Source organism: Leptidea sinapis, chromosome 21, assembly GCF_905404315.1.
Source record: "Leptidea sinapis chromosome 21, ilLepSina1.1, whole genome shotgun sequence".
Classification (NCBI taxonomy): domain Eukaryota; kingdom Metazoa; phylum Arthropoda; class Insecta; order Lepidoptera; family Pieridae; genus Leptidea; species Leptidea sinapis.
Window position 1 is genome coordinate 13,061,296 of NC_066285.1, and position 283,133 is coordinate 13,344,428.

General features: G+C 35.7%; 7 protein-coding genes and 1 pseudogene across 8 annotated transcripts; 4 read left to right on the plus strand and 4 right to left on the minus strand.

Annotated features, from left to right (window-relative positions):
* Nucleotides 1-557: 557 nt before the first annotated feature.
* Nucleotides 558-53,083, minus strand: LOC126970555 (THO complex subunit 2). Its single transcript, XM_050816526.1, has 30 exons — nucleotides 52,916-53,083; nucleotides 52,541-52,706; nucleotides 52,228-52,469; nucleotides 51,422-51,555; nucleotides 48,668-48,924; nucleotides 48,350-48,499; nucleotides 47,564-47,733; nucleotides 47,005-47,170; nucleotides 46,555-46,724; nucleotides 45,798-45,996; nucleotides 43,787-44,040; nucleotides 43,421-43,538; nucleotides 38,677-38,809; nucleotides 37,792-37,952; nucleotides 33,062-33,318; nucleotides 32,713-32,872; nucleotides 32,116-32,364; nucleotides 26,862-27,082; nucleotides 16,394-16,562; nucleotides 15,173-15,286; nucleotides 13,602-13,704; nucleotides 11,725-11,800; nucleotides 10,173-10,245; nucleotides 9,522-9,591; nucleotides 7,929-7,969; nucleotides 6,240-6,338; nucleotides 4,260-4,317; nucleotides 2,824-2,894; nucleotides 1,027-1,076; nucleotides 558-712 (listed from the first exon to the last, which is right to left on the minus strand). The coding sequence occupies exons 1-30, from the start codon at nucleotides 52,981-52,983 to the stop codon at nucleotides 679-681; spliced, it is 4,233 nt and encodes a 1,410-aa protein (XP_050672483.1). The 5' UTR covers nucleotides 52,984-53,083; the 3' UTR covers nucleotides 558-678.
* Nucleotides 53,084-69,511: 16,428 nt separating this feature from the next.
* Nucleotides 69,512-70,611, plus strand: LOC126970571 (probable 28S ribosomal protein S6, mitochondrial). Its single transcript, XM_050816548.1, has one exon. The coding sequence runs from the start codon at nucleotides 69,675-69,677 to the stop codon at nucleotides 70,125-70,127; it is 453 nt and encodes a 150-aa protein (XP_050672505.1). The 5' UTR covers nucleotides 69,512-69,674; the 3' UTR covers nucleotides 70,128-70,611.
* A 10,583-nt stretch (nucleotides 70,612-81,194) lies between these two features.
* Nucleotides 81,195-104,549, minus strand: LOC126970557 (Bardet-Biedl syndrome 7 protein homolog). Of its 2 annotated transcripts, XM_050816528.1 has the most exons (15): nucleotides 104,445-104,549; nucleotides 104,243-104,366; nucleotides 104,016-104,130; nucleotides 103,802-103,931; nucleotides 103,033-103,226; nucleotides 101,946-102,126; nucleotides 93,554-93,732; nucleotides 92,613-92,730; nucleotides 91,146-91,286; nucleotides 90,795-91,021; nucleotides 90,553-90,711; nucleotides 88,726-88,835; nucleotides 87,026-87,128; nucleotides 86,117-86,235; nucleotides 81,195-82,517 (listed from the first exon to the last, which is right to left on the minus strand). In XM_050816528.1, the coding sequence occupies exons 1-15, from the start codon at nucleotides 104,547-104,549 to the stop codon at nucleotides 82,381-82,383; spliced, it is 2,142 nt and encodes a 713-aa protein (XP_050672485.1). In that variant the 3' UTR covers nucleotides 81,195-82,380. The 2 variants fall into 2 exon arrangements, with proteins under 2 accessions (XP_050672485.1, XP_050672486.1); XM_050816529.1 differs by lacking the exon at nucleotides 86,117-86,235.
* A 4,594-nt stretch (nucleotides 104,550-109,143) lies between these two features.
* On the minus strand, nucleotides 109,144-110,458 carry LOC126970731 (tigger transposable element-derived protein 4-like; annotated as a pseudogene).
* Nucleotides 110,459-122,917: 12,459 nt separating this feature from the next.
* On the minus strand, nucleotides 122,918-125,751 carry LOC126970569 (anaphase-promoting complex subunit 10). Its single transcript, XM_050816546.1, has 3 exons — nucleotides 125,411-125,751; nucleotides 125,058-125,294; nucleotides 122,918-123,224 (listed from the first exon to the last, which is right to left on the minus strand). The coding sequence occupies exons 1-3, from the start codon at nucleotides 125,505-125,507 to the stop codon at nucleotides 123,013-123,015; spliced, it is 546 nt and encodes a 181-aa protein (XP_050672503.1). The 5' UTR covers nucleotides 125,508-125,751; the 3' UTR covers nucleotides 122,918-123,012.
* Nucleotides 125,752-142,430: 16,679 nt separating this feature from the next.
* LOC126970563 (G1/S-specific cyclin-D2-like) lies at nucleotides 142,431-158,977 on the plus strand. Its single transcript, XM_050816540.1, has 4 exons — nucleotides 142,431-142,834; nucleotides 145,743-145,958; nucleotides 149,587-149,743; nucleotides 158,566-158,977. Exons 1-4 carry the CDS (start codon nucleotides 142,526-142,528, stop codon nucleotides 158,847-158,849), a joined length of 966 nt encoding a protein of 321 aa, XP_050672497.1. The 5' UTR covers nucleotides 142,431-142,525; the 3' UTR covers nucleotides 158,850-158,977.
* A 22,308-nt stretch (nucleotides 158,978-181,285) lies between these two features.
* Nucleotides 181,286-238,328, plus strand: LOC126970564 (paired mesoderm homeobox protein 2B-like). Its single transcript, XM_050816541.1, has 4 exons — nucleotides 181,286-181,668; nucleotides 199,305-199,501; nucleotides 232,937-233,138; nucleotides 238,021-238,328. Exons 1-4 carry the CDS (start codon nucleotides 181,440-181,442, stop codon nucleotides 238,224-238,226), a joined length of 834 nt encoding a protein of 277 aa, XP_050672498.1. The 5' UTR covers nucleotides 181,286-181,439; the 3' UTR covers nucleotides 238,227-238,328.
* Nucleotides 238,329-248,941: 10,613 nt separating this feature from the next.
* LOC126970567 (muscle-specific protein 20) lies at nucleotides 248,942-251,302 on the plus strand. Its single transcript, XM_050816545.1, has 4 exons — nucleotides 248,942-249,110; nucleotides 249,470-249,681; nucleotides 250,201-250,321; nucleotides 250,841-251,302. The coding sequence occupies exons 1-4, from the start codon at nucleotides 249,081-249,083 to the stop codon at nucleotides 251,030-251,032; spliced, it is 555 nt and encodes a 184-aa protein (XP_050672502.1). The 5' UTR covers nucleotides 248,942-249,080; the 3' UTR covers nucleotides 251,033-251,302.
* Nucleotides 251,303-283,133: the final 31,831 nt, after the last annotated feature.

The window sequence follows — 283,133 nt, forward strand, 5'->3', positions numbered from 1 at the left end:
GAATAAAGGCATTATGCGAGCATGATGGTTAGTTTTACGTCATATGAAGCTAGATGCCGCCAAGTGTAATGAATAACTTTACTGCTTCTCTGATTTCTTCATAGAACTAATCTTTGCATTCAAATACAATGTAAATAAATAAACGGTGACGGAATTCACATCACATAAAGCGTCATTTATTTAGAAAGTGCAGAGGTAAAAGTGAATATATAATATCAAGTCAAGTCAAGTCACAAAAATCTTTATTCACTGTAAAACTTTATAAGTTATTTAGTGCAAGTCAGGATGAAGTACAAAAGTTACAATAGCATTCAAATAAGTATAACAATATTCATTAACAAAATTTAGAACATTAATTCCAACTATCTTTATCATTCAAATAATCTTTCACATTAATTATAATGTATAGGCCTTAGATGTTAATTTATTTTTTACGATACATTTAAATTTTTTAATAGGTAGGTAGGATACAATATCGTTGGATATTGTATCGCTTTCAGTGCGATTAACGTCAAACAATATTTGACTGAATTCAAGATTAAAAATGAAACTTCAAGTTTAGTATTTATTTTAAATTTATTTGCAGTATTTTAGGTACTGTTTGTCAGCGGTAATTATTTTATTTCAAAACATTATTATGTTAATATTAGAAGAGTGATTCCCGCGTCTTCGTTCTCCTTATCTTCTCACCTTTGACTCGTTTGACCTCCTAGTAATCAACAGTAAAGGATGATTATTTCCAATAAGGTATGTTTTGTGTTTGTTCAATTATAAGAATATGTTGCTATTAATTAATAAAATTAACCATTAGGCACTATTTTTAATTTAAACCGAGTAGAGTGCTATGTTGCTTTTTGTACTGAAACAATATTTTTTTCATTAAAAATCATTCTGCAGAAGACAAGACAAATTTGTGAAATTTTTGTATCTTTTTTTCAGCAATTGTCGACAAAACAGCCAGAGCAAAAATTGCCAGTGAGTAGATGTAAAGATGATTAGCAATATGTTAAACTATAAAAAGGATATTGTTTGTCTCTCTGCTCCTCGTGCGATCGATCCCGAAATGGTGATTTTTCCTGTACACAACATAAAATTGTCATTAATACCTAACTGGTTATGCATCAAATCACATTTTCTGTTTACTTATTTCAATTTACGAGGGTTGACACAAAGTTTTAAGAACTGGCCACTTAAGAGTGACGAAAGCTGGATTTAATGTTATGAACCCAAAACCAACAGATAGTTTCCTAAGTGGGTGCTTCGTTCCGAGGAGTTGCCAACCAAAGTGAAGAGAGGTCGAAGCGTGATAAGATGGTGGCCTCGTTAGCTCGCTCACAAGGACAGGTCATTACAATTACAAATAGTGACATCAAAAAGAATTCTAAAGGAATCAATTTTAAGAAAAAAAAAATGCCTTTTTTTTAATTGTTTTAGAGGTTTGAACAACAGTTACTGCAGAGTGGGAACTAACAATTGTTTGCTGCTCGTCTTGGAAAGTTCTTTAGACACGACCTCGCAGTAATATCCTTCACTACAACAACACACCTTGCAATTTTTATTTATTCCCAATATTAAAGGAAAGATTTCGTGGAAAACGTTTTATGCACGTCAAGCAGTTATGACTACGACGAGTTTGCAAAGTGCTTTTCTCAGTCGTTTCATCAGATGCAGCGCTGTATTGACGTAAGTGAACACTATTGATATAATCAAACTAAAAACTTGCTAATTGGATCAGTTTCTGTTTTTCTAAGAAAGTAATTGACACTCATATGTTGATATGTGTTTGGTAGATGTATGGTTTATAACTTTTTCGAATACCTTTGAGAGGGAATTTTCATTCAAGTAATGTTGACTTTGATCATAGATAGCAACGGTTCAACTCTACAGTTTAGCAGCCCGGTCGAGTCCCTGCTTTGCCTTACCCTTACTACACGTTTGACGTGTTTGTGGCTTTTGGACTATTTCCAGCATGTCGAATTTCAGAACTTTCATATGATTTTGAAACACGCTTGATTTTTTCAAAGGATTGTAGAAGGTGCTATAGCGATAGATGATCAATTTGCGTGTCTCATCCTCGGGATATTTAGATTTACGATGCAAACTATCCCTGTTACGTATGCACCTCAGCAAGCCGGGAGTGATTCATGGCTTATCGTTGCACTTTACACTGGGGATTGGTGAGCCATGTTAGGCTTTGATTGCTTGGAACAGAATGGAAACAAGATCAAAACCATTAACTGTTAAAAATATAATAGTGAAAATGTGATGAAAATATTATAAGAAAAATCGTGTATGTACTACTAAGAATCCGAAGCATTCAATTAATTCTGTTAAAAGTAACAAAACGCGCTGATATTGTTGAATCAAAACTACATTAGAAAAGATGACTAAAATTATAATATATTATAGTCACTCTAAGATATTTTATAATTTCAGGTGTAAGTAACTCGGTTTGCTAAAAATATTATTATACCCCACCAAATAAAGTACCTAAAGAAGTTTTCATATAAACTATCCAGCCCCAAACTTGTCATATAAATGTTTCATTCATAATTGACATATAAACGTTTGTACCTAACGGGATTCGAAACTAAAGCCATCACAGTCACCACGAACTTAGGAGTCAAAGAAAAAATAATTAAAATAGTTGAGTTAAATATTCTTCATCAAAGTATTCAGTTACGTTATCAGTGTAAACACACCAAGATGTACACAACATTATTTTATTTTTTCGACAATCTTAAGTACGATAATTTACTAGTAATCACAATTGTATTATACTTAATCATATTATTTAAATTATTTAGTAAACTTATTATTCACCCTCTTATGATATTTCTCATAGTGGTGGTCATCCTGTGAGCCATTCTGATGACCTGGCAGTTTGATGGCAGCTGAAAAGAATACTTTTAAAGATTAAAAAAAATATATAAGCGTTTGAATATGTGGCAACTTTTGTACATTATACGTTATGTGTCACTAGCCCTGTAGTACGGCTACGGCGCCCTTCCAACAGAAACACAATGCTGCACACTACTAGAGGGCACCACTGGCACTGGCCGACACCACGTGCTGGAAGCCTTCCACTGGTATTCGCTTATTACAATGGCCGTAGCACATTTTAACACTAGAGGGTGTGTATGGCTTGTAACATTACTATTACTAACCCTACGAAGTCTAGATACAGAGGAGAAAAAAGCGGCCCAATGAGTTTCTTGCCCCTTCTCCACCTTCGCACGACACGCCACAAGTTAGGTTATCATCCTCACCATCTGGATGTGTGGCGTTCCTCCACAGTGCGGTATTCAAGGAGCTTTCTTCCACGTACTACAAAGCTGTGGAATGAAATTCCTTGTGCGGTGTTTCCGGGACGATACGACATGGGTACCTTCAAAAAAAGCGCGTACACCTTCCTTAAAGGCCGGCAACGCTCCTGTGAGTCCTCTGGTGTTGCAAGAGATTGTGGGCGGCGGTGATCACTTAACAACAGGTGTACGCTCGTTTGTCCTCCTATTCCATAAAAAAAACTTCTTCAATAAAGCTCAACCTTTACCGCAGTGGTGTTAAATGTAAAAAAAAAGAAAACTTTTGACATTCATTAGTGTCATATACTTGACCTACGTGAATAAACTGATTTTAATTTGATTTGAATTAATTGTAATGATTTCACTGTACACAAATTATAAAGTCTATGTAGTATCATGTGCTACCACCATGAATTTATAAAATATTAAGTAAACTGCATTTCTACTTTAATTTCTTCTTATTTCAGCTCAAACATTTTTCCGCTGAGTCGTATGTATAATTTTTATTTCTATGTAGATATTTAATTCGATACTTGATTTTAAAACATTTAGTAATTTAAAGATTTAAATTGTATTGAGGCAGTTTTAAAACATGCTGCAAATTTTGAAATTATTAATATACAAAGATTCAACTTTGTATGAGTCAACTGAAAAATATGTTACTCAGTACATATAGACGTGAGAAAACTTTACAACTGTAACTGAAGATCGAAAAGTCGTCCAGTGGGTCGATATGATATGCATGATAAATATGACTTACATGATTTCTTTAACATTGCCCTACTTTCAATGTATCTAAAGGCATAAATTAAGAAAAAAAAACATATATAATTATTTTAACAGGTTCCTGCATAATTGTTATTCTTAATAGTTTTAGCATGACAAAAATCTTCAATATTAATATGGCATGCCTAAGTTAAGAGCATGATTGAAACCGTTTATAGAATAATTTACCTTTTTGTTCGTCTCGACGGCGTTTTTGTTCTAAAAGAGTAGATTCTTCCACTCTATCCTGTTGAATAATAATAAGTCAATTTACTTTAATAATTAGAATAATCTACAATAAGCCGTATGATAATGAAGCAAAGAAATGATGTCGAGGTATACAATCTGATGAAATAAAACAATTAACTTTAAAAAAAATTTATGTAACAATTTTGTATTTTGTTCAAACATACAAATTGTTATAAGTTTTGGAGGATTATATTTTAAATATTCTCGTAGACCCGCTTGTGTCATTGTGTAAAATAAAAACACAAAATACGTCAATAAATAGCATGCAGTTTATTAACCACAATATCAATATACACTTGAATGTAGACCGTTTTCAATGTTTATTGCGTCGGAATTTCTGCATTTATCCACACTTTTTTTTGCATTAACTACGTTTTTTCAACTGATCTCCCGTAGCTGAGCTGAGCGTGAGAGTTAACTTAGATTTGATATCCTACCAAAGAAACTTTTTTTCTAACAGATATTTATACCTATAACCTAGATACGGAGGCCGCCCTGCGCCCGAGTAGTGGCGTTACTAAATTCAGGGCAATTTTAAGCGTAATGTGGCTGAATAAAGGTAACAGAGTGTATCAGTTGTATCGGGAGACAAAGCTGATATGTTAATTAACTCTCCGTTTGGGCTCTGATAGATATTGAGTCACGTCTGATCAATGTGACTGGTATTCAATTACACCAGCGCTCGCCTGCGTTAGGTTCGAAGATTGACTTTGAGCGAATCTACGTTGAACAGAAGATTGGCGGGGCAATGACTGGAACCGCATAAGCCAGGTAATGGCCTAAAATTGTCGGTCGCTTAAATTTGTCATACTCAATGAAGAAAATTCTCATTATTGAGAGCAGGCCTGTCTCACTCCCCGTGTAGGTATCGAAACCGTAAGTACGCGTGGCTATACAGTAGGGACTCACAGTGCTCACGAGCGAGCAGCGACGCACATGCGATGTTTGTACGCCAACTTCTTCTTCGTCAAAATCTGGCACAAGTCAGTCTCGTGCCAGATTTTGGCTAGACAACACGTCCTGAGGATGCCTCATGTAGAGGTGAAACACGTGTCGAATTATTTAAAGACAAATATTGGCGGAATTAACACTAAATAAAACTCAAATGATTTGGATAATTATGGATTTCCGCAAAGTAACGCATACTTCAATAAATTTTCAGAGTATATGAAGCCTCATGTCGTACCCTATGTACATTTTACTGGCAAAAAGATCACTTTTATTCTGTACAATGCCTGACCTAACACTTCAAGCAGTGTATATAAATAGTTGACCATATTGTGGGTATTACGGTGATAGGCTCGCCGATAACAAGCCCCGCTATGAATCCCCTAAGACACTATGGTATGAGTTCAAGAGGGTATTTATTTTAAACTCGTACAATTCATAAACCAAAATCTTTGCCCTCAGTAAACAGTCAAAGTAAACAATCAGTTACTTTGAAACTTACAGGTTTTCAATTTATTTTGATTATCGGTCGAGGAAAAAACATGCCGCATTTTAGACTTAGGGTTAACCCGTAATAAGGTTATGATATAGCTATCTATATCATAACGACGATATCTATATATATAATGGGATTAAAAGTCCATGTCTTCGTCTGGATGTTCGTCTGACAATAAGCACTGGAACGATTTCTTTATATTTGAAACGATACGGGCACGAATAGATTTAGATGACCGTAAGTTAATAATGCCATTGCATTTTACACATAGGCATGCATATGACGCGGGTTGGCAATGCGTTATATGAATCTGATGTCATCGAACAAAATGTTACAGTATATATTATTAATGTAGTAAATTTTTTTTTCGTCAACTTATTAAAGTCAGATGTATAGTTCGACACTGTTTGATTGTACTTACTCAAAGAAGCATGATATTCCACACATACAATAATGATTGCTAGAAGCACACTTACCCTCTTGCGATTCATTTTACGTTCTTTACGGTCGTCACCTCTTACTTTTGTCTTTCTTTTCTCTTTTTCTGGTGAACGTTCCTCAATATCTTTGCTACCCTGCTCATAAAATACATCGTTAATATTAAATCTATAACAAAATCAAACCAGCGACAGTGTATCATGAAACAATGAGTCAAAATACTAAATTAAAACTTTCGTAACAATAGTTGTGACAAATTTACTTTTAATGTTTTAGCAATAGACTTCTTCCTGCTCTAAGGCTTTTGACTTTTTTTCTCTATTTTCATGGTCATTTCATCTTCTTTCACCATTCTTATAATTTTCAAATAAGTTGGAACTTCTCATTTATCAACTATCTATTTGCTTAGAAAACATAAGTTAAGTGAAAGCCGAGGCAAATTGATGCTTTTTAATTGGATAAGCTTTAGTGTATTAATTTCTTCTTATTCTTGATCTGATTCAAGCCAAGTGGAGTAATATTTACATGTTTTCAATGATGTTATGTAAAAATAAAACATTCTTTTTTTCTCTCGATCTTCGTTTGTTTTGTTTCCCATCCTTTGATTGTTTGATTTTTATGTAGGAATTCTTCATAGAGAATGTTTCTTCACACCAAAATTTGATTTAATTATTTAACTGTTTTTACAGGCGATATCTTTGGGATGTTTATTATTAACTGTGTTTTATTTTTCTTTCTCGATGAACGAAATATCTGATAGGAATAGTGGAAGCGAAGGAGATTTCAGTTTTGTAGAACATAGATGTTGTTATTATATTCATATTTGTTATCCACTCGGACATGTGTTGGTGACTCTTATATATTATAGCTGTTGATTCTCTACTTTTTCTATTCATGCATCAATTTAATTAATATTATTTTGATGTCTTCGTCTGCTTCCAGAAGCAGGTTACCAAATTTGTTCCAAAATTTTCCAGTCTTCATATTTCACATTTGATGGGTTATCTTCAACGTCAAATTTGATGACCGCCTATTGCTATTGAGGTTTAATTGTTTTTGAATGTAAAAGTTATTTTTGGAGACTCGTTTCAAATTAATAATTTTGCAACATTTTGACTCATTGATGTAAACGTGAACCTTACCACAGCTGGACTGGGCTGGCCTGACTCAATTACCGCGCACTTTTTAAATTTCGGATTTTAACACTTAATAAAATTTAAATGGCGTTTTAATTTTATTTATTTCTTCTTCACAACAGACTGTTGTAATCTTCTAGTGTTCTTTCCGTTGAATTGTGGATATGAAAAATTCTTCATTAATCATTACTTTAATCTTCTTTAGGAAACCGTTTTTTTTCACTCTTCTCATTATTCCATCTAATTAAGTATATTGATTCTGTAATCCTTATTTTATCCAATACTTTACCAACACGTCTTGAATATTTTTTGTTCAGTATTTCTCTTTCGTTGTGTTTATTTTGATGCTTTGATATTATTATACCTTCTTTCCCACGATATATAGAATCCACGATTATGTTTTTTAGATAATTTTAATTAATTTATTTTGTTTTGAATCACTTGCGACAGTCTTCAATTGTCTTTGCACTGATATAGTTCTCACAGAATTTCAAATCACTGCTATAAATCCTGCAAGTAGGTCAGTGTCAGGCCCAATCCTCAGTCTGGTGCTGATGCGATGCAAGGTCGGTTTATTACAACGATACTCACCTTGCCATTGCTGCTGCCTTCTACTTTACGGCGTTTCACATCTGGTAACAGAAAATTGTACATCAAAAACTATAATATGATCAATGGATAACAATCACGGACTGTGTTACTTTATATCTAAGGAAATAGAAAATAGGGAAGAACACAATGTGCAAGTCGTATTAGTCGTTAAAACGTTACAAAACATTACTTAGTTATATTTAAAAATGAACTCTCATACATTTAAAAAGATAGTTTTTTAAAAGTGAAACTTTTTCGTTTGTGTTGCATGTCACGTGACGATCGGGCGGCGCCTATAGTTCGCAGCAGCTGACCGTATAGTGTTAAGTGTATAGACTATTACTCATTTGTGCCAGTGATCAACGCCATTTTGTTTGTTTTTGTCATTGTCAAATGTAAATGTTGTTATTTATTAAAGTGAAACTTTCATTTGCTTTTGGTAAACAACGACACAGCTAGTGAGTACAAAAAAAACTGATCAACGAGAAAAAAGCAAAGAATAGTGCAAAATTGAATGACGATGAATTAATTTTACGCCGTAAAAAACAGAACGCCGACAGAGCACGTGCTTATAGTTAACCAGGGCTAAGACACAGAGATCAATAAAAATGTTAGATGGAGACTTAGTCTACTTTTATTGTTTTCCATTATCATTCCAATTTTCCAAGTATAGAATTAAGATTGATAAAGCGATTTTTATACCCTTAATGGAATATTATGCCAACAAATTTTAGTTTTTTTTATTTTTATTTATTTATTTACATTAAAGTTTACAAAAGAAAATACTTAAAGCTAGCATCAGAAAACCATACGGGTTTGTAATATATGCTAACAAAGAGTTAAATCTAGGTACATTAACTACAGAACATTAGTGCCAGTTAGATAAATTGTGTAAATATATTTATTTTAGGTGACTTAAAAAGTATGACTTCAGTTTTTTCTTAATATTACAAGGATTTATACAGTTCCGTACATCAGTGGGTAATTCATTAATTAGGCGAGGAACTAGGTAAGCATTCGTTCGTTCGCCATATCTATTGAGCGCGCTCGGAGCGCATAAACAGCCCCGAGTGACGGCCCGCGTGCATACAGGATGTTGTACTTTATCCCAGTATTTAGTATTGAAAAAGTTTTCTTTTAACATTGAATATTTCATCAGTACCTGCACCGGTAAAATTTTGCAGTGTTTAAAAAGTTCAGTTTCGGAATAGTCACTATGATTTTTGTTAGGCAAAAGTTTTAATATTCTTTTTTGAAGCTTAAATATTTCATTCAACTATTTGGACGTACATATAACTCCTATGAGTTATATGTACGTCCGTAACTACTCAAACCATATTGTATATAAGATTGAGCTAGAGAATTATATAACATTAATTTTACATTAAAGGGAATACGATTTCTTAAAATCGTCATATTAGTTAATTAATTCAATTAGCTAGTTAAATGTCTACAATGTGAAAAAAAGTTTCACTTTTACCGTAGATTTATAAAACCACACAATCCTTTTTTTTATTATTATATCATTTAAATATGTAATAAACATAAATCGTTCGGCTAAACAACCAAATGTTGCATAATATTAACACTTACCACGATCTATGTCATCGGAGGGATGACGAGAATCATGAGGTGGTGACACTGCCTCCAGGTAACGATCCTCCTTAAAGATAAAGAAATATATCATCAACATATCTACCTCATTAGTTTATAATATTGACGGACAATCACAGAATACAAAAAACTGTTCTTAGAAAACATATCTAAGTGGTTCAGGGTGAACAATTTGTCCCTACCAAATGTAAAAAAGTACATAGGAGCATAATATTAAATGGGGAACTTTTAAAACTTGTAGAGTCTACTTCGTTTCTTGAGATCGTATTAGATGAAAAACTTCAATGCACTCCATGAAGTAATCCCCATTAAATTTAGTATAGGAGATCACTGGCTACTGGCTATTGTGGATTTATACATGATCAAAGACACTCACACAGCGGCGCGCGATGTTATAACATCACGCGGACATTTCGCGCCGTATTATTTATTAAATATTTTATTTAATTATATATACTATATTCATTTAAGTATATATTTTTTTATTATTTATGTTTTATTTATTTTTTACGGAATTTGTCATATTATTCAGTACAGGCACCAGAATCTTTGAAGTCTCTGGTGGAAGGCTGCAGTGGTGGGCATAAAAGAAAAAATTCTTCATCTTTTTAATATGGTATAGATACTCACTCTATGTGATCTGTCTCGTGGAGATTTATCTTTACTTCGCAGTAATTCGTCCTTACTTCTATCCTTTACAGACCTAAAAAAAATAATGTTGTTTAGGGAACAAGTAAATGCAGGTGTAATAATAATTGTTATAGAACGAATGCTGCCTCTATCGTGTTTCATCTAAGTTCTTCTTAAGATAAATTAAAATTCACTTATATTGTATTAAACAATATTACAATATTTATCCCGGTCCCTGCAATTATCTTGACGACATCCATCATCTGTGTCTTTTTTCGCCCCAATACTCCAATCCACAATCTTCTCTCTCTCTCCAAGAGCCTGGCCCTGTTTACTTTAAAGGTGACATACATTGTGTGGTTTAACTATTCGTCTTTACCACACCTGTTCCGATTATATTTGTATAATCAGTTTATGTCTTAAGATGATATCTTAACTAGCTGACCCGACAGACGCTGTTCTGGCAATATAATAAAAATGATGTCAGTATTCGAGAATAATGTAGTCTGAAAGCCATCGGAATTGTGCAATCAGAGTAAATGAGTTGAAACATAAACGTATTTCTCAATGATATTATAATATTATGTAGTTATAAAATGATTAGGATTAACATTGTATTTGTGTAAACAACTTTAACATTACGGCTTTATAACTGTAAATTTTTTAAAAGTATTAAAATTTATATATTAATATGTTATTCTTAAGAGATAGACATAATAATGTAATCGCGGAATACTCTGTGGATGGTATAAGATACACAATAAAATATACAATACAGTATTTTGTAATATCTCAAAAGGTCAACAAATACCAATATCAATAAATATTATGTATAAAAATGTTTACGAAAACTTAACAATAAATTCAATAAACTTAACATTTAAACCTACCTCGAGAACTATTGGTGACAACAGCATGAAATTCAGTGCAGCAGTTTTTGAGTTTATCGCGAACAGACAGACAGACGCGGTGGATGACTTTGTTTTATAATATGTGGTGATTATTAAAAAAAACCTTTATTAACTGTTTTTACTTACAACTTTAAAATGAAGGTGCATGGATGGAAGCGTTGGGAAAGTAGACATAGGCACGATCAGAAAAGATTTTAAGTAAGTGATCACAGAAGATATGACAAGAATCATGCGCTGTGATCTCCAAGCCTCTAGGACAAGGGTGTTATTGATAGTATTGTTTATTTGTTAACATTACTTATTGATTTGATATTATTATATCATTTTAGATATTTACGATCCCTATAGCCCAGTGGTTAGAGATCCCGGATTCGAACCCGGTAGGTGCAATCATTTATATGATGAATATGAATGTTTGTTTCAAAGTCATGGATGTTTATATGTACTGATATATGTTTAAGTAAGTATATTGTATTAAATATATCGTTGTCTTGCACCCCTAGTACAGCCTATGCCTAGTTTAGGGTAAGATAATATGTATAAGATTGTGTCAGTAGGTATTATTATTTGATACATAATATATCGAATTGAATATTAATTTTAAGTCAATGGTAGCATGAACCAATATATTGCAAACTTACATTCGCGTCTCCCGTTTAGTGTCCTTATCACGATCTGAGTCCTCTCTGCGCCGGTCACTGCTCTTCTTTTCCACGTCTGTAATAAGTACGATTTATAAGTGATTGAAAGATTGGTCAAGTTATGAAAATGAAAATGTTTATCGAACTCTTAACATATTTTAACATAACTTCAAGTTCAGTAGAATAATAAATAAATAATATCAAACAAGACCCACAGAGCAAATTTGTAAGTTCAGCAGATTGGGATATGATGCGTTCCTTTTTTGCATCCTACCCTTAGGGCAAGGTTTGTTTCCCTTCGGATGATCCTCGTGCCGTTGCAATGGCCGATATGATAATACTATACTGATAGGGCATGGATATTTTCATACAAAGCTCTGTAGTACCGATTGGTGGCAGATCACAGCCCTGGTTCGATGCGTCTGTTACAGCAGTTACTGGCTGCAAAAAACAGGCGTATCGAATCTTGGTTGCGGCGTAAATCTAATCACGTCGTCAAAAGCATTCCTCCTATCGTGCTTAGAACGTGTGTCACTGAGTTGACACCGGTGCCAACGCGTTTATTCCGGCACCCATATTCAAAAGGGGTCCCTGACTCATGGAAGTCAGCCCTTGTCCATCCGATCAAAAATAACTACGGAACACTACAGGCCTAATAGCTATTACCTCAGTGCTCTTGAAAATCATGAAGAGCATAATTAATCCCCAGCTATATGCTTGGTATACCAAGAGGGTCACAGGTTCTTCAACGACCTTCAACGACCTTCAACGACATGTTTATGTTATGACTTTTGATCAATATTATGAAAGTGCAAAAAAATATGTGATGATTAATTTTTTGTTATAATAGTGGTAGAAATACTATTTAGAGATATAAAAATAGAAAATAGCTCGCTTGTTACTTATTTTGTATGAGAAAGTTTTTTTTTAAATATTTTCATTTCGTCAAACAGTACAAAGCGAGGTTGCCAGATAGACCTGCTAGATAAGTCATCTAGTAAATAAACATAGCGGTTCAAGTGTTTGTGAAACGCAATGTATATAGCTACCATAAGCTAATAGTAACTGTTATAGGATTAAATAATGATACTAATAGTGTACAAAGCATGTACATACACTTAATTCTGATATACATATTCAAGAATTGTAACTAAGAATTTTATAATCAAAGATTTTATTTATAAATAACCTTTCTTTGCATTATCATATTAATATAAGTACATAAAATTTATGTACCTCATAACCTTAGCTTTTCTCAAGTTAAATAATTTCAATATTAAATAGTTCAACTTAGATTAGTTTAAGTTATCACTGTTATCACAAGTCTGTCGGGCGTCCCGACCTGCACAGGTTTTTTTTTCATCTTTTAGCAGTTTGGTTAAAATTTTGATCTATAGATCTCGATAGATTTAGGTCTCAATAATATTTAGTTTTAAGGCATTTTAGTAGTTAGTAGTTTTTTTTAATAATACCGTTTTTCATATCGCATTTTAAAATTTGGACCGATTGATAATTGTTGTTGTTTAAATATCGATGAATAACCAGTGTTTAATCATTTTTATAAGTCAGAAGAAAAAATGAGACTTAAATTGATATTTTTTTAAACAGATCTTGATGCTGCATTTTTGACTTATTTTTACAATAGCCAAAAACATGATAGATCAAAAATGCTTCACTTTTACACTATGCAAAGGGTGGTTAAAATGATCACAAATAGTCACCCTTACCACCTCCTAACTGGATTACGTCTTATTACCAATCCCTGTATAATATTTGTTTTTAGAAGTAATTATTTGTCTAATTCAACAATCTTTAAACGTTAAAGGAGTCGTCGCCACTGACGTAATGTAATGAGTTCTTAAGCTTATACTACGTACCTGGTGCCTGTTGAGGTGACGTAATAACTTCTTGGGGTTTTTGCGTGGAGTCCTCTTTCACTGATATTGTTTGTGCGGCGGGTGGTTTGTTTTGTTCGCTCATCTGTTTTCAAAAATATTTATTTCTACATAGCTATACTACTGCTGTATAATTAAACGTAATCCTTTAATACCTAATATTATTGTGGTTCTTTTGATATAATTTCTTGACTCGGGGGTCAATTCTTAAGATAATTTGATGTTTTAGACATGGACTTCTGCAACATCGGGCTAAGACTGAATACCAACTTTGCCCAGCAAACGACGCACATATCTCGAGCAGCCGACACAGCCTAACATATTCCTGGTACACTCATATTCTTCGAGTACTGAGTTGCGGTTTTTATTTTTGCTGGGGAACATTGCACATTTTTTTTAACCGACTTCAAAAAAGGAGGAGGTTCTCAATTCGTCGGTATGTTTATTTTTGTTTGTTACCTCAAAACTTTCGACTGGGTCAGCCGATTTATATAATTCTTTTTTTATTTGAAAGCTGGTGCTTCCCGTGTGGTCCCATTGTCCAGATCTGACAATGGCATCCATGAGAAAATGATAAAAGTCTTAAATTTGCTATACATACGTATAGCAAAGTGGATGATAAATTTACGAATAACTCAATATCGCGCCAACCGATTTCGATGAATCTTTTTTATTGGAAAGAAAGATCTTCAAAGATACTTTGGTTAGGATCTGATTACGAAATCCATGACAAAGTAACGGAAATCTTCAATTCTTAGGAGCAAATTAACGATACTCTTACGAATATTTTTTATGCTATCCGGATATTTAAGTCATCTACCATAACATAGTTATGGTCAAGTAATTGTCGTAGTCGAATATGATGACCAAAGGAATTCAAAAATAATTCTAAAGGAATCAATTTTGAGAAAATAAATTCTAGATACGATTATTGTAATTTTTGGAGTCGGTGTCATAAAAGACAGGTTTGTAACTACATACATAGTTATAGGTGAGATGTGCTTGAGTCGTGAAGAGGCGAGAACGGGTCGCGACGGAAGGACACCGATTTCAAAAATAACAATAATCGTAACTAGAATTAGATTAATTAATTAGATTGTATAAAAATACGCAATTATTTTCATATTTTTTAGTGCGTATTATCTATTGTTTTGGAATAGTGTTTTTGAAGTCAGTTGTTTTTTTGTTAATTTTTTTTAATGTGTAGCACTCGCGTTATTCAAAGAAAATAAAATTGAATACTTATTGTTTTATTATGTTATATCTAAGAGATATACATATAGATAAAAGCAAGAGACGAAACTTTCTCCTTTAAAATTGAATATTCACTGTTGAAAAAAATTTAAAATAGACCATCGGACGATTTGTACTATTTTATTGAAGAAAAAATTTTGTATGTTATATAGGTATTGTATTGTAACAAAACTTTATTTCGTTTTCAAATTGAACGAATGTTGTATTGCGTTAACAAATCTGAACAAAGCTTCCGTAGGTGTTGATAAAGTTATCAATATACAATATATATAATAGCTAAGTGATTGTCAACAACAAACCTGGTGGAAGTCCCCCTCCAACATCATGCTCGGTACTTTGTTTCTCAACTGGCCGCTGTACCCGGTAGCCAGCACATATAAATCCGGCCTTTTAATTTTTTCTTCTTCTTTCACCTAGAAATAAATTTTATAGAAAATGAATAAAAATCTTGTATCAAAATTGGACCTTCATCGAGTGATTCCAAAGGCTTTTGCAAATGAAAATTCCAGCGCGCAACAGATTCCATATATTAATGGTTTGAGTAAAAATATCCATAAACGACAAACATTCCTCCGCCTCGAGGCCTAAGATCGTGAATATTTTCAGTGCTCGATAGTGGGGTTCGGGCAATTAATATTATGGGACCCAGAGTCGCTTAGATCTAAATGTAAGGATTTTAAAATAATGACTGATATTAATCACTATATATTATATGAAAGTTAAATATATGAAAGAAAGAAAGAAAATGTTTATTTTGAAACATATAGTACACATAAATAAAAAAGACTTAAGGGCTGTTTCACAATTTCCAAGTAAAGTTACGAATAGGCTACTTTTGAGTACGAGGTTGGCAGACCGATCAGCCAGATAAGTCATCTAGTAAATAGATATAGCGGTGAAGTGATTGTGTAACACATTCTATTTTTATCTGCCAAACTAATCTATAATATTTAACTTGTAGCCATTAATTTATCTAGCCTATGACAATCTGCTACTTTACTTGGATATTGTGAAACAGTCCCTTAATATGAAATTATGAAAGAGACAAACAATAAATAAACAAAAAGAAATAAACAAGTTGATCAAAAAAGGTGTGTGTACTTATGTACGCAAGAAGTTATAAGTTATATAAATTGGGCGTAACGAAGCAAACATCATTAAAATGATTTATTCCTCGTGCTATTCTACGTTTTTAGAAAAATAATTTTGTAAAAATCTTGCAAAGATAGCTTTTACAATGAATTATTAAATAATGAATACGGCTGCATGGGCTTGAACCCTTTGCCTGTCCTCATAATGGACGAAGAAATAAAAAAAATAACGACGCAAACGTCAGAAAATTTTAGGAACCAACTTCAACCTGTTACTTTTGTGTTACAGTGATGCGCGCGCATCTAAAAATTTCACTCTCATAATTTTTTCATAACGCGCCTAAAGAAGTATAACTTCAAATAATATACAGTAAAAACCAATTTAAAAGTGCGTGCACGAATAAAAGCAAGTATTTAAATAAATAATACCTTCTCAATTTTCCGTTCAATAATCTGCGCCAGCTTAATCAACACTGGGAAGTGCTCCAGAATCTTAATGAGTACGATGAGCGCGTTGCGGATCTGGACGTAGTCGCCCGAGTCCAGGCACACCACCATGGCCTTCGTGATCTTGTAGTGCCACTTGTGGCACACGTGTCTGCGAATTGATGTTCATTTACAAACATAACTTTTGAATCGTTTCCCTCACTACTGGGATATATGATACCAGAAAAAAATAATTGTACCAAAATTTATTGACGATTCGGGATTCGAATTCACCGGAGATTAAAATAAGCTACAGCTAAGCCAACCGTCCAACACTAACCTCGTTAAAAAATTTGTATTTTTGCTCAACTCTAGAGTTGTGGCGCCATCTACAGGATTACTTACTTACTACACATTACTGTCAATAGCCCCATAATTTACATATTAGGCTCGTGACACCCCTTGAGTTAATTATGGAGCGCTGGAAGCCTTAATTCCGGAGTCGTGGATTCGAATCTCGCATAGTCAATAAATTGAGCTACGAATATAATTTCTCTATATTTATTTAAATTACCCGTAAACTTATTTTAATTCATTAAACCGTACAAAATGTTAATTTATACCATCGCGCATGTCTGCGTGGGGGTTATATTTCAACCTTAGATAATTTATACGTCTAGATAAACTGTGATAGCTTTGAACTTGTTCTCTTCTCATGAACCTTTATTTCAGTAACTCACGCTCACTAAAACAAAACGACTATCGCGAGTGTATGATGGCTTACGACAGATAAAAGCATAAGTATCTAAGATTTTAACATCCATTTACCATGGTCCTGTTATGTGTGGGAGGCGGTGATAGAATGTTTGACATTCATAAGACGTGTCATTTTGACCTAATTGAATGATTTTTTCTTTCTTTCTTTCTATACTTGTCTGACTTTTTCTATCCGTAATAATCTTTGTGGTTCTCTTCACCTGGTACATTTCTTCACTACATCGACGAACGATAGAAGAATAGACGCCTACGTCGACCTTTCTCCCCTTTTTTTCCACTTTTGCCTTTTAAATTTATGAATGAATGAATGAAAACTTTATTAATAAGAAACACAAACTACACCGAATAATCTAAAAAAGACTTACAGGGGAAAAAAAATATTTAAGAATAATAACACAAACAGTAAAAAATACAAATAATATGTGCATAATATTATAGTGATTATAAAAGTACTGTGTGGCAGTTATTGCTATCAAAAGGAGCTGACTCAGCGTCGTGCTGCGTTGGTATAATATCAACACAGAGCTGATTTTCAGCAGCCCCCTGGTGATCCATTAAGTAACTAAAATTATTTAATATTATTTTTTGTTTTATTGAAGGTTCCATTAATATTTTTTTAAAGATGATAATTTGAAATTTGGTTCTACTGATCAGAATATAGGTACATCACTACACTGTATAAAACAAAGTCGATCTCTCTGTCCCTATATCTCTATGTATGCTTAAATCTTTAAAACTACGCAACGGATTTTAAAGCGGTTTTAAATAGATAGAGTGATTTAAGAGGAAGGTTTATATATATAATAACATCTATTTAATAGTGGAGAAATACTATTACTTTTGAGGTTTCTAATGTGATGTCGTAAGTAAATACATTTTTTCCGCTTACATTGCAAATGCAGACTGAACCCTACAAGATTTATCAAAATATTATAATAAGTATTGTACACATTGAAAAGGTCTACAGAAAACTCCGCTATAGTATATGTCTATCTCTTACGGAAATTCGACAATAACATTTTTTGTCATTTAATTTTTACGACAAATAATGGCTTATTTTCGAAGCGATTTTAACCAGTACAGCATTAATCCTTATCTAATTAAATACCTTAAATACATTGTTGATTTAATATAGATCTATATGGCCCTTTCTAAATTTAACTGCCTGCGCTGACCTAGCCATTCCAATTTATTATATAAATATTTTGGCGTTTTTGTCATAATAATATCAAAATTAAGCGTGGCTAAATGTAGTCGTCTACGAGCATCCAAATTTAAAATATTTGCTTCTTTGAGGTATGGAGAAATGTGATGTCGGGCCGGTATATCCCAGCAAAAACGAGCACATGAATTTCTTGTTCTGCCAAGCAACCTCGGACCATACACTGTATCGGTATAGTTAAACTTGGATAGAACAAGAGCCTCACAAACGAATTGCGCATACGTCATGCGCAATTCGGTGGTTATAAATGGTCTAATTTGGTACAAAACTTTTAATCTATAAAAACTGTTGGAAATCACTTTATTTATATGCTTTATTTCTTTTACGCGTTCGATATGCTTATCATTGATTACTAGTCGTACATTGTATACATTAATTAATTCTAAGCCGTTACAATTACCGAAGATCATAAATTTGTTTTATCCGGGTTTAAAATCAATGAGTTTTTTTCAGACCACATGAATATTTCACGAAGATCAGCATTTATAATATCTATTGCCTGTCCATGTCGCACCTGCTCCCATAACAATTGGGAACTGCACTCTCGAAATTTTCGACGAGTACGTCTACCTCGGACAAACAATCCAGTTAGGCAGGTCCAATTTCGAGAAAGAGGTCACTCGTCGAATCCAACTCGGATGGGCAGCGTTCGGGATGCTCCGTAAAATCTTGTCGTGCCAAATACCGCAGTGTCTGAAGTCGAAGGTTTTCAACCAGTGTGTGTTACGTACGTACAGTATGACTTACTACCGTAAGTCATTACTGGTAGCAGCGCAGGACCGATCGTCGTGGAAATCTTTGGGAGGCCTTTGTCCAGCAGTGGACGTCTTCCGGCTGATGATGATGATGATTGCCTGTTGGGCATCGTGTGGCGGAAAAGAAAAATAAAGCTGTATATCATCAGCGTAAATTTGATAATTGCAGTGTTTTATTTTTTTAATTATGTCAGCAATGTGTAGAATAGAAATAAGGGGTCCTAAAATAGAGCCCTGGGGAACTCCCCTCGTTATATTGGCACGTTCTGAAAAATTTATGTTACCCTGCTCATCTATCACTGAGACCGTCTTTGTTCTATTAGTGAGATAACTTTCAAACCACTTAATACTATTTTCACTAAAACCATAGTAGGCTAGTTTGGAAAGTAGGAGATTTATATTTAAAGTTTTAAAACCACATGAAAAATCAAGCAGTATTAAAATTATTACTTTTTTTCCCCTTGCGCTGCTAAAATATTATCTACTACGTCAATGAGGGCCGTAGTTGTGCTTCGCTGCTTCCTGAAACCGGATTGGTGATCCGGTAGTATATTATGAGTTTCTAAGTAACTCATCAATTGCTTATGCACAATTTTTTCTATAATTTTTGAAGGACACGGAAGTATACTAATAATTGGTCTTAGGTCGGAAAAATTGCGTGGTATATCATTTTTGCCAGAGGCCCAATCAAGGCATGCCGCCAAAGGTGAGGAAAAGTATTAGTTTTGAAAGAAATGTTAATAATATGTGTTAGTATGGTTAAAGTATGTGATAGAGTGAGGAGCAGCATGTCAAGAGAAATGTCATCAATACCAATAGCGTTCGACTTGAGCTCTTTTATAGCCATAAGAGTAGCTTTTTCGTCAACAGTCATAAAGTCAAAAGTTGAGTTCCTGAAACGGTAAAACTCAAAATACGTAAGAGTGGATAATGTTACAAGATTAGTTCCAGGGATATTCATGAGGTGAGAATTAATTTTATTTGGATCATTTAAGTGGGGCGGTAATGGGTTATGTTATTTTGATATTATTCGAATATTATTTTTGTGTTTCCACATTTTTTGAGGATAATTAATATTAGAGTTAATGTATGTATTGAAATACAGTTCCTTTTCCCTATGCAAAGCCTGAGGAACATACCGTTTTAATTCTTTATAGAATTGTATATGTGACACAAGTTTTCGTTGCTTTGCTAATTTTCGTGCATCATCACGACGTTTCATTATTAATTTAATATTATAAATAATCCATGGATATTGGGTTTCCTTAATATATATAAATTTTTTTGGCGCGTAAATATCGAACAAATTTATGATATAATATGTCAGCAAGGATACAATTTCATTTACATTAGTTCTTAATAATAATTTTTTCCAGATAATATTGTTAAGCAAATTAATGAAATTAATTGAGTCAATTTCTTTAATAGGTCTGCACACAATCAGTCTTATTACAAAACGTACACTAAAGATAGTACTGGGTTTAAAACAGCTTTAGACCATGGACTTAGTTGATTTTTATTACAAAACGAGTTTTAAGACTAAACCATGCATCACCTTTGGTACTATAGTTAAACCACTAAGACCCCTAGTTTAGAGGAAGGTCTAACTTTTTGACATACGTCAAACTTCATTGAATTTTATTTTGAGGTTACTAGTTCTACAAAAATGGACATGAATCTACAAGAATTAATTGATTTAGAAGATTTGGAGATGCTGGAGTCATCTTGGCAACCGAATAGACGTCGCTAAGGGTAACTTCTTACTTTGAAAAAAAAAAAACATAATTAAATGATAACCAAAAAAAACCATATAATGTGTGTAGTTTGTGATTCATACTTAAAAATTATGAACATTGTGATAATGTGCCGTGTTTGTGCTCATTATTCCAGAATATCTTGAGAATGCAGGTTAAAAAAAATTTGTGGTTGGTGTATTCCCTGGAAAATAGTGGAAACAGTGGTAATCCCTATACTCCCGAATTTATTTACACCGTTACTAAAGCCCCACAACACCACAAGAAGTAAAGCACAACAGATGCCATTTCCGTACCCGAAATACAGTGGAATGATGTTTTGGTCTCTGGAAGCAACAGTTTGTATAGAAGCATGTATGGAAATATAGACAGTAAAAAATGACAATTATGGTATGTGCTGTACTCCACAATTTCGCTATTGATATGGAGAATAATCTGTTTTCTGTTGAGGAAGAAATTTTCATGAAGAGTATGATCCACTGTAATAGAGTACCAATACAACAAGTCTATACAAGTACATTAAAAGGGAATATTAGGAGAAGGCAATTTATTGAAACTTATTTTTAGTACATAATATATATGTAACAAAATTCTTGTGCATCTCATTTCTTTTTATAATAATTCCAATTTTCTATTTCAAGTGCCAACTTTGTTGTTGTTAAGTAATTGTTAATCAAATAATACTAATTTTATATCCCTATTCCATCATTTCGAGCTGTCTTTTTTTAAAGTCTATGTTGCTTTTTATAATTAGGCTATGATCATCACATCTGTAAATTTTTAATTGTAAGTAATGCATGTAAAATAAATACATCAATGTAAATGTCATGAAATACCTGTTTTGGCGGCTCTTTTTTCTCTCTAGTATAGCAGGGTCACTTTTATCAGTACCCATATTGACAATATTTATTTCTGTTATTTAATTGTTAAATATCCTTAAAAAATATTTCAAATTTTATAAGCAAAGTATTAGTATAGTTTAAATTTATTTACTTTTATTGCAAGTGACTTGCCTTGTAAGGGCTTAATAATATTATAGGGCTTATGTATAAAGTAGTGTTGGGAATGTGTTTTTAAAAGTAATAACTTATAAATTTCCTAGTTTCTGTAGTACACTGATATATTTGTTTGTAATTTATTTCATAGGCAGTAAAATGTTCACAATTTAGCTTTATTTCTTTACACTCTTTTTGTGGTTCCCTTTTTAACTCGCGCAAGTCGAAACTTTCAAGTATTTTTTTGCATCAGTTTAAATATCATATTGCATAAATAAAATGTATAATGTTGAAGTTGTAAATATTTATTTGTAAGAGTGGCAATAAGTTTCTTGCCAATCCATTAAAGCTGACTTTTACAAAATGGTTGTAAATGGTAAAATATTTAACATTTTATATTTAAAAGTGTAATTTTTTGACCTATTTGAATAAATTATTTTTTGTTTGTTTGTTTACTTATTTATATACTTGTTGTAATGTCTCAGTCCTAATAATTATTAATACTTATGTTAAATAAGGGTAACATTGGTCAAATAATTAATTTATTTAAAGTAGCTTAGTAAGGGAGGTCTCTTTATTTTTGATAGAATTTGGGTCATTATTAAAAATATATTGCCATATGCAGTGAAGGTTTGCTGAAACTAGTGCTTAGGTTAGTACAAAGTTAATATTTTGTGTTTTATACATAAGGATCTCCAGAAATCCACCTGATTGATAATTTCCAAATTATCTTAAGAGTTGTAAAACAAGATCTTCGGATAGTGGATTATTTATGGATATGATATATAGTATATATGTCTATAACAAATAAATGTGATGAATAAATAAATTATTATGTTGCAAAAAGTGAATAAATGAATATAGATTTATTTAAAAAATATTAGATTTTCTCTTTATTTAACTGTTTGTATGTTTTATTTAAAAAAATATTCAAATAAAAAAGGTAAGATAAACCTTGTTAGCAATGATACTAGACTCTTGATTTACCTCATTAATTACTATCACTCTATCATTCAATACCTAATATGTGCCGACTCGGTAATAAGTTGACTTAAAATTTCCTTAAATAATATAATATTAAATCAATTTATACATGAGTAGTATAATATCATAAATGTTACAATATAATATTATATAGGACGTTAGATAAAGTTGAGGATAAAATACTGAAGATTCAAACCTCCAGTTTTGACTGGTAGGTCTAACTAACTCTCCAAACATTGATTTTCAATATAGGTACTTGAATGCTCAAGATTCGCGCGCTCGACATTATTATTCCTTTATACGTTTACGAGTCGGTTTAAAAGATCGCCACGTCGCACGCCAGCAAAATTCTTTAAATTAATCTCTACACTATTTTAAATAAATAATCTAATTTTAATTAAATTATAGGTGAAATATGGTATTTAATCATAAGGAGAAGGTAAATTTCTTTATTTTGGTTTATAAATAAAATATTATCTGAATTGAATGAAACTAAATGAAAATGAAACTAAATGAAACTGAACTTGCCCGAATAAGTGATCTGAAACAGTGAACTCTTTCAATCTTTGTTTATGGTTATTTTATTTTTAATCTGTGCATATTTTTTGAACCCATGACTATCTCTGGTACTACTTGGTCCATAGTAGGTCTACGTTTTGTAATAATGACACGATTTTAACCCGGTACTAATTTTAGGACCGTAACAAAGCTGGTTTATTTAGTTCTGGTTTAAACCCGTACCTATATAGTTTTTTGTAATAAGGCGAAATATGTTTAGGTAGTATTTTATTTTTCGGTACATTTAATGTACACGATATAAATGCGTGACTACTTAGTGACTATGTAGTCTACCACTATACTCCCTTTTATTTGTACAAACCAGATCTAAAATGTGTTGGTTGCGTTACGTGTTGCTCTAAACCAAACGCTGTTGTAAAGTATTCAAACTTTTTAGAACTTAAACTGGTTTTGTTTAAGCCATCGATATTAAAATCGCCTAATATAATTAAATGATCACACCATACAAATAAGCCAACAGCTTCTGTGAGTGTATTTTGAAATAAATCGACATATTCAAAATATGCCGATATGCTGCACCTACGACATGAAGTTTATGTTTATATGACATTTATGAAGTCAGCCCCCGAAAAAATGTTATTTATAGTAGCCGTTACTATCCACTCTTTTACCCCAAATCACTCACTGACGTCACTGTTGAAACAATCTAGCTCTCATGAATGTATACAAGGTTTTGTTCCATTAGCAAAAATCTAACTATCCAATTCAAACGGTAAGCAACGAGCTGGGCCACTCAACGTTTTGAGCTCTAACCAAATTCCTAACTTCTTCGAAATAAATGTATAGATGGAATCAGTCTAAGTGACTCAAATAATGTTGACAAAACAAATGCCAAAAAATGCCTGTGCTAACACACTTAATCAATACGTCTGCATTGAAACCTCTGAGTACCCGGATGATATAAAAATAGGTATTATAAGGCATTTATTCTTTCAAAATTGATTCCTAAGCGGTGCAAGAGACTCCCAGAATTCTTTTTTTGCGCTCTTTTCAATAAAATTTTTAACAAAAAAACAACCGACCTCAACAACAATATTACAAAACAATATTCCAAAACAATAGATATGATATGCACTAAAAAGTATAAAAATAAATGCGTATTTTTATACAATCTAATTTTTGGAATCGGTGTCATTCCGCCGCGACCCGCTCTCGCCTCTCACCTCCTCACGACTCAAGCACATCTCACCTTTAACTATGTATGTAGTTACAAGCCTATCTTGAATGACCGACTCCAAAAATTACAATAATCGTAACTAATTAGATTGTATAAAAATACGCAATTATTTTTATACTTTTTAGTGCATATTATATCTATTGTTTTGGAATACTGTTTTTGAAGTCGGTTGTTTTTTTGTTAAAATTATTTTGATTTTTTGATTTTTAGTGAATTTGAAGTACACTAACTAGCAACTTGTCTAAATATGTGCAGATATACTAAATTTTTCAATGCAGCAATGAACGTAAGCGCTTAATTGAAGAGTTTCGTTACTTTGCCGTGGATTCCGGAATCAGAACCTAATCAAACTCACCAAACTATCTTTGAAATATATCCTTTCCAAGAAAAAAGAATCATCGAAATCGGTTGGCGCGATATTGAGTTATTCGTAAATTTATCATTCAATTTGCTATACGTATGTATAGCAAATTTAAGACTTTTATGATTTTTCTCATGGATGCCATTGTCAAATCTGGACAATGGGACCACACGGGAAGCACCAGCTTTCAAATAAAAAAAGAATTATAAAAATCGGTTCACCCAGTCGAAAGTTTTGAGGTAACAAACATAAAAAAAAACGAATTGAGAACTTCCCCCCTTTTTGAAGTCGGTTAAAAATATACAATATTGTACAGGAATTTCTTTCTATCGCTATAAAATAATCATAATCTAGTCCCAGGCTGTCCGATCACTTAGATATTCAGCTGTGGAGTAATAGGATTTACGACAGAGCCATTTAAAAAAAAGTTATTTATAGATAATTCCTGAACACTGGCTGGGACTTTATTATAAAAGTGTATACATTTACCCATAAAGCTATTATGTATCTTATGAAGCATACTAGAATTAGTTACAAGCAATCCCTTATTTCTGTGTTATAATAATGAAAATCACTATTAAGAGTGAAAAGGTGACGATTTTTGTGAACGTATATTAAATTTTCATAAATGTACTGACAATGAACAGTCATAATATTTATTTCTTAATTTTTTTTTTTTGAGAGACTGTCTATAACCATGCTAATATATAGCACGAACAGCTCTCTTTTGCAGAGCAAACCTATAAAATACCGTACGTCAAGATGCTGTGAAAATAACTGAAGTACACTAATCTAGCGGTCGCAACATTCGCTTACTCTCTAATCTTTCTAACGGCATATGCCGCAGAGCTGAGTCTATCTGCTAGTTGGGCGATATGTGGACCTCACTGAAGCTTTTTATCTAACGTGATACCCAAGAAGACCGAAGTGTCCACAAGTTCCAATCTCTGGACATTTATAAGTACGTTGGTTTGTACCTCCGCTGTGTTTGGTGTAATGAACCGTAAGCACTTTATTTATTTACTGTTTAAATGCATATTATTCGTCTCAAACCAACGCACTATATTTGAGAGTGTCACTTTAAAAATAAGTGTAGTATCATCAGCAAACAATACAATCTCATGGCTATCATCTACCACAAACGGTAGATCGTTAATATATATAATAAGAAACAAGAAAGGACCGAGAATAGAACCCTGCGGAATACCTCTTCCCACAGGTTTACCAGAAGACCGTTTGCCATTTACATCGACTATCTGAACTCTTTCGCTTGAATATGATTTTAACAGATGTAGGGCTCTATTTTTTACTCCATAATGCTTTAGTTTTAGGAGAAAAGTTTCATGGTGGACCCAGTTAAATGCTTTGGACAAATCACAAAACATGCCCAATGCTTCCTGTGACTCTTCCCAGGCGTCAAAAATGTGCTCAATGAGCCAAGTAGGTACTCGCATTAATTGTTGATAAGCCCCTAGTGAAACCATGTTGATTTTTGTTCATTAATTTACAAAAATGCATTAGTAGCTGTTGAAGCAAAAGTTTATCAAAAATTTTACTAAAATCAGACAGCAGTGTAATATGCCTGAAATTAACAGGGTCAAAAGAATTTCACGATTTAAACGAAGGTAGAACTTTGCTGTATTTCATGAGGTCAGGGAACACCTCACCCTCATCTATGCATTTTGTTAGAATGATCTATAAAAACGTAACAAAGATTGTAATTAGTCAAATAACTACAGTTACATCACAATATTATCACATAATATAAAGAATCGACAATAGTCTGGCTTTCAAAAAGGAAAAAGTACCTCTCATTAATAGTGCCAAGTCACTAATATAGATGATATCTGTTAATAGTTGCAGTCACCTGTAGTTCTCGTAGCCGACGTGGTCGTTGGCCTCGGTGAACTGGTTGGACACGCGGTACTTGGTGACGAAGCCCGGGAAGTGCGCGCACTCGGCGTGGAAGGCGGCGCGGTCGGCGTGCCAGCGCATGGCCGTGGCCAGCACGCGGCGCAGGAACGAGCCGTAGCGGCCGGCCTCGCCCTCCGAGCACGACATCACCGAGTACGTGATGTCGCAGAACAGCTGCCGCCGGACAATCATTGATTCATGACAAATATATATTTATAATAATCTAATGTTCGTTTGTTCACAATCGCTAATCTTCTTAAGTTCCAATCGTTTTGAAATTTTTACACAACACACAGTATTCATATGATTATTTATAAAAACATTCTCTTAGCATGTTTTTATTAAATCAGAATTAAAAAACAAAAAACATTCAAATTATTGTTTCATTTACATCCGTGCAAATTATGGTCACTTATACAACGTTTTATTAAAAATCGAGCATGTTAAAAAAATAGTTTTAAAATTTGACATAGGTATTGGTTTTTGTGTAGAACTGTACAGAAACCACATTCAGCCAATACTTATTTTATTTAGCTATTATTTTAGTTGCATTTTTAAATATGTATCTAAAATTAAGACATTGAGAATAAATTTAATGAATTTTAGTTTCATTTAATTTCAAAATGTGGGAAACCATACTATTGCGCACGAGCAATGAACAGCAATGCGTGGCAGTATAAACCAAATAACGAATAGTGGCGATTGTCTCATTCAAAACACTAACCTTTAAACTAGCACTATATTAATAGACGTTACACTATATAATATAACTAGCTGACCCGACAGACGCAGTTCTGTCAATAAAAAAAAATGTAAATATTCGGGAATAATGTAGTGTAAAGCCATCAGATATGTGAAATATATGTTAATGAATTAAAAATGAAACAAAAACGCATTTATGAATGATTTTATATATGTAGTAATAAAATGATAAGAATAAATATTGAAAGAAGAAGAAAGAATATTGTATTTGTGTAAGCAACTTTTACATTACCGGTTTATAACCGCTAATTTTTTAAAGTTGTGAAATGGATATACGTAGAATGTTATCTTTCAGAGATAGACATATGCCATCGCAGACTTTACTGTTGACCTATATAAGATACGCAACTCCAACAAGATTTTGTTACATGTCAAAAGGTTTAGACAGCGTTTTCGTCGAAAGCTCTCAGGCGGGGCTTATTTTTTTCCGACATCTCCAACAAATATCGTTAATATCATAGAATAGTGAGTAGGCCCAAGCGAAATGAAGCATTTTCAATGTGGACGTTTATGACCACAAACGCTTCCCGCTGCGTCAGTGTCATTCTGTCAACTTCCAGGACAATTTGTGCGCAAAATTTAATTGAAATATTACTAACTGTGCAGTGAAAGGGTGTCACAACGCGTCTTATAATAAAAATTATGATAAGAAAATCACATTTCACACCTAAATACTATTTCACAACTTTTAATTTAAGCTAATACATTCGTCAAAACAGCAAAATATTTTGTGAACAAAACAGACGCCATTAAAAAAATATGTTGCCAGTTATGAAAGTATACCCCGAGTTCCTCCGCTGGGATAGTTTTTTGTGTTTATTGGTAGATATTGAAAGGAGACTATAATGTACGACGCCACATGATTTTATAAGTATTCAAAGTCAAAGTCAAATTGTCTTAATTCAATTGGGCTTAAACTAAGCGCTTTGAATAGTCACTATAAATATTTCTTTTAAATTACTGAATTTACCATATGTTTGGAAAAAGTTGAGCTCGTGAGAACATTAACGACCACTCTTTTTAACCGACTTCAAAAAAGGAGGAGGTTCTCAACACGTCGGTATGTTTTTGAAGTGAAGCTTCTTTATCGACGTATGAGAGAAATTTTAAAGCAAATCGTCAGATATTCGGTTACGCACCATTTTTTTTTGATCCAAGATGGCTGCCGCTCAAATTTATGATTCCAACAATATTGATATCGAATCCGAGGTTCTCGAGGGTGCAGAGATACAATTTGGGATCATTTTTGTAATCCAAAATTTATTTATTACATTGATTTCTAAACTATATTAGGGTCCCGCGTACATTTATTTTTTATTTTTATAAGATTTAAAAAATGATACCAAATTCGTTCTCTGCACCCTCGAGAAACTCGTATACGATATCCATATTGTTGAAATTATAATTGTGCACGACGGCCATCTTGGATTTCAAAAATGATCTCAAATTCGTTCTCTGCACCGCAGAGAACCTCGGCTACGATATCCATGTTGTTGAATACATAATTTTGCACGGCGGATATCTTGGATTTAAAAAATGATCTCAAATTCGTTCTCTGCACCCTTGAGAACCTCGGATACGATATCCATATTGTTGAATACACAATTTTGCACGGCGGCCATTTTGGATTTCAAAATTCGTTCCCAATTCCCGATCCCAAATTCGTTCTCTACACCCTCGAGAACCTCGGATACGATATCCATATTGTTGTAATCATAATTTTGCACCGCGGCCATCTTGGATTTCAAAAATTATTCCAAATACGTTCTCTACACCCTTGAGAACCTCGGATACGATATCCATATTGTTGTAATCATCATTTTGCACGGCGGCCATCTTGGATTTCAAAAATTATTCCAAATTCGTTCTCTGCACCCTCGAAAACCTCGGATATAGCTGGAAACGGCGCCTTTATCGTCTCGCTTTTTCGTTTCATCGAGTTTCAAAAAACAACGATTGTAAAGAACTTCTTTACTTACACTTCAAAAATTGTTGCAAGAATAATTAAATACGTGATATTTTTGTTAAATTCTTAATTTATATTTTATTTCTTCTTTCTTTATTACATATAATCTAGTATTTCTTACAATTTACTGATTTAGGGAAATGTTTATTCACTTGCAACATTATTTGGCTGTCTGTGTGCGTGTTGGCGAGTGTTAGTACGTGACGCTCACGCACACATTAATTGTAATGTTACTTCTATATTGACAGAAACTATGAATGAAACTATGGTTCTGAGCGATATTATTCTCTGGTTAATATATACAAAAATATAAAACTTAAACCTTCCTCGTGAACCATGCTATCCATTGGTGACATCAGCATGAAAATCGGTGCAGTAGTTTTTTAAATTATCGCGGACAGACAAAAAAAACAGACATGGCGAAGGACTTTATTTTATAAAATCTAGTGATAATAATATATGTCAAAACGGACTAATTAACATGTCACTACTCATTAGTCCTCGGTGACTGCGTAGACGTGGAAGAGTATAATAACAGGTTCGTGGCAGCTGTTCAATCGGCTGGGTCTAAGTTCTCCAAGGCCAGCCGTTCAAAAAGAACCAGTAAGATCTCAGACTATACCCTCAAATTTATGGATGTAAGACGCCAAATGACCCTTCAGTCCCCGGACGATGCTTCCCAGTATAGGCAGTTAAATAAACAGATCTCCAAGTCATTGACTCACGATATACGCCGCCACAATACAGATTGTGTGAAGCCGGCCATAGAGTGTAACAAAGGCTCAAAAGTATTCGCACGAGATTTTGTCTTTTGGGCAGAGCCAACTGATGAAGCTGAGGACCGGTGACGGTCCGGTAGTTTCGATTCAGCCCGAACTTTTGAGGGAAGTCGAGAAGTCCTACGGACAGTTATTCACGACCGCACGGGCACCAACAAGGCTGAAGACCCAAGAGCCAAATGAACCCGACACTACACTGAAGATATTCCAGCCTGTACGAGATTAGTATGGCCCTAAAACAGCTTAAAAACAACAAGGCGCCGGCGCCAGAGAGCTGGTGGTACTCCTGTACTTAAGACCCTCCAGAAACTATTCAATTCCGCCATCCTCGAGGATAAAACGCCGCAAGCATGGCACAGAAGTATAGTGGTGCTATTCTTCAAAAAGGGCGATAAAATGCTTTTGAAAAACTTTAGGCCCATATCACTTCAGAGCCATGTATATAAGCTCTTTTCTAGGGTTATCACGAATCGTCTCGTGTCCAGCCTTCCGCACAAGCCTGAATCCAAAAAGGCTTTAGCACTATAGACCACATACATACGCTGCGGCAAGTTATATAGAAGACAGAAGAGTATAACCAGCCACTATGCTTGGCGTTCGTGGACTATGAGAAAGTCTTTGATTAGATCGAGACCTGGGTGGTGCTTCAGTCTCTCCAGAGGTGCCGTATTGATTACCGATATATCGAAGCTTAGAAGTGTTTGTATAGAAACGTTAGCATGTCAGTCCAACTCCAGGATCAGATCTCGAAGCCTATCCGACTGCAGCGGGGAGTCAGACAAGGCGATGTCATATCGCCCAAGGTGTTCACCGCTGTGTTGGAAGATGTTTTTAAGCTTCTGGACTGGAACGGACTGGGCATCAACATCAACGGAGAATACATCACTCACTTTCGATTTGCAGACGATATCGTAATCATGGCAGAAACCAAGGAAGACTTAAGCCATATGCTCGATGGCCTCAATACAGCTTCCCAAGGAGCAGGTCAAAATGAACATGGACAAGACGAAGATCATGCCAAATGTTCATGTCGAACCGTCCTTAACAATTGGGAACTGTACTCTCGAAATTGTCGACAAGTACGTCTACATCGGACAAAAGGTCTAGGTCCAATTTCACGAAAGAGGTCACTCGTCCAATCCAACTCGGATGGGCAGCGTTCGGGAAGCTCCGTAAAATACTCTCGTCCCAAATATCAGTGTCTGAAGACTAAAGTTTTCAACCAGTGTGTTGTCAGTGATGACTTACGGTACGCAGACGTGGTCGCTAACTAACGGCCTTATGAGAAAGCTCATGGTCGCTCAGAGGGCAATGGAGAGGGCTACGCGCGGAGTTTCCCTGCGAGATCGAATCAGAAATGAGGAGATCCGTAGGAGAACTAAAGTTACCGACATAGTCCAAATGATTGCGAAAATGAATTGGCAGTGGGCAGGGCACATAGTTCTACGGACAGATGGCCGTTGGGGCAGCAAAGTCCTCGAATGGCGACCACGTGCCGGAAGACGCAGTGTCGGGAGGCCCCCCACAAGATGGACCGACAATCTGGTCAAGATCGCCGGAATACGTTGGATGAGGGTAGCGCAGGACCGGTCGTCGTGGAAATTATTGGGGGAGGCCTTCGTCCAGCAGTGGACATCTTCCGGTTGATAATGAAACTCTTTAGTATAGAAAAACTCAATAGTGTATAGTGTATACAGTACCCGGTCGTAGCACAGCAGCGTGGAGAAGTTGGGCGTCTTGAGCGCGTGCACGGTGTGCACGAACTGCGCGCAGTAGAGCGCGTCGGCGGCCGTGAACACGCAGCGCGGGAACAGGCACAGCTGCATGAGGCGCGTCACGGCCTCGTTCTTGGCCGACTTGGCGGCGCGCGCGCGGAACCAGCCGCCGGCCTCGCGGGCCAGGCGGCCGCGCACGCGCCGCACGTGCTCCTCCTGGCGGCGGCGCTCGTCCTGGGGTACAGTTGGGTGACAGGATAACAAATAGAAATTGAGAAAAGTTTGCTGATATAGCTTGGCCATGTCGAGAAGATGCATGAAGAACGATTGACGAAAAAAGTGTACAAGGCGAGTGTGAATGAAAGTGTTGGAAAGGGTAGACCTAGGCGGACGTTTCGAGACCAAATCAGGGACGTCTGGGAAAAGGCCAACTCAAGAGTACCCTAAACGGAAGAGAATGTATGAAAGGAATAATGAAAGTGGACGAAGCGAAACAAGTATGTAAGGATCGTGGCGAGTCGAAAGAAGTGGTCTCTACCTACCCCTATGGGAAAGAAACGTGATTATATGTATCTATATTACCTGAAGCTTTTCAATCAGGGTATTATATCGCTCCTGTTCCTTCTTTCCCTTTGTTCCCTGGGAAGAATCCTTGGCTGCACCCGCAGCAGCCGCTTTCAATCTGCCTATTTCCCTCTCGTAACTTTCCACAGGCACTCGCAGATCATACATAGACAATGACCTGTTTTAAGTAAAACTAGTTATTAATGTATAACATAGCTAGGACTTAGCCAATAATAAAATTAGTAGTTCTCTAAATCAATCTATTGCAGTTTAAAAAGGAGAACACTTGGATTAACTTAACTTTAAGAGTAGACTTAGGTACATAGTTTCATTTTTAATGTCAAAGTGGTTATTAATTTCAACTTACCAAAATGTAACGTAAAACTCGGGAGAAATATCCTCCCACACCCGAGCTGGCAACAATGGTGTGATTGAGGTAACGATGGGGTCCAACGCCTCCTTCGACGCAATGTTGTATCTTTCAATGCTTTTCTCCAACGAGTCAGATTTGGTGTCAGAACTCTTGCGTAACGATTCAATCTTCGCAGTTATTTTTTGCGTTAGTACTGGGCGGTGCAGAAAGAATGCGACATCCGCGTCGACGTGATAGTCGCGAAGTAATTCCTGTAGAAACAATAATGATTCAGGACAAAAAGACCTAAGAAACGTGTTTTTACTGGACATCTGTTGTTAACGTCGGTTGTACCTATATTAATACGTGGATAAGAAGATATTGATCTGAAAGAATACATAACTTTGAAAGAGATATCCGTAAAACAATAGTACTGTCTTTTTACAAAAACCATTATGAAGAGTTCGAGCCCGTTTTCTGCAAGCTACCAGCTACGTCTTTTAAAATAAACTACTATACTACCCAAGTATTAACAGGACGCATAGCATAAGTATTTGATTAGCCTTTTTTGGTTCTGACGTATGAAAAGAAGTCGACATAAAATGTTTATGTTTCTACACCTCATGTGTGCTTTACTATCCTAACTATAACTACCACAGGGGTGAAATTCGCTCAAGACAAATCTTTTTAAACGGTTCTGACACACAGATTTTGCTCTATAAATTTTGAAAAGTTTAATAAATAATATTTCTGTTATTTTCTACTTCAATAAAATTACTGTATATAACGCTTTCTTGATAATTGAGAGTGAGTTTTTACGATGCCCGCGCACACCGACACCTGAATTCTACATCGTGAAGTTAGTTCTAGGTGGCATGAAAATCGATAACTATGTTCAAGTTGTATATTCTAGTATTTTTATATTTTGAAATACGTGTTTCGTAACAAAACAATTAAACAGTGTGAATAAATAAATATTATTTTGGTGTTTTTATTAAATTAATTTCATATACGACGGTGATAGTATTTACTAATAATTTATTAGTATATCTATATATATTGAATATAAGTGATAAAACTGATTTTAATAAACTGTTTCGAGTGTATTTATAGATTTGAGGTTAATTGTCGGTATATATAATTTATTTACATCGTTAATTAAAAATAATAAAATTATTATGTAAAAGACATTTTTTAGTTTTGCCATCTATGGATGAATAGCAGAACATTTAATGACTTTTTTGAAATATCACGCTTGTCTCTTTAGTTCAGCAACTCGCCTCTAGGTGGCATTGGTTGTATCGGCGTTACTGCGCATGCGTAATCCCCCTCTTCATCCCGCAATCGTGGTAGCCCACATTCTCATATTTTTCTTTGGTTGGACAATGTTCCTGTATAATTTGTGTACAAAGTGTTTTAAATATGAATAAACAAAGTGCATTTATTAATGAAGAAAGTCACGAAAAAATAGTGAAAGAAAATGAGTGAGTACTCTATATACATACATTTTATTATTTATTTAAATAAAATCTTTTTGATTAATTTTAATATATATCGTTAATCACTACTGCATTTTAGTTATTTTTTTACCATACGCCAAAGAAGTATAACTTTTAACGCGTGTACATAAGTACACACACTCTTTTTTTTTTCAATATGTTGAATAGTGGTAACTGATAATCAAGTTTATTTGGTATATTTAATTTGGTAATTGAAAATTATATTTTATGAGAATACAATCCGATTTCCTGTAATGACATATATGGGAGTTTGTTGGAGGTACGGACCGGTAAGGGTTCCTCTAACGATGTATATGGTGGTATGTTGGAGGTACGGACCGGTAAGGGTTCCTCTAATGATGTATATGGTGGTATGTTGGAGGTACGGACCGGTAAGGGTTCCTCTAATGATGTATATGGTGGTATGTTGGAGGTACGGACCGGTAAGGGTTCCTCTAATGATGTATATGGTGGTATGTTGGAGGTACGGACCGGTAAGGGTTCCTCTAATGATGTATATGGTGGTATGTTGGAGGTACGGACCGGTAAGGGTTCCTCTAATGATGTATATGGTGGTATGTTGGAGGTACGGACCGGTAAGGGTTCCTCTAATGATGTATATGGTGGTATGTTGGAGGTACGGACCGGTAAGGGTTCCTCTAATGATGTATATGATGGTATGTTGGAGGTACGGACCGGTAAGGGTTCCTCTAATGATGTATATGGTGGTATGTTGGAGGTACGGACCGGTAAGGGTTCCTCTAATGATGTATATGGTGGTATGTTGGAGGTACGGACCGGTAAGGGTTCCTCTAACGATGTATATGGTGGTATGTTGGAGGTACGGACCGGTAAGGGTTCCTCTAATGATGTATATGGTGGTATGTTGGAGGTACGGACCGGTAAGGGTTCCTCTAATGATGTATATGGTGGTATGTTGGAGGTACGGACCGGTAAGGGTTCCTCTAATGATGTATATGGTGGTATGTTGGAGGTACGGACCGGTAAGGGTTCCTCTAACGATGTATATGGTGGTATGTTGGAGGTACGGACCGGTAAGGGTTCCTCTAATGATGTATATGGTGGTATGTTGGAGGTACGGACCGGTAAGGGTTCCTCTAACGATGTATATGGTGGTATGTTGGAGGTACGGACCGGTAAGGGTTCCTCTAATGATGTATATGATGGTATGTTGGAGGTACGGACCGGTAAGGGTTCCTCTAATGATGTATATGGTGGTATGTTGGAGGTACGGACCGGTAAGGGTTCCTCTAATGATGTATATGGTGGTATGTTGGAGGTACGGACCGGTAAGGGTTCCTCTAATGATGTATATGGTGGTATGTTGGAGGTACGGACCGGTAAGGGTTCCTCTAATGATGTATATGGTGGTATGTTGGAGGTACGGACCGGTAAGGGTTCCTCTAATGATGTATATGGTGGTATGTTGGAGGTACGGACCGGTAAGGGTTCCTCTAATGATGTATATGGTGGTATGTTGGAGGTACGGACCGGTAAGGGTTCCTCTAATGATGTATATGGTGGTATGTTGGAGGTACGGACCGGTAAGGGTTCCTCTAATGATGTATATGGTGGTATGTTGGAGGTACGGACCGGTAAGGGTTCCTCTAATGATGTATTTGATGGTATGTTGGAGGTACGGACCGGTAAGGGTTCCTCTAATGATGTATATGGTGGTATGTTGGAGGTACGGACCGGTAAGGGTTCCTCTAATGATGTATATGGTGGTATGTTGGAGGTACGGACCGGTAAGGGTTCCTCTAATGATGTATATGGTGGTATGTTGGAGGTACGGACCGGTAAGGGTTCCTCTAATGATGTATATGGTGGTATGTTGGAGGTACGGACCGGTAAGGGTTCCTCTAATGATGTATATGGTGGTATGTTGGAGGTACGGACCGGTAAGGGTTCCTCTAATGATGTATATGGTGGTATGTTGGAGGTACGGACCGGTAAGGGTTCCTCTAATGATGTATATGGTGGTATGTTGGAGGTACGGACCGGTAAGGGTTCCTCTAATGATGTATATGGTGGTATGTTGGAGGTACGGACCGGTAAGGGTTCCTCTAATGATGTATATGGTGGTATGTTGGAGGTACGGACCGGTAAGGGTTCCTCTAACGATGTATATGGTGGTATGTTGGAGGTACGGACCGGTAAGGGTTCCTCTAATGATGTATATGATGGTATGTTGGAGGTACGGACCGGTAAGGGTTCCTCTAATGATGTATATGATGGTATGTTGGAGGTACGGACCGGTAAGGGTTCCTCTAATGATGTATATGGTGGTATGTTGGAGGTACGGACCGGTAAGGGTTCCTCTAACGATGTATATGGTGGTATGTTGGAGGTACGGACCGGTAAGGGTTCCTCTAATGATGTATATGATGGTATGTTGGAGGTACGGACCGGTAAGGGTTCCTCTAATGATGTATATGGTGGTATGTTGGAGGTACGGACCGGTAAGGGTTCCTCTAATGATGTATATGATGGTATGTTGGAGGTACGGACCGGTAAGGGTTCCTCTAATGATGTATATGGTGGTATGTTGGAGGTACGGACCGGTAAGGGTTCCTCTAATGATGTATATGGTGGTATGTTGGAGGTACGGACCGGTAAGGGTTCCTCTAATGATGTATATGGTGGTATGTTGGAGGTACGGACCGGTAAGGGTTCCTCTAATGATGTATATGGTGGTATGTTGGAGGTACGGACCGGTAAGGGTTCCTCTAATGATGTATATGGTGGTATGTTGGAGGTACGGACCGGTAAGGGTTCCTCTAATGATGTATATGGTGGTATGTTGGAGGTACGGACCGGTAAGGGTTCCTCTAACGATGTATATGGTGGTATGTTGGAGGTACGGACCGGTAAGGGTTCCTCTAATGATGTATATGGTGGTATGTTGGAGGTACGGACCGGTAAGGGTTCCTCTAATGATGTATATGGTGGTATGTTGGAGGTACGGACCGGTAAGGGTTCCTCTAACGATGTATATGGTGGTATGTTGGAGGTACGGACCGGTAAGGGTTCCTCTAATGATGTATATGATGGTATGTTGGAGGTACGGACCGGTAAGGGTTCCTCTAATGATGTATATGGTGGTATGTTGGAGGTACGGACCGGTAAGGGTTCCTCTAATGATGTATATGATGGTATGTTGGAGGTACGGACCGGTAAGGGTTCCTCTAATGATGTATATGGTGGTATGTTGGAGGTACGGACCGGTAAGGGCGGCAGCCTCGCCGCGTACTCTCCGGGCGTGTGCGAGGACGCCAGGAAGGTCCCGAGCTGCACCAGCGCGTCCTGGCACTGGTCGGCCAGGCGCCCCACCACCTTCAACTGTGACCCGCTCGCCTCACTCTCGGTGCCATCGATATTGCACTCTGTGTTCACAAAATTCACATTAATAATTAATACAGTACTCTATTTTTAAATATTATAACTTCTGCGAAAACTAAAATACACTTAAATAGTCACTTCCGGGGTATCTTTCGTGGGCTTTCGAGCAGTTCCCAATATTTCTACAATGTTGCACATTATTTTTTGATTACTTCTAATGATGAAGATGTGTCATTTCCAAAACACATTAAAAACTTGGTATCAGCCATTTTTGTTCTTATTGCGTACTATCGAGACAATATACAAATTGTTCCTCTGCTAAACACTATGAAGTAATAGATAGGACTAAAAATGTTGTCAATACTATAAAAGCCAGACTTCGCTAAATCCTATTAAGAAACATATTTTATCACGAAAAATGAGTTTCCGATAGGAAACTCATTGTCAGTGTCATTAAACAAAACCTAAGCCTAACGGAATAGTTGAAGTTTCTACGATGATTGTTACAATGATACTGGATGTGATGGAGAAACAGTGAAAGAGGCAGGCAAACAAAGAATGCAGTTCCAGTGACATCGAGGAGATATCATCCATCAATCATCATATCATCAATCAGCCATGTCCGCAGCGTCATCAGACTAAACTGGGACAAAATACGCATATTGTATGTATTATATCCGAAAATTAAACAACCATGTCTAGGACGGCACTATTTCGGGCTTATCACTATCTATAGCAATGTTATTAGAAAAATCAACAAAATATTACCTTTCCAAACACAGCAATGTCGTTGTTGTGCTGCTAATATACACAGAGCAATGTCCAAATTATTGCCCACAACAGCATCTTTTAGCCGGGCTGAGGATCGTCTGGTGTTCCGGACTTGTGAAAAGTATCCAGCCTATAAAATTGTACCGGTTAGTTATTAAATACAAAATATTCCACATCAGTAATGCCAATTAAAATATCCTGGATAAAGTTCGTTTAGAAATACCTAATATTTAACTTTCAATTTATTACATATTCATTATCTTAATCTCAAAAATGAATTGGCAATTTATTGGGACTCGCGGTGGTTGAGTCGCACACTACTAAAACATTATACATATTTTTGCCCCACAAGCACACCTAGAACATCACATTCAGTGATAAATATATAATTAAAATAATTATTTTAGTGTATAATTAAAATAATTATAACTAAGAACGGCACGGGGTAAACGTGATGCCTATTATTAATGAGACCTGGCTGAGAAGAGGTGAAGAAAGTCGGTGCCGGTTCATTGCTTACTTCACATTCCACGACCGCGAGGGGTACGCAATTGTGGGGGCGGTGCGGTTTCTATTTGACACAGGGTACCTATATCTTATCAGATTCTTAAGCAACCAGAATCACAACAGGTGGAACAGATGTGGGTGAAAGTTACAAATATACATAGCACATCGACCGCCTTGGTTAGAAATTCAATTATTTTTAATGCCTTAACAGAAAGTATCTATCCTCCATTTGGTGCGAGACTATTATGTGAGTTGGTGATTTCCACATTAATTCGCTTAACATAAATCATTGTAATTACAAAAGAATAATATGTGACTTTCAACAATCTACAAACTTAGTCCAAACAGTCAATCAATCTACACATTTTACAAATGATAGTAAAACTGTGATAGATTCAGTATGCATTTACGCTAACATTCCTAATATGTATGTCGATAACATGGCCTCATTTAGTAACCATGGTTTTGGAACCTGTACTTTAAGTATTTTAAAAGAAAAAAACTACGTCAATATATATGGCATTTAGATCATTAAAAAATATTATACATCTGGATCATTTCAATCAATATATGGAGATTATTGATTGGAACTCCATTTTATACATACAAGAGTTGCCTATATACTGACATTTGATTTACGTGCACCTAGAAAGGATATTCAAATAAAGTCAGGACAAACATGGATCACAATATAATTTAAAAAAATGAAGAAAATAACGAAAGTAGTAAGATCTGGCCGAGCTTCACTCAGACTTTACAAGGCACAGGTGTAATGCAACAGCTTTGTTAGATGAAGTAATAGGTATTATGTACTCAAGACCGTGGCGTGGATACAGTTTTGGTTTTATTGGATTATTCACGTGCTTTTGACACTATATATTGCTCTAAATAGTGATTTTCATTATTTTATACATTCGAAATAAGTAATTGCTTCTAACTACACTGGCCTGCAAAAGAAAGTATCACACTTTTCAAATTAATTTTTTTTCGTAACTATAGAAGGTAAAGATTTAAGATTAAAAACGTTTTGTTGCAAATTTTATAGGCTTTAATTCTTAGAAACTAAAATTATATATTAGTAACATTTTTAACTTAAAAAAGATAAAACAATGAAAATAGACATCTTTAGTTCAGTGTAAAAAAATTCAACTAAAATGTATTACATGTTATTTAATTTTTAATAACTGGTATTGCCTCCTTGAGCTCTGATTACAGCTTCGAGCCGATGTAGCATACTGAACACTAGGTTTCGGAGCCGATGTTGGGGAATATTCTCCCATTCTTCTACCAGGGCCTGCTTTAGTGCCCTGAGGGTAGTAGGTCTGTGATTTCTGACTAGCCTCCCAAGCTCATCCCAGGCGTGTTCAATCGGGTTGAGATCAGGACTTCTTGATGGCCAAGCCATCACGCTGATACCGACCTCCTGAATATACTCTTGTACGATATGAGCCGTGTGTGGCCGGGCATTATCATGCATCAGCATCGATCCATCACCCATATTTGCTAAATACGGCCCTGCATACTCATTGAGAATCTCTTGAGCATATCTTTGCCCAGTGAGGGTACCATTTTCTATGGCTACTAGCTCTGTGCGACGTTCTGAAGATATGCCAGCCCATACATCTACACTGCCTCCACCGTATTGGACTCTTTCTGAGATGCAGGCTTGAAGGTATCGCTCACCAGGTCGCCTGTAAACACTTCGCCTTCCATCAGAAATGTAAAGGGAGAATCGAGACTCATCTGCAAACAAAATTCTTGACCATTCTTCTTCATCCCACTGCATGTGTTCACGGGCGTATCGCAGTCTCGCTACTCGATGCTGTATCTCGAGTTTTGGGCCACTCGCTGGTCTTCGGGGTTTCAAATTTGCTTCAGCAAGTCTTCTTCTTACTGTACAGTCACTAATGTAGTCCCTCCGGGTCTGAAGTAGCTGTTGCTGGACTTCAACTGCATTTTGGTGGCGATTTCTTAACACAGTGGAAATAATATAACGATCTTCTCGGGCACTGGTACACCTGGGTCTGCCATTACAAGGTCTCCTCAGATGGTGTCCAGTCTCTTCGTACTTTCGCTTTACCTTCTGGACCGTTCGTACCCACCATTCTTGCAGTGCGACGCATACTGATGCCTAGTTCCAGAAAAGCCATGATCCTAGCACATTCTTCAACTGAAAGAGGCATGATAAATAAATGTTATGTGCTTTTTAGCACAAATTTTTAAACCATCGACCCATCGATCTTGAAAAAAATTTAAAACAGAAAGAAAAATGTGAATGGTAAAATTGTAATTCGGAAACGTCCACTTTGAAAAAGGAATGGTTTTGTTTTTGAAGTTTTTTTTTCAGCCAATTCTTACAAGAAGGTTACCGACTATAAAGTTTTTATGTACAAAATTAAATTCTCTTTGGAGTCCTTTTTATTTCTAAAGTATATCTTGTGAACTTAAAACGTTATCTCAATTTTAAAAGTGTGATACTTACTTTTGAAGGCCAGTGTAGTTTTCATAACTAGCTTTTAAAGTACAGTTCCAGTCGATGTCCAGGCATTATTTATAAATAAAATTATGCGTTTTTTTTTAATGGCTTTGTCGTCTTTACTATCTTAATATTACAGGAATATCTATGCGATCGGACAGCCTGGGACTAGATTATGATTATTTTATAGATTAACAGTGAAAGTACAATATTGTCTATTATATTTTATTAATGAGCGCCGTTTCTTCTCTCTGGTGGTAGTATTTGAACTGACATCATAAATAATTCTATAGGCGTCAATTTTGAGAAAATGAATGCCTTTTATAAATAACTAACAAACTGAACTATAATAGTTTTAGAATACGGTGCAGTGGTGTGCTGCAATCACCAGGGACGATGGTGGTACGATATTCTCCCAATGCAGATCTGTTAATAGAGGAATGCCACAGCTATCTATGTTGTGACCTATACTATTTGTTCTGCACACTGCAGATTTATTAAAAAACATAATTTATCAAAAATATAAATAAATACAAATATAAATAACGGAGTTCAAATTATTTTCAACTTGGACATTCATTAATCGAGGGGGCCCGATGGCATTCTCCGGGATTGGCGCCGGCGCCTTACCCGTGTTTTCCGGGCTATACTACTCATCAGGCGTAGTACCGAAATTATGGAGAGTGGATTTAGTACACCCGATCTCTAAGAAAGGTATACACTCGGATCCGTCCATCAAGCGCCCCATTGTCATTACCTCCATTTTCTCCAAAGTAATGGAGTCGTCCAAAGTATTATCAACCGCCAGATCTTGGGATACCTAAAGCACCAGCTGATAAGCGACTGTCAGTACACTTTCCCTCAGGGTCGCTCATCTGGTCATCTTCTTGCATATCTCATTCAGAAATGGGCGCAAGGAGTCGAAGGGAGGGAAACGCATATTAGATTAACGTCAGCAATTTATTATTGTAATGAATAAATATATATAATACACAAAAAAAAAAATTGTGAACATTTTTTCATTATTATTGTATTCTTATTTTTTATGTACCTTTCATTGTATAAACATAACATTTACATAACTTTATTTAGCCTTTACTTATTTACAAATTTTAACTTTTTGTAAGACTTGTATTTGTGTAGATGCTGTAACTGCCTATAAATATAATTATGTGTATCCCTAGCACCTAAGACTTGTTTAATGTTAATGTATCACATGTAATTCTGTTGGTAGTTCATTACTAAATAAATAAATATATTGATGTTCATTTTGTCAACACTATCATCAAAGTATATATTTTTGTATATTAATTCCCAGACAGATCAAATTATACTTTTTAGCAAAATTAGCCTAAACACATTTATGAATTCATAATAGATCATCACCGTATAGTTTTTTAAATTTTGAAAAAAAAATGGGATGGCAAAACTTAAAATGAAAGAAGTTGTCTTCATGAATTTTTCATTCCATGTTTAGGTCTGTCAATAATAATCAAGCGAATTGTAGAATATAAATACATATAAACATACATAAATACATTTAATGAGATTCACAAACGTTAATTAACAACGACTTCGCATGAGCCAACCAACATCACTTGTAATTTTTAATGCTCTTTTCTATTGAACGTCGTCAATTTATTAAAGCGCAACTACTGTTACTGTTGAAGCATTAAATGCTAAATCCCAAACTTCCACTCCCACTGACAGTAATCTATTAATCATTGATGTATCAATTAAAATCTATGTACAACTGACCTCGCCTTTCAACAATTCGCCACCTGCCATGGCTTCCAGTTGCTCTTGAGTCATCTCTTCAGCTGCTTCGATACCAGCCATTTTTTGAACTATTTCTTTGAGTATCAGCAGATCTTGGCTAAAAAGGCATTAAAGGGCTTCAATATTTAGGCATTTATATTCTCAAAATTGATTGCTTTAGAATTCTTTCAGATGTCATTTGTAATATACAAGATACTATAAAAACATTTACTTAATCATAATATTAAACATCAATGATATTTATAGATAGGTTATATGAAAATACAAGATTTGATGGAGAGCACGCGGTAGTCAGCGCCCTAGAGACTACTTAATATTGAAGTCCACTAAGTGAACTAGTTTTACCTCTGTTGAGCCTTCAAGCGGTTGGCTACAAACTGCAACAGACCAGTCAACTCAATGTTATGTTTCTTGAAGGCCGCACCAGCAAATGCTGCCAGGGCCTGCAGCCACGGCGGATGAGCGGCCCCGCTGGCCTCCACTCCTCGGCCAGAGCACAGAGCTTCCACCAAGCAGTAGCCCAGCACGTCCAGGGAGAGGGATGTCAGGTATTTGAGGGACTCCACAACTGGCCCGATGAGGTTGTCATACATTTGGATCTAAAAACATACAAACGTTATCTGAAATATGATTTACAGCTACAATTAACTGTCATCTCTTAAATGGTAGAAGGAACATAAAGAAGGTATTATTATGCAATATATTTGTGACAGGTGTAAACTTGGGATTAACAGAGATGTTCATATATGAATTAACTCGCTCAGATAATTTGCTAAATGTATTAAGTGTGATTGTGTCTGTTTAAAAAACAAAGCGAGTAGACTTTGTAATTGTTATACACATATAGACGATCTTACTTACGAAGTACAACATCTTGATTTCAAATTTAATGCATTACTATTATTTATTATGTTATTGGAGAATCTACAGCTGAACACTTTACAATAGATACATGGTTTGTAGGTTAGGACAAAATATAAAACAAAAACTATGTGAGAGCTACATACACGAATCAAATGCTTAACACTATTGTATTACTTATCTAATTACATATTATCTGCTCGACCACCAAATTGACCAAAGAACTCATTTCCTACCTGACGCTTAATGGAATCAGAGCTGCTACAGAATAAATCAAGATCGAATTGTTTTGATAATTTTATTGACGACACATACGATGAAATAATTTTGACGATAGTTAGTGCTTACAGGGGATATAAAGATAGGAGCATATTTACGAGCTAAAATTGAAGGTGTGTAAAAAGATATTTTCGATAAGAGATTTGGACAATCTATTTTATTAGTTTTAATAGCTATAAGCAACAAAATATCCGCAATTTCACAGCGGTATGATAGAGATAAATAGTAATATTTTTTGCAGACATCTAAATAATCTTCAGATTTATAAGGGACATGTTATAGGTAGCATAAGAATTTTAAAATTTTTTTTGTATTCGTTCTATTCTATATATATATATATATATTTATCATAACGTTTCGATTCCAAATTTGTGATGCATATTCTAACATGCGACGTACGTAAGCACAAAATAAAATCTTAAACGTTTTGGCCTTTTTAAAATTTACGGATATTCTCATTATTAAGCCTAGAGCTTTAGAAGCCTTAGCTAGAATAGAATCAATATGTTTATCAAACATGAGTTTCCCATCATGTATCACACCTAAGTCTCTTATGACAGGACTCCTTCCAAGGTCTAGGTTTTTTAAGTGGTATTTATAATTTAGTGTTTGTTTTTTACGATTAAATGAGACAACTGTGCATTTAATGGAATTAAGATCAAATTTATTTTGAATACATTAGGAGTCTAAATTATTTAGGTCATCTTGAAGCATAGCAGCGTCAGCAGATGATTTAACAGTCATAAATATCTACATGTCCGATGACGATATGTAGATATTTATGACTGTTAAATCATTCGCCGAAGCAAAGCAGAGGAGATTAGAATATCTGATGCAGCCTGGGATATCATTTATAATTACGCGAAACAAGAGAGGACCTAAAAGGGAGCTCTGTTATACAGAGACTGTTTTGGTCAAGTCCGTTTCCATGTAGATATATTGTTGGGCAAAATTTGTGCTCCTCTTGAGGGACTGTTATGGTCAAATCGGCGGATCGGCAAAAAAATTGCGGATTTATTCAAAAACAATATGCGTAGGTAATTATTTTTATAAAACTTAAAATTGAGACCCGGTTTAAATACTCACAACTACAATATTTCTTTCGAAAAAGGAATATTACGTGATATTTGCGTAACCTCTTTCTCCTCCACGTGGGATCGGGTGAAAGTCGGGCCACACGCAAAGAGTGGACGCCTCCATAAGGATTCATACTAACTTGTAACAGCATGTAGTCGAACAAGAACGCCGGTGCCGCGTGCGACAGTTTACCAATGAGACGACCCTGCGGTTTGATATTTTCCTTGGAGACTCGCTTCATGATGTGTTTGATACGCTGTAGAGAGTTGCCTCTAACTCGCATCAACGATGGTATTTTCTCACCAGAATCGTTCTTCCAACGCGCATACAAGCAGTATCTAGGAAGGAGAAACATTAATGTAGATGCGATACTATATGAGAAGTACAAATATATATTATAAGTTCAATGTACACTTGTTTGGATTGTTCGTTATCAAGCACAGTATTCAAATTGAAATATATTATTTAAAAAGTATTGTAATGCATTAAGCATGTAGGTTGTTGACGTTATGGACCCCATAGTGTCAATCAAGTTGAACTTCCCAATTAAACAAAGTAGCAGCTTTTCGAATGTGTACCTAGAGTGTAAAAATTTAATATATAAATAATTCCTGTTTTAGCTAAGTAATTAGGTAGGTAGTAAGAAGAGCTAATTGCGAGATATTCCCAATACACGTGTCCTAAGACAACTTAATGGGAAGTCTCAACCATTAAAAATGTATATGTAGTCATTGAAATAAACGAAATTTAACTATTTATTTATTATTTAATTGAAAGTTTCGCTAAATTATGATCAATAACTTTTTTCCGTAAATGAACGTGTGTCACGTGACATGTTGGGTACATGTATTGGCAAAGCATGCTGGCAGCATCAATAAAGTGAACACGACAGGTACCTGCACTGGTAGGAGTACAATCTGAGCAAGGTGTAGACCTCCTCGGCCATGCAGCAGTTGCCCTCCATGAGTGAGAGCGCCGGGAGTACCGCCGCGTCCAACACGGTCAGGGCCTCGTGGTGCAAGGGATCTTCTGGGACGGAGCGCGACGCTCGCAGGATGCGAATTATCTGGTAACACGTATTGACTTTCAGCCTGGATATATTATGTCAATTATAATTAACACCTAAACTCTCATCGCGATACGACTATGATCACATTGCACTTTGTCTGTCTCGGCACACCAATCCGTCTAAGCAGAACACTACAGTATAAGGGCACTGAAATATACGACAATGTTCGTACACTAAGATGGAATACTAATTCTGATATATTGCACAGAACAATTATCTTGCAATAACATAAGCTTTGTAAATCTGTAATAGTAAGTAATAATAATATAATGCTTACTTTGTACATCAGTATTGGATCATAATGTAATGTAGGTCCCAACAAGATCAGGGCTGGAATGACTGTGTCCTTCATGTCTTCAAATGTTTTACATGCTTTTGGCGCTAGAGTTGATTTCAATGGTGGAACTGGTTTTCCAATTATTTTCGGAGCTACTCGACATTGACTAAAATAAATCAAAATTATTAGATACTACTTGCATAATTTGAACTAAATATCATCAAAAATCATGAATCGATTTTTTCTCGGGTTAGATTCATAGCACTGTCGCGGCCACTACAGTCTAAAAAGAAATGACAATCACACACACACTAAAAATATTTACAACATAGTCTCAGGGTTTTCCATTTCTAAGCACCGTAATTGTTTTTAAATAATTGTACTATAAATGGTCAGTATGGCGGACATAATCACAACATACATATTTATAAATTGTATCCCAACAAAACAATCATGAATTGAATTATTAATTTAATAAATTTACCACATTGATTAACACAGCGAATATAACTATGATAAACACAACCTTTAAAATGATAAGAATGTTAAAATATATTACTTTCTGTAGAGAGGTTCAACGAGTGCATGCAACATATCACAAAGGGCTGTTGCGGGTCTCTGTGGCATGGCAGTGATCAGCAGGCGGTTGTATAAAGATGAAAACTCGCGCCAGGCTCGCACACGCAATAACGCCTCACCCAAAACCAGCTTCTGATTAGCCCAATACTCCTGTAAATAATCAATAATTATAATTATGTGTGATACAATGAAGATTGTCTTAAATTTAAGATTTTGACCTACACTGTATGCTTTATTAAAAACAAAATAAATAGGTGAAATAATAATTCTGAAATATTTGGTTGTTTATCAAGGAGTTGCGGAGCTTTATCGCTGACGTCATTTGTTCAACCTATTGAATAAAAAGTGTGGATAGACCATACAAATACTTAATACCAATACTTAGTAGTCTAGCTCAATCTTACATTGGCTAAATTGAGGTGACCCGCACAGGCCAGAATAGAATTAATAATAATAGACAGGTTCAATCACAATCAATTATGTTATTATTAAACTGTAATAAGTCAGAAATGCCCACCCCGCTCCTATGCCGCCACTCACCCGCAAGTGATAAGTAAGGGCCAGAGGATGCTTGCCCCCGGCAAGCATCCTCTGGCCCCATGACACCTGCCTACTTGTATTGTGTGTTTATCGCGTTCGACGGATATGGATTTTGTCAATACTGAGGAGACTTAACGACTTTTCATTTTGAAAAGAAAATAAAAATTGTAATTGAAAAAAAATATATTAATATATAATATAATCCCTATATAGAATGTGTATTTACCTGAGGATCTGGCTTTTCCTCAACAAATTCTGTAGGACAATTGGCTTGTGGTCCTTTTGTTGAGACAATATTTAATTTTCGGATAAAGTCCTGAATTAATTTAATTTCTCTATCAGTTTCTTTGGCCATTATAGTGTCATCTGGACGAAGCTAAAAAAATTATTGTTCATAAGATTCATTATAAATATTTCATTATATAATAAGATGATGCTCAGACACTAAATTTCAAATACAACAACCACAATGAAATAACACAAGAATTTTGTCATTGAATAGTTGACTACAAAAACTTCTGAAAAAATTAAATATTGTCCGTACCCAGGGATAAATGTTATCCAATGAAATGACTTGATGTTGTAAAAGAAGCGCTATAACAACCATTAAATTTGGTGGCTCTTTGTAGCTCTCCAACACTTCCATATTACTTAGCTTAAAGCCTAACACCTCGGATATTACTTGTGGATCACACATATAGCCCCTAATCAGGGAAATGAAAAGATTATCTAAGTGTGGTCTTGCTTCAAAGGACTCCAATATTATATCTAGCACTCTATTTGGATCTAAATTGAAACAACCTGAAACAAACAAATACTCTTTACAATTTTAATCTAACACTTGAAAACACAATTTTATTTAATTAATTAATTAATTCGAACTGGTTAACATTTAAGTGTTACTTTCTATTCAACTGAATTATAAAATTTTTGTTACAGAGTTCTGTAACAAAAATTTTACGGTTCATTGTTATGTAGTTCATTATAAGGATTATGTTGAATAAACCAGTTTTAACATCACCCAGGGCATCTGTCATAGGCCAGTAATAATAGAATTTATCCTCACGCTAAATTTCCGATCCAATTTTTTTTTTTTATGAGATAAATAATAATAAAATATAAATAAGTTCATTACTATTGCAGGTAAGGAAATGAACTATTCGTTTTTAAGTAAATAAACAATCAGGACATTATATTTTTAATTTGAAATGTGATCGTTATTCGACATTCCATTTAGTACCAACATTCAGTTATGATAATATTAATAGAATCATTTATAACCTGTTAATATTATATTGTTTTAATAATTATATTAAGATATTATATTTGGTATATTTTTACTAATTGTATTATATAATCACATGCAAAATCTTAGTGATGACACTTTATTATGATGTTGGTAGTTTCGTATTATTAAGGTTGGTAGTAGGGTAACTGTAACATATTGCTCTCAGCTATTGGACACTTCTTTTTGGGGCAGTCGAAAGTATCGGATGTGCTGGCCACCCGATTGCCCAATTGTTTTAAATCATTTAATGCTACTTGTATATAGTTGTGATTATAGTGAAATAATTGAATATATATATTCTATTCATAAAAGTATTTTAATTATACCTCAGAAGTGGAATGTCGCACCAGGGTGTGCTCTAGACCATGGTAAATTGAAATAGTAAATCTATATATTTGTACTTTGAATCAATTCGTAGTTTAGGTGTTAAGTGAATGCTTAGTTTATTATTGCAATCTTTATTTATTTAGAAATAAATTAAAAGTCCCAGGTTGAAGCATAAGTATTTGTCAATGTTTGTGGTACTTTGGGTCGGGTCAACTCTCCTATATATTGAGGGTGCGATGAAAATTGATCAGGGTTACTCTCTGGTAATTTCACTGTGCTTTTCATTACGCTTCTTATATAGTGAATTATTATTTTACCATTACAGAAAGAAATAAATAAAACATTTATTTACACACACACAAATCACAAAAAGGGAACAATTAAAAATATAAAAAGAGCTTTAAAAAGTGTTTAAAAATTTGTTTTTTCGAATTTGTTAACATGCCAAAAGACTCAACAACAAAAGAAATAGATCAACACAGGGATTGAAACAACACTGGAGTCTGAGGGCAATAATGAAAAACAGAGACATGAACACCTTTATGTTATCTTATATCTTTAAATGAGCAATTCTTGTATATATATAATCTGAATCTTGGAAACGGCTCCAACGATTTTCATAAAATTTAGTATGCAGGGGATTTCGGGGGTGATAAATCGATCTAGCTAGGTTTCAATTTAAAAAAAATGGTTTTATCCATGTTTGAATGAGAAACAGCTACAATAACATTAGAATACAAAGGTAAATTTCGCCACTATATACAAGACTATTATAGCTCAGATGGGACATTGGGTGATCCGGAAAGCAGAAGACCCCGGTTCGAATCCAGAAGTCCTATTAATTTTTTTTTTCTTCAAGTTTTGTACATTCTTAAAAATCCGAGCAAGGCTCGGTCGTCTGGATATTACATTATTAAGAATACTAGCAAGAGTATTAATTTCTTGTGAATAAATTTTTATTTCCTTACAGGTTTTTGCCAAATTCAGACTTTTGACAAAGCATGATCTTCTGACTATCAAAAGTCTATCAAAATCTTTTGATAGCATGACCTCATACCTAGCGTTTGAAGTGTATTGAACTCTAATTGTGCAAGGCAATCACTATGGTTCTACTTTCTTTTACACCCTACTCCACTTTAGGGATTTAACATTATCCTAAAAATAAATATGTGAAATGGTGGGAAAGAAGTAAAGTAAAGATTTGACTATATATAAACCAGTGGGAGGCTCCTTTGCACAGGATGCCGGGTAGGTTATGGGTACCACAACGGCGCCTATTTCTGCTGTGAAGCAATAATGTGTAAGCATTACTGTTTCGGTTTGAAGAGTGCCGTAGCTAGTGAATTTACTGGGCAAATAAGACTTAACATCTTATATCTCAAGGTGACGCGCTCAGTTTCACTCAGAATGTTTGGGGTTTTTCAATAATCCTGAGGGGTACTGCAATGGGCAGGGCATATCAATTACCATCAGCTGAACATCTTGCTTGTCTCGACCCTTATTTTCATAAAAAAAAATCCAAATCAGTTTAAAAAAAAATATATATATTTTAAGATGTAGTAACATTTATAGCCAGACTAGTTACTTATGTAATGCAATGATTATAGAAATTGGAAGCATGTATTGATCAAATAGGTCCTCCAAATGCTCCTATGATAGAAAAGTGCAACAGGAATACCATACCTATTAGAGACTGTATTATTTCCAGAATATTTTTCCAGTCTGTTTCTTCAGCTATCTCTTGATTTAATTCAACAATAAGTTTAGCATAGCCTTCACTTTCTTCTCTAAATAAATTAAATTTACGTTGCTTATAACTGGAAATAAAAAATATTTATAGTTTGGTTTGGTATCAATAGGCTTAATTTTAAACATGCAATAGTAATCTGTATTGTCTGATGGAACTTTCCAAGCGATTGTAATTCAGTTTGAACCCCATAAACATTGTCAATACAATTTCAATGCATTTTAAGTTAGTTTATCTATGGAAATGTTAATTTTTTAATATAGTATATACAGTGGTGAGCTCGATGTATGGACCTCATTTACAGAGACATTCAACTATCCTGATTGTATGAAATTTGACTGTTTGTACTGAAAAAGGACCACATCAATAAAATTTTGAATCAGAAATTTTGAATGAAAGAGTTGATGCTAGTGGAAGACAGGTTTAATATCAGATTGTCAGATTGGCAAATAGAGGTTTGTAATGTAAACAAACCCTTTTGGGGAACACAACTGTAGCCAAAAACACTCAAAATTGGGAATCCTACTTCTGTAATCTAAAATGTTAAAGTCATAATGTATAAATATATAGTCATAATAAAGTATGCAAATTTTATAAGGTCCACAGGACTGATGTGAATCATATGGTGTTAAAAGAGAGTATAGGTGGTGGTTATCACAATATATAAATATAACAAAATACAGAAGTTATTATATAACTAAAACATAGGTATATAAGGTAAATGGTATTAGTTAATACTCACTATAGTTTAGTCTTAACTTTAATAAATTTTGTATAAAAGTTTTTATTTTTCAAAGTTCCTACATCTTGCAGTGTGTCAATTTCTAATCTTTCCTTTAATAATTTATCTGATATCAAAGGTTCCAATTCTCTAACAACATAGCAAAAGTTGACTCTTTCTTCATTCTGTACATCTAAAGAAGTTTCTGCATCAAGAACACATATTACATCCAAAAGAATTGATGGAATATCTGCATGCAAGGCCTGAAATCATTTAACAGATAAATAAATGCAGAAAATATTAAATCGGTAATAATAGACATTTTCTCACTTACAATTATTTCTCGAAGAACCAATATTACTGCATCCTTTTTCAAATAACCTTTGAGTCCACAAATAAGTAAGTCATATAAACCTTGTGAAAAACCAGATAGTTTCCCAGATTTTGTGAAAAGTGGACTCTTGTTTTCGTCTTTTATGTGCTGTGTTATAAATTTTACACTGAAACAGAGAGGGTTATCAAATACAATGTCATTTGCAATAAAATAGTACTTGACTACTTATGTAGGTAGATTTCTAAAGCTAACACAAAATAGATACTATATTTAACTACATTTTCGACACTTTGTTGTTTTAAGATTTATTTATAAGGTTAATTTTAACATTCAACATGTTGTATAAAACTGAAAATAATTGTTAATTAAACTCACTATTGATCCTTTCCTGATTTTTCCCAATTTTTACAATATTCTAAGACAAATTTAGGAGTCGCACTCATTTTGTTTAATCGTAAAAATAAACAAAAATTTCACAACAAAATTAGACATGCGATGCCGCAGCCATGGTTGCAAATTGCAATCCAGGCCTCAGGGGTGGGACAGACGCCTTAAAGTGACGTTTTCATCAGACTATAGTGCCATCTGTTAGTTGGCCCGAAAATGAAAGCTTTTGGCAGCTGTCACTCGCTTTGAAACATTTCAAATTTTCCTTAAAAAATTGTATTACTGCCCACTGGTCATAAAATGGCGGCTACGCCTAGCATATTTATTGCATATTTATACTACTTTTCTTTTTTCGAGAGGAGTAAAATACATTTACGTATTGAAGACCCCGAAACGGGGCCCATATGTCGGGCTCGGGTGTAAACACCCCCTACCGACTAAAAACCTCCTCTGTGCTGTTAGCCCTGAAGGCTTTTACAGCGTAGCCGGGCGGGGGCCTTGGAAGCCGAAAATGTAGCTCACAGGCGCGGGGCGCCTCGGAAGGAGACTCGAAGCTCGGACCGCCTGCTCACTAGGCTGGATGGAGAGAAGATCACTAACGATCTAATATATCTGTTAGTCCAGTGGACTCTAGGTTTGACGAGACTTCGCACTCGCCGGCGAGTGCAGTGTTATATGTATGTAAGTATGTGTGAGTGTATATAAGTGTGTGACTATTTGTGTGTAGTGTTATTGTAGGTGTGTGATTTGTGATGTGAGTGTAAGTGGTGTTAAACGATTACAGGACGAGAACTATCTCGTCGGGCTTCTATCAAAGTGTGTGAATCGTATTTTATTAGGTTGTGGCTGCTCCAAATCGTCAAAGTGACGAGTGGCAGCGGTTTGATGCACACGGCCGCGCCTACGTCTTCGAGGGTGGTGTGGTTGGTTTGGTGTCGGTGTTGGTGATGGTGCTGGTGTCGCGTTCCCGATCGTAATATAGTCGTCCGGGTCGACTAGTACGTGTCGAGGTCACCTCTGTTTGTTCAGACTGTGGTCTAGAGGAGTGTAAGCACATGCCTCTCTCACCAAGATATTAGGGTGCTCGGCCACCTTATCAAGGTAGCGTCGCGATATCTCCTTGAAATGTTGAGCGATGGTCGGCAGCTCAAGATCGCGATGGAGATCTACGTTACGAACAAACCACGGCGCTCCGGTGGCCGTGCGCGTGAATCTATTCTGAACCACTTGCAAACGCCGCAAGTGGCTCGGCGGCGCGTGGGTAAACACGATTCATGCGTACGACATAATGGGACGTACGATGGTCTTGTACAATGTCACCTTGTGTCTGAGCGGTAGTTTGCTTCGCTTGCACACAAGTGGATACAGGCGGCTAAGGACAAACCGGGCTCTATTGCAAACCGTGCTGATATGTTTTGCGAAGTGCATGTTACTGTTGAACGTAACACCTAAAATTTATAATGTTGGGCCCACGGAATAGGGGTCCTATATAATTTAACAAAAGGTATAGGGGACAAAGATTTTATTTTATTAGTATTACCAAAGAGTACCGCTGCACTCTTTGAGGGATTGACTTCAATCCGCCATTTTCTGAACCAGTCTCCTAGTTCATTAACGGCGGCCTGAAGCACTCTTATATGAGTCGCGAGGCGCCCCCGAGTGGCGCCATAATAAAGAGCCGTGTCATCCGTATTGTGCGATTTGCACTTTCTGAGGCTTCGGGAGGTCACTCGTGAAGAGTGAGAAGAGGGTCGGGGACAGAACTGAGCCCTGAGGCACTCCCGACCTGATGGGTCGGGGCGTGGATAATGTGTCTTCTACTCGATAGCGGAAGCTACGATCAGTAAGGTAGGCTCGTATGATGCGCACGAGCCTGTCTGGCATACCCAGTTCATACAGCTTAAAGATTAAGCCGTTATGCCATACCTTGTCGAAAGCTTTCGCGACATCGAGAAATACGGCCGCTGTAACTGTACGGTATTGGATTCGTTTGAGAATATACTGTTGCGTAGCAACGCTTCTAAGTATATGACGAGAGTTGTCAAACTTCAAGACAGCTCCGTCAGCAATATTCGTAGCTCAGCGGAAAAGTGTTTACTTTAGACGCTGTAGACCCGGGTTCGATACACCTACCAGTGTATGGAATTTTTTGGGTTTTGTAAAGTTAATGGAAATTTCTAGTAAGTTCAGGATCAAATCGAACAGAAAAAAAGGGATGGAAAATGTGTAAGCAGGATAAAATAGTTAAAAGAATTTTCTAGTACAATTTAAATTTAAAGATGGAATGGGGGAATCATTTTGAAAATGGAACAGATCCGGGGGTATATAAGCCGTACTAAGCGTGGCCTACGGCAGTTCTAGTTCTGACTCGAAAGTGTAAAGAAGAAGAAGAAAAGAAGAAATAGTGAAAAGTGGAAGTGTTCCAAGAAGAAGAAGATAGAAGAGACCTAGTGTTCGGTGCAGTGTGACGCGTTGAAGGTACTGCCGCCCACAAAAGGAACAGCGGCAGACCGACAAGTGCAAGTTCAGAAAAAGTGAACGCAAATAAAGACTCGTTCCTATAAGCGGAGTATTATTTCCAATCCCTGACCCACTCCCGTGTCAATTAGTGTCAGAAGTGGGATTGGAAAGATGCCATTAGTGCCCAGGAAAGAGAAGGGAGTGACCACGCGAGCGGGAGCAGCTGCAGCGGCAGAGGATGAGTCACAAGAAGCATCCAGCTCTGGACTCAGTGCGACCGTGTCAGCACTGCAGACACCTGCTGTAGACATCAGCGCACTCATGCAGCAGATGACCGCCATGATGCAAGAGCAAGCGCGCCGACAGGAGGAGCAAGCGCGCCGACAGGAGGAGCAAGCGCGCCGACAGGAGGAGCAAGCGCGCCGACAGGAGGAGCAAGCACGCCGACAGGAGGAGCAGCTGCGGGGCTTGCAAGAAGAATAAGCGCGCCGACAGGAGGAGCAAGTGCGCCGACAGGAAGAGCAAGCACGGGGAGCAGCTGCGAGGTCTGCATAAAGGCCTCTCCAAGGAAATTTTATCCGTGGTGCAGAAAAACTCCGCCCGGATTGACGCTGTGGAAAAGGAGATCGCCCGTATTGACTCTGTAGAAAAGGAGATCGCCCGGATTGACACTGTGGAAAGGAAGATGGGGGAGATGGAAGCAACCATTCATCAGCTCAATAGGAAGGTCGTGTGTGAGGGTCCTTCAGCCTGCGGAATCACATCAACCAGAAGTTTAAAAGTACCCCCTTACGACGGCAAGTCTTCCTGGGCCGCCTTCAAGCTACAATTAGAGACGGTCAGAAGGGCAAGTGGTTGGAGTGACCAAGAAGCACACTCTGCCCTCACACTAGCGCTGGGAAGGAGGAAGTAACCTACACGAACCTTCTTGACACGTTGGAGGCACGTTATGGCGATAAACACCCTGAGCATGTGTACCGGGCGCAGCTTAAGGACCGCAGTCAAAGGGCCAACGAAACTCTGCAGCAGTGGTCCGTGGAAGCTGAGAAGCTAGAGCGTAAAGCATATCAGTCGTCGCCAGCTGCAAAAGAAGAAATGTTGCTCCAAGTGTTCATCGATGGAATACTGGACGCCGAAGTAAGAGCAGCCGTACGACTGAGTCATCATACTAGCTTGAAGGAAGCGGTGGCACATGCGTTGGAAGTGGAAGCGGTTCGCCACGATTCTCGGGCGTTGAGACTTCGCAAAATTGTACCAGCAGATTCCAGCCAAAGGCAAGCATATAGCCCAGTATGCTATGGGTGTGGGGAGCGAGGACACATTAGGAGCACTTGCCCCAGGCGTGAGAGCATAACGCAAGGTAGGAAGGATGCGGCGGTCTCAACGTCACCAGCAGGAAAACTAGAAAAAGCCAGGGCAGTGGGGTGGGCGCTGGCCGGTACAAGCAAAGCCCCAAGGATCTTCGTTAAGCAGACATGTGACGGAAACACTTTAGTTATAGAAGGAATGATATATGGAAAATCTTGCCGTTTCACTTTGGATACAGGAGCCTCACGTACAGTCGTTAGCCAAAGAAGACTAGAGAGCATCGGAAGACGACAAATGCGAGAAAATGTAAACTTAACACTCACAACAGCTACCAGCCAGAGCATACCAGTCCAGGGAGAGAAGATCGTGGCCATGAAAATCGGGTATACGTTGTACTGGCAAAAAGTGGTAATCGCGGATATCACAGATGACTGCATCATTGGGTTGGATTTTCTTCGAAATCATCAGTGTACGATTAACATGAAACATGGTGTATTGAAGCATGGAGGTGAAGAAATTCCAATAAAAGGCGGAACTTTTGGGAAAGTGTTGTGCTTACGAGACACTACTTTAAATCCGAGATCGTAGACCCTTGTTCCGGTAGTCCTGCCAAGGGATGACAGAGGAAGAACTTGTAAATGCGCTATAATAGAAAGAGAGACATCCGAGACGACATGGATCCCAGCCAGGACTGTTGTGGGAAACTCCCAAATTGCGATGGTTCCCGTGTTAAATCCTCACGAGGACAAGCAAATCATTAGGAAAGGAACAGTGATAGGAGCATGTGAGGAGATAGCTTGATTAAGAAAGTGTGAAGAAGGGAGGAAGACCGTAGCTGCAAGCCAGGATGTGAACATACAGAAACTTCTGGATGGCTGTAAGGATAATCTTACCAAGCTACAGTTAATAAAAGCGAGAAATTTCCTGCTACGCTACGCCGGGATGTTCTCGAAGTATGACGGGGACATCGGAAGAACTGGTTTAGTGAAACACAAGATCAACACAGGAGACACTGTTCCGATACGGCAAAGACGTATTCCGTTTGCACGTGAGCAAGAAGTGGAAGATATGATTCGAGATATGAAAGAAAATGGTGTGATAGAACCGTCATCGAGTCCATGGTGTTCTCCAGTGGTTCTGGTGAAGAAGAAGGATGGATCAACTAGATTTTGTGTAGACTATCGGCGTTTGAACGATGCAACTAAGAAAGAGAGTTATCCATTGCCAAGAATCGATGACACATTAGATTCACTTTGTGGCATGTCGTGGTTCTCTGCTCTTGATTTGAAAAGTGGCTACTGGCAAGTCGATCTGGACCCTAAAGACAAGGAGAAGACGGCTTTTTCAACCGGAAAAGGGTTATGGCAGTTCAAAACAATGCCTTTCGGATTATGCAACGCCCCAGCTACTTTCGAAAGGTTGATGGAGCATGTGCTGGCAGGTATGTTGGGAGAAACCTGCCTTGTCTACTTGGATGACATAATCATTATGGGACAAAGTTTTGAAGATCATCTTAAGAAGCTCGAAAACGTCTTCGCAAAATTGCAGGGTGCCAACTTGAAGTTGAGTCCAAAGAAATGTTCCTTCTTTCAACGTCAGGTGAATTACTTGGGGCACGTTATCTCGGAGCAAGGTGTTGCGACGGATCCTGTCAAGATAAGTGCTGTCAAGGACTGGCCGACGCAGACAGAAAAGACACACGTGAGAGCATTTCTAGGACTATGCTCTTATTATCGACGCTTCGTGAAAGGGTTTTCCGATGTTGCTAAGCCCTTACATCGACTGACGGAGGAGAAAAGAGCCTTTTCCTGGAATGAAGAATGCGAACAAGCTTTCTTAGAGTTGAAGAAAACACTATGTGAATCACCTATCCTTGGATATCCTGACACAGAGGGAAGATTCATAGTGGATGCTGATGTTAGCAACACCGGAATCGGTGGAGTACTATCTCAGAAGAGAGGAGATCAAGAAGTTGTAATTGCATACTTTAGCAAATCTTTATCGAAGCCGGAGAGAAACTACTGTGTAACTCGTAGGGAGTTACTGGCCCTGGTAAAGACATTACAACATTTCAAAAAGTACTTGTTGGGTCGCAAATTTCTCGTAAGGACTGATCATGCCGCCTTGAAGTGGTTACTAGAATTCAAGAATCCGTAAGGACAAGTGGCCAGATGGATTGAGCAACTTCAAGAGTATGACTTTGAAATCGAGCATCGAGGAGGAAAAAGTCATGGAAATGCAGATGCGTTATCTAGAAGACCTTGTCCGATGGAATGCAAACATTGCATTCGTCAGGAGGAGAAAGAGAATTTTATAATCCGGCTGATCAGAACATATTCGATCGACGAGAACTGGAGCAACGATGCAATGAGGAGAGCTCAGGAAAATTACAAGGACCACTTTTACATTGGCTTGCAAGTGGATCTATTAAACCAAAATGGTCTGAAGTGGCTAGACACAGTACGGCTACTAAGAGTCTCTGGGCAAAATGGAACAGTTTGGTGATGGATGACGGGCTGCTCTGCCGGAAATGGGAAACCCCGCAAGGAAAGGATTGCCATCTGCAATTGGTCGTTCCCAGGGAGAAGGTGAACGAGATCCTGAGAGCTTATCACGATGGTTCTTCAGGTGGACATTTGGGAATAAGAAGAACTCTCATAAAAATTAAAGAACGATTTTACTGGTTGCATTGCCGTGATGATGTGGAAGACTGGTGACTGTGGTAGACTGACCGTAAATGCAAGATTTGTGCAGCTGTCAAAGGACCTCAGACCCGGAGCAGAGGAGCTATGAAATTGTATAATGTTGGGGCTACGTGGGAGACAGTAGCTCTGGACATAGCCGGACCGTTTCCAGTCACCAAAGCTAGAAACCGTTACATAATGGTGGTGATGGATTATTTCACGAAGTGGCTGGAAGCATTTGCTCTACCGAATCGAGAAGCAGTTACCGTTGCGACGAAGCTGGTGAATGAAGTTTTCTGCAGATTTGGTGTGCCTTTGGAGATGCACAGTGACCAAGGGCGGAACTTCGATTTACAAGTATTTCAAGAAGTGTGCAAGATCTTGGGAATCCATAAGACCAGAACTACGCCATATCATCCACAATCGGACGGGATGGTGGAGAGGTTTAACCAAACATTGGAGCGACATCTGGCAAAAGTAGTGGACAGTCATCAGGATAACTGGGATGAGTACATTCCACTGTTTCTTATGTCGTATAGAAGCGCAATACACGAGACGACAACGGTGACTCCTGCGTACACCAATTTTGGAAGGGAATTGAAATTGGCAGCTGATTTACTCTCAGGCTGTCCACCGGATACTCCGAAAAGTATAACAGAATATGTGGATGAGTTACGGAAAAAGATGGTTGACATCTACGAGGAAATTAGAACAACTGGGCTTAAGGCAAGTGAACGGATGAAGACCCGCTACGATCGAAGAGCTAATATTCCTAGTTTTGAAGAGGGAACCCTGATTTGGTTACGTACGCCCTGTAAGGAGCATACGGCCTTAATGCCGAAAATGGCCTTTCCCTCCTTGGTGAGGTCCAGGATGACGATCACCAGGTTCATTGGCTTGGACACGTGTCCACGCATGCGGTGTACCTCTTGCACAGGAAATCCCTGTGCCTTGAGGTCTTCAAGGACGTCTGCTGTGTCCAGTTCTTTGGGCACATTTCGCAGGACTACCCTTAGTCGCTTCTCCTCCGGGAGATTGTAAGTGTGGAAGCCCACACTCATATCTCGGAGGAGAGAGGTTAGGGCGCGGTGATCCGCTACCTCCCTAGTCTCCACCTTTATTAATGATTGATACGCTCTCGCTGCGTCGGAGAGCGATTTATCAGCGGGAGTGGGAGAGGAAGCGGCACCGGCCGCTTTGCCGGTGGCATCGGTGACGCCGGCGAAGAAGAAGGCGATACTAGTCCGCGCTTTTTCTTTTTACGGTTGACGACTTCTAAGAAGCTAGTTCCATGTCTGACTCCGGGTCGGACATGAAGATACCGTATCTCCTTTCCGGTTGGAGTACCAATTTGGAGCCGCCCGTTGTGTCGAGCTGCCCCTTTTCATATGCGGCATATACCTCAGGGTAATTAAGATATATGTAGCTCCCGAGGCTACTTACTTTTTCGGCTTGTTCAGCCATATTATTTAGTTTATTGGTACATTGAATATGGAGATACAATTATAATAAAAACAACAATACGCGAGGCGGTAACAACGAACTATATTAAATATATGAATAAATATTTATTAATAAGACGCGACGGGGGCGTGCCCTGATGGGCCGTTACACGAGTTATTGCAAATCGCTGAAAATAACAAAAGTAGAGTAATAATAAGAAGACTACTACTAAGACTTAGCTCTTATCCTGCGCCGACGGCTGTCTTTGCTGCTTAGGTGCCGACTTCCGGAGAGCCGACACTATCACCAGAACTGCAACACACAAACACACAATTAACGTGCCGTATCACTATTACAAACAAAACACTTAATAATAAACGCTCGACGTTCCGCGAAGGGACCGAGCAGGTGCAGGACTGTAGGAATCCCGAACAATAGAGTGTGACCACAGGTGGCCAGAGCAGGTAGTGCAAGACACAGGTATTAAAATATTCGAATAAGGACAGATAACGGAGCACAGGTGTGCTCGGTTTGGCTGCCTGAATCGAACTCATTTATACTACTAAATCTATCCTTTATGTTGTGACAAAATTAGATAACTAACTCTACGCGCAATTTCAACATGGTAAAAAATTGCAATACATACATTAAAAAGTAGAGTTAGTTATTAATTGCGTCAGAACATTAAAAATTAATTTTATAATTTCGATTTTCGAGCTTATATATAGTTATTTTCGGGGCCAATCTCCAGATGGTGCTATCTTTCAAAGAGACAGCTCATAATGCGTAGAGAGAGCTCTCATTTCACTATATATTATTATACTCTTTGTTGCAATCAAAGCACAGAACCTTTTAAGCTCAAGAGAGTTAGCCCCCCAGATTTTTTATTTTTTAATTTTATTTTATTACATCGTTAGTTCGCCATTTGTTCTTCATTGTTCTCTATAAACATTTGTTTGTTCTCGTTTTTTTTTTTTAAATTTGCAATTCATTAAAATTGATTAGGTTAGGTTATGTTAGAACAGTTAAAACAACGCACGAGCCGAGCGTAGAGTGCCGCGGCAGCGGCCGGCGAGTGCCAGAACCAAATAGTAGGCGTTTCTCCCCATTTTTAATTAATTGTTTTTAAATAAACCACAAAAGAACAAACAATTATTTATAGCGAACAATTAAGAACAAACTACGAACTAACGATATGCGATATTGAAAATTCAAAAAAAAAAAAATTTTTTTTTGGGGGGCTAAGTTTTATGAGCCAACCTTTTACTCTAACGAGAATCAAAGAGAATTTAATTTAAACACTACGTTCAATAATTGAAATTTCCAAAGAGAAACAGACACAGACTACGTAATACATAGGAAAAGGCTAGTTGCTACTTGCTATTGGTCCGACTAATTAATTATATTCGCTTGGCGGACGATTAGTCACTTCGCATAGGAAATACTACATATTATTATGGAAACAGTGTCAGTATATGATTGGTTTTATCTATATGTATTAAACTCTTATAAATGGGAAACAGAGATTAAGATTGAGAGATTCACAAGAATTGTCAATATCAAATGGTCATCAACGTATAGCCTGTTTTCCACCGCAAGCGGAGCGTGAATTCTCTTTGGTGGAGCAGATAGACTAGGGACTCCGTTCAACTTACAAGACTAAAACTGACTTTGTGACACACTTATGTTTTCGTATTTAAATAAATAAACTCATATCATATTTTTTTTTGAAAAATATGCTAAGTATTGGTTTCATAGTGTTGTGCAGTCTCTATATTTGTATTCGATACGATGAACATCGTAGTAAACAGTAAATATGACTGCTTCAAATCCAAAAGATTATATGACTCAATGTTCGTAAAATTCTGAGGGCTAATATTGGGGTTTACATGATTCGGTTGCTTTAAGAGAGCAGACAGATCTGACACATTTCTTTAGAGCTTTGAATACTTCATAAATCCCTGGTTACCCCAGAATGGTATTCTACTTCATTCTACTTGTGAACGCCACCTATCGAAAATCAACGAAATGATCAATCAATTTGTTTTAATTTTTCCTCTTATCACTAGAGGGCACTAAAACGAAACGACAAACGAATTAAATAAACATCCGAGTCAAACATTTCTGTATTATATAAATAATAATCTTGTTTAGTATTAAATAATGGAATATTATTCTACGATGTCTTCCATCACCGCTAGGAAGCTTACATCTCGACAACTGGAGAGCAAATTTGGACAAACGCTAGACGAACTAAAAAAATACAAAAATCAATGTGAACAACTTTTAGAAAGAGAAGAGAGCGAAAAAGAATTTCTAAAAATTCTGGATCAGAATAAAACTTTGAAAATAGAAATGGCTGAAATATATTAAAAATCGACTGATATTGAACAACAAAGAGATTACTTACAGAAGCTGTTAGATAAGATGGACCAAGACAGCAATTTATTTGACAGCACTTTACAACGCTGTAGCATTCTAGAGTCAGAGCTGGGCAATGCTCGTAGGAACATATTAGCCCCAAAACGAGGAGTACCAATCCTCGCGAAGACAATCGTTATTTGATGAGTTAGTTGATACCGCAAATACTTCAAATAAGATAAGTTGGGACAACCCATTGGTGCAAACATCCAACAAAGATAACCGCTTAAAGAGCTATTTATTACTTAGCAATAATAAACTCAAAAAATACTCTAGAATAAATAGATAAATTAAAAAAACAAATAGATTAATAAGGAAAAATAAAATTTTCTGTAATAACACATTATTACGCAAAGAGCGCTTGCAATTATTAAATTTAATTGAAAATCAAGAAATGCAATTACAACTGCACAAAGAGAATACCTAACGCAGTATACTACAACTGGAAGAAAAGAACTAAATACTATGTCGGAACATTATGAGATTCTAAAAAGTAAATATGAGCAAGCTCAAGCGGAGACCGAAGAACATATTCTTAAAATGTCTGAACTGTGCGATCTCAGTCAATATAATTACGATAGGTTCGAATCTTTGAAAAATAACTACATATGTAACTGTAGGATTACCTCTACCACAAAGCCAACGCAGCCTGTTGACAGCTCGTCGGCATCCAGACAGCCGGTGAATGCGTCGCCCATTACTAACGATGAATCACCTCTATGTAAACCTATTACATGTAAGGACCAACTTAAAAAGCATAATATTGTGATTAACTGTGATGAAATTGGGAAAAATATTAGCTCACAACTTCATCGAGTGGGTAGTACCTCAACTTTAAACATCTGTATGCCAGGGGCTAGCTACACAGACATATTAGATAAAATATTGGAACAAAGTTTTGCCCCAGAAACTACATTAATTATATTAATAGACAGGAGGGGGAAAACAAACAGAAATTAGTTAATAGAGTATCTCACGAAGTTAAATTCTTTAAAGAACATTAACAAAATCATTATGTTTGCATTTCCTTATAGTCGAACTCTAGACACCAGAGAAAATGACATTCGTTATAACCTAAATATGATATTATATACTCTGACTTGTAGAAACAGTGATAAATTTCATTGCATAGATACTAATACTAAACTAAAACTAACACTACGGAATTAAAAATAGAGCACATGATCTGTTATAGTCCTACCTTAAAAACCGAACTCAAAAGGTACAGATCCAAGATGCTAATTCGCAAGGTTCCTTTATTAAAATGGGAGTATCACAGGGATCTATTTTAGGTCCTATTTTGTTTTTAGTTTATATAAATGATTTACCGCTCTATGTACGGGATATGTGCAATATTGTTATATTTGCAGACGATACTTCTCTTTTATTTGAGGTTGATAAAATAAATCCAGACTTTGACAAAGTAAATAGTGTCCTCAAACTTGTTCACCAATGGTTTACAGCGAATAACTTAGTTTTAAACTCAAAAAAGACCAAGTGTCTTAAATTTTCCCTATCAAAGATGGATTATACCAATAAAATGATTCTCGACAATGTTAATCTGGATTTTGTAAATGAAACAATTTTCCTGGGCATTAGATTAGATGCCAGATTGCAATGGAGTCCTCAAATTTCACATTTGGAGAAAAGACTTAGTTCAGCTGCTTACGCTGTAAGAAAAGTAAGACAGCTTGCTGATGTAACTACAGCTCGTATTGTTTATATTAGTTACTTCCACAGCATTATGTCATATGGCATACTGCTGTGAGCAGCTGATATACAGTCTATGTTTATACTGCAAAAAAGGGCAATTAAAAGTATTTATAATCTACGTAGCCGTGATACATTGAGAGAACTTTTCAAAAAAATAAATATAATGACGGTGCCTTGACAATATATACATATGAAAATATTATGTATGCTCGAAGAAATATTAAAAATTTTGATAGAAATTGTGATAAACATTGTTTTGATACTAGAAATAAATATAAACTAGCATGTCTAAAGTACAGATTGTCTAAAGTTAATAATTGTTTTATGGGCCTATGTATTAAATGTTATAATAAATTACCTGAAAATATTATAAGTCTTCGTGAAAATAAGTTTAAGTTTGTTATTTAGCGCATACTATCACAAAATGCGTATTATAAGATAGAAGAATATTTAAATGACAAAATTATTTGGAATAATAATTGTAATTTAGTGACAAAACAAAATAAATTGATGATAGGTAACAGGTATTATATGAACAATACCATCGATGACATTTATATTTTATATTTTTATTATTGACATTTATATTGTTATTATTGTTACATTTATATTTTACGATAATGTATTAATTATTATTATTCAATAAATTGTTTTGATTTGATTTGAGTATCCCATATCTCAGAGTGCTGTCTACAAACGCATGATATGCTGCTAACATCGCAGTCATATCAACTACTTTCTTCAGCATATGTAGAGCTAATGAAAACCTATTTAGTTTTTTAATGACATCTATGTGTGTTCTCCATGACAGATTGTGGTCAAAATAAATGCCCAAGAATTTTGTGGACTTCTCTTCATTAATCGCTTTACCGTCATAATTTATATTTAATCCATACGATTGTGTGTTTTTGTAAGCAAATTTCGTCATGCATGTTTTATTTAGATTGATTTTTAGATTATTATAATATAACCACTCTATTAGTTCGTTAAGCAAATTGTTTATGTAATTTTCATATGTTAATGGATTGTTGTAAATAAATATGGCAGTACTATCGTCTGCAAATAGGACCATAGGATCCATAATAGTTTAAGGTAGGTCATTTATATAAATAAGAAAAAGCAGTGGTCCTAAAATACTGCCTTGGGGCACGCCAAACGTTGTTTTCCGGGGGTCTGATAAATATTTCATTTTGGTTTTAGTTATAAGATTTATTTTAGTTATTTCTATTAATTGTTGTCTACCAGATAAATATGATTTAATTAAATTAAGAGCATTGTTTCTTATGCCACACGTTTCTAATTTATTGATCAGTACTAAATGGTCGACATAGTCAAAAGCTCTGGTCATGTCCATAAATATTGTTGTCACTCGTTTTTTATTTTCTAAACTAGTCATTACCGTTTCCAAAAATTTATAAATTGCTTCATTGATAGACTTATTTTTTCTGAAACCTACTTGCTCCTTACTTCTATTTAGTTTAGTCGTTCCAGAGATTTCCCAGAATTAGCAAAGAGATTAAAGAGCAAAGCAAGGCAAAATTATGAAAGTGATTTCGAATCCAACATTTTAAACATTATTTAGTTAAAAACGTAAAATAAACGTTAGTATAAATTCGAAATTTTTTTTTGTCTTTCAACTGCAAATTTAGCTGGCGGCGAGAAGTCAGCGAATCTTCTCTTTCAATGCAATAATGCTTCTTCAATAATTTTATTCCACAGGTGTAATCTAGAGGGGTCATAATGTTTAGTTTTAACTGATTGTTTAACACTTGAAATAGTAATATAGTATAGGGCTAGATAATACATATAGCATGTAAATAAGTTCTTATAATTTAAATTTCGAAAAAAAAAATCTTCTTAACTTTGTTTTTTGCATTATTATAAATAGTAGTAGCTTGTTTGTCCTTTCACGTCAAAATATCAAATGGCAGGGTGAGTTTTGTATGAAGACAGCCAGAGGGTTCCCGGGATCACGGGCTGCATTAATTTAACCCAAAAGCATGTTTCTTTATTTCTTATATTCACACATTTTTATTTATCGATATTTGGTCGATGTTATAGTGGCAAGCACTACCTTTTTGAAATAAAAAACGGCTACATATGGATTTGTATTGAAGTCGATTGCCGCATGTTGTCTCTTTCTATCGAAATACTAGGTCTATTTGACCCATTATTGTGCCCCTACTTAGATAACGTTCAATTAAGTTCACGCTCTCCAAGCACTATAGGTGGTTTATTCATATTCTATAGGTCCCGAGACACCAAGTCTGTGATAAACTCCTGGCGGAATAAATAAAAATAAAATTTAACAAAGCTCCTCAGTAATACGTGAGTGCTTATTTGGTAAAAGGCTTTATTGGAGTTAACTACTTATGAATCGATTTTCATGGCGCCCGGTATGAGAAATATATGGAGAGTAAAACCTACTCATCAGATAGCATAGTAACGTTTTTGGTGTGCATCAATTTTTTTTTTTTTTTTTAATATATTTATTTAAAACTTTACATATTTATATAAATAAAGCAGCAACCAAAAATCACGAAGATTTGTCCGGATTGCTAACATGAGTTGAGTTCGCAATGATAATTAAAATAAGATCAGAAAAAACTTAAGTAAGTACATACACAAGGTTTACAAGCAAAGCATCACTAGATCAGGTTCGCATTCAACCGGTCATCGTTGATTCATATCTCTATGCGAAAGCGGGACACTGCTATCTTTCGATCGCGCTATTCCGTCGCACACGCACAGCGATATGTCTATTCGCTCGGCCGGCTTCTTGCGCACCTTTCACTTTCTTGTATTTTGAAGCTTTATTATATTATTGAAATTGATTTATTATTATACTTTCATAAAGTTAAGTAAAAATTCTATAAATTATGGAAGAAAGTGGTGTAAATAATAGTGCTGGAAAATCTGATAAGCACGTGGTTACTAAGTAAGTTACAATTCATACACTAATATGACATGTATTGTATATATATAAACATGTGTGCTTTGTATTTATCACTATAGTTCATACAAATTTAAATGAGCTATGCACATAATTAAATGTTTAATTTAATATGGAGAGTATATATAGCGCATTTCACGCCAAATAGACAATTTTTAATCGAACCCATTTTTCTATTTTTTAATATCTATAATTTTTAAATTTATTATGATTTATTTTCTATTAAATATTTATGTAGTTTCAGTTATGATAATTAATGATTCAATAGTATAATTATAATGATGTAATCATGTAACATTTGATACATAATATTTCGCCGAATAGTCGTAAAAAATGTAAATTAAAGAAAAATGTAGTTATATATTATTTTAGAATTTTTATTAATGCATTTATTTACCCTTGCATATGATGCCGATCTTTTTTAATTAATACGCTTTTATTAGCTTCTGCTGTATGTCTGTTTGTAACCGACTCATATGGACTTGATTTTGTTTAGTAGGAGCTGACATACACCCCCTTTTTTTAAATGTAATATATTAATGTATCTGTTAATTATTCCTAAAGTTAATTATTATTATTAAGATTTACTTCAATCACGCGTAACGATTACACGCACACACTTTTTTTTATACAACTTATAACAGTAAGACTGGTTCTGTGGTATATTATATTGGTAGCGTATAGACGGTCTTAATCACATCACATCATTCCTCCAAATTCATTTTTTTATATCCGGTGAGACTATATTATAATATGATAACAACTTCAAAAAAAGGTTTTCATACCGAACCTATCATCAATAATTGGTTTTTAGCAAATTTTTAATTCTTAAATAATGAACGAATGTGATGGCAGGTATGGTCGGACCTGGAATCTACTCCTTTTTCTTCTTTTGAGAACTAAATATGCTAGAACAGCAGCCACGTCTTCTTCGTCGGAAAACATTTATGCAATGAAACAAAAACAAGTGCAGCAGACGAACTATTCTGCTAACATGTTTTTTTAGCATGTTTTGTTAAAGTGGTGTGTTAAAAAATTGGCGCAGCGGACCCAGATTAAGAATAAAGCGATTCACTAGGTTGTATGAGATGAGCAGTCATTGATAGATTGATCATTGCCAGATGACGGCTATAACATAAATGACTTTCTTAATAATACCACAGATTGGGAATGGAGTGACCGCCCTCAGGCTATTAAATAATAAGTTTAATTGTACAATATTACTTTGTAAACATATTTATTCGATGAAAAAAAAAAGCCCGCTGAGTTTGTTGCGCCCATACTTCTCAGGTCTGAGGCATTCATTTCGGAATGGGTGGTAGTTTTTGACTTTGAATAAGTGATGTCACATCCTATTTTGAATAAAAATATTTGAATTAGAATCTTGTAAAAAACGTAGTAAGCCGAATGTACGTTTTGATTTGCAACTGTTCGCTTTCAAACTTAGCCGGACTATACTTCTTCACCAATCGCCATACTGTAATAACTACTAAAATTACAAACTTATGTCAAATCACTGCACGTTTCATACTAAACTAAATTTCAATTTTGACTTAGGCAGTCCCGCCTCTTATTACGTAGTATTTGCATCCTCTTTGGTGATTATATTCTTTGGTAAGAAATGGTAAGAAATAATATAAATTGTGAGGTTAAAACTTTAATTTTTTTTTAAATCTCAATCTCATAATTCTGACTTCTGTTTCATTCTCAAATAAAAAAGTGGCATTCATCAATAAATAAAATACATATATAACTGGTCTACAAAATGCCTAGCTATGAAATTGCTATGATGATAAGAACTATGCCAAAAGCCGAACTAAAGAACACCCTTATGAGAGTATCAAATTGTATTTTCGACCGAGGCGGTATAATCCGAAAAATCGAGAATCTTGGATTTCGACCTATGCCATACAAGACTAGTGCACATGGAATTGTCCACCGAGAGGCTAATTATTTTGTTTTGAAAGTTGATACAGGTACAAATGTAGTTAGTGATCTGAAGGAAGAATACAGTAGAGATGTTGATGTTATTAGACAGCGCGTATATAAAGTAAACCAAGAAAGCACAGATCATTGTTCATTAGAGGAAGAGCTTCTGCCACCAGCATATCGAAAAGAAGTACAAAAAATGATAGAAGTGGGCAAAACTCAAGTAAATCGCTTTACCTTTAAATTCAAGTATAACTCCGGCTTAGATTACTATCCTTTCCAGAGATAGTTCCCATTTCTGAGATTTAAAATGTAACATAGAATCGAATAGAATTAAAAAATCAATTACAAAACCCTTCATTAACAACTTAATATGCTGACAATCAATAACAATAAAACTTTAAGTAGACCTCTTCTTAAGCTCATTGAAATGAGAATAATATTATTAGAATTGAACATTTATTTTCACTCTATATTTCAATTATATAAATTATAATGTTTTACTGGATTTCCTCAAACCCATTGAAGAGTGGTTGCAATATGTTGCCCTTTAGCACACTCGAAAATGGAATACGAAAATGTTCACCAAAGTGTAGAAATTCAAGTGTAAATTTAAATAATTTTCTGAATAATAGCCTTTGTTTGTGGTGCCATATTGAAGGAAGATACTGCCCATTGTGCATTACACACCCTGCACTATAGATAAGCCCCCTTAGTAACTAATTAGCAGTAGTAAATAAGAAAAATAAAATATATTGATCTTTAAATATGAAGTCTAGCTTTTATTTAATCCATAATTTACTATCACATAACAAACAAATTCACACATTGCCACCCTTTCTTTGCTCTACTATTTCCAAACATATGATAGATTCAGTAATTCACCAGTGGGAGGCTCCTTTGCACAGGATGCTGACTAGATTATGGGTATCACAACAACCCCTATTTCTGCCGTGAAGCAGAATGTGTAAGTATTATTGTGTTTTCAAAGGCACTTGTTTAAGCTTCTTGTTTATTAAAGTGTATGTCACTTTAACATATTAAAAAAAAACAAACTTAATAAATGTATTGTTAATAATACACAATAAGTATAAGTTAACTCGAGACCTGGCTTGAATGAGTTCTAGGAAGTACAGTCAGCAGGAAAAACTCAACAAAAATGGTTTAAATCAATTAGGCAATTTTAAAGAAATGTTTTTTGTGTGTCTGTAATCAGTCTTAGACCCAGGGGTGTGCATTTGTTTTCTAGCAAGGTAGGCACTGTAGATAACATGGTGTAGTTGCGCTTTAGTGCAACAGTACTAAGTTTTCAGGTCTAAATATTGAAGTTTTATATCGAATATGCAATCTGGAGACTGCCTATGGTAGGTATTTAGTATCTGGCGTAAGGTAAAATTTAATGAGTGGGTGCTCAATAAGCATTTGTTTATTGAATAATGGAACATAATTAAAATAAAACTTAACTCTGGAGCTATATATTTATGTAGGTTCTTAATGAGGTAGGCAATGCCTAATTGCCTATATGGTATGCACACCCCTGCTTTAACCAGATGTGTTCCCAGTTATCACATGTAGAGTGTGCTTCCCTGCGGAAGCATCTACTCATCCTGCATACTCACTCTCTGGACTCAAGTGTTTGTACATCATATTATAGTACAAAATCAACATTCAAATTAAAAAAAAATACTGATTGTTTAAGTCCTTAAAAATTAATAGTTCATTTCCTTACAAGCAATATTTACGAACTTTTTATTTTATTATATTAATTATGTTATGCTCAAATGCTAGAATAAAATATAAAAAAAAACGAGCTTAGCCGTATATTATTGAATAATAATCTACTGGTGTGCACTGTATTAAGTTGTTTATGTATACTAACAATGGCGGTGTAGACTGTGGGGAATGAGGAGAGATAAAATGTTTTTTTTTTTATGCCAATAAGAGACGAGACGAGCAGGACGTTCAACTGATGGTAATTGATACGCCTTGCCCATTACAATGCAGTGCCGCTGAGTATTCTTGAAAAACCCAAAAACTCTGAGCTACACTACGATTGCGCACGTCACCCTGAGACATAAGATCTAAAGTCTCATTTGCCCAGTAATTTCACTAGCTACGGCGCGCTTCAGACCGACACACAGTGATGCTTACACATTACTGCTTCACGGCAGAAATAGGCGCCGTTGTGGTACCCATAATCTAGCCGGCATCCTGTGTAAAGTAGCCTCCCACTGGTTACTTCTCGACTCAGGTCTCGAGTTATGCCCGCTCCACATTCACGCGAGGTCGTCGCGGATAATCTCGACAAGAATGTCAGCGAGATCCTCCGCGAGAGCTTCATTGGGTACACACTCGCAAGGATCTCAATACATTTCGCACGCTCGATTAAATTTGACGCAGAAGTAACTGCTGCAACAAGCTTATTTGTTTTGTTTTTTAAATAATTTTAACTCATCAATGGGTAATTCCATCTATGTGCTAATACGTTTCCACGCATCGTGGATTTTCAGTTTATAATCTTTTAAAGGCATAAAAAGTCATTTATTTTCTCAAAATTGATTCCCTTAGAATTCTTTTTGATGTAATTTCTAATATACTAGATACTACTACCGCTTCGGAAACAATTGGCGCTCTGAGAGAGAAGAAGTGGCGCAAGAAACTCTCCCAGCATTCTTTTTTTACGCTCTTTTCAATAAAATACAATTTGTACACAATATTGTAGTCATTTCTATCGCTATAAAATAATCATAATCTAGTCCCAGACTGTCCGATCACTTACATATTTTCATTTAAATTTATTTATACCGGGTCCACCAAATAACGTTTTTTTTTTCAACTAGTGCTTATTTCGTGAATGGTAACACTTAGCTCATGTTTGATTTGACAGATAATTAGTTTTATACTTCTGCTGAACGAATATGGTTGTGTATACGCTTGACCAACGCTACAAAATATTGCGACATTACTTTGGAAGTCATGGTAATGTTGCAGAATGTGTGCGAAAATTGCGTACGAATTTGGAAGAAGAGAAGCACCGTCAGCTCCGTATTATCGTTATCTTGTGAAAAAAGTGAAAGAAACTGGCATCCTCATCGATAAACCAATGCGTGAAAAGCCAAAAACAGTGCGTACACCCGAGAATATTGCTGCTGTGGCAGAAAGTGTGCGTGAAGCGCCATCAACATCAATTCACCGTCGTTCTCAACACTTGAACATTTCGGAGACATAATTGAGACGAATTTTGCATAAAGACATTGGTATGACGCCATACAAAGTCCAATTGGTTCAGGAGTTGAAGCCAACTGACCATCCAATGCGTTTTCGCTTCGCTAAGTGGGCCTGCGATCGACTTACAGAAGATGCCGATTTTGCCAAAACAATCATCTTTTCAGATGAAGCTCATTTTGATCTTGGCGGGTATGTAAACAAGCAAATATGTCGCATTTGGGGCACAGAAAACCCGCACGCATACATTGAAAAGCTGACGCACCCAAAACGAGTCACTGTTTGGTGTGGATTATGGTCCAGAGGCATAATTGGGCCATTTTTCTTCGAAAATGAGCAAGGAGTGGCCGTTACATGTAATGGCGATCGTTATCGGGCCATGTTGAACGAATTTTTGTTCACAAAAATTGAAAAGGCCAAAAAAAAAAATTAAAACCAAATGTTGCCAATATCCTTATTAGCAACATTTGGTTTCAACAGGACGGCGCTACGTGCCACACAGCCGAAGCTACACTCGATGTTTTGCGCCCTGTTTTTGAAGATCGCAATATCAGCCGCAGAGCTGATGTCGTTTGGCCACCTCGGAGCTGCGATTTGACACCGTTGGACTATTATTTGTGTGCCGTTATGCCGTCAAAGACGTGTTACTGGTCGGCGTGGATTGTCGAAGCCAGAGACAATTGACGCTCTAAAGGACAATATTCGTGAAGCCATTGGTGAAATACAGCTGCACACAATCGATAATGTGCTTAAAAATTGGACTGATCGTGTAGGCTACTGCATGGCCAGCCGAGGCAGCCATTTGAATGAAATTATTTTCCATTATTAACCGGAAGGATTGTACTTTCAAATAAAAAAATAAATTTGAGAAAATATTCGGTTTTAATAAAGCATTTAAAAAAATATTTGGCGGACCGTATAGATAATGCCTGAACAGTGGCTGGGAGTTTATTATAAAAGTGTATACATTTTAAATTTATATTACACATAGTCAGCTCTGTTTCAAAATAATCTAGGAATGCCAATTCTCGTTCGGTCATCCAAACCCAGCTCATATTGATGCTCAGTGTTATAATCTACGATTCTCTTGCTACCGACACTGAGAAACATACGAGTCAATAGAAAGTCTTCTTTTCTCGTGTTCTCATCTCTTCCGTCTCGCGCCAAAAAACCGACAAAAAGCGGAGAAAAAGGCGAGAAACTGCGAAGAATATGTGAACTGGTTTCACATTTGCATTTCTGGTGTGTGTGTGTGTGTGTTTTTTTTTTTGTTTTTATTATGAAAAATAGAATTACAATTTATTATTATATAACAGGCCAAAAACCACAGAGGTTTGTTCGGCATGTTAGAAGAAATACTATTATCGTCTACAATAAATATTAATATTAACTTATAAATACACAATTTAATAATATAGGTACAATACCTTTAATAATTTTCTGGAAGGTTCTCGAGTTGACCGGTTTGTACTTGTTAATTGTATTCTTATCATACTTTTGTCAAAATAATTAACTACACTATTAGATGAACATATTATTCGCCATAAATAACTAGGTGACAAAAATGTGAAAAGGCAGTTAATTGGTGAGGGCAAAGTACCCACACTTGTCGGAGGTCACTATTTTGGTGCTGGTAGAGCAGTGGGAGTTAGCACTTCTGAGTTACTAAATGTTATTATTAAATAATTAAATATTTTTTCAATATTCTAATCATCATCATCAGCCGGAAGACGTCCACTGCTGGACAAACGCCTCCCCCAAAGATTTTCACGACGATCGGTCCTGCGCTGCCCTCTTCCAACGTATTCCGGCGATCTTGACCAGATCGTCGATCCCTTTTGTGGATCCTACCAACGCTGCATCTTCCGGTACGTGGTCGCCGTTCGAGGACTTTACTGCCCCATCGGCCATCTGTCCGTCGAACTCCATTGCCCTCTGAGCGTCATTGATAACAGAATGAACTGGAAAATGCACATTGATACAGTATGTGACAAGCTAAGAGCCCTACTTGCAAAGTTCGCTGTTATAAAAAATAGTCCTTTCAAAACCCTACTATTACTATACAATTCATTAGCTGATCAATTATCAGTTACGGGCTCTCGAGCTATGGAAGAACTTATAAAAGCCACATAGAATATGCACTTTGCAACTTAGAATAGTTAAGACTATTGTTCGGTCTTTGCATTGTATATTATTTGGTAAAGTGCCAGTTAATTTCAACTGTGGAGATCGAATTTGCTAAGGTGCCATCTATCGCTACTGTACTTCAACCCTAAGTTGAAACCGGTAGCAAACGGTGGCGCTAGTCGCGACAATCGCGTGACGTATGCGTGTGTGGGCGCAACTCATAAGCCTACACAAGCTCTTTTCCGCTTCGACCGCCGTACGAGAAGGTTCCGTCCGAGACGTTCTTGGCCGCCCCTCGAGTGTAGTGCCGTGTAGTGCCGTGCACCGGTGGATGCTGTGTGGCGAGGAGCAGAAAAGGTAGGTGGTACATGCATTGTTCCTTTTTTCACGGTTGCTTTGTTGCGCCTACCAAATAATCTACAGTCCATTTTTAATATCGAACAACTATTGTTCCAAAATATATTAAAAATAAACTAAAGAATTTAGACCATAAATTATTAGAATACTGCAAAATACTACCATGCCATGAAAAGATAAAACTTGCGATATTAAGTGAAGAATATTTTAACGAAAATCTTCAAGTGAATAAAATAAACGATAATAACAAACTATGTAGAAATAAGAATAAGTGTTTAATGCCAATAATTGTAATACATTTTTAAAGCTATATTGTTTATTAGTTTTAAGTACTAATATCATGTCAGTTACAATATTTCTAGTTTTCTCCTAATTAATTAATTATAATATGCGACGAGTGTGAGACGTGTACTACATACGGTAAAACCCGAATGGGTTTATGTTTGTACTTAAATTAAAGTAAAATTGTAATATACTTCTTTGTGTGTAAATAAAATTAAAAAAGAAAAAAGCAACCATGAGCTTTCTCATAAGGCCCATAGTTAGCGACCACGTCTGCGTACCGTAAGTCATCACTGGCAACACACACTGGTTGAAAACCTTCGCCTTCAGACACTGTGGTATTTGGGACGAGAGGATTTTACGGAGCTTCCCGAACGCTGTGCATCCGAGTTGGATTCGACGAGTGACCTCTTTCGCGAAATTGGACCTGCCTAACTGGATTGTTTGTCCGAGGTAGACGTACTCGTCGACAATTTCGTGAGTACAGTTCCCAATTGTTGAGGACGGTGCGACATGGACATTTAACATGATCTTCGTCTTGTCCATGTTCATTTTGAAACCTATTTCTTGGGAAGCTGTATTGAAGCTATCGAGCATATGGCTTAAGTTTTCCATGGTCTCTGCTATGATTACGATATCGTCTGCGAATCGAAGGTGAGTGATTATTCGCCGTTGATGTTGATGCCCAGTCCGTTCCAGTCCAGAAGCTTAAAGCTTACAAACACTTCATCACTTCGATATATCGGTAATCAATGTGGCACCTCTTGAGAGACAGAAGCACCGCGCAGCTCTCGATCGTATCAATGCCTTTCTCATAGTCCACTAAGGCCAAGAATAGTGGCTGGTTACACCTCTATACTCTGCCTTCTATATAACCTGCCGCAGCCTATGTATGTGGTCTATGGTGCAAAAGCCTTTTCGGAATCCGGCTTGTTCGGGAGGCTGGACACGAGACGATTCATGATATACCTAGAAAAAAGCATATATACATGGCTCAGAAGTGACATGGGCCTAAAGTTCTTCAAAAGTATTTTATCACCCTTTTTGAAGAACAGCACCACTTTACTTCTGTGCCATGCTTGTGGTGTTTTGCCATCGAGGATGGCGGAATTGAACAGTTTCTGGAGGGTCTTAAGTACAGGGGTACCACCAGCTCTCAGAAGCTCAGCTGTTATTCCATCATCACCCGGCGCCTCATTGTTTTAAGCTGTTTTAGGGTGATACTAATCTCGTACAGGCTGATGTCTGGGATATCTTCGGTATAGTGTCGGGTTAATTTGGCTCTTGGGTCTTTAGACTTGTTGGTAACAGTTGCCCGTGCGGTCGTGTATAACTTATTAGAATCGTAGAACTTCTCGACTTCCTTCAAAAAGGGCGATACCCGCGATCATCGGTCCTCAGCTTCGTCAGTTGGCCCAATAGACAAATCCCGTGCGAATACTTTTGAACCTTTGTTACGCTCTATGGCCGTCTTCACACAATCTGTATTGTGGCGGCGTATATCCCGAATCAATGACTTGGAGATCTGTCTATTTAGCTGCCTATATTGGGAAGCATCGTCCGGGGACTAAAGGGTCACTTGGCGTCTTATATCCATCAATTTGAGGGTATAGTCTGAGATTTTTCCGGTTCTTTTTGAACGGCTGGCCTTGAAGAACTTAGACCCAGCTGTTTGAACAGCTGCCGAGAACCTGTTATTATGCCCGTCCACGTCTACGCAGTCACCGAGGCATTCGAAGCGGTTTTGCAATTCGAGTTGAAAGTTTTCGGGGTTTTAGATCTGGATGGGTGGTCGGAGCGTAGACTTCACTAGTCGAAACCGTTCCAGTTTTGGATTAAAAGGCATAAGAGGCATTTATTTTCTCAAAATCTCAAAATTCCTTTAGAATTCTTTTTGATGTCATTTCTAACAAACTAAATACTACTACTACCTACTACTGCTTCGGAAACAAATGGCGCTCTGAGAGAAATAAGTCGCGCAAGAAACTCTTTCGAGATTAATATTCAATGTGTCTCTTACTAAGCGGTGATCACTCCCAGTTTTCACTGAATTGATCACGGAGACATCATTGAATTTATGTCTTTTGGTCGACATAATGAAGTCGATCTCATTTTTGGTGACATTCGCGTTGTTCTAGCTTCATGAAGAAGAAGTTCACCATATAGAGATCCTCCTTCTCCATGAAGTCAGCCAGCATCTGGCCTAGGGCGTTCCGAATTCCATAACCAAATTGCCCCACTCTCAACTCATCGCCGCTATGTTTGCCCAGTTTTCCGTTGAAGTCTCCCATGACAACGTTGAAGTGGGTCTTCGCAGTGTGAATGGCTGTTGAGATGTCCTCATACATTGCTTCCACCTCCTCGTCTGAGTGTGTCGAAGTCAGAGCGTAAACCTGTATGACCTGACTCAACGAATACCGTTCAGTAATTCTGAGTATGAGGTATGCTACCCTAGTCGACACGCTCCCCACCTCAGTTACGTTCTTGACGAGAGACTAGTGAACGAGGAACCCGACACCACCCTGGGTCAGTTGGTCGCCCTCCCAAAAGTAGAGCACGTATCCTCACCCTGTCTTGGGACCTCAGATAATCCCACGACATCCCATCGTAATGTGCTCACAGCTTCCTCCAGTTCCTCCAACTTCTCGACGAGCTGTATTTTGGGGGGGTTTTCGCCATAATTGCCACGCTTGGCAGGCGGGTTGGCGATCGCAGTTAATGGTGTGCTCTTATCGAAAGATGCTGCTGCCCATCCTCCGTTCTTTGTATCACTCAGTCACCTCTTCAATTTACCTATTTAAGCTTGGTGAATATGATGAGTAGATGACATTATATAGATCATTTCTACGTCTAGATAGACAATGACAGATGTGAAAAAAGGCATTTATTTTCTCAAACTTGATTCCTTTAGAATTCCTTTTGATGTCATTTCTAATATACTAGAATCGCCTCGGAAACAAACGGCGCTTTGAGAGAGAAGAAGCGGTGCAAGAAACTCTCCCAGCATTCTTTTTTTGCGCTCTTTTTAATGAAATATACAATATTGTACTTTCATTACTATTGCTAATAATGATCAAGTCCCAGGCTGTCGGGTCACTCAGATATTCAGCTGTGGAGTAGTAGGTAGGACTTACGACAAAGCGATATTATTTTAATAAAACATTTAAATTTGTTTAAAGATACTGCCTGAACAGTGGCTGGGGCTTTAGTATGAAAGTGTATACATTTACCCTTAAAGCTATTTTGTATCTTATGAAGCCTACTAGAATTACTAACATGCAATCCCTTATTTCTAATGTTATAATAATGAAAATCACTATTAATAGCAAAAATGAACTGACAATGAACAGTCATAATATTTATTTCTTTAAATTTTTCTTTGAGAGACTGCCTCACTGAATAAAGATGTTAAAATGTCAAATAAATATACGTGTCATAAATTTTATATTCGTGAAGCTACAGACTAAAAAGATAATTTGAAAAGTGAATCAACACTAGTATGGAAGATGTACTTCTTACTTGGGGCCGCGTCAAGTGAATTAATAACATTTATATAAAAAAAAAATTAAGTAGGCGTTACTTTGCGGAAATCCATAATTATCCAAATGATTTGAGTTTTCTGTAATGTTAATTCTGCCAATATTTAATTTTTTTTATTATTATTTTATTTACTTCTATTTTTCTTTATGAATTAAGAACGACACACAGAAAACCAGCGTGGAGTAGTACTACGTATTGACTAACTGCGAAGATACATGAATGTTTGACACAAGCAATAAGCATTTAAAACGAAAGTAATTAAAGTTTTACATAAGTAGTACTTCTAATAATTAATTAAAATAATAAATTTCGTATACTTATTATTTTAATTGTCACTAGCATTAAACTAGGCCGGGCCTGTAGCCGAACGTCATTGTTTGACATTTCCAGTTTCTAAACCTACTCTAATTCATTTACGTTGCGAATGTAAATTTGAATATGACGGCTGTTTGTTCGGACAACTTGACGAAAACAAAACTATCGAATTTCGTTTGTGTGGATTTTGTTGCAAAATTGCTTGAAACGGCTTCAAAAATGCTTTTAATTGAGGCTGCTCTACGTGAATAACATTTAGAACCTAGAAGCAACCGGCGCCGTTCGTTTGCGCAATCAGTTGACTTCTTGTACCTAACTAATAAGGAGTTTCCTCGTAAGGTGACAATCACGGCAGCAGTAGTTTGTAGTAAAAAATACCGATCGAATTGATAACCTCCTCCTTTTTGAAGTCGGTTAAAAATGTGATTAGATATCGTGATACTTTTTTGATGGGATCAACAAAATGATCATACAAATTATCAATTTACTTATTGTAGTCCTTGGGACAGTTAAAATATGATACATTTTTATGTTTTCTCGTATTATTCAAGCAAACAGTACAGTAAACAACCATATGTATTAATAATATAATATCACTTTTTATTTTAAAATATTCTAGCTTGCCGTTATTACCCTGAGATTGTCCACTGACTGCGATCGTCAACCGGATATATCCTTGGTTGTTTCGCCGCGTACGCAGCAAGCGGCCAGTGGATACTAACACATGCCCCGGAGCAGATGTAATGGAACCATTTCGCGTTGTATGAAGCTTACTCTCTGTACCGTTTAATTTACTCATGTACCACGCGTGCAGTTGCGGCCGCGGTGTAGCATCACCTACTACTACTACTTTGCATGCACCACAAGCCTGGCAGGTATCTTCTATGTCTTGATCGAGATTTGGCAAGTACATGTAGTTACGCGACAGATTTTTCATTTTATTTATCCCTAAGTGGCCTTCCTGTATTTCGGTTATAATGGATTTTTGCAAAGTTTAAGGAATGATAGTTCACTAATTATATTTATTAAGTAAATTACACAACTTCGATCTAGGTGTAGGTATATCCGATTGACTTGCAAATTACATTTTCTCCTCTCCGCAACCAGGGGCTGGCGGCCCGCCGAATAGTACGTTACCCTTTATTTTACACAAAACCGAATCGCGCTATATTTTTGAAGGAGTTATATAGTCTTTATAGTTCTCCATTAAATTCAAGTAATTTATTACCTCTCCCGAATGACATCGGCCTAGGGGTAATCGTTAAATGCATTATCCGCTGGCCTAATAAACTCTATCGAAATATCATAATGCTGCTAAGCGTGCCGCCTACAGCCGTTTGCGCGGGGCTGGTTATCTGTAGGTACACATCGTTAGCGTTCAGCTGAACCGAAATATACCGAAAATTAAAGCGAATACTTTCTTATATAATTGACTTTAAACGCCATTATCGTGGTTACATTTTGATTACTTGTTGGTGATAGGGCGAAGAGATTTAAAACAATTGTACACTGGATGTAATCATTTATTGGTAGCAGTAACTATAATACAAAATACAAAAAAGTATCTCGAGCGCGCGTGGTATTACGCATGGGCGGTAATGGACGCCTCGCATATTCAGGGGCGGGTTCATATAAAAATTCTAATTTTAAATACAATTTTTTTATTTTCGTATTATCTATGATTGTTATGCCAGATGGAACCATCGCCAACAATTGCTGTTACGAAAGAAAACGAGATCGCAGTAAAAAAATTAATTCAAGAAATTAAGCGAATTACATACCAAGAGATCCAGTACATAGGAACTTTAGATTGGATCGGGAAGGGTTCAGATATTTTAGACAAGTATCTTCATGTGAGGAGGATAGTTTCCCGCTGAGTACCGCAAAACCTGAACGATGCTCCGAAGCATACCCGTGTTGAATGGTGCCACGACACTAATAATAAATTTGAAGCTGGCATGTCTCGGCGTTCTTATCACATCGTCAGAGGTGTAGATTCTTATATTTATTTATACGATCTATAAACGAAGTGCCAAACGACAGTCTGGGTGTTTCAAAACGAACCAACGCCTACCAAATTGAAGCGATCTCGATCTCGATCGCGCGGGTAAGATTTGATTGGTAGTATTTTAATAATGTAAATAAGTAAGTAATTGGCTTCAATACCACTATAAAATGCCGAATGGTATGCTACAAAATAGTTGAATGGTACCATCGCATTGAGCAACAAGCGACTGTACATAAGGTTCGTTGGGCTTCACCAAAATAACGCACCGGCCCACTCAGACCTCAAAACGATATGACAGCATACCGGTCAAACTCCTGGGAGGGTGCAATAACAAATCTGCTCAAAGGGATACAGTTTTCTAAGCACTGTCGCCGGACAGTCCGTCAGCGTTCGAGTAGGTTATAGAAGAGGTGTCTGAGGCGGACTGGAAGACGTGCTTTGTGAGACTTGATATTGATACTGTTTTTTTGTAAATAACAGCTAACCATGGAAAATTTTGTTTTAATTGCGCCAATTTTTCTAAGTGTCTACGGCAGATCATCACGTGTTACTTTTACTGTGTTCAAATGCATATTTTGCCTTTGTTCAGCTGAAGTGGCCAGAAAGAATACATTGATGAAAGATTATATTCATGATCACATAGACGGTGTGCCGCTGGTATAGAGGATGAAATCCTATTGATTAATTATTATTTAAATGTAAAAATTTCTTCAATTTCATATATTTTAAATGTTTTCAGTGCTTCCTGTAAATTTGCAATCGTGCTATGATTTCTTCCATGCAGTGTTAGCTTACACCAGTCTTTGTACCATCTCTCCAGTATACCTGTAAAAAAAATTATTGTGTGTATAAAACATTTATTTCAATTGGTACCGGGGCGTTTCCTATGGTTTTGATTCATATTTTCTTTCAAGTTATATGTTAAAAGAGAATATTTGAATATTGTGTGTGTGAACAAACCTCATTTTCAATGAAGCTTTAGATCCCGACCACCAAGAAAACCAAACTCAACGATTTTATGATTTTCTCGTCAAGAATATTCCAACGATATATTATGTGGTTCTGTACAAAATGTGGTTGCTGAGGAATTATATTTCCATCACTGTCTTTGTGCTTTATATTATATTATATTTTTACACAACAGTATGCAAGCCGTTTACATAGTACCTACTGAATTCCAACAACACCAACAAATCAAGAAGCTCTGTGTGAAATGTACTCTTATGGTTTGAACCAGAGCTCTCTCGTCTCTTTATATCTTTTTTATTCTAACGTTTAAATTCTACCCACAACTTTTTTCGATAGCTATTATTGACAGTTCGGAGAGGCGTACGCCCCTGGCAATATGTATTGCCTACCTTATTAAGAACCTACATAAATATATATCTCGAGAGTTAAAGTTTTATTTTAATTTTGTTCCATTATTCAATAAAAAAACTGTTATTCAGCACCCACTCATCACTCTACAACTTCAATATTTAAACGTCAAAACTTAGTACTATCGGACTAAAGTGCAACTACGACAGAAAACTGTTCGGCGAGCTGTGTTTTCGTTGGATATCAGGAAGTCGAGCGGGCCGGATGGCATTTCTCCAATCGTGCTTAGGACGTGTGCCCCTGAGTTGATGCCGGTGCTAACACGTTTGTTCCGGCACTCATATACAAAAGGCGTAGTCCCTGACTCATGGAAGTCAGCCCTTGTCCATCCGATCCAAAAAAAAGGCGACAGTTCGGATCCGGCAAACTACAGGCCTATAGCTATTACCTCTCTGCTCTCCAAAATCATGGAGAGCATAATTAACCGCCAGCTCTTGGTACACCTAGAGGGTCACCAGTTGATCAACGACCGACAGTACGACTTTCGCCATGGTCGGTCGGCAGGTGAACTTCTGGTATACCTAACACAAAGATGGGCGGCGGCTAGCGAAAGCAAGGAGGAAGACCTGGTAGTTAGGCCTTTGATCGTGTATGGCACTAGGCGCTTCTCGCAAAACTTCCATCATTTTGGCTTCCCGAGAGCTTATGCAAGTGGACCACTAGCTTCCTCACTGGGCGCAGCATACAGGTCGTTATCGACGGTTATTGCTCGAATCCCAAGCCCGTGAACGCTGGGGTGCCCCAAGGCTGTGTGCTATCTCCCACACTGTTTCTTCTGCATATCAATGATAACATTTCATTGACCTCGGATTGGACACCTCCAACATACATTGCTATGCAGATGACAGCACGGGCGATGCCGTCTACACGGGCCAAGCAGGTCTCTCTAGGGAAATCTTCGACCAGTGCCGGGTGAAACTTGTGTCTTCTATCGAGTCCTCTCTCGAGGAGGTCGCGGAATGGGGTAAATTGAACCTTGTCCAATGTAACCCCCAGAAAACTCAAGTATGCGCGTTTACCACTAAAAAAACCCCATTTGTCGTATCACCGCTCTTCGACAACACTTCCCTTACAGCCTCGCCTAGTATCGGCATTCTGGGTCTCGATATCTTGAACGATTGCCAATTCCGCGGCCATCTGGAGAGCAAAGCCAAATTGGTGGCAAAATGTATTGCCGTGCTCTATTTATGACGCCCATTGGTTGGTATGGGCGTCATAAATAGAGCACGGCAATACATCAAGCCGGCCCACATTCTAGCGCTGTACAAAGCGCAGGTCCGGCTACATACGGAGTATTGCTGTCACCTCTGGTCTGGCGCACCCCAGTATCAGCTCGATCCATTTCACCGCGTGCAACGCAGAGTAGCTCGAATTGTCGGGGACCCAGTGCTCTGTGAACGGCTGGATCACTTGGCGTTGCGTAGAGACATCGCTTCATTGTGTGTACTCTACCGCATAAATCATGGAGAGTGTTCTGAAGAGCTGTTTCACGCGACACGCCACGAGTTAGGATATCATCCCCACCATCTGGATGCGTGGCGGTCCTTCTAAAAATTTGCAATTATAAAAGCTGTTTGCACAAAAAACAATATTTATCCTTATCATTTTACTACTACATATTATTTTTAAATTATAAATACGTTTTATGTTTCGTTTTTGATTTCACATTTCCGATGGCTTTTGACTACATTATCTATAACTATACTTATAATATAACTGTACAGATCGAATTTTTGTTCAAAGAAAAAAAATGCTCAAAATCTAGTCAACTAGGTCAACTCAACCTAAAACCGAGGGATGTAAGAAGGGGAATAGAAAAAGTCCCGATTTTTTTCAAATGCTTTGTTTCTCTATCTGTGTGTACGGGCTAATCTCTGAAACTGTTGGATCGATTTAACTGTAATTTTCCATGAATAACAACAACAATAACTTACAACCCTGGTCAATCTTAGATACTTTTCATCCCAGAAAATAATGCATTCCTGTAGGATACAGTAACTTATATAGCTTGATACACAACAACTAATGCCCATAATTTAATAAAAGTGCGCTTGTTGATACCTCATATTGCCGGTCAACATCTTTCATATTTTCATGCCGTAAAATTAAAGAGTTCCTGTAGGATAGTTAAAAACCTATAGTAACTTATATAGCTTAGTACACAAGAACTTATGCACATCCAAACTAATATTACAAAGAGGAAACTTCAAGTAAAGGCTTTTAATTTAATTTTTGTGGTGCCTCCACATTTAACTGCATATCCATATTTACTAAAGTACAGGAGTTTTTAACAGACACTGTGATAATAAAGATGTATTGAAATTTTAAGTCTTAAAACGCACTAAGTACACTATTTATATATTTTTATACATAATTTTATATCTACCATTTTTATTTGGAGTACTTTTATGATAAAACTTACCGTTTTACTTTGACCTTAAGTAATTTTATCCATACACGGGAGTGATGGGAACTTAAAAAAAACTATGTATAAGTAATTATGTTTTGCATAATTTTATGATTTTCAGCTTGTTGGGAATTTATACACCTTCACTCTCATTTTTTGGTCTACATGACCGGACTATTATCGCGTTTGTTGCTGTGAGGTAAAAATGTCAAGTTTTAGTACAGAAGATGAACAATTCGAAACATTAACGGCCATTTTCAATAACCTATCTACCCTTAGTTTAACTTACGGATACATTGCTGCCACCGTCTAATGACAAGAAGACAAAACGGCGAAATGTAACGAAACTTGCAAAATCTAGAGATAAGTACCTACTTAGCTGCTCAAGATAGTTTAAAAATGTATGAAACATGTTTGTTTTAGGCCTCGCAAGTGTGTTGAAAAAGTGCGTATGAAACTCATGAGCAACTTGCTAACTAGACACTGGGCTGTTACACCCTCACCTTCTGCTCGGGCTGCAACCCGCAGCCTCGTATTTAATAAGCAACTTAGCTCACTTACATCATAATAGGTTTATATTATACAGCTCCTTTTTTTAAGCAAATGTCAACATAAGTAATTAACAAGTTGTAATTCTTACTTGAAATTTCATCATAACATGATTCGCTTGATTGGTCCATTGAAGCCCAAATCCGTAAGTATTCTGCACAAAGCCGAGGTTTTTCACTATCGCTAACGGTTGTGCTTAAATTAAGTTTACTAAAATAAAGGAATATTTGATTAATTTCAGAAAACAGTACCTAACTACCTATAAACTCAAACCTTACTGACGGTCTAAACTAAAAAATTTGGTGACTAAAACTATACTAGGTCTACTAGGTACCTAAGTCTAAGTAAAATTAAAGTAAATGATAAGAACTGATAATATGCGAGGTCAGGCTTTTTTAGAAAGGAGAGGAAAGGAAATTTTTGGTACCATCCTTTTTTGTTATTTGGTTGAGTTCTCGTGACGTGGCGGGTCATTCCCTTCCTTAAAATATCTCGTAGGTACCATATAATATATTAATCTCTTATAAAATTTTCGCATAATTTGTCCATCCAAAGATTGAGGCAATAATCTGGCAGGTTCTCTCTGGTCTGATGCACCCACAGAACAGAAAAAAATCTGTTCCGTGTTTGTACACAATAGTGGCGACAGGGTAACGCCCACATGCCACTTCCACTAGTTTTTTCTGTTCCGTGGGTGCACCCTAGTATTATTATAAGTATAATTGTCAAGGATCTAGTGCTCGATTCGCCATGGATTGGGTATCAAAGGCCTGCAATACTGGCGTGATTCGATGTACCCAACATCACGATCAAACCCAACATTCGAGTCACGTTTAAATATTATTTTGTAAACATATCGCGGCACCAACTCAGACAAGAGCGTCTTAAAATTCTGTCAAACTCAGAGGCATTCTTTAGCATTCGTGGCCTCATTTTGTTTTGTTAAGGTACTGTCTTGTATCAGCTATTTGTAAAATAAGTACCTACAAGTAATATTCACCTTATTGCTTGTCGTAAACAATTTTCTTGTTTTATTTTATATTCCGATTTAATGGTTTCTTTTATATTCATTAAAGACGACAAGCAGCAATCCTTCGGAATATCTGAAATCATGAATAGAAACAAATGATGAAATTAAAAAGATACAAACGAACATAGGCAATATATACGAGTAAGTATAGGGTTCTCCTCATGTAAAATGGGTACCTAATGAGTCAGTATGTTTCAAATTATATTTAATAAGTTAGTCAACATAATACATTTAAACAAATACTAAAGGTCGCCCAAAGATCGTAATTAGACCATCAAAATATTTTAAGAAATATTTTTATAATGGTTTCTTTTAGGAGATCTCATCTCTTTTTCGTGAAAGTTTTCAACTGGCGTGAACGTCATGTCACAAACACAAGTCACAAGGTCAGCAAAAACATATATCTAACTCGGTATGTTTAAAGTGTATTAACTGTCCGCTATAGACTTAAACAGAACAGTATTTTACTTGTAGACAACTGCCGGACTATTCTGAATTCTATGGGTGAAATAAATAGAGTTACATTTCGAAGGGTTCCAGGACATGCAGGGATGAATCGCAGGGACGAAGGCAATGAATGCGCTGATGAACTTGCAAGAATTATTGCTAAAAGCACTCAATTTAGCCCTGAAACTTTCTGTGATGTTCTAAGGAGTCTTATTAAATCAGCCGTTGATACATCATCTTCACAAGAGTGATATAATCGCTGGAGCAACACTCCGGGTTTAACCCATTCCAAAACCCTAATCCAAGTTTTCAACAAAAAGGCATGAGGCACTAGGGCTAAGTAGGGAAAACTAACGCACTCTAACCAGGACACTGATATAACCAGGGCACTTCAGATCAAACACCTCTCAATCATAGGTCTCTGAGATTGCATATCATGTGATTGCAAATGAAACCCACAGCCTCTCTGTATGCATAAGCACGATAGATCACATTGGTCGTGGAGGGCCAGTATGTGCTCCGGTCCCCGACTCTTACCAACCTATGCGAAATATAACGGCACTAGGCCGCTATTTCACACCGATTTTCTGTGTGAGTGTGGAACTTATTCCGGACGAGTCCGGCTCGTTCGTGCTGACGTCATAAGACGGCAGCGTGACTCACTTCGAAAAGCCTTAAGTAACCTCCTACGACACCCCTGGGCTGGGCCCTCCCAGACTCCCCGGGACTCCACCACTCCTCTTTTCTGTTTACGCCTTGGAGAAATATATTATAATCGTATTTTTTATGTTGATTTCGATAAAGAAGTATAAGATAACGTAATCTACACCTAATTATTTATTGGGAAATTCTTACGAATTTGATAAATTTGAGGTATAAAAACAATGGTTAATGTGCGGGAACCCACTTAAAACTCTGTTACTCTTGGCATTTAAAATCTATTATATAAAATTTTGGCCCACCTGAGCTGAAAATACACTTGTTATAATATATAAATACCACAGAACAGGTAAAACACATCTCTTAAGACTGTTCTGTGATATACACCTACCTGAAATTTTTATCTGTTTAAAATATATTTATAGATAAGTGAATAAAAAAAAGAACTATTTATGGTTATGTTTCTTTAGATTGAAGGATGGTGCTATCTGCATGTGCCAACTTTTATTTGCGAATTTGTTACAGAATATTCGATCCTTATCCATCGTATCCTATATACAAACCAGTTGATATGTCAACGGAGAATCCTTTTCTAGTTGTGCAACTTGTTATTAAGTCTTTGAAAACTGCTATTGCTGAAATATCATCCGTTTTAAATGTTGCCAGACTACGCCTGAAATTAAAACATTGTACATTAAAAAATTTTTAGAATAATATAGGTAGAATAGGGGAGGCCCGAGGGTGCTGTATGAAGTGTCTAAAAGTTTTTCGATATGGGAGAGTCATGCTGCCGTACCATGACGACGCTCACAGAAAACTGGCGTGAAGTAGCACAATGTTTCGCATGGGTTAGTGTGGCCAGGCTGTGTGCTATGTCCAACACTTTTTTCTGTATATTAATATTATATTGTACGCCTACAATATGCACTGCTGCGCATGAACATTACTGGAGAAGCCGTATGCAGGTTTCTCTCGGGAAATCGTCGACCAATGCCGGGAGAAACTTGTTCTTCTATTGATACGTCTCTTGAAAAGGTCGCGGAAAAATGAACCTTGTTCAGAACACTTAATGCCGCGCCTAGTATTAGAATACTAGGTCTCTTGACCAATTGCCAATTCCGCGGTCACCTGGAAGGCAAAGCGAAATTGGCTTCGAGGAAACAAGAGCAAGGCAATTCTTAAAGTCCACACATGAGCGTAAGTCTGGCCGCAAATGGTGTATTCTTGGTGTATTCTACTTATCTCCACTCTGGTGAATCCCAGTATCCGTTGGAACCATTTGACCACATTCAACGCAGAGCTGATCCAATTGTCGAGGATACAACTGCACTGTGAACGGCTCAATCTCATCTACACTTGGCGTTCCGTAGAAACGTCGCTAAATTGTGTATTTTTCTATCTCATTTTTACGGAGAGTATTCCAAAGAACTGTTTGACCTGATTCTGACCGCAAATTTCATACGACACGCCATAAACTTGAATATCATCCTCATCATCTGGATGTGTGGCATTCCTTCACAGTCCGGTTTTCAAGGAATTTTCTTCCACGAGGTCAATCTATGGAATGAGCTTCTTTGCGCAGTGATTTCAGGACTATAGAACATTACCGATGTCCAAAGTGTCAAAAGCGCGTACGCTTATCAAAAAAACGGCATCACTCCTGTAATTCCTCTGGTATTGCAGAAGAATGAGGGCGGTGGTGATTACTCAACATCTGGTGACCCCTATGCTCATTTGTCCTCCTCTCCCAATAAAGAATGATATTCTCATATTGAATTTAAAATGGTATGTATGATATTCAATTAGAGATGTTTTTGTTTATAGAAATGGCCAGTACTACAAAGCTGTGGAATGAACTTCCTTGTGTGGTGTTTCCGGGACGATACGACATGGGTACCTTCAAAAAAAGCGCGTACACCTTCCTTAAAGGCCGGCAACGCTCCTGTGATTCCTCTGGTGTTGCAAGATTGTGGGCGGCGGTGATCACTTAACAACAGGTGACCCGTACGCTCGTTTGTCCTCCTATTACATATATATAATCTATGTATTTACGCACTCTTTCTATAGGAAATTTAGCAAATCTCTTAGAGTCTTAAGCCACCAAAACATGACTGATGACGTTGTATTATTGCAACCACTTGTAAACCTTCTTTGGAGCTATGAATGTATATTCTGTCTTTTTTTTATCTGTGAAAAAGATATTTCTGTACGTTTCACCCGCGTTTGAGGACAGCAAGTATTTGGATCAGGCCACTCTCTTTAACTATTTGGGGTCGTGTATTTCGGCCGTAAGCACCAAGTTTCAGGTCTTCTTTGACGATATGATGATGTGAAAGAGTCCCATCTAGAGTTTCATCGGGAGGCTTCATGAACGTATTTGTATCTCTTACTGATATCGGCAAATGATGACGGTGCGTAATAAGGTGTGAGACCTCGCCACATAAACGTTATTTGACGGTCTAGGGAGGTTTCCTGTAAGTGCCTCACTGAGCCATGATGTTACTTCAGCTACTGAAAACTTTCCTGTTACTTTGAGTTCGCACCAAGATCTAAAACAGTATATTTTTATGTTAATGAAAACTGAGAGCTGAGTTTGATGTATTGTGATATGATTAAATATTTTTTTAAAGACCTTTTTTCGTCCAATTTACCGCCTTCATGTTGGGTATAATATGGTAGAACAGGAAACTGAAAGGTTAGTTTTCGTGCTACTCTAGGAGCTCCTGCTGGCAGCAGGTACACAAGTACTTTGGTACTGCCAGTTACTACGGCCTCATGAAGAGGTCGTAGTCGTATCCAGAGACGCTTCGTCCCGGACTGGCATCTCACAGTGGCTAATAGATCTGAAGAGTGCTCATCCTAAAACAAAGTGAGCCTCGTTATTAACACCAAGCTTCAGGTATTATTATTTTTGCTGTAACTTAATAAGACGAAAACTATTTCTTTTCAGGTAGCTATACAAATATTAATAGCTAGAACCTACCTGTGGAGGACATATGTTTAAAACTGCAACGTTATCTGTGTGCACTTCCATTTGATTGCTGCAATATATAAATAACATATCCAATGGCACAGCCGAAATAAATCTTGCTTCTAGCCACCCCTTCTTTGTTGTACCTGTTAACTGATTTGTGCAAAATCTCATCAATAACGTCAGTTCACTAAGTTTACTTTATAAATATTGTAGATGTTGAAATTTACAGCCTTTTCGAATGCAAAGCGGTACTTTGCATTTCAAGTTAACAATCGGCCTGGGACGATTTTAAAGAAATTAAATAAATCAATGAAGCTGAAGCGAGCTGTACTCATGCTTACTTAATTATGTCTTATAAGACAAAAGACTGCCCCAATGTCAACAGAAATACTCCTGCTACTTGTACCCTATGTAATATACCCTTTCCGGCTAAATATGAGAGATACAAGACAGAGAAGTGCTAAATAAAAACAACACAATAAAAAATTACAGACTTATGCAGAGATTATAAGAGTAAACTCTAACACACTCGATTCACAAAATAACAGAAGAGATGTTTACCACCTTCCTGGATACTCTTGCATTTAGATTTATCGCAGGAGGGCCTGGAATTTCATACACACACACACACACACATTGATGCTCCCGCATAAGATCAATAGAGAGGCAGACACTTAAAATACTGTGTTGATAGGAACAAGTTGCTAACAATCTCATCCGGAGAGCCAACTGACCGCTGCAAGCCTCCAGATTTAATGTAATTTTTTGTTGTGAACGGACTGCGAAGGCGTTATTCTCTACCAGCATCTTGTCTGTATGGCCATTCGGATCATTATCCTGTTATTCTAACAGTAATCTCGAAATAAATCAGATACCCTATTTTTAAAGACAGATAGAGAAACAGAGTACGTAAGTATAGAGCGATACGGATTAAAGGAAACGTTATAGCGCTTATAGGAAAGTGAGTTTGGATAGTTGGATCATGCACAGAAATGGATATCATAGGACACGAGTGACGGATGGCAGACATTGACCGTATATTGCGAAAGTGAATGGATTCGATGACCAGATCAGAACTTACTTAAAAGGATCCTTTTAGAAGGTCAAGAGTACCAAAGAAAAAGAGCTTGAACGAAATAGTTGTGAGAGTGAAAGAAGCTAATGAAGTAAAGCAGGATGGTGCCTTATGGAGGATCGTATCTGTGCTCTGGGAAACGCACGTGATTACCTGACGACGATAATTATACCAATCGTTACTAACATTTAAATTTGGAGAGTTTTATATTTGTTTGTTTTGAAAATGCTTGTGTCTGGATCTAATAGTGGGATTTGAATAATAATTCATTCATGAGGAATAATAAGCTTTATAGGATAAGGCTACACCTCTCAGCTAGAATAGCTATATATATATATATATATATATAATAGATAAAGACAAGTAATAAAATGGTTATAACATGAGAGGCCGGGCTGTACCTCGTATTCTACATCCAACAGCGGTGGTACAGACACCCCGCTCTGTAAGGAACGCGTGCTCTTCTGATATTTATCTCTCTCGTTCGCTGTTTGTTTCTCCAAGCGAGCCACCTCGTGCCTTTTAGAACAATCCAAAACAATACAAATAAAGGCTGATCAGTAGGTATCTAGTAAAATAGTATTTAATAACTGAGCGAAGATATTAAGTCCATTATTTCCTATAACATGTTCATTGCTAAATGACAACAAATATGTTTTACTTCTAAGTCCTGTATGAAAGTAAAGATTAAAGTGTGTTAAAACAGTAGGTGATTTTGACCCCCTCGAATCACGTTGATGTCTGGCTTTTCACTAGAAACTTTTGGCCAGGCACAGCCACTTTGTGGAGTCATCTTTATGTACCTATCTGTAATCTTAGGGTTACGTTATGTTTTAAGCTTAACGCATACTCCCTTCTCATAGATCGGTAACGCATGTGTTGACCTCTGGTATGGGTGATCTCACAGACTAAGAAGGGTTGTGCCATGGGCGGCTGGTTTGTTTACTTTCCATCAGGCACTATCTATCTACTTCTACCTATTTCTTGAATTATGTTTCTTAATGGCATCTTATCCTTAAAGTTAATGTCATCTTTCAACACTTTTTTTGAAAGGTTTCCTGTCGTCTGAACCCCTATGTTAATAGTGTACATAAAATGTGTTCTATTTTGAATTGCATACAGATCGAAATCATCTAAATATTTTTTTGTTGGTTTTGATTTATCTTAGAAACATTTTATGATGTTTTTATATGTTTTCGTTATCCACTCTGTTGCAGCTCCCCCAGTTTTTTCAAACCATACTTTGCAAATACAACTGGCAGTAGGTATTGTTCTATTATTTATATTGTAAACATAATACATTTAAATCGATATGGTCTTTTTATAATTTATGGTCACTTACTCAAGTTTGGCACGTCGCGATACAAGGGCATCTGCAGGAATGCTATTAACTCCAGCAGACTCCAATAAGTTACGAGATCTGAGTCCGAAGATTCTACCAGAGAATGTAGCCACTAGTAACTCGTATTCTTCGCCACCAATGCATCCTCCATTCACAGACGTGACTGGTTCTCCGCAAAACTGTAAATGGTTGTACAGAACATATGTGTAGCTATAACTTAGTCTCGTCCTTTAGCCAAACCAGGATCTTCAGTTATTATTAGTCTCTTTATTTAACACGTGTAGCTTTTATCTAAACTTAATCACAACTCATTTATTCATAGCGTTAAAAAAATACAATTATTATGAATTATACATTTTACCATTAACCACCACTTGCAGGAAATTTATTTGCCACTTTTTAATACTCAAACGTTTCAATTTACTTGAAACTTAGAAAGTGCAAATATATCTTTAAAAAAGACCTCAAGAGCTAATTTATTTATTTATTTAATAGGTACACACAACAGAATTACAAAAATACATAATAAAAAAAATAAACTATCAGCTAAATACAAGATAGGCTGCAACTCCACGAGGGTGTGTACTCAGCATGTTTAGCATAAATTAATAACTATGCAAATACAACAGTAATAGCGATTTTAAAACTAACTTTAGGTAATGTAGTATTATAAAAGAAAAAGATAGAGAGAATATATATTTGGACAAATAGAAGTGAATAATTATGGTAGTTATATTAAGATGCTTTTTTAAAAATTTAAACTAATTAAGGAATTTATATAAACTAGATTTCCATTTACAAACAGATGAACTGTGGATGTCAGGTACTTCACTGATTTCGAGTAGTAGTGCATTGTATTGACGACAAATTCTACAGATAGGGTTATGAAAGGATACGTTATTATTGCAGAACGGAATGATAAAAGGCTGTTCATGTCTTGAAGACCGATTGGGAACTCTGAGATGAATATTCGACAAGAGGGAAGTAGAAATTGTGCCATCCAGTATTTTGTATAAAGTCGTTAGGCCATGCAATTTGCGACGACTCTCGAAGCTCAGTAACTTGAAGTGAGATAGCCTTTCCTCATATGTAGTCAGCTCCCTTTTTAGACCAAACCTAATCGTCAATACGCGAAGAAGACGTCTTTGAATAGACTCAAGCATATCAGTATATGTATTATATTGAGGTGACCAGACAATGGAGGCGTACTCGATTTGGCTCAGGATTAGCGACTTATAGAGTAACAGTAAACTATGTGGTGACTTGAATTCTTTAGTAGCTCTGCATATGAAGCTAGATAGCTTATTACATTTCTTGGCTATTTCTTCATAGTGATATTAAAAAGTTAGTTTCGAGTCAAAAGCAATACCTAGATCCCGTAAAACAAACTTCCGCTCAAGTGGTATATTATCAATTTTATAGTCAAACAAAATTGGGTTTTTAATACGAGTGAAAGATATAATGGAGCATTTTTTTATACTCAAACTCATACTATTAGCACTACACCAATCGAGTAGAGTATCAAGATCCAATTGTAGATCAATACAGTTACTAACAGTTTTAATTCGACTAAAAATTTTAAGGTCATCCGCATAAATCAGGGAAACATTTCTTAGCCTAGGGATCAGATCATTAATATATATAATAAACATCAATGGGCCGAGATGGGATCCCTGAGGAACGCCTGAAATTATAGAGACTCGTCGTGAGTAGAATCCCTTTAGAGCTACTAATTGACTACGATTGGATATATAAGATTTTATCCAACGTAAGAGGCAACCATGCAGACCCATAGTCTCCAATTTACAGGCCAATATTCTATGATTTACTCTATCAAAAGCCTTTTGGAAGTCAGTATAGATAGAGTCAACTTGACCATGATCGTTGAAAGCTCTACAAATAAAGTCTGTATACTCCATCAAGTTACTGGCGGTTGACCTTCCTTTTAAGAAACCGTGTTGCTTCTGAGTGATATGCGGGATAAAGTGGTGGTATAGGTGGTCGTAAACTAAGGACTCTAATATTTTGGCAAAACTGGATAAGATGCTTATAGGCCTATAATTAGTACAGTCGCTAGGGTCACCCGATTTGTGTATTGGTATGATGTGTGCTTCTTTCCAAGCATGAGGAAAAACACCAGTTTGTATAGATTTGTTAAAAATCAAGTAAAGAGAGTCTATCAGAGCCTCTGAGCAATGCTTAATAAAGTAGGGAGGAATGCCATCTGGCCCAGCTCCTTTGTTAGGATGCAATGCATTGAGTTTCCTTAAAATATCCTCTTTAGATATGTGCACTGAAAATAGAGGATAATTAATAGTAGGCTGACTTGATAAAGAATCGTTCATGTACCTATCTGGTTCAAAAACTGATGAAAAATACTCGGAGAAGAGTTCGGCTGCGGCTTCACCACCAGTTGCAATTTTGTCACCAAACTTAATGGTCTCGGGGATTGACGGTCCAAGTCTTTTACTTTTAATATAAGAAAAGAATAGTTTGGTTGAATTATTAAGCGACTCTTCCACACTTAAAAGGAATGAGTTATAACAAGCCTTAATCAGAGCCTTGGACCTAGAGCGTAATAACCGAAACTCGTCGAAGTCCCTCGGATTATTGTTTTTTTTATATTTTTTATGGATACGATTTTTCTCTTCTATACAGGCTTTCAAAGATTCTGAAAACCAAATAGGATAGTTCAATCGACCTATTCGCTTATATTTTGTGTTTTTTTTATTGTGTCGTTAAGTATTTCATAAAAATATTTAACACTCAAGTTGACATCACTATGGCTTAAAATACTGTCCCATGTGTTATTATAAAGTTGTAGTATACAACTTTTTGTGTCACATTTACGAAAGTTAGGCACCATAATAGATTTGTTTTGTATATTTTTAATATTGGATTCAATAGACACATCGATCTCAATGGCTGGGTGGTGTCGGTCGGGCACACATAATGGGGAACTCTCAGATAAAGATACGTCTGTCAGATCTGTCATAAAAAGGTCAAGAGTACGATTATTTGAATTGCGAACTTAATTATATTGCGACAGGCCACCCACCTCCAGTAGATCAATAAGTAGCGAAGATTTGGTATCGTAGGCTTTACTAGGGCACAGACGAGGAATGGAAATGTTATCGCACGACCATGTAATACCAGGCACATTAAAATCACCGGGAATAATAGTTTTAGAATTGTTTAGATTTAAAAGCGTATTACAACAATTATCATAAAAAGTGCGACATTGAGTGACATTCAGATCGGGAGGTAAGTATACAAGGTATATATTTAAGTTAAATCCACGAGGTCCTCGGTTCTCTCGTACTGTTACCCATATATCCTCTAATGAGCTTTCAAGTTCGGGATGTCTAATTGCAAATAGATTTTTCTTAAGTGCTAACAGAACACCCCCACCGGATTGCTTTGACAAACAAGTAGATTCGCGGTCTCTACGAAATACGGTATACCTGTCATCCACAAATTCATTATTAGAGAAAGAGCTATCTAGGTTTGTTTCGCATAAACAGATAATATCATAATTCTCAATTAGGATATTTTTGTACAATTCCGTTAATTTACTTCTTAATCGGTTAACATTCTGATAAAATATTTTCATAAAAAAAACTGATATTAAAAAATTCAAATAACGTAATAAACGTATAACCTTAAAACTAAATATTTATACAAAACAATAAGTAATATATATCACAAAATTAGCTTCTCAAGACTCATGATATCTTTAATGTAAATAGCGGGTGAGATGTCGTCTTTTCTTATATATACTCGGCCGAATTTAACCCATACGTACTTACATCCCTTATCCTTAGCCAGATGTCGCGCGGCTGCATGCAAGTCCTTACATTGCTTTGAAAGGTGTTCACCCACGAAAATAGGTATTTTATCTCCACTAACTCCGATGTGAACGGAATTTAGGTGATCCATCGGATTACCCCTGTTGTATCTCTTGACACCTGGTATAATTGCATCACGGTGACGTTCAGATGGAAGTGTTACAAGTACATTTCGAGGCCTGTCAGATGAGGGGTTAAGTTTGGCAATTCGACGACACGAGCGTATATCACTGTCCGATATGGGCATTTTTATTTGTTCACAAAGCTTCTTAAACAACATGGCTAAGTTCTCATTCCGGCGCTCTGGAATACATTGAACCTCTAAGTTACAGCTCCTTGAAGCTTTTTCGGATTGACGAAGACGATACTCCAACTTAGCCATATCAGATTGTACCTTGGCTTTCTGTGCTTCGAGTTCAGTAATTCTCTTAATAGCCTGATCAAGATTTGTTCTTGTGTCTTTTTGTTCTTTAGATATAAAGTCTGTAGTTTCAGTAAACTCTTGTTTAATTGTTTCCACAACAGCTTTCACTTCAGATTTCACTTTTTCCTGAATTTCAAGGGAGAGTGTAGATCTGATACTATCTAACTTTAAATCAATAAGCTCACTAAATTGTCTCATGTTGATTGTAGCTCTTGAATCAATATTGAGTGGTTCACACCCATTATTCGAATTAATTGATTTAGAAAAAGAGTTATCAAGTGAGTCATTGCTTGAAATTTTGCCATGAGAGGGTTGGGAAGCAGGCAGTGATAGAGCCGAAGCCACTGGAACATTGTTCAGCCTATGTCGCGATCCTACGGGAGCATCATCATTTCTAGTTCATTTCTCTAATATTTGACTTAGAATATGATGACGAGTAATCAATGCATTGGTAGTGATAGCACGCTTTACATGCAACACATTTAAGTAAGTCAGACTGGCTGACAGCTTTCTTACATCCCAAGCAGTTCATAGCTAATTAGCGGTAAACACAGTATCGTAACTTATGACGTAGACGCGGAATGAACGAAGAGAACAGTACAGTTATATTCACAGTTAATAACAAATTTACAAGTACCGTCTTTATTTTTTCCACATTACCTGTTACACTTATTATTTTCACTTTTTTATAATTTATCACAGTGCACGATCCTCAACCGTGCGATAAACAATTTAATAATTGGTATTAATAACAATTTAGATATAGTTTTTTTTTTGTTAATTTAAAGTTATATACCTACTGTCACTGTTCTGCTTACTGTATGAACTAATGAGTTAAGAGTAGATTTATTATTCAATCCTCCAAATAATTATGCGAACATTTTTAAGGCACTTAAAACACCTATTAAAATAATTAAATAAAAGTGTATGACTATAGTTTTATACTTCATTTTTTAATTTTATACGCGCATGAAGCATGGACGTCGACCATACAAAGTGAAGGGGCTATATACTTATAACCGAGCAACATGTAGACTACCAGAAGTAAATAACAAGAAAGGATGTGTAGTTGTATACCTAAATATGTTCTTGAAATACTTCTGCCTACCTGAAGTTAAAATTTAAATATAGTTAAGTAATTAGGCGAGTAAACAGGTCTAAAAGCAATCAATCAATTCAAATAACTCGTTTTTAACTCCTTTTCCTTATTTACTAGACAAGATCTGCCTAATGTTTGATAGAAAAAGATAAAAACATAAAATAGCCTTTTTAATACTATAATATCATTCAAAATAGGTAGTAATGTGCGCGGATAACATTTCACTCATACTCAAAGTGAAAACAAAGGCTGTTGCTATTTGTCCGGCAACTGGACGAATGAATTTAATTAGTCGTCCGATTATCGGATTAGAGAGAAAAAAGACATCATTGAATGAAATTTGGGTTAAAACTTAGTATCCCGTAGCACGAATTATGAAGTAACAAATATTTTAATTGATAGATCTTTAATCCACGATTATAATGCTACCACTCTAATTACGAGGTAATGCACCGTTCCAGAGAATAAAGCATTATAACCTAACCACAAATTATGACATTTTTAAGGGTTGGACATTTTTATGGGGAGGAAAGAAAGGGAAACGCCTAGAATTCGTTTCTGGCATTCGCCGGCCGCTACGCTCGGCTGGTGCGTTGTTTTAACTGTTCTAATATAACGTAACCTAACCAATTTTTATAAATCATAGTGATAGAGCTTAGGTCCACGTTTATAGTGCTACAAATCTTATTACAATACACAATTTTCAAGAAAATAACGAAAAAAAATACAACCTCTAAACGGGTAAACACGTAAATAAAACACAGATCATACATTTGAATAGGTAATTAAAAAATCAGACAATTGTGTTATGATAAGATTTTTAATACATAAAAAAGGAATCATAAAATAAAAAAAAAAACACTTTCCGACTGAGCAAAATTTTAAAAAGTTTTACCGGACGATTAATTTATTGTTATTTATCCGGTAATCGGACGTCTAGACACTTCGGAAAACAAAACAAGAAATGCACTGTTTCACATTTTGTAGTGGTTTAGTGTCAATAACCTAATGTAACATAGCAAAAGAAAACTAAATAGGACCTACTCACGTAATATAAAATTTGTGGGCTTTATTCTTGATTTCAAATAACAATATAATGATAACATACCATAACGTGATACTATGAATGGACAGCTATTCGCGACGTTCATACTTACCTACCTCAAGTAATTCAGTCAAGTCAGAGAAATTTAAGATATTCAACATATTGACTGTAAATAGGCACATTAGCAAATTTTCTAGAACTGATAATAAATTTATTTCTTTGACTCTGTATATTAAATGATTATCCGTAGGTACCTACCAGCTTTTGCCTGCGACTTCGTCGGTTATCAAATTCATATCTCTCCCTCGGGAATTTTAAACTTTTGGAATAAATTAATGTAAAGTACACACACTACAAACACATTTTCCTCCTACCTCTAATAACGTGTGCGCAAATTTTGATGATTGGTTGTATAGATAAGTGTGAAGCATAATAAAGTCACATACACATTTATAATATTATACATGGGGCACACTAACCCCCTTATTCATAATAGTCTGCTAACTTAAAGCATTGCTAATTCTCACTCTGTCTTCTTCTATTGACCTAAGTCAGATTGAGAAAAAACACTCCTTAGCGGCTGTTTTAAGTTAGCGGACCATTATGAATAAGGGGGTAAAAGTTTTGCACTTCTACCTAATCGGAACTATTTGAATTTCGAATGTTATATTTTTTAAAACGTTGCAACCTTCGTAGTAGGTAATAAAAAAACAATTGGCGGGAAATCATTTGCTAATTGTTTTTATCACACATCAAAGTTCTACATACGCAACGAGTTTGTCTCGTAATTGGCTACGCTGAAAACCAGCGCTGTAGCATTTGCTACAGCATACGCTGAGCGGTGTCCATTTTCGCATCATTCTTGATTGTATTGTTGATTATATAATTATGTTCACAAATATTATTTTACTTTAAGCGATATTGTTACGTTTTACTTTAAGGTGTTTAATAAAAGTTTGTAAATTAATTTGTGTGATGATGATGTGAAATAAAATATGTCTTTGAATGTTTGGAAACTTTGTTGTCGTAGGATCCCTCATGACCGGCATTGGAGTAGAGCGGGCTCGCATGGAATGGTGCTCACAGATGCTAATGAAGTACGACCACGGACATTCTAATGGTGTTTATGAAATTTTCACAGGAGACAAAACGTGGATTTATTATTTGAAGCCGAAAAAAATAGCAATCTTGCAAATGGGTGTTTGAAAAAAATTATTCAAAACGTTGGTACAAAAAATGATCACATTTTTTTTCTCAGCTACGGGTCCCATCTTCACAATTCCACTTGAAGATCAAAAGAGTGTTAATGCCGAGTGGTATTCTACCATTTGTTTACCCAGGGTGCTAAAAACGAACAAAAAGCCGCGTTCTCATACACATCATGACAACGCTTCTTCGACAAAACGATGACAAAACTAAGTCATTTTTAGCTTCCGAAAAAGTACAACCCATCACCCATCCTGCACATAGCCCCGACCTAGCACCCTGTGATTTCTGTATTTTCCCCAAAATCAAAGATTTGATGAGAGGTTTCACTTTTACCAATTCCGAAGAGGCAGTGATAGCGTTCAATCAGCACGTAGAAAATATGCCATAACAACTATCCTAAATAGCTAAAAAGATTGCTGTGCTAGCCACTTAAGATAATCATAAGAAATAAATATCAACATCATGTTGTATTAGGCTGGATTTAGGGCTTCGACACACTGACGCGGACGGTCAGCGGTGACGTCGGTCGAGCGTAGCGCGTACCCGTACGCGCTGGCCATGTTGTGTTTAGTGCTCAGCTGAGAGCAAACTTGATTGCGCGTGTAAAATTACGAAGAAAAATTAATCCATTTTTAACTTCTTTAATATGTTTAATATGTTTTAACTTCTTACGCAAACGATTGCGGAATAAAAGACGGGGAAGATATCATGCTTACCCATATATTTTTTTGGAAACTGTAAAAATGTAATATTGGTTTTTTACATACATAGGTGAATTTAAGCCTCGGAACATCATCGACGTTGTCGACGTTGATAAGATATAGTTGAATGGACCCGTCGTGCCGTCCTACACTCAGATGTGATCCGAGATGATTGGTGAACCAACCCAGGCACGTCACTGGACCTAGCTCGTGTCCATCCACGAGGCATTGACTCTTTAGATCCGGTCTGAAAAATATTTGTAATGTTATGTGACAGCGGGTAGGGACGGTAGTGGCCGGAAACCTTGGGTGCTGGAAGAGAGAATGGGCGGCAGAGTTTTGTAACCATCAGGCTGTCCTATATTTTGATCGATTGTCCTAATATCACTTAAAAATTATGTATGTCAAATACAAATAATCGTAACAATTAAAAACTCGATTAGACCAACCGCCAACCGTCGGAATGAAGAATACTCCATATGTATTGATACCGATCATCGCCAGTTTTGGCGCCATCTTATACATATTATTAATAAATTGACTCGAGATGTCCTTCTTTCAAATATCTATAAACAATTTGTTATTTTAAAGTAATTTCCTCGCTACTGGATTAAAATAAAAAAATTAACCAACCAAAACGAGGGATTCGCCACACATTCTTGTAACGCCTGAGGAATCGATTACCGTTTCGTCCTGGAAAAAAGGCGTAAGGAAGTTCATTCCATAGCTAGGTAAAAGGTACGGTGAATAAAGTCAAGATCAAGATGGTGACGATGATAAATCTTAAGCAACTATTGCATGTGTAATGTGGAATCCCCCGTTATAAATGCAGTAGAAGACACACAAAGAAAGAACGTCTCCATGTAACGCCAAGCAACGGAAATACAAGCAGCTCAGCGTTCGGATCACAGATCACAGATGAGTCCATAATAATGTGCTCGATTCTATGCCTCATCAAGAGCTACAATGTGGGCCCGCTTGAAGCATTTCTCACTCTATTGGTGATGAAAATAAGTAGGTATAATATAGTAGGCATATCAGTACAGAACTCTAGGCACATGAGTACCTTACTCTAGGTTCGCGTGTCAGTATCGCAACTGCCCACTTTTTATCCATATGTCGTTGTAAGTTAGAAATCAATGTATGTACTCACTCATTATATGTTAGGAATCCTATCGAACCATCAGCGGCTCCGTAATACGCACATATTTCAGTCGACCGTGATGTGAGTGGTACTGCCAGACGGGAGGGACCGGAGCGAACAAACATACGAGTAACGAGATGACCGCTCTCAACAACTATTGCGCCTTTGTTTGCAATAAGCAATAGCAATCGTACACGTGTGCTCTGCAAATAAATAACAAATATATTCTCAAATGTTAAAGTGACTCCTAAATCTTAGGTAGTAGGTACGTTCTGTTTGTGACGCTAGTAGTAACTCGAAATTGGTCCAAACTTGATTTGTTATTTATTTTAATATCAACATACAGTGAGTTTTATTAATTTACTTAACAACAATTAGAGGTAGAGACGAGAGCTAATTTCGATGCCGCTCATAATTTTGGGCTCAACTAATATTGCTGAGCGGAACTTCATTATCATAGGCAGGGCGTAACACTTACCATCATGACGTGAAAGTCTTCTCGTCTCGTGACTTGTTTTATGAAACAAGTAAAGGTAATCTATAAATACCTACTGTTTTATGTACGAGGGGCGAGCACTAGGTGATACATGACTCATGAGCATAAGGTGATCACTTAACATCAGGTGACCATACGGATCCCGCCGCCCACAACTTTTTCTTGCAACGCTAGAGCAATCACAGGAACGTTGCCGGTTAACATTGTTATTCATTATGATATTTTGATACAAATTTTAAATATCTACACCTAAGGGCCTGTATCTGTAGAATACTAACTTACATTAGGAGCTGTAAAAGCAGCTACATCCAGGACCCGGTCTTCACACATGTAACTATTCATTTCACGTAAGTCTTTGTAGTATGATATACTGCGACCGCTACATATTATTATATCATTTCCAATAACACACCTGTCAAAGAACATTCTATTTATTATAATAATTTTAATAGTATCGCTAATAACGCCATTGCAAGTGTTACATAATTGTATTTACATGGATGTTATAGTTTCTGACACTGAGGTTTCAATGGCACAGAACAACTTTCCTTTTCTCGTGTAACCTTTTACTTCATTCCCAGAAGCGGCAAATATTTTGTCAGTGTTCATTCCTATAAAAAGAAACATAATTTTTTCTACATTCATGTTAGTGGTCGCATTCAACCTTAACGTACCTCTCACCGGTTCTTACTAATCAATATCAAAATAATTGAAACTGTTTACCTGAAGATAAGGCCAAATGGACACAAGTTATTGGTTTACCCGGCAGTGTTTTAAAATGAATACACGGTTCCTCATCCCTTATGCTCAAACATTGCAATATGCCGTTTTTATCTCCAATTGCAAACTGGAATTCGAAAATATACTCTTACTATCTACTTTACAAATACTATCAATAAATCGGTACAAACTCCACAATTATTACTTTTTGTTGCCGTTTTTCTCCTGTACTAGGTAATATTTTTAATGTATCTGGATATGTTATACCACAAAGTGTATAATCGATACGAGATAAGTCATATTCCATCATATTTATAGAGCGAACTCACTCTTAGATTGGGTACCTACTCTACAAAGCTACTACTACTACTAGTCCATGACGACACTTTCCATTATTCTCAATATAATAATTGTCTATATAACTAAATAAAGATACAATATAACTTATTTAATCCAAATATAGTAGCGATACTAAGCTATACGTCTATGCCACGTTAAAACATAACTCCTTGTTCATGTCGATCAATAGTATCTTGGTTACCAAGATATAAACAGAAATTCGATACTTATTTCACAGAAAAGACGATCGATGCTTTGTCAGTTTTAATGAAAGTCGCGAATTATTCGTTTTTTCTATCGAACTATACCAACCCATCTTCTCGCAATACAATCAACGCGCAGCGCATTGAATTAATTTCCTATTAAAAAAAACATTTACAAAATATATTCTCTTTCTTTTGCGGGGATTCCAGGTCAATTTGACATGGGCATCTTCAAAAAAAGCGCAACGTAATTTAAGATAACTGTGGAGGTGATGGTGATCATTTATTAATATATTGGTAATCCTATGCTCGTTTGTCCATCCTCTTATGAAATAAAAATTAAAGAATATTATTAATATTTACATTAATAATATTTATAATCTCTTTGCCCTTTTCGTACTGCTGTGAAGTAAAAAAAAATGATACTTTCAGCTTTAGCCTACCAAACTCGTCTTAAATTACCTCCTTAAATTATTTTTTTTTTGTTGCCAATTTATATTAATAAAGCCTCGTTGCCAATACTCTAATTAGATTACAAATTATTAACTGACATTGACAGTCGTGTGACAACTGACAATTGACAAATGCAGTTGCTCGCCGGGAACCTCGATCAGTTGCAATTTGCACCCTGCTGCTTGCAGCCAGCTGCTATAATTGAAAATTTGAAACTTGGTATTTGTTAACCTCAAATTTAAGTTTATACTACTAATGAGTAATGACAATAATAATTATACCTCTATCAAATTTTATTCATAAGTACCATTTAAACTTATTCTAGTAACCTGTCCAATTATCTATTATTGTATTCCGCTGTTTTTGTTATAATTACAATGGAAGCTGACAAGGAAAATATAGTCCAAGCTGTCGTTATAATGGATTTATTTAATAGCAATTTCACTCCCATATGCAATGACAGACCTATGGTATGCTTTACTTTTTATCTTTTAAAAATAAGCAAATACAATTGAAACAATGTTATATACTTGAAACAATATTCAGTTTGAATCGAATTTCAACTTTTAGGGACTCCTTCCTGTAGCAGGTATACCTCTGCTGAATTATGTTTTGGATTCACTTTTAATTGGAGGAGTGGGAGAAGTCATTCTATTTTGCTGCCAAGATGCTTCCAAAATTAGAACACATGTCAAGTGAGTGTAATTATTCTCTATGAACACAAAAAATTAAACAATAAACTTAAACAAATTGTGTTGCTTTCAAGAAAATGTAAAGATGAGAAGATGCCTTGGACATTGACAATGGATATTCAAGTATTTTCCTCTGACACCTGTCAGACCATGGGAGATGTTATGAGGGAAATTGATGCTGCTAGCCTTGTTAGAGGACACTTTGTGTTACTTAGTGTTAATACAATCACAAATATAAATTTTGCCTATTTACTGGATCAGCACAAGTAAGTATTACATTATATTATTTTTATGTTATCCATCTATTGTCGATAAGGATTGATGCTATATAATCACCTATTTTATTATAATTGGCAAGCACTGGAGAGAATTACTGAAGTTAAATTGTGCATTCTTAACTAATCAGCTATTAGTACTTATGGCAATCTTAATTGGAACCATTCCTCCATAAATCTCTTTAATAATGAATATTGTTTTGTTTCATAATTCTTACAAGATCTTTAATGGATTAATATAAGTTTTGTATTTTTTTAGACAAATGTGTAAAAAAGACAAAGGAGCAGCAATGACATTAGTCTATAAAGAAGTGGCTTGGGATCATGCATTTATAAATAATGATAAATCTGTTTTTATTGCGGCAGATGGTAATACAAAGAAAATTCTATTACATCAAAAGTACAAACCAAAATGCAGGGATTTTAAAATTTCCATATCATTAGTAGGTAGTATCCACCATTTTATAGATTTCATGTGTAAGATTTGTGTATTAATAGCAAATTATGTATTGTGTTTTAGGAAAGTATATTGCACCATTCCAAAATCAAGTTGCAACACAATTTATTAGATGCAAATATTGCTTTATGCTCTCCGTCAGTGCCTCCATTATTCTCTGACAACTTTGATTTTCAAAACAGGAATGATTTTATACATGGTATACTTATCAATGAAGATATACTTGCCAGTTCTTTATACTATACTCTGATTAATGAAAAGCAATATGCAGGTGCAATAACAAATTGGAAAACATATCAAATCATCTGGTAATCATGAAATATAATTAAATTGTGTACTATTTTATTAACTTTTTAATTATTTGATGTTTAATTGATGATTACTTATTTTCTTTTCAGCATGGATATATTACACCTGTGGGTCTACCCACTGTCAATTGAAACAGGTTCTTTGTTTCAAAACAAATATTCATTTATGGGCAGGCACAATTACATCAAATCAAACTCAGTACTAAGCAGGTAACCATTTTACTTTGAAATTATACATAAATTTGTTGATACACATATCCAGAGGATAAAATCAATGGTTTTTGCTTGAATGTAGTCCCTCTGGCCCCCCATTTACACCAAGGCAATAAACATGTATTTAACAAGATTCATACAAATAACAAATACAAGTTGTATGCAATGTTTACAAAATACGAAAATATAAAAATTGTTGTAGACAAAACTTGTATGACACTTGTCTGATAAAATTGTTTTTGAACTTCTAGTTGCCTACATGTATATGATCTCATGTTTTATACTTGTTGTGGACTTGTAGCTTTTGTAGAAATAAGGCACATCCGAACTGAAGTTTGAATGAATATTGACTACTGGTACTGGAATGGAAAGTGAAGGAGCTACATCATACAAAATGAATTAAATCATCATAAAAACGCGATATACATTTTTAAGCAGAATACACATTATCATCCATCACTCCAGCAAAGCAATTATTTTTTTTATGGAAAAAGATCTTCTTTTCCACTTTAAAAAAAATGTGGTCAATAAATGTGGTCGGTAAATGTATAAAACTTTATCCAACAAGCATTGACAGAGTATAAATTTATTATTGTATTATACATCAACTTCTATAAAATTAACAATAATTGTTAAAAACATGTATGTTTTATGTTGGTTTAAATGCTGTCCAATGTATCAGATTGGATCAAACATGTCTCAGACATATATGTGAACACAAATATGTTTTGTACTTGTATAAAGGCTTGTTGGCAACACAGTGTGAAAGAAAGTATGATTCAGACAATTGTAATACATGTTTAAAACAAATAATTATGTTTTGACAAGTTTTGTATAAAACTAGAATTTGACTTGTTTCTTGGTGTAAATGAGGGTTGAGTTTTTTGCACACATTCTGCTCAAGCCAAATGCATTACTTTTCAGAATGGGTGGTCTCTGACTTATCAACCTTTTTTTATTTATGGATAAGGAGGACAAACTAGCATATGGGTCATCTGGTATTAAGCCGCCACCCACATTATCTTGCAACACCAGAGGAATCACAGGAGCGTTGGTAGCCTTTAAGGAAGGTGTACGCGCTTTTATTGGAGGTACCCATGTCATATCGTCCCGGAAAGACTGTAACGGAAGCTCATTCCACAGCTTTGTAGTATTTGGAAGAAAGCTGCTTGAAAACTGCACTGTGGAGGACCACCACACATCCAGATATGATGTAGGTGGTAATATTATCCAAATTTGTGGCGTGTCGTGCGAAGGTGGAATTCGGCGGCAGGAATCACGTGAATCAGCTCTTCGGTTCGAGCTCTTCTCTTCCCCGTGATAAATACTGTGGAAGACACACAATGAAGTGATGTCTATACGTAACGCCAAGTGATCCAGGCGTTCACAGAGCACTGGGTCCTCGACAATTCGAGCTGCTCTGCGTTACACGCGGTCAATCGAGCTGATACTGGGGTGCGCCAGACCAGAGATGACAGCAATACTCCATATGTGGCTGGACCTGCGCTTTGTAGAGTGCTAGAATGTTGGCCGGCTTGAAGTATTGCCGTGTTCTAGTTATGACGACCAGTTTCTTCGAAGTCAATTTGGCATTGCCCTCCAGATGGCCACGGAATTAGCAATCCCTCGAGATTTCGAGACCCAGTATTCCCATACTAGGCAAAGCTTTAAGGGATTGTTGTCTAAGAGCAGTGATACCAAGAATGAGGTTTTTTAAAACGGCGACAGCAGATATCTTCCCTAAGGTACACACATAGCCCAGCATGAGGCAGCTCTAGGTTACAGCTACTAGGTTATAGTACAAAGCAAGGCAAGTCATGCTGGTTTCATCACATATTTACATTAAACAATTTAAAATAACGTCTAAGTATAACGTTTTATTTTTGTGTTGCTCCAGATCCTGCTCACTAATAGAAGATGTCCTCATAGCATCTAATTCCCTCATAGGTGACATGACAACACTATCAAAGACAATCATTGGTAATAATACTAAAGTTGGACACAATGTTACTATACATGGGAGTCATGTGTTGAACAATGTTGTTATCAAAGACAACTGTAGGATAATAAACAGTTTTATTGACGATAACTGTATAATAGAAGAGAATTGTATTGTGGAAGGTGCGATAATAGCTAGAGATGTGTCTATTACTGTTAATAGTAAATTAAATGGAAATATTATTGAAAACCTTGATGCTGATAAGAAAGGTAAATAATTTAAAATGCACTTTAAACTTATAATACAGTCAAAATCTGTTATAACGACATCGAAGGGACTACTCATATTGAGTCGTAAAAACCGATAGTTGTAACAACCGGTGACAGGTATTAATAGGAAAGATAATATGTATATTCATGTAGGAAATTAAACTGCATTTTGTTTACTTCAATACAAACGTATAATTTAAAAGAACAGTATCATTTTTCCATCATTTTTGTATGCATAAAATCTGTAATTTTAGTTTGTTTGAAACACTTCTGTCGTGCATACACATATTGTAATTCACGTTGGATTTTAATCAGCGTATCGTCACAATTTCCCTGCACGTGGAACTCTACATTAAAAAGAACAATCTTTCGTAATACACTAACAGCATTGAGACTGTCAATCAAAGTTGGCACTGTAAATTGTTCTTCCGAGTCTTCCTGTTCATTTTCATTTTCCTCTTGAACTTCACGTACAATATCATCCTCCGTAGCTGGTGCACAAATTGCAATAGACTGATCTACATCAATGAACTCGTCTGTTTCAGTAGTAGATAAAGCAGGTCGTAAATTTTGGGCTAATTGAGCCAAAGAAATATTGTCCTCTTCATCGTCGTCAATCACATCATCTGAGGTTCTTGTTATAAGACTTGTAAGATCTTTAAAACCTGCATGCCCAAAGCAGTTAGCTATAGTTTTTTGTGAAACTTTTTCCCATGCTTCGGATATCATCAAGATGGCATCAAGAACGTAAAGCTGTTCTGATTATTACTGTCAATGCTTTGTATTAACTTTAACACTTGCAGTCTTCTATAATGAGATTTTAAACATCTTATTACACCTTGGTCCATAGGTTGCAGTACAGATGTAACATTTGGTGGTAAGAACACGAGTTTAATACACTTCAGATTAGTAACAGCCGGATGAGCAGGACAATTATCAACTAAAAGAAGAACTTTCTTATTGTTTGCTTTTAATTCAGCGTCCCAGTTTCGTAACCATTTTTCAAAAATTTCCGATGTCATCCATGACTTCACATTGTTTTCATACGTTACCGGCGTGAGCGTATGTTTTTAAAGCATTTTGGTTTCTTAGATTTCCCAATAACTAAAAGCTTCCTTTTACAGGGTCCTGTCATATTTGCTGCAACCATGATCGTTAGTCTCGTCTTGGACATTTTTCCTCCCGAACAATTCTCTCCTTTGAATTTTAAAGTCTTGTCTGGTGTCATATTGTAAAAAAAGTCCGGTTTCGTCTGCGTTATAAATGTCTTCTGGACTGTAGCCTTCGCATAATGTAGGCCACGTTTGCGTAATCCATTCGTCTACAGCATCTTTATCCACACTGGCAGCTTCACCACTCATTTTCCCGCCGACAATGCCATGTCGAGCCCGGAAACGTTGAATCCAACTAGACGAGCAAACAAAATCTTCACCAAAACGTTGAGCAAAATCGTTTGCTTTTTGTTGAAGAATTGGTCCATTTATTGGCACATTATTTGTCCTTTGATATTTAAACCACTTTAACAAAGCTTCCTCAATCTTCGTATGCCGCGTTGTTCTGGCTCGTTTCATTTTCAAAAAATTCTTGTCGTAAAGGATTTGAATTTTCTCCCTTTCTTTCCAAACGGTTGAAATTGTCGAGTGAGATACACCATATTCTTTTGCCAGGTCTTTGTTTGGAATTCCTTTCTCTAGCTTTGAAATAATATGCGATTTTTCTTCGATACTGATTTGTTTTCTTTTTTGCGACATGTTACAATTTTCAGTTAACTCAACAATAATGTTTTGGTGCGTCTTGTGTAAAGATAAGTAACAAACTGACTTAAGAGATATGACGAAGCGGGCCTTGAGGCTACGGCATGCATGTGCTTTGATTCTAAGAATTACAAAAGACCCTAAACTTTGTTTACTTTTACGATAATAGCCATTGACTATTATACTGTGCCAGATGTGGATACAGTTACCTATTCAAATTGTTTACAATACAGCTGAGCCGGTCGTTCTACAGATATAATTCTCCGAAAACATTAACCAAATGTGGTCGCTTAATGCGGTATGTCGTAGTAAACAATGTCGTAAAAACCAATGTTTTAGATAAGGCGGTCATATAACATTCAGCCAGGACCTTTGATTTCGGAAAATTTAACCGGTATGTGGTTCTAAACGATGTCGCCATAAACGGTTTTGATTGTATATGTAAATAATTCAGTCATTTGTTAGCGATATAAATGGTAATACTTGTATTTATATGGTGATATATTAAAGTGCCTGCACGGAAATTTTATTTGTAATGCCAGGGCCGACCCTACATCATTGTAGCCGATCTGTAGCCGAGTGATGTGTTAAACTTTTGTATGTTTTGCTGACTAAAATATTGCGATGATTATGTGGTGGTCACATTAAAATTGATTATTTGGCTATAGTCTGATGCTTGTAAATTGTGAGAAAAGGTTCAATACCTACATTTACCTGTACTTTACACAATGAATTAAGTGGCGACTGTGACCCAAGCATCATCATATCATCCAGAGGCCGCCTACTGCTTAACAAAGGGCTCCTCCAAAAATCTCCATGATGGTCAGCCCTGCGTCGCACTTAACCTATTCCGTCGATCTTGACCAGATCATTGGTCCATCTTGTGGTGGGCCTACCAACACGGCGTCTTCCGGTACGTGGTCGCCATTCCAGGACTTTGCTGCCCCAACAACCATCTGTCCGTCAAACTGTGTCCTGCCCTGCTCACTGCTACATCAGTTTTGCAATCAATTAGTTGAGTTTGGTTCTCCTACGGATCTCCTTATTTCTGATTCGCTGTCGCAAGGAAACTCCGAGCTTCGTCAGGCCCATAGTTTATTTATTTATTTGAAGAGGGTGGCTATTTGTCTAGACCTTATGACTCCTAGTAACACCGCTTCGAGAATTGAACTATTCTGTTCGCCACTTATACTTATAGCTCGTCAAGTCCTGTCGCATTTACAAACCGCAGTATCTTCTTGACGCGAATATTAAAAATAACACCTGGGAGCATGGTGTAGTTGCCAAGGATGGTGTTACGCTATGCGCATTAGTGGGCCGCAGAGGAGATGCATTGGCGTTTCATCGGCCTCAGGGCATAATCTGCAAGTTCTTTCGTTCTTGATTCCGACCACACTGAGGTGCTTGTATAGGCGACAGTGCCCAGTTAGCATGCTGGTGAGTGTGCATCGGTTTTTCCTGCTCAGTAAGCTTTATTCCCGTTTCTACCTGGCATGCCTTTTAAGTTGTATCGTTTCCATATTTCCCGGCAATTTTGAATTCGAAAATTGTTCTTAGAATGTGTTTAAATTTTGAACCAAATTACCCCACTGTCAACTCATCGCCGCTGCGTTTGCCTAGTTTTGCGTTAAAGTCTCCCATGTCAACCCACGGGAGGAGATGGGTGGTGCTATTCTGGTGGGACACCACACGCACTAAGCATAATCAATAAAATTATGTGTTTTTCCTATTGTATCCTAGACAAAAAAGTCTCTATTTACAAATGCTAGAAATGTTTATAATGTATTATTATAATTGGTAATTAAGGTACTTACCTATAATTGCACTATGTTTTTGGTAAAGGGATATTTTAAAACACACAGGTTTGGTATATAATATTCGTCTCTTAAAACTATGAATTTATTTTAGAAAAGCTTTTGCTTAAGTCAACATCTGAGAGTGGAACAGAATGGGAGAACGAGTCGTCGGGAGAAGGTGAAGACGAATTCATTGGGTTCCAGAAGAACTGGACTGATAGTGAATCTTGTTACTCATCAGATTCCAGTGCCGAGTCCACATTGCCTAATTCACCGGTGCCGGAAGATACCAATAGTAAGTATTGGCATTTGATGTGAATATACAGTACATGAATGTGAAACATTTTAAATTGACGAAAAGTATACTGGTTAATTAATTACTATAACTAAACACATTTATGAGAAATAAAAACAATGTCAAAAAGGTGGCCGTCGAAAATAGCAAATATCAGTTCCTACATTTATAATTTTCTTAATTATTTATTAATAAAGTAGTAGTGAGTATTTTGTACATAATGTTAGGCATGATATTTAAAGTTTAATAATATTTAGGTAGTAAATAATTCTGTGGCATAATAACTGTAAGAATGTAATTTAAAAGTACATTAGAAATTAATAGGTTTTATTTTTATTAAGATAATTGTGTTATTTTCCAGTACAAAAACAATTACAGAGTATTGACAATCTCTTAAATTTAACAAAGCTCGGTTATTTTAAGTAAAAACCTCAGGCTCGCTGAACGTGTGGTGTGGGTAGTGAATGACACTGAGCCGTAACACTCGTTCAGATAAAGTCGTTTCTACTAGAGAACGAGTTTTCCGGAGAGGATAACACTTTTTCGTGTTATAAACCTGGCCTTGATAAAGTCTTCACTTGCAATTTTGTTGAGTTTCTTATGGCTTCGCCTAAACTGAGTCGCGATACTGAAGTCATTGCAACTTTTGCAAAGTCTGAAGATTCCTAGTGTTTAGGTACATTGATCCTATCTATCGAATAAAGAAGTTGTAAATTGAATTTTTATCGCATATTCATAAACACAGCCTGGCTTAGTAATTAAAAACTAGTCGTGTTCTCATGACTGTTTATTTTGTACATCAAATAATTAATGACAAGCGGGCAAAAGGCGTAATTGGGAACGAGTGACTGTCATACGAGGACTGCACTAAAAGTATCGGGAATGGAATATTTCCACTGTTCGTGTCATATTAAAATCTTTTTAGTTGAAAACTCCTTGGTTTTAGAAATCGAATAACATTTATTTATTTAAAAAAAGATTCTCGGTCTTGTCACCAGGTCTTTTCAAATTTGTTTAAATCTCGAGAAAATTCTAGAGCGATGATATATTATGACTTTCGAAGTTGTTTTACACAAAAACAGTGTGTTGACCGGATTATTTCTGCATTTGGTGATGAAGTCCCATCCAAAACCACAATTTATCGCTGGTTTGCTAAATTTCAACGTGGACGTATCAAGCTCAGTGATGATCCCCGTCAAGGTCGTCCAAAAACTGCAGTCACCAAAGAAAACGTTGATGCTGTGCGTAAGCTGATTGAGGAAGATCGACATGTGACATACAGCGAAATTCAGGCAACTTTAGACATTGGCATGAGTCAAATACAAATAATCTTGCATGAACAATTAGGTGCAAAAAAGTTTTTTTCCCGATGGATACCGCATTTGCTCTGTGAAGAGCAAAAAGCGGCTCGCGTTACTTGATGCGTCAGAACTCTCGAAAGATTCCACGCAGGATCCTCAAATGCTGTATACAACATCGTGTCAGGTGACGAATCCGGGATATACGCATACGAACCCGAAACAAAAAACCAGTCACGAGTTTGGGTGTTCGAAAATGAGTTAAAGCCAACAAAAAATTTCGTTCACGGAGTGTTGCAAAAAAAAAATGGTGGCCGGGTTTTTCTCCAAAACCGGCCATGTTGCGACTATTCCTCTTGAGGGACAAAGAACGGTTAATGCAGAATGGTATGCTAGCATTTGTTTGCCACAGGTCGTTTCTGAACAGCGTAAAGAGAACTGCAAACGCCGCATCATCCTCCATCACGACAATGCGAGTTCTCACACCGCGCACAGAACAAAAGAGTTTTTAGAGCAAGAAAACATAGAATTATAAGACCATCCGCCGTACAGCCCCGACCTAAGCCCTAATGATTTCTATACTTTCCCTAAAATAAAGAATAAATTGCGTGGTCAGAGATTTTCATCACCTGAAGAAGCTGTGGACGCCTACAAAACGGCCATTTTGGAGACCCCAACTTCCGAATGGAATGGTTGCTTCAATGATTGGTTCCATCGTATGGAATAATGTGTCAAATTTCGCGGTGAATACTTCGAAAAGCAATAAATACATTTTTAAATAGTAATGTTGTGTCACTTCCTTGACTCCCGAAATTTTCAGTGCCGCCCTCGTACTTATAATTACAGTAGGTATCTCTCATTTATGCTGCAAACAGTCTTGAACATTCACTTGGACCAGAAATTACAGCATTAGCCTTTTTTTAATTTATCGAACTGAACAACGAACAAGAATAGAGTCAAATATCTGCGGACGACGTGTTTCTGGTTTTACCACGTTGTGACAGGTCAACTACGTGTTTTGCTTCCCAATACAGTTCAACCACTTGGTTACAAACGCCTTAGACTTTATCCCACAGCAAGTCTCTTGGTCGCATATTATAAATTGCTTTAGTAGCTCTCTTTTGGAGCAGAATAATACTATGAATATGTGGAGCTTTTCCCCACAGTAAAAATCGTATATGCTTTTACAACATGGTTCGGTCTGAAGGGCGCCCGTAGCTAGTGAAATTACTGGGCATGAAATTAAATGAGACTTAACATCTTATGTCTCAAGGTGACGAGCGAAAGTGTAGTGCCGCTCAGAATTTTTGGGTTTTTAATTAATTCTGAGCGGCACTGCATTGTAATGGGCAGGTCGTATCAATTACCATCAGGTCAACGTCCTGCTCGTCTCGTCCCTTATTTTCATTAAAACAAACACCTTGGGAAAAAATATATTAAATAAAGAAGGCCGCCGAGTTTTTTTGCACCCGTTCTTAAGTCTGAGGCATAATTTTTCGATTGGGTTTTGTCGTTCAATAAGTAATTTAAAATTCTACTTTGAACAAAAGTATTTCAATTTAAATAATGGTCGCGTGTTCTGTATTTATAGTAATTACTATCTAAATAAAATATACAAAAAGAAAGACAGAGGATGGTAGAAAATTTATCAGTTTCTTCTTAGATAGCAAGCTCTATAGTACCAATCGGTGATAGATCACAGAGCTCGTTTGATGCGTCAGTTAAAGCAACCGCTGAGTGCTAAAAACACGCGCATCGAACCTTCTGTGGCATCTGTAGGCATATGTTATATGTGTGGTGCTAGTTAGCAATTGCTAACATTTATTAATGCTCAAGTCTGTTAGCACCTTACTGTACACGCCCTAATGATGAGCCTTGTCCGGCGCTTCTATCAAATTCAAATATTTTTATTCAAAATAGGATTTATAATCACTTATTGAACGTCAGAATCTACCACCCATTCAAAAGAGACTGCCTCAGACCTGAGAAGAATGGGCGCAAGAAACTCAGCGGGCTTTTTTTTATATAAAATATGGATTACAATGTAATATCGTACAATAAACATTAATAATTAAAGAGCCTGAGGGTGTTCGCTTTAATCCCAGTCCGTGGTGTCATTAAGAAAATCGTTTATGCTATAATAACCTTACCCACACAAACGTTTTTTAACAATTCTTTTAAATTTCGTAACACATTTGTTTTGTACATTTTCTGGGATCACATTGTAGAAGCATATACATCGCCCAACAAAAGACTTACTAACTCGACCCAACCGAGTAGTAGGCATAACAAGTTTATGTTTGTTCCTCGTGTTAACATTATGAATGTCACAGTTTCTAGAAAATTCCTCAATGTGCTTATGAATATACAAAACATTATCAAAAATGTATTGAGAAGCAACAGTCAAAATGTTTATTTCTTTAAATTTTTCTCTTAATGATTCTTTAGAACCTAGGTTATAAATCGCGCGAATAGCCCTCTTCTGCAGCACAAAGATAGTATTAATATCGGCCGCACTGCCCCATAACAATATACCATAGGACATAATACTATGAAAATAACTAAAGTATACTAATCTCGCCGTATCTATGTCAGTTAACCGTCTGATTTTCTTAACCGCATATGCTGCAGAACTAAGCCTATTCGCCAATCCTTCAATATCTTCATTGGTTACTTTATAAATACGTTCCAGCCACTATTCAGGCATTACCTATAAATAAATTTAAAATTTTTATTAAAAAATGGCTCTGTTGTAAATCCTACTACTCAACAGCTGAATATCTTAAGTGATCCGACAGCCTGGGACTAGATTATGATTATTTTATAGCAATAGCTTTGACAGTACAATATTGTATATTTGATTAAAGAGAGCGCAAAAAAAGAATGCAGGGAGAGTTTCTTGCGCCGCTTCTTCTCTCTCAGAGCGCCATTGTTTCGGAAGCGGTAGTAGTCTATATATCTAGTATATTCGAAATGACATCAAAAATAATTCTAAAGGAATCAATTTTGAGAAATAAATGCCTTTTAATCCTTTTAACCACATCTATCCTCCTAAAGTGACCAAACTACTGTATTTGCTGTATACCTACCAGATATCTCACTCGTCTGCACAGTACATTATCTTGCGAGGACTACATATCTTATATATATAAAACAAAGTCGTGTTAGTTACACCATTTATAACTCAAGAACGGCTAGACCAATTTTTCTGTTGTTTGTTTTTTTGGATTTCTCTTGGTCCGGAATAGGATAATAAGTAATAAAATATAGAAAAAATCACGAAAAACCTCAAGATCAACAACTTATAGATAATTTTCGACGCACAAGAAGAAATTTACGAAGTACTGATTTGAATCAGCGTTTCGATACGATTGCAATACTTATACTGTACTGTAGTACTGCTTGCATACATACATACATTGGGCCGATGGACGTTGTTTGTGAGTATTCTCCTGAGAAACGCAAGAATTGTGCTGCCATTTTCTAGAAAACACTTAAAAATACAATGTTTCCAAATGACCTCATTTGGGGCAGACATCTAAGAACGAGGATTTAATCCAACATTCAAGGTATTTATTTATTTACTTACTTACACACAATACAGTAGAAGAATAACATACCTACTATACTTATTCCTATGTATTGTGTATGTTAATTCTAAAAAAAAAGTGTCTATAAATCAGTAATACGGGTTTTGCTTTTGATATTGTAGATATAAGAACAGATTCACCATCGTATTGGATCACTGCAACCTCTCGAAGACGCACAGCTTAAATTTTTACAATTATACTTCTTGGGCAACCTGGACAAATAACTTTATCGATGTCAAAAGATCAATGCAGCAATGATAATAGCAATTCTTCAGATCTGCAGCAACTACTTAATGAACATTTTGCATGTCGAGTTAGCCCGCAAATATTTAAATTCCGATCCGTCTCGCATTCGCCCTGACCATTCAAATATTAAGGCCAATACTTGAAAGTTTCTGGTCTGAATCAAGACAATCCATTTCCTATGTTCAATTAATGATATGTGGCATGTTCGGGTTGGTAAGCATTCTACATTATTTGTTCTAGCGCATGATAGCCGTGTATTACAAGGTGCTTCACTGAAGAGTGCAACCCATGCAACAAAATATAAAGCCAATAAAGAATCATTAACGAACTTTTTTTTATGTCCTTATATTTATTATCATAATAAAAAATTGAAATGAATTAAATACAAAATCTGTTCATTTATCGCCTCTAAGGCGGAACAATGTTCGTCGGGTCAGATATTATATAATAAGCAGCATTTGAAATTGAATTTTGATTTCAGTTTTCCTACAAGAGGTGGTCGACAGTCTGGCTCGAGGTTACGAAGACAAATTGAAATGTGATTATTTAATTCTGGAAATTAATTCATCAAGATACGCTTATAACATTCAGTTACATGAAGTTAACTTTTTTGTTGTGAAGGCTCTACTAAGCCTGCCAATCTTGATTGAAAGTAAAAGTGTGCTTGCAACGATGAAGGATATTTTGAAATTTTTTTATCCAGTTTTATCCAATTATATCAAAACAAAATCATCTACAATGGATTGCTTGCGAGCGATTGAGGTAAAACTCTTTATAATAGTTTATATGTTTCTGACAGACCTTGACTTATAAATAATAAAAGTATCCCCTCTGTTTGTGAGAACGGTTAAGCTTTAAATTTGCTTTTTTATCGATTGAAAGGTACAATCTTGTGTCCTCTTATAAATGTAATATTTTATTTAATAGAATAACATTATTATTATTTAATAACCATTACTTAAATATTGCATAGTATGTAGTTTCACATATAAAGACTATATATTTTAGTATGGTCTCCTCCTAAACATTAATTTTGTTACAGGATAGTTGCATAAAAAATGATTGGTTAAGTGGTAGGGCTGGTCAGATTGTACACTTATTGTATGATGCTGATGTGGTTGATGAGGATTCTCTTGTAGAATGGTATAAGGATTTAAAAGACAGTGAGAGTGAGATAGCAGAACAGACATCACTGGTGAAATTTTTTGCATGGCTTCAACAAGCTAGTGAGGAAAGTGAAGAATCTGATTAATGAACTTTGATTAGTATTGTATATACATACAGTATAATTAATATAATAAAAATATTTTATTTTATAAATGTATATCAATATTTTAATAACTATTTGTCCTTGCTTTGATATATCATTGAAACAACCATGTTGAAGTGTAAGTGATCGCAGTTGCAAACACAGAACTGGTAAAACACAGAATGGCCCTCACACGTTATTTGTATGGGAACCACTGACGCTATTCGATGTTTTGACTACATGCGTAACACAAATAAACACAAGCATTCGTTCACATACGGATCCCTATAATTAGCCAACACACGGCTACTTTTGACAAATAGATTCAACGATTAAACACTCCCCCATCCCTACAGTGAACTGTCAAAAGTATCAAACTATATTTGAAAGACGATAGAGCTTTTCCAATGAAAAAATGCTATCGATATTTTTTCTATAATTTAGGTCAGTGTATTGAAATAAATGATATAATATTTGTTCTTTTGCAATTAATTACTACTGTTTTGGAATAGTTTTTATGAAGTCGATTGTTTTTTTTCCTTTCCCAAGGTCTTAGTCTATTTTTGTACCAAGTATAATCAAAATCGAAATAGAATTTATAATTGAGTTAGGCGTGAAAACATGACGTTGTTTGGCCTACCATACGAACTTTCAATCCCACACAGGTCGAAATTGCAAAAACGCTACAACATGTATTTATTTATTTTTATCAACTTCCTAAATACGAAATTTCAGTTAGCTACGTGATTTTTTTATTATATGAATTAAATAGCCTGAGGGCAAACCACCACTCCCAAGGTTTGATATTAGGTATATTTATTTAGTCTTCTTGCAATTAATAGGTAATGAAAATTAATCCTCACTGGGCGCAGCATACAGGTCGTTGTCGACGGTTATTGCTCGAATCCCAAGCCCGTGAACGCTGGAGTGCCCCAAGGCTGTGTGCTATCTCCCCCACACTGTTTCTTCTGCATATCAATGATATGTTGGACACCGCTAACATACATTGCTATGCAGACGACAGCACTGGTGATGCCGTATACACGGGCCATGCAGGTCTCTCTCGGGAAAACGTCGACCAGTACCGGGTGAAACTTGTGTCTTCTATCGAGTCCTCTCTCGAGAAGGTCGCGGAATGGGGTAAGTTGAACCTTGTCCATTTTAACCCCCAGAAGACTCAAGTTTACGCGTTTTTCACCGCTCTTCGAGAACACATCCCTTAAAGCCTCGCCTAGTATCGGAATACTGGGTCTCGAAATCTCGAGCGATTGCCAATTCCGTGGCCATCTGGAGGGCAAAGCCAAATTGGCTTCGAAGAAACTGGGCGTCATAAATAGAGCACGGCAATACTTCAAGCCGGCCCACATTCTAGCGCTCTGCAAAGCGCAGGTCCGGCCTCACATGGAGTATTGCTGTCATCTCTGGTCTGGCGCACCCCAGTATCAGCTCGATCCATTTCACCGCGTGCAACGCAGAGCATCGAATTGTCGGGGACCTAGCGCTCTGTGAACGGCTGGATAACTTGGCGTTGCGTAGAGACTTCGCTTCATTGTGTGTCTTCTACTGCATTTATCACGAGGAGTGTTCCAAAGAGCTGTTTAACCTGATTCCTGCCGCCCAATTTCACCTTCGCACGACACGCCACAAGTTAGGATATCATCCCCACCATCTAGATGTGTGGCGGTCCTCCACAGTGCGGTTTTCAAGGAGCTTTCTTCCTCGTACTACGAAGCTGTGGAATGAGCTTCCTTGTCCGGTGTTTCCGGGACGATACGACATGGGTACCTTCAAGAAAAGCGCGTACACCTTCCTTAAAGGCCGGCCGCTCTTGTGATTCCTCTGGTGTTGCAAAAGAGTGTGGGCGGCGGTGATCACCAACACCAGGTGACCTCCTATTCAATAAAAAAAAAAGAAAATTAATGAGGGGCCTACCAACACTGCGTCTTACGTCCAAATACGTGGCCGTAAATATTGTTACGTTATCTTAAAAACTTCTAATTTTGGAATGTGTTCATTATGTTATAAACTTGAGCTATGATTTCCCACCACTTCACATATGTTTTTCGGTGTTAACGTGGGGTTAATATTTAATCACAATAATGGAGAGAGAAAAATGTTTATTTGCAACGTTATACCTAGTACCTACATGTAAATACAAAAGACTTAAAAAATAGAGAGGGGTGTTAACACCCAAATTCCAATTCTGTTTATTTAAATAAACAGAATTGGAATTTGCCTTCACAAAGTGATTATGTTGGTATATTATCCTGTAGATAGATATCTACCTATAAATCCTTTGTCGAAGACCATTAAAGATCAAGGCTGTTAATGTTAAAGCCAGAATTCGCGAGAAATGAAGATTTCCGCTGGAACATCACAATATCATCAAAGAATCCTGAAGTTTTGTGCTTATCGGCGTATAGGTACAGAACTTGCCCTTTCACTGCAGTTTAAGGAGAGTGGCGCTAGGACAATATGCAGGCGAGAAGTAGGTACCTACAGAAAAATCAATATTACTGATATTTCTGTAATGAAAAAATATACTTGTGTGAATCCCTTTCTAACCACACAGAACTTTTTTTATATATATATATATATATATGTCTTATAAATGTTACCAGTGGGAGGCAACTTGGATGCCGGCTAGATTATTCGTTAGTTAGGCGCCCATTTCTGCCGTGAAGCAGTAATGCGTAAATATTATTGTTTCGGCATGAAGCGTGCCATAGCTAGTGAAATTACTGGGCAAATGAGACTTAACATCTTACGTCTCAAGGTCACGAGGGCAATTGTCGTAGCATTCAGAATTTTTGGGGTTTTTCAAGAATCCTGAGTTTCGGCACTGCATTAATAATTATAATAATTAATTTTCTTTATTGGCGCAACAGGCCCATATTTTGTTAGTAACAGGCTTAAAAACTATGTTAGTATGTTACAATTTCTACAATTAGCTTAATATAATTTATTCATAATAACTAAGCCCAGCAGCATCCTGAAACTATTATTATACTGCACCCTTAGCATGTCGAGTGTCTTTAGTGTAGTTGGTCCACAGCATCCCCCGTGTAGGAGGTTTGACAGCAGGCTTTAAACAGCGTAATTTTTGCTGCCTTCCTACATCGGGTGAACTTTCGCGCCAACATATTACACCGCATTAAAATGGACAGGGCGTATCAAATACCATCAGCTGAACGTCCTGCTTGTCTTGTCCCTTATTTTCATATATGAATATAAAGCTAATTAATATTCTTGTCATATTTATCCTCAAATAATAAAAGGCTTAAATATATAAACAGCAAATATTTTGCATGTGATAGATATTTAATATGAATAATCTTTCAAAGTAAGTATGTTCTGTATAATAAAAAGATTACTATTTACTAATCATATAACATTTTTATCTTATGGTTGTATATTGTTGAAATTCCACAGTTGAGAAGTTTCTAAATTTATTAGCATCAAATGAAGTAGGTTCACATGGGGAGTGGATTTTAATCTGCCTCATGTGAGTATCACGGCCATTTTGATGGTTACTAAGAACTGCTATTTGAATCATGTATGTTCTTATTGGTCTATCATGGATATCTTTAATTGGTATCATTTCCCAACCTGAAATTGTAAAAGTGTGTGTAAGTATAATTAATATAACAATATATATAGAATAATAAAATAGGTATCACTGGAAAAACAAATCACAGCTGTTCTGCTGTAGATTTTACTACTCAACCGTGGAATCTGATAGATTTAAAAGCCTGAGACTAGATTATGATTTTTAGGAATAGCAATGACTCCGATATAACCCTTACCTACAATTAATGTATATATTTTTATAAAGATTGCAAATAAGAATACTGAGTGTTCTTCTCTCTCAGAGTGCCAATTGTTTGTGAATCATCTCAAGCAAAGACATCCACTGCTGGACAAAGGCCTCCCCCAACATCTCCATAATGATAAGTCCTGCACTACCATCATCCAAAGTATTCCTATGATCTTGACCAGATCTATCTTACTACCAACACTGCATCTTCTAGTATGTGGTCAAAATTTGAGGACTAAGAAGTGATGGTAGTGCTTTGATATCAATAAGTATTCTCAAGGAATAAAACATAAACATTCCTTTTACACTTTTTATAGAAGGCTGATTTGTGCATCAAATTTATCACAATGATGAAACTATTACTACTTATCATTGTTACTTCCACAGATCACACATTATTTCCTGTACATTGGTATCAGTTATTCATGCTTCTGGTGAATGTATCTTACTGTCCACATTATCATCATCATCAGCAGCCAGAAGACGTCCACTGCAGGATAGAGGCCTCCCCAAAGATCTCTACAATGATCAGTCCTGCGCCGCCCTTTTCCAATGTATTCCTGCGATCTTGACCAGTTTGTAGGTCCATCTTGTGAGGGCCTACAATCATTGCTTCTTCGGCAACATGGTTACCATTAGGGGTTTATCTGCCCCACTAGCCACCTGTTTGTCAAAACTATGTGTCCTGCCCACTGCCACTTCAGTTTTGCAATCATTTGAGCTATGGCGGTGACTTTGGTTCTCATGAGCTTTCTCATCAGGCACATAGTTAGCAATTATGTCTGTGTACGCTGTACGAAGTCATCACTGGCAACACACACTGGTTGAAAACCTTCGTCTTCAGAGACTGCAGTTTTTGGGACGAGAAGATTTTACAGAGCTTTCCAAATCCTACCAATCTGAGTTGGTGAGAAATCTGATGGTTTGCCTGTCGGGTATGTGTTTTACATAGACATACATGTCAACAATTTAGAGAGTACAGTTTCAGTTTCAATGTCACATCCTATTGAATAATAATATTTGAATTTGTCCAATTCAAATTCAAATATTATTATTCAATAGGATGTGACATCACTTATTGAGAGTCAAAAACTACCACCCATTCCAAAATGAATGCCTCCGACCTGAGAAGAATGGGTGCAACAAACTCAGCGGGCTTTTTTTTTTATCTAAAAAATCTGTTTACAAAGTAATATTGTACACTTAAACTTATTATTTAATAGCCTGTGAGTGGTCACTCCATTCCCAATCTTTGGTATCATTAAGAAAGTCATTTATGTTATAGTAACCTTTACCACACAAATGTTTTATAACAATTCTTTTGAATATTGTTATGGGAGGTGCAACATGGACATGATCTTTGTCTTTTCCATGTCCATTTTGAGACCTACTCCTTGAGAAGGCCGTTGTATTAAGGCCATCCGGCATATGGCTTAAATCTTCCATGGTCTCTGCCATGATTATGATACTTACTGCCTCACTATTTCATAGTAATTATTACACACATAATAACACAAAAATTAATTTATTAATTAGATATAAAAAGCAAGTATTTATATGTAAAAGGTATAGAATATACAAAGTAAATAAGTATTACATATATATATTTTTGAAAAGGTACCTACCACTGGGCTCAATTAATTCAATGACTTCAATTTCTTGCAAATCATTAAAATGTGTTCCAGCTCTTATTGATATTCTACTTGGTGTATAACTTTCATCTAACTTATAATCAGTGTATATGTAAATATGTGAGACCATGGTTTTTCTTTGGAATTGAATGTTTACAAGATGTGGTAATTGACCATCAGATTGCCAGTAAGTATCCATACAATCATCTCTAAGCTGATCTATGCCAAATCCTAAAAAAACAAGATATAAAACATAAAAAAATATATGAGAGGTTAATTAAAGAAATCTGTAAGACTTTTAAGAACTTTTGTGATTTTTAATTAATATTTATTACTGGAGTGGATACCTGGTTTACACGACGATAAACTCCAAATAGCATGGTTGCCTACTTCTCTCACTGTACCTGATCGCTCTTTTACAAGTGGATCTTTTTCAGAAGTCATAGCTTCAAAACTAGAAATAATATGAAATTCGTCGAGTATTTTATATTTCCTGCAAACCGATTTGAAATGGGAAAGACTTAGTTCTCCTTCAGTGCGTTCAATTCGAATCGAAAACCCTCATACAACTTAAATAAGCATTAAGCTTATAATATCATAAAACTAAATAGTTTTACACTATACGGTTTGAACACTATCGTGATTTTATTTTTAAAATTTGAAATTTCGTCGAAACTTGAAATTGAAGCAAATTACTATAAATACAAATCATAGAGGATGTAAACTAAATTTTGATTGACATTGACACTTGATGGGACGTAAGTATGACTAGATTCTAAACTAGATACTGCTCCATACCATAGCGCTTTAGGTTTTAACTTTAGACACACGTTGCACGTTATAACATAACACAATATAATATCTATAAATTCATTAATTATATAACAGTTAACATTAAACCAAGCTGTCGTTTTTAACTAACAGTTGTAATTGTGAACAAGTTAATTGCTAATATAAAAGGTATGTTTGCCTTTCTCTTATCTTATAGAATGAATGGAGAACACAAAAGGGTCAAATTATTACACCCACAGACAGATTCAAGTAGATAACGCAAATCCCTCCGTCTGTATGAAAACCAAGCGTGCCCTTTTTTTGTACCTACTGTGACATCGTTAAAAATGCCACTGCATCGAGCCTAACGTTGAGCCACTCACCTCATCATTAGTTGACGTTTTCAGTACATCAATAGTCGATATTGCTTAGTACTAAAATCGGCACTATTATAAATCACAATAAAAAATAAAATAAACGCGTCAAAGGAAGAGCATTGCTTTTCTTTTTGTCGTCTTTTTGACACACTAAGTACATACACACGCGGCATCTATTTGGATCCATGTCTGTGTCTACACCTAACATTGGTGCGTAGATCATGTACATTTCATGAGTTTTTATTTCACTAAAACGCATGCAGTATTTCCGAAGCTATAACGATAAGAAGTTTAAGCCTTTTTTTTATTTCTGAGAATATGCGCGCTCATACTATGACGTCACACCCCCGTTCAGCCCGCGAGTGCAATACGGCGCGGCGCTCGGTCCGGTGATTATGCACGTCTCGTTTCATTTTGTTTCGCTCATCTTCCTAGAAATAATATAAACTATCTTTTATATCAGATTACACTAAAGTAAGACCGTAGTGTGTAGAAAGGAAGAAGGATTTCTAAACGTTCAGTCGGACAATCTGCCAAGAGTGGATAGTTTGGTGGTGGCACAATATTTCGTGAAGAATCAGGATTTTACGGCTGCCGAAATTCGTGGAATAAAGATTGAAATGTATGTATGTTCTAAGTAAGCATTACCTAGTCTCGGGAAAATATTTGCTCAAACTAAAAAGTAACTGAAATTGTGTGTATGTTTCTCTTATTAGTAATATGGGCGGCGATAAAAATACAACGGAGTCGTATCATCGTCATCTTGAGGTTGTTGATGATTATTTTATGTATTGTAATAAGTACTCAAAGAAAATGTCACTATTTACCAGTATAAACAAACAGGTAAGTTCTAGTAGGTATTTACACAATTATCAGTTTTGTAAGTAATACCTACTTTTTATTATATTTTTATACTAAACCAGATATTTACAGGTTTTTTTTTTAAATAAAAATAAATAGTAGTTAAAAGAAATCAGTGCTGATCAACTTGTGGGCCGCAAATGTTTACTTTTCATTTTTATTGGTAATAAGTAAAGGCCCAGGGAGTGATGGATTGCCAAATATATTTTTACAAAAGTGTTCAAAACTCTGACTGAATCTCTGACCCATATTATTAATCTATCGCTTAATACATTTGGAATATTTGGAAGGAGGCCCTTATCGCACTTATTCATAAAAACGCCCCAAAAATAAAATTGAACAATTCGTCCTATTTCAATACTGAATGCATTTGGAAAGCTATTTGACAAATTAGTATTTAATAAAATAAGTCCCATTATTATGAAACACATTCCCTCAGCACAACATGGATTTGTTCCAAAACGCTCTATAGTAATAAACTTGGCTATTTTTTTCGATTTTATTTTAAATATTATGAATGTCGGATACCAAGTAGATGTAATTTACACAGATTTCCAAAAAGCATTTGAGCGCGTGGATCATATAACACTATTTCACAAATATGCTGTAGGAATTCGGGGAAATCTCTATAGATTGATAAAATCTTACAAAACCAAACGAACGTAGTTACACTTAATTCCAAATACAGAAATTCTGGCTGGTGTACCACAAGAATCCATTTTAGGGCCTCTTTTGTATAACGCTTACCTATTCGGTATTGATTTGTGGATAAAAATTCAAAATATTTACTATTTGCCGATGACCAAAAAAATATTCATAAAAGTTGGTAGCGTTAATAACTGCGTTCGATTACAAAGCGACTTAAATAACTTGTCCCGCTGAGTTTGTTGCGCCCATTCTTCTCAGGTCTAAGGCATTCGTTTTGGAATGGGTAGTTTTTGACTTTCAAAAACAAATACATAAGTATGAGTATGAAATAGATAATAACTTAATAAAATCAGAAACAAAAGAGATTTAGGAATATACTTAGATTATAAAATGACTTTAACTCATCATACGGACATAGTTCAAAATAAGGCCCTTATTCAATCGGGGCTTGTTAAACGTACCTGCAACACTTGTTATAACATAAAATGCATAAAAATGTTATTTATCGCACTTGTTAGAAGTCTACTAGAATATAAATCCAATATCTGGTCGCCCCACTATACAACTTACATACAAAAAATTTAAACCGTACGAAAACATTTTAAAAATATTTATGTTTAAAGCATATCATCCCTACACGTTATATGATGAAGCATGCAGATTTTTTAATATAGACCCACTGGAACTACGCCGAAACCAACAAGATGTAATGTTTCTACATTCTTTATTGTCAGGATCTGAACTGTTCAGAATTATTGAGTGCCCTATCGTTTAATGTACCACAATATAGAACACGTCATACGAAACTCCTGGTTGCACCACGTAGTAAAATGAATTATTATAAAAACTCGATTATATGCAAAATAATTACAATAATAACTATGATGTTCTAGATATCTTCATGTTCGAAAATAATAAATTGAAGCGTGAAATTATTAAATTACACCAGTCTAAAGCAGTGTTGTACTCATTTGTTTATTATTATCTACTAAATACACACATACGTATTCTCACCCCTCACAAAAACACACACACGGAAAATAAGTAACACAAGAGGCAGTTGTTCTGTAATACAGCTTGTTGTGAAACTATTGTCAATAATATAAGTAATCTATAATGGCCTTAAGAATTATGTTTTATATTATTGTTTATATAATTACTGTAACTCTGTGTGAAAACAAGTGAACATACAAATACAATTAAGTAACAAAACCGGTTCATGAGTGAGCTTCAAATTAAAATTTTAAATGAATTCTGAAAATATTTGATAGAAGTAAAGTACTCCTTTCTAAAATTAATATAATATGCTATAAGTAACCATAATCTGTGTGTTTAAGCACGTACAAAATATTTATTTATGATTTGAGTAGTGATCTGACAGAGTATGTGTGAGTGTGCGTATTGAAAAATATTAGTGGGTTATTTTAAGCAAGTTTTTGGTAGAGTCGTAGTCTAGGGAATGCAGTATATCCTTCGTTGTCTTTTTAAATTCATATTTAGACAAATTAGTAATATTTTGGAGCTTATTTACTTGACTAAATAAATAAGGAAAGGCAAATGCAGGAAAACGTTGAGCAAAACTAGTTTTTACAAGATAAGGGATTTTAATTCGTCTAGTATTATTTTGGGATAAAGAATTTGTCTGGAATGTTTTATTGTAGGAAGTTATGGCTTTTTGAATATATAATTGCCTGACCGTAAGAACCTTAGCCTCTTTGTATAGCGAATAAGTAGGAAAACGGAAGCGTTTACGAAACATTACCTTTAAAACAGATCTTTGTGCCCGCTCTGCTTTTATAAGAGACGTTTTAGCAGCATTACCCCAAGAGGCAATGCAATAGAGGAGTAGAGATTGGCAAAGTGCGGTGTAAACTAGAAGTAATGTTTCCTTACTAACCATACCGTAGAAGTTTCATAAAATGAATTGTTTTACGAATTCTTGACGAAATAGATTGTATTTGTTCAGAAAAAGTTAGTCTTTGGTCTAGCTATACACCTAGATACCGAACAACATTAAGCCTATTCAGAGTAACACAAGAACATGGAATTATGTCATCAGGGCAGGTGTGAATTTTTAAGGAAAGATTTGGTGGAGGGGATGATGGCTGGGATTTATGGAAGCATACATAGTTGGTCTTGGAAATGTTTAAAGATAGTAAATTATGCTTTAGCCAGTTAGATATTTTGAGGATTTCGTTTTCAGCTTTGCAGAACACATTTTGCCATGTTGAGGCTTGTAAGATTAGAGCTGTATCATCGGCATAGCCAATTATGTCAACGTCATCGCTATCTCTAAATAAGTCTAGCATGTCATTTACATAAATTAGGAAGAGTAGAGGTTCAAGAACGCTTCCTTGGGGTACACCGAATTTTACAATAGATGTTGAGCTAGAGAAACCTTCAATTTTTATACAATGTTGCCTATTTACAAGGTAGCTCGAGAACCAGTCCAAGGTGACACCCCTGATACCAAGCAGCTCGAGTTTCCGAAGGAGGATAGGGTGGGACACAGTATCAAAGGCCTTGGAAAGGTCTAAGAAAACGCCTATACAGCTTTTCCCATTGTCAAGCGCATTTGATACCCCTCCAAGAAGAAGAGACACTGCATCTTCCGTTGACCTTTTCCTACGGAAACCGAACTGATAAGGTGATAAAATATTTTTAGAGTCTAAAAATCTCATAAGCCGACTATCGACAATTTTCTCTAAGATTTTTGAAAACGCAGGCAGAAGTGATATGGGCCTGTAGTTGGAAGGGTTGGTATTCGAGCCACCTTTGTGAATAGGCACAATCAATGCATTTTTCCAGTATTCAGGAAATACTTCAGTGGATAAACTAAGGTTAAATATGTGTCATAACGGTGAAAGAACTGTAGGAGCAATTTTTTTAATAAGAACATTGTTAATTTTATCTAAACCTGGTGCGCAATTGTGTTTTGACTGTTGGATGATTGAGTATATTTCTTGCTCATCGCACGGATGTAGGAAATGATTGGGATGAAATAGTATGTTGGGTTGTATTGGTAAGGTAAATATTCGATGCCAGCTCAAGTTCTCTTTTGTTTAAGTTAATTAGGGATTCATTAGCTAGATTACTTCCAATATTAACAAAGTAGTCATTACAAAGAGTTAGAGAATTTGCAGGAGATCCACAGATTTTTGTTAATTCGTTACTTGATGAACTCTTTTTATTAATATCACAAATTTCATTTATTGATTGTCAGAACTTACGAGGATTATTTTTGTTTTTGACTAATTTATTGTGATTATATTCAGATTTGACTTTCTTAAGTAGGTTATTTAAGAAATTTCTATATCTTTTATATATAACTTTTTTAATAAGACTAGTGGGATCATTTTTCGATATCATATGTAACTTGTCTCTGTGCTTCATACATTTAATTAATCCGGGAGTGATCCATTCCTTCAATACGAATTTAGATCGTGGAATATTTTTCATATTAGTGTGCTTATGTAGGGAGGCGCTAATGGTGGCTGAGAAATTCTCAGCGGCTGTTGAAGCATTACCACAGCTTATAACATTATTCCAGTCATGAGTCTTAAGATCTTCCTCAATCGCAGCATAATTGATAGCAGGTAAAACACGTGATCGTTTTGATTTGGTAGTTTTAAACGAAAGGTCCACTATAACTATGTCATGATCTGTAATAGAACTTGAGTAGACAATCCCAACGGCATCAGCTTTTGAATTAACTAAGATATGGTCTAGACAAGTTTTTCCGTGTGTTGGCATTGTAATAACTGGTTTTAAACCGAGCTCAGCAATAAGACATAGGTACGGATCATTTATATAATTTTTGCCGAGGATCTATATTTAGATCACCAGCCAAGACCAAGCCCATAGTAGGTTTTAGAGTGGTAAAATATTGCTCTAAAGAGTATAAAAAATTTAAGATTACTGGATTAGAAGGAGTGCGATACAATGCAAGGATGTTCACAATGCCTGGAAGTTCAATAGAAAGACTGTCTGCATCGGAGATTTTTGGTTCTGAAACATTAGCTTCCACGCCTTCTCTAATATATGCTACTAAACCGCCTGCTCGATTAATAATATTAGCTGTATAATAACTGTTATACCCGGGTAATGATCGAATGTGAGGGGAGGTACCTAGATGACATTCAGTCAGGACAATGATGTCAAAAGTTATGTTGAGACGGTTTAGTGCAACAGTAAAGTCGTCAAAATATTTTTGCAGGCTCCTTATTTTAAAATTTAGTAATTTAAGTCCATTTATATTTAGAAGTGTTTTACATTTCTCAGGGTTATTAATAGCGTGACAGCAGACACTAAAGCTATCCTCTATATCCTGTAATACAGTTAAGTTCGCCATAAAGGTCGAATTTTAAAATCATGGAATATTGGTCATGGAATGAAACAGTCACGCTATTAATAAATATATAGAAATCTTTGTTTTTGCTTCTTGTTCGGGAGTGTGCGAGTGTGTGTAAGTGTAGTGGTAAAATGTACCTTAATTGAAAAATACAAACTAAAAATAGAACCTTAATAGAATAATATTTAAACAAAACAAGTTTTGTTGTAGCTAGAAGTTTAAGCGAGTTAAGACGTAGGGTATGTGGGTGGGCTGGCAAGTTTTTCTTCCAGTTCCATGGTAGAACGCAGCTGGATTGCTGGAGATCCTTCGAGTTTGCGAATGTGTACGATGCCATTATGCGTCCAACAAAACTTGAATCCTGCATCCTGACATCGTTTGCGTGCTTCACGAAATAACTGCCGATTTTCTCTAGTTAGGCGTTCGTTTACGTATACGCGCTGATCTTTTCCCCCGTCTACTAGGTCTTTTGCAGTCAAACGTTTCCTAGTTTTCCCTGCCTTCATTAATTCATCGCGTTTGCTTTTTCTTACGAACCGAATAACCAACGGCCTTGGGTGAGATCGTTGGGACGATACTTTAGGTCCCACTCTGGAGACCCAGTCGATGTCCGATTGATCGGTTGATAAACCTATTTTGGTAGCCACTAAAAGAGCACAATGTACCGGGTTTTCATTTTGTTGCTCAGGAATGCCAACTATCTCTACTTCGTTTCTTAGAGAGGTCTGAGCTTGGTTGTTTATATGTTCTTCAAGTGAAATTACCTTTGAACGTAGTGCTGCGACTTCGACTTCGCGTTCCTCGAGAATTTTAAGTCGGTTGTCAGATTCAACCAAGTGGTGAACAACGTTTTCGAGCTTAGAGTAACATTATGACAACGACGAAGACATTGACCCCACCTGAGTTTTCAGATCTGAGACCTCTTCTCTTAGCATACGGATTTCTGAAATTAACTCCTGCATGTCAGCTTTTGGATTTGGTTTTATTGCAGATTTTTCAGGACGTTTGGTGATTTTTGGCCTTAGGGTAACATTTTGTGATTCTGGTGAAGGCATCTGTATTGGAGTCTTGGACATATCACCACCCTTTTGAGAGTTGCAGAGGCACTTAGGGCAACTCCAAGATCGCTCGTCTTTCAAAATTGTAGAATGGCAGGCATACGCCACGGTGATAGGGGGTATTGCAGCGATCTCGAAAACATCTTACAAAATTTTTTTCCGAAATTTCTTTTTGGCAGCCACCACACAGTATCTTTCCCTTGGTTCTCATCATTTTATATACTTTAATTTCTAAAATCGTAAACAATAAACATATACTAAAAAAACAAAAAAAAAAACCCCTCTGCGGGTTGGTATCGAACCAGCGACGTATGCACACAGTTTGCAGCTGCACCACTCGGCCACAGCAGTCTTGGAAGCAAGTGACGAAATACGGTACTCGTTGGTGCGTAACAAATTTTTTGAAATAGCCGTTGATGCGGAGTGGGGTGAATGACCTCGATACTTCGCCTCTTCGAACACAAACTTTACACTGAATCTAACTAATTTATAAACGAATGTTTTGTGGTTTATCAAGTAAATTAGAACACACGTGAATAATAATTACGACTTTGAATATTTGAAGGAGAATTGGTCATGGAGATGTATAAATGGTTTTGTTAAGATTATTTTTGACTCGTAAATTGAACTTTATCGCGGACCGCAAGGCGACGTGCGTCTACTGTAAGCAAGAGCGCGGAGCTCACTCATCCAACAAAACAATCCAATTTAACCTCCAGAACACCCAAGTTCCGAAAAATTATTCCGAACACACGGTTTTGAAATCTCGAGCACGTGTTTAATCGACGGTCATCTAGAAGACTAAGCCAGCTTTGAAAAAACTAGGGGTCATTAATAAAGCACGGCAAAAGCTCATGGGAGCTCACATTGTGTTGCTGTTTTTTTTTTATGTAATAGGACAATCGAGCGTACGGGTCACCTGGTGTTAAGTGAACACCGCCGCCCACAATCTCTTGCAACACCAGAGGAATCACAGGAGTGTTGCCGGCCTTTAAGGAAGGAGAACGCGCTTTTTTGAAGGTACCCATGTCGTATTTCCCGTAAACACCGCACAAGGAAGCTCATTCCACAGCTTTGTAGTACGTGGAAGAAAGCTCCTTGAAAACAGCACTGTGGATGGTAGGGATGATACCCTAACTTGTGGCGTTTCGTGCGAAGGTAGGGATGATACCCTAACTTGTGGCGTTTCGTGCGAAGGTGGAAGTCGGCGGCAGGAATCAGGTTAAACAGCTCTTCGGAACACTCCTCGTGATAAATGCGGTAGAAGACTTACAATGAAACGATCTGTACGCAACGCCGCACCCAAGTGATCCCGCCGTTCACAGAGCACTGGGTCCCCGACAATTCGGGCTCAAATGGGTCGAGCTGACACTGGGGTTTGCCAGACCAGAGATGACAGCAATAATCCATGTGTAGCCGGACCTGCGCTTTGTAGAGCGCGTAATGTGGGCTTGAAGTATTGCCGTGCTATATTAATGACGCCCAGCTTCTTCGAAGCCAATTTGGCTTTGCCCTCCAGATGGCCACGGAATTGGCAATCACTCGAGATTTCGAGACCCAGTATTCCGATACAAGGCGAGGCTTTAAGGGAAGTGTTGTCGAAGAGGAAAGACAAGGTTCAATTTTCCCCATTCCGCAACCTTCTCAAGAGAGGACTCGATAGAAGACACAAGTTTCTCTCAGCACTGGTCAGCGATTACCCGAGAGAGACCTGGATGGCCCGTGTATACGGCATCACTAGTGCTGTCGTCTGCATAGCAATGTATGTTGGGGGTGTCCAACATATCATTGATATGCAGAAGAAACAGCGTGGGAGATAGCACACAGCCTTGGGGCATTCCAGCGTTCACGGGCTTCAGGTTCGAGCAATAACCGTCAACAACGACCTATATCCTGCGCCCAGTGAGAAAGCTGGAGGTCCACTTGCATAAGCTCTCAGGAAGCCCAAACGATGGAAGTTTTGAGAGGAGCGCCTTGTGCCATACACGATCAAAGGCCTTCGCTATATCCAGGCTGACTGCCAGGCCTTCCCCCTTGCTTTCAATAGCCGCCGCCCATCTATGTGTTAAGTATACCAGAAGATCACCTGCCCACCGACCATGGCGAAAGCCGTACTGTCGGTCGTGAAGAAGAGCTGGCGGCTAATTATGCTCTCCATAATTTTTGAGAGCAGGGAGGTAATAGCAATAGGCCTGTAGTTTGCCGGATCCGAACTGTCTCCTTTTTTTTTGGATCGGATGGACAAGGGCTGACTTCCATGAGTCAGGGACTACGCCTTTGGAATAAGAGTGCCGGCATAAACGCGTTAGCACCGGCGTCAACTCAGGGGCACACGTTCTAAGCACGATTGGAGAAATGCCATCCGGCCCGCTCGACTTCCTGACGTCCAATGAAAATAGAGCTCGCCTAACAGTTTTCTGTCTGAACTGTACTTCAGGCATAGAGCTCTGATACCGCGGGATGGTCGGCGGTGTTTTTCCGTTGTCGTCAAGAGTCGAGTTGGAGGCAAAAAGAGTGCACAGGAGATAATAATAATAATAATAATAATAAACTTTATTGGCAACATATTTACACTGCTAAAATAGGTCATAGTTTATAATATAATAACTTTAACAAACAAGTAATTTTAACGTAAAATATTAGGTTAAAATTATAAGTTAACAAAATTATGAACTTAAACTATAAAAACCACTAAAAAATAATTAAAACAGACCTAGTAAAATTAAAATAAATAAAACAATTAGATTGAGGAGCAGTGCAATCACTTTAGTGTTGCCAATCGGAGGCCCACTCAGTATACGTCGAGCCTTCAGAGACTCGACACTGATTTTCAGTAGGCACCGTGTTACGCAGCACGGACAGCGACTGCGGTATACAAATACTTCCTACATCTTAAATTACAATTTAAATACATATTTCTACACTAAAAGCAAAATTTTATAACTATATTAGCAAAATAAATAATAAATTTTTATAACACAACTACAGTCATACTTTATTGTTGAAAAATGTAAACTTCGCGGACACAGGATATAAAGAGAATAAGAAGAAAGAAAAAAATAAAAAATAAATTGGCAATAGACACGTTATTTGGCCATAACAAAAAGGTAATATTAATTTATTTTCCAATATTTTCAGAATAATTTTAAATAATAATAGTCGGTTTGTACAATATGTTTGCATGGGAAAAAATATTATAATTTCAATTTGTAAATATCCAGGGTGTTTCAAGTAATGCTACATTATGTATTATAAATTGAAGTTACTGATTTTCTAATACTTATGGGTTATTGATTGCTTAATTGTTTCTGAAATAAAAGAGTCTTATATTTTAATTTGAAACTCGAAGTTGTTTTCAGGTCACAGAGAGGAGGTGGCAAGTCATTCCAACATTTAGTGGCTGTAAACTTGAAACTACCCCGGAAAGCTGCACTCCTGTGTAACGGCATTTGTAATCTATACTTAGATGCTCTTGTGACGTATTCACTAGTATTATCTTTCAACCAATGTAATTTACTATAAAGATATAGCGGTACTTTATACTTTATTATATTGAAAAGAAGCGAAACAAAGTGTAAATGCATACGATAATCCATTTTTAAAATTTTATTTTTATTTAAATAAGGTGTTACGTGAGCACGCCGTGGAATGTCGAAGCAGTAGCGTGCACATGCGTTTTGCACACGTTGTGTGCTCGGCTTTCTCTCTTGCCGAATGGGCCAGGGTGTCATTCTTAATGTGCAACGGCGGCATGGACGGCTGGTTGACATTTTGACGACGTGCTTCGACTACGCACGGGCGATTTGCCGCTTAAAAAATCTGGAGGCACTGTTATATTTCCTCTTTGCAGTTTGGATCCTTTGAGCCCGCTAACCAACTCGACACTAACCCATGCGAAACATAGCGGCACGAGGCTGCTACTTCACGCCGGTATTCTGAGCTAGTGTGGTAATATCCCGGACGAGTCTGACCCGAAAGTGCTGACGTCATAAGACGGCAGAGTGACTCTCCCACATTTAAAAACCCGTAGTCGCCTCCTGCGACGCCCTTGGGCCTGGGACTCCCCTATTCTTTTTACGCCCAGGGGAAGCACAGGGCTGTTATCTCTGCTCTGGCACAGTATTAGCTTGAACCATTTGACCTCGTGCAATGCAGAGATGCTCAAATTGTCCGGGGATCCAGTGCTCTGTGAACGGATAGATCATTTGGCGTTGTGTAGAGACGTCGCTTCATTGTATGTCTTCTACCGCATTTACCACGGGGAGTGTTTCGAAGACCAGTTTGTCATGATTTCTGCCCTCTAATTTCTCCTTTGCCACAAATAAGGATAACATCGCCACTATCTGGATGTCTTCAGGAACTTTCTTCCAGGTACAACCAAACTGTGGAGTGAGTTTCTTTGGTTGTACCTTCAAAATAGTGCGTACACTTATCTTAAAGGCCTGTGATTCCTCTGGTGTTTCAAAAGGATGTGGCCGGCGGTGATCCCTTAATATCAGGTGACCACATCGCTCGTTTCTCCTTTTCTTCCATAAATAGAGAATAATATATAATTTTAATAATCTTGGTGGTATTTAAATATAATGTTTACGACCGTGAACGTAATTTCAACAATTCCCGCCGTCGCGTCGTATCGGTTGTATTGATAACGTAAGTATCCGTCCCTACTCTGTGGTAGTATTAATGGTACTTTAACCTAACAAACCATCTGATACGGAGAAAAAAAAGTTGTGAGTTATCTTAGAATCTTAGAATAATGACACCATTCTAAGCTTAGAATAATAATAGCGTTAATATTCTAAGGCTTAATCCTATTTTAAACACATGACAGTTTACAAATTTGAAATTACAAATACTTTCAATTGGAGAAGCTATAATCCACCCTATTAAGCCGATGCTTTGAATCCATTTTTGGATGATCTACGTTTAAATAATCATCGAAAGAAGAGAATAGTTAATCTTGACCAGAAGAAATTACAAGATAAGTTAATATAATTAATATTAGGATACGGATCGTCTCATGAATAGTAGAATTTGTTGGTAAAGAAAACATTTTATACCTGTAATAATTATTAGAAAATATTGTACCAAAAAATTTTAAATTATTATGTAGGTATATTATGTTTGAAGTAGATCTTTATTATGTGAGATCTTTTTTATCATATTAGTTAGTTTCGAAAGAAAGAAAGAATAATCATTTACTCACTTAGCTTAGGTCACTTATGAATTTCAAAGAATTAACTACTTCGGAAAAGTTGAGCTTTAACGAGATGAATTGACAAGAAAGTTATTGCCACTCTTTTAAATCTATAATATTAAAATGATACCTATGTTATCAATATAAAAATAAGTCCCGGAAGGTCCGGTCTCGGACCGACCACCAAAAGCAGCGACCGTTCTCGTGTAAATCACAAGGACTAGCCATCGCTTGCCTCGCACATACCTATCTTAAGGAAGGTAACGACTCGCCCCACAACGCCACCACGACTAATGTAATATAAGCTTCATAAAATGTTCTCTGGAAAAAGGTTGATTTACATTTGTTAAAAATAAAAAATAAATCGTTATTTTTATGTTACATAATTTTTGCGAGTTTCCTCATTCCGCATTAATCTCTACACCAAATTGGATTTTACCTCAAATAGAAACTCAAACCTAGAGTAAGTGTTAGAGTTACTGTCCCTAGAGGGTACCCGCAGGTTACTCGAAGTATTGAATTTGAATATGTAATATAACGATAATGTTACTTCTAATGGTCTGACCGTATTACTTGGACACACTGTGTGGGAACTGACATGCACGTCACTATAATTATAGCGATGAATATAAAATAATTTGTCCTGCACACTAATACTTGATAGTATGGCCTGACAAATTATTGATAACTTTATAATTAGTGGTTACGTTCGTCCATTTACACTAATTGTGAAATAAAGACTGGGAATGTGCATTAGCGAATGGATTGCGTGGTTCATAAATATATACATGTATATATAGATATCATAGCCAACATCTGGATGTGTGGCGGTCTACAAAGCTGTGCAATGAACTTCCTTCTGCGGTGTTTCCGGGCGATACAACATGGGTACCTTCAAAAAAAGCGCGTACAGCTTCCTTAAAGGCCGGCAACGCTCCGGTGATTCCTCTGGTGTTGCAAGAGAATGTGGGTGGCGGTGATCACTTAGCACTAGGTGACCCGTACGCTCGTTTGTCCTTCTTTTATTTCTTTCTTCTTCTTTTCCATAAAAAAAACGTACAAATGATGTGTGATATAAATTATTCATCTTGATGGTCCATTTCACGTACTTCCATAGCATTAAGTGATACGTTGTGTTACTGTTGGTAAATGCTACGGATGTTCATATTACATCAATTTATAATATGCACCGAATATACTCGTTTCAGGAAAAATTCACGTTGACAAACATCCTAACCTGCCCTCACAATTACATATTATTATGCACGAGTATAAGGTATGTAACTAAAAATATTACTGACCTCCATCCATTCATAGGTAAGCTAGGTTTAAGGGCTCCTTCATAGGTTTTGGTATTAAATTTTACAATAAAATAACAGACAGTATAATTGGACTCACTGAGCATAAATTCAAGAAATATAATATTAAAGCTTTTTTGACAAAGAAAGCTTACTATAGTAAGGAAGATTAAACAAACGATAATAATGCATGCAAGCCACCATCGAATTTAGTACATACTATTATTAGTATTTTTGTTATTCTATAATTTAAAAGATGGGCTGGGAGTTTCTTATCAGTTCTTCTCCCCATGTCAAAGCCTCATTACGTTCTGATGTAGCTTCATGAAGAGTTGTAGCAATAGGTATGTAATAATATTTTCACTCCTGTGGTGAATAATTATATTTTTCTCTATTCTTTTCTATTCTGTGACAAGTTTGTATATTATTTAGTTAAAGATATAATAAAATCAAGTCAAAATATTTATTTCTACAAATAAAGTTAAAAATGTAAGGTGCTTATGAAATTTTGTCATAAGTAGTTATTCATTATATCTACCACCACTTCGAGAAAGTTAAACTTTAAATTGATGAAGAGGCAAGAAACTCTACCTCTCTTTTAGATCAAAATAAATAGCTTCCGTCGTTAGCATTTTACAAAGAATATACACAGTCTATGAAAAGCGACGTAACAAAAATTAAGTTTTAAGCGTTCGGTCCAAAACGAACGTTCGACTAGAGTAAGTTAAAAATGTAGTTGAACCATTAAAAGCCTTATAAGAGGTTTGAGAAGATTACTTTTATTTAAACACTGAAAATAATTATAGCTATAATGTGTACAAAGGACTAATAATTATAAGATATTTCTTAAGAAATCTTAATTTTTCATGACCAACAAAAACAGAGTCCGCGGTGACAGGATTGACCAGCAGTCGGTTCAGTACGCCCGGCAACCGAGTCATGGGTGTACGCAGGAAACGTATAAAAGCAGAAATCGTATATAAACGCTGGAATCAACTTTCGTAGCTACCTATTTTGTTTTTTAAAGTTTCAAAATAGTATGTAGGTAAGTACTATATGCATAAAACAAAAAAGGACTTTATTGTGAACTTTAACAATATAGAAACATGCCATTAGTTTTATAACAAAAAAGAAGGTCCTATATAATAGATATACAGTGAAATAGACCAAAGAGAATTTAAACACTACGTTAGACATTATAGACAGGCTTACGTTAAATATTATGTCAGTAATGTCTTAGTTTGTAAGCTGTGTTTTTTATTTCAAAATTATTAACTAAAATCGTAAATAAAAGTATCTTAAAATGATTTTTGGCAAAAAGCAAATAGCACAATTGACATCGTTTGGGGCCTCGATAGCGATATATGGTGTTGCGTCAGCGATTAATATTATATATATATGTGACTGGAGAGTTTTTACAGACTTTATTCCCTTCTACAATGGAAAATATAAAAAACCCGAGTAGCCAGCGGGTCCTAGATCACCAACAAGCTGGTCGTGTGCAGTAATGTGGCGCGACTTACCAATTACACAGCGTTCAATAGAGCACGTGCGCTGCAACAATACGTAGCAAGGAATGAATAGAATTATTATAATTATTACGAGTTTGGAGATCAGGTGGGCCAGGGTTGTGATCAACAATGTCAACTGGCGACCAGCCGGCCCGGAGCAGCTGCCCTCCGTCCTCCGGCCGCGTGTGAGCGCCCTCTGAGTAAACAAGACCTCTGTAGCGTCATTGTTATTGCTTTATATTCAACAACCAGCTCTTAACTTGATCCGCGGTATAAATTATAATATGAACCGCCTTCCGATACATACTTTCACCTCTTTTTTCACCTTTTGAGATCTAAAGGTATTGCAATCATAATATTCGTGTTACATAATAATTACAAATTAATAGAATCAGAATCGAGTTGAGTTGGACGTTCGTTGGAATTTCAGAAACATAAATCAGATTATAAATTTATTAAACTGATATCTGATGGATACTTTATGCCCCTTATTTATAAAATATCTATTGCCATCGCTTTCAGGTTGTAATAAAAATGAGAAGTATGTATGTACTTACATGTTAGTAAGATATTATTTATTTCTCTTATTTGTTGTAGCAAAACTAAAATAAACATGTATTAAATCAATAAATTTTATAACAAAATAAAAAAATAAAGCTTATAATTGTATGTGCTTATTATTATATTATTATTGAATAAAATAATAAATACCAGACGACCACTCTACAGTCCACAGGTTACTTTATATACTTATAAGTTTTTATGTTGATTAACTTCGTTACTGTAGTTGCATTTTTTTTAAATATTGAAACTACATAGTATTCTCATGAATTTAAAAAATGTAAAATGACTTTTTTTTAAATAGATAATTTTGTTATACACAGTCGGAAGTAATAAAATAAAGTAAGATATTGGGACATTGCAAAGATTAGACAGTAAGTATAATTAATGTAATAATTACAATTAGATACTATGAAAATTCTATAACTGCAAATTTTTGAAAATAGGACTTAATAAAATATTATCCCTGATTCTATCATTGATAAACAGTAGTCTGCTCTTTACAAAACTCCGTCATTATAATTAGTTTTAAATAAATCACCCGAATATTTTTTGTCCTGTTGCCCCGTATTGTTGATAAGGTTCTAGCGAATGTGGCTCTTCCTTCTTTATGAATAAGGTCTACAGTCTCCAGTTGAGTGTTACCTCAGTGTTCTGAAGGTTGGTGGGGTGGGGTCCCCTGCCAGCAGGCAGCATGCTACGTTCATTCCTTCACTCACGTTGTTGTACTCGCGTGGTGACGCTCGCGTGGACGTCCGCGTCGTTGATCGGTAGACGGTAGACGGTTGACGCCGGTTCTGTGCGTATTGCGTGCTCAAACATAATACCTATGAGAATTTCGAGAATCATTCGCAAATTAATTGGACTTAGAGACGTTGTGAAAAAGACTGTGTTGGTGCTTAAAATGGATTTGTCGTGTGGAGAGAATTTGCCGAACTCTGGTAATAACAGCGCCAACAGTGGAAGAACCGACATGTGGGTGGCGGCGCCCGACCCGGCCCTGGAGAGAGACCCCCGCCTGCTGCCTAACCTGCTGCAACTGGAACGGGTTCACGCCCTGCATTCGGATTACTTCGAGCACGTACAAATTGATATCCAGCCGTTCATGCGCAAGGTGGTGATGACCTGGATGTTGGAGGTATGATCACTATCACAAGTTAATAACCTGAAGTTCTACGTAACATGGAGGTCACCCGGTGCTTCCGACAGCAGATGATTAGAGTTGACGTGAACGACCTTCTATTTATAAATTAAAACTATAGTCAATTGTAACAACGCACTTAGCTTATTATATGTAATACGTTGTATATGTCTTAAATATGTTTCGTTTACTCATCATATACAAGCTGATGCACATATTCTATGGTATCTCAATTTTATATTTTCTACAAATTTGTGAACTACCCACAAAAATTATAATAAACATGATTCTTTATCTGATAAAATATTATTACTTTTCACACTTATTCAAAATATTGCTCTCATGAAAGATATTTTTATTTAATTAATTTTTATTTCTAAGAATCAACAGAAAGGCATAGATAGGTAATTACTTTATTATTTCCTGATACAAATAAGTTGGAATACGCTCAATATTATTTTTCTATATGGACGCGATACTGTGTCGATGTGTGTATAATAATGTCAACACTATGATCCTGCCGATTGTCATATCAATGTATTGCTGATCGCAACATTTACCATTCTGTGAATCAGGAAAGAAATCAACATAAATTTCAGCGTTACATAATATATTATATGTCTAGATAGAGCATTTTGCTGTTAGGCAACGCATGACAATAGGGCAGGCTTATTACTTTAGTGTGCGTTAGTTTCTGTAAATAGAGTTGGCCGCTAAATTTTTCGAGGAGTTTTCAGCTGTCAGAATCTATAAACTATCTAAGCTTTCCGTTGGTTCGTGTGGGATAGTATTACTTACCAGTGGAAGGTGACCTTCGTTGTTATTTTATGTACAGCACAAATGTAAATCTCCTACTGAGCTGATCTTCCTGACGAGGTCGTTCATGAGCTCGGACGCCTTCTTTAAGGTTCTTGGCACCTCTGCACTCTGTCGTATGCTGTTTTATGGGTATTGGATTGCTTTTAACAAGCACTTCCCAAACATATATGATCTTTATATTTTTATATGACTATTTAAGAAGTAAAAACCATCAAAGTATTACATACATACTTATATATATACATATAACACCTAGTATGATTTTTAGACAATCAATAAATATCAACAAGAACTGACGAGTCGTTAAATTAATAATGATGAGGATATTGTATTAGAAAAATATAAAGTACAGTCAAGTGTGAGTGGAACGGGCGAGTGACGGTTCCGTATGTATTAAATAGTCATATTCGTTATAAATAGTATTATTTTTTAACATTAATATGCTTATCTACTACTATCGATTCCAAAGAGTAATGATGCTATGAATACATTTTGCTAATCGCGTTTTATTACATGTTCAGCAATAGAGCGGTCTATAATTATTAATATTAATAATTATAGACAGTGTAGGAGCAGCTAAGAGCCAAGGTAAGTTTCATTAGTTGGGTTAATATCAATTTATCATAATATACGCTCTACGGTCTATATTGTATTCAATTCAATTTGTTTAGTAAAAGATAATTAAATTACAAAATAAAAATTATACCATAAAAGTCTTACTTAAAAGCTTAGTAACCTGAACTAGATAATCCTGTGTGTCAGGCGTAAAGAGCCGATATTAAAACTAAATAATCACAAAAAAGAAAAACTTATTAAAGTAAAAATATATAAATAAATGTACAGTTTAATTAAACAGTGTCTTCAATGTAATGACAATTAACTAATACAAATTATGTTAATTTTAACACTAAAAGTACTTTTTCTGTATCTTCATATTTCTAAGATCTAGAACAGACAACCAGTACCTCCCGACACAATAGTTAACATTATTGTTAACACGTGCAATGAGCCCTTACATTATCTTCGGCCAACGGAAACTTTTTTACCTGGCTTTTTTACGCGGATGGTGTAAGCTTCGCTGGGTAAAGGGAATCTTAATGGCCGTACTTACACATAAAAATCTAACTTTGTGTAATTAATTCAACGGTTGCGGCATTTACGTAGTAAATAAACTCTATTACAGGGCTAAAGAAGGGCTAACGTTATTTCAAATGACGTTAACTCTTCTCAATAATAATAACTAATCACTGTTTTAATTAATTTATACAAGCTAGTAATGGGAAATTGTCGCAACGCTGGAAAACCAAAATGTTCCATGTAAATATATATTTTTAAATAACATAATATTCATCCTAAGGCGCGTTACCATGTATATGAAAATATCAGTTAATATTTTATTTTTCCACGTCAGACAAAATACGAAGGACCAGGATAATAGTCCACGCGGGGTGAGCAGGACGTACGTTCCTTCACCTCCGGTGGTCATGGTTCTATTATGGATGCCAAGACGTTTCCACTCCTATGAAGCCCTTAAAAATTTTCCTTATTCGTACTTTTGACTCAGCCTTATTTATTATTTTAATGGAGGAGGAGGATAAACAAGCATACAGGCCACCTGATGGTGAGTGATCACCACAATCCATACTCTCTTGTGACACCAGAGGAATCCCAAGATTGTCGTCGACCTTATAAAGCGTAGAATTAAAGTACATATGAATTTGAAAACTGAAAACAAATGAACCGGGGGCTTCGCGGCGAGAGTCAAGGGTTCAACCTATTGCGCCACTGACACGGCTCATCAATGTTTATTACTAGATCTCTGACCTGATAGTCAAATATTTACGTCTATTTCGATCTTTCCCAACTCCTTCATCCCCACTCTCTGTACATATACAAGAATCGCTCAATAATAGTGAAGCTACGATGAGATACAATACGGGTGGTTAAAAAGCGCGTTCACCTTCCTAAAAGGCCGGCCGCTCCGGTGACTTCTCTAAGAGAGCGTTGACGGAGGTGATCACTTAACATCAATTTGTGTGTTCGGTGGAATGTTAGAGCTCCATAACGAGCAGCACGGTGCTTGCAGGTGTGTGAGGAGCAGCAGTGCGAGGAGCAGGTGTTCCCGCTGGCCGTGAGTTACGTGGACCGGTTCCTGGCGCAGTGCTCCATCTCGCGGCAGCAGCTGCAACTCCTGGCTGTCACAGCGCTGCTCATCGCCTCCAAGTTCCGTCAGTGTCACCCGCTCTGCATCGACCTACTCTGTGCCTACACCGACAACTCCGTACATCCCAATGAAGTCAGGGTGAGTGAGATGACAGCATTATGATCTGTACCGCTATTGGGTGGTTCCGTATCACATTACTTGTAGCCCATACTGAATAGTGCTAATATTAAAAGATTATAGACAATCTGAAGAACTAAATACTTAACTAACATTATGAAACTTTCATTGACGAGCTCTTTGTGGTGTTTCTGAGTCCTGTGACATGGGTACAGTCACGTCTGTTGTAGTAACGTGATCCATACAAGATGTAAGGAAGACATTTGTAATGTACGCATGAGTTTGACTTCAATATATATACGTAAAATATAATGTCCGCATAATTATCAAGTTCCATTTTTATAAGTACCTATAAAGAACTCAATTGTTAATAAAATTAAATGATTAAGATGGTGGTTGTGGCGCGGCCAACGCGAGGGTCCCGCGGGGTAAGTCAGACACCTCGCATCGGTCATTGTTTTGGTTGAACTCGATTAGCTCAGTCAAATGTCACTCCTTCACCCCTAAGGCACGGCGTCGTGTTATTGCCCGTTTCCTTAGTATTGCTGGCGAGCTTCCTGTAATTACTTGTACCGCGGTGGTCACAGAGTGGAGCCCCGGCGACACTTATTGTTCATTTACTTGCGTCTTATTCTTACGCACTGTGTGACGGAAGTGTGACGAAGTTGTGCCGGAATTGGAGCTTATATCCGACGGATATGTGGGCGGTGATGGATTGTGGCGTGTGGCGTGTGGCGTGCTGATAACACTCTACATTATATACATTGTCTATCACGATCTTCAAGTCCGGGGTAGCGCTACTACCCACAGAGCTATACTGGTTGACGTGTTATATTATTATATACTGCTATGCAGTTCTGAGCACAGAATGCCGGCTGGTGGGTGGGTGCCGGCCACAGCACAGCGACGCCTGTTTCTGCCGTGAAGCAGTATTGACGTGTCTCATAACTTATGCTCCTTAAGGCGAAGGAAACGCTACACTCGTAATATTTTCACATAAAAAAAGATTACTAGAGCGGTAGCACTTATCATCAGGTAACCCATATCCTGATATTCCAAAAAAATAATAAAAGTCTTTTGTAAATGGAATATTTTTCTTCTTTTGGATTTGTTTACTGTCATTTGTTAATATGACAACAGTAATAAATGCTGATAAACTCCGCACAAAATCTCAAACTCTATACTTATTGTTGTTTTTGAGATACAACCTGCTGACAGTCGGACAGTTTTGGATATAGGAATCCCGTTAGTTACGAGTCAACTACGAAACCCCGACCAGGTGAATCCAAACTCCCGACCACAGGAATCACACACATGTATGCAACGTTTGTCATAATTTCGATATTGTGTGCCCGAGGGCAGGTGTGAACGAACCAATTATTTCGCTTACACCCATGAGTTTGACTTGTCATATAATTCTCACGCCAGTGTCGCCCTTTACAGAACCTAGCTGCAATATGGTTTATGTGTTCACTACACAATATGTCTCTAAATATTTCTTTTCCGTTACCTACCTAAACCTAGGTATATTCCATATTCTCTGCGCCTGCGACCCGCTATTGCAGAAACAGACATTGAGTATCAATTTAAGGCGGCAAAATAGAACTATCTGTTGTACATATGTAACTTCCTGGAAGTGACGAGATCAATCTCTTGTCAAAGTTGTTGCAAGAGTAGTGGGCAGCGGTGATCACTTGGCATCGGTTGTCACATTGAGAATTATTTTTGATCTCAGTGAAACAACTAGAATCCTTTCATAATAATGGCACCGTGAAGTTATTTCTCAATTCATTTTTCGCAACGTAATGTTCAGGTTATGTAACTATAAAACTATTAATTTTAAATACCTTAAAATATGCTAATATTATGCATTATGCTGTTACATTTTGTGACATTTGGGTGAAGTTATCGTGAGAAATAGTGAAGTGAGTGTAAGTGCGAGGGCGCCGCGTGGTGTACTGGTGTCATACCCGCCGGTACTTCCTCGCGATTAATTCAAACGATGATAAGTGATAAGAAAGCAGCGGGAATGATAATGAGGTCGTATGGTGTTCCGTTCCCATGTCTTTGTACTCGTGACGATCCAACAGCTGGCATTCGGTTATCGAAATTATAATTGTTCAAGTCGTGAGAACTGGCTTCAATTATATTATTGTTTTTGTATTTATAAGATAGCTGGCCGGAGCATGGCGCCCACTTCCTAGTTGTTATTAGGTCCTGACTGTTACAACCAATATTATGTCTAGTACACAACTGAACGGACACACATACTTTATACTTCGGGCGATCTTTGTGTTTGATGTTTGTACATATATGTACTATATATTATATAGTACAAGACACAACTTAAAGAATTGGAATTAGAAGCCAAAATATCTTATGTTTGATTTTTGTCTGTCTGTTTGTATGTTTGTATTTGCATCACTAAATGTACTACTTCGATGAATTTAATGCAATTTTCATCGATGTAATTGCTAGAGAACTTAAATGATACGCACCTTAACGCATGAAAATATTTTATTCCCGCTATTCTAGTAGAGTTAATTCGCATAAGTTTCACGTGCACGAAGCTGTGGGTAAAAGCAGTCTAAGATTAGATACCAACAATGTTAACCTCAATATGTTTATGACAGTATGTTTCCATAATTAATAATTTATCCTGTTATATTTTTTTAATTTCTCGTATCTCAAGTCAGACGCGAGCAGGAGGCACTAGTAGGTATAATATATTCGTGTGAACTTCCTTTGAATGTGAGCCCTTAATTTGTATGGGTTCGCAGTTTGCACTGATACGCCATAGTTAAATAATTATCGGCACCCTCTTTATTTGAAGGAGCTTCCCTCCGGGAACATCCCGAGCCGGTGGTTCCCTGCTTCTGACCTTTTCTTCTGCCTTCATAATAAGTTTCGCTACTTTTTGCGGTTTCCGCTCGAATCATTGCGTATGACGGTTACGACTCAATTGCATTTCTCAAAATATGTCTTCCAGTGAATTAGTTTCAATTGTTTTGGTATAAGAAATATATTATGTATCATATAACACCTTAGTATAAGACCTTCTTTGATAACTTCGATTACAGAAAAATAAGTACAAGACGTGTCTCAATATATTGTACATAGTTGCATATATGTATACGGTTCGAACGATCTGCGTCATCAAGATTTTTATGACACAATCTCATAGACGATCATACTAACATGGATGAAGATTGTTAAACTGAGGATTGTAATGACGTGGTGAATTAATTATTAAACTTAGAGATCAAGCCTCATACCAGCATCTGAATCTTTCCACCAGACATGACGTAAAATACGTAATTGTCTGGCATTCCAACCTCATGTGACGCTGGAATTTGGAACCTTCTTGCCTGGCCACTACTTTATGGAATCAATCAATCATATACCGGCTGCAGTATTTTCGAACCTCCACGATTTACGGACCTTCCAACTTAGAGGACACTCTCGCTTCAACAACCGGCAAACCGGCTGGTGACCTTTAGTATTGCAGAGATTAACAAGCTGCGGAATACTTGCTGGATTTAGAAAAATAATGTTGTTAATTTAATGAGGAATGAAACGGACATTTTAGATAAATACTAGACTGTATTTAACCTTTGATAAAGATTTTAGCCTTTCTCAATTTTTATAGCAATGGGAAATGATGCTGGTGCAACGAATGAACTGGCAGCTCTCCATCACGACTGCCTTCGACTTCGTGGAACCCCTGCTGGCCAGGGTTCCCTGGGGGCGCGCCAATCCACTCATCCGCACGCACGCCCTGACGCTCACCTCCGTCTGCTACACAGGTAAGATGTCTCTCGATGTATTATTAATTATTACCCTTTTATCTTCTGTCAAATAGGCGATATAATATGTTATTTAGTATATATACAACAGTCAAGTATTTTTCTCTGCGAAGGACAACTGCCGACTCTACGCTCGGATGTATACGAGTAAGGACAACTTTTTAATGAATTGTGAACAACATTGATTTAGATTTTGTTGTTTAAATAAAAGAGTGATCACAAGGATAGCTCGATCTGGTTAAACGAACTATTTAAAAGAATTCAAAATATGGCACAGACCATTCTTTCTAAAAATATTGTTATGTGATCATTGATCTGTAGCCGCAATTGGTTAGTCAGAAGTTCTCCTGGGCGACAGAGAGTCACGACCCTTTACCAAAAGGCTACGTCCGTTTTGTTCAGAGCCAACTCTCTTCCAAATAGAACTCTCAAGAAAATCTCATACGTTTTCAGCTGACGCAACAATTTTACAAAAAAAACTTCACACTTTTTAGGCAATGGCTTCCAATTTGCAAAGAGCCTTGAAACAAATATAGTTAGACAGCAGGGAATTCGTACTTTATACAGAGACACAATCCTTTGTCGAAGTAGTAGTATTCTATTTGGACGTATTACATTAACCAGTTTGTGTTGGGCGGTTGTGGTGGGCCACATTCGATCATAGTGTGACAGTAAAGTAACACACGTACTTCTTAGTCACACAGTTAACTTATCAACACACATGCGGGCCCGAATAATACTCTCCTTGAGTTTATGTTAATTGTATTATATCATATGTTCTACCAAGAAGTAATTAAGTTTGTTTTAAGTAATTATAATGACTTATATTATTATTTCTAAGTAACCAAAAGTATTAAGATTTCCTTTTGCTTTAGTATCTGTGGTGCTCCTAAAATACTTCTTTAATGACACCTTTATTTTATATGAGGACTTAGCTAAGAGCTAAGAACAAACATGCCCAAACATGAGGTTTATATGCAGGTTAACTTATTATATTATTATAGTTATTTCACACTATCTATTGGTTGCATAATTCTTCCATTCTATAAAAAAAGAAGAACTGCAATAACGGAACTCTATGGTTTATTGTTTTTATAATTGTATAAATAAATCCATTGTCAATCGTTATCAGCCAGCTATAAGTTAATAGGTTTTTACTTTTACCAAAAAGGTTTGATTACAACGAATACAAAGCCGGTCACGCACATTAAATGTTCCGTACCATCGCACTATAGTAATATGTACTTTAAATAGTTTTGTAATATTTTTTTTTGCATTTGGATCTTGATATAAATAATTTGTTGCTAAAGCCGCTACAATACTATATGTCTGATATATCTGTCAATCTATAGCGGGTAATGAAATAGGTACAGTTCGCTGTCGGACAGTCAGGCAGGTGGACACCAGAGTCTTAGTAATATTAAGCGTTCCCTTCGGGTACGATACCCTTACCACAAGAGAGTACAAACTATTTAACATGATCGCTAACAAGTCGAACAGCTTCACACAAATACAGACACCGCACGCGTCTCGTAAAGTTATTCTTTTAAGTACCTACAGATGAATGGCTTGGACCTCCTATTGTTATGCGATTAGAGTGCGTGCAGTTGGGAGGGCAATGGGCATGCAGAGGTATTTAGTGCGGAGGGAGCGCTCCCTGGCTGTGACGGCTCGCACATGCCACCAGAGCCGTGATATCGCACACCTTGTACCGACCCTCACCCTGCGCCGGCGACCCTTTGTCCGGCCACATTCTAATTATTGCAATTTATTTTTATTATAATTGTTATTTGCTTTTTTATTTGAATGCTGCAGCCACGTGTTTGATAGTTACAATATCGACTTATTCTGTTTCACCGTCCGTCGTGATCGCGACCTTCATGAATCATGACGTCTAACAACAAGGACGGTCGCTCGTCGCCAGACTCGAACTTAGAAATACAAAAATGTTTTTTTAAATACTGGCCTGCAAAAGTAAGTATCACACTTTTCAAATTAAATTTTTTTCTTAACTATAGAAGGTAGAGATTTAAGATTAAAAACGTTTTGTTGCAAATTTTATAGGTTTTAATTCTTAGAAACTAAAATTATATATTAGTAACATTTTTAACTTAAAAAAGATAAAACAATGAAAATAGACATTTTTAGTTTAGTGTAAAAAAATTCAACTATAATGTATTACGTGTTATTTAATTTTTAATAACTGGTATTGCCTCCTAGATCTCTGATTACAGCTTCGAGCCGGTTTGGCATACTGAACACTAGGTTTCGGAGCCGATGTTGGGGATTATTCTCCCATTCTTCTACCAGGGCCTGCTTTAGTGCCCTGAGGGTAGTAGGTGGTGTTCTGCGATTTCTGACTAGCCTCCCAAGCTCATCCCAGGCGTGTTCAATCGGGTTGAGATCAGGACTTCTTGATGGCCAAGCCATCACGCTGATACCGACCTCCTGAATATACTCTTGTACGATATGAGCCGTGTGTGGCCGGGCATTATCATGCATCAGCATCGATCCATCACTCATATTTGCTAAATACAGCCCTGCATACTCATTAAGAATCTCTTTAGCATATCTTTGCCCAGTGAGGGTGCCATTTTCTATGGCTACTAGCTCTGTGCGACCTTCTGAAGATATGCCAGCCCATACATGTACACTGCCTCCACCGTATTGGACTCTTTCTGAGATGCAGGCTTGAAGGTATCGCTCACCAGGTCGCCTGTAAACACTTCGCCTTCCATCAGAAGTGTAAAGGGAGAATCGAGACTCATCTGCAAACAAAATTCTTGACCATTCTTCTTCATCCCACTGCATGTGTTCACGGGCGTATCGCAGTCTCGCTACTCGATGCTGTCTCTTGAGTTTTGGGCCACTTGCTGGTCTTCGGGGTTTCAAATTTGCTTCAGCAAGTCTTCTTCTCACTGTACTGTCACTAATTTAGTCCTTCCGGGTCTGAAGTAGCTGTTGCTGGACTTCAACTGCATTTTGGTGGCGATTTCTTAACACAGTGGAAATAATATAACGATCTTCTCGGGCACTGGTACACCTGGGTCTGCCATTACAAGGTCTCCTCAGATGGTGTCCAGTCTCTTCGTACCTTCGCTTTACCTTCTGGACCGTTCGTATCGTCACACCCACCATTCTTGCAGTGCGACGCATACTGATGCCTAGTTCCAGAAAAGCCATGATCCTAGTACATTCTTCAACTGAAAGAGGCATGATAAATAAATGTTATGTGCTTTTTAGCATAAATTTTTAAAACAAGACCCATCGATCTTGAAAAAAAATTAAAACAGAAAGAAAAATGTGAATGGTAAAATTGTAATTCGGAAACGTCCACTTTGAAAAAGGTATGGTTTTGTTTTTGAGGTTTTTTTTCAGACAATTCTTAAAAGAAGGTTACCGACTATAAAGTTTTTATGTACAAAATTAAATTCTCTTTGGAGTCCTTTTTATTTCGAAAGTATATCTTGTGAACTTAAAACGTTATCCCAATTTTAAAAGTGTGATACTTACTTTTGAAGGCCAGTGGCGTCCGTTGTACAGCGAGTAGAGTGCATTGCTTTATTATTATTAATAATAAATTTCTCAGTGGACTTTGATATCTATCGCTATGGAACTAACTCTCCAATAAAAAAAAACTACGTTGAAAAAAACCGAATTCAATAATTGAAAAGTATAATAACTAAACATTTCATTTAATACACCTCTTATGCAAACCTTTACCTTTAATATTAATTAAATACTATTATTTATATGTGCTACCTATTCATAGGTTTGAAGTCGGTGCCAAGCCCTTAATAAAATAAAACTTAATATTATTAACAGCTTACTTACTGTAATTATTAAGGTTGTCTAGCCGAGCGTGTCTGCGCGGTTGGGTTGTTTTGTTCTACACGAAGCTATCCTTAAATATAGCTTAAAGTCACGCGTGGCGAGTGTAGGTACTTACTATTTACATTCGGCTTGGCACCGACTATCACTATGATAGATTATTACACTATTAGATACAAACAATTGTTGATCATTTAAAAATGGTAATTACTTATTTTGTAATAAATTTAAAATATCATATTTGACGATACTAATTTTTCGCAACAAGAAGTATAAAAGATATAATAAAATATAAATACTCCGAGTTGGCAATAAATAAGTATTTTTTTAATTCCCAATAAAAATGTGACGACATCATATCGGGGTCATAAAAGTATTACTTTCACCAGCTTAGAATAATGTATCTACCCCTTAATATGAAATTGAATAACATATCTGAAGAGTGAAAAATATTAAAAAAAATGCCAAAAGAAAGAGATGTCATTATTGTAACCCGATGTTTCGCGGACCTGGTATGCATGGTCACATTAAAAAGATAATTGCTAATAATCCGTGAATAAAAATTATAATAGAAAAATACCCAATAAGTTCTTTTTCAACTAATTCTAAAAGTTGTTGGGGCTGTTAACCCGAGGTGCCCCCATGGTCGCCTCGGGTTAAGATAATGCGTTATTTATAGCTGCCATATTATATTCATTCACTTTTGGACTCTATATAATATATTAAAATGGACTCTACCACATTGTTATAAGCTTCTGCTCGATATAAACGTTTTGTGGATTATGTAAACAAAATAACTTAATAGATAAGCGTAAGAATTATTGAATTATCGTTGATGTACTTTTGTTTGAGTTTTGGTTGAAGTTAACAATCTTTTGTACTTACTACTTTATCCTCTTTAGTGGTCAAACAAAAAAAAATCTTAAACAATGAAGCTAAGCGAATAATTATAACCACGACAGTTAGTAGTGATTATTGTAAATAAGGCACAACACATTAATTGGAGGCTGCTTTAACTTATAATTTATAAACTTTAGCTGTCGTGACCGGCTACAGCTCCAGCGCACATCAAACCCTAGCCAGGTCACTGGTCAGACAATCTACCTTGAATCAGTGACGTAATGTTTCTCTCACCTAATACTTATTTCTTGACATGTAGGCAATCATATGACCCTGGATACCTGCAATTTTAGTGAATTTTGAAGGCACGCAATGGTTGGCATAAATGTAACCTAATCTAGATGTCAGTAATAATAAAGTTAATCGGAAACAATTACAACACCTTTAGATATAAATACATAACGAAAATAAAGCTTAAACCCATAATTATAACAAATATCTATTACAGTACAACGGAAGTAAAACAATAGTAGGGGTAAGTACCCCGGAGTTACCAGGGGTATAGAATAGGTTAACAGCATTTCTTGACCCCTAACCCTTTATCTTAGTGGCAGTTTTTATTATATTCTCTTATACTTGAGTACAAAACTCTTCGTTGGTATTGACGAATGTAAGAAACAGGATGTATATCAAACAATAAATGTATATAAAACAAAATATATTCGTTCGCAAATCGCAAATCGCAAAACCTTAAATACCTACAATCTACGATAAGCGATGTCCATGTTAATTTTCCGCCTTAAAAAAGAATTTGCAATTAAGATATAATGTAGTTAAACATTTTGTATCGTATAATATTTATTTGTAGCTTCAGTGGGGAAGCGGGGTTCACGTACTGACGTATATATATAGGTAGGTATAAGTAGATGGTACGGCATGTAGTAACAAGCAGCGTGTCAGGGCCGCCGTGACTTATGAGACTAGTTTCGGGTGCCGGGGACAGGGGACCACGCCAGCTGAGACGACGACAATGCCCGAAGACGTCCCCAAGCCATTGTGTTTCTCAAATCACGCTATCCCGGCGCGAACGACAAAAAGCTTTCCACAAAGACCGTCTCGGGCCGCACCTGGCGCCGAGTGCCGACCCTAACTTGTCTGAGCCGAGTGTCTCTACTGTTTCTGATCACATGTGCGATATCTACGCTGTCCTCTTCCGATCCGATGCAGGCAATCTTTTCTGTAATCGAAACCTTCTTCCTCCGGGAACGGTATTCAATGGTAACGCATCAAATTACTTTACAAATTATAACTTAAAATTAGTCGCAGGTCATTATCAAGTGTTTTTGCATTTTAACGGCTTGCCAAAACACACATAGATTTTATTAGAACGAGTTCTACACAATTAGATAACCAATTTGCAACCCTTGCACTTTAATGGTATTTATATATTTAAGTAAGGATTCCCGTTCCGAGTTGGGGTGACGGGTTTTCGGTTAACGGTTCTTAAAGTCTGTTGCTTCATTACGTTAGGTAGGGTAATTAGATTGGTAAGACGACTGTCGAGGGTGTCTTAGAACCCGGTGGAACCACATGGTAAGGCTAACTGACTGCCAACCTGTCGCAACGGACCGCTTCGGTCCGGTGAAGCCGGGCGTTTAAACGATCGAGATCTTGTCTGATATGGGTCTCGCCACCAGTTTGGTATTATAATGAGCTCAACAATATCCGCCACCACATGTTATGATTTAATTTCAATATATCTATGAGACATACATATATATAGGCAATGGCAAAGTGTAGTAGGGCAGTGACTGTTATTTGGTATTATAGTTTTAGGTACAGTTACTTGGCGTAACAGAAAATTTATCATAATATTCTATTAAAAATATATGTTTAGAGGAAAACTAAGTAACTTACTGACCTAACGAACGGCTTCACCGCTCATCAATACACGTAACTACGTAACAATGTCAGACTAGAACACGGAGATATAGAGATTGTCTCCAAAGAGTCTGTAAGTTTTATCATAAAACTACAAAATATTGTTCTTATGTTAAAACTTTCTTGATTATGGTGGCAATTACCACATGTTACTGATATCTTGAAATCGGAGATTCAAGTTCTATCCTTAACGAATATTGTAAGTTTCTTAGGTATTATGGCAAAGCAGCTGTCTATTTCTGTTCTGTGATAATTTATATAATAAATATAGATTACAAAGTAGTAGCAGTGACCTCGTGTTCTATATTATACTATGCCATACCATCGTTATAATACGATCCGTACAAAATTGTACAAATCGAGGATGAATTTAAAGTTGTATAAAGATACCAATTACACATACGTATACCGGTAAATATAACGATCTTAAACAGCCTCGTGTTCATTGTTTAAAAAGAGTTTTAAACTATGTTTTAAATATTCAAATTAGTTCTTAAGTTTACTACTATTTAAGATGATATAATATAAAAATATTGTAATCGTTGTCGTAAATATTGTAAAGTTGTAATCATAACGATTTATAATAGGAATTGATGCGCAATGTAAATGATCTAACGTACGTTCAACGCTAGAATAATTTACGTTAGAAATACGTGTAGTTCGCGTGTTTCTATGTTTTTACTTCACCTGAGGAAGCCTAAAGAAACTTATAAGGGCACAAGAAGGGTGTAGGTGGGCAGTGACCCTACGGTAGGTAGCGCGGCGGTGAGGAGGTAGGGTCGTGCCAGGTGGTGATACATCTGCCGTCTTGTCAGCACCCAGCGACTTAACTTCACGATGCTATGCTCGATTGGTTTACCTTCCCCGTTAAGAATTAGCGTCGTTTAAGTTGTAACCCCGTCAGGTTCAGAGTTCAATTACTTATGAAGTTACATAACATACAACAAGTCGAGGACACTTCTACATAGAGGGATATTTACTATTTTTTTTAGTGAAAAAACTAGAAGTTAGTTTGTTAGTATATATATTCAAATTTGATAGAGCGATGAAATATCAATAAATGGATTTTCTTTTTTGAAGTAGGAATAGCGAATTTTAAGGAACAATAAAACGTTAATTATTAAAATAAGACCCTTCTATATTGTGTAAATCAATTTGATATCCTACTTAAAGGTGTTATAAAATATAGGAACTTTACAAGGTTGTAGTTTAGGTCCATTCCGACGAAAGGTAGGGCCAATACGTCGACCCTAGCAAAAATTGCAGCTGTGCCCTTGACTGGGAGACTTAAGATGTAAATTACTATTATATTCCGCCTATTGTACTCGCTTGTAGGCAATTCAAAGATGGCGACGGGGACGCAATGCACAAATCTGGCAGCTGTTCCATTTTCCTTCCTTATTCTTAAACAACAATAGCGGCCCGTAAGTATTGTGCAAAATGTAACGCGACGTATTCTGTGGGGCCGGCCGGGCCACAATCCGAGCTGGAACACGCGAGGTGAATGTTCATTACCGCGATCGATATAAACAAAGAGTTACACACTACTCAAGGCCGCTCGCCGAGATGCAAGGTGTCGTCCGCACCTGTCCAGCTCTCGTAATTATCTCTCAACAGATGCGAGGTACCTGCGGTGATCGCGCCCGGCTCACACACCCGTCCTCAACACTTGCCTTATGATCTTTGTTTTATAATCTGTTAACCAATCCATACCCAAGTATGAAATAATTAAATGTTGTTTGTATACTATGTGACTGAAATACATCTGCAAGATTGCTTATTTTAATATAAGACTAAGTTTAATGGGTAAATCAATATTATTATTTAAAAGCAACAAATCCTGAAATAAAATGTAACTTATTTTTTCAAATAAAATAAAAGTATCCGTTTATAACATTAAGAAAATTTTTACGAAATGCTTATGAATTATGTTAACCCGGGAATAAATAAGCAAATTTTCTTTTCCGGCTGAACCGATTATCAGATGGGTGACTTATGTAGGCATAGAGGCTTTTGTTTTAATCGGCGCAAAAATATAAAACCTTTATGTAATTGTTAACCAAATCCGGTTCAGTGATTGCGGACGCTAGCTTCACGAGTATTCACATGTTTATAATAATATTGAAATTGTTTACTGCTGACCTCTGTGTCACTTTGCACGGATCTTTAATATTAAAACAAATCGTAACAAATTGTTTCCTTCGTTCCAGAAACCGAGCTGCTCCTCGTGCCCCCGTCCCTGGTGGCGGTAGCCTGCATCACTGCGGCCGCCCGAGGTCTCCGCGTCGCCATGTCCGTCTGCGACCTCTGCGCACTCACCAGGTCTCCGCCCGCCGCTGCCGAGCTGGTCGCTCGACACGTCGAGAGGGTCCTCGCGAGGGAGACCCAGGCTCAAGAACCCCGACCTCGTCACGTGCAGCAGACGAAGCAGACAACATCGGACCAGACGCAGCTACCTGACACACCGACAGATGTCCAAGACGTGCGCTTCTGATTAACACTTGTATCGCAGGATCCGGCAGCAGGCGAGGAGGCTGGGCTATCATCAGTTTGGCATTTATATGGGAATACTAGTGATTTATAAAAATTAGCAAATGTAACAGAAATATCCAGGTCTGATTATTTGTAATGATTCCCATCGCCTTCACTCGCCGCCAGCACGAATATGTAGTTATTGATCTCATCGGTAGTTATAAAGAAATTGTTGTGAATCAGTTTAGATTCGATTGTTGCGAGTTTTTGTAGCGCACACGGCGCACCTGGTGTTCAGTGTACAAAGGTTTTTGGGCTCAAATACACTATATTTACTTTACCTTTTATCATTTATCAATGCCAACGTGGAGTATAGATTGAAAAAGTCCATTGATCTCAAATTATTATTTTAAAACATAAGTTAAGATTTAAGATAGTTTACAAATAGTACTTAAGGTAATTAATATTGAAATGTCTATTTGCACACCTAGACTACACAAAAGTATATTTATTTTGCTCACAATGATTTCAAATTGTAGTAAAAGTTGCAACTAGACTTTTTGCAAGTAATAATGATAATATTATGATCTCCAATCACTCCAAAAACTATTTCATAGATTCTTTATGTTTTCATAGTCAAATATTTTGTTGAACCAATAAGATCTACAATTTTGGTAACAAAATGACTGTTATAATAATTCATTAACAAGCTTGTATTCTTAAGGTTTACTTTATAATTTATATAAATACGTTTGATTGTTTGTGTGTCATGATAATGAATATTTCTATAATATAGGATCTCAGATAGCGAATTCCATGTGAAAATGTAGAGAATGTAAAAAGTGTTTAGGCATTAAGGAGTTTGAGTGGAAAATGTGTTATAATTTGTAATATTTATGTTTAGGTCGACGTTAAGTTTTAGTAAATTCTAGTCACATGTTTTACATTCCTGTTAACGACCAAACTTATTATGTAGATTAAGTAGGTTTAAAATGACTTATAATATTTAAGGTTAGTCGAAGTATTTGCCTAGTTTATTGAAAATGAGCTAATGATACCTATATGATGTAATAAATAATGTAGTTTTTGGTAATAATCCGGATTGTCAGGCAAGTGAGACTACTTCATCTAAAAATAATAAATACTTAATTTGGTTTTATAAGAATGCAGTCTGAGTAGAAGATAAATATAATTAAAAAATAATACTCATCTATTTTATCTCTGATAATTCTTAGAAATATTAAAACAAATATGAACGAATGTTCATGTTAGTATTGTCTGAGGAATTAATGAATTACCTACACAGCAAGCAATTGTTTGATTATTTTCATAAAAGTAGGTTTATTAAAGGTTGTTCTGGCTAACTTTAATGGAAATTTGATTGTCGCGTCAAATATTACATATTCCTCGGAATAAGTAAACAGATATTAAATAAGAACTGAGTCATAATCAATCAGTTTCATAACAATCAGTAACATTAATAAGTCAAGGCTTGATAATGATTACAATTCGAACCGGCTTAAGTAAGGCTTAAGTAAGGCTTAAGAAAGGCTTAAGTAGGTACATAGAGAACTTTGTATTCGGTTTTGGTCTACCTTTTACTACCTACTATTTTACGGTGTTAAGTACATTATGAAGGTTTTGTTGAATAAAACGGTTAAGAATGCCTTACTCTACATAATATGTATCTTATATAGTTTGTATCTTCATGGCTGAGAAATTTGATAGAGCAGTTTTAATTTGAGTAACATTTACTGAACTGAATTGATCGCACGAGTCGAGCTAACGGTCCAATATTTGGTAGGTACCTTGTCCTGTTTTTTCCCTCGCGGAATTAATGAGGAATAAAATACTACTTTAACATATACACTCCGAACAGAATAGCATACTTAAAACCGGTTTTAATCATTAATAACCGATTTAAAACTAGCTATCATGCCTTGCAATGGGTTGTTTACAACTTCTGATCAGAAAAATTTTTTTTTTTAACTACGATGATGCCTGAACGATTACTTTGACATCTCCGTGTGTCTCTGTACAGGACAACATCTATGTCTTGATTCTATTCCACTTGGGTCTCGCATACATCTAGCTACTCGATCATATGATCAAGTCACAGTTTAATTTTTTATTAAAACAAATCACCTTTGTTTAAAGAGTATTTTAACAGTTTCCTTCTATAAATGAATATCTCGTTTCTACTTTTAGTAATTCACGAATCTCCTGCTTGTAAGAACATTAATTATTATTTATGTGTTACAACTGTAAATTACGATTAATATTTTGTTAATAGTTTTATCTAGTTGCTTAGTTGCAATTTAGGATACATTAAGTTAATATATCTGAAAGTGTTGTGAAGTTTGTAGAAAGAAGAAAAGTAAATGCTAGGTTTATTTGAGTATTTATTAAGTTGTTTTCGTCCATAATAAAATAAATTCAAGAAACATAGTGTTTATTTATTTTTCTATAACCCAGATACGTGCTGGTGACGTCTTGGAACCGTCCTGGTAACGTCCTGGTATACGCAGCCGATGAAAACCCCCTTTAGAATTAATCTTTTTTAGTCCGAGTTTTATTAAAACAATTATATCTTTTGGGTACCTACTACCAACATACCTTATATATATTATAAATCTATAGACTTCGTATAGAATCTCTGATAAAATCAGGCCAAAATATTTGTTTAGTGTGCGTGACAAATTACGTCTTACACTCGCGACTTGTGTTAGTGTGCGTGAATTGCTCAAATGAGAGGAGGTTAGTTTTAAAGTCAATATTTTTCAAATGTTTTCACAGCTGTCACAGTCTTTCTAGGCGTATAAATGATCTAAGCCCTCACTGTCATACTTATGACTCCCTGAGATCAATTATTAAATTTGTGTATTAGGCAGGATAACTTTTAAAAAATTGTCCGTCTGTATGTTCCATTAAAGAGTGTAGGTTGTAGATGATGTAACTGTGAACTGGCTAATGGATACTCTATATATGTTAACTATATTCTGCCCGCGACTTCATCCGCATTAAATTTAAAAATCTCATGATAAATGTACCCTCTGTCCTTTCCTACCCTAGGTGTATGCAATGTTTCATTATTATTGGCTGTCTAGTTAAGACGTGAAAGCATATCAAACAAACTCATATTTTTAATATTTTGCGTTTTGTATTGCACTGTTATCGTTTGAACGAATATAACAAGTAACACCCATTCTTGCGGCTGAACCACAATACTTTTACTCTAAGGCTGAGCCCGCCGTGACGCGCTACTACTCGTCACTTCATATATGGCCGCCTCATATCGTAATATAACTAAATTCCAACATTTTGTAAAATTACAAAATTTTATCGATGTGAAATAGTACCTACGTGATTGCGTAAATGATGGGTATTATTGCATGAATTTGGTCCACCTTATGGTAATTTTAAGGTCCGTTCTCCTCTGTAGCCTTCAGCTCCTATGAGAGATGAGACCCTAGTTTTGATTGATCGTATCAGATAATGAAAGAAGTACCTACACCACCGTCCACAACGTAGACGTACCTACCCACTATACTACAGCACACCCTCTTTTAATATTATAATATCATTGACAGCACAAAACAAAATACTGTACAGAGGAAAAACAATCTCACGACGTGTCACCTGTTGAATGATAATGTCCGCTGTAAATACTTGCTATGCCATTGGGATCTGATACTAAGCGTTGCCGCCCTTTTACAGGTATACCTACACGTTTATTTTTCGAATGTGCCGTATCATGAAGTGTGTACTTGAAAATTTCGCGCAAGAAATTGAATGCAGTGGAATATACTTCATTCCAGTTTGCTCTTAGGATCATGGAAGAAAGTTCGTTGAAAACCGCACTGAAGAAGGGTTGTTGAATAAATTGAAAACTGAATTGACTGAACTGAATGCAAAAATACAAATAACAAAAAGTAGGGATGGATACTTGCTAATATGTGGCTGGACCGGACGCGATCTTAGGTCTTGTGCTTTGCATTCACGATGTTATACCACTCCGCCACGACAACGCTAAACCTAGAAACCTAGAGTCCACTGGACTAACAGATATATTAGATCGTTAGTGATCTTCTCTCCATCCAGCCTAGTGAGCAGGCGGTCCGAGGTTCGAGTCTCCGTCCGAGACGCCCCGCGCCTGTGAGCTACATTTTCGGCCTCCAAGGCCCCCGCCCGGCTTCGCTGTAAAAGCCTTCAGGGCTATCAGCACAGAGGAGGTTTTTAGTCGGTAGGGGGTGTTTCACCCGAGCCCGACATATGGGCCCCGTTTCGGGGTCTTCAATACGTAAATGCATTTTACTCCTCTCGAAAAAAAAAAAACTTGCTAATATGTAGTTACTTAGAATAGATCTGAAACGAGGCCTAGGCCCTACTTGCAGAGGCTATAATAGTAGTCCCGTGTTACAGTCTTACAGAAACAAGATAAACAACGTTGTAGGTACTTATGTTACGAGCGATAAAACTTTAATAAATGAATAAAAATAGTAATATTATGTTTATGACATAGTGTTTTTAAAATGAAATAGACTTTCCACAAAAGCGCCATCTTGTATCTTATTATAAAATAAAAATGTAGACGACACTTTATGCAAAGGGTTGTAATTACAGACGGTGATCAATACAAAATAATTATTGTAGAAGTAGCATCACTCCAAAACACGTGTAGGTTCTGTGAGTTCGAACATGTAGGGATAGATGTCGCTAATGACTCTTTTTTTTTAGTAATATTTTTTACGGAAGCATCTATCCCACAGAGTACCGTACAATACGTACGTATTCTTGAAAATCTATACTTACTCTGTGGTAATATTAAATACGAAAATATTTGGTGACATCTAAGACGTAAATTTTTGTAGGTACGGACTCTTGATAGTTATTTAATAATAATACATTTAAAATACATATTATCTTGATAAACTCGAAGCATTGCAAATAAGGTTAATTACCTACTTGTTAACACGAAATTTAATGGTGTAAAACTCCCAATAACTAAAAAACGTGTGCGTCTCGGGACGCCCGAGAGAAGTAATAACTTAGGTCGAGATCTAAAGAGCGTACCTACTCAGACTTTACTAACGGAAAACTTAGCTTAGTGTAAGCTTAGCATGGTCTTATTTTGTTTTATAGTCATTTGGCAGCTGAAATTAAGCTCGGATTAAGCTAAGGTAGGAAAATGAAAAAGTGAAGTTCACGTTTTATCACTAGTCTGAGTCTTGAAATTGTGTAACTTGAGAAAAGTTTAGATTATTACATAAATTGTTGTATTTGAATATGATAATTTAGGGAACGGTTAGATATATTTTATTCATTAAATCTTATAATCAAATTCAAATATTTTTCTTGAAAATAGGATGTGACATCACTTATTGAAAGTCAAAAACTACCACACATTCCAAAACTAATGCCTCAGACCTGAGAAGAATGGGCGCAAAAAACTCAGCGGGCTCTTTTTTTATCAAAAAAAATATGTTTCCAAAGTAATATTGTACACTAAAAGTTTCGCTTAACCTAAAAAAACAACATGTTGTATGCAAAATATTATATTTATTTCTTTTTCAAAGTACCTACTCCTTTACATTTTAAAAAATTTTCATGCGATCGAACCATTTTTAAAACAGGAGGACCACAGAATATCTGAAGGCATGTTTTCTACGTGCTGATTGAACGCTATCACTGCCTCTTCGGAATTGATAAAAGTGAAACCTATCATCAAATCTTTGATTTTGGGGAGAATACAGAAATCACAAGGTGCTAGGTCGGGTCTATGTGCAGTATGGGTGACGAGTTGTACTTATTTCGGAAGCTAAAAATTACTTAGTATTGTTACATACTCATATGATGAAGCGTTGTCAAGATGTAGGAGAACGCGGATTTTTGGTCATCTTTTGCGAACTTTTTTTAACACCGTGGGTAATTAAATGGTAGAATACCATTCGGCATTAACACTCTTTTGATCTTCAAGTGGAATTGTGACCAGTGATGGGATGATGGGACGAAGAGGAAGATGGGACCAGTAGCTGAGAAAAAAAAATGCGATCACTTTTATACCAACGTTTCTCGCCTGACTCACTTTTGTTGGCCTGTTCTTATTTTCAAACACCAATTCACAATATTACTGTTTTTTTTTTCGGATTCAAAAAAAATAAATCCACGTTTAGTGTAGTAGTAGCATCACCCCAATGCACGTGTACTTAGGTTCTGTGAGTTCGAACATGTACGGTTAGATGTCGCTGATGACTCTTTTTTTTTAATATTTTTTACGGAAGCATCTATCAGCTGAGTACCTTAACTTTAAATTCAATTCAAAAAAAAAATCTACGTTTCGTCTCCTGTAACAATGTCATAAACAGCATTAGAATGTCCGTGGTCGTACTTCATTAGCATCTGTGAGCACAATAGTGCCACAGATGCTAATGTGACAATGGTGCACAAGGGTGGAACGCCACGCGAGCCCGCTTCTGCTCCGCTGTCACTTCATTCGTGGTCGCTCCATTCCCAATCTGTGGTATCATTAAGAAAGTCATTTATGTTATAGTAACCTTTACCACACAAATATTTTTTAACAATTCTTTTGAATAACGTAATACCTTTATTTTGAACATTTTCTGGGATTTTTTTATAAAATCATATAACATCGCCAACAAAAGACTTACTAACTCTACTTGGCCGAGTAGTAAGTTTATGTCTGTTCTTGGTGATAACATTATGGTTATGACAGTTTCTAGAAAATTCACTTATGTGCTTATTAACGTACATTACATTATCAAGAATATATTGAGAACCAACAGTCAAGATGTTAATTTCTTTGAATTTTGCTCTCAATGATTCTTTACAATCTACGTTATAAATAGCTCTGCAGCACAAATATTGTATTAATATCGGCAGCGTTGCCCCATATCAAAATACCATAGGATATAATACTATGGAAATAACTAAAGTATACAAGTAGCGCCGTATCTATGTCAGTTAATTGTCTAAGGCTTAGGACGCATTGCGAATAAAAATCCGCGCGCATTTTTTCGCGGATTAAAATTCGCGTAGCAAGTTTCAACTAGCACTCACTGCGGTAAAAAAAAACTCCGCGCGATTTAAGTCTGTTTGTATTCAGTTCTCAGCCGAGACGCATGTAAGTGGACAACACAACAAGTAGATATTGTATTAAGGCATGTCAAGTGATGTCACAAATACTGGTGTACGAAAAAGTGTAAAAAATACCTTTTTACAAAAAATGCGAAAGTTAAATATCGTTTGTTTTTAACTGTCGGATTTTGTTCCGTTCATAGTACTCATACCACTTGTGTCGACGATAAAATAATATAATGAATTGAAATTAGGCAGATTAATAGTAATGTATCAATCTATCTAAATATGTAATGTATTCTGTAGAACTATTCGTTTTACTACTCACCATTGCGAATCTATTTTTTTTTAATTTTATTAATTTTGTCTACTTGTCTGTGAGACCTTATACCTCAATTACGACTTGACCGATTCTGATGATAACTGGTATATTTGTACATTTTCTGGGATCATGTTGTAAAAGCCAAACATCGCCCAAGAAAAGATTTATTAACTAGACTTAACCGAGTAGAAGATATAACAAGTTTATGTTTTTTCCTCGTTTTAACATTATGATTGTCACAGAAAATTTGTTAATGTGTTTATGAACATATAGAACATTATCAAGAATATATTGAGAAGCAACATTCAAAAAATTCTTTAAATTTTTCTCTTAATGATTCTTTTGGACGTAGGTTATAAATAGCGCGAATAGCCCTCTTCTGATTCACAATCATCATCAGTCGGAAGACGTCCTCTGCTGGACAAAGGCTTCCCCTAAAGATCTCAACGCGCTGCCCTCATGCAACGTATTCCGGCGACCTTGACCAGATCGTTGGTCCATCTTGTGGGGGGCTACCAACACTGCGTATTCCGGTACGTGGTAACCATTCGAGGACTTTTCTGCCCCACCGGCCATCTGTCCGTCGAACTATGTGCCCTGCTCACTGCCACTTCAGTTTCGCAATCATTTGAGCTATGTCGGGGACTTTGGTTCTCTTACGAATCGCCTCATTTCTGATTCGATCTCGCTGGGATACTCCAAGCATAGCCTTGGTCTTCAGACACTGTGGTATTTGGGACGAGAAAATTTTACGGAGCTTCCCAAACACTGCCAATCCAAGTTAGATTCGACGAGTAAACTGTTTCGCCTACCTAACTGTATTGTTTGTTTTTTTGGAGTCGGTGTCAGCCAAGGTAGTTTTGTAACATAAACATAGTTATAGGTGAAATGTGCTTGAGTCGCACACGCGACGTGAGTAGGCGAGAGACTAGAGCGGGGCCGCGGCGGAAGGACACCGATTCCAAAAATAACAATAATCATTACTAGAATTAGATTAATTAATTAGATTGTATAAACATACGCAATTATTTTTATACTTTTTAGAGCATAATATATCTGCGGCACAACCGATAAAACTGTTACAACTTTTATTTTATGACTATTAAGACTTGCAATAAATACATGTTAATATAATATCATATATTTCATTAAAAGAGTTGATTCAGTGATAATTGAGAAATACTTTATAATTTTCATAATTATTATGTGTAGTTTACAGTAAACGGTATTAAATACTAGTAACACACACGACTGTAATAAAATGTAAACACATCGGGCTTGTGTGTTCTGCTTCTGTATATTCCGTCGTTTAAAAAGCCAAAGCGCTTGGGGCGTCGGAGACAAACACGGCGTCTCCCGGGAGCCCCTCATTAGTTGTTCAAACACCGGCAGGCCACTTTGACGAGCGGTCTGTTGGAGAACAAGTCTTCCCCTTCACTGATCTAAGGTCGGCAGCTATCGGAATTCTCTGCAAATATACGGCGCTGTTTACTGAAACTGAATGTTGACCGACGTACAAACGTATTTTACTTTGTACATAGATACCATTTTATATGACTTTTAATATTTTAAGAATTTGTGTATAAACAAATTAAATCTGCTATTTTATGACATATTATATTGAATAAGCTTATATTATATCTGTCGTATTCAAGAATGTCGAGCATGATAATAATAAGTATGAAGATGTTTCGGTACTCGTCTAGGCTCAGATGTAATCGGCGTGCAGTGCGAGTGCGGTCGAGATCGGGTGCTGGGCGAGCGCCGAGCAGTCAGTGAAGAACTAACGAGCAAGGTGGATGTGTCTCACGTGCATGCCGGGAACACCACGCTCTTATTACATAATCATAAGGCTTTGTGAAGTGTACCTACCATTACGATTGTATCATTGGGTCTGCATTATAAATCTGCATCCTGAATTTGGGGTTGACTGTGTTTTACTTGGTGTCATGATCAACGCCCAGAACAATGGACATCCACGAGGATTCTGACCATGTGACTGGCCTCCCTCCGTCATATCTCTAACATTTGAATCATGATGTAGTCTACATATCGCCCCGACAAAAAAAAATACAAAAGTAATAAAAGTGAAAATTTTGTGGTTCAAATCGAAATCAGAGAGCGGATGCCGAAGACATTGAGCCATCATATTAAGTCCCCGCTTAGTGCAAGAACAGTATGGCTTCCGAAGTAAAATGTGTAGGTACTTCATCTAATTTTGTTCACTATAAAAGGCATTTATTTTCTCAAAATTGATTCGTTTAGAATTCTTTTTGATGTCATTTCTAATTAGTACTAGATACTACTACCGCTTCGGAAACAAATGACGCTCTGAGAGAGAAGAAGCGGCCCAAGAAACTCTCCCAGCATTCTTTTTATGCGCTCTTTTCAATAAAAATATACAATACTAGTGGACCCAACAGACGTTGTCCTGTACACACGTCTTAAATTTGCAAAATCTGTCCAGCCGTTAAGAGGAGTTCTTATTTATATGGACGGAGAGAATTATATTATATGGACGGAATTGAGAATCTAAACCAATCTCAAATTCACTGAAACAAACAAAAAAATCATCAAAATCGGTCCAGCCGTTTAGGTAGTTTAATTGTGAATCTAAACCATTCTCGAATCCACCTGAAGACACACCCCAATCTCAAATTCACTGGAACACACAGAAATATCATCAAAATCGGTCAAGCCGTTTAGGAGGTAGTTCAATTGTGAATCTAAACCATCCTCGAATCCCCTTGAACTCACACAAAAAATTTCATCCAAATCGGTCCAGCCGTCTAGGAGGAGTTCAGTGACATACACACTCACAGAAGAATTATATACATAAAGATTGTACAGTCATTTCTATCGTTATAAAATAATCACAATCTAGTCCCAGGCTGTCCGATTATTTAGATATTCAGCAGTGGAGTAATAGGATTTACGACAGAGCCATTTTTTTTATAAAACATTTAAATTTATTTATAGATAATGCCTGAACAGTGGCTGGAACTTTATTATATAAGTGTATACATTTACCCTTAAAGTTATTATGTATCTTATGAAGCCTACTAGAATTAGTTACAACCTTATTTCTAGTGTTATAATAATGAAAATCACTATTAAGAGCAAAAAGGTGATGATTTTTGTGAACGTATATTAAATTTTCATGAATGTGCTGACAATGAACAGTCATAATATTTATTTCTTTAAATTTTTCTTTGAGAAACTGTCTATAACCAAACTGATATATAGCACGAACAGCTCTCTTTTGCAGAGCAAACACTATATCAATGTCAGCAGCATGACCCCATAGTTAAATACCGTACGTCATGATGCTGTGAAAATAACTCAAGTACACTAATCTAGCGGTCGCAATATTCGTGTACTCTCTGATCTTTCTAACAGCATATGCTGCAGAGCTGAGTCTATCTGCTAGATGAGCAACATGTGGACCCCACTGAAGCTTTTTATCTAACGTGATACCCAAGAAGACCGTAGTGTCTACAAGTTCCAATCTCTGGTTATTTATAAGTACGTTGGTTTGTACCTCCGCTGTGTTTGGTGTAATGAACCGTAAACACTTTGTTTTTTTACTGTTTAAGTGCAGATTATTCGTCTCAAACCAACACACTATCTTTGAGAGTGCATTGTTTACCTCGTCATCAATATCAGCACGTCGCTTCACTTTAAAAATAAGTGATGTATCATCAGCAAACAATACAATCTCATGGTTATCATCTACCACAAACGGTAGATCGTTAATATACATAAGAAACAAGAAAGGACCGAGAATAGAACACCTATTCCCACAGGTTTACCCGAACCGTTTGCCATTTACATCGACTATCTGAAATCTTTCGCTTAAATATGATTTTAACAGATTTAGGGCTCTATTTCTCACTCCATAATGCTTTAGTTTTAGGAGTAAAGTTTCATGGTGGACGCAGTCAAATGCTTTGGACAAATCACAAAAAATGCCCAATGCATCCTCTGACTCTTCCCAGGCGTCAAAGATGTGCTCAATGAGTCTAGTATCCGCATTAATTGTTGATAAGCCCCTAGTGAAATCAAATTTATTTTCGTTCATTAATTTACAAAAATGCATTTGTAGCTGTTGAAGCAAAAGTTTTTCAAAAATTTTACTAAAAACAGGCAGTACTCATATGGGTCTGAAATTAGCAGGGTCAAAAGAACTGCCCGATTTAAACAAAAGTATAACTTTGCTGAGGTCAGGGAACACACCCTCATCTATGCATTCATTAAATATTATTGCTAATTCAGGTGCTATAATGTCATGTATGTATTTTACAATATTAGTCGAATGGCCCCATAGGTCTTTTGTATTTTTTAGGTTAATTAATTTAAAGATTTTTATTTTATCGCTGTAACATACTTAAATTTCAAACCAGTGGAAGATACTGGTACGTGTAATTTAAGCATATCTTTTGGTGAAGAGTTAAGGTCTTTGGTTGTGATAATCGGGATTTCGGAGAAGTATTTATCAAATTCATTTGCAATTTCTATTTCCGAATTTATAACGTGATTTTAAATATTAAAACAGATAGAGGTGTTACGGCAATTCGATCTACCAATTTCATTGTTAATTACACTCCAAGTCGCTCTTCTTTATTATTACTGTATTTAATTTTATCTGCAATGAAACGTGTTTTTGCTTCATGACAAACTACTTTAAAGAGCTTGGAGTATTTTTTACATATATTTTAAATTCTTCACTATTATTGTAATGTTTCTCATAATAAAGGTCATATAAGCGTTTACGACTTTTGTGGATACCCATTGTTCCCCAATCATTAAAACACTTGTGAATGTCAAAAAAACATTTTTTTCTTAATGATAGATTCATGCTGCTACTTCGTAAAGGGTGGCTAATGAGAAGAAGTAACAAGAAACTCATTGCTACTCTTTTAAATCAAGATTTACCTTTTCATCGTTTTACAAATAATTTCAATTAAAATTAAAGGCCGACAACGCTCTTGTCATTCCTCTGATGTTGCAAGAGAATGTGGGCGGCGGTGATCACTTAACACCGGGTGACCCGTACGCTCGTTTGTCCTCCTATTCCATAAAAAAAACTAAAAAAAGTAAATGTAAATGAATACAAAAGTTATTGAGTACAGTAGCTGCATCATCCACATACACCGTACATAAATAAAGGTATTCTAGATAGACTATGACAGGTGTGAAAACGTCGAAAAAATTGTATTTAGAATTACTAATCTTTATTTTGAGCAATTCACGCACACTAACACAAAGTATCATACAAATCGCGAGTGTAAGACGAAGCTTGTCACGCACACTAAACTAATATTCCTAGCTTGTTTTTATAGGTTGTCTAACAGCAAGAGACTATCTACACGTTTAAATTATCTTAGTTCTACTTATGTAATATATATCCATGACGATTAATTAATTAATCAATAACACATACACAATTAGAAACATTGCTAATAAAACCTTTTTTGAATTTCTATTTTAGAACTCTTTGGTAACCTTATGTCGTGTATATATAATAATAATAATAATAATAATAATAATAATAATAATAATAATAATAATAATAATAATAATAATAATAATAATAATAATAATAATAATAATAATAATAATAATAATAATAATAATAATAATAATAATAATAATAATAATAATAATAATAATAATAATAATAATAATAATAATAATAATAATAATAATAATAATAATAATAATAATAATAATAATAATAATAATAATAATAATAATAATAATAATAATAATAATAATAATAATAATAATAATAATAATAATAATAATAATAATAATAATAATAATAATAATAATAATAATAATAATAATAATAATAATAATAATAATAATAATAATAATAATAATAATAATAATAATAATAATAATAATAATAATAATAATAATAATAATAATAATAATAATAATAATAATAATAATAATAATAATAATAATAATAATAATAATAATAATAATAATAATAATAATAATCCTTTATTTCAGGCCACATGGCCCATAAAATAAATACCTTATAGTCTAACATACATATGATATATAACTTAAACCTACGTCACATTTTCGCGGCGATGTGAGGCGCGGGTTCGGTAGCTTCCGGCGGTCGGCGACGTCCGCGATATTTGCGGAACACGACCCCCTTCGGCCACAGCTGCACGTCCAGGAAGGTTGAAATATGTTCTGTCGGGACGCGAACAACAAATGAGTTGAAGTCTACTGCGTGATGCGTCACCAACTTTTCGACACCCAACCGGCAACCTTGTGTTCTCCACCAAGTACTGAACAATGTCGGAGGCCTTGGTGGTGTGGTGAAAGCGAGAGGCGTATATATACGTCGCTGGGATTACGGGACGCAGGAGCTGGTTCTGTCGTATCGGTGCTGTGCCACGTTGGTTATGACTAGGAGGTCTTCTCTTCTTCCGCTCCACCTTAATGAAGCCCTCCTTATCGGTCACACCCTTCGACACAGCTCTACAAGCGGGTTCGTTGCGGGCGTGCCCGCTTCCACTTTCTGTCCTCAGCACTGTCCGCTTTCTGGGTTGCTGGCGGATGGCAGCAGCATAGTCACGTTGAAGTGTTGACGTAACGACAGCAGGCGACACCTCCGAGAGGGGAGGAGGTGAGGGACGGGCGGCAACTACATTACCGCTTACACGTGCGGGCGCAGCGGCCGGTGTCGAGTCGAATTTCGCTGATTCAATACTCGCTGGCGAAGCAATGCAAGCCCCACGACGTGTGTTGATGTTATTGGCCTCTATTGACCTACTTACAATTGTATTGTTGCGCAAAGTCACAACTTCAGCTTGCAGGTCCCTGATGGTGTTCTGAGATGCCTCTAATTTCAACACTACTTCTGCCAGGCCTGCCTTGAGGTTTGTGATGTCCTTCAGCAACCGTGACGTCGACATGGTCGAAGTCTCTCCCCTTTCATCCCTCCTGCGGGACGGCATCTGGTCGGTTTTCATCAAAACCTCGTACAGGAGCGTCTTGGCGTTGATGATCTCCTCACTCTTGAAATTTGATGCACAGATCTGGATGATGCTGATCTCGTCCATAGTATCAATTGCGTGCTGAAGGAATGCCAGTAATTCATTGGCTATGAGTTTTTCGGAACTCATAGTCATAATGGCGTGCAGCGGCGGTTGCCGCGCAGTTCGTGAATACAAATTATATTCGTAAGTTCAGTGAGCATGTACGTTACCGAGCGCGCTCGGAACTGAACTAATAGCGACTACTGAAGATAGCATCAGTGCTGTGCGACACATGATAGAGGAAGATAAGAGAGTGACCCGAGTCAAGTTCAAAAAATATTACACGAACATTTAGGTGTTAGGAAGCTTTGTACCAGATGAATTCCCCAATACTTTAACCGACGACCAGAAACACCTTCCCATGGACTGGTGTCGCCAAATGTTAGATAAGTTCAACGGCGGTGACTCAAATGCTGTATTTGACATTTGTCACAGGTGATGAAAGCTGGATATATTGCTACTAACCCGAAACCAAAAGACAACTAGGATCGAGGATCGGCCAACTAAGGTAAAGAAAGGAAAAAAGATGATTGCCTCATATTTTGGTCGGAAAGGACATTTCGCGACTGTTGTGCTAGAAGATGGAAGGACAGTTACTGCAGACTGGTATGTCAATCGCTGTTTTCCTGTTGCGTTGGAAAAAATTCGACAGCAGCGCCCTCGAAGCAGGATCCTCCTTCACCACAAGAATGCTTCAGCGCACTCCGCAAAACGGACTGATGAATATTTGACTATGGCAGGTATCGAGATAATGAGTCATACGCCATACAGTCCTGACCTGGCGCCCTACGAAATTTATTTATTTTCAAGAACTAAAGATAAAATTCTAGGTATTCGCTTTACGAGCCCTGAAGATGCGGTGAAAGCGTACAAAAATGCCATAGAAGAGACCGCTAAGGAAGAATGGGCCCACTGATTTTCTCAGTGGTTCAATCGAATGCGACGATGTGTAGAGAGGAAGTGAGATTTCTTCGAAAAACAATAAAAGTATTAATAATTAGTAATACATTAAGCTGTTTTTCATTTTCTAAACATTTTCAGTGTTACCTAGGTAGACGACCGACAGAGGTTGTGACGACGCTGCTTGTTGATCACACAAATACTAGTGCTGCCAGCTATTATAACAATGTAGTTACATAGTTATAAATAAAATCTCAAGCAGTGAGCCGCCCCGGCTTCGCACGGATACAATGCTGATTCTAAATATACTACAGAATGGCTCTATCTACAACGTCCACAGTAATTTTTGTCATTAGACAATACAAACATGTTTTGTTTAGAAAATAATTAATTAAACAACATTAAACTAAATACTTGCAAAGGATTAAAACGCGTGTAATTGTAACTGTTTTTTACATTAGATTTGCGTTAAATTACATTTAATTAACTTAATTAATTAATTTACACGTTTCATATTTAATATTATTTTAGCTAACCCGATGTTTCGTTACCCTTTCAGAGCACGTTTTCAGGGAGAGTTTTTTGGAGACCTTTATAAAGTGTACTATAGTAATACATTATGCTGATCTCGTAGGGTTTAGCGCTTGCTATGTAAGCGCAAATAAAAATTGTGTTTATTTACAAAATCACATTAAAAACTCCTAAAATTATCAGTTTTTCTGTATTATTTTCCATGTATAATAACATATAAACATTCCTCTTGAATTACTCTATCTATTTAAATAAAACCGCTTCTAAATATGTTGCGTTGTTTTAAAGATCGAAGCATAGAGACTGACAGCGGAAAGTGACATTGTTTTATACTATGTAGTATGTTTATACAAATGGTTGCTTAAACAGTAAGAGAATATGATAAATTCCGAGTAATCTTTCAATTTCCAAAATCAACGGATTAATACGCAAATGTTAAAAAGTTGAAAACTTGCCCAGCAGTTTGGTGACAATTAAGTCAATAGCAGAGCTCATCAATCATATTGTGTTCAGGTGCGGCAGGACGCCGACCTCACTCCACTCCCCGCGCCCTTCTCACACTCCCTGAACAAAGGGTCCTGCTTTGTTCAATAACGTGCATTATACGTTTTCAATGATTTTTCTTCCACGTACAATCAAACTATGTAATGAGCTTTTCCACGACAGTACGATATATTATTTACCTTTTTTCTTTCTCAAACGCCGGCAACGTTCCTGTAATTCCTCTGATGTTGCAGAAGGATGTCGGTGGCGGTGATCACTTAATATCAGGTGACCCGTTTACTAGTTTGTCCTCCTCTGTCACAAGGAATCGACACTGGCCTCAGTAAACCCAGCCTCTGCAGATTTGTACTCGGAGAGGTGTTACACTCCAGGCAGAGAACTTACCCCATCTGAGGAGTCTTCACTAACTAAAGTCCTTGAAGACGTGATTTAGGTACTTACAGTAAACGCTGGGGAAGGGTAAGATAATCCCTACCTGTTAATCTCGGCTTCCACACCTCCAAGGGAAGTTATAGGACGTGTGTCTGAGCACTCGTAGGAAACCAATAACAGTTTCAAAAGTATACATATAAACAAAAAAAAACAATAAAATGCACGTTGATTTAGTGAAAGTTGTCATTGGATCTAATCGGATAATGCGTTGGTTATGAGCGGAGTGCGTGCGTCTCGGTCGCTAATCTGATTACCGCCCTACCGCCACATGCTGTCTTCCTGGCGGTGGCTGCAGTCCCCGCACCCGCTCAGGGTATTTCATTAAACAACGACATCTCTTATGTATACTCGTACTTAACCGCGATAAAAAAAGAAGAAGTTGTATCGTCGAAACATGTACCGAGTCTTGCCATAAATACTGAATCAAAGAAAAAAAATTTCTATTGCAAATTACATTTATTACTTTTACAGTGTGTTAGTTTAATAAATAAATATATAAAATTTTTAAATATTTATACGTTGAGGCCCCTTATTATTAGAAGCACGCACTCTTTCCATTGGAAAATTCTTCACTGCCAATCGTACGGCTTGTTTTAGGGACTCCAAATTATCATGGCGTTTAGAGCAAGCTGAAGTCTCTTCTAAAACTGACCTTAAATCATAATCCAGAGAATTAAGATCGGGACTAGACAACGGCCTGTCTTCGGCTCTGACGAAGTCCGAAAGAAAGAAGACCGAGCTTTATGACCCGGCACCGAGACTTTCTGGAAGTACCATTATTGTTAATTGAACATGGTTTTGTAAAAGGGCTTCACTGTCTTCTTAAGATTGGTATCTTGATACACTTGTGTCGATGTCTTAATACTTTTTTCACAAAAATATCGCTCAGTCACTCCTTCATAGCTAATACCCCACCAAACCATCACTGAAGTCGGATAGTGCCCACGTAGCACTCTGCCGACTAATTGGAAAGCTTCCTTAGAGCTTTCAGCATATAAACGGTCATTTTCTTTGTTAAAATGTTGCTCAATTGTAAAAAAATCTCATTAACAAATCGTAAACAAATGTTTCTATGACCTTTGCGTACCGCTTCAGTAGTTGTTTTGATTTTACCACCCTATTCTTTTTTAAATTATCAGTTAAGAAATGACCAGTATGTCTTTTATAGGTCCTAAGTCATCTTTTAAAATACGCGACATGGTTCTAGGTATCTATCAATCTGCTACCTTCATCTCTTCAGAAAGGTATACGACGCACCACACGACGCCGCCACTAGCGATGCCATTTCAGCGAACATTGCAAGCCCTGCTCTGGCAAATCAACCAATTAAGAAAAGAGTTCCAGTTCTACTCTAAGAGTTGAACTTAAATTATTACCTAAATGTTTTGAGTTTTCTTTAGTTGGCACAAGACTGAGTTTGCGCCAGCGTTTGGCGAGTCAACATCTCCTGAGGATGCCTCGTGTTCAGGTGAAACACGGATCGAATTATTTGCGGAATTAACACGAAAGAAAACTGAAAACATTTGGATAATTATGGATTTCCGCAAAGTAACGCCTACTTCAATAAATTTTCTTTAATTATTACGTAAATATTTATTAATTCGATATTTTACTAAAACCAATAGATTGTCAGTGTCATGCCCTGTACTTTTCCCGGGGCGTAAAAAGAATAGGGGAGTCCCAGGCCCATGGGTGTTGTCCATCCGATCCAATAAAAAGGAGATAGGTCGGATTCGGCAAACTACAGGCCTATTGCTATTACCTCCCTGCTCTCCAAAATCATGGAGAGCATAATTAGCCGTCAGCTCTTGGTATACCTAGAGGGTCACCAGTTGATCAACGACTGACGATACGGGTTTCGCCATGGTCGGTCGTCAGGTGATCTTCTGGTATACCTAACACATAGATGGGCTGCGGCTATTGAAAGCAAGGGGGAAGGCCTGGCAGTTAGCCTGGATATAGCTAAGGCCTTTGATCGTGTATGGCACAAGGCGCTCCTCTCCAAACTTCCATCATTTGGGCTTCCCGAGAGCTTGTGCAAGTGGACCTCCAGCTTCCTCACTGGGCGCAGCATACAGGTCGTTGTCGACGGATATTGCTCGAACCCGAAGCCCGTGAATGCTGGAGTGCCCCAAGGCTGTCTGCTGTCTCCCACGCTGTTTCTTCTGCATATCAATGATATGTTGGACACCTCCAACATTCATTGCTATGCAGACGACAGCACTGGTGATGCTGTATACACGGGCCATACAGGTCTCTCTCGGGAAATCGTCGACCAGTGCCGGGAGAAACTTGTGTCTTCTATCGAGTCCTCTCTTGAGAAGGTTGCGGATTGGGGAAAATTGAACCTTGTCCAATTTAACCCCCAGAAGACTAAAGTTTGCGCGTTTACCACTAAAAAAACCCCATTTGTCGTATCACCGCTCTTCGACAACACGGTCTCGAAATCTCGAGCGATTGCCAATTTCGTGCTCATCTGGAAGGCAAAGCCAAATTGGCTTCAAAGAAACTGGGCGTCATTAATAGAGCACGGCAATACTTCAAGACGGCCCACATACTAGCGCTCTACAAAGCGCAGGTCCGGCCACACATGGAGTATTGCTGTCATCTCTGGTCTGGCGCACCCCAGTATCAGCTCGATCCATTTGACTGCGTGCAATGCAGAGCAGCTCGAATTGTCGGGGACCCAGTGCTCTATGAACGGCTGGATCACTTGGCGTTGCGTAGAGACGTCGCTTCATTGTGTGTCTTCTACCGCATTTATCACGGGGAGTGTTCTGAAGAGCTGTATAACCTGATTCCTGCCGTCGAATTCCACCTTCGCACGACACGCCACAAGTTAGGATATCATCCTCACCATCTGGATGTGTGGCGGTCCTCCACAGTGCGGTTTTCAAGGAGCTTTCTTCCACGTACTACAAAGCTGTGGAATGAGCTTCCTTGTGCGGTGTTTCCGGGACGATACGACATGGGTACCTTCAAAAAAAACGCGTACACCTTCCTTAAAGGCCGGCAACGCTCCTGTAATTCCTCTGGTGTTGTAAGAGATTGTGGGCGGCGGTGATCACTTAACAACAGGTGACCCGTACGCTCGTTTGTCCTCCTATTCCATAAAAAAAAAGCGAAAAGGAAATGTTGGAAAAACCAAGCTGAAAAACCGTGACTAGAGCGAGAGAGAGTGACAAACTACGGAGCAGTTGTTTGGATTGTACGCAGTTAAGTGATCACATATATCACTTACAACTTGTTTTTCCTTCCATATAACTATATATTTAATTTATTATACTAAGTGTTAAGTTTATATTGCTTTGCTTGCGTATAATTTTACATTTTACGGATATTGGTTGGCTTTTTAAGATTTCATAACTACATGATAAATTATTATACTTACTTTTTAACAGATATGTAACAATTATGCTGCTAATATGGTACTCATTTAATTTATTATTATTATTATTTGTCATAAGCTGGTCTGTTTGTAGCAAACCCGCCTCTATCAACAGCATTCTGTTTGTCCGTGAGATATTGATAAGTATATAAATATAGTTTTCATTAGATTAAGAATAATTTTATTTATTTATTCATTACATTGTGATTGTTAATGAACCGCCACACAAGTCGGAAACTGTATGGGGTCCGTGGTATAAAAAAAGGCATTAAAAGGCATTTATTATCTCGAAATTGATTCCTTTAGAATCTTTTTATGTTATTTCTAATCAAATAAAGCTATAATGAACAATAAACCATTTAACTTGGTAGTCATTATTTGGCATAGAAGTATGTATATTTTTTTATGGAATGGGGGACAAACGAGCGTACGGGTTTATGGTGATCACTTAACCTGGTGTTAAGTGATCACCGCCGCCCACATTCTCTTGCAACACCAGAGGAATCACAAGAGCGTTGCCGGCCTTCAAGGAAGGTGTACGCGCTTTTTTTGAAGGTACCCATGTCGTATCGTCCCGGAAACACCGCACAAGGAAGTTCATTCCACAGCATTGTTTCACCAGGAAGATATAATATTTATAAATATTAAAATATCACAATACAATTACTTAATAAATTAATAAAATAAAAACAAGTGTGTGTGTACGAGTATTGTGAGAACTTGAACGAGTTCGTCATACTGTATTTGTTTTCTGGTTTATATTATACTTATTAAGAAATGTTTATAAAGATGTTTTACATCTTTGACACTACGTCTTTCGTAAGGACTAACGAGGGAGAAGCGACACGCATTGAACATGGACGAAGTCGCGGGCAAGAGCTCGAATAGCTACAATATACAACACGTTATTTATATCAACAATCTTATGATATTTAGCAGGATCCTGGAACATAAACTAATAAATTAAAAAGAAAAGGGGAATAGTCGGATTGAAATTACTATGAATAATAAATAAGTCGCGAATCGTAGCGCGCCTCTCCCTCGGGACCGTGTGTCCCACGATCTCACGTTGCGACTGCTTTACACTTGAATTTTTCGCGCATGTTATAATGTTTGCTGCACTCGTCGTATCAGCGATGGTTTTAAGGTTCCGTACGTCTGTCCGTCTGTCAATGGACCGTGTCTTATGAGAGAGTGGTTTGTGGTCCGCAGTAGATAGACTGTGCTCAACTACAGCGGCTATGACAGCGTATAATATTGGATATCATACTGCGCCCGTCAGTCACCCTGAGATTTAAAATGGATTATCACATGTACATCACGATCAGAGGGACGCAGGTTTGATCTAACAAGTAACATTCTGATTTAATAGCTATAATGCGCTTATTAATTGATGACCATATTGCTCAGTGGTTCGTAACCTGACTATTAATGTGGTAGTGGTTCTAATCCCGGTTAGTGCAAACGTTAGTATTTAACTAATAACTATAAATAAACTGGTGTATTAGACATACATTACAGAATGTATATTTACACTTAAGGCACCAGTTTGTGATTCGTTGCAATAGTTGCAGTTAATATTTTATGGGCAAACACACGGAAGGAGCAGGTGGTCCACCTGATGTAAAGAGAGACTCTCAAATATCTAAGTCGTGCCTAAGAGAACAATCCGAGTTGAGGCGTAGCGTGCCCCGATCTCATTTCGAGCCCCAGCAACTGGAGGTATGAAATTGTTAATCAGGTACAACACAAAACATTAACAATTAATGAAAAGTAATAAGACGTAGATAACTGGTACCTTCCTGTCTACCTGGACGAGACTGTATCAATATACCTACACATGTGTTACACATTTAAATAAAACACTTTTTAAATATATCGGTTGGTAATTTTAATTAAATGTGTATGGTCATTAATTAGCCACGTACCTGGATCGTTAATTACAACTTTTTTATTTTGCTCAATGACAAAGGAACTGTTGGCGAAAAGAAAAGTAGACGAGTGTCCTGACAAGCACCCCCGGGGGGTATACGCGGGGTGCGCGGCCCGGGGGGCGCCCGGAAGCTCTCAGCCAATGGGAGGCCGGTGGCGGCTCAGCTCGCGCACCCATTGGTCCGGCCGGGGGTGAGCGCCCCGCCCCCTCCTCGACACTCACCCTTATTGAATTAGGCTTATCATTCGATTTCGAGTGGGGCGAGCGCGCGGACCTCGGCGGCAAAAACTATCCTTGAGCTTCGATAGCATCTGTAATCGGTATAATTCAATATACTCGCTCATCCAATTATGCGGCTGTGAGCTCTCGCGGCTTTCGCAAAGACACGCGCCCCGCGCGGCGCTTCTTCTCTTCTCGCGTTACTTCGGACTATTATAAAAATCATGGAGTACGGGTATCTCAGCGGTGCCGGTGGAGGCTTCGATGGTGCGTGTTTGGGCTCGAGTGGCACGGAACTGTCTTGGGGCGACCTGGCCTCCTGCGGCCAGATGTCGCAGGCAGCCTACCGCTACCAGGGCATGCGGTACCAGCCACCTCCTCCTCAATGCGCGAGGCCGCAGGACGCCACAATGAGAAACCACCACATATTCCCGCCAGCTATGAATCTTCAACGTAAGTTGCAATTGAATTATATCCATTCCAAGTCCGAGTGCAAGCATGTTTTATAGAAAACGTTGTTGCATGAAGTTGATAATACTTTATTATATTTTGTTAAAATTTGAAACTTAAAAAATTACGTGTTGGCAGTAATAGTTATTGTGTCAAATAAAGTTTGTATTCCAACGTCTTCCTTTCTAAACCTTTTAAGAAAGTATTATTCACGATCTATAGTCTTATTTTGCCTACGACTACTGGAGAGAGACAAAAATGAGTCCACAACGTGGTAGAAACACTGCCTTACATTTGTAAAAGGTGATTCGTTGCCCCTAATACCTTAATTATTATTCAATTAATTAATTAATAATTACTATTCAAGACATTGTACATGGGCTGTTGGTCCACATCATCAATTGATCATTGAGCTACATACATTCTACATTCATAACCTTGTGACGTTTACTCTACTTATTAACATGTTAAAAACTGCTTCGTGTGTAATTGAATAAAAGATAATTTATTCAGAATTTCTTAACATTAACAAAATTGAGATAATATTTTAAAATACCTACATAATTTTAAACACGTGCCATATGATTGTTACTGCTTGTTGTAACAGAAGTCATCACTAGTAGTAGTAGTAATGGATGGTAGAGTAATGTGTCGTAGGGATTACTTTAAAAATGAGAGAGAGAAAGAGATGTAATACAGAGGAGGTAAGGTAAACTAAGTAAGGAGGTAAGTAAAGATTACTTCCACCAGGTCTGCGGGCTGTCAATATGGATTTAGAGCTGGAGTAGAAACAAGAGAGGCTTAATTTGTTATTTTGGGTTGTTGTTCAACCATGAAAAGATAAGCAGAAACTTTGATTAAGTGCTGCACCATCGTCTTGCGTATAACAGCCTTGAATAACATAGGGTTAGCTGCAAAGTACGTATCATCCAGAACTAGTACTGGAACCAAAGAGCGGCTGTCCATGTAGTGCGTAAACTCTCACCACTGTGGCGTCATGGTTAACGGGCGTATCGTCACCAATTTTAAATATGATATCTTAGATATAAAACATCTTGACTGTTGCTTCTCAATATATTCTTGATAATGTAATGTCTGTTTATGCCTATAAATGTGCCACATAAGTGTATTTACTAGAAACTGTCATAACCATAATGTTAACACCAGAAACCGACATAAACTTACTACTCGGCTAAGTCGAGTTAGTAAGTCTTTTGTGGGACGATGTATATGCTTTTAGAACAAGATCCCAGAAAATGTTCAAAACAAAAGTATTACGTTATTCAAAAGAATTGTTAAAAAACGTTTGCGTGGTACAGGTTTACTATGACAAACGACTTTCTTAATGATACCACATATTGGGAATGAAGCGACCGCCTTCAGGCTGTTAAATAATAAGTTTAATTGTAGAATGTTGCTTTGTTAACATATTTTTTTCGATGGAAAAAAAACACGCTGAGTTTGTTGCGCCCATTCTTCTCAGGTTTTCATGCTTTTTAGAATGGGTGGTAGTTTTTTACTTTCAATCTCCAAGACAAAAATTATGGAGGTCACAAAGAAGAAGCTTTAAGACCTGTTGTTTATGTAGACGGGAAGGTGTTGATCAATATCTGGGAATGAACTAGAATCACATGCGTCGCGGAGCTTCGCCGGCATCGCTCCTATGATTCCTCTGTTGCATGAGTTTGTTAGCGGCGGTGATCACTTAACACCAGATAAAAGAAAGTCCATCATATTGATCACCACGATTGAAGTTTCTTTAGATCCCCATCAGCTGGCCCGAGCTGGTTGTTGGTTTTAGGACTGCTTTGTAATATATAAAAGTATGTCTTAACAATTTGGAGAAAAATAAATTATTTGTATTTTATGTTTATGATAATACAAAGGAGTTTCTCTTTATGTAGAGGCGAAACAAGTTAATTAACACTCGAGATAACTCATAACATTTATATTATAATTATGAATTTCTGCTAAATAAAGTCTAATTTAGGATTTGTGAACACCTCTTAATCCATCCTACTTTTTATTTATTCCAATATAAATAGCGCGCAGTCCACATTATTAAGAAGGAAATGGTCACGGTTATAGCTAAAGTGTCAGTGTTAGCAACCATATAATGTCATGAATCGTTAATGTTTACTTTAAAATAATTATAAACATATTTATGTCTGTATGACAAGATCAGGAACGAGTACAGAAACTAAGTTAAACTTAGGTATTATTGACGGTATTTGTAATTATTATGTGGTTTTGAACAGCAAATAAATTAGATCTCTCATAAAAATAACTTATTTGTCCTTTAATCTTAAGCTCAATTTTTATTTATTATTTCATTATTATTAATTAATACTTCAGTGACGATATCTGGCAGTAACTGTTTTTGGTTTACATAAATCAAACTTGGATTGTTGAGCGAGAATACCTAGTCATCTAATGAAATCTATAATGAAAATGAACAATGGATAAAGTCGATGGATTTTTCAGCATATATACATGAGTAGTTTTTGATTTCGGATAAAGAGCAACACTTACTGTTCACAAGTGGATTATTTCAATTTATCGTAATTCCATAAATATAACATTTGGAGTAAATACTATAATAATAATACAAGGTAGTATTATGGATACCCAGTTTAGGTGTCGCAATTTGGTCTGAACACCAGACCGTATTTTTATTTGAGTCATTAAGAAAATCATTTATAGCTTATTAGCACTTTTGTAATATTTTTTTATAAATATTTTGTTAAATTCATTTTCGTTGTATACGTTTCGAATGTTGTCTGGCAAATTATTATATATTATTATAGACATAACATTAGGACTCGAGGTATGCATACCATCTTATTGCGGAAAGCTTAACTAATTTTTATGTCTTTCGGGAAATCGACGAGTATTATTTTCATTTTTTTTTTGTATTATAGTGTAAATTTCTTTTCACAAATAACCATATTTCGAAGATATAACATGGAATGTACGGTTAGGATATTACAAGGACAAGTGTATGTCAATACCCAAGTGATGAATAAATATAATGTGACAAATTGTAATGTTGACAAAAAGTAAACAATATATATCTCCAATTACTGTTTTCATAAATAATCGCGATTGTTACAGATTTATTTTGAGATTGAGAGAGAGATTGTTATATTTAAATACAGTAATTTTTAAAGGAATAAAACATTATTAAAACAAACGAATCGAATTAAAACAAAATTGTAATTGTATTTTTCACATTAGGTTTTTGTGTAAAAGTTAAATTTGTATTATTTATTATTTAACACGAGATTTCGTGACCTGTGTTGATAAGTTACGCAATTATCAGTTCCGACTAACGAATTATAATAAGATATTTAAAACGTTATTATCTTTAGGAGACACTTGCAGAGTGCAGGTATTATTAAAGCATTACTATAATAAAGTTCTCTTTTAATAATATTTTTAAAGGCCGGTAACGCTCCTGTGATTCTTTTGGTGTTCCAGGTGAATGTGTGCGGCGGTGATCACTTAACTTAGGTTATCTGATATAACCAGTACGCTTGCTAGTCCTCCTGTTCCTAAAAAAAAACTAGACTTTTTAATTTATCATCAATATTTATAATCTTATCATCGTGTATAGATAGTAATTAATAGTTAAAGGGTCTTTATCAGCAGGTTCTGTATGTACCTAAATCACAAAGAGAAACATTAAATTATCAACAATATTATTTTATTTCAAATTAATTTAAAATGTCATCCAAACATTAACATCTCGTCTCCAAAAATAACCAAAGTAAATAATTATTCTCATAATTGGTTTTTGAATAAAATTTCATAAGGTACTCAAGATTGAAATAGTTTGAAAAATACATTATTTTCAGAATTGATTATTTGCAAAAGTGTACACAAGTACGTAGATGTACTCGTTGTCACGTTCCAAAGCTCTTGTATTTCCTGAAGACATAGGATGGTGTCACTACCGTCCAAGTGGGTGGTATTTAAAATTAAAAATTTGAATAGACTTAAGGAGATCCAAGTGACAAGAACAGTGTCATAACAAAAACTATATATAAAATTGCAAAGTCCATCATCAGTCAGTATAATTGTGAAGTTTGTCAACAATAATGTAACAATTGTAATCGATATCTAGTTTTATCTTTGTTTTTTTATAAATAATAATTAGACGACAGTTAATTGAGCGCTCAATTAATATATTGAGAAAGTCCGCAGTGTGTATACTTTAGTATAACAAAGTTTTTTTCGACCAATTTCTCTGTAGTAGTATCTAGTAGTATAAGAAATGACATCAAAAAGAATTCTAAAGGAATCAATTTTAAGAAAATAAATGCCTTTTATGCCTTTACCACATACACCTATCTACACACGGACGTCCAGAAGATTATTTTTAATGTTATTAATAACTATGTTAAACATAATAATTGTTATTGAAATATATTTTATTTACATGACAGATTATTTGACTTGATGTAAGTGCACTCCTACCAACTTGAAAGTCCGATTAAAAAAAAATTAACAAAAAAACAACCGACTTCAAAAACCATATTCCAAACCAATAGGTATTATGTGCACTAAAAAGTATAAAAATAATTGCGTTTTTTTATACAATCTAATTAATTAATCTAATTCCAATTACGATTATTGTTATTTTTGGAATCGGAGTCCTTCAGCCGCGACCCGCTCTCGCATCTCGCCTCCTCACGACTCAAGCACATCTCACCTATAACTATGTATGTAGTTACAAACCTATCGTGTATTACACCGACTCCAAAAATTACAATAATCGTAACTAGAATTAGATTAATTAATTAGATTGAATAAAAATTTTAGTGCACATTATATCTATTGTTTTTTTTTATTTTATGATTTTAAGTGAATTTGAAGTACACTAACAAACAATTTGTCTAAATATGTGTGTGGTATTTAATTTAATTTTTCAATGCAGTAATGAACGTAAGTGTTTTGCAAATTGATTGCAGACAGAAATTCTGCCACAGATCGCACCCTTACTGTAAGTCGTTAAGGAGTCCCATTCATCATCATATTCGACTACGACAATTACTTGACCGTAACTATGTTATGGTAGATGACTTAAAAATCCGGATAGCATAAAAAAGATCCGGCCGAGTATCGTTAATTTGAAGAGTTCCGTTACTTTGTCATGGATTCCGTAATCCTAAACAAACTATCTTTGAAGTATATCCTTTCCAATAAAAAAAGAATCATCGAAATGGGTTGGCGCGATATTGATTTATTCGTAAATTTATCATCCACTTTGCTATACGTATGTATAGCAAATTTAAGACTTTTATGGTTTTATCATGGATGCCATTGTCAGATCTGGACCAAATTACAATGGGAACACACGGAAATTATCAAAATCGGTTCACCCAGTCGAAAGTTTTGAGGTAACAAACATAAAAAAAGGACATACCGACGAAATGAGAACCTCCTCCTTTTTTGGAGTCGGTTAAAAATCAGTTTCAGTTTCGAGAAAACTGCTATTTAAGACATGTCGAGAGTAGAACACAACCTTAACGTTTCCTTTATGAGGCGTACAATAACCATGATATTTGCAACGATAATATTAAGTTTTGTGGTAAATCTCGTTATTTTGTGTTTATTATATTTTTCTATAAGAAAGCATATTAAAATATTTTTGGGTTCAGGCTATAGCTAAATCCAGTGTCCTGATGTTTGTTCCCAGTGAACTCCTAAACGAATGAACGGATTTTAATGGGGATTACTTCATGGAGTACAGTTTAGTTCACCTTGAGAGATGAGATAAGTTTTTATTTCGATTTGGGACCCATAATTATTTTTATTTTCAATATTTGTTTTGTGTGGAAATATTTTCTATGAACGATTTTATTGACTCACGGTTTGACAGTTCTGTTGCGAAACAATTTCTTTATAAGAGAGGGATTATATTTTACGAAATAATTCTTGAATATTATAATTAAATATTATTGAATAATTCATAAAAAACAGTATTTTATATAATAAGCACAATCAACGTGTGTCGGGTCAGCTAGTATACTTATATAATTTATTTTATATAATTTAGTAAAAGAAATAGCTATTATATTTTAGGCTGTGAGTAATGACTGAGCACGGCGAGAGGGACGCTTTAATATGTCAACATGTTACGGACTGGTCTATTAGATGGTTCTCAGAATTGGGTCAAAGATAGAATTAAGAAACATTTCATTTGTGCTTGGAAGCTCGGATAACGGAGAAGAATGTAAGTTAGTAACAAGTTTGATAGCACAGTACAGTGTTCACGTTGAAGCAGGCGTCCTGAGCGTGTTCTGTGTCCCCATCCCGTGTGCGGCCGGCGACCGGCGACAGTCCCGACACAGAGCGGGCTCGTCTGGGCGGGGGGAGGCTCCCAGTTCTAGCTGAGTGAGCGATTGCGCCCCTAATTGGCGCCGGCGTCCGCGAGAATCTTGAGGGGAGGACAGAGAAGCAGGACTCCTCTGCCAGGATAAGGACCCTCCCCAGACTGCACCCACTAAACATAATATTTCAATTCGGGCGTTCATGTAATCTGGAGTAAACCGGGATGATTCTCGTTAATCATACAGAAATTAATTACAAGTTGGTGTATTAATTGTTACACCTTCATAAATTTTGGCGCGAATTTCGAACATCGAGATTAGGTTCAATGTTTGTATGTTATATTTTTACTGTTTTTTTCGTCTTTGTAATAATGCAAGTACGTTTTAAAATAAATAACAGTTATAACTCAAAAAAGTAGTAGATTCAGAAGATAACAAATATTATATATTGCCAAAGATATATTATATTATATCTTTATCTTTTATGAAACGCTACAATATTTATCAAAGTTTCACGGTTTATTAAAAATATGGACCTTACTAATATACATAACTAAATAATACAAATAAATACCTATATTAAATATATTATATATTTTGAAGCGAGGACATGTTTGCATATAAAGAGATGTAACTTGATTTAAAACGAGGAGGAGAAAATATGTAAAACGGTTTTCAAAAGCAATGCAGACATCTCTGTTATGTGTCCCCGGTACGTTGGTATGTAAGTGGACGGGTTAATTCAATTTATATTTGTATAGAGAGCAATATCTTATCGGATCATGTGATCTGTTCGTCCCAGCGAACTATACTACAGTTGAGTGGGCCATAAAAAAGGCAATATCTTACAGTTGAAGTGCGACGCTACGATCGTAACTTCTACAATGTTATGTTATTCTAGAGATTCTTTCAAGAGAAAATTCTATTCTAACTATTGATTTGTACTTTTGTAGACGAGTTGTACTTACATGTTTCTTGTAGTAGGGCTCCCTAGCAGAATAACAATGTCTATATATATATTCTCATTTATAAAGTAAAGCACACACAACGAATATCTTACTTTTGGTTGTGATATCAATTACGATAAGGTAGTGTTTTACTCTCAACATGTCTAAAATAGCAGTTTTCTCGAAACTGAAATTGTTTTTTTTATATCAGACTTACAAGTTGGTAGGAGGTAGGAGTGCACTTGATACAAGTCAAATAATCTGTGATGTAAATACTTATTATTTAAAAAAAAAAAAAAAAAAATCTTTTCTGGACGTCCGTGTGTAGATAGGTGTATGTGGTAGAGAGATTGATCAATTTTTTTTTTTATTTTACTAAAGTACTGCGGACTTTCTCAATTAATATGGGTGTTCAATTCACTTGTTTAATTATTATTTATAAAAAACTAAATTACGACTGTGTATATTTTGGTATATATCCATTTTAATATAGTATTATGTACTATTTTCTTCCTCACATTAGAAAAAAGTGGAAAATGAGAAATTTTGGCCCTTCTGAAGCAGAGCCGACGTTTTAGATGACGTCAAAAAGAAACCTAACCTATCGATATTGAGAAATAGTATTTTGGGCAGAAAGGACAAAACGACATGTTTCACGTTCGTTTCATACGATTTATCTTTATCATTCCCTCAGGGATCTAACTCTATCAGGGAAATTTCTTATTCTGATTGCTTTTCGATTCTCAGTATATAATATATATTGTACATACATAAATATATATTCATTATTATGTACGTTTTGACGTCATCACTAACATAAAGATCTTGGAATGGTCGCCCTCCCATCACCCCGCTTTAGGTTTTTGATATTGGCAGGAATTCTACTATATATAGGAATTATATACTAGGTTTTTAAAATATATCCATATAGAGTTATAAATGTAACTTTTTTTATGAAAAAAAGGGACGAGATGAGCAGGACGTTCAGCTGATGGTAATTGATACGCCCTACCCATTACAATGCAGTGCCGCTCAGGATTCTTGAAAAACCCAAAAATTCAGAGCGGCTCTACAATTGCGCTCGTCACCTTGGGACATAAGATGTTAAGTATCATTTGCCCAGTTTTTTCACTAGCTACGGCGCCCTTCAGACCGAAACACAGTAATGTTTACACATTACTGCTTCTTGCCATAAATAGGCACCCATAATCTAGCCGGCTTCCTGTGCAAAGGAGCCTCCCACTGGTTAACTGTAAATAATTTGGGCACCTCCTCCCACAGTTATGTTATAATATTATTAAATCATCATCAGCTGCTCGTGTGTCTCGTCTGATGAGTCCACATTGGTTACTGAACACCGCACGTCATACAACAGTTGTATACTCTGGAATGATAGCCAGTAACAGTAATTCTTAGCATAAGATTATTTTATTTATAACTTAAGCATTCATTTCTTTTATTCTGTAGGTGTTAATATTTTATTGATACCATTACGCAAATTCACTCACATGTTTATTTGCAAATATAAAACAAATTGATCTTTTACATTACTCGCAGGCTTTTACGAGTGTATCGTGTGAGTGCCTTTATATAACTAGTAAAAGTTACAACCTCACCATTTACCTAATAATAATATATACGAGCCGCAAACATTATGTACTTTTAAATATTATAACCTTTCTGATTATTAATCTTGATCTTAATTAAGATTTGGTTTCTTTTGGTATTCGGCTCTAAAATACTGTAACCTTCATTCATCTCGCATATTATTTGTTCAGTATCATCATAAACCTCAGATAATAACTAATATTATAGATATTTACATTTTGTTTCGATTCATTGTTATTGTTTACGATTCTTGATTCTTAATGACTTTATTTACCATTTAGTTCATCCATTTTTGTTTTCACAAACCGGATTAAAAACCTATTGAAAATCTGTAGTACCCATGTCGTTAAAAATCTTAAACAAACGTAACTCAAGTCAAAACGAACTCTACGAAGCTTTTGTCCCAATCGAAAAAATGAAAATAAAGTATCTTGTATGTTTAAGAAAGTGTTTCTTATAATATGTCCACCGCTGAATATGATTGATATAACTTTGAATTATCACGTGTTAATATCATTTTAAGCGGCGTATTAAACTCATACTTCACACCGTCATTGTCGTCGTTGGTATTTCTCATATTGGCGAGGGTGTTTGGAGCGGACATTAATCTAAACCCTTCCCGCGGCTCCGGACGCCGTATGGCGATGACGCGCAGACAACGCTTACATTATGAATGTCGGGAAACTTCGTACACGACGCGGGAAAAATGAGCCCGCGACCTCCTGGGCTATATGATGTTCTAGCAGATTGTTAACTTAATACAATGTGGACTCAGATCTGATTTTATGTTATGCTTAATTTGGATGTCACTTACTATATGTATATACGCTTATACGTTCTTTAATTATTCATCAATTATAAACATATAGTTACCAACCTACTCTTCATAATCAAATTGCACCTGATTTGTAGAGAGGTGCAGGTGGTCGCAGGTGGTCGGATATTACAGACTTACATTTGCCAGACTTACTTCCCCACCTTCTGTCACTCAACACTTACATATTCAAATTTAATATTTTATTTAAAAGTTAAATTACCTAACTAAAAAAATGAAAATGGCCATGTAGTTCATCTAATAAAAACAGGTATGATATTGCTCATCGAACTGAAAACTTCAAACATTTATTTAAAAGTAAAATATAAACTAACTATGTGAAGGAATTTTCAGATTGTTATTCGTCCATTGTAGTAATTATATACAACACATATGTTTTTTTTGTAAATATGTGCCTTATTACTCATAAAATAGACACTAATAATAACTATTCACTTAACGCATATGAACGCATTAACAAGTTGGTTATTCGAGCTTGATATAATTAACGGAGGCTGTGTAATCCAATTTAGAGGTAGCTTAACTCACGGTTGATATCAGCTGCGAATAATTAATTGATCTTCGGTGATAATTGAGCGCCACGTGCACAGCTTCTCAATCATATATTAAATGAGTGAGATAGATAGATATATAACAGCTGATTAAGTATCTTGTATCGTAAATATACAGTAAAAGTTATAATACGGGTTAAAGTATGAAATTGCGGTTTTATTGTAAAAGGTACTTCGAATTGACATAGAACCTTCATAGTTTGAGATTTTAGAGTGAAACTTTTTTCATATGGTACTTTGTATTTTTTCTTTTAAAAAATTTGGAACATTCGATTATCGACTTTCAGTTGTTTTTTTTAGTCAAGAAAAATGGATACATCTGAAATATGAGTGACTTTTGAACACGAGTTACAACGCGGAACTAACACGGCGGAAACAGCTCGCAATATCAATGTTGCGCTTGGAGAGAGGTCTGATAATGAACGCATCGTGCGATTTTGGCTTAAACGGTTTCGTGATAGAAACTTTGATTTGAAGAACGAACCACGTGAAAGACCACCCACATAGGTGAATAACAAGGAATTGAAAGAGAAGGTGGATGCCGATCCGATGCAGACTACCCAGGAATTAGTGGCATGGTTTAACGTTACCTTATATTGTTGATTTTGACTAATTTGAGTCAAATAAAGAAGATAAAAAAATAGGTGCCTTATGATTTCACTGATCTGCAGAAAGAAACGCGTGTTGAAACTTGTATTGCCTTGTTGAATAGATACAGAAATAAAGGAATATTGGTTCAAATTGTGACATGCGATGAAAAGTAGTTTCCTTATTATAACCGTAAGCGAAAAATGCAATGGATGACCCTAGGTGAAACGCCGTAACAGTGTCCTAAAGCAAAACTTACCAATAAAAATTCACTATAGTTTTCTCCAATTTGGTCGAGCAATAATGGCAGAAGTCTACTGTGCCGAACTCCAAACAATGATAGCAAAACTAGCAGTAAAACAGCCACAACTCATAAATCGATATTCACCATTATTGCTCCATGATAACGCGAGCCGTCATACAGCACGAGAAACCGTTTTAACTCTACAGTAACTGCAATCAGAAACCATTCGACTACGTATTCGCCAGACCTTGCTTCATCGGACCACCATTTTTTAGTGATTTGAACAATTTTCTACAAAATGCTTTCACACAGTTTGTTAAATTTAGACCAGCACAGTTCTATCGCAATGGCATAAATGACCTTCCTTATAGATGGCAGAAATGTATAGATAACCATGGTAATTATTTTGATTAAATAAATGTGTTAAATAAAAAAAGAATTCCAATGTTTCAGTACAAATCGATAGTTTATTATATATATATATGTATATATATACATATATAGATTTCAAGTTATAAGCCTTACTTAATAGTAATTGCAAATAACAAACTTTTCATTTAGCCTTCAACACAATAAAAACAACAATCCCGATTCATACATATATTATAATATTTTTGGCCACTAACTTACAACCTATTTCATTATATTTCGTTGTTTTCCTAGAAACTATTTACTGTTTTTGCACTGTAAAAAGTTTAAACTATTTACTAACCAGTGAACTATAAAAACCAATTTAAACCATTATTATGATATCATACAGGAATTGAACCCAAGAGGAGATTATAAGTCCTACAAGATTGGTATACCTGTGGCAGCTTATGAGGTATGCTTTTCAGCTGAAGCCTGGCCCATAAACGCCAGAATTAAGGATTGGGTTACCCACCAGAAGGCAACAATCAATGACGCTACCAAGGTTCCTGTTACTAGAGGCAAGAAACAGCCCTTTCGTTCAGCGTAGTCGTCATAAAACCGTTAAAATCTTCTACCAGAACGTCCGCGGTCTGAAAACGAAATTGCGTATGTGGCGGAATAATTTAGCAATGAATGATTGTGATATTGTAGCCGCTACGGAAACATTTCTTGATGGCTCTGTGGAGACTGCTGAGCTTGAATGTGCAAATTGGAGTATAGGTTATAGGGTTATAGGTAAATTGGAGTATTCTACGCAGGGATAGAGACACGCCATGTGGTGGTTTGGCGCTTGCTGCCCGTTCCCCTGTCAAATTGAGCAGATGCCATGAACTGGAGACCGACAATAGTGAAGATCTCTGGGCGTCCTTTTCCCGGCATGGTTATCGGTTCTACGTTTGTGTTGTATACATTAAACCAAGTGCTAGAGACTGTGATTATATGGAGTGGTTTTGTAAGGTGGAGCACACAATTACTGTGCTAAAAGCACCAATTCTAATATTAGGTGACCTCAATTTAAATAGTGCATCCGTAAATATTAATAATTATTATTGTTATTTTTTATCATATTGTAATCTGTCTGAGAACAACATTATCAAAAATATGTTTGGAGGTATGCTTGATGTAATTCTGGTTCGAGAGAGCGATGTGTGTGGAGGGGTGCGTGTTATAACTGCTGAAGGTATAGTTCTGCCCGACGCGTATCATCCACCATTAGAGATTGAAGTCAGGCTCGACACATTTCGCCGTTCAGATTTTCTTGAGCCATCTAATATAAATCCTTGCAGGGACTGAAATTTTGGTCGATGCGATTATGAGCTTTTTTCTGCATTAATCGAGGCAAATTTTTGGCGTACAGTTCTGCAGGCCCATACTGTGAGAGTTTTTTGGTCTTTGACCAGTGCATGCCTAGGAAACGACGTAAAGCATGCCATAGTAAACGTTACCCCGTTTGGTTTACGAGTGATATTATCCGAGATATCAAGTGTAAGATGAAGTTGCATAGATTATGGAAATGTTCTAACTCACCAGAAATATACAGAAGATTCTCAGAACTTCGAGCAGATCTTAAAACCCGAATAGAGTCATCTTATTGCGACTATATTAAGTATATTGAAGTTAACATCAAAGCCAACCCTCGCGGTTTTTGGAGTCACGTTTCAAGCCTTCGCACTAAAGGTGGATTTGAACCTAGTTTGACTTTTGAGGGGCAAACTTTTTCAGATGTTGCTGCAGATGCTTTCGCCAACTTTTTTTCAAGCACATTTTTGCCAGATGTACCTGTACTCGATACAGATGAAGCTTATGGTTTCGATAGGACGTATGACAGCAATTATGTAAACATCTTTCATATTACACCTGATGATGTCATAGGTGGAATCAACCAGTTGAAGCAGAGCAGTTCCGTAGGACCAGATTGTATTCCTCCTGCAGTTCTAAAGCTGGCAAAAAAGAACTTTTGTATGCCTCTTTGTCATATTTTCAATCTTGCCTTGGAATCGGGAGAATATCCGTCCCAATGGAAGTTGTCGAGAGTTACCCCAATACCAAAAAGCTCTGATAAATCGAAAGTTGAAGAGTACCGTCCTATTGCAGTGTTGTCTTCGCCCGCAAAGGTATTTGAAAGCATTATTCACAACTACATATACGCGCAAGTGGACAAATGCATTTGTGGCGAACAGCATGGTTTTAGACCGAAAAGATCTGTAGACACTAACTTGTTGTCACTAGTTGATTTTATCTCGGACAAACTAGATCGTGGTTCTCAGGTTGACGTGCTCTACTTTGACTTCCAGAAAGCATTTGACAGGGTCAATAATGACATTGTTACAAAAACTTAGCGCTATTGGCTTTGCACCGAGACTTCTCCGACTTATCGCAGACTACTTGCGTGACCGTCAACAATATGTCCGGCTTGGTCTGTTCGAATCCAATCATTACCACACGTGATCTGGAGTTAGTCAGGGATCAATACTGGGGCCTCTTCTGTTTCTTTTAATGATAAATGATCTTCCAGATGTGCTTGATAATTCTCGGTGTCTCCTTTATGCTGATGACCTGAAACTCTTCAAAGAAATCAAATCTGATTCAGATTGCATGGCACTCCAAAATGATGTGCAAGCTGTGTTCCAGTGGAGCTTTAGGAACCGTATGGCATTTAATACGTCCAAATGCTATGCCATGACTTTCGGTCGAAAGTGGTGCCCAATAGAGTTTGATTACTAAATTGGTGGTGATTCGATATCTCGACCAGAAACTATCAAAGACCTGGGTGTCACATAAAGAAAGAGAAGAAAAGACTTTCGGTCGAAAGTGGTGCCCAATAGAGTTTGATTACAAAATTGGTGGTGATTCGATATCTCGACCAGAAACTATCAAAGACCTGGGTGTCACATAAAGAAAAAAAAGAAAGTTAACCTTCCATGATCATATTACCACTCTGGCCAAGGAATCCTATAGAATTTTAGGCTTTGTTTTGAGGAATTCTGGGGATTTCACATCTGAACCAGTCATAAAGCTTTTATTTGGTGCTTTAGTACGCAGCAAGCTAGAAACAGCTATGTGTGTGTGGAATCCGCATGAAAGTACTTACGTACTCCTTCTCGAAAAGGTGCAAAAAGCTTTTCTTAGGTACCTTTACAAACGTACGCATGGATACTACCCCTATATGTATCCCACAAATTTTCTTCTGGCTACATTAGGCTCCAACTCCCTCGAGGTTAGGCGAAAACGACGTCAGCTCACAGTTATGTGCAGAGTTCTCAGAGGTGATATAGATGCGCCGAGTTTGCATGTTGAGCTATGTAGAATCTTTGTACCGGACAATTACTGTTCGAGGCGCAGGCATAGGTTGTTCTCGAGTCCGACACAACGTACTGTGGCTCGCACCAACTCACCTATACCGAGGTCTCTCTCTGCTCTCAACGCTCTTCTCGAAGCCAACCCTACTTGTGATTTATTTGCGGATGGATGGCAGACGATTTTAACAGAGTGCTTGCGTTTTTGTGAGAGGAATGGATGAACGGTATTTGGATGTTAATTAATTGCTAGTTATTTACAGTAAACTTTGTATTTATTAACTATTATTTGTGTAATATGTCTAGTTTGTAATTTATTCTTACTTTGATATTGTAATTGGCTTACGTCGTTTTATTAAAGTATATACAAATAAAAAAAAATAAGATAAACGTAATGATTCTCGATTGTGACCCATGAACATTGAACAGCCAACTCTAATTAAACTCCATAAGAACGGAATATTGCGAAGATCCTCTTCATTAGGCTCTGAAAATTGTGTGCGGCAGGTGGAGGGGGGGGAGAGTGCGGGGTATAGCCCCCCCACCCCGTTGGCCCCCGCCCGCACCTTCTATTAATAATGTAAATGAGACCGCAGCCTGGCCAAGAAGCGAGTCTCGATTAATTCCGGTTCATTTGAGGTAATTGTCGCCGGCGGGTTGTGGTCCTTGTGCCCGCTATCACAATATAACTGTATTATGATATTTGTGGGTGACTGCAGTCTATGAATGTTTAGTAAATGTCGCACCAGACAGTTAGGTATTGTGAGACATCGAATGCAATCATCTATTTAGAGAAGTCGCGTGTTCATGAGACACTTGATTCGTTCACACTCACAATGTTACTCAGAAAGGTCATTTAAAAGGCGGGCGCTGATTGATATTATGATCATAATTAAATGGGGTAAGACTGTTATGGATAGATGGGTGAGTCATTCACGCGTTCGGTTTTTTCACTTCCATAATTTGAGTCGCACAAGTTTAATAAATAATTATAAATATTTAGAAAAAATTACACTGTACAATGAACATCAGTAAAAATGTATCAGGGCGAGGTTAGTAATACTAAAAACAACAATTTTTTGTTGTTCTTTACTTATAAAGTTTTATGGTTATAATTGTGTATAAATCGTTCTGACTGACCAAGGTCCTTTAGTCCAGTACAGCCAACTTTACCAGAACAAGCATTAGCCCCGCGTGACAGCTCAACACTCTTTTCACAAAATGCTTCTGCGCGCCTTAGCAAGTTTTGACTTCAAAGAATTATAATTACTCTTAAGTAAGTGCACCTATTAACCTAAACGCATTAACTTCGACCTCTTTCAATGCAAGTATTGAAAATCTTCTGCAACACATTTTGTTGAAGAGAAGAAAAGACGAACGAGACGTTCATGTAATGATAAGTGATACGCCCTGTCTATTTTAAGCCACTAACGATTCTTGATTAAACCCACAATTCTGATCTATCTCGAGCTCGTCAATTGAACTAATCTAACTTGATGTAATCATTGTTTAATTAATTGTTTTCTGGCTCAATTCGAACTGAAGGCAGTTCGGTAGTGAAGATTGCAATTTTCGTCAAGCTAGGGCACGGTGCGCTACGACGTGCTACGACGCTACGGAGGCGAAGGAAGGGATCGATACTGGGCCGAGCGACAACGCCGTTACGGTTTTTCTACTAAGCTTTACGTGACAATAGTGATATTGTTTTACCAATCTTTACATTTTCTCTTAAACTTACGCAAAGTAAACAATTTCTGAATCAATAGTAAGGTCTAGTGTTCCATAATCTATTTAATCTACAGAATAATATAGTGAATTGGCAATTGAATACAAAAATAATATTATGTGACTGGTAAATATTTTCATGACTATGATATTTTTTTAGTATCAAATGATTAAATGAGTTTCCTTTATTAACTCATTGTCCAATGCCTCTATATATTTCAATATTATAATATGGATATATTATTGTCGTTATTCTTAGAGTATGTTGTCCATGTTCATTTATAAATATACATCTTTTATTTCATTTAATATAAAGAAGTGAAGACCTATTTTATAACAATGCGGTCGCGGCTAGGTGTCATATAGGTTATATAACAAAGAAATGCAGAAAGATAAAATTTATTAAACTTAATAATTCATTGGTTATGTTCTTACTGGCGAAGTTGAGAAACTACTACAGACAAGTAAACTGACGTGACAGTTTAACACGAAACATCAAATGATACAAGTTACTGTGTTACTCCTCATCACCTTATGATTTATATTACAAGTTAATCAAATGATATATTACGACCACGGCGCGAAAAATATAAATAATTGTAAAGTATTATGTCTTGTTTTAATTAAATGTATCTATATATCCAAATGTACTCACGAAAACAAATAAAGAGTAGTTACTTTGTTGTATCCACCGTTGTCTAGTCCGTAGGTATCTACCAAAGCAGGGTGAGAACGCCCCTCAGAGAAAAGTCAAAATGGCCGCTTTTACACAACCTGCTTCGTGTCTTTCAGTGAATTATTGCTAATGTCACACAGAACTTGCTGGTCATTCCTATTTTGGTATTCTGTGAACATGAAATAAGTCCATCTTCGATTAATACATGAAGTTTAAGCGTTTATTAAATACGGGAACTTCAACCATTTGATATTTCTACATCTACTATAAATATTTTATAATATAATATAATATAATATTTCGTAGCATTTAGTTAAATAATTTGTAATTTTTGCTAGCGGTAGGTTTACCTAAGATAGTAATAATCTTCACCTTAAAATAAACAAATCAAAAGTTGATGAATAAGATTAATTTTGGTTACAGCGGGACTGCCATACAAAGTATACGGAGGTCATGAGGGCTCATTAACAGAAAAAAGAAAACAGAGACGCATCAGGACGACGTTCACGTCAGCACAGCTGAAAGAATTAGAGAGAGCCTTCCAGGAGACGCACTACCCTGATATATACACGAGAGAAGAAATAGCGATGAAGATTGACTTGACGGAAGCAAGAGTACAGGTACGTCGTGATATGTTCGTATTAACAAGTTAGGACTCAAAGAATTATAGCTTGGGTTTAATATTAAATTTGATTAAAGATGATTTGAATGATGTGATCACCGCCGGGTTTTTTCATGGCAAAAACATAATATACGTGCACGACTCAATTCCGTCTTTTCCGAATGCTTTTAGATTTATATTTGTTTTAATTGCAAAATACAACTTCGATTTGAAATTACTCGAATTTTAAAACACATTTTAATAACTAATTTAAAACTTAATGTTATTATTTTATAACGTAACAATTATTTTGGTATAAGGACAGCTTCACATTGAATATGTATTAACACTACTCTCTAATAACGACAAGGTTTATAGTAAAATTTATTTATGATAACAAGTAAAGCCACTGTTCAGCAAAATGCTTACAATAAATATTTAGGCCAGTTTTCCCACTGGAGAGAAAAAAATATTGTTTCAACTTTCCGACCGTCACTGTATTTCCACAGTCCAATTAGTGTCCGTTAATTTGGCTGCGGCAGACGCGAATGGAGAAAAAAACGAAAGTATTCAGGGCTCCAGCTAATTTGATAAGAGACGCTCATTTTTATTTAAGTCGAGCTCGACAGGCACGTGTGCTAGCCTGAATATTGGATGGCGTGCAGCGGCAGAGGTCGAGAGCACGTGCCGCGCCTGTCTGCGGGGACACCGCTCGCGATATACTTGTAACTTATGATATGTCATATAGTATAATATATGTAATGTATGTTGTATCGACAAATCAACAAACAAAGTGTATTGTACACTTGAACGGCTCAGCTACTCAAACGATCATCATCCAGTTGTAAACAGGGCTCAGGGGTGCAGATATCAACATTATATAAGTTCGCGAGATTAATAAGTTTCTTTTTATTCCTTCATTCAACACGTGTTGCAATGGTGGTGTTAAACAGTTAATAAAATTTGATCCCTATCTATACTTTTCCATATTTATGACAAGTTACAAAAAAATCTTTCTTAAAGAGTACATTTTAGATGTGTGTGAAATTGTGTTCCACCTGTTTGATTTTTTGAATTTCATATATTTCCAATATTCTAGGATATTTCCTATCATCATCAAATTGATGAACTAGACCGAATTTAAAGGTTGTTTCTTGTTTCAGTCGGACGATACATTACAGTTAAACCTCGATGTCATCGTGTAAGCTAATCTGCAAAACAATAAAGATAAATTTAGTGTATATATTTTTAAATATTTTTCTATAGCAGAAAGGACTTCCAACTATATTTTTTATCCATGACACAAAAACAAACACAACACAAATCATATTACAAACGATCAAAATTAACGTCTACTCAATATATTTAGTCAATTAAAGTTCAATTTCAATTTGAATGAATATAAATCCATATTAGGTAGGTATGTGTATAAGATAAACATATTACAGACATATTTTTAGTTTACATTATTAGTTAACATATTTTTTGATGAAAAAAAAAGGTCCGCTGAGTTTGTTGCGCCCATTCTTCTCAGGCCTGAGGCATTCATTTTGGAATGGGTGGTAGTTTTTTTGACATTCAATAAGTGATGTCACATCCTATTTTGAATAAAAATATTTGAAATTGAACAGGAAATTAATGAAACTTTCAACAGATAATTTTTCACGGGTCCATATTATGTACCAATTCGAGGAGCGATGGACCAATACATATGGCCCAACGACAAAATCCACACGACCTCATTTGATTTCTCACTTTATTTTATTACAAGAAAGTGCTATTTCCCTTTAAAATTATAATAGAATAAAGGCCCGTTAAATTCTGTACAAATAAGAACAAAGACAATGGGATGTTGGCATACAAAAGTAAACGGAAAAAGGGTCGGGCGGGGACTTCAGTCCTTATCGGCCACCGACGTGATTGTGCGCAGAATTTTTAGTTTATTTCGAAGTTATACCCAATATTTGGTAAGTTGCTATTTTATAATACATCTACACTATATTTCCAAGACTTTAGAATAATTATAAACAGTATGATTTATATGTTTTTGTTCATATAAATTCGACTTGAAATAGCGTCCACTCAGATTTAATAATGACGTAGGAGTCTCTTTTGTCTGTTTTTTTTTTTTTTTTTTATCTTGGAATATGTTTATTTTACTTGAAAAATTATTGTTAAATATAATTCAGTAGTTATTCTGTCCAAATATAGCATACCTAGTTACTTTTTATATCACAAACGATCTCGCACATCAAGGTCGATCGGTCAAGGGATTCTTCTTAGTCTGTCGGAATGAATATACCCAAATTATTACTATAGAAGCATGTAAATTTTAGTTTTGTTTTAGAAAGAACATATAAAGTTGATTGTAAAACCATAAACACTAATAAATAAAAACAATTGTTTTCATTGAAAATACTCATTTATTCTAAAATATAACAGTTTTTTAACATTGTGTCGTGTGTGTAGAATAATATAAAACATAATATTAATTATATATGCATGATCTTTTAGCTTGTTTCAATGGCTTTCAGATATATTTACTGAGACTATCTTAACAATAAGCATTCTTCAGCATCCCGATCGGTCCTCAGCATATCGTCATCATAATAATACGAGATAAATTCATAATATATTATGTATATATCTATATATGTGTTTATTCATATAATGATGTATTTTATAATTGTACATTTTATTCTGGAGCATTTACTCTCACTGGTCGCGCTCTCTTAGTCTACTCGAGCCAAGTTTACCTAAACGCAACTAAAGAAGTTTTAATTTTAAAGATTAACACCATACCAATATTACGTGGAAAATTTAAATAATAATAATAATGTTAAGCCCGCCACATTTGTATATCAATGAAATTATCTAATTATATTGAGTACCAAAACGAGTTAGTAAATGAAGTCTCCTTCATATATACAGCTACAGTACCTCAGCCACATAACAACCGGGCGCCCGCTGCCCTCCGTCCTCCGGTCTCCTCCCTCGCACAACAACAAACGCTCATTACGTTAAAAAGTGTATCGGTATTCGTCGGTTCGGAGCGGCCATAAATATGGTGAGCGGTCGCGTAATTCAGGCGCGCGCGACTCCCGATAATTAAAACTCGACTGCGAGATTCGAATTCACATATTACAATTAAAATGTTGCAATACGCGACCCGCGGTGAATACATTGTAGAGCATCATCGAAATATATTCGTAAAAATGTATTTGGTTTGTGCGACCGGGGGCTGATTGTTGTTTATATTGCTTTCATTTATACTTCATTAACATTCATACTCTGTTATTTACTGATTGCCCCGTGACGTCACTCAACTGTACAATTCCTTCCACCACGTATTGTCTCAGTAGATGCCGGCCAAAGAATAATTGTTTTTGTAAATGATGGCCGAATGAGGAATAGAAAAAGCTATATCTCTCAGGTAACCTTAAAGAAAGTCTAAATATTGGAACGAAGTTCCTTATTGCGTGTTGTGAAAGGGGGCTAGACGGAAAAAATTCTTACGAAAAGTTGTCACGACACTTTTTGCTACAGTAAGCTATTGTAAGCTGTGCGGCGTGCGCATGTTTCTCTGTCTGTCTGTTATAAATGGATATTAAATAATAATAATATTTTTTATTATTATATTAATAATAATATTATTAATTTATTTTATATTAAATTAAAAATTTAATTATTAATATATATATTAATTATTATAAGAAATGTTATAAAATAATATTACAAATATTATATAATATAATATTAATAATATTAATAATTTTCTTATGATATATAATATAAATAATTATAATTTAATAATTTAAAATTAAAATTTCATTTAATTTATTAATAATTAATTTAAAAAATAAAATTTAAAATTAATATACATAAAATTTTATTACAATTCCTTTACTAATTAATCGAAAGGAACTTCGTTCCATCCGGGTGTCCCTTGACACCTCTCAACATTTTTATAATTTATATTGTGAGTTGGAAGAACAAGCGTTCTAGATCTTTGTTCGCGGACGCTACTAATATGTACAATAAAGATTAAATAAATGTCAGGAAACCTTATGCCTATTTCGTACACAAAAGCCACAATATGTAGTTTAACATATAATATAAAATCACCATAGAGCGTTCATCCACATAAATGTGTCTATTCGCTCCAAATTATAAGCGCTGTGTGCTTAAAGAAGACAACGTGGCAAACGTTACAAAGCAGAGTGTGATAGTTTAGTCTCATTCAATACTCACAAGATCAAGTGCTCGTCGCGACCTAACAAGTTATACCTAGGTGTCCCATAAAAGCGACTGAAAGTTTCAATGATATAAACCTACGCTACATTCGTAATAAAAGCTCAGCCACCTGCGTCATAGAAGCGAAATGCCTTGAAAAATGACCAGATGCTTCATAACACACGACGTATTTTTCCACATCCACGTTGTCATAGGGACGGGGCAATTTAATCCATCACTACGCGGACCGAGTGGCCGGACCGCCCGATACATTCTATGTGATTGCAAAACCATTTTGGTTTTATTGTGAGACCGGAATATTGTTACAACTATATATCATATCTACTGTTTATTATACGATGTAATTTGATGTTATATTAATATTTACACTTATGAAGTAGATCCATAAAGAAACAATATAACTAAGTTTTGTTTCTTACAGTTTCTATCAATTTAAATTTAGTATTGTCTTTAAAATCGTCATTTTCTTTTAAACATCATTTATTCTGTGACACCCTTATGATGATAGCAAAATATAGTAACTTTATTATACTGAATACTTTAAATGTATAAATTTTTTGCCACACAAATTAAATATACATACAAGAATTATGAACGATGCGGAACTCGAACCCGCAACCTCTCGCGTTCCGTTCTCACACGGAAATTTTATATATAAATTTTGTTTGTTAGTTGTATTTGTGTAATAAATCCCAGAAGTGAGGGTTATCTGTAAAAATTAACAAATTCTTTGCTTACATCGGAATCAGCTATTCCTACCTATCTCTTTTTTTTTCTAGGATTAGATAATTAGAGTAACCCATAACTCTTCCCGTTCACTCTTGTTCCGTAGATGATACATAATATTATGTCATATCGACTAAAACACAACCGAGTGTGGAAGTATATTCCAAGTTCATCATTTAATTATAAATTATGAAGCCAATTAAGTGATAACAATTAAATAACATTGCTTTAACTCATATTTTTAATTTTAAACTAAGTTCTACTATGACAACTGTAACATAAACCACTTTCTAAATGATACTACACTACTGGAGCTGGAGCATCCCTAGGGTGATTAATGAACAGATTTTATGCAATATTATTTAAAAAAGAGGTCAGTTGAGTTTCTTTCGTTGGTTCTTCTGAGAAATGGAAATATTTGAAAATGATTTGAAACACAATCACCTTTAGTTTTCAGCTCATATAAAACAGTACCTACAGCTGTAAACTCAGCCAAATATGAAAAAAATTATGAACATATTAGTTCGGATGTTCCAACCGGAATTATACCAATATAATATTGATGTCGGAGTGATCGTCCAGCCAGAGTACATTCATATTGTAACGTATGTGGTCAACCGGGTTATGACATCTGACAGGGGCGAGGTGTTCGACTACCGCAATAAAGATTGACACAACTACCTCCGGGAGTGCCCGCAAAATGTCAATCTAGGTTCTCTTACATCTTGCTCTATCCCATGGGATTTGTCTGTTGGAGCAACGATGCATCTTGCTCGAGGCTACAGTTAATTCAGTTAATTAAATTATGAAATTTATAATTCATTAGGGCCTCAGTGTTGCAAAACTATTGGAAACATGACGTCTGGTGCCAATGTTATTATATTATATAGTTTAATATAACTAAGCCAGACCTTGCTTGGTAGTGTCTTGAAAGAGTTGAGATAACTTAGCTGATACAGAACATTATAATTAGGGTATCTTTCTTACATCACATTTATACACAAAACTTAACACGGCATAATATAAACGTTAGCACAAATACTTTTAATCATTTTAATAAAATTAATTGAAAATGTTCTACTTACTTGGTGATTTCCTGGACTTGTATTATTTTATTCGCATGCCTGGTAGCATTTTTGCAAGTGGCAACGACTTAAAATGCGTAATAATATAAAACTGAAAACCAACAGATAATCTGAGAATTATCATCAAAGTCGAGCGACAGCTGTGTTTTAACTATTATATACACTTATTATTATTAATTTATTGAATGTTTTTTGGTGGTATTCTTTTTAAATTTTTCTTTGAAATATTTTTTTAGATGTTTTTTATATACATTTTTAAACAACTATTTATTGAATGTTTTATTTAGGATTTTTTTTAAACATTATTCTTTGTAATATTTGTTTAATAACAACAGGTAATAACATTTTGCTTTTGAAAAATTTAATAAATTTTATATTTTGTTTTAGTTCAGTCTTGTTAGTCAGACCACAAGTCCCCTCCAGCTTCTTAATTATAATTAAGGTCAACAATAAAAATTTCATATTCAGTAAATCTAGAAACCGGAAATATTTCCCGTTTCCCATTTATAATATTAAAATTTAAATATTTATTTATTAATCATTAATTACATTAAATTATAACATCATCATCATCATCACCATCATTTCAGCCGGAAGACGTCCACTGCTGGACAAAGGCCTTATTTTATATAAAAATTGTACAACTCTATTTGAATTTGTCTTTGCGAAATACCTTTTTGTACTCGTTGCTTTAAGAAATTCAATAATTTACTAAGTGATAATATTAATTTTAAGTAAATTATAAAAAAAAAACTTGTGACAGCCCTACGTGCTGCGGAGTTCGCCGTGGATGTCAGCTTTTCATGAAACATCAAAGGCAACTGTTAGTTTTCTGTAGTCATAGACAACGACGGGAGAAATGCTAACCGTCCCGCTCGATTTTCTTGACGTCCAAGGAAAACAGAGCTCGCCGAACAATTTTCTGTCTGAACTGTATTTCAGGAATAATGTTCTGACGTTTATCTGATTAAAAAAAAAACATAATTTTAATAATTTATATAAATGAAATCAAATGAAATAAAATCATCTTTATTTGCAAGATAAGGTAATAATGTGTTGTTGACTTATAATTAACAGGTGCTCTTATCCTAACCCATAAGGCATGCAAAGTTGGGTACACACCTATAAAAATATTTTTGAATTTGTTGAGTTCCTTATTAATTTTTTTTTCTTCGCTTATATTACTATACAGTAGTGCTTGATCAAAAAAAAATCATCAAATGCATCAAGCGAGTCCCGACTCTCGAGACGCGCGGGGCCGCCTGTGTGTGTGTGTGTCTATTGTGTGTTGTCTGAGTACTTATCTCGCGAAAATTTTTATTTAATTTGTATGGTGTAATGTGAATGAAATGGTTAAAAGGGTAATTTAGGCAAATACACAAAATTCGTCTAAATAGCGTTCCAATGGGCACAGTATATATGACCATTACATATACTTAAGACCTAAGTAAAGAAACAATTACACTTTATATTATTTCGTTATATCTTAAACGTCTACTTAGTCAGCGTTATCGTTCAAAGCTCCCAACCGACTTAATTTTTTCTGACCTCTTTCACAATTACCGTCATATTACACCCAAAATCTTAACATATTATTATACACAGGGTCTCATGAAATATTCTGCCTTTTAAACCGACTTCAAAAAAGGAGAAGGTTCTCAATTCGTCAGTTTGTTTTTTTTTGTTTATAAACATAACCTCAAAAGTTTCGACTGGGTGAACCGATTTTGATTATTATTTGAAAGCTGGTGCTGTTCCCGTGTGGTCCCATTGTAATGGTCCAAATCTGACAATGGCATCCATGAGAAAACCATAAGTCTTAAATTTGCTATACGTATGTGGACGACAAATTTATGAATAACTCGATATCAAGCCAACTGATTTCGATGTTTCCTTTTTTTATTGGAAAGAATATACTTCAAAGGCAATTTGGTGAGAGTTTGGTTGGGTTCTGAAATCCATGACAAAGTAACGGAACTCTTCAATTTTGAGGAGCAAGTTAAAGATACTCGGCTGAATCTTTTTTATGTTATGAGGATATTTAAGTCACCTACCGTAACGCAGTTATGGTCAAGTAATTGTCGTAGTCGAATATGATGATCAATGGAACTCCTTAACGACTTACAGTAAGGGTGCGATCTGTGGCAGAATTTCTAACAGTCTGTAATCAAATTGCAAAGCGCTTATGTTAATTGCTGCATAGAAAAATTTTGTATATCTACGCATATTTAGACTAATTCTTAGTAAATTCACTAAAAATCAACAATATTTTTTTTTAACAAAAAACAACCGACTTCAAAAACACTATTCCAAAACAATAGATATAATATAATTGTGTATCTTTATACAATGTAATTAATTATTCCAAATTCTAGTAACGATTATTGTAATTTCTGGAGTCGGTGTCAGCCAGTGTAGGATTGTAACTACATACTACATACCTATAACTATATCGGTGAGATGTACTTGAGTCGCACGTCCGATGTGAGCAGACAAGAGGCGAGAGCGGGTCGTGACGGAACGACACCGATTCCAAAAATAACAATAATCATTACTAGAATTAGATTAATTAATTAGATTGTATAAACATACGCAATTATTTTATACTTTTTATATCTATTACACATTATATCTATTGTTTTGGAACAGTGTTTATGAAGGTGGTTGTTTTATTGTTAAATTATTTTATAGTTAATACTGAATTCAAATCAGTTGAGTACTTTTTGAGTTTATCGCGAACATACACACGCGGCGTGGAGTTACCATATTATATAACAGATAATATAAAGAACCATTTGTTCAAAATAACAAGTCTCCTTAAGGTTTTAACTACTTCAACGGGTCCTAGTAATAGGTAACTAGTTAAAATATAATATTATAATATAATACATATAATGATTGCTTACATTACCAATAATATTAAATATTACCACCGAGTTATGATTATTCTAGGTAATATGTACATACTATACAGGTTCAGATTCAACTAAAATGATAACATCATCTTTCATAAATAATATTATAAAATGCTGGACTTGATTTATAAGCCCTTTTTGAAGTGATAATCCATCATAAAAACTATATCTTTGATATGAGTGAATATATAATTTTTAATATTGAAACACTTAAAGAATTAATTATCCGAATGTTTTTAATTGGCTTGTTTAGAACATCGCGGGGGGAGGTCACAAGCATTCAATGTTAAATTTCAACTTAATATAACTATATAAATAGAAAACTAAATACATTAAATTTAACGTACCAAATGTCAAAAATGTAAATGCAAATGTTTTGTTAAGCGGAGAGGTGATAGAACCGGTGGAATATATTTCTTGGCATAACTCTAGATTCCAAATTACTATGGGGACCCCATATTGAAGGATTGGCGAACAGACTTAGTTCTGCAGCATACACGGTTAAAAATATTAGACAATTAACTAATATAGATACGACGCGACTTGTATACTTTAGTTATTTCCATAGTATTATGTCCTATGGTATTTTGCTATGGGGCAACACTGCCGATATTAATACAATATTTGTGCTGCAGAAGAGGGCTATTCGCGCTATTTATAACCTAGGTCCTAAAGAATCACTGAGAGCAAAATTCAAAGAAATTAACATCTTGACTGTTGCTTCTCAATATATTGTTGATAATGTAATGTATGTTCCTAAGTGAATTTGCCAGAAACTGTCATAACCATAATGTTAACACCAGGAACAGACATAAACTAATGATGCCTAATACTCGGCTAAGTCGAGTTAGTAAGTCTTTTGTGGGGCGATGTATATGCATTTACAACAATATCCCAGAAAATGTTCAAAACAAAAGTATTACGTTATTCAAAAGAATTGTTAAAAAATGTTTGTGTGGTTACTATAACATAAATAACTTTCTTAATGATACCACAGATTGGGAATAGAGGGACCGCCCTCAGGCTATTAAATAATAAGTTTAATTGTACAATATTACTTTGTAAACATACTTATTCGATGAAAAAAAAGCCCGTTGAGTTTGTTGCGCCCATTCTTCTCAGGTCTGAGGCATTCATTTTGGAATGGGTGGTAGTTTTTGACTTTCAATAAGTGATGTCACGTTCTATTTTGAATAAAAATATTTGAATTTGAATATCACCTCCATAAGATAAGGGTATATAAAGACAATATCCTGTAATTACTCGTTCATCCATTTATTAATACGGAATCCAATAAAAATGTACAAACATACACTAGAGCGATAATAATACTTGACTGCTGGTACCCCGGACCGATATCTTAAATGATCCATGGCGTGGGACATGAACCCTCGGCTGCAGCTCGTACAGCTCGCAGGTGCACGACACGCGCCGACACGTGCAGGCGAGTGCTCGCCGCGTGTTTCATTAGACGCACTTGCCACAAAATGTCTGTCGGTATTGTTACTTCAATGAGCTATAAAATCATTTATTTGATTATCACTTCAGCCATCACTATCTACAATGATTTCTGTACTGCTCGTGTAGTAGTATCGCAGCGTAGTTTTCGTTTCGAACTAGGAATGTGGTGAAATTACGATGTTTTCTAGTTCTTGAAAATTAGAAACATAATTTTTACCTAGCTTCTATTTGTACATATAATTGCAATTTCATTTTGACCTATATGACATAAAATCTTTAAAAAAATCAAATTCACATCCAAACATGTTTTATTCTTAATTTGATCATGCTTACCGTAAAGAATTGTCAACGATTTATAGAGAAGATATATCTCTATTATTAAATATTTATAAAAAGCTATCAAAGTAAATAACAATATATTATATAAGTTTATTTATATGGCTAAGCTTTCATTTATTCTCTGTGTAGGCAAATGCTAATAAGTATATCCCTTAAAAATGTTTCCAACTAACATAAACACGAAGATGTATTGAAGTTAATTTAAACAATAATATAAAGTTGAATATATCTTCAAAGTTATTCCAAGTGAAAGCTGAACAAGGTCGTTATGTGACGGAAAGTGATTAGTGAAACTGGTTTGAGGTCGCAATCAACGCGATTAACTGAGGGTTGTACTTACATTTGGGGTTATCACCTACTAAATTATTATTTGGTGCTTCGCTTTATTTATGTTTTGGTTTTGAAAGCTCTAACGTTGTAAAGTTACGTCATTGATGAATTTATAAACCGACCAATACAAACAATTTTAATGGATATAATTTAAAAAATAATTAATTGTTACAGTTGACATTTGAGTAAGGAGTTAGAAAATCGAACTCCTTGAATCTAGATAGAGTCTCTCGCTGTTAGACAAATATTTACAAAAGGAGTGAAAACTAGGGAGAGGAGACATTTAAAGAAAGTTGGGCGGGGATAAAAAATTGTACCGAAACACAGTATCACCACATTATTGGAAAAAATGTAGTGATACTTAACAACTCTTAAAATTTTTCTCTTAATGGTTCTTTAGGACTCAAGTTATATGTATTGCCAATAGCCGTCTTCAGCAACACAAAGATAGCAACATTAGCCATCTATATCGCATTAGTTGAACTAAAAATATTATTTGAGCTGTGACTTGTTCGTGTAATACAGTTGTTAATGTCATGGATAGATAATGCGACGTATAGTGCCGCCAATCGAGAGGGGCGCGACATTTGATGCGGCAGGCTTCAGTGGCGCTATCATCCGTTGCAGATCGTGGGAAGCTGCGATCCCACGCATGATTACCAAGCAGCCCGTGACCTGAATCTCCCACGGGAGTGTCAGTCGCATGCGACACTTTGCTGTTATTCTACAACTGATTCTATCGACTCCATACTTCATTTTCATTCAAATTTTCACAGATAATGAATTTCTAATGCCGCTATAACAACCAACACTATAACTGAATAAAATAAATATTTAAGGGGACTGCCATACAACAAACGTGATTTTTATAGATGCTTTTATATAGATGATGTTTTTATAGATAACGGTACGCAAAATTAGTAAATCATTCACCTCTAAGCTTGACTTAATTTTTTGCCATTAATCACAAGGTGCAATGTGCGGTGAATCCATTCAGTTATACAGGCTGTCCCAGAAAGAATGGATAATCCTTGAACCCCGCACGGGACAGCTCTCCAGCGCTCAGTTTTTTTTTAAAAACATACGTTTTTTTACTTTACTTCACATTCATGTGCACTACGCCCACAAAGTAATGAAATTTATGGCGTTTTTGGTGTCATCTTATTCCTGATAGACTATACTACTAAAATACTATACTACTGAAATACATTAAATAATATAAGTATCTATGATACTTTTTTCAATAATAAAATAAGAACTTGAGTTTTTGACATAAAATTTGATACCAAAATAATTTTGGCATAGTTTGAGAGTGTTTCATGTAAAAAAAAAGTATGAAAACGTAAGTGGCCAGCAATTATTATTAAAGTCCTTCAAATAATTATTCGTTACCATAGCGGATGTGAGTTATTCACAAACTTTTTCAAAAACTCTGGGCGAGCACGTTTTATTGTTATTTTGTTTTAGTGTAGTTATTGTAGTATCATGTTCCGAATTTCCGAAAAAAACATCTTATCAATACTTCAATTTTTTTTAACTTTTCTGATTAATGACTGTTCTACGTCATATTTTTTACATAATTTTACGAACCGGGCTGTCGCTTGTTTCATCCGTTGAATCATGCAATATCCATCGAGTTCAAAGCGTCCGCACCTCCAGGTGTTCAGGCAAATATCTTATACTTTGCTCATACAATACCTAATACAGAAAGGCTTAGTGAAATATAATATTTTATCAGTTTCAATCAGTTGTTATTTGGTATTATGAGTTAGAGTTGGTGACAGCAGTCGCTGATCGAGCGTCGAAGACGATCACATGTCACTGAGTCACCAATACACAGAGACAGAGCTACGAGATGAAGCTCCATTATTAAATACGAAGTGAAGTCTCTGAAAACATTCTGGTAAAATTTAGCCATTGCGAAAATTACAAACTGAACATGGTGCGAATATTTTCTAGAGCTAAATTCAATACACTGTTGCACACATTATCAAAACGAAGTCATAATGTTTAAACAAATGACAATCACGGAAACTCAAATGTAACCTGTTCTTAGATGTTAAAAATAATTGTATCACAAAAGGCTAAATTATTCAGTATAGTCCGAGTAAAATAAACATTTCTTAGCCTCACAAATTTGTAAGTTACTTTCATCAACCTTCGTCCATAATTTTAACTGTGCTCTTGTTATTATAATTATCATAACATTTGAAAACTGTGCTTTAAATGCTAACTAAACTAACATACAAACATGTTTTAATTCAATGTTCAAATTTTAGTCAAATGTCATGTCATGTGTAATGGTCAGTCGAGGTCACTTCTTTTCCCCCCTTCCTAAAGCGTCCATAGTGTCTAAGAGGTATTTATTCACTTCAGGAACATATAAAATTCAGATAACAATTTTATTTTCAAATAAGTAATTTATCACTTCAAATACGTCTTCGCTATAAATAATGTCTATTCCTATATTATTCATATCTAACAACTTAGCAAGCCATACTAAAAATATAGGTACTTAAGTCCGCATAGAGCACTTAAAATTATTAAAATTTCTCTAGCTCGGTGTCCCCGATGTAACTCACATTTCCCTTCAAAGATCGTAACTTATGAGATATGCATGCAGCCATAATTTAATAAAGTTTTATCTTTTCAATTACGTAATTATATCTTTTAATGTTTTTTGACAAAATTATAAATATTTATTTCCGAAATATAAATAATATAATAACACAGTGACGCTATAAAAGTGCTCTGTATCCGTTCAAAAAATATAAACGATCGAATCGATCGAATACTGTGTCGTGTATGCCTGTTTGTCTGTCTTTTTGTCAAGAATATTTTTCTTAGAAGAGCATGAAGGTGTGATATTGAAATTAGCGTCAAACACATTCTTAAAACTGCGGTCACTTAGAGGTTATAAAAATCAAGAATGCAACCAAATCAATCAAAACGCCTAATATAGTAATGCCTATAATAGCCTATTGACTAACTATTTTAACTCGAAGGTAATTCACACGGATTTCCATTGGCTGAAGTGGAATTGATTGAATGAAATTTCGTAACAAATATGTGAGTGTAAAACCGACGCGGACGCCTTAAGCGCCTTAACAACATTGATACCAAATTATTCAGTTATTTATTTTTGATAGTACATCAAATACTTTATATTTAAGGTTACCTTTTTATTTGCTGTTGGATTTTATTCCTACAGGACCCGAAATAAGGAGTTAAATAGTTTAATTCGAAGTTGTTCGCTTTTTCTAGCATCAATAATTATCGTATCGTATCGTATTTTTTTATTTAGTATATTATTACGACGTTAGAAACAAGTCCTTGAAGCCATTCATTTTGCTGTATTAATAATTATATTTTTTATTTCTCTCACATTTTTCCTTTAGGTGTCGGGCCTGATAATAAAGTACAATTATTAATATATTATCCTATCATATGCTATATAATATATATAATATATAATATATAGAGCTGGCTTGTCTGTGGGATACTGTGCTATTCCCACGATTACTTTTCATTTAGCTCGTGTCGTGGTGGCTCCCTGGAGACGTGGTACAAGTGCGTCCCTTATGATATAACTACAATTTGAATGTGAGAACATTGTTTGTTGCTACGGATCTGTACTTATTGTCTGGGGATTTGTTTATTACTGTTGTGAATTGTTTTCACACGCTTCAATACTTCTAGTGTAAGCAAACTGACAAAAATATTAACCGCGAAAAAGTGGGCGGGTTTTAAATCACTTCTGAATTGTCAAATATACATATTCTATTTATCGATGAGTTCTCTTGCGCCTGTTCATCTCGGATAGGAGGCATCTTTCTTGGAAATGGTACTTTGTCAGTTTTAATTCAAGTGATTTTTTAATTTTTATTTGAATCATTACGCCCACAGCTTGCATAAGTTCAGAAGAATCGGCAAAAAACTAAACACATCCTTTGTAAATATTTGTATACATTTTCCATACAAAATAATAATGATATTAATATAATATTATAAAAATGAGTTCCACCGAATGTTAAGAAATTTTACACCACGTATAATTCTTTTTTATAATTGTTTAGTTGAAAACTTATTTAATTTCTATTTTACAAATATGTTACGAAAACTGTATTATTATAATAATGTTTCTGAACAGACAACTTCATTCAACACCATTGATGCATCACATTGTTATATTGATATACTTAACTGTAATTATTTAAAAAAAATACATAATTCTCCTAATTAAATCAACCTTAAAGGTAAGATTGTTGTAATATTGTTTCCCAGATGAATAATATATATTGAGTGAAAATTTCAATTATGTATTTACTTTAATTTTTGATTTGTTTTTAATGATTATGGCTAAGTAGTTGTACCCGTTTGTTTATTAGATGTCGCTACTGTAGCGTCACGCTATAGGTATAATAATATGTTATTGTTAGTAAAATATATAAAATAAATTTTCTTATCAGCATAATATGTATCTATATAGTGTTGATGAGATGTTTTACAAATATTTTCATTTTATTAGATTAACTCAATAAGTATTTCACTAATAGCGCGATTATAATTTTACTGTATAATAATTTACCTGTTTAATTAATAATAATTAAAAGGTTTATTTGGTTCAAAAATACAGATATCTTATTACTAATAACAATATTATGGAAATTACAGAACCAAAATGGTGTCTAGTCAGCATTATGTTGGTAATTTTACTTCTCAACGTTGGTATTCTCTAGACACGGAGACACAGACTTTGAGAATTAAATATTTATATATTTATAATCCCCCAAGTCTACTGCTACCATAAACATTGGCAATGAAAATAAAATAACATCGGTATTGTATTGTATATTTCCCTTTATATTGTAATATAATATAACTTGTGAACTATGACATCATGTAACGAAGTCATATACGAGGGAAGTAAGGGGCCTGTCAGAAACTATCACACAATCGGAATATATGGATATTATTAAGAAATGATGTGACGATTAACTTATAAGGGGACAATACTGGCACGTTACAGCCAGTGTAACGACACCCGATATTATAACTAAACGTTTGTTGGTTATATTTGTGATAAGAATTTTTGGAAATATTAGAAGGATGTGATCTAGTGGGGACTGACATTATTATGGAAGATTCTGTATGTATGAAATAACAAAAACAAAAAGTTTATATTGAACTACATATTATATACAAACAATAGCTTAATTATAATATTGTTTTTGGGAACAAATTTAATTAATTTATAAGGCCTGTTACAGTGTAAAAGATTTCATTATCGTATGACAAGGTTACTTGGTACTGAAATGAATTGCTCTTAATAATTTATATTGAGTCTCTTTGTATGTTTGTCTATATAATGTTATTAGCAAAGGAGATATTGTGGCGCTAATTGAAGATACCATGAGACAACATATATAAGTGCTGAGTAATACTGGCTCAGACCAGGCAATGACTAAATCACTAAAAGAAATATACAAAGGTACAAATAGATATAGTACGTTCGTAAAACCCACGGCTGCTACGAATGATTATACTTTTAATAATCCCAATGATTCTACAATCTGTGGGATATATCATATAGGTTTTTCAAGTAGTACTATTTTTCCAATAACAACTCTTTTGCATATAAAGGTCTCAACGTGGGCGAACCAAACCTTAAAAGTTTTATTATCTCCGTATCGTTTAAAACGCGGTATGAAATATTAGAAATCACGCTATATAATTTGCTCCAAAGCATCAAATAGTTATAATTTATTGTAAGTACAGGACACACAGAGGATACTCGCCCCACATTTGAATGCAATAGCGATGGCAGTCTCCATCACGAATCATTAAGTGGAAGGGACAAGTGGAGCTATTGTTTGCGCATCAAACGTTATTTTATATCATTTTTCTTTCCCTCTTTACACATTCATTACTCACTTCTCGCCTCATTTACCGCTCACTCCGTTCATGTACTGAATGGTGAGTCTATCAAAATATGAGTTCTACATCTGTTACTTACAACTCGCATTAATCTGATTTTTAACTTGTTGTTTATAGAATTTGCTTTATTATCAATTAACATCAACAAATGTAATAGTTTAAGTAAAGTATTTCAATTAGGTAATTGGTATTTTCCGCACTTGAAACACAAATTATCACAGGTTTTTTTGAAGTTATACTTCTTTAGGCGCGTTATGAAAACAAGGATGAGAGTGAAAAAGCACCACTGTAACATAAAATTAACAGGTTGAAGTTGGTCTCTAAAAATTTCTGACGTTTGCGTCATTTGTTTTTTTTTTTGGTTTCTTCGTCCATTATTAGGACAGGCAAAGGTTCAAGCCCACACAGCCGTATTCATTATTTAATAATTAATTGTCAAAGCCATATTTGCAAGATTTTTACAAAATTGTTGTTTCTAAAAACGTAGAATAGCACGAGGAATAAATCATTTTAATGATTTTTGCTTCGTTAGGCCAAAGAAGTAAAACTTTTCTTGCGTGCATACATAAGTACACACACACTTTTTTTGTTTTTGTTTTGACGCTTCTTTCCTGCACTGAATTGTTCTTCACGTGGTGACAACGATATGATATTATATATTATATTAATATAAAAATGTAACTGAAACAACCACGGTCAGGTGATCAGACTTGACGGGTCCCAGGAGCAGCTGCGATACGATCTGTGCCGGTTGTTTGTCGCGTCACGTGCGAGCTGATTGCCGTATTGTTAGCAGGAAGCGTACGCGATCATGATCTGTCAAATTGATTCAAATCTGTGCCATTTTTAATTTACAATCGACTCCAGACGTGTCATTATTATCGGCAAGTGATTTATTGATTACGACCCTTGGAACTGATACAACAATTTGTTTTATCATTGTTCTACATTTCGATTGCAGTTTAAAAATTTGATGACTCCAATTATACATAGTGGGTACATAATATCAGCTCAGAAATATTAATTACAGAACTTTGTCATTTAAAAAACGCATGAACATTTAATATTTTAAAATTTCTAGTTACTAAAAGGAGAATATATAAATTTTTCATAATATTATTAATACATATGGATTTATATAAAACCATCGCTGTGCGCTCCTCCTGCACTCCGAACTCTTCATACATTCGTGTTAGAATGAAGCGTACATAGGGATGACTGTTCATGTAATTATCTGACACTTTGTCTATAATAAAATTTCATCAAACTCGGTCTTAAGAAAATAGTAAGAAGGAGACAAACACTGGATCTATAATATCAGTACGGATAGTTGTTTTTAATGTAAATGAACATGTGCGAACTTGCGGCCAGTTGCTAGTTTTAATAAAATACAGCTCAATATTAAGTAGAATGATAACGCACATTTGAGTTGTAAAAATAATGATGTTTATAAAGAGCGTTGATTCAGTGAGAGGTAATGGTGCGTACGCGGTGCAGGGAGGTCGCGCGGGGGTCGCATCTGTCACGCTCTCTCGTCAGTTGTGTCCACCGCCACACACTACGTGGTACGAACTATTAAGCATTTATCACCGTTCAAGTACAACAGGGCCAGTCAGAAATCACTGCAACTAAAAATTAAGTATGTGTGTACTTATGTATGCACGCAATAAGTTATACTTGTTTGGCCTAACGATTTATTCCTAGTGCTATTCTACTTTTTTAGAAAGAACGATTTTGTAAAAATCATGCAAGGATGGCTTTGTTAATTAATTATTAAATAATGAATACGACTGTATGAGCTTAAACCCTACGCCTGTCCTAATAATGATCTTCATTATTATGTATATACCAAAAAAAAATTCGAACGACGCAAACGTCAGAAAATATTTAGGAACCAACTTCAACATATTACTTTTGTGTTACGCGCGTGTGATGCGCGCGCATCTTAAGATTTCACTCTCATAATTTTCTCATAACGCGCCTAAAGAAGTATAACTTCAAAAACTTAATTAATATAATGTAAACTCTATACCTTCCAACATTGTATAACAACTAGGAACTTATTTAGTTTTTTGAGAATATTTCCACTAAAATATCTTAAAAACAATAAAAAAATATGGAATTTGGTTTGCAGATTATTTAAAAAATATAACCCTTTTCTTAGCTCCAAGTTCTCCAACATTGTATAACAACTAGCAACTTATTACAAAGAAATTAAAAAAAAAAAACGTTACAAAGGAAGTAGGCGGAAATACATATTTGAACTAAACTTAACGGCGCTCTTTAAAATTTCCAAAAAATTTGTTTAAACAACACCCAATGTAAAGAAAACAAAAAATACATATTATTTAAAATAATTTAGATTTATTTAAAATAATGATTTAGAACCACTTAAAGCTTAGTAGTAATGACAATTATTAAGAATAAGTAACATTTAAGACATTTGGTAATTTTGCCTAAAGTTCTTGCTCTTAGTAGTTTTCCCTATTGCGTACGAAATTTTGAGTTGTGACTTAACTACCGACGTAATCAAATTATTTTGCATCGCATTTGCTGACTTTATAATTCTTGTTTTGAGTTCTTTCAAGTTCTTTCTAGTTTTTTTTTGGATTCAAGTTCTTTTTAGTTTTTTGGATGGTACAAGCGAGACGTCCTAAACTAGGGATTTTGCGTGACTCCTGCAGATATAGAAATCAACCGGTGTAAAGTCTGGACTCCTCACTCACACACAGGCCACGTAATGGGTCCTCCTCGCCCTATCCAACGATTAGGAAAGTGGCTATCGAGCCGTCGCCTAAAATGTACACCAAAATGTGTCATTTACATTGGGTATTCATCATGATCATCAGCCGGAAGACGTCCACTGGACAAAGGCCTCCCCCAAAGATCTCCTAGACGATCAGTCCTGCGCTGCCCTCATCCAACGTATTCCGGCGATCTTGACCAAATCGTCGCTCATTGGGTATTGTTTTAAACAAATTTTATGGAAATTTTTAAGAACTATCTTAAGTTTAGTTCGAATATGTATCCTCCTATTCCTTTTTGGTTATTTTTTTTTAATTTCTTTGTAATAAGTTGCTAGTTGTTATACAATGTTTGAAAGCTTATTGAAAATAGAAAAAAATATTGAAGTAAAATAGTTTTTCGTCTCGTATTTTTTAAGTTGGACCGCTAATTGTTTTTTTTAAATAAAGTTAACCGTTTAAATTGGTAGGTACTTATTTTAAAAAGCTACAAAACATGGTAACTCAAAAATTTCACTTTTGAATTATGCAAATGGGGGTAAAAGTTAATGCATAATGACATATTTTATTTAATTTATTATCCGCCACTTCACTCGCCTAGATTTGGCTAAAAAGACCTTTAAATATAATTTGTTTGTTATTTCTTGACCTGGAGCCGTACTTTGTTATTGTAAGTATGCCTCGGTAGCCATCAAATAAAATCAAATCAAAATGACGTTTATGAATGTCAAAGTTATAAAGCAACCACGAACTAGGTACGGAGATAAATGAAATGCAATTTGAGGTACTTGGTATTAGCATTTGAATGTTTGTATGAAAATGTTAATCCTGGAAATGAATATTACCTTGTTCGTTTGATAGACGCGAGGCAGTATGTTATGCACACAATGTTATGAACACAATCACTTAACAATTAATGATAATTAGTGTATATAGAATATGATTGGGTCAGCAAAGAGCTGTTTTCAGACTTATTATAATAAATTAATAGAAGAACACTCAGTGACAACTGAACCGATATTAAAACACAAATATTATTTTGAGTCCTAAATGTTCTAAAGTGTTAATTACACTATTTTACGTTATTTTATTAGTCTGCGGGAGGAGCTCGTGACAATTTTAGTGCCACTCAGAATTTTTAGGTTTTTCAATAGTACTAAGCGGTACTGTATGTTAATGGGCAGGGCGTATTACCACCAGCTGAACATCCTGCTCGTCGTACCTTATTTTCCTAAAAAGAAGTCTACGTGCACCTGAAGCCCAAGTGATTGTTTTATACATCCCCAATTAAAATAGAATCATTTGCCATATTGACACGTTTTTTTTACCAGCTAAAAATCATCTAATAGAGGCCATAAGGCCTAAATAAACTTCGTATTCATCTCTTTATTATGATGTGTTAATCCTGGATTATCAGCAAATGTTAACATGTGTTACCAGTTACAAAAAAAAAATACTAACACCACGAAATGACCTAACAGTCAATATCAAAGCATCCGGAACTCGACTGAGTGGTAATATAAATAAGATCTATTTTGGTGTCGTTAATGAAGGTGCTACAATTGGCAGAGTTATTGAGGGTGGCTAATATTATTCCTGGGCGTTCAGTGTTGCCTTTTCATCCGCTAAGTATAAACAGGAGGGTGTGTTCACTGTTCATGTTTGATCTGTTCGTCGGCGGCTCTCCGACCATTGATTAACTTTTTGCTTGCATTTATTGCTTGTGTATTATGATGATTAAAATGTAATTAATTTACAGTTCGTAACTTGACACACATTTATTCATAGATCGCAACAATAAATTGGTAACATATTATTATGTTGTGAGGGTGCTATTGACTATATACTTCAGGTGTCTTGTGCAATACCTGCATAAAAACCTGAGGATTGAAGGTAATGTTTGAAATTTGTTTGTTCATTACATACTTTACGTAGGTTTTGTATAGAATACCGAATTACATGCCCATATAATAGGTATATTAATAAGAATTATTGTATTTTTAATCCGTCTGGGTGTATGTGTGGTAGAAGAACGGACGAGGGATAAAGAATCAGGAAATATAAAAGCCATAAGGTTCGTTTCAGTCTCAGTTGGTGAATCTCCTCTATATTAGAAACAAAAACTAAAACTGGTTCGGGTGATCACCTATCAGCGAGTACACCTAATGCTTGTCTGTTGATAGCTGATGTAAAGAAGATAATGTACAGGTTTCCGGACAGTTCATCGGGATGAGATTAAGAAGACGAAATGTGAGCAGGCTTCATTTAATCAACTTTTGATAAACTCAGTTAAAGTTCAGGTCGAAACATTCAATTACAATAGATAAATGTGTTTCAAAACCCTACAGGTTGCTTTATAAGTTATTAGAAAACATTTTTAATCTTTTCAGATTTTATTTTTTCTAATATATAATTTATAGTCATATCTTTAATATGTAATACCGAGACTGTTTATGTCCAGCCTAAAATCAGATAATAATCAAAAGTTTTTCAAAACCAGACAGTGGTTAGTTGCTCATACAGGGGGGTGGCGGAGTGTAACACAGAGGTTACGAGGCAAGTGGGAGGCGGTGTGCCCGAGGCTGGTCCATGCCGGCTTCAGTCAATATTTGCGCGCCGGCTCCCGTTCTGGTTCCCGGCTCCCGGCTCCCGGCTAATGAATACAATTAGATCATTCCGGGCGGCCTCTCGTTTCTCATACGCTCCGATGGTTTGCCCTCTGACGTGTCAAATAAAGAAAATCCTTGTATTTCTCTACTTTTCTGAGCTTTTGTAACATACGAATGTTTGATTAAGCCATAAATTCAAAGTCATTTATTCTTTTTGATGTCGATTAGTTCACTACCATCGCTTCGGTAACAAACAGTGCTTTGAGAGTTGCCTGCTGTTTGTTAATCTGCAGTATAGTATGGGCAGAACAGAACCTGTTTAATAAAGGTTTTAAATTTATTAAAATATAAACTTTTAACTTTGGCTAAAACTATATTATCTACACTATACGACACCTATTCTGTTTGTTTTCAAGAGCCTACGAGAGTTTGTATAAAGCAACTTTTGTTTCTCTTGTTGTGGCTGTGAAAGCTACAAATTTAAATCTAAAATATAAAATAGTATTAACTCAATTTCAATGGCTGAGTTAATCAACAAAAACAATATAACTAATAAAATAAATAACTAGACAACCTGCACACACTTCATTTGTTATTTAGACTGTTTTTCATGTTTATAATATTTTCGGATTAAATGTTATGTATTCAATTCAATTCAATTTATTTATTAAGAGATTTTTAAATTACAAAATAAGAATAATAATACAAGTCTTACTTAAAAGCCAGCTAACGCTGTGCCTGAACTAGGTAAACCTGTGTTTCAGAGCTACAACACTTATGAGTAAAACTAAAGAATTAAAAAAAATAAAAACTTTATAAAGTAAAAAGGTATAAATTAATCTACAGTCTAAGTATATAAGTAAACAATGTCTTATAATTACTATTAAGTAATAAAAATAAAATATAGATCATGTTTATTTTGACACTCATTAGTAATTTTAGTATTAGAGCTGTATTATAATATGTATTTAATACATTTACACAGTCACTTCTGTCAAGTACATTCAGTACTTCAATGACGACCAGTCCCAACACTCCATCCACATGAGCTCTATGTACGAGTATAACACATCCTCAAAGGTCAACAACAAGAGAGCATGAATAATCATCAGGTGATCCGCATGCTCAAGAGTGTGAGGACGGCTTCTGTGAGGTGTTGAGGATGACACGGCCGTCCTGTCACTACTTTAGCAACGTAAAAGTACTTATAAAGAGATTACAATAATAATAGGTATTAATAAAGAAAAATAAGCTAAAAAAGAAAAATGTTTACTTGAAACGTTATAATACACATGTAAATAATTTAAAATAAAATAAAATTTGTGCTAAATAAATACGTAAAACCGACCACATAACTATATGGTCATATTAAAAAATATACTCACTTTTTAGAAAAAAAAAGAGACGCATGAATTCAAAATGTTTATTATTTAACATAATAATAAATATTTACTTGTGAAGCCTCCAACATTCACTACACAGCTGGTGGAGGAGGGAATACCACTCGTAGACTTAGGTCGGTAACTATAACAACAATTATCAAAGAGATTCCTGAAAACAATAATTATTGTTCACATTCAGCAATATTTTTTAAAATTAACAACATCCACAGGAGGGAAGAAGAAAAATATTTTACAATTTTTTTTATTCCCATAGCAAATGACAGAAAAGCTTCGGATAGAAGTGCAAAAGAACAAATATATAAGTATAAGGAACACTAAACATAGAAGATGTTTCTGCCAAAATAAAATAAAATTTGCATTTGAATTTAGTATTTATTTAAAATATATCCTCAAAATCCATGTTGACATGGGTGAGGCTGCGCGTCAGAGAGGAATGGCAAAGTTAGCGAGTGACGATGTACCGCTGAATATATTAAGTGGTGTTTACACTTTACAGTCCCGGCAGAGTCGATGCCGAGCACCACATGGCGTGCCCGGCAATGTTTATTTTAATACTGAACCATTGTTTGCGTCTGTTTGCACGAACCACCCCTCAGACGTCCACAGCTTCACAGTTCACTTGGCACTATTGTTTTGTCATATAATATTTGGCTACAAATAACGAAATATCACTACAAAATATTAACTGTTTCAAATTTAAGTATATAACATTGTTGACAATAAGTTTGTAATATCAAAACAACCTTTTTACTAAATAAATAACTAATATTTATACTTGATACTTATCATGCAAATGCATTAAATTTTTGAAGTTAATACTTCTTTAGGCGCGTTATGAAAAATATGTTGAGAGTGAATTTTTAAGATACGCGCGCATCTCTGTAACAGGTTGAAGGTGCTTGCTAAAATTTTTTGACGTTTGCGTCATTCGTTATATTTGGTTTCTTCGTCCATTATTAGGACAGGCAAGGGGTTCAAACCCAAACAGCCGGATTCATTGTTTAATAATTAATTGTCAAAACCATCTGCAAGATTTTTACAAAATTGTTCTTTCGAAAAACGTAGAATAGCACGAGGAAAAAAATATCATTTGAAAGATTTTTACTTCGTTAAGCTAGAGAAGTATAACTTCTTGCGTGCATACACAAGTACACACACACTTTTTTATTGTTGTCTGTCTCTCTGTCTGTTTATTTTATCTAATCTACGAAACGGATGGACCGCATTTAACGTGAATTTCTCTTTCAGATAGCATACTCATGATAAAATTTTTTGACTTCGCGTCAAAAAAAAATATTCTCACAAGCTTACCAGAGATCAACCTTTATATTCATATAATTTCCTGATTGCCTGTGTGCCCCACAAATGAATTGGTCGGCCCGCCCAAGAAGTACCACTATTCTGTTTAAGCCCGACGTCATTAGCCTCTATTTTTGTTTGGGTCCGTAGTATATCATGGAGGTTTTAACGACATGTTTCAAAAAGTTTGACAAAATTTTCTCTAAAAAAACATTAGACCGATTCAACCACACCTGCCAGCTGTAGGTAGAGTGACTACTGGAAAGTTCCACAAAAATACTTTTGAATAACATGTCATACTTAAATCCCGAATCGTCAATAAATTTTGGCAATAATAGTCAAAAAAAACACACACGATACATCACTAGTTTTTGAACACAAAAAATGGGTCGGACTATGTAGAAAGTTAAGAGTTTATAAGTATATTGTACAGTCTATTGTACTGGGAAACAACAGAATTATTTAATATTAAGCTTTTTTTATGGAATACGCAAAACGCGCGTACGGGCATCTGGTGTTAAGTGATCATCGCCGCCCACATTCTCTTGCTACACCAGAGGAATCACAGGAGCGTTGCCTGCCTTTAAGGAAGGTGTACGCGCTTTTTTTGAATGTACCCATGTCGTATCGTAGGGATGTGACAATAATTTGATAATCTTGTGGGATCATATTTACATTAATCTTTTACAGTAATAATACCTAATATATTAACTAGTTTCTGTTAAAATCGCAGTTAAGTGAGGGAAATCATTTAAAACATCAAGTTGTTATGAAAGTAATATATTTTGGTGAGCACGATGCTCAGTCGGCGGGTCACATCTGCTACAGTCGCAGTGTTCAGCCAGGTCTGTGTTGGTCGAGGGGCGCGCTGCAACTGATATTTAATCACATTAACCCGGTGGCCCGCACCGCCCCGTGTTCATTTGCAAAGTGCATTTCGATGGCGCACACTATTGTTCTGACTCCAAGCTTAATTGCCCATTCTCATTATTTATTATTGACACTGAGTGCTATCTTTGCTAAGATCGAGGTCAACATTATAATGTACCTTCAATCACGCTTAATTACTTTTATTTATTGGCTATCGATCGTCTATGAAATAATTATCTTATTAATTTACTTCTCATTTTTCCAAATTGACATAAGTATTCCATTCCCAATTACACTTTTTAAGTTTAATTTATCAGGAATGTATTTACTTTTACGTGATTATCATATGAATATTGCAGTACATCATCAGCATCTTAGAAGGGGGTTGGTTTAAAAAAATATTTACCATCAAATTATACTTTTGATGATGTTAAGAGTTAAGTGTGGATAAAAACACTTTACCTTAGCTTTCTTCTCTTACACCAAGCTACAGATTTTAATATATTTTTCACAATGGATAGATTAATTGATATCTAAGCATCTTGAAAAAATGTTGTAGAAACTAAAAGGTTTTATAGAAATCTACATAAATGTGGTAAATATAACTTGATATGAGAAAAAGTGACAAGACGATTAATGCATTCACCCGATGGGAACTGATACAACGCCATGCCGCACAGGATTCCTGATTGAGCCCCAAACTTCTATGCAGCGATATAATTGCGCTCAGAACTTTGAGACATAAGATTTTAAGTCTTATTAAGCCAGTTTTTATTTCACTAGCTCGCTTCTAGTTGAAGGTGTAACTCTTACGAAGTGGCGGCAGAGATACTACAAATCAATGTTTGCAGTAGTAACAGGCGTACCATTCGGTAAACATCGCAACATCTACAAACAATTCGGCGAACGTTTTATTTGCTTCGAGCGCACGCTCGGCTCACTTCTCGTCCGGCTCGGGCCCGTATTGTATTGTATCGCAGATCGCTCCTCATTTGTATTGGCAGTGGTTACGTGTTATTTGTTTGTATGCCTCTTAGATTGAAGCTTTGATTTTTTCGGATTCGGAAATAATGTGAGGCGCAGTGCCTGGAGCGTTAGTTCCGGGGCCGCTGGCTCCAATCAGGCGGGCGGGTTCGTTAGCGGGCGGCCATCAGCTCCACTCGTGATGCCGAGCACGTCTCCGGACCTTTACACTTCATGACTCTGATTTTCTGTTAGATTTCAGATAATTCGGCTTCTTAAGGCCTGAATAGACTTTGAATACCGAACTTAGTTATCACCGTTTTTCTCTAAATTAATATAACTAGCAGTTCTAAAAAAACATATTACAGCGTATGAAGGATAGTTGCTGTATATTATATTTTTTCAAATCACATATGCTAACCAACAATCATAAATTGAATAAATCTCGGAATATTTAGTTTTAACCTAAACATTAGGTTAATATTACTGCAAATAATTATTGCTGTTTTCTTTATTAAAGCCCTTAATATTGCATTCTAAGCAAATGAACAGAGTTTGCTGTAATGATTGTCTTTACATAAGTCTACGTCTATATAGAGTCTCTTGCTGTTAGATAATCGATGAAAACAGGCCAGGTTTATTAATTTAGTGTGCGTGACAAGTTACGCCTTACACTCGCAATTTGTATGTCACTCTTGCCTACTGTGCTGTTAGTGTACGTTCATTTATCAAAATCGAACTGCGAACCTCAATTTTCTTCGACGTTTTCACGCTGTCACAGTCTATATAGACGTATCAAGTGATTATATTTAAATGCTTCAATACTAAACGGGTTTATCAAACCGTTAAAACGGTCCAATGACTGTTAATACATTTACAAAATCAGAATTTATGTATTTGCAAATTTTAGAAATTTCTGTATCACTGTATGGATCTTTACACATCAAAACTCCGATTTATCTATTAGATTCAATATTTATTTTATTTTTCTTGACAAGCAGTCCACTTTTGAATCCCAAGTTATAAGTGTATGAAGAAAGAAACAAGAAGACGTATACAAAATTTAAATATGAACTATACATAGAATACAGGCTCCTAAAATGTAACATCTTCCTTGCTCTATATATAGGTAAATGTGTATAATATAGATATTAGATATAATATATATATTTTAATGTATTACTATAGTATGTATACGTTTATATGTATGATTATATTATTTTTAATCGAAATTTTTAAGCACTAAAATATTATTCAGCGTAGATAACGCAATATTGTTAAAAAATCAGCGAAACATGTGGTTTAGAATACATGTATTATAATTTTTAGAACTCATTGTCCTCCATGTATTTGTATTTCTGTTTGTGTTTTTCTAATAAAATAAATAAATAATTAGATTTTTTAAATAATGCATTAGCTAGTATTTATAGATGCAGATTTTTATATCAATTATTACATTTACTAACCGACTTTAAAAAAGGTGGCTTTTCTGAATTCGTCGGTATGTTTTTTTTTAAGGTTGTTACCTCAAAACTTTCGACTGGGTGAACCGATTTTGATAATTCTTTTCTTATTTGGAAGGTGAAAACGACAGTAGACATACGTTCAAGTTAAAGATCCAAGTCGACTGTGATAACACAACTGACATTTATTAAAATGAATAAACGAAATGGAATAATTAATTTAAGAACATTTTTTCTGTTTATGTTCATTTTTAACCGACTCCAAAAAACGAGGAGGTTCTCAATTCGTCGGTATATTTTTATGTTTTTACCTCAAAACTTTCGACTGGGTGAATCGAATTTGATAATTCTTTTTTATTTGAACGCTTCTCGTGTAGTTGTAATTTGGTTCAGATCTGACAAAATCTTCCATGAGAAAACCATAAAAGTCTTAAATTTGCTATACGTATGTGGATGATAAATTTACGAATAACTCAATATCGCGCCAACCGATTTCGATGATTCTTTTTTATTGGAAAGGAGATATCCTTTGTCTATATTTGTTTGTTTGGTTTCTGTTTGTTAGGTTCTGATTACGGAATCCATGACAAAGTAACGGAACTCTTCAAGCTTAATATATATTTAAGTCATCTACCATAAAATAGTTATGAACAAGTAATTGTCGTAGTCGAATATGATGATCAATGGGACTCCCTAACGACTTACAGTAAGGGCGCGATCTGTGGCAGAATTTCTAACTGTCTGTAATCAAATTGCAAAGCGCTTACGTTCATTGCTGCATTCAAAAATTTAGTATATCTACACATATTTAGACAAATTGTTAGTGTACTTGAACTCACTAAAAATCAAAAAATAAAAAAAATTAACAAAACAAACAACTGACTTCAAAAAACACTGTTCCAAAACAATAGATACAATATGCACTAAAAAGTATTGCGTATTTTATACAATCTAATTAATTAATCTAATTTTTGGAGTCGGTGTCATCCAAGATAGATTTGTATATACATAGTTATAGGTGAGATGTGCTTGAGTCGTGAGGAGGCGAGAGGCGAGAGCGGGTCGCGGAAGGACACCGATTCCAAAAATGACAATAATCGTAACTAGAATTAGATTAATTAATTAGATTGTATAAAAATACGCAATTATTTTTATACTTTTGAATAGTAGTAATAGTGCATATTATATCTCAATAGATATTTCTTGGAATAGTGTTTTTTGAAGTCGGTTGTTTTATGTTATAATTTTTTTTAAAGAAATATCTATATAGCTTATAACGTCTTTTAGTTCACTTAAAATATCTCCCAAGTTAGAAAGATCATGTCCGAAAATTACAAAGGTTTGATGAGCTTTTCTAAATAAATAAAGATGAGAACCAGACTAGCACACCGACGCTTCTATACCACATTCTTTAATTAAAATAAATAAATATTTTAGAATTTAACTCGGAAAGAAATGACTTCAAAAAGAATTCTAAAGGAATCAATTCTGAGAAAATAAATGCTTTTTATGCCTTTTAATCTTATTTGTTTTAGAGAGCAATAACTTTAAATCATGTCGTGTACTGTCAAAATGAAATATAAACATCCAAATATAGTTAGTTTTTCTGTAAAATGTGTGGGATGTATGAATAAGAGCCAAGAATTAATGATGTATCACACTTTTGACGGTCACATCTCTTTATGATGAGATGTCGGCAGTACAGGAACAATTATAACAGCTGCGCTTACTAACTCGTATACGATCACATTAGAGAACATTTAAATATAAACACTGTTTAATTTGATAGTTATGTATATGAAATTTTATAAGCCATGGCACTTATACACTAAGTGGTTTTTCTATTTGAAAACTGATACTCAAAGATTTTTTTTTCTTGGCAAACGACGATAGAACTTACTCTCTGGTGGATTTTTTTTATCAAAATAAGGGATGAGACGAGCAGGACGTTCAGCTGATGGTAATTGAAACGCCAAAAATTTTCACTACCTACGGCGCCGCGCCCTTCAGACCGATACACAATAATGCTTACACATTACTGCTTCACGGCAGAAATAGGCGCCGTTGTGGTGCCCATAATCTAGCCGGCATCCTGTGCTAAAGAGCCTCCCACTGAATGGTTGTTATATAACGTTATATATCATTGGGTTTTAAGACATAACGTCTTAAGAAACCATAACACCTAGGAACGTTTATTTTGTGTTTAATTCAAAGTAGAAAGAAAAAAATGCATTTGCATAACAGATTGTTATTAAATCAAATAGTGTTATGAAAGAAATAGCAAGGACTCCAAAATGTGTTATCACATGTGTGCACACAGATCATCTATCGTGAATCTTATAACATCACTTTGACACTCGTAATGTTGCTGTCCGCACTAGGGCAGAAATAATAGATTGTATCTCACTGCAACTTATATGTATACCTCTATTACCTATATCCAAAATATTGTTCATTTAATACTAAATAACACTTATTTAAGAAAACCGTGTAGGTATACATATTTCACTGTAATACTTTGTCATACTTTTTAATTATTAGATATACCTCCTTAATTATGATAAAATTTTTAACTTTTTCCTAGAGTGCTTAAATAACTACAACAATTTCCCCGCAATTACACTCACAAACGTCGTAAAACTCTGTGCATTGATCATGGCACTATGAATAGCATCTCGATCTTAACGAGGTGAGCCACACAGCGACTGGTTACTTTAATTTATAATTATACAAACCTTACATCTCCAAAAATAACTTAAAATAAAACTTCAAATTCATGTAAAAATCCAAAAACATTTTTAATAAACCATCTTTCATCGTATATCTGTCCTACAAATGTTTGTCGATAGGTCTCACCATGTCACCGACATGGCCAAGTCTCTTAGTAGTGATGGTGACGACAATGTAACGTGTATCATCGGTGCTTCTAGAAACTAAAGTTCATTACCGTCCGTCACTATTATTGCCAACTGAATCCACGCAAACTTACGTAGGTGTTGTTTAAATATTAAACATTATTGAAATAAAATGAAGCTACTCAGTGACAAAGAAAATCTTTTAAACAAGAAGTAGTTTCAGTTTCTGCATGACGCCAAGTAACAAACAAATACTTGGGATAAGCTGTACAAAATATATATTATGGGCAACTTAATTGGCTTAGTAATAATTTACATGTACTTTCAGTTTTTATGGACAAATGTGATGGCTCACGGTATCATCTACTTATATAAATGACAGTATAACTTGTATCGCACCGGAAGATGACTTACGAAGATATACGACCTCAATGAGATCTTACCTAGCTCGTCACTCCAACACTTAAGGTCTAGATGAAAAACAACGCATTCGCCTGAAATAAAATATTCCCAGATTGTTGTAGGTATATTTTTACATTGTCAGATCTTTCAATGGATTTTCAGAAAGTTACTTACTATATTAACATGTTTATAAGTCGAAAAGTTTATTTGGACACTTTTATTTTATGCAAAAACTTATGAACCTATTTTCTTGAGTACATATTTAAAATAGAAACCAAATAATTCATTAGCACATTGCGTAGATTTATTACAAATAAATCCTTCCAAATTTGAATTTACGAGCACAGTTTGGCAACAGTTAATCTGCAACTTACTCGAGAAACATGTATATAAAATAAAACTATTCGGAGCGGGTTTAATTTTCACGTCCGGAGAACTGAAGATAGTTAAAAAAGCAATCAAACATCATCAGCATGCTGCGGGTGAACAAACAGTTCGTGTATGATGTCAGTCCGGCGCTCGAATGACGAGACATTTTTTATTTGGAGCATTCCCAATCAACGCCAGTGGCAGTTGCAATTATCTCTCGCATGAAATTGAATTACGATCAATTCGGATTTGCGCGCATTCGGACGAATATAAAACGATTTACATTAAAATTTGAACGACAAGGACCACTTCCTATTGGTTGATCTTGTTGTTTATCGAATCTTCTTTTGTTTCTATTATTATTTATTTGATGTTACTTGTTTTGAAATTTATATTAAGAATCCTTTTTGAAATTATTATATTTCTGTGATGGATATCCGGATATCGGAATTGCTTTGACAAAGTTTACGACGATACAGGTATCGTAATATTCTACGTGGAACATGATGAAACTTGTTTTTACTCGACACTTATTTCCACAATCACCAACAATGGCGTAGAAAATAATCGGAACCAATAAGTGATGCTGACGACGGTTGCTACTATAAGATAGACAGAGTTTCGCAACAACGATCTCATACAGCAAAAGCTTAAAATAAAGGAGGGACCGCCCCTCCTAGTTTGTCCATGACCATGTGGCACGCAGATATCCTGACAATCTGGAAAGTTTTACTAACGAAATCCATTTCGTTAGTAAAAGGTGAAGGGAGCAGATCTCTTGGCAGGCCAACAGTTTGGACCGACCGAATAATAAAATAGGTGAAGATGTCTTATCAAGAGGTGCAAGATTTGGCTAGGTTACCTATTCTGGTGATCTTATAATGGGGGAATTCACGTGTATTTTAGGGGGAATGATCCAAAAAGCTATTTAATCTGACCTGTTGAGTGCACCATCTTTATCACCTTGGGCTGTGGTGTTCCCTAATGCCCTTTTCTTCTTTCCACCGAATTTTTGGAATGAATTTCCTTCCTTTCTGTAGTTTCCAAGCCAATATGGTATTGATAAATAAAGAATATACATTTTGTGAGGAGGCAATGCTCCAATAATAGAGGAACCCTCTGATATTCAAGATGTTTTATTGATGCTGATTTATTGTTATTATATAATTTTTATGGAAGAGAAGGTCACCTGGTGTTAAATGACCACTGCTTATCTCATTCTCCTGCAACACCAGAGGGATCACAGGAACGTTGCCGGCTTTTTAGAGAGGTGTACGCGCTTGGCCACTCGCGGCCGCGGCGTCGGGATGGTGTTTCCCGTTTTCGTCAAGAGTTGAGCTGGAGGTAATCAGAGTGCACAGAAGATCGGCTTTCTCTTTCGCAGCTACTCCTTGATTCGGATAATATACGTTATATATATTTAATTACAGGTGTGGTTTCAAAACCGGCGCGCTAAGTTCCGCAAGCAGGAACGCTTAGCGCAGCAGAAAGCTGGAGAAACTCCGGTCAAAGCGGAGGGCAAGAGAGACAAGCCTGGCTCTCCTGCGTCACCTCACAACCCTCCGTCACAAAGCACGCACCACTCACTGCCACATCTCTCTCCGCCTGACCTGAAGCCGATTACATCTGCGGGTAAATATCGTTAGTATTATTATTTTAGAGATAAAAAAAAAAAAACGAAAACATCACCACTTATGCATAAATATATAAACGTATTGTTAGAGATCACCACATTACTGGATAACCTCATGAATTTAAATATTTAAGACAAAGATATTTTAAATTAGATTTGGATAGTAGAATTAAAGCCACTTGATCACCGAATTATTAGAAAGCACAGAAACACAGTTCTGGATCGGATTTTTAACATTTTGTCATTATTTTATTAATTCTATCAATGATCTAATATATATCTATAGGTACTTAAAACTGTCTCACGATCTAAATCCGGTCCGGTTATAACATCCCAAGTTATTTTTAGTAGACGAACTATACGACTTTAAACATTGATTGTTAGAATAATCTGCGAATGAATCATACATCCATTTAAAATGTGCGGTTCGACCAATCGCTACGATTGAACGTCGTAGTCGCGTGGGAGAATATAACAAGGCTGATTACGACTATATAAATATATCTCCTCAAAATAGAATGTAAATTTAGATGACTGTGGCATCATTGAATGTAAATTCAATAATGTCTCAAAAATAGAATTTAGGTCAAGTTCGACAGCGACATTTACGTTAAAGTGGCATTTAAATGAGAGCACTTTCGAATACTTTGTAACAATTTCAATAATTATTATGTTTTTCAGTCTCAAGCAATTGCCAATAAATAGTTTTTGTAGATGCCGATCTGCGGGGCAGCGTGTTGTATGATGCCAATACATCTGTATAATTAACATTTTTATGTAATTTGATATTGTACGTAACAATTTTTGCGTCGAATAATTTAAAGAACTTCGTTTCATTACGTAGGTGTTTTTTTTTATTTTTTTTATACTAGTGATAATTTTACTAAGTGACACCTTAATAACTACAGTTTTTAAAACCAAACTCTTTGTATCTAAACTAGACTTAAAAATAATAATTAAATTGCTGATGTTATGATTTTGGTATTAAGAAGTATTATGAGGTTAACAGTACTAATGATAGGAAATTATGTTTGGAAATACTTAATGATGGTAAGAAAGGACACGAAGCCTTTGTGCTCACAATACATTTTGGCCACATTTTGATAGAGAAAAATGTTATGGGTTTCGCGTCACGACTGGCGCACGCGATCAATAATTTATTAAAAAAATGTAACATGATTAAATATAATATGTTCATAGCTAACTAAATATATAGTGAGCTGATAATAATTTATGCTGATTGATACGCGAATTAATTCTATTATTAAATTAAATATAGCCATATATTTAAACAGTTCCAAACAGATTTGTTTGGTTTTCCCATATTTCATTTTAGTTTTCGCACTAACGTAGATAACAAGATAACCGTAAGACTGGAGTAATACATGGGACACACTAAAAGTTTTGCACTTCTAGCTAATCGGAACTATTTGAATTTCGATTGTTATATTTGTTGAAACGTTGCAACCTTCTTAGTAATAAAAAAAGCAAGTGGCGGGAAATCATATTTTGTCAATTGTTTTTTATAACACATCAAAGTTCTACGTACGCAACGAAAATGAAATTAAGTCGAAAAGATTTTAGAGCGATGATTTTTATGATTTTAAAAGTTCTCTCTCTCTCCGCAAGACTGTGCCGCTCGTCTTCAAAATGCTTTTGGGAGAGAAGCACCTTCCTTGAGCACCGTGACGCGATGGTTTTTGATAATTTCAGAGAGGTCGGGTTTCTTTACATGACGAATTTCGTAAATGGCGAAAAATATGTGGCTACTGTTAAGCGGCTAATTGAAGAAAACCCGCGGATTACCTATGAGACAATTCGCGGACTATTGGGGATTGGTATGAGCCAAATTCAGAAAATTTTACACGAAGATTGAAAGTTCGGTAACTTTGTATCCTTCATGAACTGACAGCAAAGTAGAAACAGACTCGCGTGGAATAGTGCTCACAGACGCTAATGAAGTACGACCACGGACATTCTAATGCTGTTTATAACATTGTCACAGGAAACGTGAATTTATTGTTTTGAACCCGAAAAAAAACAGCAACCTTATGAATGGGTTTTTGAAAATGAGAACAGGCCAACAAAAGTGAGGCAGGCGAGAAACGTTATAAAAAAAATGATCGCATTTTTCGTAGCTACGTGTCCCACCTGCACTATTCCACTTGAAGATATAAGAGTGTTAATGATGTGTGGTATTGTACCATTTGTTTATTCAGGGTGTTAAAAAAAAGTTCACAAACGACCAACAAAAAGTTGCGTTCGCCTACACCATGACAACACTTCTTCACACACGGCCAACAAAACTATGTCATTTTTAGCTTCCGAAAAGGTACAACTCGTCACCCATCCTGCACATAGCCCCGACCTAGCACCCTGTGCTTTCCGTATTTTCCCCAAAATCAAAGATTTGATGAGAGGTTTCACTTTTACCAATTCCGTCCAAGCGTACAATCAGCACGTAGAAAATATTCCTTCAGATTTGTGGTCCTCTTAAAAAAATGGTTCAATCGCATGAAAAAATGTTTAAAATGTAAAGGAGAGTATTTTGAAAAGCAATAAACATAATATTTTGACTTTGACTTAACATGTTATTTTTTTAAGTTACGCAAAACTTTTAGTGTGACCTACGCATGGTTATTAATACCGCAATTATATATGTGTATATTTTATTCCGATGTAGTCATATAGGTATATTATTTTATTTTTTATTACTAAATCATAATCCAAATATTTTAAGATATCAAAATTGACAAAAATTGTCTATGAAAGAGTAATATAATTGAAGCGTAAGTCGTACTCTTGAAAGCTAACAACAAATGACTATAATTATAATATTATAACACCGAGCTGGTGCCATCAATCACAGTCCGCAGCTCCGCCGTAGAGCTCCGGCTCATTTGCAGTAATGGCTTGTGATTGTCAGTCAGGCTTCAATAAACAAGAGCCGCGCGCTGCAAGGATTAGATGATTACCATGTAATTGTGTTAGCGGGAGTGTTTCATACACAGTGCAGCCTGCAACTGATTTGATATTCACGCAGATTGAATGTGGGTTAGACAATCTCGTAGGAGTTAATTAACGTGACGCTAATTAATGAAATATTCGATCATGAAATATTTGTAAATACAGGTCTTCATAGTTAAAAACAAATTTAATATATAAACATTGGGATATAATATAATAAACATAAGGCCATATTTAAGTTGAATCATAAGAAGATTTTTGTATTGAGATGATATAAGGGATGAGATGAGGTGAGACACCACCGATATATTTTGATTATACCAACTCGATACTTGATTCTCTTTCTAATTATGTTATTAAATTAGGTACTTCATTTTTGTACATATTTCCCAATAAATCAATGCAGTGTGGATATATCACCGCTGAGTGCACGACTCTATTCTAGTTAAGCGCAAGCGCCGGCAGGTGCATATGTCCTTACCGCCCCCTGACCCCGCGCCGCTCGGTGAATGTCTTATCCGTGCGCCCACAGTCATCATAAGTTGCGTTATTGATTATTTAATCCGGCTTACGATATTGTATTAATAATCATTTTAAATTAATATTTCTTAATTACGATTTTAAGGCCATTTATCGTTCCAAGTCCATTTCAACAAAGAGATTTAATATAATAGTATAATATAATTCTGCTTATTTTCGCTATTCAGTAGAAGTATTTAGTAGCGTTGCGTTATAAGGGTGACGTAAAATGAACACACGGGTTTGTACCCGTGTGTTCATTTTACGTCACCCTACCCCTAGCTGTCTAGGTATGGAGTACCGTAGTCGTAAAAAAGGAAATCAAAAAGTTGAAGTATTTTTAAACAAATTGTTGTATTAAAAAAAAAAAAATAATCTCCCTTACGTGGGTGCTACTCTCCTAAAGTGATATATTATTATGTGTTAGTGTATATGATAGCGAGGCTACTAGATTACTTACAGGTTTTTCCGAAATGATATTATTGGAAACATTTTTTAAAGGGGAATTAAGTAATTTCTTTTTTTCTGCACCCATGCTTTAAATCTATTATCTCTCTATTAAAGATTCTGAAACAGTTAGCTTATTGCCAACATCATATGTTCACCAAATTGTACCACCCAATGTTCTAATAACCATTACATCATCCAAAAGAGTCTTGTAATGTTGTACTGAATTTCATAACAACACTCCTATTTTTTTTTCATTCCCTTCATGCTCAAAGAGTTTCAACAGACAGCCACATTCTTATTGCTCGATGCGTGGCATCTGTATGAATTTCAAAAAAAGAACATTTAGGTTTACGCGCGTTCCACACCACCAGAACGTCGCGCGCCGTAAAAAAAAGTACGTTATTCGAATCCCCGCCATTTTTCTTCGATATATTTATTTTTTGTTTACAAAAAATGAGCGATTAATTTCCAAAAAAACATAATATTCAAGTGAATTTTAATTATTACACTATACAAAATGTAAATTACTACGAAAATAAATAATTCTTTCATTAATAATTAGTTTATTTGTATATAATCAATATATATAAAAAGTGATGGATGATATTAGGTTGCTACTAGGACTGGCTGTTTTAATGTTAACAGTAAGCTAACTGTTTCAGCATATTTTGGGTGTAGATAAAATCTTGTATGCAACTGTTGATAATTAGGTATTAAAACACTCATGTGATACTATTATTAGTATTAAAACACAACAGTTGCATAAATAACTAATAATTCATATTATATTTTTTTATTTATTTATTTGGAGAGGGTGGGTCTTATTCTGATGAGTCCTAAATCAATAAAACAAAATGAAATTTTTATTATTTTTTATTCTACTTCTACTTTTGCACTATTTATATAGATATTATAACAATTTAATTTGAAATGTTTTAATTGCAGCTAATAAGCTATGTGAGGAGCTGAACGGCGTGTCTGGTGGCCTACCGGAGCCTCCTGTGAGCGGCGTGGGAGCCAGCAAGTGGGCGGGAGGCTGCGGCCTGCTGCGTCAGCCCTCAGGGTTCCCGCTGCTCGGAGTAGCACCACCCAACTACCTGCTCTCCGATCATCTCGGGACGCTGGCCAAATCAAACAACCACCTTTTCTAATGTGCAATTCCCTTCTTTTAAAGAAGAACTTTAACCAGACTTACTGATTGCATTGAGACTTAAAATTGAGTGAATAACAATAAAGAGTGAACTAATAAATATAAAAGAGACTACCGCGTTGTGTTGAACATTGGAAGTGCCAAATTATTTGTCCATTAATGTGTAGCTTTAATTAATAATGAACTCTAGTTGATTGAATTAAACGTGACGCATTTCTTAGGCTAAATATATAATAAAATAATAACGATAGTTAATAATGTGTTTTTACTGAATAAAAAGACTGTGTCTATAAATTTAAAACTTATATTTAGAATCTAAATGTAATTAAGAATGTTAATCTTAATTTAGATCAAATTTGTTAAGGTCTTACTGATTTGATAACTTAATTTTATTGAATATAACTGGATATTGATAATTCATTTTTTTTTAATATACCTGGTGTCTTAAAATTCAAAGATAAGCTAGTACCCAGGGTATACTTTCTTTTGTAACCACTCTGAAAATGATAATTAATCAGACTCCTTTCTTTAAAAGTTGTATTTACTTTTCGATAATAATTTGAAACGTCCCGTTTACCCCCAAATTATTACTTGTCTAATTGTGGTAATAACTTAACTAAGTTCCTTTGATATCATTTCCCTCGATCATGAAGTATTTCTGATCATTTAGACAGGTTAATAACAAGGGATATCATGGGCGTTCAGAAATAGTATTTTTTTTATTTACATGACAAATATTAACTTTAATTTAATTTTATACACAACTAGAAGCTAATTGAACAACCAGTTTATTTTTTTATTTTGGCAAACACTTTTTTCTTTCTTTTTTTTTACTATATAAAAATGACATCGCTTGGTTCAGAATGTTTAAAAGTTCTAACATTCCACTATGATTATACGAATTTGAAATTGCATAATTTGCTGGATTTATGTGTGATAAATTTGTAAATAAATGAAAATAAAATTAAATACCATCTTAAAATAACCTGTAAATATTGTCTACATTACAAACATACTAAATGTGTAGCTAGTCAATAGATATAATCAAGACGACATTCCATACCATACCATATACAAACATACATAGTATATACACTATATATACTATAGATTATAGAAACTTTGAAATACGTACCTACGTATACAACTTTATGAAGGCATAGACATTATTTAAATTAATATGAGTGAGATACAAATCAATCGTATCGTCATGTCTTTATGAATTGGTTTCAGAAAATAGAAGAATGTATTCATTGACTGCGGTCAGCCCTTTTCGAAAAGGCGTTACAATCTAATGTCAGATTGGATCTCGAAAGGTAGAATCATTTTGATTCCTAGAACAACTTTCTGCAATGTTAATATTTATTGATACTCAATAGTTATAAGACCACCTCAATTTAATTCAATTCATACAAACACTCTCATCTGTGAGAATCATTTCACATGTCTATGTATAAGTATTACCTGCTCTGTGTTAATATTGTATGTAGTTCTTGACATCAGGTAAATAAAAACCAAATAATTTCGTATCTCTTAGTTTGAATGATAAATATATTATTTTGCACCATATAGACCTTTTATCGTTAAAATATAAATAGGTAGCTACTCGTAATAATGCACTTGATCACGTTACACCTGAAGTAATGCCTTCATTCTAGTCATTGTGTAGTCAACAATTGATAATGTGTTTATAACTTAATTAAACTTTATTATTTGTTTTATGTCAGAGATTTATTGCCATCAATATGTATATTTGATAATGTTTCCACAGCACTTAGGGAATAGCTCGAGAGTTCTTGAGATCAATGTAAATATGTATTTAAAAATGTTGTAAATACATTATGTGGATATTTGTTAGTGTATTTGAGTGTAATATTAACAACAACTGAAAATGGTTTATTAAACAAATTAAGAAAATGTCCTATTTATTTTATTTGAATGCATGTGTGACTGTAATTTTCTATAGCTTTAGTTTAAGTAATATTAAATATTATTACGTCAAGAAAAATTGATATATTACGGTTAAAATTAAATAATAGATATTAAAATAAAAACTAACCTCTATCTCAAAAAGAAAAAAGGGGCAGTCAATGAAGGCTGATAACATTTAAATAAGGTATTTTTTGGAATATTAAACCAATTGTAGAATTGAATAAATAATTATTAAAATTATTTTAAGGTTTATTAATTTATAAAAAAATATGACGCGCTGCACAAGGTATAATAAAATCTATGGTATTTCATTAGCTACAGATATAACTTATACATAAGCTTGAATGTTAAACGCACTCTCAGAAGTATTCAATTGAAAAACTTGTTTTTATAAGTCGGCTCTGGTTCTCAGATCTGTAAGTTTCTGAATTCATTAATAATTCACATACCTACTGTGTTAAAAATATATTTTTTTTGAACATATATATAAATTCATATCAGTCTGCGTGATGTGTCATCAATTTTTTAATCGAGGCGTTCACACACTCATTTGTTACTTTAATTGATGAAATGATAAACCGGAATTTTACACATCGTCGTGATGGAGGAGCATGGTGCTGTGAGGACGTTTATGGCAAACATTATCAAAAATTCTGAGCAAGCTCGTATTTATATACAAATATACAATAACAGCTCGCTGCTTTGGAAGAATAGTGTATTATTACAATATACTATAATTTGCTGTCGTTTGGTAGTCTATTATTCCTGTTGTGTCAATATATTTCAAAGATTCGGCAATAACTTATTGTTAAATAGTCATAAAACCAAATATATTAAATTTACCGCGCCAAATGTCAAAAATGTAGATGCGAATATTTTATTAAATGGAGAGGTGGTAAAACCAGTGGAATCTGCGGTATTTCTTGGCATTACTCTTGATTCCACATTGCAGTGGGGCCCCCATATTGAAGGATTGGCGAATAGGCTTAGTTCTGCAGCAAATGCGGTTAAGAAAATTAGACGGTTAACGGACGTAGATACGGCGAGATTAGTATACTTTAGTTATTTTCATATGTCCTATGGTATATGTGCTGAGGGTCAGAAGAGGGCTATTCGCGCGATCTATAACCTAGGTCCTAAAGAATCATTAAGAGAAAAATTTAAAGAAATAAACATTTTGACTGTTGCTTCTCAATACATTTTTGATAATGTTCTGTATGTTCATAAGCACATTGAGGAATTTTCTATAAACTGTGACATTCATAATGTTAACACGAGGAACAAACATAAACTTGTTATGCCTACTACTCGGTTGGGTCGAGTTAGTAAGTCTTTTGTTGGGCGATGTATATGCTTCTTTTTTTTTATATGAGAGGGGGCAAACGGGCAAGAGGCTCACGGGATATGGAGAGGTGAGGCAACCGTCCATGGATATCCGCAACAACAGGTGTGTCAAGAAATGCGTTGCCGGCCTTTAAGGTGGGAGTATGCTTTTTTCTTGAAGGTCCCTAAGTCGTATCTGTTCGGGAAGACCGCTGCCGGTAGTTGATTCCACAAAGTGGCTGTGCGAGGCAAGAAATTTCGAACAAAACGCGCGGTTGTGGAATGCCAGACGTCTACGTGATGCGGATGGTACTTTGCACGTAATGTCCGGTGATGGAATTCGACCACTGGAATCAACCCGAACAGCTCCTCTGAACACTCCCCGTGGTAAGTGCGGTAGAAGATGCAGAGAGAACCCACATCTCTTCGCAAAGCTAGAGAATCAAGCCGATCGGAGATGACTTGATCGTCGATGATTCGAGCCGCTCTTCGTTGTATGCGGTCAAATGGAAGAAGCTGGTACTGGGGAGCACCCGCCCAGAGGTGAGAACAGTACTCCATGTGAGGCTTAATTTGCGCCTTATAAAGTTGCAGGCGGTGGCTTTTAGTGAAGTACTGTCTCGCCTTACTGAGTACACCAAGCTTTTTTGAGGCCAGTTTGGCCTTCTCTTCCAAGTGTATCCAAGTGTATATATCGACGCCAAGTATGCCAATACAGGCTGTGGCAGTTAGAGGAGTGATCTCGGATCGAGGGGATACGACAAAGGGAGACTTTTTAGTGGTGAACGCACAAACTTGTGTCTTCTTGGGGTTGAATTGGACTAAATTTTGTCGGCCCCATTCCGAGACTTTGCAAAGCATAGTCCCGATTTCAGATACAAGTTTGTTCCGGTTCTCGTCGACGGTATCCCGGCACATGTTGGCACGGCCGGTGTACGAAGCATACCCTGTGCTGTCGTCCGCATAGCAATGAATATTGCTGATTTGCAGCAATATTCATTGCTATGCGGACAGGTGCTTCAGCATATCATTGATATGCAGAAGATACAGCGTAGGGGATAGCACGCACCCTTGCGGGACACCAGCGTTTATGGGTTTTAATTCGGAGCATGCACCGTTGATAACAACCTTGATGCTCCGATCAGCCAAAAAGCTAGTGACCCATTTGCACAACTTCTCGGGAAGCCCATAGGATGGCAGTTTCGCTATAAGCGCTTTATGCCACACCCGATCGAAGGCCTTCGCTATGTCCAAACTCACCGCCAAGGCCTCTCCCTTCAACTCAACCACTTGCGCCCATTTATGGGTGAGGTATGCAAGAAGAGCACCAGCTGAGCGACCCTGACGGAAACCGTACTGGCAGTCGCTGATCAGCTGGTGCCCCTCTAGGTATCCCAAGAGCTGGCGGTTGATGATCGACTCCATTACTTTGGAGAAAATGGAGGTAATGGCAATGGGGCGGTAGTTGGACGGATCTGAGCGTACACCTTTTTTAGGGATCGGGTGCACTAAAGCCGCCTTCCATAATTTCGGGACTATGCCTGAAGTAGGAGACTCGGAAAAGATGGGTAAGACCGGCGCCAGTTCCGGAGCACATGTTTGCAGCACTATCGGGGGAATGCCATCGGGGGAATGCTCGATTTGTGAATGTCCAAGGTGAGAAGCGCCTTAAGCATGGCGCCATGCCGGATTTTTACCTCCTGCATGTATGACTCGCACCGCGGAATATGCGGTGGTGGTGCACCTTGGTCATCCAGAGTCGAGTTGGACGCGAAGAGGGAGCCCAGGAGATCAGCTATTTCTTTCGCGTTATGGGCCAGCGAGTCATCATCCCTGTGCAATGGCGGAATGGCTGGCTGGCAGAAGTTTCCTCGCCAAGGCTGGCGAGCGACCAGAACGCACGAGTTCCCGAGGGAAGGCGTGCAAGTCTCTCGCCAATTCTGCCAATGTGCTTCATCTTCGCGTCAGAAATACGCAGCCAGATGATGGGTAGGTCCTGTCCTTCAAGAAAACTCAGGCGTCGAGAACAGACATCCTCCCTGACGTAAACGCACACGCCAGCCCGTGGTATAAAGGAGTGTTCCAAATTATACCCCGGGTATGAAAGGTAAGATGAATCTGCCAGTGAGGATATCTGTGTCTCGGTTAAAAAGAGCAGGGCCGGCTTCGCCGTGTCCAGGTGAAAGTGGACGGCATTTAAATTTGAGCGAAGCCCCCTGATGTTGCAAAAGTCCACAGCGAGTGTGGAGGAGGGTGGTTTGAGCCTCCTGCTCTGTTTGGCCCGAGTCAGCGCAGATTTGCCTGGCCTGGATAGCCTGGGCAATAACTATTAGGTACAGGCCCTAATTGTCGACGCCCAGGGACGGATTCTCCAGAGCTGCATAGCTTGGTACCGTTTGTGTGGGAAAGGTTACTATAGCATAAACGATTTTCTTAATGACACCACGGACTGGGAATAAAGCGAACAACATATCTAATTATAATCCATATTTTATATTAAAAAAAAGCCCGCTGAGTTACTTGCGCCCATTCTTCTCAGGTCTGAGGCAGACTATTTTGAATGGGTTGTAGTTTTTGACGTTCAATAAGTGATTTTAAATCCTATTTTGAATAAAAATATTTGAATTTGAATTTCCACTCCGGTGACAATATATTATATACAGCTCATGACTGTCCTCATTAATATAATATATTCATTAATTTACAGCACTACTGTACTCGCAGTCGTATCTAGTCATCCGTTAAATCATGCGGTATCCATCGAGAGCCAAGCTTCCGAACCTACAGAAAATTTTAAATTAAATTACAAATTAAACTTCTTAATGTTCTGCGAATTATTTCAATCCAAAAAGAATGCTCAAGTGAGTCCGTTATTTTGGTAAAAATACAAATTCAACCCAGAATTCTTCGCAATGAGCCTTTAAGCCGCGCCTGATTAGTGTAAGCAGGTGTAAAGGAATGTAGATAATAATAATATAATCTTATAACAAAGTGTCAACAAGAAAGCCGTGTGCATAACGCCGTCCACCCGCCGCCGGGACACGCCGCTCTGAGCGGAGGACGTGGGCGGACTCGGAGTAGGGCTGCCAGCCGTACACACTATATTGTAATTTGTTTGAAAATAACCAAACTTTGTGCTTACATACATCATAATATCCCGGCCCTCGCTATTAAATTTGGTACAAGTTTGATTAGAAAATTGAAATTAAAAATTTCTGAGATGAAACAGCAAAATTTTGTTTTGTTATTGAGTAGGTATTATGCCCATAATTTTAAGCACTTTTATGTACACTACACTATTTTTACACTATTTTTATGAAAATTTTGATTATATTCGAATAAGCACCAATGTTATAAGGTAAGTTATCAACATCTGTAAAGTCATCCATTTTTTTTATATAACTTCATGTGAGATGTGACCCATCGTAATTTTAAAGAAAATACCTGTTTATTAATTTTTGATTATAAACAGGGATTCTTGATAAGCCCAAAAATTCTGAGCGGCACTACAACTGCGCTCGTCATCTTGAGACATAAGATGTTAAGTCTAATTTTCCCAGTAATTTCACTAGCTACAACGCCCTTCAGACCGAAACACACTAATGCTTACACATTACTGCTTCACGGCATAAATAGGCACCGTTGTGGTACCCATAATCTAGCCGTCATCCTGTTCAAAGGAGCCTCCCAGCTCACTTTGATCAGTTTTCACTTCAAAATTATATTCAGGCCAAGAGCTGTTGACAGCCCTGAGTGTCACTGAATACGATCCAGTAGCGACGACAATGATAACTCAACGAGTTGATTCACTTTGTGGGTGGATTTCTCATGAACAATTTTTTTATGTCACTTCACCGAAAGCACACACTATTTAAAAAAATGTATTTGTTTTTCAAATAAATAATTACTAGAAACCCTTAACAAAAAATAGTAGACTACCAGGGCGCTTTTTTTAATCGAGAGCAAACTGAGAGATTCTTTAGTAGAATCCTAATCGTAGTGGGATTCAAAGAACGTCGTCCGAGCTAAAAATATATTTTGCGCCCGAGTGATACACTCTACTTTTTATCACGCACTGTGAGAAAATAAAAGGCGCCTTATATTTTATTGTCATATAATTATTTAATAAAACATAGCTAAATAATAACAATTAAATTGAAATTAAATAGTATCTAATAATAAGATAACTAAAAGCTTCTATTTACATTTGAGACATTCTCTCACATGTGGACCTACCTCATTGTCTTTCATCGTGTCGTTTAATTTATGCATTAGATATTTTAATTTAGTGTTAACTTAATTTATTTAAAAACCTTAATGTTATATATTATGTGTATAGAGATTTTTACTTCTATTTAGAAAGAAAATTAAATTGTAGGTCGCCTAATACTGCTGAACACTTTAAGTTTACAAAATATTCCAATGTGGATGGTGCACGCGGTGCGGTCATGGAGTGTTGGGGTATCAGGTCATCGTTATCCTTCTGTCATTATCCTACATAAAAGGGGATACACTCTTAGAAACGTGTAGTAATATTGATGTATAAGCATTACTGGCAAAATAGTTAAAAAATCTCATATTCTACTGCTTTATGTTAAATTTGTATATAAATAATAAGATGTACTGGCGTTAATAAAGTATGGTGAGAGACGTGCGACTCTGTCGACGAGCTCTCACTCACCACACACGTGTCAGCTGCTCCACATACTGCTAATTGTACACGACGTCCTTATAAATTGGAAGTAAGTTATCGTGCTCCATTCCCAGCTTAAAGCTAATTATTAAGCCCCCATTTCTAATGGTTGGTGGTTCGGATGGTGTTACAAAATATTTGTTTGAGGGGAAAAGTTTAATTTCTATATAATTTTGATATCATGGTACCGTAGAAACTCAACTCATAGGTTGAGACCATCTTGTGGGCGGGAAGTCAACATGAACAAGAAGACACAGGGTCTGTGACGACGAATAGCAGGGGTAAACTCATTGAAAAGATGCCATTCCAATGAGGCCAACAGAGTCGAGATATTATATAGTTAGTATGTAAGTAAATGTTTAGTGTTCCTATACTTTAGTGGTTAGGTTATTCTCTAGTCTTTAGAAAAAATTAACGACATCCGCTGCAGAGCAGCATACCCGACTAGCTGATGTCCTCGACTTTCTTGGCATTCCATATCCGATTCAAACACGAAAAGGGCGCTATTGCTACGTGAAAACTCGCAGCAAAAAGCGTTTTTGCGTTTTTGAGCGTGAGGCAAAGTGATTTAAATTTTGAACCCCACGTGACCATACATCCGGGAATTACCCCGCGTTCAAAAAATAAACAATGCGATCCGGTGCGTACCGAAACTCATTTTAGCCTAGCGTATTATCTCATTGTCACAAAAATTTATGTTACTTATCGAAATTTAGATTTATAAATTTTTCAACTTTTGTTTTTTTTATAAGGGTTTGATATTTATAATAAACATTGTTAAATATTATCTTAATTGTTCCTCTTACTATAACCTATAACACTATTCTCGATAGTCGAGGTGAAAAGTTGTGTGTTTCATAGGAGAGCAAATTTTTTTTGTCTCGTGCCTTTAAATCACTCACAACCTCAGTAGTCTATATTAGAATGTCTCGCTACCCTAGTGATTAAATTCTAGAATACTTCGCCAATTCGTGGTTTAAGGTCAGCACTCGCAGCAAAAAATAACTTTGCTCACTTGTTGAACAAATAACTATTTCTCCGATATCCATTTTCATTGAGACAAATTTTATATTTCTACTCTGTGCCTCTGTGAAAATTACATAAAAATCCGTACTGTAATTTGGGAAATGTGCACGAGAAATATAAAAGAAATAGACAATTAGGAAAAATTTATAATGGCTAATTTGAGTTATTTTGCTATTATACCTAGGTAACACTGAAAATGTTTAGAAAATGAAAAACGGCTTAATGTAGAAAGTTGCCAATACTTTTATAGATTTTCGAAGTAGTCTCCGTTCCTCTCTACACATCGTCACATTCGATGGAACCACTGAGAAAAGCAGTGGGCCATTCTTCCTTAGGGGTCTCTTCTATGGCATTTTCATAGGCTTTCACCGCATCTTCAGGGCTCGTAAAGCGAATACCTCGAATTTTATCTTTAGTTCTTGGGAATAAATAAAAGTCGCAGGGCACCAGGTCAGGACTGTATGGCGGATGACTCATTATCTCGCACCTGCCATAGTCAAATATTCAACAGTCCGTTTTCCGGAAGGAGGATCCTTCGAGGGCGCTGCTGTCGAATTTTTTCCAAGACAACAGGAAAACAGCGATTGACATACCAGTCTGCAGTAACTGTCCTTCCATCTTCTAGCATAACTGTCGTGACCTTTCCGACCAAAAAATGAGGCAATCATCTCTTTTCCTTGACTTCTTCCTTTCTTTACCTTAGTTGGCCGATCCTCGAAAGGAAACACCCACTGAACTGATTGTCTTTTTATTTTGGGTTCGTAGCAATATATCCAGGTTTCAGCACCTGTGACGATGTCAAATACAGCATTTGAGTCACCGCCGTTGAACTTATCTAACATTTGGCGACACAAGTCAATGCGAAGGTATTTCTGGTCGTCGGTTAAAGTATGGGGATTCCATACAAGGTACATAACTTCCTGATGCCTAAATGTTCTTGTAATATATTTGAACTTGACTTATACTAATGCCTAGGCTTGCCCGTATCTGCTGATAGGTCACTCTCTTATCTTCCTCTATCATGCGTCGCTCAGCACTGATGCTATCTTCAGTATTCGCTGTTAAAGGACATCCCTCACGCGGATCATCATTGAGATTGCTATGTCCACGCTTAAATTCGTTAAAACAATTGTAAATACTGGCACGAGATGGGGCTTCATTAATAAATGCTAATCACAGCCTATCATAGCTTTGTTGTTGAGTAAGCCCACAACGAAAGTCATAATAAATCATTGACCAAAAATTTTCTCGAGTTAGGTTCATTTTCACGTGTAACAACAGTTTTGAACAAATGACAAACGAATGCAATATACTACAATAGGTAACCAAAGAGTTCTATAATTAAAATCCAAAAAAAGTTTTCATTCGCCAATATTTCTAACTGGCCAGTTCTAAACATTTTCAGTGTTACTCACGTATAGCCATTACTGTCTTATCATATATTTAAATATACATCCTTATATTGAAGACATAAATAACAGATGCATTATACATTTGAATGTTAATTTTAAAGCTTCTGTTTCAACAAAAGCTAACGTATAGTCAAATAGAAAACAATGCTATCATTAGTTCCCAAATCTTAAGCTATAACTGAAAATATTCAAATAAAGATTGCTATTTTGTTGAATATGAGTTAATAAGAGATGATATTGAAACTATTTTTATATAATGACCGTCAGCGCCTCCGAGTTGAGGCTGTTGAGTCAGAAACATATATTTATCGAATTCGCGATCGGGTGCCGACAAGTATGCGCATGAGTTTTCCAGAAGGGCGCAGCCTGTCGCTCTATAAATACGGTCGCTTCAGTTTTCAGGAATTCAGTCTAGCGGCGATATCGGCAGTGAGCTCACCTGCACACGAAGAATACCAAGGAAATAAACATGTCTTTAGAACGTCAAGTCCGTGCTAAGGTAAGTGATTTTAAAGTATTATTTTTAAAAATCTATCGTTTTAGGTAATCTTAAGAAATTATCAATAATTCATCACAAAGACTTATTAACGTCAACATGATCTGGAAATAAACGGGCGACGAGACGACCTCATACTCCGCAACGAATATTACTAAACTAACATTAATCAAAGTGTCATCGTTTAAGGTTTTTTCTACTCATATCTAATACTTATCGTTGAAAAAGTAATTTTTGTCATATGATAAATAGAAAAAAAAGCTTTTCTTAATTTATAAATAGCCCTGAGGTACTTATAAATAGTTAAATGATTCTTACAAATGTATGATTCGTGCACATTAACAATAACAATATTATTCCAGCTCGCTTCCAAACGAAGCCCCGAAAAGGAGAAGGAATGTCAGGAGTGGATGGAAAGCGTCCTTGGCGCTAAATTCCCCCCTGGAGAACTGTTTGAGGACGTTCTTAAGGACGGAACTGTCCTCTGCCAACTCATCAACAAGATCAAGCCTGGCTCCGTGGCCAAGATCAACACCTCAGGTGGTCAGTTCAAAATGATGGAGAACATTACCAAGTAAGAATTGTATTACTTGTTCACTTTGTATTGATTTGATAATTTGCTAGAACTGTTTGTTATTAACAAGTATGTAGTAATCAGCTATTTATCAGGACGTTTTTGGACAGTCGGACATTTCTTGGGCTTCTTTCTGTAACCTTATGTCATCTCAAGTAAACCCAAATTAGTTTAGTTGACTAATGTCTAAATTTGTTGACTGATGTTAAATATATTATACAAGTATAGCGAATAAATAAAAATAGGAATAATAGTTGTTTAAAAAAACCCTACCTTGTTATTCAAGTTAAATTATGCTTTATAGCTCTTGGATAAGGGATAGAAATTAGTTGATAGTAAAATAATTGAAATAAATAACACTCAAAAAGTATTTGGAGTAGTCAACGATCTCAAAATTTTAGTTTTAATTAAGAGTCGAAGTGTTCATTTCCAATTCTTATGATATGTGTATCTAAAATATATTATTGTGTGTCAAAGATGTTTAAGTGTGTCAAAACTAATATGATCTCCCATTTACAGCTTCCAGGCGGCAATCAAAAACTACGGTGTACCTGACATTGATGTTTTCCAGACAGTCGATCTTTGGGAGAAGAAGGATATCGCACAAGTTATGAGCACTCTGTTCGCCTTGGGCCGTGAGGTAAATATTTGACAATTGTTCATATCACAAACCTAATATACAACAAGCGGGTATAGGATAATTGTCAGCTAATATTCCATTGAATTTGAATCTGAAAGATCATCACTCTTAACCGACAAGATAACGTTTACTCTGCAATATCAATACACTTTTTATTTAACTCGAAAACTTACTTTTCAATATATTTTATTATCAGTACGTGACAATCATAATAAAAATTTGAGTATATCAGTGGAGGTAGTTAATATTTTTTATAATATTTATACTTTAAATAACGAGTGGAGTAATTAATTAGTTCTGCGCATAACTTTACAGCAGTGTGAACACTGTTACCAATACTCGAGTAACGTTTACAAAGTAATATCTCACACGAATTGTTTACATTTCGGAAAGTTGAAACGTTGCCAACAACAACCGAGATTTACGACCTTCTGGAGATGACCTCACCTTCCTCAAATACCCCGAGGACAGAACGAGGCCGCTCGAGGTTATAACACTAACATCCGTGACCATTTTCAGACTCACCGACACCCAGAATGGACTGGACCTTGCCTTGGACCCAAGCCAGCTGACGAGTGCAAGCGCGAATTCTCCGACGAAGTGTTGAAGGCCGGTCAAACAGTAATTGGTCTTCAAGCTGGCTCGAACAAAGGTGCCACCCAGGCAGGCCAGAACCTTGGTGCCGGTCGTAAGATCCTGCTCGGCAAGTGAAGAGCCTGACGTGCAGCAAGTGATATTAGATATAAGTGATTGTACAAAACTATGAAACAAGACTGTCACACTCCGGGAAGATCTAGTCGCACCAGATGTGTAGAGTCGTGCGCTCTCTTGGTAGTTGGTGGCCAAGGGGTCCTGGTATTGCCAACTTGGTAATTACGTCCTATACTTACATGTGCTGATGAGTTGGTTTTGTATATAGGATAAGAAATTGTATTTATTTCCATTTATTATAGTATTTTGTAATAAAATTTAATTTATTTATTTCTGCATTTTTCATTAAAACCTTATAATATTATTTTTTTGTATCCCTGGCATGAAAATTTTCAAGATCCTTGATTTATTTCAGTTGTTTCCCTTTTCAAGATATAAAGTATTCTTAAACAGTTGGAACAAACACGTTTTATTCTATACAAGAGTTTTTTGACCACAAAGAGTAACGGAATTTGACATTGCATTCTAAGTAGATTATTCTTATCTTGACTTCAATATTTTTTTTACACTATATTAAATTATAATTTTGTGTAAATATAAAATAAATTAATTTATATTGTAACAAAAACTTTTGACTAAGACCAAGTTTGCATACTTAAGCATACTTAGAGGTACTTTAAGCTATTGCAAAACCAAATTTGTACCAACCTATTAAATAGCAAATAAATAAATGTGAATATGAATATGATTTTTAAGCAGTGATTGCAACTCTTAAATAATATTTTACGAAGATATCACAACATGAGACATTGAATAGAAAGAAAAACACAAACAATTTACACAAAAAAAAAGTAATACAGAAGGAGCAGTATAATTTAATTCAAAGATTTTTATTTTGTATTCTTTACGCAAACTCAAAAGTAATTTATTCATGAAGGTCAATTATTACACTTATTAAACGTTTCCGGATCCGGTTATAATATATCGGATCCAGCGACCAGATCCGGTCCTAGCAATTTGGGCAAAATAATAGATCCGTTGCATCCGTTTGCATTTTGCTTTGGAATAGGGTATCTCCAGATATTAAATATTACAATACGTCCTCTATCCAGCTTATATTAAAAGCATGTAAAAAGTTAATACTATAAAAATTATTTTTAAGCAGCCATAAGCAGCAGCCATGGTATAAGGAATAAAATTTTTTTTTAGTATTTTCAATTCCTCAGGCAATTTGTTATATAATTTTAGACACTTGCTATGGCTGCTTATAACGAAAAGTGTTGTTTTAGGACAATGTTTGAGAACCAGCCTATGCGACTGTCTTGTTGCTCTAGCATTTACGTCAACAGCTTTCTAGCATTGATACAACAGTACGTGAATAGATATCTGTGTTTACGCACAAATTTGCAAGCCTCGGAAATGTACATTAAGTTAAATTTAGCAGAATTTTTTTAAATAGCGTCTAACAGAGTGCCACTGCCCAACACCTACTATTGCACGGGAGCATTTTTTAACATAATATTATAAACCATTACCCTATATTAGTAGCCCATAGCGTAAAACTAATGCAACGTATCTATGATAGGCGTATATGTGGGATAGCTTGTGTGACCCTATTCTTCTTAACCTATTAATGACGTGGAAAAAATTAATAATTTTGTTACAAACTATGTCAATATGACTAGTATAGTTGAAATATTTATAAATCTGTATTTCAAAAAATTAACATTATCAATTTCATTTACAACTCTATTATTATATTTCATATTTAATTGCATTTTTTCATATTTTATATTTCGCATTAAACTATAATATGTCTTGGATAAATTAAGATTAAATTTATTCATGTGAAGCTATTTGATTATTATCCTTGTATCCAATGTCATATGTATTTCTCATTCATACTGATTATCATATTCAATACATTTTTTGTGTTTAATATCAGAAGGTATAATATTTGCAATGTCATCGACAAACATTTTGGATCGATAATTAGTCACTTTAGGAAAGTCATTTACATAAAATAAAAACAAAAGTGGCCCCAATACACTTCCCTCGGGAACTTCACGATTATTAACGAGGCAGTTTGATTGGTAAGTAGTAACTGTATTTGTATTATCAAGAAATATTAGTTGGGTACACTGCTCCCTATCCTGAAGATACGACTTGAACCATAGCAATGATTTTCCCATGATTCAGTATCTTTCCATCTTATTTAACAATATGTCATGGTCAACATAATCAAATGCTTTTGACATGTCAATAAAAAGCGCAATGGCATGTCTTTCGCAGTCTAAAGTAGTAATAATTGATTAAATTTAATTATATATAGCCAGTGTAGTAGAGTTTCCCTTCTCAAAACATTATTGATCTGTGTAAATTATTTTATGCTTGTCACAATAACCAAGAAGACTAAGATATATACATTTTTCAAATATTTTTGCTAGTATTCAGTTTTTTAGGTCTATAATTCGACATTTCAGTTTTCTCACCATTTTTATATGATCTGTTGCATGAGTACATATTTTATAGATCTATTGCATGAGTAGGTCCTTTAAATGCGTAAAAGAGAAAGACATATCTGTTACTCCTAACACTCTAACTAAATCTATTTAGATCTAATAAGTTAAAGTAACCTATAATGTGAGAAACAAATACTTAAATATAAAATCATCAAAGTTATCAAAAGTTTGAGCGATGTCTCTACTATTTCCGATGGCCGGAGTGGATATTCTCTTCTTTTTTTAATTATATTTTATATTTTCTAATACTGATAGGAACTTTATTTTTACCTTTTTATTATTGGCCAAGTCGTTTTTATTTTATTATTTGAAGAAACAATCTGGAGGTCTACTCTAATTCAACGAAAAACGAAGTTTCGATTGTAGTTTCGGATGTTTCCTACTACGGTTCCATTCGTTTCGAAGTTTCGTCCCGAACGTCATTGCTTGACATTTCGAATTTATAAACCTACTCTAATTCATTTACATTCCGAACGAATATGAAGATGACAGCTGTTTGTTCGGAATTTTAACGTCAATTTGACGAAACCAAAGATATTTTTCAAGAATGATTTTCGTTTGTGTGTATTTGGTTGCAAATTTGCTTGAAATGGTTTCAAGAATGCTATTAATTGAGGCTGCTCTACGTGAAGAACATCAAGAAGAAATCAATTTAATATTAGTGAAATTCCCTACTTAAGATTTGTAGGAAATTACAGAATATAAGTGGAAGTGATACTTACAGCAATTTTAAAATTTTTAACAAAAAAAACAACCGATTTCAAAACAATATATATAATATGCACAAAAAAAGTGTAAAATATTTTTTTTTACAATCTAATTAATTAATTTAATTCTAGTTACGATTATTGTCATTTTTGGAGTCAGTGTCATTTTTTTATTTTATGATATTTAGTGAATATGAAGTACACTAACTAACAATTTGGCTAAATATGTGTAAATATAATACATTTTTCAATGCAGCAATGAACGTAAGCGCTTCGTAATTTGATTACAGACAGTAAGAAGAGAATTCTGCCACAGATTGCACCCTTACTGTAAGTCGTTAAGGAGTCCCAGTGATCATCATATTCGACCAAGACAATTACTTGGCCATAACTATGTTATGGTACATGACTTAAATATCCTAATCGCATAAAAAGATTCGTCCGAGTACCGTTTATTTGCTCCTAAGAGCTTGAAGAGTTCCGTTACTTTGTCATGGATTCCGTAATCAGAACCTAACCTAACTCTCACCGGTTTGAAGTATGTATATCCTTTCCAATAAAAAAAGAATCATCGAAATCGGTTGGCGCGATATTGAGTTATTCGTTAATTTATCATCCACTTTGCTATACGTATGTATACCAAATTTAAGACTTTTATGGTTTTCTCATGGATGCCATTGTCAGATCTGGACCAAATTACAATGGGACCACACGGGAAGCACCAGTTTTCAAATAAAAAAAGAATTATCAAATTCGGTTCACCCAGTCGAAAGTTTGGAGGTAACAAACAAAAAAAAATACTTACGAATTGCGAACTTCCTCCATTTTTGAAGTCGGTTAAAAATTAATGTTACAGAGGATGAACTCAGTTTCCCTTTTAATCAGCTCCATCTTCACGTCAACCTCTACAGGTAGGTCGAAGGCCATGAACTGCATTAGTACAACTGTTAGAAAGGATAAAGGTATAGATAAAAGGTAAAGGTATAGATAACTTTATCTTACTTATTCCTTTCTAACAGGGTGGTATTCCTATCTTTAGTGATATTTTAAAATAAGTTTCATTTTTGTTATTAATAAAAAACTAAATTTATTTTCTATTTTATTATAAAAGGAAAACTAACTTACTGCTAATTCAAAGTACTCAGGCATATAAATTAAAAGGTATAGCTTCATCATCGTATGTCCACCAATTTGAAAAGTGTTATCTTTAAAAGAATGGCAATATGTAGAAACAATATTTTTTGTGAAAAAAATAAGTATATAACTGATATTTACTTGAAACTTTCTTATATAAAGAGTAGGTAACGCGTCTGCGATGTTAGTTAAAAAGCACTTTAAAAGATCATTTAATAGCACCATAATTAAAAACTCTTTTTAGAAACCTTTTTAAAGAATTCAAACAAAACATCTAGGGGTCTACTCTCTTTGTTCCAATCGAAACTTCGTAAACGAACGAAATTTAAACGAAGCTTCGGGAGTGACCCTACTCTATTTTGCTTTCGGACACATCGACGAAGTTCGGGACAATAGACAATATTCGTGAACGAATGGTGAACGATTGAAATGAACATTATATTAATCCAACTAATTTGAAGAGTTTTATTTCATTCCAACGTTGGGTAGTAACTTATGACAACCAAAAATGTACTGTAATTACAGACGCAATGTAAACATGTCAAATTAGTACTTAAGGTTTTTTATTAGAATTCTTTAAAAAGTTTTCGAAAAAGAGTTTCAATTATGGTGCTAATAAATGATCTTTTATAGTAATTTGATTAGTAGTAGGTATCGCCATTGCGAGGTAACACACCTCGCAATCGCGATACTTACTCATTCTATCAGAAAGTTTCAAGTAAATATTTATTTCCTTTTATTTCACTAAAAGAATTCCCTCTACATATTACCATCCTTTTATAGGTACTTCTTTTAATGCTGCACATATGATAATGAAGCTATACTTTTTATTTTATATGTCTGAGTAGGTACTCTTTGTTAGCTGTAAGTAAGTTTTCCTGTTTTAATAAAATAAAATAAAAAATAAATTTTGTTCTTTCATCAATAACAAAAATGAAATTTATCTGAAAGATAGGAATACCACTACCTACTGTTAGGAAGGAATAAGTAAGATAAAGTTCTATCTTTATTCTCTCTAACAGTTGTACTAATGCAGTTCATGCCCTTCGACCTGCCTGTAGAGCTTGACGTGAAGACGCAGCTGATTAAGAGGGAACCCGCCTGCTTCATTCACATTGGAATTCATCATCGGTGAACTCGGGAATATTAATACCACCCTTGATACATAAGTTATGTAAAACATAGCATGTTATAATTTATTTTATTCTGTACTTTTCCTGTGTAGGAAATTACAAAATTTGTACTCTAGAGTTTGTACTCTAAGTAGGGAATTTCAATACTATTAAATTGATTGCATAAGCGGCGTTGGTTTCTTCAATGTTCTTAATGTTTTTCACGTAGAGTAAGCCAATTTGCAACAAAATACACACAAACGAAAATCAAAAGGTAACATCTTTGGTTTCGTCAAATTGACGTTAAAATTCCGAACAAATAGCCGTCATCTTCATATTTTCGTTCGGAACGTAAATGATTTAGAGTAGGTTTAGAAATTCGAAATGTCAAGCAATGACGTTCGGGACGAAACTTCGAAACGAATGAATTAGAGTAGACCTACTGAAGTACTAATTTGACATGTTTACATTGCGTCTGTAATACAGACATTTTTGGTTCTCATACGTTACTACCCAACGTTGGAATGAAATAGAACTCTTCAAATTAGTTGGATTAATATAATGTTCATTTTAATCGGTCACCATTCGTTCACGAATATTGTCTATGGTTCCCAACTTCGTCGATGTGTCCGAACACAAAATAGAATAGGGTCACAATCGAAAATTCGTTTAAATTTCATTCGTTTACGAAGTTTCGTTTCGGAGAAAGAGAGTAGACCCCCTGGTCGTGAACATGGATACGTTCGGCCTCCTCACAATTTTTTTAAATATTTTTGAATAGTTACGCACATATTCCTTGAATACTGGATCATTGTTGAAATTTCTAAGCTTATAGAGCTCATAAAGACGTATTCTACTTCTATAAATGCTTGTTAACTACAAATTTATAATTATTTTCTTCAAATATTTTAAATTCGATTTATTTTTCTTCATTTATATCAAGACTAGACGCTAGTTTGCATCTAGTGACGTCACAGTTTAATGCAACATAAACTTTGTTATAAAGCTTGTAGTACATGAAATTTACAAAGGCTATTGATTGAGTATGCGGAGAATTACCCATTGTTATAAAGTTTAATCTATGAATAATTATGACATGAATGGGTTTTTTCACCATTTCGGCCCACATTCTTATGCAATATTAAAGAAATCACAGGAGTGTACGCGTAATGTATGACCTCCACTTTCTTACAAGCCAATTAAGCTCTACCTTCCAGGATGACTGCGGAATTGGCAATCGCTCGTGATTGCGAAAAGCAGTATTCCGATAATAGGCGAAGTTTTGTCAAATAGCGGTGATACAACAAATAGCTTATTTTTTTGGTTAAACGAGCAATTTTTATTCTTTAGGGGGTTAAATTGGACAAGAGTCATTTTACCACATTCCGCGGCCTTCTCGAGAGAGGACTCGATAGAAGACAAAAGTTTTTTTGTTTTAAGACGGCACCGGTCGACGATTTCCCGAAAGAGACCTGCGTCACGCGCGTATACGGCATCTCCAGTACATTCTCTCAAGCAACATATCATTGATATATGAGATATCACACATCATTGGGAAACTACAACATTCATACGGAGTTCAAGTTCGATCAATATCTGTATGCTGCACCCAGTGAAAAATCTCTTTAAATACACGATCGAAGGCCTCCAGATATATCCAGACTAAATGCCAGGCTTGCTTTTGATAACGATAAGAAAATATATGATAAGAATTTACAACTAAGTGCAAGATACAAACAAGAGATTTAATAGAAGGTTCGACTTGTATTAAATTACTTTCAAGTTTAATAAGGCCCTATCAAAAGCTACAGAAGTTCATACGCACAGCAGCTCGAATTGTCGAGGACCCAGTGCTCTGTGAACGGTTGGCTCACTTGGCGTTGCGTAGAGACATCGCTTCATTATGTGTCTTCTACCGCATTTATCACGGGGAGTGTTCCGAAGAGCTGTTTCACGTGATTCCTGCCGCCGAATGCCACCATCCCATCATCTAGCCACGACACGCCACAAGTTCGGATATCGTCCCCACCATCTGGATGTGTGGCAGTCCTCCACAGTGCGGTTTTCAAGGTGCTTTCTTCCACGTACTACAAAGCTGTGGAATGAACTTCCTTGTGCGGTGTTTTCGGGACGATTCGACATGGGTAACTTCAAAATAAGCGCGTACACCTTCCTAAAAGGCCGGCAACGCTCCTGGTGTTTCAAGAGAATGTGGGCGGCGGTGATCACTTCACACCAGGTAACCCGTACGCTCGTTTGTAATCCTCATCAAAAAAAAAATAATAGCGACACTGCTTTTTAGAAACGATATGGTCAATGATTATGTTTTAACATCAGAGATTCATAGAACTTATAATATTAACTGATGGTTGATATTTTATTGTGTATATTTGGAGAGGTAGGTAACACTTGTTTATTAGAATGTTCAAAATAGTTAGTTTAGTTAGTTTAGCAATCGGTAATTTTATTTTTGATGCCATAAGTAATAAGTTTATCCTGATAATTATCATAGAAGGAAGTTGAAAATATGATAGTCGCAACGATTTGTTCATAGCGGTTAATTAGCTTGTGCATGTTTCATTGTCCTCATCAAACTGGCTTAGCAAATGGTGATGGAGCAGTTTATATCAATCATACGTTACGATCTGGGTAGGTCAATTTTTCTTGTTTTGCCAATGGATGAAATTAATTTATTCAAGGGATGTGGATTTGTATGTTAAAAAAAAATTTAAATGAACTGATTAGGACTATTGAATTAAGGGAAATTTTAATTTAATATGTGTAATTGCTTAAGATTCGTTCTGAGTTGAGTATTATAAGCAATTTTATGGGCTTCATTTTGTACTAGCTTCCGTCCGCGATTTCGTGCGCGTGAAAAAGTTACTTTGGGTTAGCGCTAACACTGACCCGCGACTTAGTTTACGTAAAAATTGAATTTTTTTTTAATAGGGGTTACTTTAGGTACTTACATCACGCTTTACTCATGTTATTTAAAAGTACTTCTGCGTTTTTTGGTTTTTACTTTTATTTTCTCCCGGCAGTAGTAACTAGATATTGATATCACCAGAACCAGATCTTGATAGAGCAACATATAGTTGCCCGTACGAAAAACACTCATCTCGTAAATATATTATAATTTCTAAGTGCTTAAATGTTTGCCCCTGGACCTTATTAATTGTTAATGTAATCATTTACAAGGTACCATTACCTTCACCGGAAATTGAATTCTTTTAAAGTGAAAAGGTAAATCCGTTGGTATCATAGGAATGTAAGGTATCAGCATTGTTTGCCCTACTGCTGGGCCTGTCAAAACTGTAGCACCAATCACTTTATTACAAAGAAATTTTACATGGAGTCTGGTTCCGTTGCATAAATTGGGTGGTTTAAGGTTTCTTAGCAACACTATTGGAGTGCCAGTTTTGAATTGGAGTGAATGTACAGGAAGGCCACATGATTTTAGAGACTTTAAAAACTTTTCTGACATCGTGTACTGGTTTAGCGCCAATAACTTATTGTTAAATAATCATTAAACCAAATATATTAAATTCACCGCGCCAAATGTCAAAAATATAGATGCGAATATTTTATTAAATGGAGAAGTGGTAAAACCAGTGGAATCTGCTATATTTCTTGGCATTACTCTTGATTCCAAATTGCAGTGGGGCCCCCATATTGAAGGATTGGCGAATAGGCTTAGTTCTGCAGCATATGCGGTTAAGAAAATTAGACGGTTAACTGACATAGATACGGCGAGATTAGTCTTTAGTTATTTTCATAGTATTATGTCCTATAGTATATTGTTATGGGGCAGTGCGGCCGATATTAATACTATATTTGTGCTGCAGAAGAGGGCTATTCGCGCGATTTATAACCTAGGTCCTAAAGAATCATTAAGAGAAAAATTTAAAGAAATAAACATTTTGACTGTTGCTTCTCAATACATTTTTGATAATGTTTTGTATGTTCATAAGCACATTGAGGAATTTTCTAGAAACTGTGACATTCATAATGTTAACACGAGGAACAAACATAAACTTGTTGTGCCTACTACTCGGTTGGGTCGAGTTAGTAAGTCTTTTGTTGGGCGATGTATATGCTTCTACAATATGATCCCAGAAAATGTACAAAACAAATGTGTTACGAAATTTAAAAGAATTGTTAAAAAACGTTTGTGTGGGAAAGGTTATTATAGCATAAACGATTTTCTTAATGACACCACGGACTGGGAATAAAGCGAACACCGTCAGGCTCTTTAATTATAAATGTTTATTGTACGATATTACATTGTAATCCATATTTTATATTAAAAAAAAAAGCCCGCCGAGTTTCTTGCGCCCATTCTTCTCAGGTCTGAGGCAGTCTCTTTTGAATGGGTGGTAGATTTTGACGTTCAATAAGTGATTTTAAATCCTATTTTGAATAAAAATATTTGAATTTGAATTTGAATTTGAATTTGTGGGTATGTACCGCATCCTCTTGCTCCATTACGTCATCAATGGACATGTAGTTCACGATATCTCCTGGCAGTTTCACACAATATTTATTGCTACTGATATTGTTCAATGTTGGTAACTTTCTCACTTAAATCACGATCAATTTCAATTTTGTTTTCGAAATGAGTTACTTTCCTGTCTCCTATTAAAAGTAACTTTCAAGGAAAATTTGTAATACCTCCATTCAAATGTGCTCACATATATGAAGATATTTTTAGTGTATCAACGAACCTCCAGAATGTGGAAGTATTTAAGCAAGACATCACAATATCAGCTTTGGTTCCCTAATTATCACCGGTAATGTTTGGCAAAAATCACCAACAAACATGACGGTGAAGAGCTTCTAATATCTCTAAGAGTCCTGTCTAAAGTCTCTACATAAGCTCTATGAATCATAATACATTCATCAAATATTATCAAACTGACCTCTTGCAAGACTCTTGCCAGAGACTCGGCCTTTGCCTTTTTGTGCTATAATTGGGAAAAAAAGTCAAATTTAGTTTAAAAGTTGAACGAGCGAGCAGTACGTACACCCGCTTGTAGAGTCACAGCGATGCCCGACGACGCCGAAGCTAGTTTTTCTTGAGACTCAACTTTAGCTAATATCAAATTGATAACAAAAGTTTTTCTAGGATGCCCCTAGGCCTTGTACCTCCAGGCACAGGGGCATCCAATAAAAATATTTTCTCCTCATTTAAACGAACACTGTTCAAAACACAATTATAAGTGTATCGCGTGTCATTTTTGGTTCTTCAGTGGAGAAACATCATGCATTGTGAGATTAAACAATCCCGTCGGGCGTCCCGCTCTTGTTTCGCTTCAATTTGAGCGACTACTCGCGTCAATTTGAACACCTCCATACAAGTTAGCTGACACAATCGGCGTGAGCGACTTCCGTCCCGCGTCCCTCGCGATAGTAGACTCAGTTTGAACAGAGCTTTAAGGTAGAAGTGTGCTCTTTTCTTGAAGTTCCCTAAGTTGTATCGGTTCGGGAAAACCGCAGCCGGTAATTGATTCCATAAAGTGGCAGTGTGAGGCAAGAAATTTCTTGCAAAATATCAATATCATTTAGCATAAACTAGTCAATGTTAAAGTCATAAGCAAACAGAGTTCGATAAGTTGTGCTGCCCGCAAGTTCTATTTCTTGCTGATCTTATATTTTGTTGTTAATCGGTAGGAACGTTCATCACTTGATTCCCGTTGTTGATTCACCGAGGTTCGAGAATTTCGTGAAGACAAACGTTGTGTTATTGCTGTGTCAATAATTTCTCATTGAGTAGCCAATCTGTGCCTATTTTCATCTTCTGTCAAATTGCTGCGCAGAAGTTGCTGCCGTTTTGCATTTGCAGACTGCCGAGAAAGTTGAGTTGAATCATTTTCTAGCCGTTTTTTTATGTATATGTAGTTATTTTTTATTTATATCATATATTTATTATTTATGTAAGAATAAAAATAACTGGACGACTTATTACATTAAATGTAATTATTATACGATAAGAAATCAGCTATCTGGGGTAAAAGAATTAATTACCATTAAATACTACAAAATCAATAAAAATACCTTAAAGAAAATAATTTATATATTCAGATAAGGAAGTTAATAATAATAACTAAACTAAAACTAAACTTATTTATCTAAAAAGGATACGACAATATTTTGGAAACACAAATTTAAAAAGTAGTTCGCTGACCACAACCGTTCCGTTCTCGCAGAATTAAACGGAGCCACCGACCTTCCTCCTAATGAGTGCCCGCCGGCCTAGCACATCATTCATGCGCGCTAAGTAAGTACCTACTTTAATATTATTTTGCTGAAAATATGTAAATACTTATAAACTAAGGGTTATTTTGTTTTAAATTAAATATATGTGATGAATAACGTATTTATTTGGATAAGGATTAATATCATGTTTATTAATACACTTCGCAAATAATACATTATTTTAGTACAAATTGGGTTAGCATAAAAAAAACAATTATCACTTACATGATTTTTGTGAAACTTTAACAGTTTACGTAGCGCACGCAGTGGAATCTCTCAAAAGGAAAAATTACCCCAAATTTTGAAACAATCTTGATTGGTACACCGCTCCTATTCGTTTTCGCGTGATTGATGAGCCTAGAATATCTCTTTCCTTCTTTTTCTTCCTCTATTATTTCACTTTCCCTTAAGAGTAAGGGTTATATAGCCCATTTATCGAGGAAGGCAGAGGCCTTACTCGATAAATGGGCTATATATATATAAATTTTGGACTGAAACTTTGGGCTGAAATAATTTTTCAAATCGGTTCAGTAGTTTCGGAGCCTATTTTAACAAACAATCAAATCTTTACTCTTCATAATATTAGTATAGATAGTTAGACCAAGGTCGATAGTTTGTGGGATAATAGGATTCAGTGTATTCTTCATTTATAAACTTTTTAAGATTTATTTAATTGTAATCCATATTTTTGGTGCTGGGTAATAACAGGTAATAATATAATAATATTCTATATTTAATTTCTTTTGATGGGCTTAAATTTTCCTAACACATAGCATAGTAGTGTAATTTTTTTTTCACGCCAACAAAAAGAAGAGATTTCAACGAACTTTCTGTTCGTCCCACCCGTTTTTTTAGAACAAGCTGATATTTTGTCGAGAGAATTTTTTATTGAAAATTAGGGTTCTTTTTCGATATTTGAGTCAAAATGAGTTGAAAAAATAAATATTTCAAATCAGAAAAATACAGTGTAGTGAGTTACAGTATATATTAAAAGTTAACTTTTCACAAATTTTGTGGAAAAGAAACTATTTTGTAGAAGATAAAAATAAAAACCCAAATCTTGGTTATTTGAATTCCAATAGGTGTCATCCTACATCCTATTATATTTTTCACTTTTTATCATTTTCAAAGGCTTCAGTACTGGTCTAAGTATATAAGTAGTACTAATAAGTATATCACTTATTGGAAGTCAAAAACTACCACCTATTCCAAAACGAATGGCTGAGAAGAATGGGCGCAAAAAATCCAGCGGTCTTTTTTCTCATCGAAAAAATATGTTTACACAGTAATATTGTACAATTAAACTTATTATTTAATAGCCTGAGGGTGGTCACTCCATTCCCAATCTGTGGTTTCATTAAGAAAGTCATTTATGTTAACCTTTACCACACAAACGTCTTTTAACAATTCTTTTGAATAAAGTAATACTTTTGTTTTGAACATTTTCTAGGATCTTGTTGTAAAAGCATATACATCGCCCCACAAAAGACTTAACTAACTCGACTTAGTCGAGTAGTAGGCATTATAAGTTTATGTCTGTTCCTTGTGTTCTAGCAAATTCACTTAAGTGCCTATGAACATACTTTACATTATTAAGAAATATAATCAGAAGCAACAGTCAAGATGTTAATTTCTTTGAATTTTGCTCTCAATGATTCTTTAGAACCTATGTTATAAATAGCGCGAATAGCTCTATTCTGCAGCATAAATATTGTTTAAATATCAGCATAAAGAAGAGTGGCCCTAGGATCGAACCTTGAAGGACGCCTGCGGGTACATGGTATGGTATTGATAGGTCTCTACTGATTCGAATCCTTAAGGTCAACGGTCGGACAGGCAAGAATTTATCATTTTTATACATATCTATAATATTAAAAAGGAACCCAGCAACACCTTACGATTAAATATGTAATTTATAGTTTTCATCGCACACTTTTACTGATTTTAATAACCCTAAATTATCACCATGTACCATCATATATTTAGGGGCCAGGGCCATGTTCACCGACAAATAATCAATCGTTTAAATATATCGTTACGTTTCCTACAATCAACAGTTAATTTTAATTATAAAATAATAATTTATAGGTTAGAAAATTACAAGGTGTATTTTGTTGTTGAATGTGTTAGACAGTCGCACCAGAATTTTTACATATGAACATTTTATTTGCAAATACATTGAGCTTAATATTGTGTTCTTCATATCTGCGCAAAAATAGCCTTCACAACTGTAAATAAATTTACGGGTAGCTGTATCAATGTCATATTAATATTAGATCGCCATCTGGCGCGCGTCAGAGTAAACACATTCTTAGAAGCGCTCAAAATAACGACTAGCGGACGTAACGACGTAAATCGTTATGAATCTAGTCCAACGGGGCCGTTACTCCCGTTATTGCGTCGTTCGCAACGCGAAAATAGGATTGAGCCTGCCGTTCTCAATTACAGCGTGGAATGGTATTTATAGAACGGAACATGTTGAAGCCTGCGTTGATCAGTCGGGAGGCGGCATCGGAGGCTCTCGCACTGATCAGCCTTCGTCCAGATGGCGCACGGGCTTCTGCAAGCTTACCTAGTTCTCTTGGGCACCGTTAGATGGTGTTGCAATGGAATTATTACAAGTTCTTTCAATTCCAATTAGTTTAAGCAGCCTCCGAGAGATGGAGATACAGGTAAGTAAATTTCTCTTTGCAATTTTTAATAAATATATAAGATAGCGTTATCTAACAAATAGCATAGCAACATAATATTCAATTCTTAAAAAAATTCTTGATGACTCTGTTTCAATTTTATATTCACTTTTATGTAATTTTAAATTAACTCTTTCTTAGAATAATAATAATTAGACATCAAATTATTTTATGATTAATATTTAAATAAACCTAATAGATTTATCAATCAAATAAGGATAAAGGATTATTTGAATGGTGTCATACTTCAATACATATTTATTCTAGTTAGGATTTGGAGAAAGGTGTCTTCGCATTCAATATGAAAAGATATGACATTTTTTACTAAAATTTAATTAGAGTATGTATAATTTTGCCATCTTGTAGGTAGTGACGTAATACCGTTACTTACTGTAGAATGGGACTTCTGATAAAAAGAACAGGACAAGTAGTTTTGGCAGTCCTCTCTTGATAACCTGACTCAGCCTAAATAATTCTGATGAGACCGAAACAGGTGGAAACCTGAGGGTGCAGTCAGGGGTATATGGCTGATGTACACCTTCCAGACAAACTGTCTTAGTTTTTATTGAGTGGCTAAACATGCGTGTGAAATTTATCGAGATGAAATAATTTGACTTTGATGAAGACACCCTTTCTATTGATCCATTGCGGTCGCTGTCTCTCTACTTCTGCTTTAATCTCATCAGTTGTTAGCAGTAGAGATTAGAATCAAAAGTTCCGCCCTGCAGTAAGAGCTAACAATGAAGAATGCCCTTCCAACACCACAATACACACAGCATCACCTTATTGCGAGCTAACCGCGGTTTCGGCTCCGCCTGTGAAGCCTGACCGACCTTTGACCACGATCTTTTCCAGGTGATCTGGTTGATCTTGTTCATCACCAGTTATTAGTCTCTTCAAAAACGACTCAGTTTCATTACATCTCATTAAATAATCGCACATGAGTATACGTTTCATGAGGTTTCTTTCAGTGAGCTCGTGTGGTACACAAATATAGATCTATTTGCGTTCTTTGTCTTTTTCAAATGAGTCAAAATTGTTTGCTGTCAATTCCCAGATCTTCAGTTTAATGTCGTTTGTAAAGTTGTATTTTTTCCTTTCCCTTCAGACAGAAAGAATAATAAATGAAAAATACATGGAAACTTCGATTTACGAATTTAATCCTTTTTATTAAAGTAACCTTTTCATTACAGTAATTCAAATAATTAAAAGTCATTAAATCCAGTTAGACACATATAGTACACCCATATAATATATATTACGAGTTTGTAACACACTTATTATTACACTTACTATTATGCGGATAGACTTTCTTTTTCCCGATATTTTCTTAAATCTTCTGTCATGAGAAAAAGCAATAAATAATAATTAACAGGCAAAAATATTGTAAGCCGTGTCTATCAAAGTGGATTTTTACGGAAAAGCCTATATTTCGAACTAGCCATCAAATGGCGTTCCACCACTTTAGAGGTATAAATTAGTTAATAAAGTTTATGAAATGTAACACGGAGAATATGGCTCTGTGTCACCTGAATTAAGAGCCATTCCTCGTAAGACTATTCAATATACATATAATATAATATATATAGTATTTAGTAACAACATCAATGTCTATGTATAGGGTCTACGACATTATTTATTAACTATACAATTTTTTTTTATATGCATACTTAGTACCTTTTCAAGGTATAGTTATTGTAGATTATAGAAATAGATTTTGACTAGTTTGCTATTATCAATTGCGAATATCATATCAAGTCTATGATTTTCCTAATTTGTAAACACCACGAAAACAATGTAGTAAACTGTCATACTAAAGAACAGAATATAAATTGTGTTGGATTTTATTACAATCGAGATAGATATAAGTTACGTGGACGAAGTCGTGGGTACATACAGATAGTAATATATAAAGCAGAAACAAAATCCTGGTGCGTCTGTCAGTCTGATCGAAAGAAGTAATAGACTTAGTACCAGTAGGAGGCTCCTTTGCACAAGATGCCGACTAGATTATGGGTACCACAACGGCGCCTATTTCTGCTGTGAAGCAGTAATGTGGATACATTACTGTGTTTCGGGCTGAAGGGCGCCGTAGCTAGTGAAATTACTGGGCAAATGAGACTTAACATCTTAATATGTCTCAAGGTGACGAGCGTAGTTGTAGTGCAGCTCAGAATATTTGGGGTTTTTTCAAGAATCCTGAGCGGCTCTGCATTGTAATGGGCACGGCGTGTCAACGGGCTGAACGCCCTGCTCGTCTCGTCTCTTATTTTCATAAAACTTAGAGATAAGTGATTCACTGACCAGATTGAAGTACCTACCTATAATATAATTTGTAGGAAAAGAAATAACAGACGTAGGGAATGCTTCAAATAATGATTCAAAAATTATAATAAAATACAAACGCCAATTGTTTGACTACATATTTTTTTTTATTATCTTAAGTCTTTCCAGGCGTAGGTACATTCAAAATAAATTGAAGCTGTATAGGCTTAGTCGCTCCGAAATTACTTTTAGGATAATACTGATTGTACTTTTAGATATTCTTTGCTAATACTAGAGACAGTTGATACTGAGTCGTACGCAGAATTGTCTAATACCTAATGTACTTTAGCGCCGTATAGCAGTTTCTCAATTTTTGATAACATTACCCAATAAGTGTAAATAAATCTCGTCTTTTCTATATAAAATTCACTAAATGTTTTGTTTTGCAATAAAATGGAATAAAATGCGCTAAAGTAAATTTTAGTGTTTCTTCTATCGATAAAATAAATTTTAATTGTGTTTCGGCTCTTAGAACTTAGAACATCTTAGAAAAAAAATCACTCTCAGCAGATCAATTAATAATTCAAAGTTATTCAATATTATTTAAAGCAGGCCTGCTTGAGGGTCATACTGATTTCATTCATTTTAAGGGCTCGCACCTGAAGAGAAACCCGTAGAAAACCAATTCCTAAACCTATAAGATACATAATAGCTTTAAGGGTAAATGTACACACTTCTATAATAAAGTCCCAGCCACTGTTCAGGCATTATCTATAAATAAATTTAAATGTTTTTTAAAAAAATGGCTCTGTCGTAAATCCTATTACTCCACTGCTGAATATCTAAATGATCGGACAGCCTGGAACTAGATTGTGATTATTTTATAGCGATAGAAATGACTGTACAATATTGTATATTTTTATTGAAAAGAGCGCAAAAAAAGAATGCTGGGAGAGTTTCTTGCGCCGCTTCTTCTCTCTCAGAGCGCCATTTGTTGCCGAAGCGGTAGTGGTATCTAGTAGTTATTAGAAATGACATCAAAAAGAATTCTAAAGGAATCAATTTTGAGAAAATAAATGCCTTTTATGCCTGTATTCATTAGTGAGACGGTCGCGGCGTCCGTTCGTGTGTACCACCGCCACAGACAGGCGGCCAGAGAATGTACATTAGTTAGGTACTACTATTGCCGCTGTCACAATAATAAATATAAACCAAGAACACGACATCCACACATCCCTTGGAACATGGAACAAAAGTTTATTAAAAAACATTCAAGAAGCACCTACGAGGATATAATATATTACAACATATTATTGTGTAGGTAAAGAGCTATTGCCAAGAGATTGTACATTGGCAATTGACGTGGCAACAGTGTTATATTAAAATTATGAGAACGGTGTAATTTTAAGAACATTTTCTTTTTGAACTTTTATCAGCTCGTACATTGCGAGACAGGGAATATTGCCAACTACATAAAACCAGCATTATTATTTATATCCTAGGTATTATATACCCACCCACATGGCGTAGAACTCACCAATTATTATCTGTATGTTATTTCATGAGAAAAGGAAAGAACAAACGAAACTCGTATTGAAACGTATATTAATGTGTTTTGTCTAAATATTTCAACTATAAGATATTTGCTATCATGTCGTTCTCAATACATTATATAGATTTAATTATTAATCGTATTACATCGTACATTATCATATGTCTGCTTATTAAATTCAAGCTGCAGACGAATTACTTACTCACTCTGTTACTTGATTCATTAAGATCTCTACGTTTGTTAGGCTCAGTAAGATTTAATTAATTATTTTTCCTACGCGCTGAATTACGCGCTATTTACAATAAAAATTACTTAGGTTCGCTGCAGCTTATATTGTACGCTGCTATGTTAAAATAACCGAAATTAACTGGATTACCAAAAACCATTACAGAATATTAATATACTTAGGTAATCAATAAAAAAGTCCCCGGTGACACTGGAGGATAACTTGTAATCATTACGGACTCAGTTATAAGATCCGAACTCGTATTTGAATAATACTTTACATATTGAAATGAATGTTATACAATACATACAATGTATCACTGGAACTGTGGTGTATATCTAAAACGTAGCGGATTATATTTCGATAGAGCGTAGGCGGCTTCTGCGTGAGCGCGTGAGTAATGCTCGCTGAAATGTTCGGTGGTGAACGCTGAGTAACGCTGAGGGTTTCCATGTTATTTCTGGTCATGCCCACGCTCCGGACAGATCTACCACACCTGTGGATAGAGCAGTAAACACCTGATTGTTATTTAATCCCAGCTCTGGAACATTCCATTGTAGACTACGTCATATACGTGAAGATAAAACTTTGTACTTACTTCTTTATGAGTTCAATGCGCGCATATGATACAGATTTGTAAGAATTAGCAGTAAATAGTTAGTTCAAGTTTACATTGAGAAGAATTGCAGAAAGCTAAACGGAATACCAATCATTTAATTATATTTCTATGCTCAGTCCTCAATATTAACATATTTATACACGCACATTGTTTACCTTATTTTTAACATTGCCAAACAAGACTAGGGGCTGTTTCATAATGTACAAGTAAAGTTACGAATAGGCGACTTGCTACTTACTTATCTATCGAATAATGACTTCATCATCATGTAGCAGATAAGCGCCATTTAAATTATATGATGGACCTAGTAACAAATATCTTAGTTATCTACTGGATAGCCTGATAGAAATACAGTATATAATGGCAGGGGAACTAAATAGGGATTTACTCGAGTGTCGTGGGCACCTTTTGGATTGTAAAGGTTAGATGCTAAAAAGAAAAAAATATATATGATATAATTTAACCTGTCACTGGTGGGGGGAGCGTGTACAGCAATGTAAAAAAACAGTGATAAAGAAATACTCAAACGCTTCAGATATTAATAGTCTGTGCGCCCCACGTATTTGTGATAACGGAAAAATATTAAACTGCCGGTTTGCACGGTAGAGGTAGTCATACGAAGGGGTAGAAAATAGGAATAAAATGTAGAGCGTGTCAATGAGACGAGATGTTAAATAAACCCTATTGTAGCTCCTATTCAAAAGACTGACGATTTGAACGTGATCAAATAACATGACCGCTTTTTGAAAATGCGCGTCAGATTACTATACAGACAGTTCATCTCAATGTACTTGTCGTCCTGACCCATAATATGACAATTGTGTGGAGGAATTCCCTTAACCTGATGGTTTGAAATTTTGTGATATTTCGATTTCCTTATGTAACACTGAAACGGTAGATTATTAAAATGTATACTTTACTGAATATAATTAACTTACCTAACCTCAATCTGACGCTCAGCTATGGTGGAAGTACTTCACAAGATGCAAGTTTGCCCCTCTTATATTATGCTGACGCGCTCGAATAAACCCCAATATCCCTGCGTTTATGTTATGACAAATTTCGTTACACGATAGTGCAAAATACATATTATGTCATGATTGATTTTATTGTGAAAATATTGTTGTTTTATTGTGAATTTATAGATAATATACAAATAGAAAATTGTCAAATATAATATAAAAATTTGCATTAAGAGCCATTTAGCTTATGTTGCGTTATTTCGTATAAGAAACAGTTTTTTTTATATTTTCATTTCGTCAAATGGTAGTTCCATTTGACGAAATGAAAAAAAAAAGTGCGAGGTTGCCAAATCGACCTATTAGTTATGTTATGTCATCTAGTAAATAAACATAGCGGTAAAGTGAATGTGAAAAGCTATCACTTTTATGTAGCTGTATCTGCTCCTTGACTTATACATTGTGAAACAGGTCCTTAATATTTCAGATAAATGATTACAAAACTCAGCCGGTACTTAACGAATAAGAGGTATTTTTCTCCTGTGAAAAAAACTCAAGAGCCCACGGGCCAGGCCGCAAGTAACACTTACAACTTTATAAGCTGTCCAGCCTCCAAAACTGCTATTCTATTCAGAATATTATTATAATATATATAACCAAATACCAAATCTAGCTGGCGGTGGTATCCGTGCAAGGAAGCCTCCTATGATTGATATGATATGATCACCGGTAACAATACCTACCTACATTGATTGTTTTATATTATTATTGGAAAGCTGTTTGTATCTGTTTATACTGATTTTCCAAATCATCTCTAATTATAATATTTAATCAGTTTCGTTTTTTTTTGCCGGCAGGCTTGCCAAGAATTTCTCTGGCATGAGACAAATTTAGATCCAAAAATATAATTACAGACGTTTACAATGATGACATTATGTTTATTTTTACACTAGGTATGGCTAGTATGAACAATAATAAACTGTCTTCATAAATGCCTCAGCAAGTTCGTCATTGAATGTCTCATTCCACATGCTGTGTTCGACATATTGTGCTATTAATGTTTCTAGTAATGATTTTATTCGTTTCTTATACTATTGTCAAACACTCTCTGCCCGCGATGAAATAAATAAAAGGTGCGCGACACTTACGTCATTTCTACTGTGTATGTTTTGATGACAAAGTAAATATTTTATTATTAAAACCTAAATATATGATTTCAATTTCAGGCCTCATAATTTTACAATGTTTTTCACAATGTTCTAATGTTAGGAAAAAAATACTATAAAATATTATATTGAAATATATAGATACTAGTTTAAAAAAATATACACATTATCATAGTTTTTTATAAATATTAAATAAACAACAGTTAGTTGAATGCTCCAATTACGTTCTGTAGAATGTCATTGGAATGCTCATATCTTATATCTTTAAACGAGCAATTCTTGTATATATATATATATATATATATATATATATATATATATATATATAATCTGAATCTCGGAAACGGCTCCAACGATTTTCATAAAATTAAGTATGCAGGGGATTTCGGGGGTGATAAATCGATCTAGCTAGGTTTCAAATTAAAAAAATTGGTTTTGTCCATGTTTGAATGAGAAACAGCTACAATAACATTAGAATACAAAGGTAAATTTCGCCACTATATACAAGACTATTATAGCTCAGATGGGACATTGGGTGATCCGGAAAGCAGAAGACCCCGGTTCGAATCCAGATGTCCTTATTAGTTTTTTTTTTGTTGAAGTTTTGTACATTCTTAAAAATCCGAGCAAGGCTCGGTCGTCCGGATATTTAATTAATAAAGTCCACAGTATGTTTGGTTAGATATAATAAACATTATCCAAGCGATATAAATAAAAATAAATTCGAGAAAATTGTTTTTTTTCACATGTCGAAATTCAAAAGTAGAACGCTTCGCTTATGGCGCGTGCAGCATGACATTTAGGAGTATTTGATATACAATTATCAGCTTATTAACAAACATTTTCTATTAGCATATCGAGTAACAGCAACAATAACTGTGTTTTTAATCCGAATTTAAAAAGTTCTTAATATTTTTTATGGCCGTAACGTACCTACCTACTCCTTTACGGCCGTACGTAAATTACTACCTTCTACTGTCAGTAATTAGCTGTCAATAATCTGAAGGTGTCCCAATGTACCCGATATCATTCTTATCGCCTTATAAAGTGGACGCGTAAATTATAATTTCCATACAAACCTCTATCGCTGGTAAGCTATACGTCGTCCCATTGACAGATAGCGTGTACGGATAAGGTGAGTTACTGTCAGTGTCAGTAGTTCCCTCATTTCCGCATTGGTGTTATCGTTAGAAGTAAGGCATGTTACAGCAGTATAATTGCGAAAGTATAATTTGTTGATGAGGATCGTTTGAAGAGGATCACAAATGTGTACTGCAATGTGTGTCGCTATGTTGTACTTGATCGTACAGATACTTATGAATCTGTATTTGGTACTCGTTATTACTGTTTAATATGTCACTTTCTTTATATTGAGGTACTTTCTATGAAAGCAATACAATAATATATCTTTTCAGTGAGTTAAGCTAACATGTAACATGTATCCCTTTGTCTTAATGCACTATTCACATTCAAATATTTTATTCAAAATCACTTATTGAACGTCAAAAACTACCGCCCATTCAAAAGAGAAGAGAAGAATGGGCGCAAGAAACTCAGCGTTCATTTTTTTTATATAAAAATATAGATTACAATGTGATATCGTACAGTGAACATTTATAATTAAAGAGCCTGAGGATGTTCGCTTTATTCCTAGTGCGTGGTGTCATTAAGAAAATCGTTTATGTTTATATACTTTCTATACCTTTCCCACACAAACGTTTTTTAACAATTCTTTTCAATTTTGTAACACATTTGTTTTGTACATTTTCTGGGATCATATTGTAGAAGCATACACATCGCCCAATAAAAGACATACTAACTCGACACAACCGAGTAGTAGGCATAACAAGTTTATGTTTGTTCCTCGTGTTAACATTATGAATGTCACAGTTTCTAGAAAATTAATAAATGTGCTTATGTACATACAGAACATTATCAAAAATGTATTGAGAAGCAACAGTTAAAATGTTTATTTCTTTGTATTTTTCTCTTAATGATTCTTTAGGACCTAGGTTATAAATCGCACGAATAGCCCTCTTCTGCAGCACAAAGATGGTATTAATATCAGCCGCACTGCCCCTATAACAATATACCATACGAAATAATACTATGAAAATAACTAAAGCATACTAGTCGCGCCGTATCTATATCAGTTAACCGTCTAATTTTCTTAACCGAATATGCTGCAGAACTAAGCCTATTCGCCAATCCTTCAATATGGGGGCCCCATTGCAATTTATTTATTATTTACTAGCTGACCCGACAGACGTTGTTCTGTATATAATAAATAAAATAATGTTTTTATATGAATTTGTCAATACGTAATATATCATAACATCAAAAATTACTTCGTAAAACATGCACCCTGCTGTCGTAATGAAATTGTTTCACAGCAGAACTGTCAAACCGTGCGTCAATAAATTCTCTCATAGAAATTATGTATGGACACATCAAAGGAAAAACAAATTTGTTGTTTTTGTTTAATTTAGCAACATTTCCTATTTATTCACCTTTTAAACCTTCTCTGGACTTCCACAAATAATGCAAGACCAAAATTAGCCAAATCGGTCCAGCCGTTCTCGAATTTTAGCGAGACTAACGAACAGCAATTCATTTTTATATATATAGATTACATATTATTATAAATACTACACGTATTTCGGAGTAAGATAATGTTACTTTCTATTAGCTACCAGGACCAGTTCGGTAATGATTGCTTTACACATGTAACCTTTGTTGATCTAAACTGGTATTAGATGAGTCTACCTATTATGGTTTCAAGTTCACCTTTATGTTATGGAGTAAGATCTGAATATGGATGTTGTCATTGATGCAGCTGTAATGTCGGAGATTATATAAAATAAAATGTATAATGGTGGTGTTATCACGTGTTAAATTATCGTTCCAATATATTTCAAAATAAAACTATTCACTCAAGTTATAACCGTTTTTAACTAAATAAATATAACGGGCAGTTCTAAAAAAAAAAAGTATTTCTAGTTCTTCTGTACATCGGTAGTGGAATTACAGCGTGCCACTAGTGTCGTTATATAAACAAAAAGTGGTCGGCGCTTCTGAATCAGAACAAGTGATCAAGTGATCACTTCAATATTATTGGTTGGTCAACAAGCTATTGATCTGTTGTACATGACTCGGAGAATTATTTTTGACAATAATTCTTTTTATGAAGTTGCAGCAAATGTCGCTGCAGTAATTTTTAAGTGAAATCTTGCTCTACCCGTTATTTGAGTAAATACAAATATTATATAAAAATACAAGTCGAAGGGGGTATCTAAATTAACGTGAATCATTAACCCGCCAAGTCTATATAAAAACAATCCCAAAAGATATTTATTATGTTACTACATTTATGACTGAACACACAATATTGATAAAATATTTTTGCAGTCCAAGCTGTTTTACTGTTTGATAGCTCATTGTTTCTAAAACAAGGAACAGAAAAATTAACAAAAAAGGAAGCGTTCATGATTAGGAAATATTGAAATCCTAATGATTTGAACCTATTTTATATTATAAGTATTTAAGTAATCATAGAGACAAATAACTTACGATTAAGTCAGTTCGTTTCACAATACAACTTTGTAATCAGGAATAACCACAATAACCTGGTGAACCCATTACTGTTACTGTTTGAGTATTGAGTGGGAATATAGTTTGTGAAAACCTATAAATAACTTCCTGTTTAATAGGATCAAAAGCTTTCGCTATATCCCGCCTAATTAGCTTAATTAGCAGGCCAAGCGTAAGCAGTTAACTATTTTTAGTTAATTATTTGACAAATTATTTGTTTTTACAACAGGTTACCAAAGAAACGCTATGCCCAATAGGGTTAATTTGTTAAAAAAATTCGAAATAAACAAAGGCATAGGAAAACATTTTATTACTGCATAAAACTGTTTATAGTGCAGTGTGAATATTCAATATAATAATTCTAATTATAAATGCTCAAGTGATCGGAAATAAAAAAATCTTTGTTAGATACTATGGCATGTTAAGTATTTGTATAAAAGTGTGTAGCTCGTTTACAATGTGTACAAAATTTGCAGCAGAGGAACTCTCGTGAACAATATTAATAGAGAGACAGGTGTCGTGGAGGTGGCTTGGCAGGGTCACCACTCCACATGATGGCTGCACTCGTTATAATCGTAATAAAGACTATATTTTCTAGTTATTTTTGTCTTGATGAGTGCATGCCCTTCCAGCGTCACTGTGACCGCGGTGTCAATGTCTGTCTGTATCAAGAGGCACCGCGCCGATTGCTCCCTGTCAAACATTTGAAGTGTGCTCGCCAAAATAATGACTAAGTGCTATTACTATTTATTTTTGCTCTATTTCATTGTGTACGAAATGTGAGTCAGATGTGAGTCAGATGTGATATTTGGAAGGAATTGATAACAATACAACTTATTATTGGATCGAGGACAACCGTATAGAGTTTCTATATAGAAATTATAATCATAAATGCGACATTTAGTAATATTTAGACAATGTCAAGCCACATTTAGATAATAACATCCAAAATTTTTCTCATCGACTGACCAACCTATCGATTAAAATCTCTAACCCAGTTTCAGATGACCAAGAAAGTTCAATTTTGGCATCCAGAGAGGTATTTGTGTAAATACAAAGGAATAAATCAGAAACTGGTAAATTTTTATCATTTTTTTATAATTATTCAATTAATTAATTCTATAAGTAACACTTAAGTAAACTTATAGTGCCAATAATGTAAGAATCAGCAATCAAAATTGGTGACAGCCGGTCGTTATGTCTTCCATTCTTCATGTGAATATTTGACGTGCGGAAAACAACCCATTTTTTTTAATCCAAACATATTATCAGATTTAGTACTTAGTTACTTACTAGTTAGGTCTAAAAGAGTATACACGACTTTCGTACTTATTACGTCATTGACTGGGTTTAAGTATTAACTATTTTTTCAATATTTAGCGCTCATCCATAGTGTCAGATCAATACTTATGAATATTTAAAATAATATATATTTCGAGCGCCATCTTGCTGTCCGGTTGTTTCTCGATAGGGCAGGTCTATATAATAATAATAAAAAACTTACATAATAATTTTTGCTTTGAAGTTCACAGATTTTTGCATATTTATGGTTATATTTTATAACAATTTTTTTAAGTAAGTAGGCATGGCTTAGGCAATAGTTTAAATTCAAAGTTAATAATATTTTTAGTAAAGTTTTCAAATAGTTATCTACTGATAACTACCTACTGGTAGTTAGTACCTACTGATATGTCTGTCTCTGAATGAGTTAAATTATTGGCAGCAAATAGTAACCTTGTGAAAATATATTTTTCTTGAGAATTCAATAGATAACAGGTAACTCGTTACGTACTCGTCTTAAATAATTACAATATAGATACATTCGAGTGAATCGCTTTTTTATTTGAGAGTTTCGCTAGGCTGCTGGTGGGTGACATAAATGTGTCGTGTGGTATTTACCTTACACCGAATTATTCCAAGGCCTCCCAATGGAGGCTGACTACAAAGAGGATGTAAATACTACGTAATAAGAGGCGGGACTGCTTAAGTAAACAATTTAGTTTAGTATGAAACGTGCAGTCTTTTGACATAAGTTTGTAATAGTAGTAGGTAATTAGTGTCACAATTGGCCACGGATTATAATCCAGCTAAGTCTCACAAATGTTTCCTCTTTATAATATTAGCTAAACTAATTGACATTTGTGTTTTTGTATGTATATTTGTAATATTTTCACACAAAAACTACTGGACTGATTTCAAAAATTATTTCACCATTACAAAGCTGCATTTTCACTGAGTGACTTAAGTCAATTAAGACTTAATCCCGAATAAAAATTCAATAATATAACCCAAGGTGTGAACAAATTAGTCATTAAAAACTGTCGTCGCGTGCGCTGTGGAAACTATTGATGATAGAACAAAAAATAGTCTACAGTATTAAAGAACGTATCAACAACTACAAAAAAGTCCGCGATACCATATTATGTCCAACTACTATTAAGTTATGACACTATAACTACTTTTGTTCATTTTAAAAGTTCATATAAGTGCCGACAATATTATCAGTAATATTGACTAGATTAACTAATGATTTAAGCATGAAAATATTATGTATGTAATAAAGTGTGTACTACGTATATCATCAGGAAGAGCTTATAATCAAGGTAATACCCAGAATAAGGAACAAATGACGGGCTTGAATCTGCATGTTCAGAAAAGTCACAAAATATAAGGGTGCTGTATCTGCCAACGGCCTTGAGTATCTGGGAGGAGCGAGCCCCCTCTATTATTCGCTGGCCGCGCGGCCGCGCTGCAATCTTCTACTGGGCCATCGTTGCGTCGTGCGTGCGGGCTGCTGGTGTCGAGCTATCGATACTTTGGTTATCGATATAACATTGAATATTTATGTACAATTATACTTGCTCTAATACTTCTATTATAAAGTTTAAATAAAAAGAATCTACAAAAACTATACAGTGAATTAAATAGCTTAAAAATAGCTAATCTTATAATGTACACATTGCCATATATGCCTGATTTGCCACAGGAAAACAAAATACGATACAATTTACACAATTTGTTAACCCTTTTGTCTAATTCTCATTATTTGACATGTAATAATAATATATTATCTAACAAAATACAGATAATAGACATTAATAACATAATGAATTATAAAAAATGTAAGGTTTTGACATCTGATAGGTTACACTTATCTAATTTCTATAAAAGACAGATAGCAAAATCGCTATCATATTATTTATACTATAACACAGCCAACTATTTGGCAACCCCTGCTTCTTTTGAGCAGTTTAGTTGTAAGTCGATAAGCACTGCTTCTATTGAGCAGTGTGATAACTTTGTGGACTCCGCTTTTATTGAGCAGAGTAATAATTTAATAACCACTGCTTCTATTGAGCAGAGTATTAATTTAATAACCACTGCTTCTATTGAGCAGAGTATTAATTTAATAACCACTGCTTCTATTGAGCAGTGTACTAATTTAAGCAAAGATTTGGAATATTTTCCAAAAAATTAAACAATAAGACAATACGGGACTCCTCTAGCAGTGTAAAAACACAATGTAATATAGCAAGTACTAGAATAAGTAATAATTGTAAAATTGCAAACCTGATGCACCAAAACATGCCAGGTTTATTAGGTAAAGAACTTGAACTGGACTTATTTATAAATCATAAAGATATACATATTTTATGTTTAACAGAGCACTGGCTCAGAAAATATGAGCTCATCTTTAACTTCAGTGGTAAGCTACACGTGGTAAGCTACACGTGGCGGCTCTCTTATTCTTGTAAGTAAATTATTTAAATTCAAAGAACGAGAAGATATTGTAGGCCTCTCTGTTGAACGTACAATTGAAATAGCCTGTGCAGAGCTCAAGTGCGCCATTTTTGTTAGTATATACAGACCCCCAGATGCAGTATATGAATTATTTGAAAGTGTATTGGAGGAGGTTTTATTAAAATTATCTGAGTCTAAGAAGTATATCATGATATGTGGTGATTTTAATATTAATTTATTAGAAAAATCCTCAACTTAGATTCAGATCTTTATTCAAATCATATGATTTAACCAATATTTTCCTTGAGCCTACTAGAGTAACTGGCACCTCCAAAAGCTGTATTGATAACATATTTACCAATTATAAACCCATCTCTCAGGCAATAATTAACAAACTGAGTTCAGACCACTTTGGTCAGTTAGCCTCTTTTAATAGTGAGGTCAATAAATGTACTAAAATTAAAAAGTTTACGTTTGTTCCTGTGAATAAAAGGCGAATGGAGAAATATAGAGGCAATGTGTCAGTTAAACTCTGAAATTTGGATTTATTCAAATATAATATTAATCCAAATGAAATGTATGATATGTTATTTAAAATAATTAAAACAGAGTTTGCTTCTATATTTACTTCTAAGACAGTCAAATCAGGTGGTCTCCTGTCATTTAATGATTGGGCAACAGCTGGCATTCATAGGAGCAGACAAAGGCTATATGAACTGTATAGTGAGAGATCATTGTATAATCATGATACATCTTTTCTCGAGTATGTTAAAAAATACTCTAAATTATTTAAAAGTGTTTGTTCTATTGCAAAGTCTATGCATATCAGACAAATAATTAAAAATGCACCAAATAAAATAAAGATGACTTGGAATGTTATTAACTGGGAATCTGGAAGATTGAAAGACCGCAACATTGAATATAATCTATCAATAAACAATACAATAATTCAATCTCAGCTGGAAGTTGCTACTGCTTTTGAGATTTTTTTTTCTGAGATTCCAGTTTCTATCACAAACACTCTTGTCTCCTCCACCAGTGTTGCTGAGTCACTTCTTCTGGAAAATGTTACAGGATGTCAACAAAGTTTCAATTTTAGTTTTGTTAGCCCTGGAGAAATAATTAAAACTTTTAAATCTCTAGACATGAAAAAAGCTGCTGATATATGGGGCATTTCTGTTAAAATAATAAGTTCAATAATTGATGTCATAGCACCATATCTTGCAATAGTATTTAATAATTGTATTAATCGTAGCGTGTTTCCTGACCTTCTGAAACATAGTAAAATTACACCAATATTTAAGTCGGGATGCTCTTCTGACCCGAACTATCGTCCTGTGTCGGTTTTGCCGACCCTTAGTAAAATTTTTGAAAAAATAATTTTAAGCCAAATGCTTACTTACTTTAACTCTCATAATTTACTTCATTTGAAACAATTTGGCTTTACTAGGGGACGTTCAACAATGGATGCAGGTATTGAGCTGATTAAGAATATTTTTGATGCCTGGGAGGAATCGCAGAATGCACTTGGCATCTTCTGTGATTTATCTGAGGCTTTTGATTGTGTTCAACATTCAACGCTGGTCAGGAAGCTATACCACTATGGCATAAAAGGAACTTCGCTCGATCTTCTGACTTCATATCTAAACAATAGAATTCTGAGGGTCGACGTGAATGGCAGGAGATCTCCTGGGACTCCTCTCAGTATGGAGGTACCACAAGGGTCTATTCTTGGACCGTTCCTCTTCCTTATCTATATAAATGATCTTCCTAATCTTATAGAGAAAAAACATAAGGTAGTGTTGTTTGCGGACGACACTTCACTGATTTTCAAAGTGAAAAGAAACCAAGCTATGTATGACGAAGTGAACGATATTTTATCTGACTTCGTGTACTGGTTTAGCGCTAATAACCTATTGTTAAATAGCAAGAAAACTAAATTCATTAAATTTACCGTACCAAATGTCAAAAATGTAAATGCAAATGTTTTGTTAAACGGAGAGGTGATAGAACCGGTGGAATCTGCTATATTTCTTGGCATAACTCTAGATTCCAAATAACAATGGGGCCCCCATATTGAAGGATTGGCGAACAGACTTAGTTCTGCAGCATAAAATTAGACAATTAACTGACATAGATACGGCGCGACTAGTATACTTTAGTTATTTCCATAGTATTATGTCCTATGGTATATTGCTATGGGGCAACGCTCCTGATATTAATACAATATTTGTGCTGCAGAAGAGGGCTATTCGCGCTATTTATAACCTAGGTCCTAGAGAATCATTGAGAGCAAAATTCAAAGAAATTAACATCTTGACTTGCTTCTCAATATATTCTTGATAATGTAATGTATGTTCATAGGCACATAAGTGAATTTGCCAGAAACTGTCATAACCATAATGTTAACACCAGGAACAGACATAAACTGATGATGCCTACTACTCGGCTTAGTCGAGTTAGTAAGTCTTTTGTGGGGCGATGTATATGCTTTTACAACAAGATCCCAGAAAATGTTCAAAACAAAGGTGTTACGTTATTCAAAAGAATTGTTAAAAAACGTTTGTGTGGTAAAGGTTACTATAACATAAATGACTTTCTTAATGATACCACAGATTGGGAATGGAGCGACCGCCCTCAGGCTATTAAATAATAAGTTTAATTGTACAATGTTACTTTGTAAATGTTACTTTAATTGTAAAACATACTTTTGATGAAAAAAAAGCCCGCTGAGTTTGTTGCGCCCATTCTTCTCAGGCCTGAGGCATTCAATTTGGAATGGGTGGTAGTTTTTTTTTTTGACTTTCAATAACTGATTTCACATCCTATTTTGAATAAAAATATTTGAATTTGAATTTGAAACTATACTATTGCTGTGTATCGATATTATTTGGCTTCAATTATCAATTATAATATCCTATTGATTAAGGACTATTGAACTGAAACACTGTTGCGTGTCATGACTGTCATTTTTATTAGGTATGTAAGTACATTTTATTTCTATGGTACAACTCGGGTGAATCAACATGACACCTGGCTCAAATGTCGTATGGGCAATGTACAGTGTCCAAAAACGTTTTTGTTTCCATTTTACTTTCTCGTACGAAAACGAATAATATTTATATTTTTAACGTTTAATGTATGTATATTGGTATATCATTGGTGCACCGGCTTTAGGTAGTAACTTGTAATTGTTATTCGATCTATATGGAAATAAAACAATAATATATAAATAAAAAAAAATAAAAAATAATTGTTCGTGTAGTTAATAAGTTATATTTTTACTGCATTTTATTTGTAGATACTCTATCGCTATCATTGTTATCTATTAGAAATATCTATTTTAAGAAGAAAAATCCAAAATGTAACAAATACAACAAAAATATTAAAGAGTATAATACTTTACACGCGTTGTAATCCTTTACAAAATATTTTACTCAGACAAAAACTTTTCAAATCCCTAATAACAATAACCTTAGAGCTTGCAACGATAACTGCGATGATATCGCTTAGTGTGTTACAGGTTATAACAGTTACTGTAACACTGTAACACTGAAAAAAACACTAACCATGTTAATATTAAATGATGTAAAGGAATAAATTCAATAATAATTTTTTAAGT

Bases quoted from the DNA above. Each gene is read 5' to 3' on its own strand.
- LOC126970555 (XM_050816526.1), bottom strand. From the start codon at position 52,983: ATGAGTGCGACTCCTAAATTTGTCTTAGAATATTGTAAAAATTGGGAA. The intron at 10,246-11,724 runs GTAAGTTTGCAA...TATTTTTTTTAG, and splicing joins ACTAAACGGGAGACGCGAAT to GTCTGTAAAGGATAGAAGTA. The intron at 713-1,026 runs ATATCCTTTTTA...ACTGTTGATTAC, and splicing joins GAGGAGCAGAGAGACAAACA to TAGGAGGTCAAACGAGTCAA.
- LOC126970567 (XM_050816545.1), top strand. From the start codon at position 249,081: ATGTCTTTAGAACGTCAAGTCCGTGCTAAG. The intron at 249,111-249,469 runs GTAAGTGATTTT...ATATTATTCCAG, and splicing joins AACGTCAAGTCCGTGCTAAG to CTCGCTTCCAAACGAAGCCC. The intron at 250,322-250,840 runs GTAAATATTTGA...GACCATTTTCAG, and splicing joins TGTTCGCCTTGGGCCGTGAG to ACTCACCGACACCCAGAATG.
- LOC126970571 (XM_050816548.1), top strand. From the start codon at position 69,675: ATGCCTAGCTATGAAATTGCTATGATGATAAGAACTATGCCAAAAGCC.
- LOC126970569 (XM_050816546.1), bottom strand. From the start codon at position 125,507: ATGACTTCTGAAAAAGATCCACTTGTAAAAGAGCGATCAGGTACAGTG. The intron at 125,295-125,410 runs GTATCCACTCCA...TTGTTTTTTTAG, and splicing joins TTTATCGTCGTGTAAACCAG to GATTTGGCATAGATCAGCTT. The intron at 123,225-125,057 runs GTAGGTACCTTT...TTACAATTTCAG, and splicing joins TGAATTAATTGAGCCCAGTG to GTTGGGAAATGATACCAATT.
- LOC126970557 (XM_050816528.1), bottom strand. From the start codon at position 104,549: ATGATGGAATATGACTTATCTCGTATCGATTATACACTTTGTGGTATA. The intron at 104,131-104,242 runs GTAAACAGTTTC...TTCTTTTTATAG, and splicing joins CCATTTGGCCTTATCTTCAG to GAATGAACACTGACAAAATA. The intron at 82,518-86,116 runs GTAAGAATTACA...TTTTTTTTACAG, and splicing joins ATGTTATGATGAAATTTCAA to GTATACTGGAGAGATGGTAC.
- LOC126970563 (XM_050816540.1), top strand. From the start codon at position 142,526: ATGAGAATTTCGAGAATCATTCGCAAATTAATTGGACTTAGAGACGTT. The intron at 142,835-145,742 runs GTATGATCACTA...CGGTGCTTGCAG, and splicing joins TGATGACCTGGATGTTGGAG to GTGTGTGAGGAGCAGCAGTG. The intron at 149,744-158,565 runs GTAAGATGTCTC...CCTTCGTTCCAG, and splicing joins CACCTCCGTCTGCTACACAG to AAACCGAGCTGCTCCTCGTG.
- LOC126970564 (XM_050816541.1), top strand. From the start codon at position 181,440: ATGGAGTACGGGTATCTCAGCGGTGCCGGTGGAGGCTTCGATGGTGCG. The intron at 181,669-199,304 runs GTAAGTTGCAAT...TTTTGGTTACAG, and splicing joins GCCAGCTATGAATCTTCAAC to CGGGACTGCCATACAAAGTA. The intron at 199,502-232,936 runs GTACGTCGTGAT...ATTTAATTACAG, and splicing joins TGACGGAAGCAAGAGTACAG to GTGTGGTTTCAAAACCGGCG.